This window comes from Tympanuchus pallidicinctus, unplaced genomic scaffold, assembly GCF_026119805.1.
Source record: "Tympanuchus pallidicinctus isolate F22 unplaced genomic scaffold, pur_lepc_1.0 scaffold3, whole genome shotgun sequence".
NCBI classification, from domain to species: domain Eukaryota; kingdom Metazoa; phylum Chordata; class Aves; order Galliformes; family Phasianidae; genus Tympanuchus; species Tympanuchus pallidicinctus.
Window position 1 is genome coordinate 96,381,775 of NW_026294747.1, and position 288,358 is coordinate 96,670,132.

General features: G+C 37.7%; 3 protein-coding genes and 2 long non-coding RNA genes across 13 annotated transcripts in view; 1 reads left to right on the forward strand and 4 right to left on the reverse strand.

Annotated features, from left to right (window-relative positions):
- Positions 1-30,289: 30,289 nt before the first annotated feature.
- Positions 30,290-61,148, forward strand: LOC128085199 (uncharacterized). The gene is made up of 3 exons (XR_008208838.1): positions 30,290-30,395; positions 58,024-58,353; positions 59,259-61,148. It is a non-coding gene; the product is annotated as an uncharacterized LOC128085199 (long non-coding RNA).
- On the reverse strand, positions 41,151-124,387 carry NEK10 (NIMA related kinase 10). The gene is made up of 35 exons (XM_052692286.1): positions 124,299-124,387; positions 123,923-123,983; positions 122,599-122,729; positions 121,959-122,057; positions 119,919-120,003; positions 119,086-119,127; positions 117,336-117,414; positions 116,859-116,926; positions 115,803-115,882; positions 114,496-114,582; positions 113,086-113,310; positions 112,679-112,818; positions 111,778-111,839; positions 110,532-110,609; positions 109,516-109,580; positions 108,040-108,142; positions 107,800-107,928; positions 107,086-107,223; positions 106,266-106,311; positions 105,280-105,401; positions 104,973-105,075; positions 98,904-98,979; positions 85,677-85,806; positions 85,004-85,074; positions 80,592-80,805; positions 72,638-72,821; positions 72,462-72,548; positions 65,903-65,951; positions 63,824-63,861; positions 60,687-60,787; positions 58,003-58,113; positions 56,056-56,164; positions 54,580-54,632; positions 54,441-54,496; positions 41,151-46,070 (listed from the first exon to the last, which is right to left on the reverse strand). Exons 1-35 carry the CDS (start codon positions 124,370-124,372, stop codon positions 46,019-46,021), a joined length of 3,348 nt encoding a protein of 1,115 aa, XP_052548246.1. The 5' UTR covers positions 124,373-124,387; the 3' UTR covers positions 41,151-46,018.
- Positions 124,388-130,745: 6,358 nt separating this feature from the next.
- SLC4A7 (solute carrier family 4 member 7) lies at positions 130,746-214,485 on the reverse strand. 7 transcript variants are annotated; one of them, XM_052692222.1, is made up of 26 exons: positions 214,293-214,485; positions 181,163-181,244; positions 170,030-170,173; positions 169,148-169,283; positions 168,000-168,160; positions 165,863-166,051; positions 162,988-163,329; positions 158,671-158,786; positions 157,155-157,312; positions 155,725-155,812; positions 154,098-154,244; positions 152,752-152,855; positions 151,009-151,183; positions 148,420-148,553; positions 147,637-147,882; positions 145,689-145,794; positions 143,761-143,922; positions 142,627-142,740; positions 142,039-142,200; positions 141,529-141,780; positions 139,330-139,398; positions 138,740-138,913; positions 138,279-138,410; positions 137,536-137,636; positions 137,268-137,302; positions 130,746-135,134 (listed from the first exon to the last, which is right to left on the reverse strand). In XM_052692222.1, the coding sequence occupies exons 1-26, from the start codon at positions 214,338-214,340 to the stop codon at positions 135,112-135,114; spliced, it is 3,600 nt and encodes a 1,199-aa protein (XP_052548182.1). In that variant the 5' UTR covers positions 214,341-214,485; the 3' UTR covers positions 130,746-135,111. The 7 variants fall into 7 exon arrangements, with proteins under 7 accessions (XP_052548182.1, XP_052548181.1, XP_052548180.1 ...); XM_052692221.1 differs by having other exon boundaries at positions 137,251-137,302; XM_052692220.1 differs by lacking the exon at positions 137,268-137,302 and adding an exon at positions 135,708-135,815 and having other exon boundaries at positions 165,902-166,051; positions 214,293-214,484.
- Positions 214,486-219,857: 5,372 nt separating this feature from the next.
- On the reverse strand, positions 219,858-261,140 carry LOC128085194 (uncharacterized). Its single transcript, XR_008208831.1, has 4 exons — positions 261,033-261,140; positions 226,690-226,770; positions 224,214-224,336; positions 219,858-220,234 (listed from the first exon to the last, which is right to left on the reverse strand). It is a non-coding gene; the product is annotated as an uncharacterized LOC128085194 (long non-coding RNA).
- A 24,534-nt stretch (positions 261,141-285,674) lies between these two features.
- The window catches only part of EOMES (eomesodermin), a 4,099-nt gene continuing 1,415 nt past the window's right edge, over positions 285,675-288,358 (reverse strand). Inside the window, exons 4-7 of one of the 3 annotated variants that reach the window (XM_052692228.1) lie at positions 287,809-287,967; positions 287,658-287,719; positions 286,866-287,017; positions 285,675-286,619 (exon numbers count right to left, since the gene is read on the reverse strand). In XM_052692228.1, coding sequence (XP_052548188.1) covers positions 286,282-286,619; positions 286,866-287,017; positions 287,658-287,719; positions 287,809-287,967 — 711 coding nt within the window. In that variant the 3' untranslated portion in view covers positions 285,675-286,281. Of the gene's footprint in view, positions 287,018-287,657; positions 287,720-287,808; positions 287,968-288,358 lie in introns of all 3 variants that reach the window. The other 2 variants (XM_052692227.1, XM_052692226.1) reach the window with 2 other exon arrangements.

Consider the following 288,358-nt stretch of genomic DNA (forward strand, 5'->3'; position numbering starts at 1 on the left):
CATTTAGCATGAATCCGGATGTAGTACCTGAATACTTTCATCTATTTCCTCTGCAGGACACTGACAGACAAGAACTTTCTCCATCCTTCCTCATTTTTATTAAAGAAAACACTCCTTAGCCCAAGCCTGTACTAAAAATTGGCACTTGAGATCCATCTTCATCTATTGAGTGAGATCTCTCTTCTGATCTCCTGGTCCAGTTATTACTTCTTCAAGCTTGTGATGGAAAACTGGCAAACCCAAACAGAAGCTAGGAGGCTACAATTCAGAGTTCTCTAGAAAAAGTAAAAATCTGAGTAAGCAGTCTAAGAAATTGTACACAAAATAAAAATTAAAAGAAGGATCCCACCTGGTGACATACCATGGATGCTCAGTGTCTGTCATGATCTAGTTCTGTATTTTTGCTTATGAAAGCATTTGACAGATAAGCCCAGGAATCTCTTCTCCTGAATCGGCAATAAAGTAAAAGTAATTGAACATCCTGCAAGCAGAGGTCTGGCATGTTCTTTTATTTCACTGGTTCGATAGCCTGATGTTATTAAAATTTCTTCCAGCCTCCTTGCTATAGGCAGTGCCTTGTTTGATCACTTATGAAAGATGAAGCAAGCCGTTAGCTTACAGAGTTTCCTTCTGATCAGAATTACAAAATAGTTTGATTCTACCTTTATGAGACAGAATAAGTAAGACTTTCTTTGGTATCCTTCTCATTTTTCTGTCTGATTTCCCCATATTTTTATTCAAGAATGTCATAGATTAGGAACATCCTGTGATTCCATTTCACACTTCCTTAGCAAGAGTATTTACAACTTACCTCTGGTAGGAATCTGCTTATGTGAAGGTAAGCATCTTGGGATCAGATCACATCTTGTTTTCCTCCTGTTGTAGGATAGTGTTTTGGCTAACTACATTACGTATTTTCCACTACTGCAGCTTTTTCAACCTTTGCTTTTAAAGATAGAAGGCTTAAACATCAAGAAGAATGTCTGCTTTTACAATTCATTCCTTCGGAAAAAACAAAAGCATAAGAATTTGGCTTGAGATGCAAGTGCTTCCAACTCTCTTGGATATTCTCAAGATACATCAGTGCATTTTCTTTCCTTATTTCATTTTTATTCTCCATATCATTAACCTCATATTTTTGCACATCTCTTTAAAAAGTTGGTGTTGAACGTTTTCCTAGTACTGGATGTCAAGATGTTCAGTATATATAATGCAGTTGAAACAAAATCATACCTAGACTCAGCTAACATGTAAAGACCAATACATATTTGAGGAAAAATACTTAAGTGGTGGGATCTTAATATCTATTTTTTGAGATTATTGTAAGTACCCTAACTGACGGCATGGAGTTGGGCCACTACAAGAAGTAAAATTTACCACTGTGTTAGAATCTAGACTGAACTCACATCAGACATTTTCATTACATTTTGTTATACTCCACAAACACAGAACTGTGTGATTCCTGGTATTTCCCATAAAATCCTGTGAGAACCCACCACGGAACAGAGAATGGTCTCAATAAACAAGGTTCCATGCAAAGAATAACCAACTCATTTGCAGAAAATAAGGCTTCAGTAGGCATAGCAATGTGACAGAGTTCACATACATTTTTGCTCTTAACCATATTATCCCTAACTTTCTAAAGTGGAGTCCCTTTTTTCTGTTTTTGACTCTGATGATGTATGATTTGCTTTCTATGACCAATTAATCAATTCTGGATGCAACCAGAATCAAGCAATTCAAAACCAATATAAATGGATGAGATAGCACAAATATGCATAAATGTCTATCTATAGCTGATTTTTGCCTATTCTGTAATATAAATGATAACACAGAGATAGTTCTGCATGCCTCAAAGGGACACATCCTTCATCCTTCATCTTTTCCTGCTTAGTCTGTGACTAGAAAACTGTCAAAGACTCACTGTACCAGAGAATACCCTGTAATTATGAGCCTTAGAACTGTTTTCCTCTTCTTTATATTATTTCATAAATTCATCCTTCCCCAGTTCTCCTCTACTGCATTTGTTTTCTATGTCTTTATATTCTTTCCTCTTCTCCTTATTCCTTTTTGAATTACCTGTCAATGTAAAATTGTAACAGCATGGTAAACATTTCTTATGCCTTCAATGACATCTCATAATTGCTGACAAAAAGGAGAAGCAAGCCATGTGAAATTATGTACGCATAAAATTGTCATAATGTCGTATACAATGCTGAGATCAGTAATGAGGAAACTGGATCTTAGTTAAGATATCTAGACAGCAAATATATATCAGAAAGAAGAGGCAGAATGGAAAAAAATCAAACAAAATAGAGGCTAAGGAAATCTAGATGAATTATAACCACAAAGCTATGTTAGAATCAGATGGAAAAACTCAGTCTCCTTCAGATGGTACAAATAAAACAGTAAATAACTACCAATAAGTGACATTTTTTGCATCCAGCTGATGATATTCAATCATTATTCTGCAGGAAAAGTCAAGATAAGAGAAGCCCAAAAAGATACCATCTTTCTCACTGTAATCACTGCCACCTGAAAACACTGACCTCTACAAACCACAGCATCCCTTCCAAAAACAAGGGACCATGCTTTGGATTTCATGGGTCATACAAGCTTATGAGCTTGCTGATCCATCAACAACGAACTGACTTATTTTTACGCTTATGCTTCTCAGCCCATGCTATTTAACTTAGGCAACAGACCAAACATTTCAGAGCTTTCTGCTTACCTGGCAGAGGGGAAGATGCCTGATTTTGCCAACCATTTTGAGGAATGCAGCAAAAGGAAGATTTTCTGACAGAAAGTTGGAGATGTTTCACAGTTTGTTTACTTCTGGAGCAATGCCTACATCTCCTGCCTCCATTGGTATCTTTTAGCAACATATGGTTGTTCACAGTTTAGTTAGAAACATTATGAAATCACAGGTGTAATATTGTTCATTACAGAGCTTATGGCTGAATGGGCAATACTGCAGTCCTTCTCAGCTACAAAATGTGGCTTCACAAGGCCAGATATGCAAAGGTCTTGGCAGATCAGTAAAGGTTGTTTTCCCTTTCAAGGAAGGGTCAGTGTGGCAAGATGCAAGAGGGTGAACTGTTCCAAGTGAATTTCAAAGTTCAGAAGACACAAGGAAGAGACAGATCTGAAATCCAATATGCCTTCTTCTAGTACAGGAGCTGTCATGCAAATCTACATCAGTGGTCTGTGTGCATATAAGGCATCGGTCCCAGATTTCCATAGTTCATTTCATACTACCTTTTGAAATGGCTCACAGACAGCAGAGAGTCTCATAGAATCATATCATCATAGAATGGCTTGGGTTGGAAGGGACCTCAAAGATCATCTAGTTTCAACTCCCTGCTGTAGGCTGATTGCCACCCCAGATCAGGCTGTGCAGGGCCTCATCCAATCTGGCCTTAAACACCTCCAGGTATAAGGTATCCACAGCTTATCTGGGCAGAGGCTTCATAGGCAAATTACATACTTTCACAGGCAGGTATGTGTCCTAGCTGATTTATTTTTATAGTAATTTGGTCCTGTGTGGATTTGGACTTGATGATTCTTATGGGTCCTTTCCAACTCAGGATATTTTATGATTCTATGGCTCTAAGAAAATACTGGTTTAATCCTAAACACAGCTTGCATCTCCTTTCTTTCTGCTCTGACTCTGATCTTAGTAAATTAAGGTAGTAGCTTTTTAGTCCTTCACTTACAAAACACAAACCAGTTCTTGTTGTGCAGTATTTCTTTTTTCATATTAACCTTTAAGGTACTAGGGAAGAAGAAAGCCTGGGATCTGAATGAGATGGCCACAGTCCTAAGGTTGTCTCGATATACAGATGGACTGATGGGTCAAAAACATGTTTGTCGATTAAGCTAAGGAATAAATAGAATAAATATTCCTTGTGCCTAGCTAATGCTAAGTTTTCAGGATGAGTAAATGACTGAGTCTCACAACTCTGTCTGCAATGTGCATCTCATCAGCTTTCCATGTTACAGAATGCTGCTTCTTAGGTGCCTAAGATATTTAGATGACTTTCAAACATACACTTCTTTGCTGCAGTACTTTCCATACTTAGTGCCTATTCTCAGAAACATCCCATTAACATTCTCTTTGCTGTAAGTGCCCCCAGTGACTTGACATTTGGGAATAAGCAGCTTACGTAGCCTAAGATGTCAGTTAATTTTAGCAATGGCAAGGCTACTGATGGCAGTCCTCTCCACCCAGAAATATGGGTGGCATGCACATAAATCCAAATGCTAGGGGTTTGAAAAGGCCGAAAGCTTCTCCTCCTGTTTCAGGGAAGTTAAAAAGAAGTGATTTCAATATGAAAAAGAAGGCATCTGCATATATTTGCTATGTGAGTTCACTGGCATGTATCTCTTCCAGCTTTATTAGTACATTTGTCAAATACTCTGATCTGGCATATTTTACTGCTTCATGTCCTTTGTCTTCAAATACTAAGTCCAGAGTGCACTGCCAAGGCAAAAATAACCTACTGCACATTTCATAGCAGTGCTTTCAGTGTAGCCTGGATTATGTCAAGCAGCATTTCACCTGAGGGAGACAAGAAGGAAAAAGTAACTCCTTGTGTTCCTCATCCCCCTTGAGTGTTGAGCTGATTGGTGCTATCTTGTGATGGATGCTGTGAAGAAATGCTTGTGGGCATCATTTCTACATAGCATGAGAGTTCTAGAGAAAGTGCTTTCAGTGAAGCTCTGGTCCCAGGGAGAGATATACCCCCATACATCTCTGCCCCTAAAATCTGAGCTGAGGAGGATAGATCGTAAGGTGTCATCATGAGGCCTGCAGCATGCAATACCTCACTCCCATATTCATGGAAGAACAGGTGCAATACACATTGCTGGAAGATGCCACTGCACAGAAGGGAAAAAGAAAGAGAAAGCTTTTAACTCATCCTCGTTTCGTCTGTGCTTGAAGTTCTGCAGAAAAAGATGGATGTCACTGAGTCCTGGGACTGAAGGAGCTCATTTTTATGGGTTGTCATCTTGAGGTTTCCTAACTTTGCTTTACAAAAAGATGGAAATTTTGGCTGACATTCTTCTTGGGGTTGAGACAGGTGTAAGTCCATCTCTGACATGTGGGCCTCCCACTGCAATCACCATCAGAGTCTTAGCAATGAGCTTCACAAGTTTCCTCCCTTATTGTCTTCCAGACCCCCTCCCCTCCCCTCTCAGTTCTTGGATGAGGTGGATAATTATTCCAATAGAAGGTCTTCAGATGGAGAAGTCTAACAAAATAAAACTCTTCCTGCCTAGAAGTGACATTTCTGTTATTCTGAGTCTGTCTGGAAAACCTGGCAGGAGGTCACACCTGTATCATTCCTCGGTGCATTCCTGTATTCCCTGACCCTGTCCCCAAATAAGTATTCCCAGGCTATTCAGTCCTTCTTAGCACACTCCAAAATGAGAGTAGTACCCTTCTCCATTCTTACTAGCATAAACCTTGCTTCAATGCCTGAATTAGAGGTTGGGCCTGGAAAGAAGAACCACTTAGACGCATCTTGTTGCTGTTGTTTGTGATGCTGAGTTCAGAAACCAGAAACTTGGGAAGATGATGAATACACATTGGAGTGTTTTCCTATATCCTGTACCATGGAGAAATGTGCAAAGCTAGACATGTGGGGAGAAAATAGGATAAGCTTATCTTTGCAAAGTCAGTACAGGTATTTTGCTAGTCTATGCCTGCATTTTTAGACTGGGCCACTACCAGCAGTCTTACTGGTGCATTGGCTGAAAAAGGGAAACTTCTCTCAAAGTTTCAGGATTCAGTGGAAACCAGTGACTCCCAGTGAGCCCAGGTATGCCAGCATTAGAAAAAGAAAAAGCTGACAGAACACTTTGTACTGTTGGAAGCAGAGAGGAACAAAATGCCAGTTTTGTAAAGTTCAGGACATAGTAAGCAGTTAGTATTTTTTTGTAGGTCTCCTTTAAGATCACCCATTGTAGAGCAGAACTCTCATTAAAGTAGGACACAAAAAAAGTAAGCTCTGGACAGAGTGATAACTTTAAAAGTAGATTTTGCAGCTTTTGTTAAATTTCACTGCTTTCTTAAGCTGTCTGTACTGCTGATAACAAGGAACTGCATTGCGCTGGGGGGTGAGGGTGCTAAGGTTGCACTTTTTTGTATACTTCTCTGTATTTCAAACATTGATAATTATAATGACAAAGGCTTATTTTCCTGTTAAATTTCAATCTCAAAGGAAAAATAGAAGAGTGCTCTGCCCCACCCTAATGTTCTCTTTTTGGAGGTGCCTGAAATTATTTCTGGTGATTGGAAGACCCTAGGACAATGCCAGTTCTGAGATAAATCAAGCTTTGATGGATTACAGTCAAGTTCTCAAAATATCAGGTATCTGAAAGGATCAGTCTTTGGAGGAAAAACAGTCCTATATTCAGGATATACAAAGGCAGATCTCTTGGAGCACTGAAGATCAGTGGTGCAATGAAATACTTTAATATATTTGTGTGACTGTCCCTTTATTTGCCATTGTGCCTCCCAGGACTCTGTCCTGCTGAGGTGCAGGCCTTGCCAAAAACATCTTAAAAGTAATTAAATGAAGATCAAAAAGATTGGGCATCGGCTCCATTCTCCACCAGGAGACACAGACAAAGGAAACTTCACAGAATTATGTTTTGCTCTCTCTTAGGAGGGTTTTGCTGAGTGTACCTTACACCCTGCTGCTAATTCTTTTCCTCTTCTGTCTCTTCTAGCTACATCCTTTCTTCTTTCCTATGACTTTATTACTTTTTTCCTGGGTGACAGCTCTCACTAGTGAGGACTGGTTTGTCCTTAGATCATCCTTCATTATGTTTTGCTCCAGAAAAACACAGAACTTCTTTAAAATCAACTTTCCCTGTTACTTTGACCAACTAATCATTACAGCAAGTTCTTCTGATTTTCAACTGCATCACCATCGTAGTTTAAAACATGCCAATGAAAGGAAATAAAGAAATCTTCCCAATTTACACAGTCAAACAGAACTCTGACATCAAACTCTTGGCAGACATCAAAGCCTTGCAGGATCTACTCATATATTATTATTTAAATATATATATTTTTTAAAATTTCATAATATTTCCTTATCATAAAAGATATTCTGTGTGATTTGAAATAAAATGTTTCTGTCAGAAAATCAACCCCCATTACATACTGAGCGCTCTCTTGCTTGACAACATTAGTATGTTCTGGTGGTAACAGGAATCACTTCACTGACATTACTGCTATTCCTGGGCACTGTTCCTACATTGATTCCTGTGGCTTTCTAAACCAATGTGGTACAACCAACAAATTTCATCATGCCTCCATCGAGATGAATAACTGAATATAAGCTTCTTCTCATATGGTAAATGTGAACATTCTTTCAATTCTTGCCACAGTTCGAAAATAATGAAAAAAACCCTCATTTCTTAACAGATTCTTATCCAGTTTCACTGATCTGCTTGCACGTTTAACTGTGCACATGAAAATTCACTGGCATGTTGCTTTCTCTTCTGAAGATTTGTACAGGCAAGACAATTTGTATTAGAAAGCGACATCCATCACAATGAGCTTTAGATTCTTGCTGTTCAGCGTTGGTTTTCTTTCTCATGATAAGCTATTATAAGAAATGGGGAAGCAAAAGAATAAATATCAAGAGCCATTTTTTCCAATAAATCTCCAAACATGACATCCCGCATGTGTAGTGTATATATTACCTGACACTAGGCATGTATTTACATGAACAAAATAGATTGTTAGCTACACACCCCTCTGTGAACATGGAATGTCCCCTGACCTGCACAAACACAATCACAATCAAATGCCCTGAAAATATCTTGGCAAAATGACTCAAGTTTGCCTCAAAAAGGTAGCACTACTCTGATATTCTTACTCAGTGAAACTTTTCCATAAAGGATAAGACGTTACCCTCCTTAGGTATGACTGCCAGCAAGTCTGAAATTGTAAGGGTTAGTCATTTCTTAATGATGGAAGAATCACATTTTGTAACAAATTTCTCCCTTTTTTTTTTTTTTTTTTTTTTTTTTTTTCCTCTTTAGCTGTGTTTATCTTACCAGCACTGAAGAGTATTGCACTGCTTTCAAGAAAACAAACAAAGTTACTTTTTGGAGAAGGACAAGCATAAGTAATTTGAGCACAAACAGTAATATTGCCAGATGAATGAATGGATTTATCCTGAGAGAATTTTCTCAGCCATAACTGTAATGCCATGCTATAATGAATGTTAGAAGTCAATCCTTCATATCCTAGCAAGCATCAGAAGCAACAAAGAAACATAACAGATGATTTAGATTTACAACAGTGGCGATATACTTCCATCAGTCCAATTTATCTTTCCTTTACTATCATGTCATTATCTTTCAAATGCAAATTTTGAGACTGTCTCAATAGCCACCCTTTGGGAATATTTGGAAGTGTATTAGGAGACATATAGCCATTTCCATCTGTTACAACAAGGAGCATTAATCAGTAATCATTATATGAATGTATCTGGTGATACTGTACTTCTTCCTAAGAGACAAAAGGAAAAAAATGACTGTTACATTCTTAGGAATGTGCAGGGAGCCACAAAGGTCTTTGTATAATTCATAACTGCATACTGGAAAGCAGCAAGTGAAGAAAACAAAGTATTTTATTTATCAAGTAGAAAAAGCACTACTTTCCAGAAGACCATTTTAGTTTCCTTCATTACCAAAGAGAAGCTTACACTCTGGCTATTTATTTCCTATAGGCTAGTTTGTGCTGTTCAGTCTGTTTTTGTGGATCACTTTATAGGCACTGACACAATCAATTATTTCTTGATTCAGGAAGGAAAAACACTCTCCTTTGGAAGTGATATGGGAGAAGGTATAAGGGAGCCATTACCATTAACATTACCTCGTGTGGCACATGCTGCCAGGACAGTGGCCAAGCCAGTGGGAAGACACTCACTACCATCAGTGTTACGCAGAGGTCTGGGCTCCCACTGGCCTCTTGGAAATGGAAATAGTCTGAAAACCACAGGAGATCTGTGCTGGCAGGTCTCACGACCAAATACCCGTCCTTATAAAAGACTGCCTGTATGCTTGCAAATTACTTCTCCCCTATAATCCTAACCCTGGAATAAATCACAAGTTTTTGACACCTTTTATAAGGACTTGTGTTTTGACTGGAGAATAAAAGTTTTTATAAAAATGAAAAATACTGGGGGTAAAAAAGTACATTCTTTCAAAACTGGCCAACTATTTTTCTATTATAGCCATGTGCAAACCATGGCCTGTTTAGTACACCTTCTCTTAAACACTGCTGTTCATGACAAAGACAATCAGGGTAAACATCAGGCAATTCCATAGACTACAACACTGAAAACTCAGATTTACCTTCCCATTTTTCAAGCAGAAGTGAAGGATTATTTTGCTAAAATTTATAAACAATTCTATGTTGTTATAGATTGACTTGGAAGAGATGAGTAGATATGGAACACAAATAGGAATTTCCAGACACTAATATATACAATATTAGTTACGCAATTTTAGGCTACTGCTTGCATATATCTCTAGCCTGAATAGTAACAACCATTCTCTGAACTGCTTAGTGAGCATCTTTTTCAACATTCAGTCACTTCAGAAATTTAGATTAATGCCCAGTAGTAAAGAGTTTAGAGCACTGAGTTGAAATAAGACATCTCTTAAGAATCAGAAGTGCCGTCAATGGCAATCCTAAATATGATCCAATACAAAAACTGTAGAAAAGACAGCTTTAAGTAACCAGTGTTGAAATACGACAAAGACTCTTAAGGTGAAATCAGATTTGGATGGAACATTCACAGATCATCTTCTAAATGGTATGCTATTCATCAAGTCACCTCTAATTAGTTATACGAGAAGGAGGGATGAAAAAAAATCTGAAAACCATTGAATTCTGAGCCACATTTGTATGTGAATTCAACCAGAATTCCTCTGTACTAAAATAACTGCTGGGAGATCACTATGTTAATGAAACTTTCTTGCTCCAAAATTGTTTTTGTGAAAATTAGTAGGAAATATGAGTAAATGGGGTAAAAATATGTCTGTAAACAACAAAAATAAAAATATCTCTATCTATCAACTCTCCAAAAAAAAAAAAGAGAAAGGAATTTTTAACTTGCAGTTTTCCTACACCATTCTCTTCATACACCTCTTTCTTTAGCCCCGGTCAGTTTTCTTTCTTCTGTAAAACCTTAGGAGATATTTTACCTAAGAGACTGTAGGAAGGGATCTCAGAACTTTTAGGTGCTGAAGATGGGGAAAGGATAAGAAAAGGATAGGAGACCTGTATTTCCACCCCTTTTCACAGCAGGCCCACTACAGACTCCCCAGTTAGCCCTTGAGTATCAGTGAGGCTTAGCTGTTTGAAATAATAGGGCTGAACTCAGAGCACTCAGAGTACCATATTGGGTCTTGACCATTAAGTCAGCTCCCAGCACACAGTCTCAGGAGGAAAGGATGGTTCTAAACTGTTGTTGTATTATCGTTTGGCAACAGATCAAGACAAAGAAAAGAGCAAAATAAAGACATACTTAAGAACCAAATCAAAGGAGATCTGTTAGGGGATTGCAAACTACACTACAAAATTTCTTTAATTACTTAGTTAAATTAATATGTTAATCAGAACTTTAAACATGAAAACAATATAAAAAATGTAAGAACATTTCTAAAGTATTTCTGCAAACATTTCATATAGACAGCATTTACCAAAAATATAAAAATTCATTAATCTTTACTACACAGATGCTGCTCAGATGTCATTGTGCTTTACAAAATAGTAATAAGTGAGATTTTGAAATTAAAGCAGAAGAGATCATTTATGGAGTCCCAAAAGCATCCAACTCACCAGGTAGAATTCAGGAATCTGCATGCAGTATTGTTGACTTCTGAGGAAATGTCCTGCAAATACACTAAGACATCAAAGATGGAATCAGGGAAGGATTCAAAATCAATAGCAGAGCTTTGCAAAACTCTCATGAAAGACTACTTAAGGACTTTCATTAATAGCAAGAGGAAAAATGTACTGTCAGATCAGTGACATGTCATACACATATTGACATATGGAACAGGATGGAAAGTTCTTTGTAAACTGAATCCTGAAAGCCTTGCCCAAGATTATATAGGACCTGGAATTCATCTCTGTTGACTTTAACTGCTCAAGACAGTGGCTTGATCCACTTGAAACACAAACATCTTCAAAAGAGCGCCGTTTTTTCATGGACCAGTATACCAGAGCAATTTAGACTGCTTATCTAAATCTCAGGTAGCTGAAAATAGCAAGAAGGGTCCGAACCTTAGACAGTGTAATTTCTCATCATGATACTCACAGTTCTCTAAAATATCTTCATCTATATCTCTCTGCCAAAACAAAGATCTAGTAAAAATCTTCCTGCTTTTTTTTTTGCTTTTTTTTTTTTTCTTCTATTTTTCTCTTCTCCTTTCACTATCAAATATTTATATTAGCAGTGATTTATTTTTCAGGAAATAATACTACATTATTAGATCTTTACATTATTATTAGATCTTTATTTTGAATTATATGCAGTTACCAGAGGCTGAATACACTTCAGTACATTCCAGAGCATAGCCCATATTTAGGTAACTCTTGTTAAAACATTGAACTAGCTGTGGGTTGATGGGATTCAGGGGCCAGTGATATTAGATCAATTCAATGTAATGTCTTATAAGGAAAAAAACACCTGTCCTTAGCCCTATCTTACATTTATTTTTCAGTTTAATTATGAATACTCAAGTTCTTTACCTGTAGCCACTATTATCACTAGACTAAGACAGTCTTATCTGATATAACTCCACACTTGGTCAGAGAGACAAGGTGCTCTCTCTCACAGCTCAACTTCATGAATTATAGAATTAGTTTCATGCAAAAGCCTAAGAAATATCCACATGTACATTTCAGGGATTTGTTTTGCTCCCTTTAGTGCTTTTAACTTACAGAGCTAGAAGCTGCACAGAGCTGTAAGCTGACAGGAGAAGATTTATAATCTTTTCACTGCGGAGATGCAGAAATAAAGAAGTGTTCTCACTGATTAGAAAGCAACAAGGAAGAAAATTCTTCATAAGGCCTGGAGGTCATGAAGATGGTCTTTGCTCATCCAGGAATAAATCAGCTGCCAGGTGGAATGCTTTACAGATATTGTCTTAGGCTGTGCCAACCACCAGATACATGCCAAAATTTTCAGGGGAGGAGTTTTGAAAGCCTTGCAAATGTGAGGTCTGCAGTACCATGGACTCTCCAAGGCCCTGAATGCATCAACCTTTTTCTCCTACTCTTCTGCCAGGAGTTCAAAGTTGTGAGAAAAAGCTGCAAGGAACCTCATGTTGGGCCTCAACCAATATATCCTTTGTGATCTCATTTATCCCGATAAGCATCACTAGGCATGTTTGTTCTATTGCTGAGAGGCAGAGCCATGTCGGTGAAGTCACCCCTGCCTCCAAAAATACTTGATGTTTAGGCACTTCTAATTGTAAGAAAAGCCTTAGAATTTCTTTTATGAAAAACTGCATGGAATGTCATGCAGCTCCAGGCAGCCCTATTTCTGTCTTCTCTGCTCTTAGCTTTGAGCTCCATGGAGGCTTTAGTTAGGTTGTAGCCAGCACCACACAGTATATTGTGTTTGCTTCATAATCCTGTCCCTACAACATTCTGTTCTCACTCTTTAGTTTCTAGCTTAACTCTACATTCAGAGAATTGATTTTGTGGCAAGACATCAGTTGCTGGTGGAGGTAACTGAGCTGACTATCTCAATTGTAGTACCCTGACACCACGGAAGTTTATTCCCCAAACAATACAGTCAGTGTTCCAAGCACAGCCACCACTGATGATTAATGATGACAAATCTCTGTGCTACTCTGTCACATTCCTTTCTATAGTAATTGTACTCATTCAATTACTGGTTAACTGAGGCAATATAACCAAACCATAATAATCTGGACCAAAACAAGGGCCAGCAGCAAGATCTGTGCTTTCAGAACTTCAGACACTCTGTTGATTTACTGCCTGTCCTACTCAGGAGTAAAAAGAGGCTCTTGGGTTAGTTTAGGTCATAAAAGATACTTAAGTTTGACTACAACAGGATCTAGGGAACAAATGATATAAAGAACTGTAACACATTGGCAAGACCAGATGGTAATCATTCAAGAGTTTTGAAGCAATTCAAGGATGAAATAGCTGAATTCCTGATAGACTTGCGTAACTTTTCATTTAATACAGTCTGGGCACTTAGGACTGGAGGGCAACATATGTGATATGTTACGTTACGGAAGGCCCACTGGAGACTAACAGGAAAATTAGAGTGATGTTAGTACTGGGCAAACTAATAGAAAGTATGTGAAATTATCAGGGTATTGCATAAGCTTTGAACAATCCATCCAGACAGACAGAGTGGCTGGGAGCAGATTTATACAAAAGCCCGTAATCTTGATTTTTCTGTGTGTGAAAGTGTGAACTGCCTTGTGGGGCATGGTCATCTGGCCAGTACAGCCTATTTCTTATTTCAGGCTTTGACAATGACCCTGACCAAAAGCAGCTATTAGAGGTAAGGCTGTACATGAACATGAGGCAGGAAATAGAACCATCCATTCTTTCAATGGAGTAAGGAATCAAGAGGAGTTTTTCAGGATTCTGTGCTGGGACTTTTACTGGTCAACATATTCATAAGAAAACTTGGAAAAAGGTTGAAAAATGGAATGAGAAATCTCACTGGTGGCACCACATTTATCAGCCTAGCAAAAGTGCTGGCTGACAATATGAAGTCTTGGAGCAAGACTTAGAAACAAAATAAAATGTGTAATAAAATCATAGATTGTGTTTGATGAAGTTAAATGAAAAGTGCATGGGAAAAACTAATAACTTCACACACAAAGTGATGGGCTCTAAACTGATTTCTACCACTCAGGAGGTCCTGGGGCTCTTATAGGTGGCTCCATAGAAACAACAGTTCAATATCCAGTAGTGATCAACACAGCAACTCAAACATTTGGCATTATAAGAAGAGGAATGGAGAGCAAATTGGAACATTGTTCTGTGATTACACAGATCCATGTTTGTCCACAATTTGAATGCAGCATCTATTTCTGGCCCCATTTCAGACAAAAAAACTAGAGAATTTGAGAAGGCATAGAAAAAGGCAACAAGGATGACCATGGGTAAGAAAGGCTCAACACTTTAAGGAAAAAACTAACAGCCTGAGACACTGCCACTTGGAAAATTGAGAGTGATGTGGCATATACTTAAAAAATAAGTGTGCTATAGATGGGTAGGGATTGATTATTCAGAACCAGGGAGTAGCAAATAAAGATAACATGAGCCAGGTCCAATACAAACAAAATAATTCAATTGTTGATTGAAGTATTGATTATTCACAGGAGGCTGTGCAACTTACTGTTAAATTATTTGGGACTGCTAAAATTTACATATGTTCAAAGGAAAATTACACATGTGCATGGAAGAAAAACATAATAGGAATAGCTAAATACACTAAAAACACATATCCAAGTCAGGAGGAGCCTGAGAGATTTAGGGGGAAGTGTCAAATGCCATTTCTTATTTTTCTTTAGTCATCCTTTCACAGATACTTTGGTATCAGGATAATTGGGTTAGATGGATAGTTGTTCTGATCCAGCACAGTTCACAGTATGGCCTTACATACTCCCTTTTGACCTACAGAATTAGCAGAAGATTTAAGTGAATGAAGCCCCTTTGAAATGCACGGTTCCAAACAGGCACTTGCTGTTCAGTCTAGCACTCCAGGGAATAAGCTATCCATCACACTAATAGCCTTCCTTTACTCTAAGTAAAGGTGAGAGAGATTCTAAATTTCTTTGAAGATGAGTTTTCAGTGCTGAAGAACGAGGTTTTCTTGTGAAAATCAACTATAATCCTTTGCAAGTGGTTTCAGCCTAAAGGTGTCTTATTTACTTCTGCTTCTATAAAATTTATTTCTGGTAGCCACAGTGCAGATCTGGAAACCTCAAATACAGAATTACAGTAAATGGCTCAGGGTGAGAGGAAATTTTTTGAGATATTCCAGAATGATTCAGCTGTCACTGAATATATTAAGTCTAGATAAAGAGAGTCTCAACTTCTCAGCATTGCCTTGGAGATGAAAAGGAGTAGGGGCAAGGAGACAGAATGCTAAATCTGCAGAACAGTGTGGCAGGAGAAACACAGAGAACAACAGATAAGCAGTGTGGTAGCTATCAGAAACAATCAGTGATAACACAGGAAAAGACTGTGAAAGCTTAATCCATTCTTGAGGGCTTTCAGTCAAGACTCTTACCTTGATAAAGACATAGATTCCAACACTCTTACTCACATTTAATAGCATCTGTTCTGTCAGGATGCAGTTTGGAACACATCTCCCAGAATTCACCAAGGCACCTGAGCTGAGATGCTATTAGCATGAGTAAGAGATATCTCAACAAATTAACACAGGCCAGAAATTATCCCTGTGCTGAAGCCAGATTCTAACAGAACTGAAATTCTTGTGAAATAGAATTGGCACTTCAAGCATTTTCTTTTTGTTTAAACACCAAGTTTTATTTCTTCCAGGAATTTATGGTCTACCAAATTCAGAATAAAGATCTTTATTTTCCTAAAGGGAAATTTGAGTTAAAGGTGACCAGGGATCAAAAAAAAGCTGACAAGACCTACAGAACTTCTGAGGCTTGAATGACAAGATAAATTTTGTTGAAGGAATCTTGCTATAAGTCTGCAGTCATCTCCACCCTACTTACCAGATTTTCTAGCATTATAGCAGTAGTGTCCTGGCATTCCTGAGCATAGAGCTCTAAACTCTTGAACTTTGATCCTTTTCTCCTATGTTCTGGATGGTCCAATGCATTTCTAAGGCCTCTGATAGATATGCAGCAGTGAATTAAAATTCACTAAAATAGTTCCTGTTTTCAGTTCTCTGTCCTGTCTCTCCCTAAAGGAGTCACCTGGAAAGTAGAAGCCTTGGTCATGAGACAACTCTTGAGCCACTACAGCTTTCATCCCAGCTATGATAGAATACGAAATTAGTTCAATTTTATCTTTCCTTGTTTGTCAGTCTTTCTTCTTTTCCTCAAGTATTTGTTTCTTTAGCATGGAAGAGATTTTCTGTTAATCACTTCTAGCAAGTTTACACCCATTCTGCAATGCAGGAAATCTGACCTCTGAATACAGTACTTCCAAGCTCTAATATTACACCATCTTGAATTCTGTCAGAGAAATACTTGTATGTGGAAATGCAGCCTTAAGACTAAAAGTTAGCTGTAGCTTTTGAAGGTGAGTTTAGATTTATGAGTGAGGTATGAGCGCAGAAAACGCCAAAGGAAACAAAACCTCTCACTGATTTCTGGGATTATCCTTACCTCATAGTGAGAGGCTTCGATACGGCTACTGCTGTTTGCCTTTGGCTTTAATGTTTGCTCTTCTAAGATTTCAGAAGTGGTGCTAATCCAGGATGTGACCTAAACAGAATATGAGACAAAGCACAGGTTTCTGCTGAAACAGGCTACGTCCTGAAGAACTGGCTGATACTTCAAAGAGTTGTCACTGAGAGAGGGTTCAGAGAGATCCCATTGAGAGGGATCTCAACATGCTGGAGATAATGGCTGATAGGAATCTCATAAAGATCAACACAGGGAAATGCTAAGTCCTGATCCAGGGGAGGATCACCAAGCACCAGTACAAGGTAGAAGCCACAATACGGAAAACATCCTGGCAGAAAAGTAGACATCAAGATAATCATGAGTCAGCTTGCTGATAAGAAGGCTGAGGGAAGGCTTTGTGAATATGGGACAGTTGAATATCCAGGAAAGGAAGGGCAGAGCTTAATAGCAAGTTCATAAACTATGTTGTGTCCATGAATCTCAGGTGAATTTGAAGCAGTTATTTTTATCAACCTCTAAATTTCAGTGCCTAGTGTTCATTATACAATAGTCTTCTCGGTATGTTAATCACTAGTATTTCTGTTTTACATTAGCAGGGAGTATGAAGTGCTCAGTATATCCTGTTTACAGATACCCTAATTACCCTCAACAGAAGGACTGATTCTATCACTTTTCACCCTCTCTTCAGATTGCAGGCAAGCTGGAAGGAGAGGGAAGTTTTCCTTGAGTAAAAATTCTTGATGTTCAAACAGAACTAATACTAACACTGTCTTCTTTGCAAACAGTTCTCAGAAAATGTGTGTGTTGTGGTATTTTTGAGAGAGATAGGAAGGATCTCAAGGATTTCACTTAGGAGAAAATCCTAACTTATGCATCTCTGTATGCATTATACAGCTAGTCACTAATGCTGTTCTCTTTACACCTTCCTACACATACAGTCTGTGGTTTCCCCAGTTCTTTGTAGAACTGAGCACCAAAGAGCCATGTGCCACAGGCACTCTGATCACTCTTTCAGGTGGCACTTCAGCATCTCAGAATTCCCACCAAGGAGACATACATTGATTTCTGTTTTGCAGGGGCACAAACAGAACATGAGATCGCTGAAGCTGAAATGCAGAAATTTAATCAGATTATTCCAAGTCTCAAGTCTATATTTTAATTTGGTATCACTTGTTTTGATTTCAGATGCTTTACATTGTATGTTTCCTATCTTCTCTCATACCCTGAGCCTCTGTTCCTTCAGAAGCCAAGCTACAATATCTAACATACGGAACTGTTTCTTGAAGTTGCATGTAGTCTCTGCTGTTGAGACATGACCTAAGCTGGGCTTTGGCATGGATCTGCCAGTACTTTCCCCAAAGAAAATATACATCAAGAACAAAAGTAGGTTTCATTTTCATTTCTGGTGGAACAAAGTTACTCTTCTAACAAAAAATTCAGGCAGGAATATTGGAAGAGATAGATGAAAATAAAATGAATGGAAAATGAATAACTTCCCTCCCTCCTGGCACTGACTGCATTCTTGCAAAATAGATCTTTTCTTCCACTCTTGCTCTTGGTCCAGCAACTGTCAGTGACTTCCCAGGTTGCCACAGGTTTATCAGCACTCTCTGGATTGGTGCCTGGAAATTCAGGCAAGTTTTTTCATAATATGGAGAACTATTCTTTGTTCTTTTCAACATTTCACCCTCTCCCTTACAGGATAACTCTCTTCGGCTTCTCCATTCAAGAGGTTTCCGAAGCTGAGCTCATAAGGAAACATTCAGAATCATGGTACCCTTCTGCTTTCCTCTCTCTCTTCTTTCCTCCCAGATGCAGCAGTCAGGCAAGTGATTCTACAACTGACTCTCCAGCTTTGTAGCTTTGAGTTGAATCTCTATGAAACCAAGAAAGGCACAAATGAGGCCTTGCTCTTTTATGGGAAAGAATTCAAAGTTGTTGTTTCAGCAGAATGAGGTCTGAGTGTCCTATAAAAAAGAAATAAATGCAATTTTTGTACAGCATGCCACAAAACATTACTTTGACTGCCAGCTGCACTAAGGACATACACTTGCTGTACTTCCATGTTGTCATTTAAAGAAGCATTTGGGCTTTGGAACTATGACAGATTCCATAGTTATAGTAGATTAGTTTTCATAGTTACTTTGATCACTTTGTCTCAAAGACTTCACTGTAAATGTTTGTGAGCACGGTTAAGGGGAAAAAAATCTTAGTCATAAAGAACAAGAAATTAGCCCTGTAAAATTATTTTTAAAGCAGCTGACTCAGATTTAACTACTGTACCAATATCAACAAAGCATCACACTGTCAGTTACTGAGTTCTAAATCAACAAAAGCTCAAAAACTTGTGAAGTGGAAATAAATGTTAGCATATGTAATTTTTCCTAGATTTGAGATAGAAATAATGGACACCTAGACAAGTCTGACTCAGAAGGCAATGGTTGGGTGCAACATGAACTGGCAAATCCTATTACATCTGCTGGTTTAATTACAGAGGTCTCTGTAGTGTTTCTTTGGCTATGCTGACTTTTTGCTATTTCTTTTTTCACAAGGATTTTTTGGAGCCTTCCAATTTCTACTTTCTGCATACCACTTTTTTTTTTTTTGAAAGAATTCCTGCTCTTTTTCATGTTCCATTTTAAATCAAGTCCCACCTACAGCACATTCTGATATTTCTGAGCTGTCACTTCTACCTATGATTCATTTTTGCATGTTTTGTCATTCCTAATTTTGCAGTTTCTAGAAGTGGCTGAGAAAAATGGCAGGTGATAGAAAGTTCTACAGGATAGAAGGAAGAAAACATCTTGTATTTCTCAGTGAGCTAAATTGCAGGCTGTGACATTTTCAGCAGTCCAGATGGAGGTGATCAAACCGTCTCTAAAGGACAGCGAATGCTCCCCCACAGAGATTGGAATATGCATATATAAGACACTTCAATCACTTTTCTATTGCCTATTGCCTGGCATTTCTGCTTAGATTGTGTTTTCTATGAGTTGAGGAGTTTTTAGTCCTTCAAGGCAGAGAATCACTGAGTTCACTGACGTTACATATTCCTGACACTGGAATGGCCATAGCTGCAGTGGAACTCTGCAGAATATATTTATATTGATGTTGCAAATCTTTAAAGAAATATCATTTTATAGAAACAGATTAGTCTTGTGGATTAGTGCATCTTTACCTTGAACAATTGACCAAGTGATTTTCAAAAATAATTTCTGAGTTGAAATCAAATAAGAAAACTCAAAACAGCAAAATTAAAAGAACTAGAATAAGCAAATATGATACTTCAAGTACTGAATCTTACAATACCTCTGATGTATTGAGACAACATGGAGATGTTGCATGCTTTGTATTGAGTCCATCAGATTTCCTTTTTTGTTGTTTTGTTTGTTTGCTTAAACAGAAGAGTCTCTAATCAGTGTTGTATATGTTTGCACTGTCATACTGACTTCTTTCATTTCCAGATTGATAGGACACTGTGAGGATCCATTCAAGCCAGATATTACTTCAAATTCATGAATCTAGACTCATTAGTTAGCCTCACAATAACCACATTTTACTTTATAGATGCAAGAATGACGATTGTTTCAATCTCACATTGCTTTCTTCACTGTCAGTTACTATACACCTCCTCTTTTTGACACATCTTGGAACCGTTTCAATATGAAATATAGGCAGGGGTGTCATTAGCAATTTGATATATATACACATGCTACTTTTACTGCATCCTAGTCTATCGTATTCTAGATTGTCCTACAGTTAATAAAATTCAGCTTCGGCATTAAGAAAAGTATAGGAAGGTGCTGGTCAATATCAGTTTCTTTTCAGGACTGTTCCTATTGGGGTTAATGGGAACAATTTTTTTCTTAGTATTTCTGAAAATCATTCTGCAAATCTTTCTTTTTGAGAGCAAAACCTTAGAAGCAGAATCAGCTTGGAGACATCAACAGTGCATACAGTGATATAAGGGTTTAGAGCTGCATGTATGTTCCCACTTAGACCACATCTCTAGAAGAGCAGCCTCACGTGTGACACATGGGGCAGTTCCACCTATCTGAAAAAAGTGCTGGCTGGAGGTTCTTGAGACAGATCCATGTCCAGCATTAGGAAAGGGAAAGAAGGATCAAAGTTGTGCTGTTCCTATACTGCACAGACCTGTTCAGAGCCCAAGTTCTGTGCAATACTGACATGACTATAATAAATTTCCTGGATTTTCTGCAAAGTTCTTCCCTGTGTGGATGTGGTATTTCTAGGATCTCACACGCACATATGTCAGCATGTGTTTGTTTTGTCAGACACTTCCCCTGGAAAGCAGTTCTCCAGACACATAGAGACAGGAGATAAAAGCTAAATTGGTAATGCTGGCAAGATATTGCTGAGTTAGAAACCAGCCTCCCACTCATGGTCAAACACTGGTGTGTTTTACCCAGACCAGGATGCCACTCAGAGCTCAAAGTAGAAATAAATAGCTCACATAGTCATGAAATATTATGGGCTTTTGAAAACAAATGAGAGTGCTGTTTTTGAGGCAAATTAGAGACCTAAGACCTGCTTGAAAACTGAAGCAGATGAACTATTTGCATGCCAGAACACTGTAACAGAATGAACTTTTTATTTCCTAAGTATTGCATAAAAGAATTCCAAACCCATCAAGGTAAAGGCCTACCTGCTACAGTGGCAGACAGTTGTTAAAGGCATTTGGGTTCCAACAACTGAAATGGAATGAGGTGAGCAAGCTTTTCAAATGCAAGGAATCTATCTAGGAAAAACACGCAGGAGAACTTTGGAAAAAGCTCAGCATATCATTTTTAGAGAAGTAATACAGCCATCAAACAATCACAGATTTCTCTAGAGAAATAATAACTTTGAAACTTTCACAAAGCTGGGTCAAATCTCTTTTTTGCTTATATACAAAATATATATCCATAAAGTAATCAAAGAATGCTGATTTCAGGTGTGAGGTTAAAGGCAGAAGTTTTCTGAATACTGAATGTCATAGTGTCTACAATCACATTCAAGTCTGTTTCATTTTCAGACTACCGCAAATTCATAATCAAACCTTTTAAACATAATGTTCTTTCATTTCAACATAATGTATGCTGCTCCGCTAGTAAAAGTAGATTACACAAGTTCATTTCCATCCTTGAGGTTGTTTTTCTTGGGCTCTCATTCCATGTTAATTAATGCCTTAGCCAGGAGTTATCAAACCCAACTAAACCAGCAAATTTAGCTTTTGTGTCAAAAACCTGAGTGATATAAAATATGGAGAATGAACTTGTGCTATGGGCTCAGGACTCAATATGCATTGGCTTGTTTCAGAAACTTGCCTTTTATCAGCAGGACTCTTGTGAGATTAATGAATTGTAACAAAGTCCTTGTGCAGTAGTGGGACAACGTAGAGCAGGATGTGCACACTTTTTCTTCTGCTTATATACCTCATTTAGGCTCTGTTCAGTTTGTCACAGAAAGCCCTTTACTGTAGGTTATTCTCCATTTCATTCACGCTATTTTTCAGGAGAGCCTCATTCACTTCTGTTGAGGAACCACAGAATTTTTTTCTGGGGAAAAATGTGTGGTTCATCTTGTCTTCCAGAAACAATATCATTATATGTACACATTATTCAGAAATACTGTCTGACAAGAAACAAAGCAAAATCAGAATTATTTTCCAAGATTTTCACTCGGAGGATCCTGACAACAGAACAGCAGTACCAATTAAATAGCTTTTAACCTTCTCCTTGTCAGTAAAATGCTGAGGGCATGAAGCACCTGCCAGAAGTCTCTCAAGAACTACCCATGTAAAGATGATATTTGTAACATGGCTTCTCCAGTAGTCAGTCTGTCTTTGTCAGTAACATGGCCTTTTCTCTTTATCTCCTCTTTATATTGCATCTGTCTGCCTTACAGGTTCTTTTGCATTTCCACTCCATTCTTCCCATCTGCCCTACACTGCCAGCTCTCTAAATAACCACAGCTGTTATTTGGTGACTTTTAGCAGAGAGAGCTGAGCATAATTTGCAATATATTTTCCAGTAAATTCATTAGGCAAGGGGAACACATTTTTTTCTATTACATCACCCCTTATACACACAACCATCATTTCATTTTCCATTTTAAATTTAAATCTACTTCAAAATTTTCCATATCGTATTACATTAGACCCCGCCGTTCTCCGCTGCCTATAAATGGCAGAAGGAAATTGTGAATAGCAGGCTAATGGCCTAATTTATAGATGTGACAGGGCAGCTGAAAATCAGGTTTCTTCAATGACCATTATATGGGAGCATTTTCTATTTTTAGGTCAAATCCTGAGGCAACTTTCTGGAACTTAGCTACAGAAGAATTCTTCAAGCTGCTACAGAGGCATCCAAAAGCCATAGACCAGGATAGTGTGTAGTACTTTGTGAAGTTGTCTTTGACCACTTGAAGACATCCTTGGTTACTTTTCCTGTTTTGTTATTTTATCTCAGCTTCCTCTCAGCAAGTACTCTTTCTTATTGCTTGCTTAGTAAGGATGTTACAGGTAGGTGAAGAACACATCTACTCCCACCTCCAAGACATTGGGGAGAGCAAAACTGCAAACTGCTATTACCTGCCAGCAATAATGGCTTCCTTTTAAAATGGCCCATTGCACAAGAGCAAGGAATAATCTAATTCTCTTCATACTTTATCAGCCACTGAAGACATTAAGTCAGTAAGAAAAGGCATTAGGGAATGTAGAACTAAGCACTTTTGCCTGTCCTGGGAGACTTAAATTGACATTGCTCTGATTCATCTCAGCTGACTCTGCTCAATTATACACCACTTTCACCCACATTAAGTAGAGAAAAGAGGTCTTCTGATGTTGTCCTGCACTGGCACACCACTTCTCGAGCAGCAGCAAGGGTGCCTGTTATGTAGTGATGCAGTGCAGAGCTTAACAATTCTCAGGGAAGGGATCTTGATCTGAGGGACTTGGATGTTTTCTGTTGAATGCTGAGGAGCTCTCCTGGTTACATGCCCTCCTTGGACAATGCCAGATCTGAACTTTCCATTGCCACAGGTACTGTACTGTGCCTGTCCTAGCTGCCTGTCCATGGAGTGTCATGTTTGTTTTATTCAACAGATAACAAGAGAAGAGTAAAACTAGAGAGGAAAAGGAAATGTTACTTTAAGGGTTTAGTCACCATTTACTGTACGTGACTAGCCTATTAGCAACTTCTTAACTGTCTGAGAGGTAACACTTCTCTGTTACAGTCTCCAGTAATTAGAGCATTTGTGGTATAGAATACTTCTGTCTTCAGTCTTTAGGAAAATCCTTTTTTTTTTTTTAATCATGAGAGGTAAGCTGAGGGCGAGCCTCCTCGTTGCAGGAAGGCAGAAATGGTCTTCGTGTCTATATCAGAGTTGTCTCTACTCTGTTAATGGGTGTCCCAAGTCCTGCATGAACTCAACACTGACTGGCTGACATAGAACAGCAAAGGAAGCTGTCTCTGAGATGGACAACAGGCCAATACTCTAATATCCCAGGAAGTTTTGGGAAAAATAATGTTAAAAATGTAGCTATTCTACAAACAAAAGGAGTAAAACTGCCACTTTGCTTAATTTCCAGTAAGGAAAATCCTTCAACAACTAGCTGAAGAACAGCAGAAACTAAGGAGGAATTATTTAGAGATAAACCTTAGTCTGTGTGATCATTGAAAACTCAGCTTACTCATAGAAATTCCTTTTAATCTCTGCCTGTCACAGCCTGCAGACTTTCCCAATTTCACTACAAGTCTTCTGTCCTCTCTGATAATGTGATAACCACCCTGGTCTTTGCTTATTTACAGCTGTTCAAACAACTTCTATAGTAAAACAAAGTTTGTGTGCATCTTCCCATTGAGTCTGTTTCTTTATCCTTCCTGATCTATAGCCTCTGTCTGCCTCTGGAAATGAAATCCAGCAGTTCAGATGACTTTTCTTCCTGCTTCCGTCTGCTGCTGAATGCACGTGCTGCAAGTTAAGGAGCTATGAATGATGAAGTGCATGCAATTTTAGCGTAATGACAGTTGGTTAAAGAGTGAGGAGTCAGAAAGAAAAGCACAAAAGGGGTTAATATGTTGAGGGAGTCAGTGTTTGCACCTTAAGAACTATGTATTAGGAGAGAAAGAACTTGAGGTCTAGTAGAAGATTTAAAGGTTGGGAGAGGGTTAAGAGATCTTGATTGACAGGCTGAAAGATCTAAGGCTGCTCAGTTTGGAAAAGAGAAGTCTCCAGGGAGACCTGGTAGCAACCTTTCAGTATCTAAAGAGGGACTATAGGAAAAGAGGGAACAGACTCTTTAACAGTGTTTGTTGTGGTAGGACAAGGGAAATCTCCCCTATATTTTAGTACCAGTAGACCAGTACAGATGTTGACATATATTCAAGCTGGAATAGGGGAAATTTAGATTGGAAATAAGGAAGAAGTTTTCTACAATAAAGGTGGTGAGGAAGTGGTAGCCCAGACGTGGAAGATGCCATGTCCCTACAGACATTCCAGGTCAGTGTGAAGGGGGCTCTGAGCACCCTGATATAGCTGTAGGCATCCCTGTTCATTGCAGGGGAGTTGAACTAGACAACATTTATGATCCGTTCCAATTTGAACAACTCTATGATCTAAGATTCTAGGATCTTTGGATGCCTGTAGAGAGGCAAAATCATTCCTCTGGTGAATCAAATCAGGTAGAGGTTCCTAAGTACATTGATCTGTTTAGTACTAAAGTTCAAGGGAGACACTTGATAGGTAGAGTAGCTCTGATCAGGTTCATGATTCTCTAACTTGGACACAGCATCAGAACACACTTATTTGCTTCAGTGCTTCATAAAACACTAACTGCAGGTTTTCTTATACCCCTAACTTGCATGAATTCTCTAACTTGTCCATTGAAATGGAAAAGATCACTAGAGTGCCACTACTACTCATGACCCCACAAATACATTTGTTTGCAGACTAGACAATTATCTTCAGACAAACTGGCATCCCTCCAGTCATGATCTTTCTATTTGACTGATTCATGTCTCCCAAGTTTGAAGCATTTATCAGGAACCAATTAAACAGACTCTAAAAGAGGCAGAAAAAAAACAATGAATCAAACATATTTTGAGTTTCTGGTTACTCATTATTTATAGTGAAATGGAGATTGACATTTATCTGGGAGTTTTTCCACATTATGTCCTATAATTAGTGGGTTTTGATGCTTAACCATTCAATGACATCATCACCACAAGTAAAGATGAGAGACGCTATTAAAAAAAAGATAATGATGCAAGCAATACAGAGAACATGCCGAGCAATACTGATTATATGGCAGACTCCAGACGTTACATCCACAGTTTCTTACTATAATTATAATAATAATTAATATTTGTCTTGTGATGCTAAAAAATTGAGATGCCAGTACTTAAAGACAGAAGGAATGACAGCAGGGAGAAAGGATGACATGTCACCACTATCACAACCTTTTCCTGCTGCTGACACTTTCTACAGATTCCATGTTCTGGCAACGAATTATACAACCTTAATACAATTCTAATTGCATTATGAGATTTGACAATATCCTCTCACAAACAAATGCTGTTCTGAGTTGAATTCAATAGAAAATATGCTCACTGTGCCAGAACTAATAACTAAAAATAAGATTTAACTATCTTCTGGGAAATGCTTTCCATAAGAGGACAAGTCCTGTGGTCTACCACACCATCTTGCCTAACGATACAAGGATGATCTAACTAGGGTAAGCCAAAAAATTGTCCAGCCTAGTCTCCTCCCTCAAAAAATAGACTTAACTGGGTGCCTACAGAACCTCTTCATGGAGCATGTCTTTAACATCTGTGCTAGTGTCTTTCTCTACTAAAAGCAGCATCCAGCCCATCAAGACAGAGAGCCATCTGTTAATTGTGCCCCATGCCAGCTCTCCTAGACCTTGCTTTACTTTCCATCACTGCTACATTCCTCAAGCAATAGCAGCCACAACTTCTTGAAAGCATAAATACTTCCCTCTTTCTTTCTCTCTTTCTCTCTTCCTTTCTCTATTCCAGGGGAGAAAGGGATAGGGAGGGGAATGTGGGGAGGAGGAGATTCATCACACATCCTCAGTGCTTTCCTTTATGGCCAGCCATAAAGTAATTGCAGCTAGTCCATCACCTCCACATCAGAAATTGTTTAATGAAACTTTTCATTCCCCTTCCCACCACCACTTTTTCAAGCTAGCAAGCACTAGCCCATTCAGTCCCATTTTTCAGGAAAGCGGTTCAGCAGTCATATAATAGCTTTGACTTCCTACCTTTTTTTGTCCAACAGAGGTTGGAACATGTGGGATCAGTACAGATGTTGACATGTGTCTCTCTTGGTTTCTGGACAAAAAGAAGGGGAAAGCAGTTTCTGTGTTCAGCACCACCATGCTTTCGGCTGTCTCTTTGTCAGTGCCCCACAGCTAGAAATATAGGAGCTGAAAAGAGAGAGACAGAGGGAAGAGTTAGCGTAACTCTTCTATGGGAGGTGGACAACAAGAGCAAAAAGCTGAACAATAGATTAAGCTGATAATTAATGGCTGGTGAAGTTTCTCAGCTACCTGGAAACTTGCTCTTATCATACTTATCATTATTACTTTAGGTCTCTTCCAAAATAAAACACTAATCTTGCAAACTATTGACAGAAGCATCTTCCAGCTTACCCTGAAAATGGATAAGTACAGGAAGAGAAAAATTAGTAAAATGCAAACTGAAGTGCTAAGAATATGCATTATCTAAGTGAGAAATTAAGCAACATGGAAAAACAAATTTTCTGATGAATTGATTCCCATTTTCTTTCAAAGAGCCACAAGACATGTGGGTATTTCAGACACAAAAAGTAACTTTCCCAGCCATCTTGGAAATATCATCTGCTCTGCTGCCTAGCCTGTTTCTACAAACCCAAGTTTGTTCCAAGGACTCCAGGCCAGCATCGCCCTTTTCTATATGCATGATGTATGTCTGTCACTATAGAACACATGCAGATAAAGCACAAGTTCGGCCATCACTGGACTACAGTTAATTCTTTTACAAATGTTTTTCATGTCATACATCTGAACCTATGCTCAATTTTGTATGCTTGAAGTATGTAATGCCAATGAATCAGGCCTATCAGAAATGTTGTAATTTTTTGGTTAAATCTGTTTTTAATTAAAAACAAATATTAGATTTTCTAATTTATCCTTCTATTTCCTTGTATGTTTGCTTCACATGTTCAGGCTTTTTTCCACAAGAAGTCCTAAATCAAACTCTGAAACTGGGCAGTTCTATTCATCATCTGTCAGTGACTTATTCAAGGCAAGTGACTAAGCTCCATCTTTGGTAGCTGAGCCTATCAGATTTCTGGGAATCAGAAATCCATTCTCTCATATTTTATAGAGTCCAAGAGAGATTTTAGATAAATACCTACTTCATAAAATTTAAGTTTTAGTGTAGAACAGAATGGACATTGGGAAACTACCCAACGTCTCTTGAAATGTGAAAACTCGCTCACACATCTGCACCTTCAGTACTTTTTTGCTGGCAGAAGAGAGCATTAGGAAACAGAAGAAATATTTTGTGCCTTAAATAAAATTCTGTTTTCTTTGAAGGGATATTCTAGGAAAGAAAAAATAAAAATAGAAAATAGTTTGTGTCTTTCTGATGTCTGGCAGTCTTCTAAAACTGGATTTGGTAGCAGGAGAGTTGGAGATGACTGGGTTTGAATTCCTGTTACACTCAGTAGTCCTTCAGTTTCAGTTTTGCTGTATGAAATTTGATTAAAAAAAAAAAAGCCAGGTAATTTTCTAGGGAACTGCAGGATATCAGATATTCCCACAGCAACAAAACAAGCAGCTGGCATGTTCTCCTATTCATCTTGGTCATTTTCCAACACATATAGATTCTTTTTCTCTTCCTGTTTTACCTCTGTTGTGCACAGTCACAAACATACACACACTGGAAACTCATACAACCAGTTATTCTTTGTTTTCCCATTCATATCCTAAACAGACAACCATGAAGTTTTGTATCCACATATTTAACATTTTCCATACTCTTGGGAAGTAAAAATGAGTTATCATTAAAAAGAAAATCATTTGATAAAAACATTAGCTTTAAGTGTTAGACCACTGGTACTGCCTAGTGTTCTTTTCTCTTCGAAGTTTTACTGCCATACTTAACAAACACCTCTTCTTCACTAACAGGCACAAGATTAATGCAAAGCTGTATTCATTCCATACTGTTCAAAAGTCTTAAATTGGTTTGCATTGCATAAGCAGAGCCCACTTTTTTTCTACTTTCCTTTAAAAAATATCTAGCCCATATCCTCAGTCTGGATATTGGTCATGTAGATGACTGGATATTTGCTGTCAAGCCATCTTTGTTTCATACATTAATTTTTCATTGTGCTTGATGATTTCCTTAAACAACAATTCCTTCTCAAAGCCTGAGAAATCCTCAGAAATGCAATGATGAAAATCTATACATGTGTATATACAGATACATTCTAATACATAATCTGTATTTCTATATTGATACATGATATTTTATGTATACTTTTTTTTTTTTTTTTTTACAAAAACTGCATTTCCATTTATTCTTTCTATTCTTTCTCGGGATGAAAAGAAGGAAACAATCTTTCATGCCAGATTATTCACACATGTTAACATATTGCTGGAAATTATATAGATACCATGGTGACAGCTGAAGTAACAATACTTGTAGTAAAATTAATAAATTCACTGAAAGAACCTGATTTTTCACCTTGTTATCTTGGCACATACTATTCTTAGTTACTTCTCAAACTAATGGAAAGCTTATAGAATGTGTTAAGTGGATGCCAAGGGAACCTCCTTTTACCCATAGAACAAGTGCAAAAATTACTGAGAAGTTCCCATCTCCCCAGGGTTCTAACTCTGATCTAGGCGGGCCTCCTTCAGGATTAAAGTTGACTTCATCCCAATTATTCTAGTTCTATTGAGGCCACTCTTAAGGCAGCTAATTTGGAGGCAGCATGTCTAAAAACCCAGGTCAACCTACAGATCATGCAAATGCTTCCATGCTCTGTGGTTCACTACCCCATTTGTTCCATGGCACCACCAGGTGCATCATCCCTCTTATGTCCTGATTTCCAACCAAGGTTTTCATGCCATTCTTTCAGTCTCAATAATGAAGACATACAGACTGTACTACAAGGTGTATCTACACCAAGTATTGCCAGATTCACGGAAACCACCTAACCTGCAAGCAACACTCAGATGAGGGTTCAACCCATCCTCTTGACTATTAAATCTAATTACTATAGATTATGTCAAATTCCAAATGATTAATTTTGCTAGTAGTTCTTCAGACTTCTCAAATGAAAACAATTAGTTTCTAATATAAATGCTTACTTGTGGATCTTGGCAAATTGATGCCACATGCACACATAAACTGCTAATCTTGTTACAGACATGATTTTATGTTAATTGTAATAATGAAAGTACATAGGAGGAATCAGTCTCTTGTGTACCACTGCAGCACAAAGAGTGCTTCTCACTTTCAGAGTTTTGTTTTTGCCAGAGGAAAAGGCCCTTACATGCTCCAGAGCTCCCAATCCTGCCTGCCACAGCCAGCTCTTTATGATTGTCACTGCTCATTTAAGCATTCAGATCATTCATAGCCTGCCAGGCTCTATGCTCCCCAGTGCAAACAGGTGACAGGCATCTGTCTGTGTCACCAGTTTCAAGAGCACTGATCTCTTGGCAGCAGCAAAAGTTCAATAACCAGTTCACAGCAAAACATTCAGAAATGAAGCATCAAAGGCATTGACAAATGGCAGCAATGTTCTTGACAGTTGTCGACAGGGTCACACACCCAAGCAAAGCTTTCTGGTGAGCAAGCTACAAAAGTCTGCTACAGTCAGTTGTTCTCCAAAGGAAAGCCAAGCAAAGAAACCACCAAAACTCATTTGTCCTGAAGAAATATTAATCTTTTCAGGTATTGTGACTTTTAATGCATGTAAAATAGAGACAGATTCAAGCTTCCAGATAGAAATGCAGATCTGGATTAAAATTCACAACTATAACTTTCTTCCTGCTGAAAAAAATGCCTTTTCTGATTTGTTCAGCAGCTTGGGTCTGGCCTTATCTCTATTGCAGAGGCTTTACACTGCAAGAAAACTTTTGTAGGAAGCACACTGGAAAAAAAAACAAATCCTGTGTCAGAGAGTTTCAAACAGACTAGCATTGATTGCCTCCTGGCAAACAGAACTTGCAGGTCCAGAGGTTCTGTTTTCATGGAAACAGTCCTAAACTGATGAGGAGTATTTTTACTGAACAGAGACCTTCTGAGGCAGGTGAAATTCAATATAGGCAACAAGTTACTGGTATGCTGATTTTTTTTCTGCTGAATGTGCAGAAGACTTTCCTCTTTCTCCTTGTACACACATGTCATAAGGATGAACTTCTCACTCGAGCATTGAATCAGTTGTTGCATGATGATTATTTATACTACCAGGGCTTAAATGTTATCAACACAGACTTACTTTGGACTGTAGCCAAGGTCTTAGTGGAAGTCTAACTGAAGTAGCCACCAAAAAAAGCCATCAGATTTGTAGTAGGCTGCACTCTGAACACTGAATTAAATGGACTGTGAATAATTCGCAGTGTGATAAAAAATTTGTATGTTAAAATATTTCTGAATTGCAGTAATTTTGCTGAACTCATCTCAGTAGCATGAACGTACAACTTCAAAAACATTAAACAACAATAGGAGCAAAAATTAGCACTAGTAAGAATAATGCCTGGAAGACTCAAATCTGATGCTTCTGTTTTGTTTAAAGCTCTCCAGAAAGATATTCAGTTTCTTAGCCTTTATGTTAGCATGTGATGCTATTTTATCTCCTGTGCAGTTTTTCTTCACAGCTGCTATAGACTTATGTGGTTTGAAGACTTTTAATGTCTTACTTTTCCTTTCTTTCCAATTCTCATCATTAAACTACAAAAACTTGACTCTGAAAATATCTACCCATACCATTTTTAGCATTTTCTAACCAGGAAATATTTATTTACTGTTCCAGAACACATGTACAAATTTAAAAAGTACAAAAATAGCATTTGATGGATTGTGTTCTTCTGGATGTGGCTTCTTAATTTTCTTAGGGCTTCTGCTTACACATCTTAAAAACTGCAGAATTCAAAGTAGAGAAAAATGGTTCAATCTATTACTTTATGTTATATTGTAAATCCACAGTATCAAATACGGTGATATGCTTGCTTGGTTGGGTAGTGTCTCTGCTTCAGAGTTTACTTATAATCCCTTTCCGCAGCTTGTAATTCTATGCCACAATTCATGTCGTCACTTTTTGCTACATTTCCATTTACTCTGCCTTAGCTTGTTCTTTTCCTTCTTCTGATTGATTTTTCCATTTCTCACATATCGTTTATCCCAAGATACTGTGCTGACAACCTGTTCTCTGGTCAATGTCACTCTCTTTAATATCTAACTGTTCTCCCACTCTTGCTGCCCAGCAAGTTTTCAGCATGGTTCCTCAACTGAGTACAAGCATCTTCACACACCTCTTGATATATCTTTCATCTACCATTACACAACTCATTGTGTACACAAATCATTGCTGTTTAGACCCATAAAGCACTTCCCTTAATGACAGTTCTACTTTCAACTTGCCATAGCAGGTTATTTCTCCATAACTACTCAAATGTGATTTTATCTGATGAATTCGAGCTCCAATCTTAGTATTTTATCAATAATCATTTGGCATAAGAGTTCTGAAGCATTTAATATGACATGTTGCTTTTCATCTGCCTTTAGCTTCCTGAGCTTCAGTATTCATACAAATTTCTGACTTCTTAAGAGTACCAATCATATTTTAAGCTCTTTTTCTTTGAAATGACCACGACCTAATAAATTTTTATACTCTCAACCAGTAAAATAGGCTCTGTACTTAGATGAACTGAGAACTGTGTGACAATTTCCTACAAAGAGAAAATGCATTTAAAATATTCTGACATTAACCACTCTGTTAGAGTTTATGTACAAAATTGTTAAGCAATTTTTAATTGAATGAAAGACTGTAGATCGTTTACAAGTTCCCAGAGTCACTTATGCTTTATGAGCAATCCTACTGTGCCAGAACAGGAGCAAAGATAAATATCATTGCTGTAACTAATACACAAGTTGCTCTGAAAGTAACACCTCTTTGCATTTATTTCCTTGGAAAACACAGCAGATACAAAGAGCACACTAACCACTTGATAGAGCAAATTCTCAACACCAATTTTCAACATAGTCACCACCATAATTTGTGCATTTTTTTTTGTTGATAAACAAGAGCCTGCACAGTGAAGGTGACTCATTGTTTCATAGTGTTTCACCACCCACTACTTCACTGTGCTCACATCCACTGTTTGATCTCTATAAATATTCAGAAAGAGTCGATGAAGGTCTGCAGGTGTTATTTTTTCTGTCTGGAGATATTCTTACCTTTGCTTCTTATGCGCTTTCATGTCAGACATCATTCTGCCAGACTGCCCCTCTGCTGCCATCTATCACATAGCAAAACCTGTATTTAGTTCATTATAGGTGCTCATTAAAAGCTCACCTACGAAACTGGCAGAAAAAGAATGAATTTACAAAAAGAGGTACAATCACAACACAATCCTCCATGGGAATTCAAAAAAATAACAGAATCATGGAATTACTAAGGTTGGAAAAGACCACTAAGATCATCAAGTCAACCCACCCCACCATGCCTAGTAACCATGTCCTTAGTGCCACACCTACCCGTTCATCAAACACCTCCAGGTGCAGTGACACCACCACCTCCATGAGCAGCCTATTCCTTGCACTACCACTCCTTCTGAGAAAAAGTTTATCCAATAGCCAACCAGAATCTCCCCCAGCATAACTTGAGGCCACTCCCTCTCATCCTATCACCAATTATACAGGAAAAGAGGTTGACCCCCACCTGGGCACTGTCTCCTTTCAGGCAGTTGTAGAGATCATGGAGGTTTCCCCTGAGCCTCCTCTTCTCCAGACAGAACGATCCCAGCTCTCATAGTAGCTTCTGGTAAGACTTGTGTTTCAGACCCCTCACAGCTTCATTGGCCTTCTCTGGACACAATGCATGGCCTCAATATCTTTCTTGTAGTGAGTGAGTATATTCTGTTGTATTTTTGTCTAGTATTCCTGTTGTAATTATCCTTCTGGCTACACTTTAAAATACTTAATTCAATTAAGTATTGACAGATGAAGATATCAGGGGTTGTATAAATGCATGCAGCAAAAGAAGCGTGTTGGAAGAAGACCTTTTATGTCTTTGAATATAGTTTTGGCAGATGTCCTGATTGCAATCACAATTTCTTTAATGTTCAAATGATCTCTCAGTGGTTTGCTCTCACTACACTGGCTGTAATTGATAAGATGTAAAGCTACAGATCCAGTTTTTGCTTATTAGTGGGAGTGTTGTTGCTCTATTAATACCTATTAAGTCTCTGAAATATATTAAAACTCACTTTCAACGCATTTGTCATGGAATGTTTCAGGCTGAAGAATATTAAATAAAGGAGCTAATAAGCAGGAAGCAAATTATACTGTCTGGAATCAAAAACAGGAAAAAAAAAATCTAAATGTGTTTAAAAGGCATAATTACATTTGCACCTGAGGAACATGCTAACAAGCTAGAAGATATTTGTAGAAAGTCAACACTTAAAAGGACATTGCTGTTAGTATAATCAACTAGCATAGCAAGTAAACAAAATCCAAAGCAGTTGGAAGGTTATCATTTATATCCCTGCCTTACATTTCTAGAAGGCATAAATAAAAGCTCACGCTACACCAACAGCCGATAAAGCTTAGTTACATCCCCAAATTCTGTGAGTAATGACCCTGAATTTTAATATGTATAAATGTTGGCAGGGTTTTGAGTCCACCTGATATGCCTTTCTGGCTAACAGAGAACAGAACTGTCTTTGAGTTTGTAACGTAAGTACTATACATCTAATTCAACCAAATAAGCAATATTCCAAACATTTAGAAAGAAGAATTATGCAAAGATTTTTAGCTGAGAAGTAACCAATCTGAAAGTAATGGTAGGAAGAGCTTGAGAGGGATAAGTACAGCCAGATGAGAAAGCAGAGGTGTGTGTGCAAGAAATGCAGTATAGTGCAGTAACAATGAACTGCCAAAAAGAGAGACTAAAACTGGAGATAGTTTTGCTTGCCTGTTTCACGTGTCATGCACTGAAAAATAAGGGTGAAAGAATATCTGACATGAATTTTCTAACTTCTGATTCCAAGTATGAATAACTTACAATTCATCAATAGAAAGAACAAATGAGTGCAGTGTACCAATGGTTTTCCAAGCAGCTGAGGTAGAAGACAGCAGACCTGCACCCTACGTACATTCCAGCACCACACAAAATGCTTTCCTACAGTATCACCAGAGCTGAATGCTTCCAGATGCTTCCTGTGATATCTCTAAAATTATAACAGTTACACACATGTAATTACACCAAAAAAATAGAGAGGAAAAAAAGGGACATTGACCAAAAAAAAAGCCACAGTAACAAAAAATCTTGAATGATGAAGTCAAGAAAGAAATGCAAAAGGTCTTGTTAATACACTAAATTTGTTGTCTTCAGTACAGATGTGACTACCTTGCCATTCTACTTCTGTTTAAAACACTGGTTTGTAAAAAAATAACATTCTTACTTCAGTCAGTTCTTTAGCAGATCGTGGGAAACATTTCTCTCTCTTTTACTCTGGAATGGTAACAATTCTCTTCCCCTTTGTTGATTGTTTTCAGCTTCATAAAAATAAATAGCCACCAATAAAAAAAAATCTTGATTATTAATTTTTGCACGTTTTCCTCACAATATTAATTTCTCTACCAAAGAGTTTCTTAGGATATAATAAGCTAAAAAAACTTTTCAAGCAAGTAAGTAGTTATAAGAATTTATTTATTCTTATAAGTATTTTGTGAGGAAAAAAAAATAAAAAAGATGATTCGAGGGCTAAAGTACAAATCAAAGAACTAAGAGCCAATCCAATGGCTTGGAGTAAAATAGGTTCACATCCAATTTGCAAGAATCTAAGATATGAGGTATTTCACTCTACAAAAACTGCCACCACAGTTCTGGTCTACGGGTAAAAATCTGAGTTATTTCTAGCTCCTCTACATTGTATGTTTTGTATCTATAAAACACAGATCCTAATCTTTACTTTGTTGGGTGCTGAGATTTACTTCGTTATTGCTTGTGAAGCACTTCTGAGCCTTAAAAGAAAAGTTGTACAGGAACGCAAACTACTAGTAGGTTCTCCCAAGTACTACAAAAATACAATTGCCTTGTCCCATTTGAGCAGAATTGATACTGCTAGGTTCTCAGATGCACAAAGAAATTTCAAATCATCAGTAATGATTCCTAGTCTTCCTCCCTCCTCCTCCAATTCATCTTCCAGTGAAGACATTAAAAATCTTCACCTTCTTCTAAAACAGAATGGAAAAAAATAGTAAAAAAAACTTCCTAAAATATAAAAGAATATTAAAGCACCCAACAAATCCAAAGGTTTTTTTTAAATAAACATTCAAATGAATCAAAGTTAGAGGGTGTTAGCCACTATTGGTAAGTACATTTAAACCAGATTATGGTTTAACTAATGGTGAAACATGCTTTAGGATACCCTTCAATATACATATTTTTTTACATTTATGTGAATGTAATGCATTGGGCTTTTTCTTTCAAGTAGCAAGCAGTGAGCATTTGTAGTGTGCATTCTTACTAAATAGGAATGAGAACAGACAGGGTGACCACCTTCTAAAATGATGGGTAATCCCTTTTCGTTAAAGAGAAGATTCAGCATGTTGTCAAGGATGTTTGGCTGAAGAACTAAGAATACCCACTAGATCTTTCTGTAATGTATAAAAGAACAGTGTAGCTACAGAGAAATACACAAATTCAAAGAGCAAACCTTGGAAAGTGGCCTGAGGAAATGTGTCTCTACATATAAGTATGCTGTCTGTTCTCTCCATGAGCAGACAAGAATACATGAAACACTCGAAACAAAAGTCGAATAATCACAAAAATAAAAGATTAAAAATTGATTTAAAATCAGAATTAAAGCTCAGATACCACAACAGCTGAGCAGAGTTTGGATTTATATTGACATTATCCATTTTTAATAATTCTAAGAAGAAAACAAAAATGCTTTTATAGCAGTAGTTTCAACAAAGCAAACTCTCTTGAGAACTTGCTAGGGTAGTGTCAGCATGCTGGGTGTTTGCTCGCCACTGCAGAAGTATTTCATATTTTTTTAAATTATGTTTGTAAGAAGAAACTGCTAGTATCCTTTTCCTGTAAGAATCCTTTGATACCCAGATTTCAGAGCAACGTATCCCTGTTCAGTGTGTGTGACTTCAGTGCTAAATCCAACAAGGCGAAGGCCACAGGGTCCAGAAAATCACAAAGGAGAATAATAAATTCCTATTCTTGGTAAGAATAAGGCTTCTCTCTTTGGTACTTACTGAGGATGGGAGCTCTTATGCCCTACAAAAGAAATTGTACAAAGATAGCCTGATCAGATATTCAAAATTATAAAATCATAGAATGGCTTGGGTTGAAAGGGAGCTCAAAGATCACTTAGTTTCCAACCTCCTTGTCGTGAGCAGGGTGCCATCCACTAGAACACAAGGCGATCCAATCTGGCCTTGACCACCTCCAGGGATGGGGCAGCCACAGTGTCCCTGGGCAGCCTGTGCCAACGCCTCACCACCCTTTAAGTAAATAATTTCTGCCTAATAGCTAACCTAAATCTTCTCTCTTTTAAGTTTAAAACCATTCCCCCTATCTCTATATCCCTGTCTCTCTCCTGCTTATAAGTTCCCTTCAAGTAGTGGAAGGCTGCAATGAGATGCTTTCTCTTCTCCAACTTGAACAAGCCCAGCTCCCTCAGCCTTTCTTAAGAGAGGTGCTCCAGCCTTCTGATCATCTTTATGGCCCCTCCTCTGGATGTGATCTTGCAGCTTTGCACAGTTCCTGTGCTCCCAGGCTTGGACACAGTACTCCAGCTGGGGCTTCATGAGGACAGTAATCCCCTCCCTCACACTGCTGCCCACTACTCTTCAGATGCAGCCCTCCAGTTGACCTTCAGAGGCTGCAAGATTACACTGCTGGCTCATATCCAGCCTTTCATCACCTGGATCTCCAGGTCCTTCTCCTCAGGGCTGCTCTCAATGAGTTCTTCTCCTAGTCTGTACTTCTATCTGAGACTGTCCCAACTCAAGTGCAACACCTTGCACTTGTCTTGTTTAATCTCCTTCAGTTCACATGGACCTTCTTTTCAAGCCTGTCCAGGTCCCTTTCGATGGTATCCCTTCCTTGTGTTGTGTCAACTGCACCACTTAGCTTGGTGTTGTTCACAAACTTGCTGAGAGTACACTCAATCCCATCGTCTGTATAATTGATAAAGATGTGGAGGAGTACCAGACCCATGACAGACCAATGGGGGACATCACTTGTGACTGGCCTCCATCTGCACAGAGCTGTTGACAACAACTCCCTGGCTATGACCATTCAGCCATTCAACCGATTATATTGCAATATCCACTGGATACTCCAGCCTTCAAATCTATATCTCCTCAATTTAGAAAGAAGGACGTTTCATTATGTATAGTGATTTCAGCTGATTTATTATTGCTGTACTTTGCATTTACTGGACCTTTTCAATAGTTGTCCAACAACTGTGCTCTGTCAAGTAGACTCGGTTTCACCTAGGGAATCTGATGCAATGTTAATTTCCTAACAGAAGGAAAAATTTTATACCCACTGATCTCCACCAGCAAATCTCTCATCAGTCAATTTTAACTATGAACAAGACAAGGAAAATATGTTCATTGTCGATTTTCCTGTACAGGAACACAGTACCATTGTCCGTTACTATTTCATATCATTAACATCTATTTCCATCCACTGTGTAGTTATTCAATACAAAATTACACTCCGCATATCATCAATTAACGATGAACTCTCAGGAGAAGCTCTTTCTGAAGAAAATGGGCAGGTCACTGAAGGCAAAGTTCTAACTGACTGCCAGGGTTCTTCATTCAAACTGAAAGGATATTCAAACTGTATGTAAAGGAGCATGGGGAATGTCTGTCCCAGACAAAGAAAGACGACAGAAAGGTCAACATTAATTTCAGACTGACTGAAAATATCTTTAAAAATAGCTGTCCGTAGTTACAGAGTGCTACACCTCCCTCATTTATTTTATGCCTATGTCTGCAGTACAAAAGTAATTGAAGAAATTATTCTTTCAGCACAGCATAATTTAAGACTAAAAAATTGCATTGTAGAAATTACAAAAATCTCTGTGGTTTATTGTGCTGCTGGCTCCTGGAGAACTTCACAAGAGGACCGCTCATACCACAAATGCTGCTGAGAAGTGAAAAGTTGGTCATTCCTTATTCTGCTTGGCATTCCTTCCCTCTAGTTTATTTTTACTTGCTGGATTTGAACCACAAATGAATCACAACAGATAGTAGATACATAAACCTCCAGGCAGATGCTGTGTCATCCGCTCTGGGCCAGAGCACTTAGACTCACTACGTCAGGCTGACATGGCATGCCAACATTCATCATCCTGTATAATTCCGTTGTATTGTGACCTGAGAAGAATGAATCATTATGATCAATTTAAAGAAATGTAAATCTCCAAATCCAGATACTGTTTATTAAAATATTGTTAAAAAAAATCTTTCTAAATGAGGGAAATTGAATGCATCATTTCAATGAATTTATGAAGATAGAGCTGAATTTGTAGAACAAATATGTGTTATGCTGTTGAAGAAATTCAGTTAGAAAGGTATCCTGTAGGCCATTTCCATCCCTATGTTGCCTGAGGATCAGGTAGAAAAGATAAGAAGTGTAAGTAGGCTTAAAGGGAAGATTGTCTGGCTTACAGCCCTCCGATAATATTTCTTCATAATGACCATGCACTTTTCAGCAGCTAGAAGTTGAATAGTTTATTAGGGAGCCCCACTCTGAAAGAGCCCAGATGCCCAGTGGACGGCTGCAAGACAGCAGTGGAAGGTTGTGTTCTGTCCAGTTCACAAAGACAGTGCTCTCTTCCCATCTGTTAACACTGCAGCACAGGCTGCACCAGACACACAGGCATCAAGTCCTCAGTATTCAGATCACTTATTTGGCAAAGAGGATCATTTTCTCTCCTGCACAGTAGATCTGTTTTTAGCTTTTTCTTTTTTATTCTACCATGGCAATTTGCTGCTCTGAAAGAAAACTCCCCACTTATTCAGCCACATAGTCACAGTCCGAAATAGCAATGCACATTTTGGCAAGCTCTAAAGCACTGCCTCTTTTCAAAAGAATATAGCTGATCATGCATCAGCCAGGCCATACTGACCATGCCTTCCTTTCAGATGCATAGGAATATTTCTAGCATGTAAAAAACCTTCTGAGTGCATTAAGAGCAGTATACAGGCTACATAGGCAAACATCGGTGCATTGTAAAAAGTTCTTAAAGCTGTAATCCTGTAATTCTGAAATACAGTTGTACCACTGCTAATTACAGGCCACAAGTTTCACATTGAATTTGCAAGGCTTCTCAGGCTTGCTTTGTCTGAACATGTCTTGATCTGCTTACACCTTTATTTTACTTGGTGTACCCATGACTTCTTTAACTGACCAGGTGTGTTTCTCTCTTTGATCAATAATTCACTGATAATGAAGAAATAGCAAAGATATAAAAGCTTGTTAGTGGTAAGTCCTAGAATGAGGAGGAAGGAGACATCAGTATGAATATCATGTTCCTCCTGGCATGGGGCTCAGATGTTGACAGCTCATAGTAACATCCCCAACAGGATTAAACCACTGAAACACAGAAGCAGTGAGAGGGTGGCAGAACCCCCTCAAAATGAAAAGATAAGAAACTTCTGCAAAGCAATTTTACCTGAATTCTTCTTTCATTTTTCCTTTTTCTGTACCAGCTTTAGATTAACAATAATTCTTGAGTTAGATTGCTAAGATTTCAGCTGTACAAATAAAAAAAATCATGGTGCTCTCTCTCTACGTATATATGTATCTCTACACAAACATATAAAAATTTTCTACTGCCTCTTTCCATAAACAAGATCTTGAGCGTAGCAGACTACCGATTTCATTGCTGAGACAAACTCCCAACACCATCTATATTTGTGTAACCTACCAATGGACATGGAGGCAGACAAAAGATGATACTGTAGCTAATGATACATCAAAGTTCTGAGCAAAACTGAGTAAGTCCAGTTGCAGAATAAGTCAAGGAACATGTTGTAGTTGGTGAAATTAAAAACATACTGGAGCTGTTTTGAAACTAGGAAAAGGTTAGGGCAAAACATGGCAGTTATGTTTAATCAAGGAATCAAAATTCTAATAGATGCAAGTTTTCAGTTTCATAGGGAATTTGAGGACTCAGCTGTCAAATATTTGTAAATGAGTAGTTTCTTGTTGTGGACCTCACCGTCTACTGTTGAGAACAGAAGAATAAAGAGGATTTGAATAATTAAGCTTCCTTCAAAGTTAAGAAACAAAATGACTCAGAAGACTTTTTGTTTCCAATTGCTGTTTTTGTAGTCAAATTGAACAACGTAACATTCAGATCTGAAGATTTTAAATGCAAATTCATAGCTACTTCATACAGTCAAAATGAAAATTCTCAAGTGGTTTTCTCCTTTCACCTCTCCTGAGATTCCTAATTGCCAGTTCTTCCCAAAAGCAGGCTAGAATTTCCCACAAATTACAGACATGCTAGAAATGTGTATGTTATTGAGTTTGAGAAAGTCGACACAAAGAGTTTCTTGGTTTTAACAATGAGTGTGATTGGCCTTTCTTCTTTAATTAGCATAATTCTGTAAGTCCATGAGCTAGAGCCAAATTGCTTGATATGAAATACCAATAATGAGGCAGTACTTCTGTAAGTTACAGTGTCTGTAAGAAATACAATCTTTTACATATGTTATTTTGTGACTGTTACCAGGAATTCCCATATGGAATAAAACTCATTATTTTATGTACTGTCAACATTTGATTATTCAGGAATATGACAGAGGACTGAGAAATGAGTCAGATAGTGCAAAAGATACGTAAATCAGGCTGCATGACATTCTGAGAGTGCATTCTCCTGAGAATGAATTTGCAATTAGATGACTATAAAAAGTAGGCAAAAGCATGAACAATAGAAAGCAGAACACTACATAATCACAGGTGCTTCACTGCAGCCAAGAAAATGGAAGGATATGCCTGTATAAGCTACATTTTAGATTAACTCACAAATAACCAAAAGTTAGCTGTGTACAGTTTGTACAGTGCCCTCGACACTGTTAGCAGCAAGAGTCATGGAAAAATTTTCAAGTAGTTAAATAATTACAGCTACACCTGTTTTTTCTCATTTTTGCACAGGTCACATTAAAGATTACAAGCATACAAGAAAATAAAAGATACACACTTTGAAGGACACACGTTATGCATTGGATTGGAACCTGGGAGCCGTAAGTCATGCTCTCAAATTTTTCTGCTGATACTGGGCAACTTGTATTTGTTCTCTGTTTTTCCCTAAATATGCTATATGTGTATTTTCTATGCAGAATTTAGCCATACAGAAATTATTCATGGCAAAACTGCTCGTTACTTCGCAAACAACATAAAATACAACGTGCCCTGATTATCAGCAGAAAATATCTATTTATTAAAGCCGATAAGTAATTAATAGCTAACACAAATAAATTTCTTTGGCAGTTAATTGCCCTTTTTTTGTTGTTGTTTTCAAACTAAAACAAAAGTGCCAGTATTAGAGATACATGGGTTATAATTCAGTGACACGCATCTCATGTATATTATTTTAAGGGCCTTAAAGAGAGATCAAGATGAATAAAAATTCTCTGAACTGCTTGCTGTTCTTTGCAGGTAGCATTGCATCACAAATACAATGTACTAAGAAAATCTCATTTTCAGTGTATATATGGTTTAAATCTAATGATGCACACATATTTCATTTTCACAAAATCATGCCCAAACAATATCTGTAAATTCTTATTTATAAGAAAATGTCATAAGAGAATAGGAACTCACAAACTAGCCAAAACAATATACAAAGTATTCTTTGTATTTACCACCACTAAATTACTTCTATAGTTCTTCATGAATATTTGTTTTTAAGAAATCCCCATTTCCAGTTTGGAAGCAATCAAATGATTCATTTCAGCACTATTCAGAGCAATATAATATCCATGTGTGTTCATTTAGCAACACTGACCCTTTATAGCATTGGTGGTACGCACAGTGATACACATCCAAGTGGAGTCAAATGACATGCATTACACCAACAATCTACCATTTTAATGCAGCCATTTTCCTTATCATTACACCAATTTGTCCAAACTGTTGGTTTTAAAATCAGTAACAGCACAAGATCAAAGAGTGGTTAATTGCTGTAGGTTTGTGAGAAGCTGAGAGAAAGCATTCTTGTCTCAAAGACTGTTCAGTGACCCACCTGAGACCATGATCAAGCCAGAAAGAGGAAATAGTGTGGTTGAGTGACCAGAAAGAATTGACTCTTGGCTGATGTTTGCAGGTCAGGCTGACTTCTAGAGTTGTTTTAGAGAAAGTGACTACCATGCAGTCAGTATTCATGCCAGGTGGCAGACACCTGATTGCTACATGATCACTGCAGATCACCCAGTGTGGGGATCATGAGCTGCTGTCCCAAGCAACCAGAGGCGCACAAGAGCAGAACAAAGAGGATAAAAACCTGAAGAGTTCAGAAGTAGAATGGGTACCCTCTCCAAGAAACTTGCAGACATACAGGTCAACAAAATGTTGCTGACTGACCTGCAGCCCACTACAGACCAGTACGGCACCACTGGACCCATGATGGTGACCCACTCACTAGAATTTCTCTCTTTACCATTTCTAATCTCCCCACCTTCCCATCATTCCTTAACTGCTTAGAATTTGTAATAAACCAATTGGACAACATTTGACCCTGCTTTTGTCTTAATCTTGATCTGGTATATATATATATGTATATATACATCCCGAACCATCTCCAATAACTGGAATGAGACAAAGTTAGATAATTCAAGAAGCACAGAAATGTTGAAGTAAAAAAATCAGCTCTTTTCTATGGTAGCCAGCATGTCAATTCAGTTGCAACCAGGGGAAAAAAAATATGAACTCCACTGAAGGCATAGAGAAGACCAAAGATTCTCTGCTTTCATTTGACATGGCAGGTCCAGCTGTATACACCACACATCCACATCCAGTCTTGTTATTTGGAAGAAGCTTCTGTTCTGCTGACCACTATCTAGTACTCTATCTTTAACAGTTAAAAACGAACACAAATTTGCTTCAACATTAACAGCACTCCAAATATACTAAAAGAAACAAATGGGAGTCATTCTGTTTCTAAAGAAAAATTATTTCATAAAGTATGAATGAATGCTATATTACCACACATATCCTGACAAAAATTTAACAATGCTAATTCAAAACACGCTTGGAATAAGATCCAGAGAATTTCTAGTGCATTCATTACATTCTGACAATTTAACATTTTCAGACCTTTTAATGGTAACATTGCTAGAAGGGCACCATCTACAGCAAATAAAATTATTTTGAAAACACTAACTGGTGGTATCTTGTATGTCTTGGTCAGGCAAAACATGCAAGTACTTTCTTACATCAAAATATAAAGGAGTTTGCCTTAGCTTTCTAAATATACATTAAAAAAACAGGGGAAATCATACCATGGCTATCTTCAGGTTTGCCAGGTAGAAAATGACTGTTTTTGAGGATACCCAGACTAAAAACATTCTTTTTCATTTTGGCCTAGATACTGCATATACAATGTTTAATTTTTGTCATTAAAACAGATGACATATAGAAGTTTACTGGCTAAAAGTAGACATAAAGAATATAATTTAAAGTTGAGGTCTGTATTCAGTAAGATGTGGTGATAAAGTAGTAGGCATGGCACACTGTCACCATCAATCACTGACTATATTAGGTGGCACTCTCCTTCAGACAGGCATAAGGAGATACACTCATAAAAAGAGATTAGAATAAGCTGTGCCAGTAGCTACAGGGAGAAAAGAAAGTAGGAGATAATTAAAGGATGTGCAATGGTGGTAATTACTAAAATGAGAATATTTGACTGAAGACAAAACTGTCTTTTCTCCTTTATATTAACCATTCCACAAGGACTGCATATGCTATTTTCCTTCTTCAGAACACTTTTACCTGTATCTTCACCATAGAATATGTCATGACCAACTCTGCCTTTTTAATTTGATTTCTAAAGCAGCATTTAATATACCTTTGCTATCACAACTACACTATTAGGTAAGTGGAAATACAGTACCTGATGACTTTCTACACATCATGTATATGAAAAGAGGGACATTTTTCTCAGCTTCACAATTTGGAATGTTGAAGTCATTCATTATAGGTGAAATAATACTCTTGAATTGATAGGAAATTAATGCTAGTTAGCAATTGGTAGTTACAAACAAACGCTGGAACAGGAAGGACAGGGGATGACTTTTCACCCTTTAAGAGTGCAGAACATCCCTCTGTATTTAACTACTCACTGGTTGTTATACGATGAATATTATGTTAATCATTTTCAACAGAGTTTGCAGAACTAAGTCACCAAGTGTCTTCTGGTTATTTTCAACAGTTACGATTGCCACTGCAGAGAAAAGCATTTCTACTTTATAGCATTCTTTACTTAACTGTAGACAACAACAACATTTTCTCCACTACTGCAGTGAGATATTTTTATCTCATCTAATATATAGTGAATAAATGTTGAAATTCTCAAAGTGCTTTTAAGTACTACAGTTTTGATTAGCAGCAAAGCATGTATTTAATTTAGTCTGCTAATAATTGAATGTATATATAAAATGTATCTATACAAAATATGCCTGACTGACATATAATAAACACAGTTTCAAACAGCAATAAAAACAATATTTTTAAAAATAACAGAACATTCAGGTGCTACACCAGCTGCTATTTACATGTCATACTGGCATTAGAATTTGCCTCTATCCAATTGTAAGCAGAAAAGAATTCTAAATATTAAAATCACACTGATGATGTTTAATCTGTTCTTAATTCTCATGCAGGGAGTCTACATATATTTTCTGTCTGGTGATATTAAAAAGCTTTTTTTCTTTCCATAGAAGACATAATGGACATGAATAAGGCTACAGGCTTTGAACTAGTATTCCAGAAACTATGCAAGAACTATTTTTAAAAAGTATATAAAAATAGGAGATGTGTACTTCTGGGAGTTGTGCTTTTCTCCTAATGTATAAACCTGGAAGCATTTTTCCCAGTGTTCTTTGTAAAGTGCTTATGCTGTAAACAAAGCTAAAGTTACAAGTATAATCCTGAAAAATCATGAGGTTTCTTGAAGACATTTCAACATTGAAATCCCTTCAGGTTGATGTTTGATGAGCAAAACTCTGCTCTTCGGAAATCAGAAGCATCAGCTGAAATACAGGCAGTTTGTCTTCACTGGAAACAGTTCTGAACCTTTTGATCAGAATTATGAGTTCTCTTCTTTTGCTGGATAATTCTTTATTGGATAGTAAAAATACCTGGGGGAAAAAAATATTGGTAGTTAGTATGTGTGGGAAAAATTCCTTGCTATTCAGTCACCTGGCCTGGGATCAACCTTTGCCCTGTCAGCAGAAAGCTATCATGCTGTGACTATAATGCACAAGCCAGGAAATCTCAGAAGTCTTCCAAATCAATGTTTTAATTCAGAGTTTAGAACAGAATTTGTTGCAGAAATGTGGACAAAATTTTATCACTTATACTATACACAGGGAATTGGTTTGCCTAATGATACTTCTGACTCAAAATTTATGGATTTGTCTGTACTGCACACAAATAAAATTAAAGTAGCATGCTGCAGTGGTGTCCCACAGCTAATCAATGAGGCCTGAGTACAACATACTGCACTTGTGGGCCAACTTTAACTTATGCTGCTGATGTAACGTCTCCATTTGAGCTTGCCTTCCTTCCTACATGTTTCTTTTCTAGGCCTATGATTCCAACCACCTTTCTTTGCTGCAAACCATTCTCTTCACCTGGTCAGTACCAGTCACTGATTTTTCCTTCCACATAGCAGTATCTCTTCCAGGATTCCTACATTTTGTCTCCTGCTTTTCTTGACTCTGTACTGGATTTATCTGCTTCTCATTTTCCAGTCTTTACCTCATCAGTTTCTACTTCTCATTTCTTTGCTCAGATATTACCTAATGATCAGGTTGACTCTCTGTTCTGATGTCTTGGCTCAATCTTATAGCATTTCTGTGATCAGTCAAAACTAGTGTTCAGCATGTACATACTGTGATTTTTTTCTCAAAATTACACTTGGTTACACTGGCTCAAATGTCTAAGAGAATGGTGAAATCCTGACAAAAGAGGTACATTCGTGGCCAAACTCAAAATCTTTGTTCTAATTGACAGCTTAATAAAGAAAATGACACTGGATTATTTTTATTATTTTTATCATAAGCAAGAAGTGCGGGGCAAAGCTTCATATTTTTAATGCCTTCATCCAGTGCTTTAAAGCTAAAGTCTTTCAGTTCCTTCAGTAGTACAGATATCTATAGATATAAAACTCCATGGAAACATGGAAAACTCAGGAGATCACAGTGTTTTTACAGGTAGAAAATTCCAGAAAGACAAACAGCCTTTTCCATAATTTTCAGATAATTAGTCTTAAGTAGAAGGTTTGAAATTGAATTTTAAAATGAGCTGACACTTTGCTGAGGTCTCAGAATTATCTTAAGGATTATCATGAAGATCTGACTCCGACTTATCTGTAAGTGGAAATTCTACTAGCAAAAAAGGCAGTCTTTAAGGGCAAGTGACACAACTACAGTGTTTAGTGGAACATTGTAACAGCTACTAACCCTACTGACATTCCAGAACAGCTTTGGTTGTCTACTACACTGCTATATCAAAACAACAATTTGTGTAACAGTCTTCCCCCACCAAAGATATCTTGATGCTGTTAAAAAGGTTTTATCTTTGTATGAATGTGATTTTTAAACACTGAGATCAGTCAAGCCTTCTGTCAGTCAGAAAGCTTTCAGATCATCCCACACTTAAGAATACAAGCCAGTCGCTAAAACTCCTTTCATTTGCATCTTGCTCCAACATGGAAAATTATTCCATTCTTCTCAGCTAAACTTCCCCAGCTGGACCAAATCATCAAACAAATGGACAAAAAACAAAGAGGGTATGACTTTGTACCCTGTAAGAGTGCAGAACATCCCTCTGTATTTAACTACTCATTGGTTGTTATATGATGAATATTATGTTAATCATTTTCAACAGAGTTTGCAGAACTAAGTCACCAAGTGTCTTCTGGTTATTTTCAACAGTTACGATTGCCACTGCAGAGAAAAGCATTTCTACTTTATAGCATTCTTTACTTAACTGTAGACAACAACAACATTTTCTCCACTACTGCAGTGAGATATTTTTAACAAAAAATATTCAAACAAAACAAAGGATAATTTTCACTTCTACTCAAAGCGTGTAGTTTATAAGAGTTCTAGCACAAGAATGACTCCAGATTACAATGAGTTTTCTGAGTCTCTGTGAGTAACTGCCTTTTTATTTAATGTTACTGAGCAGGATTTATCTATGCTCTATACAAGAATTCTGCCAAGCAGATATCTCACAGACAAAAATAAATAAGTCCCAAGGTAAATCTTTTTCCTTAAGCTATAGAAAGCTTCACTGCAGAAGCAAGAGCAAGCCCTTATTAAGTCTCTGATGACAGATGCTTCTAACAATAAGCTCATATATGTATGTCTGAGAGCTCAGAGCATATGATCTCTGCAAGAGATCAGAGCCATCTGCCTAGCGTTGAAAACAGTCATTCCCACAGTCCAAAGGCTGACAGATAGCTTCATAAACTTTTTCTACACAGTGTGGACTTCAGATATTTTCACTGTTTGGAGACCACTTGATTTGTGAATTCATCACTGAACTGTATCAATGAGCCAATACATAACAGCAATCCAAAATTCTATAATAGCTGAGACTCAACTCCTTTGCTTTTTCAATGAAAGGACTAAAATGCCCCTTCTTACCTGCCTTATTACTAAAGAGAATTTTCAACATATTGAGTAAAGTGAGATGTTCTATATCAATGACAGTGATACCATAGGATCTATTTTGATACCATAGGATCTACTATTTTGGTACTTACGCCAGATGGATACCTGGCTCACTTCTCTGTTCCACCCAGCACAATCTCATAAATTACAACCAGGTTCTAAATGTAAGTTATTTATACACAGAAGACCTGGTACTATCCAACTCCAGTAGTCTTGATGCTGACTAACTACTAGAACCATAAACAGTTTCTGTTACAGCTCCTATAGTGCTGGTTCACCAAAAAATGGTCTGAAATAAAGATCTCGGACTGACTTACTATCCAGTTGGGTAACTGTCTTTTATTTTGATGTTATCAGAAGAACGAAAATCTTCCCGTGTCATTAGGAATTGCCCATTCTTGAAGCAATAGAAACATTTGTGAAATTCTTCAAAGATCCAGTTAGCAGTAACTATTTCAGATTCGCCATCTGATTTTGACATGTGCAACTGCTGATATCCTAGCATTTAGGGTATATATTTTTTTCACTTTATGAGTCAATGTCTTTAAAGCTTCACTGACCATTATCATTGGCATTTCTCTTGTATCTTCTCTTTTGAGTCTAGTCAATACTGATTCAGCTGTAATTAGTCAATAAAATTTATTTCTCTAGCAATGAGAAGTTTATGTCTAGCAAATGCAGTGTGACTACTGCCATGTGCAATGATGAACTCTATCCAGTAAGTGTCTTTAATTCATCGCTTGCCCACATATTTTGTTGTCATTGGAACACTCTCTACTCACCAGTGTGACAAGAATTAATTACCGCCTTATCCTAAGAGTTGGATGGAATTATGATTCCATGTTTTCACGCTGCGTCCTTTCCTAATTTTTGTAGAATCTGTGATTTGGTAAAGGTAGGCCAATACTGCCTCTTAGTGGAAGGATAGCTCGCTTAAAAGATGTAGCCTTTGGGAACGGCTGCATACTTACAGTGCCAGGCAGACCAGGGGGTTACATCAAGGACTTGTACAGATATAGATGTTTAAAATAAAATAAAATAAAATAAAATAAAATAAAATAAAATAAAATAAAACAAAATAAAAATGACCACTGAGCTTTTGCTTTTTTACCACACTGGAGAGAAGTGCAAGCCAACAGATTGCTGGTACAACTCTAAGAAACATTACTGGTAAAACAATCTTACGTTTGGTTTATGAGAAATAGTAAGTAAGAATCAACGTGGACAATCATTCAGAAGAAGAAAACAACAGAAAATGTAAGGCAACATTAACTGAAAGCGGAATAAAATGTAGCAGAAGATGTTAAGTCTCCCAGATATCACAAAATAAAAAAAATCACTTTAGATTTCAGGTGTGCTGGAGCTATATACTTTCATCTACTGGCTAGTTTGGTCTGTTCTAGAACATTAAAAAATATTAACTATGCTAAATACTAATTTGAATTCTCTAATAATGATGAGCCACAATTAAACAGATATATTAATGTTGAAGAATAAATAGAAGACAGTGAGAATTTGTAGCTAGTAAAAGAGCCAGTAATGCATTTTTATTTTCAGCCTATGAACACCTATGAACCATAGCTGCAATACAAATGAAGATGCTTCAAACAGGCAAAATTCAGAATTCCTGAGTTACATTATCCTTCAGTGAGAAATACCTTGAGCTATTGTTTGAGTAGTTAAAAATGTATAGCAATCATTAGAAGGAGATTTGACAGCGTTCTTCTTTATGAAATAGCTCTAAGTACATGAATGGTTATTTTTCTAATTCTACAACCTCGATAACAATGCCAAAGATTGCACTGAACAAAGGCATGAAATTTTAACTGACAACATATTAATGCATGCACCTAATTATGGAAGCATTTTTCTTCTACTCTTACTTGTTTTGCAGCTGTTTTTGTCTTACAAAATTAATGCTGAAACATTTTTCTCATAAGTAGACTTCCTATATCATATGAGCTATATCACTCAGTTGAACCCAACCACTGTCTCAGACCACTGCTATTTTTATTTATTTATTTATAACAAATCTTTTTTCATATAATTGAGTTACTGCTTGGATTAAGTTATTAATTGCAATTGATTAAAAATAGATTTCCCCATCAATTTGGGTATTACATGTCTACTCTAACATGCTGAAACATGCTGAAAGTTTGAAACTAGTATTCCTTTTCATAGTCACAAAAGAACTCGCAAACAAGAAGTAGCCTACTCCAGGTGCAGTATAATATTAAATCAAGATAGAAAATAAGAAAGAATGGAACAAAGGGTGTGAATAGAATAATTTTGAAACGCAACCTTTTTTATGCATGTTTATGGAATTTCTGTACAAGAAACATCATTGGAGTGCTGAGTAATTTTAGGACATTACTGATAAATGGGCACAAGTTGATTATTCAAGATAAAGCTGATGGTCATTATCCTCAGCTGGTCATTAATTCCCATGAAATGACTGGTATTGAGATAGTAATTACTATTATAATGAAACTGGGGAGAAAAAAAAAAAAGCATGACATTTTTCTTATGAACCTGCCTCATTTTCTAAAGAATTAATGTTTTTTTCATCACTCAATCAAGTTGCCTGAATCATTTTTAACTCTTTATACAGTTTATTAATCTTACTGCAGTCTTCATGTCACTGACCCCAGGTGAAATTTCGTATTCCATCATATATTCCGTGAATTCTGGGATCAGAGCAAGGGGCAACAATGGTGGGAAAGAAATATTATACATCTCCCCCTAGACTTAATCAGAATGTCATAAAGCCATTTATTCTAAATCTTATAGTAAAATCTAAAAGCATGTTGATACACAGCAGCTGTAGAAGTTTTTGTTCCAAAGCAGAATTCTTGTAGGTTTGAAACACTAACACTGTCAAATTAAATTGCCCAGCAATCATGACAGAAATTGGTCCTAAAAAGAGGAAACAAGCCTTAAAAATTTTACAAATGAAGTCAGTGGTGTTCTGAAGTGTCTTCTGTGGAATCTTGAGCCTTATCATAGAATCACAGAATGATTTGGGTTGCAAAGGCCTTGAAGATCATCTAGTCCAATCTTCTTGCCAGCAGACCAACAAGCCAAAAGCCCCATCCAACCTGGCCTTGAACCAGGGATGGGGCACCTATGGCATCTCTGGGCAACCTGCTCCAGTGCCTTCCACTCTCAAAGTGAAAAATTTCTTCATTATTTCTAATCTATATCTACTCTCTTTCAGTTTAAAATCATTACCACCATTACCACTGGTCTTATTACTACATGCCTTTGTAAAAAGTCAGTCTCCAGCTTTCTTGTAGGTCCCCTTTAAATACTGGAAAGTCACCACATCTCCCCAGAGATGTTATAGGATAAATTTTGTCTTGCTGGATGGTTTAAATTCTTTGGAGAATTTGAGGCAAATCCTGATGACACACAACAGCTTGCCAAATAAATCTTTCAGCACTCAGTCTCAGCTATTGAGACTAGATCGCTTGGTTACTTGGACAGAGTATGAGATGAAAAAAAGTGCTGAAAGCTCTTAATGGCATGGAGTGAAGCATATTTTAGAATACATGATAAATCTTCTGGAAAAAGAGATAGATATTCTTGACAGCCAAAGCCAAAGCATGGTGTGTCAAATTTCTGAAAGAGAGGGAAAAATACTAATTTATTTGGGAGCAGGACATCAAATGAAAGAAGACTGAAATAACAGTGACAGGGGAACTAAATGTTATTATGCATCACAGCAGATAATAGAATTTGACAGTATAGTGAAAAATCTAGAGTGTATTGTTACTGGTGATAGATCAACAATTGAGTTGCAGTGTAGTTATTGTGTATCTGCCAGCCAAAGCCAGAACACACTAGAGTGACCCATGTGCAGTGGAGGAGGTCAAAGTCTATGCAACTCCATTTACACACAGATATTAACAACTGTAAGCAAAAAAAGAAAAAAAAAAAAAAAAAGAAAAAAAAAGATCAAATTAGACAATACTTCTAAATTTCTAAATAATTTTCATTTCATTGCTTTCTGTTAATCCAAAATCAGTTTGGGCTTTGCTACAGGTTTTGTGAATGAAGTACAAATCAGCACTGAGTGGATAGCATGTTATCAGTACTGCTGAAGAAGTTGCATGACTTGAGGAAAGACAATGTGAAGAAGGATGCTAAGCATACACCAGACTTTTTCCCCAGCCAGTGTGTATGTGTGGAAATATATTTCCTGCTCTTTTTCCCTTGTAGGATAAACATCACATAAGGAAAAGAACCTACACTACGCTGCTAACCTGAGTGGCAATGAAGAATGTTCTGTTTCCTCTAAAACAAAACTTCAAAAAATGCACAAATATGTCTTAAGATTCTAAAGAACAGCTACTCTGTGGGGAATTGCAACATAGCAAAAAAATAAGCAGTCCTGAATAAATTCTGTCACCAGAAAAAAAAAAACAATGTTAATTACCGCGTTGCTGTTACTCTCATGTGGCACTCCTGTATTACAGGTGGAAAGTACTAGAATGTTTTCCTGTAAACTTTAACTGTCCTTTACATTTCCATTAATAGGTATCTTATTTTTATAGAAGTTTGTGTGAATACTCTTGTCCATATTCAGTACACACCTGCTTCTGTTACAGCAAATTGCAATAATATCCTTTCTGCCAGCCTGTAACTTAAATGCCTGTTCAACACATTTCTACATTTACATTAAGTCCTGCTGGATCTCAGTGTTAAAAGTGACCTGCTTTTCCATCATTTTTTCATTGATCATATAATATTCAATATTTTTTCTAATGCCCCAAATATTGGAAGCATCTGATTGGAACAAAAATGTTCAATATCTGAGAACATCAAGAAACAAATTCATTACACATCATGGTTCCAAAAGTGATTTTGCAATGCAAGTGTACTCTGAGAGTTTAAAGACCAAATTATTATTTTATTTAGGGAGTTCTGAATCACGATTTTGCAGTTCTTACAGCTGCAGCTGCAAGACATTTGTAAGCTGGAATTCCAATATAGTGAGTAGGCTATAGAAATACTTAGAGTAACATCTGAAACTTCTTAAGCTGGAGTCTATAAATAGTTTCACATTGAAAAAAAATAGCAGAGGTAACAAAGAACTGAAAAATATCACTGAAGCATCAGGACCTACAGATTCTTGAAATACCTTTAGATCTGGGGTAATTTTTTAATTATTATTTAAAACAAACTAACAAAAAGACTAACTGCAATACTGTGGGCATGTTCATTACTGAAAACACAAGGAACAGACTTGGTGGAAGCACTGTTTTCTACTAAAGAATGCAGGCTAGCAGGTAAGAGAATAAGAAATGCTTAGCTTATGGACAGCATGGAAATTTTTCAAACACTCTCTATTCTTGTGTTCCTCAAAGGGTTCTTGCAGCAAAGACTTACTATGCCTTATTTCAAATACCTCAGTTTTTTTCCATCCTCTACACTTCTGTGCTAGCAATCACTTTTTCTGCTTTCCATGTTTAATAAGCAGGCCAACTTCATCCTTTTAACCCCGTAATGTTAGAATATACCCCTACTAAACATACATCTCCTAAAATGAAACTTTTCTTCATCTATGGCTTTAATAAGAAGAATTTGATGAGACTGCTGTCAAGCTTGTAGCACTCTATTGCCTGAGTGAAGAAAACCGATGCAGCTAAAAGAGCTTAGATTAATTACACCTATACCAATCCTTCCTGTCTGTGCATCCAAGTATTATTATGATGTATCACACTAAGCTTCAATTGAAATGACAATCATTTAAACAGGCAGATGATACATTTATGTGTAACACATCATAATTAAATATTTTTTAATTTGAATATTCAAACTCACCTGTTCGGAGAGAAATTGTAATAACCACTTTCCTCTAGAACCTCCTCAATTAAGGTCTGCAAGTTAAAAGAAATTCATTTCAATAAATTACCTTAATTATAAGCCATAAAATACATTAGTACATACATATAAAGCTTACCTGTAACTGCTCATATGTCATCCCTTCTGCTATTTCAGAAGTGCCAGCAATACCTTAAAGTAAGAGGCAAGTAATGTTATACTCCTGGGGTTTATGTTATTTTATCAGTTTCTTAGCAATTCTTCATCATTTAGAATGACACAGGATGTTTGTTAATTTTGGTTATCAGCGGTTTATTTCACTGACTGTAATGACTCCTTGCAAAAGCAGGAGGAATTCCATGGCATGATGTGGACATTTGAGTCGCAAGATATTTTCACATTATAAAAGAGTCTCAATTGATGAAAAATAGTGATTTCTTTTAACTGTTTAATACAAAAGAACACAGCAACATAACATTCTTTTCCACTTACAGTTTAAAGTGAGAAGGGCACATAGCCAGCAGTAAATTCTGATGAAAGTATTATTTACAGATTAGGAGATTAAAAAATTACCAACATTGAATGTCTCATCAATTTGTATAGTTGTCTCTGGGAAAAAAACCAAACTTTACATTTTAAGTTAATGTTAGGGGTTCATTTCTTATCCAAATGTCACCCTCGACACCTAGTATTATTCTTATTTTTTGCATTAAGCCTAGAAATTACCAGTTTCAAGACAAAGGCCAGCAAAACCAAGGTTTCTCACCATTCTTTCTGGAATTATAGTTTTTAACTTTACTGTGTCCTCTAGTGCATTCATAGCTATATGTTTTTCTGCATTTAGAAGAATGGAAATGGCACAAATGATGAAATGCAGCTGCACATTTCTCTTAGGTTCCTTCAATACATTCTTTGCACTGTTGAGGTATATGACAGAACATGTCTCTGAACTAGAGATTGTGGTTCCTCAACATAGTTGCTTCCAGTTAGTTTTGACTAAAAATGGAGTTCATAATTTGTCACTGAGTATTTCTAGTCCAAATTACATTTGATTCTATTTATTTTCTAAAATACATGTATACGCTTTACACTGTGTAGATATAGTAATATAGTAATATGGAATCATAGAATTGTTTGAGATAGAAGGGACCCTTAAATGTCATTTAATACAACTCCCCTGCAATGAACAGAGACACCTACAGCTACATCAGGTTGCTCAGGCTGCTCAGAGCCCCATCCAGCCTGACTTTGAATATCTCCAAGCAATGGGGCTTCCACCACCTCTCTGGGCAACCTGTTCCAGTGTCTTACCATCCTTACTGCAAAAAACTTCTTCCTTATGTCCAATCTAAATCTCCCGTCTTTAAGTTTGAAACCATTTCCCCTTGTTCTGTCACAACAGATCCTGCTAAAGAGTCTGTCTCCTTCTTTCTCAGAGACCCCCTTTAGATATTAAGAGGCCACTATTGGGTCCTCCCAAAGCCGTCTCTTCTCCAGACTGAACAGCCTCAGCTCTCAGCCTGTCCTCTCAGGGGAGGCATTCCATCCCTAAAATTTCTGAACCATATCTTTTATTAGAAAAATACATGCCACTATAGAGGTTGTGTTTCTTTACCTTTTCTATCTTCTGGAACTAATGTGTTGCCAGAAGATGAGAGAAGTACCATATGCCAATCTGCTGTAAAAAAGTTGGTATCAATCAATTCAGGAGAACCTTGGAGCAGCTGGGGGAAAGGAAAAAGAAATAAAAGATAAAACCAAAGGACACCTAAAATCTCCACTCTTCCTGAGACTTCTGTAAAACAGTCCAGCTTTCCCTACATAAATCTCTGATTGGCAGTCTGCCTTTTTCTGTTTCCTACACAACCAGAAGTCAAAAAAGATTTCAACACATTTTAGCTTAATGAAACAGTAGTGAACACAAGTACAAATGTTCTACCTTCTTCTCTCCAGAGTCCTGCAGTGAACACTGCAAGCTCCCAACCTGCACGTTGCATAAAGCACTGAGTCGCCTCCAAACTGTATTACAGTTATCCAACATAGCTGTAGTGGTGATTATGGTAAAATTCTCAAAATGTGCTTATATATAAATACTTATTTGCTCTTACTGACTCAAAATACGTGCCACTTCCTCACGCTTATCAATTCCCTATCATTCTCTTTTTGCTGTTTTCTATTTTCTTTGAGATAGAAATGCTCAGAATTACATCCAGTATTTCTAACACCTTCAATTTACTACCATTCACTTTATAAATACTTCATTTCTTCCATTTTCCTCAGTTATAAGTACAGTAGTTTTGAAGTTAAAATCTTTACAGCTGAGAGAATTTGTAAAATTGAAAATTAGATTAAATGTTATGATAAACATTTCCTTTACATATCATCTTTTGGGCACCCTTTCCTGGCAACACCCACTCAGTAACAAATTAACAGAAAACATTTTGTTAGACTCAGTGTTAAGGTTGAAACATAAGAATCAATTAATGTAAATGCAGGTTGATTTACAGAACAGCAAATATCCCTGAAACTGATAGCTCAAAGAAGCATCTTTAATTATCTTTCATAAGCACGATGTAAACCAGCGTAAATATTACATAGCCACTTCCCATGGAAGTTAAGCATTTCAGATTAACTATTTTAAAAGCAGTGAGCAGATTTAGTAATTGGGGTGAGTGTCAGTCCATCCATAGCAAACAGTGACTCAGAAGATTGCACAATCCATTGTGGATAGGTGACAACCAGACTGGGTTAGATGGGCTGTATGATGTCTCATATCTGAAAAGGATGTTAAGCAATTGTCCTTGTCATCAAATTCTCTATACACTAATTAACAACTGATTTGCCATCAATTCAAAAATGAAACAGCTTCCATCTCCCACAAAACACAGGAGCTGAGAATGTGGCTTTTGAAACCTCTCCTGACTGTGTCTTCTCCAGAGACTAAAAAGAACATTTAGAAATTCTGATGTTAGTCATTAGCTCTTTCCCAGCTTTTTCCAGTGCTACTGCAAAACATGAAGGCATGGTTCTTCAGTCACGCGATTCTTGCAAATCTGTAGCATTTTTAAACTGATGATACTACACTCATGCTGACATGCTATACCACAGTAGGACATTCTATATTTTGGACACAATGGATGATTTATGAGCTTTCTCAAAATTCATAGTTTGAGAGGGAAGTCATGCCAAAATATCAATAATAGTAGCAATCTAATTATAAATGAAGAAGAGCTTACAAAAACTAAAAGCTTACAAAATATGTTTCAGCTTTTGCCATTAAAAAGTTTACTTTTTCTTCCTTTTCCCTTTCTGAACTCTGATGAGATGAATTTTGTTTTGCAGGGCCTATCATTTACAATATGTGTTCTACTGATCAGAGATAAACTTGAAATCATTATGTAGCAACTGCTTACTTAAGAGAGCTCCATGTTTTCCCAATAAAGGATATGCTAAATTTCCTTTGAAAAAATGCAGTTATTACACTCATATTCTTGTGATATTAATATTGATAGCTTAATTCAAATAGAAGAAGAGACGACAAATAGTAATTAGTATACTGCACCTTTTTCATTTCTGATTTCAGATTACAAGGATTGCTCTGCTGACTGAAGAGGGACTTCTTGAATCTCTCAATGACTCTCCTTTTCAAGTTGCACTGCAAAGCTGGAGGAAGCTACACAACACAGAGAAACAGATGTTTTCACCACCCAATTACACTTCCCATAAACTGCTAATCAGCAGTACTATTACTGAGAAAGTAGCTACAGTGCAAGAAGAAACATTAATGCTTAATAGCCTGGTAATAGACAACAGTACAAAACCTGATTTAAATATATATTAAAATAATTCTCCTTAGATCGTTGATTCTGTTAGGCTTGGCAGATTATACAACTTAGTCCTTCTGGACTAAAAGGTAAGAGCCATTATATTAAGTGTAGTATAATTAATGCCAGATTTGCTTCCTTGATCTTTGAGATTTCAAAATCATTTTTATGCTCCAACAGTAATGCTGGAGCTTCAATAGCTTCAGCTGTTGGTCACTGCAGTCATATTGATAGTCACATCTGTCACCGATCCACTTGATCACCATTCCATACTATGCGCTAGTCTTTGGAGAAAATCTCCTGTTTCTCCATAGTTTATCTTCAGACAGTGTTTGTAAAACAATAATTTTCTGTCTTTTAGTATACACTTTATAATCACTATCACTGATGTAAATTCACATAGTGCCACTCCATCGAATTCAGCAAGTTATTTAATTACATAAGAAATCTTTGGCCCTTGATTCACATTCAAAGCGCTGTCACAGTGTAAATTACAAAGAAAGACTGTTTTGCTTCTGAAACAAACTATTGTTCTTAGATAGTTATAAATTTGGAATGTTACATTGGCCTCACAGGAGCCACTCCTAATTTCCTCTGGCAAACCACGGACTGAGTTTAAATTCTAAAACTTCATCAGACAGCTGGCTGCATACAGTTTTCTGTTGCAGATAAATATTACTGTCTTTTCAGGCCTATATATGAGGGGAAGAACATGATGCAAAAGAAATGGCTGCAAGATACTCTATAGACTACATACCACTGCAATAAACCATGTGCAGTTAATGTACCATGGCAATGCTGGGACATTCTGAGGCAACAGTGGTAAAGGACTAGTTCACTGCATGAAAAAATCAGCAGTGCTCTATGCAGTACTGTTCAATTTTAGCTTTTGTTTTAAGGAAATCAGATGCCAGATCAGTTTAAAAAAATTTAAAAGGCTGACAATTTACATTGTGCTTTTTTAAAAGCTTTCTCTTAAATTATTTTCCAACAGATCAGTCTGGCTCTTGTTCCCATGGAAACTGGACTGGGAAGGCTGCTTTGATTGCCAAGAACTAACAGCAAAGAACTCTGCCTTGTAAAGTTCAGTTTCAAATTGTCAGCTGAAATATGTAATTGGGAGTTGTAGAAACAACTATGTATTATAAAAAATATTTCACCTTATATCTGCAAGAATCTAAGCATTCAAAAAGCCATTGCACAAAGGAACAAGTAGAGATTTGGATCCTGGTACCCCTACCTTCTAACTCTGAGACCAACTGTCACTGAAAGGTGCTACCACTGCCTCAGTGGCCAATCTAGATAGAGAGCCTTTGAGTTACTCTTAGTTCTCAGTTACAAGAACTGGCATTGACGAGTACGACACTAGAGAAAATCTTCTTCATGATAGAGGGTAAGTTCATTATTATGCATCGGGCACAAACGAGTAATATAGTAATACAATAATATAGCACATAAAGTCTGAACTGCCTCATTTCAGTTAGCAGGAAATGGGCTTACTATTGCAATAACTTACACCAAATCCAGTTATTTTAAATCACCATTTTTTCTTTGTTATGATAATTTATTTCCTGTTATCTTTTTCAATAGATCTGACAGCTTGAAGAAAATACTCAGGACATGTCCAATGCATCTAATTCCAGTTATGCCATTATGTTTTAAACAAGTTCGGCTCAGCAATCTGAAATGCCCTGAGGTGATAAACATCACTTCCAAATACAAACCATTCATTTTACAAAGTAAGAAGATGTTTATTTATGAACAGCATATTTTGCAAGTAACTGAATGACAATCATCTTTCTGGCAAACAAAAGTCTTCTATCACATTTTTAACTGAGAGCTCAATGCAGATTTATACCAGCTCCATTTTTGTTTCGGAATCAGCATGAAATAACTTTAACATTCTTTCATTATTAAACATTCAAACAATTCTAAAATAAGTCTGAAACTTGAAAAAATACATACTGACATATTAAAATATTTAAAATTCAATATTTAGAATAGTAAATCTAGTGTAATATTTCTTAAGAAATTATTACCACATATTGATAATAGAAATTATTATTTAGAAAATACGACTATAAAGGAAAGAATTTTATGTACTCTTCATGTCAGTGTGCAGTGTTTTCACCTGAAATGTTCATATTGCTGACATGACAGAATGTTATAAAAATAAATCACCGTACAATCCATTTTTCTGAGGGGAACCAATGAATTTTTTTCATGACTCAATTATTGCCATCCTCCACACACTAATATTTGAGGTTAGTCTTCATTTAAATGATGTATTTTTAAAACATCCTGCCATCTGCAAAAATGTCAAGTTCTGTTGTTTTTAACGAACAGCAACTAAATTAGCAGCACTTTGACAACAGCAAATAACTGAAATGGATAGAATGTCAGAAGCAACAGTAATGCATACTTGAGTGATGAAGATAATTTTGTGCAGCTGAATAAGAATCTGCTGAACAGGGTCACTGATCTGACGCACTTTCCTTTGTGATACAGCAATTCCTGCCGATGCTGTAGATGACAACACTAAAATCAGGACAGCTCATTTTACTGCCTTTACATATTAATAGTGAGCACTGTTTAAAACCTGCAAATTTAAATATTGAGTTTTTATGCATGACCTGTTTTGCTAGTGGCATTAGGAACAACAAGAACAAAAAAGAGTAATCTGAAAACTTGTAAGTTTAGATAATGGAATTAATAATGGGTTTCAAAGGAAATCCCTACCTCTGATTCATTACACTAAAATTTACTTTATCTAAAAAAAAACTATATATATATTAACATACCTCTCTAATAATAAAAGTTTTTCTATATTTATTCATAAGGGAATCTAAAGATACTATAAACAGAATTTATTTTAACAAAATGATCTTTCTCTAAGGAATAAAACACTTTTTTTCAAAAAACAAAAAAAGTACTTTGATGTCATGAAATTAATTTCCCTTTTACCACTAAGAATTCAAAGATTATATCTTATATCTAACTTGGAGAATATTAAAATCTATTTTCAAATTGCCTTGTAGTGTTGTGTTTTGTTTTATCACAGCTACTTCTTGTTTCCAGTGCCTAGCAGTAGCTTGTTTTGACAGAAAGATGTAGAAAATTTGCAAGAAGCTATGAATTTTCTGTGTCTTCTCTGTATTGCATCAGAAAGTTAGCACTTTCTTTTCTTTGTCAGAAATTCCTCCTCATGAGAGATAACCCTACCAAAAGAAGAAATAAGAATATACTGACAGAGATTGCTGGCTTTTTTAAAAGGATACGGTAACAAGAATGAAAATTCCACTGAGAGGGAGAAATACTAAAATTAATTAGTCCATCACTGAACTACTACCATTTCTTCCTGTTGAATTTCTTTTTCCATTGACTCCTCTAAAAAGAGTCAGAAGGGAGACATTCACAGGTTGAAGTTTTTAGGGACTAATCAGATCTGAGTCGAAGCCTGCCACAAACTAAAGAAGTATGGACAATATAATTCTCCATGACAAAGAGGCACTTCTGGTATGATCAAGAAGACAGGGACATCATTTCTATTGTCAGATTTTTTGTTGCAATGCCTTTTGGCAGATAGGCTGAGAGAGGCATTACAGTTCTGCATTTTTTCTGGTCCCTTCGTAACCACCAAAAAGAGAAAGAGAGCATTTCCCTTGAGCTACTTAAAGAATTTAGCTTCATTTTTCAGCTAGGTAATGGTGAGAGCTATGTTGTAACAATCTAATACATGACATGCCACAAATAGAACAATTTTTTCTTTAGCTCTATTCATCTCATTTTCAGCAATCTGCCAACTGTTTTACCAATAATAGATTAAGTTCTCACAGCAATAGCATGGTCTTGTCATTACAGTCTTGGAATCTTCTGTTCTTGTTAGGACACCGATAAAAACTTATTTCCTCAACACATTACCTTTTTCACTGGCTCCTATCTTGTGGTATTTGACTTCTTTGTTGCTACTGGCTTGTGTTTAAAAAAAAAAAAAAAAAAAAAACAGAAAGCAAATAAATCAAATAAATCAGCCTCCTTTCTTTTACATCTCTAAGATGCTTTTTTTTTTTTTTTTTCCTAGGAAAATCTGCTTAATATGAGAATGGAAATGGCTGAGCAGAACAGAACAGAACATGTATTTCTCTGATCTTCAGTGGATAGAGCTTTGTTCCTTTTCTAGTATGCCAGCAACAATTGGACTTAGTGGCCTCAGTGGACCAATTTCTATACCTAAAACACATATAACGTCTTTGTGTTTCAAAGTCAGCTAGAGTCCTCAGTTTAGCTAAGAAATTCAGGAGTTTCCATAAAGTCATTTATTTTGGGCCACTCTACAGTAGTTGTTTTGTTGTTTTTAAATTAAGAACAGCATTATTTGGGCAATGAAAAAAAGTGCTTGTGAATAGGCTGATGACAACTTAATCAACACTTTTAAGAGCATGACAATAACAAAACTTAAAGTACATTGGAGAATTTCAATAAATAAGTATACTTATTTGAACTTTCATTTAACAAGAAAGTAGATTTTATTTAAAATATATCTAGATCCAGAAGCAAAGGCAACAGGTTAGACCTTATGTAAGTTGTGTTGTTTTACTCAAGAAGAAAACATTACTGACAAATGATATCAAAACTGCCTAAATTACCCACAGGACTAAAATCATTAGCAAAGGCTAATGTGTTTGTCTCTAGATCATTATAGCTCTGATGGATTATGGTGGGATAGTTGGTTTGAAGTGTGTGTTGTTATTATAACAGCACTCATCAGTAAACAGTACTGAAAAGTGCTAAAAGTGGAGGACAAATTTTGATTTGTACTCTGCAGTGAAAATTCCTAATGCAACTTCTACACCAAAAAGCTGTGAAATAGAAGTTAGCATGCACATGCAGTACTGTTTTCATAAAGATCAATATTCCAGCTACTCAAAATAATTTTATTTCAACTATAATTTAATTCAGAGAATATCGAGTACTACAAAGTCAGAGCTTACCAACTTACAGTATCTGAAGCTTCTCAGTATGAAAGAAAAGTATCATAATTGCAAAATTTGTTTCATCAGTGTTCATGGATAAATACAGGATAATTTACAAGGGTTCTAATAAATGTTCCTTTCATTAAAAAAAAAAATTCCAATTGCATTTAGAAGAAGCAGAGCTAGGTTAACAAACATTAAAATGAAGTCACACCAATGTAGTATTAAAATTTACTTTTTTAAATTCCATAACAATTTTTCAGACAACATATTTTCATCTGGAATGTCTCTGCTTTTCTATCCATTTAAAACCCACATATTAGATAATATCATATTTTTTCTTATTGCAAAGAACTACGAATGGAAGACTACAGGACAGCCACCTTGTCTCTGATCTTAGTGCACGCCTTGTGCATGAGTAGAGACAGTTTCATGAGGCTCTTTCAGAATGAGATGAAGTGGAAGTGAATTTGAAGAAATAAAAGAGTAGATATTATATAAGCAACAGAAAAACAAATTTTAAAAATTGGGAATTATTAAGTTTAATTTCAGTTACAATTTTATTTTATTGTAAGTGTAAAATTACCTGGTCGTAGTCTTGATCCCAGGCCTTCAATACAGTCTCTATTATTAAAATAGAACAAAAGAGGGACAAAAAAAAACACCAACAACACAAAACAAAGAACTCAGAGCAAAACTGTTGTAGTTATGCTGGGCATTAGAGGCAGTGGAGGAAATATTAATATTTGCTGGATCTTTCTCATGTTTCCTCTAAACAAAGTCTACCCCATTTCACTACTTTTTGACTCTTCATTCAGAACTCAAAGTTTACTCTACTTGTCCCAAGTAGCTTGACTTACAAAGTATACAAAGTATAGAAAATACACATATTATTTTCCTATTATATTAGACATATTTATTTTCCTATAGAATATATAATAATAAAATTTCCAAGTAGCTATGAAGAAAGATATGGCGTTGCTAATGTTTCAAAAGGGGCAGAGATGGAGAAAAAATAAAGGTGGTTGCTTCAGCACTCAACCACTACTGATTATAGCAGGACAAAAGCTGGAAAGCTAGTGAGTGATAAGTGACCAACTGGATGGTTATGCTCCTAGCAAGAACTTCTTTGAAAGCAAAAATAAAGCGATAGGTAAAGCACAGCTAGAAAAAGGGTGCACAGATGATGATGATAGGGTTGAAGGTAAAGGTATAGAAATGTGCCTTGTAAACGCATTCTTGAAGGGCAATTGAGTGACTAGAATGTATGCAGTGCAACAGTGATATTGATTGCATGACAGTCCTATGAACTCAAGCATCAATTTAAGCAGACTACTCAGTTGCAAAGATTATATCTTAGAGATGTAAAGGCAGAACAGCTAGATACATATATTAATATATATTCTTATATATATTATTCTTATATATTCTTATGTAAATATATTCTTGAAGGCAAGAAGTCTGAGAGACATGCAAGTTAAAGCAGAGGCTCAGATCTCAAGGTATTATTGGTCAGGATAGGTAGAACTAGAAGCACGGACTAATTTCCTTGTAGTTATACAGAACTCAACTGTAAGCTTCACGGTCAAAAAAAAGATCTTACAGAGATGAGCTTACAGAGATGAGCTATGATATAAAGCTAATTTCATTATCTGTAGCATGATTTTGCAGGTATGAATAAGAATATGCAAAGAAAAGATGCAGAATTAAGAAGACAGCAGATTAGGTGATGAAGCCATATGCAATCCTTGGAAAAGTCCTTAAAAATAGCTTAAAAAAATAGGAGAATAGAATCAGAAAAAACACTGTTTTAAGAAGATTAATTTTAGATTAAGTGCCAGTGGTAAATAGCAGATAAAGAAAACAGACACTGATTTGGAAGAGGTTATTAAGTAGCTTAGTAAGAAATGTTTAGTAATATTTTTTAAGTACAACTGGGCCTACAGAAATGGAAAAGGGATCAATGCAGTTATCATAAGGAAGTTAAAAGTTAAAAAGAAAACAATCAGGAGGTTTTTCTGCATGTGAAAGAAAAACAGTAATTAAGCTATAAGGAACAGAATCTATGGATTAGGATAAAGACACCAGAAAAAATAACGATTGGTAAAGAATGCATCTGAGGCATTTCTGAACTAATTACATCAGGAAAAGAAAGATCTTTGCAGGAAGAATGGGAGTGGCCATACAATATTTTGTTTTGTTTCATTTATGTTCTGGAAGCAATGAGCAGCACTACAGAATTCCAAAAAATTAAGTTTGTATAGAAGGTCTACATGAAATCAAAGGGATGTGATATTATTTGACAATATCAAACATGTAAACACAATTTTGCATGGAAAAAACAGCTGTGAAAAGATTCAAAACCAGAATTTTCTAATCAACTTATATCATTTTAATGATGATGTAGCAATGTCCACTTATAAAACTTCATCAGTTTAATGCCAGTCCTTAAATTATTCACATAAAGATTCTGTGCGCAAACATCTTCAGGGTCTTAAAGCACTCTAAATATCGTAGGCTGATACAAAATGAAGTTGTAACAATGAATAAGGAATTGTTTAATGGAGGTAATTGTGCAGCTTTTCTGTTGTGAATTTACTGACTGTAACTGATCGTAACAATGACAATTTATATAATCTATATTAAAATTATAAATAGTACATACCTAATCTGAGGTTGTCTTTCAGAAGTACCAAGGTTTTGTTTTATGATACCTGAAACGAATGCATAAATATTGTCTCTGCATTCAAAAATAATTATATATATCTAAGATAATTCTTTCTATTTCTCAGATATGCTTTGAAAATAGCTTTTAAAAATCAGAGGTAGACAAACTAAATTCACATTTGCTGTTTGACGTGTCAAAAATGAGCTTGTGCTTTACTTCCAACCCTGCAGAATTCACAGATTTTCATTGAAACAAAGAACACATGCAGACTGCAAGACCACAGATGTATCTGGGTTAGCATTAAGTACTTAACTCAGTTACTGCTATCACCATAGTCACAACAGCATCTCTAGTCTGTGTAAGAACATAAAATATTTGCCCATTTTCTAGGAGGACCTTGGATGGGTTGTCTAAAGCTTGTTTTACCAGAGTTTTATTGCCATCAGTCTATTAGTTAACTATTTAAACTTACTGCTTTAATAATTATACTGATTTTAAGACAAGAGTATGACGAGGTTTTGGTCAAACACCCAATCAGCAATAAAATTGAACCTGAACATATATGTCATGTATTGCATACTGCCTAAAAATGTGAAAAAGGTGAGTAATATTTGGTGAAATTGATTATTTATGCACTTGGAAAGTATTGTCTTAAAGCAAGCATTTGTCTTAAGCTACCATCTTAAGCCCGAGACTTACACATTGCTACAAAACCATTTATTTGACACTAATTTTGACATGAGGCCACTCTATCCTACACGGTATCTCACTTTGAAAGGGGAGGAATAAATACATGCTTAAATCAAAAGATATTTCATCTGGCCAAAGGTCTAACTAGAAAAAATGAGGAAATTTATTTTTCCCATACAATCAATAATTTTCAATACAAATCCCCACCTTCTTGACTACATAAGATGTTCCTCCACACTAATAATATCACAAGCATTCCTATAAAACAAGAATAGTGCCACCTAGTCATTCAAATGTAGCTTAAAAGGCAAAAGATAACAAACTTCTTACACTATTTTACTTTCTGTTGGTATTACTACTATAGTCATTAGTTCTAGAACAATAATAGCTTTCAGAGAGCAAATATTTCTGAGAATCTTAAACCTTCTTGTGTTCAATCACATTTTCAGATGTGAACTGAAGTATAGATCTTATATTTTTCCTACTTACCTGAGATGCTCTGTTTTGAATGAAAAAAAAAAAAAATCTTGCAGAAGGCTGTCTTCTGTCACACAGAATTCATTTAAACCCATCCCTAAATTATTTACCTTTTATTTAAATCAAACTTGTCTGCTTAAAACGAGACACACAGATTGAAAGAAAGAAAGGAAAGAAGAAACATTATTTTATTCCTTGCTCATGTTTGCAAAACAGCCATTGAAACTCTGTAGCAGTTAGACCAAAAGGTTTTCTGAGAGTACTCGCTATACATGATAGCAAACAATGTACTCCCTGCTAGATGTAAAGATATTTCAATTAACTTCAACACAATAGATAGGAAAACGCAGTGCCTACTCTCTAGAAAGCAAACAAGGACTTTCAAAACAAAAAGCTATGACAGTTCCTATTAATGGAATACATAATTTACCTGTGTTGGATGTAGAAGCCATAATAAAAATACAAAACTAAAATCTCCTATTGAACCTGAATAACATTGCTTGAGACTTTTTGAGATTGCTTTTGAATTACACTCAAAAGGCATTTTCCTATATCAAAAAATATAATGTATTTAGGAAATATATGTAGGAGAAAAACTGTAACGGAAGGCACGTGGCTAGAATCATAGAATCATAGAATCACCAAGGTTGGAAAATACCTAAAAGATCATCCAGTCCAACCGTTCACCTATTCCCAATAGCTCCTACTAAACCATGTCCCTCAACACAACATCCAGCCTTTCCTTGAACACTCCCAGGCTCGGTGGCTCCACCACCTCCCTGGGCATCCATTCCAGTGCCTGACCACCCTTTCTGAAAAGTAATACTTCCTCATGTCCAGCCTGAATCTCCCCTGCCGTAGCTTGAAAATAGGCTAGAATGCTAAGTTCAAACACAGCTGTTTCCTGAAATTTTTAAAAAACAACTCCCTTTTTCCAGTATTCATATACTAAATTAGATCTGAAATACTATACTCTGTTTCAAATAAATGGTCTCTACCAGTAAAAAGCTTATATCTAAATTTTCTTGATCAGTTACTTGACTCATAACATTTGACTTGCAAATCTGCCAGCTTGTATTTACAAGCACATGGTATTTCACACCAGAGACTGCCTCACCATTCACTGTACATGGCAGAGATGTAGTATTTTCTGATTCATATGCTGAAGTTAAGAAAATACATATTAAAATTTACCAAAGAAAACTAGAAATCATACTGCAGAACATCACTAAACACCAGTCAGTACCCTTCAGCTCCCTTACTATCACTCATGCTAGAACCCCACTGAGCAGCCACAACAGGGAGAGAAGTCTCTTCATATTAGACACTACAAAAACATATTAGAATAATTTCTTCATTTACTAAGGACAAGGAGATTGACACATCTAAAAGCCATTACAATACATATTCACATGTGTGTACGTGCACCCATCAAACACTATCGACTTTGGTTATAATCCTTAGTCTTTTGTGTGAGTTATACTAATCAGATTAAGCCAGACAGAAAGAAGAAACAGATGTGTAGGAAAGTTAACTAGCATAAGTAATGGAGCACATAGTAAATTCTGACGTTCAGCCCAATGTATTAACTGGATCATATTTCTTTTCATCATGGTTACTCCTTTATAATGGATAGCAAGAGTAAGGCAAATTCTGTTTTGCTCAAATGCTTAACAAGAGGGAATTTCTCAGTTGATTATTTCCTGGAAAATGAAACATAGACCTTCTGCGTCTTCCCTGTTTTGTGCCCATTGTTGCTAGGATGCAAAAGACACACAAGAACCAAAGATTTTGATTAACATAAGCCTTCCTGTTCTGAATAGCTCTATGAAGATCCCTTAAGGACAATTTAAAAAAATCAGATGAGTCACCAAGAATTTTTCTGAGTGGTACTTCAGTGTTTAATAGATTATATAATAAAAGTAACTTCACAGCATTCATTGACATCAGAGCAAATAATCAAGACATGTTCCAATATAGCTCAGTATTTTCTCTTGCAGGCATCTTATCACATAATTTCAAGAAAAGAGCTTACAATGTGATATGAGTTGAAAAAAACTTGCAAAGATAGAAACTTTTGCTTTGGCTTTCACTTTACTGTGACAAAAAAAAAAAAAAAAAAAAAAACCCTCTGAGAAAACTTTCAAGTGTAATCATTGATAGGAAAATTAAATCAAGATTTACAGACCATCTTCCTAAATGAACAGCCTTAATTAAAGAAGCAGTAACTTCTCAAATCATGAAATCCACCACAAACTATAACTGTTCTGAAAAATACAAAAAGCTCTGTGATCAGAGAACTTACAAGACACAAGGTAGCTGCTTTTTAAGTGCAGATTATAAATGCAAGTACAGCTCCAGACAGCAGTTGACATCACCGAATAGGTATTTATTTCCTAACAAGTTTGTTGTTGCTCACAAAAATAAAGTCAGAGCTAAAGGATGACTACTTCAGTGCCCCACCATTTGCTATGTACATGTAGAATTCTAATATTGACAGTATCCTACTCTTGGAAATCTCCAATCACTGAACTGTATTCTTTCAACTGGTTTGAGCATTATCTGCTCAAGACTCAAGTTCTAGTACTGTATGAATAAACAGTTTTTCAGAACATTCGAAGAAATCCAGAGGAGAGTCTTAGAAAGCTATTCTACTAGAATATTCTGGCAGATCTGTGGTCTCTTGAATAAGAATTCTAAATACTATTTGATTTCAGAAATTTTGTCCGGAAAAAGGAGTCGTGAATCTCAACTTCTTTGATTACTGGTCACAAGCCAGTTAAGAGCAAGGATTCCTCCCAGTGCTAGACGCACAAACGGTACGAGGTAACAGAAATAGTCTTGAGCAAGATATAGAATAGTGACGGGACTGTGCATTAAATCTTCTGAGCCTCACGAAAAGCTAGGAACTGAGCAATTCTGAAATTGCTGAAAAGCATTCTGAAAATGCTTAACTTTTTATTGTGAGGAAGGTCAGAGGACAGGCATATTTACAAACTTGGGAAGTAGGATTTTTTTAATAGCATATTTTGCAGACAACTAGTCTTCCTATGCCTTTCAGAAGCATTATTTACAATAGCACATTGTCCTCACTGCAGTGCAACTGAACATGATTCAAGGAAAGAAATTTTTTTTCCAAAAGGTCTTCCCAGAAATATACACTTAAATTCTCTCTTACTGTCAACTGACATTCTAGCTTTAGTGAACTACTATTCATTAAAATATATCACATATTTTCTTGCTGTTTGCTTTTACTAGTAGAAATGAAGTACAGTTACACCATAAATAAAAGCAAATAACGAGAAAGAATTATGATTAAGTCAAGATGCAGCTGGGAAACTTCTTAATTTTAAAATAAGAAAAATTTATACAAACAATAAGCTGCTACCATCACTTTTTATTGCTTTTTGACTCAATGACTTTATCCTCTGTTCCTTTATCTTTTCAAATTATAAGGATTTCAGGGAGTGGGAAGAAATACCTCTTCTACTACTGCCTCTATACATTTGAAATGTGCATAATCTGCTCCTGTAGAATTAATCATGTCAAGGAGCATGAATATGTTATTCAGATTCTATACAGACTGATTCTGACAATTTTAGGAATTGCTAAAGAAAGTTATCTTGTGGAACTGTGCTTTCTAAACTAAGAAAAAAAGTCTTTTTCTAAAAGCATAATTAAAAAGCAGAAGTATTAAGTTATTAAAAAACAGTTACAATTTTTGGACTATAAAAAAAGCAAACTATCTGCATATTGGCTTCTGTACCACTAAACAAAACAGCATAGCACATCCTTTTTAAAATAGCACCTACTTCTGAACTAGAGGGATATTTTTCAACATTTAGTGATTATGATCACAATCAATACACCTGTAATTTAAACTCATCTTTTCCCGTTAGCACTTTCTGAGTTAGTTAGATAAAGTTGGTCACATTCTCCCCCGTAACGTTGATATGACTGACAAAACAATGTCTGATAATTAATACATTGTGAGCCAACTACTAGCAATCAATAGAGCATAACCCAAGCTGTATTGGAATCTATAATAATTTTGTTAATGTTATCTTTTCCTTTTCCATGAAAAGAAGAAAAATTTGCCAGCATTTATTGCAATTGATCCATACTGCTAAATTCATTGTATTAAACAGAACTACAGGTGATCTAAGATCTAAGTGCGACCTAAGTGTCACACTATGCCTCTCTCTATCTGGTAACCTTATGCTGTTACAGTCTTAGCACAGTGGAGCAACAAAAAAATTCACCAAGAATAATTTGGTAATTAACTCTGGGCTGAGCAGCCATGCAGCCTGCAGAATGTTAGGCTTTCTTGTTCAAATTATAAAATGATGTTAATGGATTTTAAGTAGAATTCACTCATAAGCCCTGCAGTAATAGCTAGACAGTTGGATTCATAGCAGTCACATTTCTTCAGTACCTGGGTCAAAATCTGAAGGAGGTCCAGCTAGTAAATGGCACTACAGACAGATTAAGTTATTTTATGGTTTCGAAGCCTGGAACCTCGTACCAATTAAGTTTGTTAATCCCTTCACACTTAAAAGGACATTTTAAAGGATCCACAAATTTCACGTCAGAACTTTATGGTATTAATGGAATTCCTAGATTATTTTTAGTTCTAATATCACTGTTCTTCTAGTATAAAATGTTCTTTAACTTCCACTAACATAATCAGAATCCTACCTCATTTAATAATTAGCTCATGGATTTAATAATTAGGTCATATTTGAGCAAGCAGCCAACAGTGACTACTGATGTCACTTCTTTTTTTTTTCCATACTTTGAGTATAATCCAAAATCTATTACTTAACACTTGACATAGGTGACTCCTAACTTTTTACCCTAAATAAAGGCAGAATGAATGCTGTGTTTTGTCACATAACTCCTTCTTAATTCAAATCTAAACATTAAGCCTTCCTGCAATAGCATTCAATGAACTTACACAGCTAAATCTTGCCTCCATCAACTTCTTTTTTTACATCCACTAACTGGGCACTCCATTTCTTCATATGCATAGAATTATTGTTATTGAGACAAAAGTTTTCACATTATCTATCTTGTTTCTTATCCACTCCAATTATTTTATGCTTCAAATCTAAAACCAAATTCATTGTCAAGTTTCTCAATAATATTCCGGGTTTCATAGCCATTATTTGAAAATACAAGCATGAGTTACATAAAGAAAATGTGATGTAAAATGAATTATACATATATGTAGCATGATATAGAGGTACAATTGTTTTAGTTTTCTTCTACTTAGGGCCGTAACAGCTGGTGACCTTGCAATGAATCATAAAACAACCTAGCATTTTAGAATAAGTGACTATTTTGCTATTAGAAAGCATTGGACCCTCTCATTCTTAAAGTTCCTTACCAAAAGCAGACTCTTTGAAATGACTTGAACTGGAACTACTTGAGTTGTCCAATACATCGAGCTCATCATCTAATTCTGAGAACAAATCTGCAAATAAAAATTAAAGCAAATTGTTTTTAATCCACTTCTGAGCAGTATACTGATATTTCCGATGCTTATTTTTTGCTAACAACTACCTTTCTCAGAGTTCTCTAAACTGCTGTTGTCCTCTATCAGGATTTCTTCATATGTTCTCTTTTCATCTTTTCTACACGTAGAATGACAATTCTCTGCCCGGATGCCAAGGTTTTCTGAAAAATCACTTCGGCAACTCGCTGTTCCAGTGGTGCTTCCTTGAAGTCTCAACTTGTCATAATGGTTCTGACAACAAAGAGCAAAAAGGAAATGTTAGACACTGTTCTTATACAGCACCCATCAGAAAACCTGTAAATGAAAGAGTCATGACTCAAGATAAAGATAGTAGGATCTCATATACAACCTACGGGAAATTAGCTTTATCTTATCTTAAATAATAATAAGCAACTGAGTTCTGGACAACACAAAGCCTGCACAGCAGTCAAGCTGGTAATAAAATATGAAGTGAACTTGATGTGATGGGATGTGACATCAAAACAGAGAGATTCCACAAGGCTGAAAGGACCAAATGCTGGCTGGCATTACCAAAGCACAGCTAAGAAAATCAAAATATGGGATACATGTAGGTCACTCCAAAATATTATCTACTATTTATTTCCATGGAAACCACAAGAAAATGTACAACGTTATTTGACAGAGCATATTCTCAGCTACAAAACACTATTTTTAACACAGTCACCACCATTAACTTGTGCATTTTGACCAGCACTGAGCAAGAGCCTGCATGCTGTGCTCATGAAAACCTGCACCAGTGGAGATGAATGTCAATGTCACTGTTATTGTTGAAATGCATCACCCAGCACCTCACTGCTCTCACATCCACTGTTTGGTCTCCAGAAACATTCAGCAAGCATCAGTGGATGTCAGTGGGTGCAACTGTTTCTGCATGGAGAAATACAATTCTACCCTTCTGCTTCATCTGCACTTCCATGTCAGACACCGGTTTGTCAAACTGCCCCTCTGCTGCCATCTGTCACACGGCAACAAAATGTTACAGAATATTGGTGGGAAGGCTCTACCTCTACTGCTGTACACCGAGACATGCCTCTGATATCATGGGCCAACATAATAAAACAGGAGGCATTGCTTTCAGAGCTGCTCTGCCTGTCACATTTAAGAACTAAGTCTCATCTGTAGCAAAGGGTTCTTTAACGAATATAAAATTCTATTTCTGCTGCTCTCTTTGTTTATAGTTTTTCTGGAAAGAATAGGAATACTTGATCCTTGTTGTTTCTCCTATTTGAATGCAACAAATTTTGAAAGCAGACTGCTTTTATGATCTCTCTATAAATCATTTCAAGTCTTCTCATATTATTACTGTTGTGTATCAATAAATTCATGTTTCTTCTAGTATTGCCAGCATAGTGTGTGATAAAGAACAAGAGATAAATTATGCAAATCTATCAGATTACTCTGCCCATGGCAGGGGAGTTGAAACTAGATGATCTTTGAGGTTCTTTCCAACCCAGGCCATTCGGTGATTCTATTATTCTATATCCTGAAATTACCTTAATATTAAAGATAGTCATTTGTTTAACCTGATAGATTTTCATAATTTATCACTTGTTCTTTATCACACTTTGTGCTGACAATACTAAAAGAAGCATATAGTACATTTCTAAGTAAGTCTGTTCTTGCTAGGTGTGTAAATAGCAATTTGGACTGTAAGGCAATTTTCTTCCCCAGTCAGTCCAATGAAGCATTTCTACCTTACTGGAACACAGCAGAAGGCACATCCTGAAAACTACTGTTTCTTATCTGCATCCAAGCCAGAGATTGTAAACATATATGACAGAAAAGTTATACTGAACTTGTTAAGTACTTCAAGTGTTTATTAAACTGAAAATGGGTAGTCAGCAAAATTTTTCGGGATCTCTTTTGACCTAGGTCCAAAACTGTCGAGCAAGTCACTGAATTCCAATGACAGTCTAGATGGAATGTTGATTGAATGTGCACACAAGCATATCATGTCATATTACAGCACACATACCATATACAGAGTTGTATCAGGGCAAGTGAGAGATTTTGAAGCCAAATTTGGCATAAAGGAGAAATTGGGGGAAAAAAAAAAAACTAATTTTAAAGATGAAAAATGCAAAGATCTATACAGGGAGAAACAGTGTGCACAGGCTTGGAAAAGGACTGGCCAGACAGTATCTCTACATGAAAAGATATGGGGATTTTGATGGATAAGATATAAAGCATAAATCAGCAATACCATGCTGTTATGAAAAACGATCACACTGTGATATGTGAAGAGGAGAATAATTTCTAAGAACTATATAATCTTTCTACTCAGTACCAATAAGGTTCTCAGTAGGAGTAACTGAGTTCAGTTTTGACTAAACTTGAAAAAAAAAAAATAATAAAAAAAATAAAAATAGAGAGATACCAATGGAGAGATATGAGGATAATCAGAGGTCTTAGTAGACACGAATTAGAAAGTCAGACTGATGGAATTTGATTATTTAGCCCAAAGAAAATAAATGACAGAGGAGACATATTTCCACATGATTTTCACTGAGAGAAATCATGCAGCTTAAGCTGTAACAAGTGCAATTTAAGTTAGACTTTAAGACCACCCAACACAAAGGAAGGACTTAACCATCTGAAATCCTGCAAAGAGAAGTGGGCACACTGTGTAATAGGTTTGAATGTGCTCTGTAAATCTAATGTTCTGTGGACTTGCTGAACTTACTGCTCTCAGAACAACTGTATGACAGTTAAGAGTGGATCTGGAAATTTCAGGATCATACATCCCACATATTTATGTCCATCTTATGTACATGCTTATGTCCATCTAATATCTTCCAGAAACAAGACAAAGATAACAAGTGTCAAGCATACAATGTGAGACTAACATTTTCTTGAGAAAAAAAAAAATGACACAAACTGCAGATACAACATATAGCACAGTGCAGATGTGCTATGGACATGCCAAGGATTTCCAATTACTTCAGGACAGTTCATAGTTTTCCACACATTATCTTTGGATGGAATAAAAGATTGAGACGGATATACAATCACTGACAGTAAAGGCAGTTACTATTCATTCAGTTCTGGTTCCAAACTGTTCCCTAACCCACGATAGTCTCCTTGGCATGATAGAGACTTTCTATCACTAAACATTTTTATGACTGAAGGGTGAAACACCTGTCAAGAGTGATAGGTAGCTCTAAGGACTGCAGACTTGTCTCAAATTCCATGATTCTATTGAAGTACTTTGACATATACATTGAAGCTGAATTAAACATATAATATGTTCATCCTTAATGGGAGCGTCCTTAAAAGCAATAACTGTTCCTTTTTCCAATGCCTGCTACATAAATTCCAAAACAGCAAGCTGCCAGAACAAAACCAATGGAGTAAAAGGTGGATGAAGAAAAGACTTGTAGATTGCTAAGTTTCCATGACATCCCTGTGACCTCACCCATGATCGGGCCATATTGCTGCAACATCAATAACCTGTAACATTCTGGGTGATTTAAAGTCAATCCCTCTCTTCAACCAATACAAAAACACTCGCTGTGTTCACGCACAGTTGTTTTAAGAAAAATTAAAGTAAAAAGTATGCATTTTCAGAGGATCACCAAAGTTGGAAAAGACCTTCAAGATCGTCAGTCCAATCATCCACCTACCACCAAGGCTTCTCCACTAAACTACGTCCCTTAGTATAACATCTAAAAGTTTCTTGAAAACCTCCAGAGACAGTGACTCAATCACCTCCCTAGGCAGCCTGTTCCAGCACCTGATCAGTCTTCTGGAGTAGAAATTGTTCCCAAAATCCAACCTGAATCTCCCTCGGTGCATCTTGAGGCCATTCCCTCTCATTCTATCTCCAGTTTTGCAGGATAAGATGCCAATCTCTACCTCACCTCCTTTCAGGACACATTGATTGACTGAACAAATAAAATACACATCCAGAGAAAAAGGAGACTAAAATTAACATTGGTCCATTTTTTCTTTCTGTATCTACACTGACAAGAAAAATAGATGAGTCCAAACTAAACTACTTGAGTACTACTTTGTAATGCAGGTGGTGATGCTTAGAAACTACCGTTATTATTAGCAGGGTCAAACTGCCAACAGTGCAGAACTGAACTTGGGTGTGGAGGAAAACGAGTAGATGAAAACGGCTGAATCATTTTGATCTCCTTTGCCTTTCAAATAGCTGTGAGCCTGTCCTCCTTTTTTTAAAGCTGGATAAATTGACTACTGTTTTTCTTATCATAAGAGTTGCTAGTAGGCTGCAGAGTGGTTACAAAGGTATGGATTTGTAAACTATGAGTCTTAACTCTTCCCTTTTGGCCACACATCACTGTGAGTGAAGAAACAGATTGGGATAAAGAGAATTGATTCCTGTGGATATAGAAAAATGGGAGAAGTAACATGTTTTGCATTTAGAGGTATTCCTACAAAATACATCACAGTTATTTTCACTGTGGTCTTTCTGATATAAGTGAAATACAAAGAAGTCTCAACTTATTTGTAGAATTTAGATACGCTCTTTGTGTTTCTAAACCAGTCTTGAAAAGACATAATACAGTATTCTAATTATCTACATTTGGATTATGAAGGTAGATTACTCATGCCATAGATGACAGAAAACTGCCTCAGCAGTTTTCTCAGGCTCTTTAAATTTAAATGTCCTGCTATATTGCTTCTTCCATTATTTCCAGACAATAAACAGACAAACAGTTTCTGCAAGAGAATAAGTCTGGTTTCTTAGTATAGCCTGGAATCAAGCTGCTGCAAGTAGAATAATCAATGAATGTTTTTAGGCAGTGACATCTTAGTCTACCAGAAATATAAAACCGTCATAGCTGCAAATCTAGGTCTGAAAGGACTGGTGCTTACCTGAAGATAAAAATTCTATCTAGAGGTAAGACTACTCATCTTAGGTCTCTATGCCATGCTGTCTAGCACACTGGATTATGGAAGATCTATCAGTTAAAGTGTGAAACCAGGAAAATTATACAGAAACTTTTATGTTGTTAATGAGCTGTCTTGTGCATTTGAACCTCAGGACAACGCACTCAACTAATGGTAATCTGAGTGGACCAGCTTAGACTAAACACAGTTAGTGAATGATCCCCTGCGCTGGATATGGATGTACCCCAATAGATTGCACTATGTCCAAAACCCCAAAATTGTACATACTTATTCACTGTTAGTATCCCATTGGTGCACAATTCAGAACTTATCTGCGTATATGAATTTCCATCTATGGATTTTAAAATAAAAACTGTATTCAAGTGACATTACTAATACAAGTAAAAGTCAGCTTTACTTCCCAAACAAAGAAATATTACAAAATCCTGCTATAGAGAAAAAATGTGACAGACCTTGTGTGCCAGATGCACAAACCAGAACCACAGAAATGGAGAAAAGGAAGCTTCTCCCCAAAAATATGTTAAAAATGGGCAGACTTGATAGACTGGCTGCTGAGAGTAGCAGGAGGAGTAAGCGGTTTTTATTTTCTTATACATATTATAGTTGACAAATTCCTATCACAAAATTTACAGGGCTTTTTTTTTTTCTCAAAAAATGCTATCAAAATCATATTTTGTTACTCTTCTACATCTTTAAAAGAGAATATAAAAAATATACTTTTATTATTAGTTATTGGGGTTTAGATTTGGCTTGGATGTCAGGAAACTCAACTTTACCACTAGTCTATTTGATCACCTTGCACAAACTACCTTTTTCCTCTCTATCTTTTCCTACCCACAGTACAAAAATATAATACTGACTACCTTGAAATGAAAGGTACCATCCAAGAGACAATAACTACTATTACAACTACTGTATTAGGTCCTTGTACCCCATGTTATGTCAGCAAATTTTCACCTTTCAGAACAGAAAACACTTATTATATTAAACACCCTTTATCCTTACAACTGCACCTATTATTACATCAACAACAATGTCTATGGAAGACAATGAAAAATAAAATCATATAAGTGAAAGCTGATAATTATTGTTTATAATTATTTTCAAGGATGGATTTTATGCCATATTTTTCAGGCGAGGTGTCTATGCTTCTTCAGCATCATCTGCTGACCAGTCTGTCACACTGCCTATTGATCAGCTTCTATACTGGACTTAAGCTATGTATGAAAGAAATTCTATACTGGCTTTAAAAGATATATGGTGTATAGTTCCATAAGCAAGGACACAGAGCATGCTCTTTATTTTGGAAACATTCACAATATGACACAATTGGGATGAAAAAGGAGGCAAAAAGTACATTTCAGTAGAGAGAAAACAAAGTATAAGGTAGCTGGCTTCAACAAAGCATTGAACTACATGGCAGAAACACTGAATTCTCTGACACCCTGGAAAAATGACAAATTACCTAGATATGGACTTGCTGGAGCCTTGACTAAGATTAATTAGGCTGTCCATACCTCACAGTTTTAATTTAAAGATCAGCTGCTTGAAATTCTTCCTAATAAATGAAGTCAGGATATTGTCCTTTTTTGTAAGTAAAAATTCTCAGGAATAATTATTCTTTTTATTAGAAATCCTCCAACTTCATAAAGTTTCTCTTCAATGCTGAAAGCAAGGAAATAACTTGGCTCCTTCTAATTCTAAGCACTGTAACACCCCTAAGATATTTGGAAAAATCCCATCCTGATATACTGTCTTATTTAAAACAACTTACAGCCAGGTCTTCCACTTATCATTAGTGAGCCATACTCTCCCAGTTTCCATGGAGTTCTGGATCTTTCCCAGATTCTCCTGCTGTATCTGTTTCATTTGTTATACAAAATAAAATATCCACCGGAGTAGAAATAAAATTAATGCATTCCTTCCTTAAGAAGACTAGCCATTTTACCCTAGAATACAGAGGGACCTTCCTTCTCTTTTTGTATATAGGTGTATCTTTTTTTTCATTTATTTTGTAATGTATTTATACAAATCTAAGTTCAATGTAAAGTTATTAGTCATATCATATTATACAAGTATTTGGATAGATCATTCTTCCCTAAAAGCCATTGGCAACATTTTATTGAAAACAAGGTATAAAACAAACAAAAATTTTGTACTTTTAATAACAATTTCTACAGTCTCAATCAGACACATGAAGAAAACATATTCAAAAAAATCCATGAGTGCAGGACAATGTGTTCCTGAAAAACTCTTTGCTACACAGAGGTTTTTCAGTGCAAACTACTGGCCCATGATCAAAGGAGTCAGTGTTTCTAACAGTGATACAACAGTTGGACAGACAAGAGCAGTGGTGTAAATTATAATTTTACTTTATAACTGCTCTTAACAATAATTATCACAGTGAGGTTTTACCACACAAATAAATTGTGCTTGTATTTTTTAAGTAAATTCTCCAGGATCACATAGAAGTTTGGTTCATCATGTAAAACACTGATTTACTTCATGATGAGTGCTTAAAACAGCCTGTAGCAAATAAAAGAACATTAAGAGGTATATTCACAGAAGTGTATCAGACAGTAAGGAATTATTAACAAATACCAGCATCAATGCTCTTTAAATCTGTAATTTAAAATCATGCATGTATTTTCCATTTTCTAGATCCCATTCTTTGAGAATCATACCCAAAATTATCAATGTTCCACTGTAGTGAAATCTCATTCACAAGTGCAATTAAGCATTTATTAGTAATTAAATATTAGTAACTATTTATTAGTAATTAAATACTGTCAGATTCTATCAAAACAGGAAGCACCTCCATAATAATTTCTATTTTCATTTTCCAATTGAAATGAAAGCACTTTTTAAGGTATTGTTATTTTTGCTGTATGAGGATGCCCTCGAAAAAAAAACAGTGAATGAATATCTAGTTGAAAATAAATTAAAAATCCAGCATGGAAAATGTTTTAAGAGAATTGGTCTTTTCATTTTTATTTATTTTTTCTGCCTCCTTTTTTTTTTTTTCCTTTTTTTTTTTTACCTTATTTTCTTAGATATGGCAAACAGTGATAAACAAAAATAAAGCTTAATGCACGTACTTACTTGTGGTAAAATAGAAAGCTGATGTTGACAGGCTGCTGCATTTCGGTTTGCTTCCGTGAAGTACCTCTGGGTTCGTCTTCTCTCCCGATCCAGTTTCTTCTCCAACATGAGATGGGAGGTAGATAAAACATCCAAATATTTCATCATCTCATCAGACAGCAGCGAACTGACCTCCACTATGTCTGGACGTTTCTCTGCATCAGGGGTCAAGCACCTATAAAAAGAAACTTTCTCTAATGAAAGCTAATTACTTCCTTCTAAAAACTTTGCTACCACTGTATTCCTCCATTGATAATTATCAAACCATGGCAGCCAGCACTTGGGACAAAACAGAAATTTAGCAAGGGAACAAGTTTTATTTCTTACACTCTCAAAAATTAAAAATGGATGCACTTCAGAAAGGCATAAATAATTTTACACAAAAAGACTGAAGAGCGAACATCTGCTAGCTTATAAAAATGTTATTTCAGAAGTCTTCATAGTGAGAAATTTATCAAGCAGTATTTTCCCATTTGAGATTGCAACAAATACAGCAAGATAACAGAGATGTAGAAGTTGTCACAACAGATAGCACAGCAGGGACACACAGGGGCCCAGAAGCTCTGCTCAAGCCTATAGGGGACAGTCCGACACAGAAGCTTTGGTGTTGACACACCAAAGGCCATTGTGGAAAGACTACCAAGACTCATCTGACCCTTGGCTTATTACCCCCTTTCTGCTCATCCATACAGACGCCAATTTATCCCTAGGGCTAATTCTGAAAATACCAAATGTGACTTCAGAGCACTGGGATAGAAGAGAGAAGGACAGGGAGCTGAAGTGGCGATCCTCAATTCTTTCAATGAGGGGAAAAATGTCGAGCCAGGGAGGAATCAGCATGTGAGTCAACAGCTGGCTTGGTATAGTCAAGAGCTTATGGGCAGGAATTACAGGAACAGACAATCATTATTTTAAATATTTGCTGTATTTATGACACAAAAGACAAATATGAGACTGGAAACAGCTGGAATGGATTTATTGTCACACAATTATCACACATTGACTTTTTGTCACACAATATTATCACACATCTGACTAGTGTGACTGCTCTCCATGATGAGAGATAGCTGCTCTGTAGACAGCGGGAGAGCAGTATATGCAGTGGATACCTTTACTGCAGCAAAGTCTTTGATGTGATATTCCATAGTATCCACAGGATTATAGGTTAGGTAAATAACTGCCTGAAATTATTGGCTCTAAGAGGTGTTATCAGAATTGCAAAGTCCAGATGATGGCTGAAAGTAGCATTCTTCAGGGACTGGGTACTATTTAACATCTTTATTAATAGCCTAGACAACTGAATGAATTCTCAAAAAGCTTATGAAAACTAAATTGCTGGGAGCAGTTGATACAGAGAGAGATAACAAACTTTGATCAGTGGGACCTGGGCAAGATACACAGATCTGACTGCTATTTAATGGGATAGCATAGAAGCTAAATGAATAAATTCTCAAAGGGGATAGCGAAAGAGGTAATATACACAAGCAGCAAAACAGGAAAGTCCAACTAGATACGAGGATGTATTACTAGTTCTAATCTAAAAGGTGAACAAGAACTGGAAGAGGATCTAGGAAGGTTGTAGGATCTCCATCTTGAAAGATGTCTTGAATGTCTTGAAAGACATTCAAAGCATTGACTTACTTAGAGAAGGCTTGAAAGCTGATAGACACACTTCTTCTTGTACTATAAACTGACTTAAATCTAATAAAGCCGGTGATCTGATAATTTTCTATTATTTGCATGCGGAGTAACAGTTACCAGTTAGCATACATTGACCCAACACTCCTTCTTAAAGAAAGTATCACAGAATGATTGTATTATTTCTAAAATATTACTTTCTAAAAAAAAAAAAAAAGAACACTCTTGAAGTGGTTTAATCCAATAAAATTGGATCTTAATAATGACCATAATACTGAATAATGACAATACTGAATGCAATTTTTCAGTTATAAAATGAAGATTTCAATGCTTTCTAATCCTTGTAACGTTTTTTAAAAAACGTATTCCTTTTATCTTTCATAGGTATTGTGTTAAAGTTACTCAGAAATTAACTTCTTCATTTCTGATGTTTTCTCATCTGTACTATCAGTAAGAATTCCCTATTACTGAATTTCTCTCATGTTCTCTATTCTATCTAAATATCTCACAAAAATAAACTAATAGCTAAACATAATATCTCATTTAAGGATTAATCCATAGTAAGATAATAAACAAACTTTTCATGCTACCCACTGCTTTTTAGAAAAGCTGGAAAATGCTTACATTACAGGAGAAAAATAATGTTAATTTTACATGCAGATACCTATTTAATCATCTATTTAAACCAGCTAATCTTAGTAAATAATTAATATATCAGCCAATCTCATAATTATATGGGACTTAGAGTAGGCCTACTTAATACATGTCTGTATCTATATTTATAAAGAGTAAATCAATAGCTGACCTTCAAAAAAAGCTTTAAAAATTTCCACTATTGAGTTTCTTGTCATCATCAAGAATGAAAAGGAGAAGATAGAGGGAACAGATTCTCACATACATATCAATACTGATATGTATCTTGACTTGAAGGCATTTTCTGGAAACATTTGGGAATACTACTTTATTCTTAAATGGTGAGTAATTAATTAGTAAATCCAGTTATTCCAAATACACATACTTGTAAATATTCAAAACATTTAATGACCTTCTAAATTTTAGTTCTATTCTACTAGTTCCTATCCTCTTTGTTTTTCTTCATCCTCAGGGTCCTTAAATAATAGAAACCTTTTTGTGCAGAAAATATAATACAAAAACATTACATTCCTTGCACTATTAAAGTGCTTTTGAGAAGTGGAATTCAACATCTGACTGAAAAAGAAAGCTATTGAAGTTATTTTTGGAGTTTTTCTAAAATGGGCAATCAAGGGAGCTAAATCTTTTAGTTTACCAACTCACTTTCTATACTCACACAGTGTGCCTCACACATTTATTACATTAACACCAGGAACATGTAATTGTAACTAAACGAAATATGTGATGAGTGAGTGAAACAAATACAGGTTCTTCTTTTCCTCCACTGCTATGTTCTCTCTTCATTAACAGAATTAGAAGGTAGCAGGAAATGTACTACTATCAGTCACAAAACTATGAATGTCATCATATAGTGATCTACAACTGTACTTCAACATTACTTAAAATGCTGTAATTCTATGGAAGAAAAAATAATCTAATGTACAGTGGATTAACTAGAGCACTGGCATATTAAAATTCAGTACTGAGTCTAGTCTGCTGTATGTGATGTCCCCCAGAGGCCCATAATGGGACCAGTGCTCTTCAATATCTTTGTCAATGGCCTGGACAGTGGGATTGAGTGCAGTCTTAGCAAGTTTGCTGACAATGCTAAGGTGAATGGTGCACTTGATATAAAAAAAAAATGAAAGGATGCCATCCAAAGGGACCTGAATAGGTGTGAAAAGTGGGCCCTTGTGAACTGAATGAAATTAAACAAGTAGACTGGGAGAAGAATGCCTTGAGAGCAGTGCTGTGGAGATAGACTTGAAGGTCCTGATAAGCAAAGAGTTGGACCTAAGCCATCAGTGTGCACCTGCAACCAAGAAGGCCAGCAGTATCCTGAGATGCCTCAATAGAAGGTTGGCAAGCAGGACAAGGGAGCTAATTGTCCCCCTCTACTCTGTCCTTGTGAAGCCCCATCTGGAGTACTGTGTCCAGGTCTGGGGACCCAAGACAAGAAAGATGTGAAGCTGCTGGAGCTAGTCTAGAGGAAGATGATCAGAAGACTGGAGCATCTCCCTTATGAGGAAAGGTTGAAGGAGTTGAGCTTGTTCAGCCTGGAGAAGAGAAGGCTCTGGAGAAAAACTGCTTCCAGTACTTGAAGGGAGTTTATAAGCAGGAGGGAGATCTACTTTTTACACAGGCAGACCATGACAAGACAAGGGGGACTAAACTTTAAAATAAAATAGGTTAGATTTAGGTTAGATAGTAGGAAAAAAGCCTTCACTCTAGGTTGGTGAAGCCCTGGCACAGGCTGCCCAAGCGGCTGTGGATGCCCCATCCCTGGAGGTGCTCAAGGCCAGGATGGATCGGGCCCTGGGCAGACTGTTTCAGTAGATCTCAGCCCTGTCCATGGCAGGGGGGTTGGAATTGAATTATCTTAAGGTCTGTTCCAACCCAAGCCATTCTATGATTCTCTGAAATGTACTGTCTTACACTGTCATGCTGTTGTTAGATTCACCTATACTGAATATGTTACTAGCATACTACTTTAAATCAGTAGACATTTCATGTTCAGAGACAAATACTAGCAGTTGCTGAAGTCAGCCAAAAAAATAATACAAATAAAATAAATATTGCAGCAAGAACAAAACAAGATTTACCTCTTAATGGTAAATGATACTTTTTCAGAGTACAGTCCGTCCGGCACAGGTTCATACACAGCCCCTACTATCTGTAAAATAAAATACCTATAGTTAATTGAAAAAAATTTCAATGTTTTATTTAGAAATTTCATACAATACATACTTCTTGGAACAATTTGATGGGTAGGCATTACATCATCAACTTTAACTTGCAAAATAACTTAGAACACGTCTTCTAATGCAAAATATCACTTCTAATCAGGTATCCACATTAATGTACATAGCCACTGTAGATCAGGGGACTGTAATATCTGAGTAAGGGAAACAGTTAGAAAAAATAATGATTTCTTCTTTTATTTTTAATCATATCCAAACGTTTACATAACTCTACAGGGTAATACACAACCCTATAGAAAACGCAATATTATAGTGATAAGAATTTTTATATCTAAAAATCCTATCACATAATGCAGCAATAAAAATATATCAGTCTGAGAAGTACTTATATTTACAAGCAATTTTTGCAAGTAGAATGGAAAAACAGTAACTGATACTGTGAAGAATGCTCCTGCTCATTCACACATCAGAGCAGAAAGCATGTTGTGCTTCTACAGCCTTAAACACGAATTTTCATGGACCTTGTGATCACATGTAGGAATAATGGGTGAGTTGATCTGGCAAATCTGAATACCTTAGTTGCCAAGGAGAGCATATTGGTGCTGTAAAACGGTGGGTTCAGAGTTGCCATCTGATAAAGGATACATCCTGCAGCCCAGACATCAGCTTTCTCTCCATATGGCTCACTCTTTACAACTTCAGGGCTAAGTGAAAAGCAGTGCAAACCATAAGTATTTAATTAATAGTTTTCACCTAGCATTAGCCTCAATTAAAAAATAAAAATAAAAAATCACTAGTCACTGCAATATATCTCCAGAGCTTATACAGTTACTTCCAAAAGGTTACATTTCCTTTACTAGTCGAATTCTTTAAGTGAAAATACAAAATTATAGTTGGAGTTAAGAGGTACTGCACAAATTCAGTTACTGATGCAGAATGGATATGGTGCTAGAAGGTGTGCTGCCAGTTTGTTCAAAACAAATGAAAAAAAAAATTTTTAAACAAATTAGCTGACATTTCTTAGATACATTGTTATGTGGAAATGATATTAAGTGATCTTAATAGAACATAAATACAGAATGGAGGTCACTGTGGGGAAGTGATGTAGTCTGACAGGTCAGACATTTTTGATGAAATTCATCAGGCAAGATAAAGATTCCTGTGTGAAAGTCATTAGGTACTTCCCTTTAATTTTGCTACTGCTATTGTAGAACAATGGAAATGAATAAAGGGTATTGAACATAATGTTAAAACATAACACGTCCTGGAGAGTTGGACTGTCATTACTCCTCACTGTGATACCAGTTCTTCAGAGGGCCTTGAAGAACTTTCATTTTGATACATTAAATATGTCCATTTGAGTGAGGATTGATGTGGCAATTTAACATACAGATGGTGATAGTGTGGTTTTGCATAGCAGTCACTGAAATAATATGTTGAAGACAGAAGGCCATAGAGACACACAGAAGCAACCATGACCTGCTCAGCAGAATCTTGTATTAATGTATGAGGCAGAACCTAGTTTGACTGTCAGAGTAAACATCAGTCCATTGGGGTGGTGGCTAGCAAAAACACATTTATTGCTACCATGATTTGGAAGTTACAGAAAAAAATACAGCGCTGATAGGTTTATGACGGTTGTAGTTTTAACATGGTTATACAAGAACACATAATTGATTGAAATTATTGAAAATATGTGGTCTGTTTGTTCATGCTGAAAGATTTCCCATTCTAAATACCTATCTAATCCCTTTTTCTTTTCTTTTTTTTAATCAAAAGGAGGACTTCCAGAGGAATACTACTTGGTCATTTCTTCCAGAACAAAAGTCTGATATTTAGCATGTGAAGATGGCCAGCACCTTAATGTACATGCAGTCTCATAGAAATACTTAAGAAAAATGCAAATGACTGAAGTAAAAGTTACATAATGTGACCACAAAAGTGATACAGAGGTTCTAAAATCCTAAATGTATATGATACTATGCTTTCATAGCTAATGAATTCAATACTTTAGAATTTTAAATAGAAATTTCGAATATTATTTATTTACTTCTAAGAGATGAAGTGGTGAAATTCCTCACCATGTTCTAAAGGCAAACCTCACCATCTGCTAGTTAGAAACGTGGGTGAGGTACAGTACTTGTTGACTAGTAAAACAGTTTTGCAGCCAAGCTGCACCATTTGAATCTATACTATTGAAGGATGTCAAACAGAAAGATCCCAGTTTTGTTCCTGCGTTCTGCTGCCCACTAACAGGAGCATGGTGGGAGCACATACAGTTTATCTAACTCAGCTGACAACTGTGTATAAACTCTTACTGTCTGGTCAAGACCAGAAAGAACGAGTAGAACCAGACTGACATTTATACCATAAAAATCCTATAAAAGTCTGTCTTAGTAAAAAGTACAGAATAATGATTTAAGGGAGTGACATTGGTATGGTCTCTGGTTTACTTGTAAAAGCGGGTCTTTGATTCTTAGATTAAGAGATCTGGATTGGATGAAATAGAACAGTGGCACTAATTAAATTTCTAGCAAACAGATGTCCACATCATAAAATGCATTCAGTGTAAAAATAAAATACTTAAATGGAGAAACTCTGAGAGCTGATAAAAAATTACCACTGCTTCAGGGGCTGATCATACTGCTGCAAAGCAGCAGTGCAAATGCTATACTCTATGATACCCACAGTGTCCGATATTAAGAGAGGCAGCAGATACTTTAAAAATTAGTCACTTTGTGCTTGCAATTAACTTATTCATAATATTCACTGCAGTTTTCTTCTAACTTTACACATCACTGCTCATTTCCAGATTGTATATTCATGCCAGGAGCTTACTTTTGCTGCATTGTATCAAGGAGAGTCCTTCGCTGAATGAATGTCCACAGCAAAAGCAAGGCTAAATTCTTCTCAATCAGAGACACAGAAATACATCTGCAGAATAATTCTCTAAATTCTCAGTATCCTTGAATAGACTGATCTATAATTGCTTCTCAGGAGTGAGAAAGCTCACTCCTGCTCATCATATCCACATATAATGACAGTCTACACAAACAGCCTGAAAATGAGTCTTGAACTTGATTATGTCATCAATTAATCCAAAGAGTTATCTGTTTAATCTTCTGAATTATTTTTGCAAAATTAAAGACCTAATTTAGAAGCTAATTTAATATTTTTTATTAGGGTAAAAAGCAAATAAAAATTAAATCTTATCAATATTGGTTCTATTTATAAAACAGAACCATTTCAGCAAATCATCTCTATATAGCCTCAGAGATGTTTTTATAATCAAACTTGCTTTTATAACTTTAGCCACTGATGCTATTTTGTGACATTTACTGAAGAATACTTAGAACTTCACAAGCAGATGCCGGATTCTCTACACTAACACTATCACATATCTACATAAAATATGACTGTTCTCACAGGATAAGCTCATGATCACATTAGTTTTCATTGGATAGATGTTCCAGTATGAAGGAAGAAGTCCTGAATTTGGAGAGGAAGGAAGGAAGGATCTGAAAGAATTACTTTTTCAAAACAGCATTGATTTTCTAGAGCTTCTAAAGCTTCTAAGAAATGTTTTCAATACTATCAGGCTGACTTTACATGAGACACAACTGGTGAAGATTTCCCATGCTGCAGAGAACTTCAATAAGCCAATTTTGAATTGTTTTGGTACAGTGCTCACTGCTCAGTCTAACAGTGTTTCTGACAGACGTAAATACAGGTTGGTGTATTTGACTCTGTAATACGAGGCATACCTTCAAATAAGACATGATTTCTACTAGACAGTTATGGATTAATTAAAGAGTGAATCCTCAAGACTAACCTCCCAGAAAGGTGATTACGATATTAAAAAAAAAGGTCAAAGAAATAAAAGCAAATACAACTGCAGAAGATTTTAAGAATGAATGATAATTATTGCTTTTATCATAGTAATTCTTTCAATTCATTCTGTACACTCTGATAGACATTTCTGCAGCTACTGGTGGTACTACAAATACTCATAGGCACCATATGTGGTTCAGGAAGCTACCCAAGCCATATATAGTTGGAGGCAAGAAGAGTTAAAAATATGGTTATCCCATTCTTCTTTCCCTATGGAGATATACAAACTGGCACTGATGGAAATGGGACAAGAGGAGAGATGACAGACAAGATAGCTTTACTTTTTTTTTTTTTTTTTTTTTTTTTTGTCCCATATAATGAAAAAATATTTATAGCTTCTATTAGCTTCAGATATTCAGATCTCTTTATTAAGGTAAGATCTATAAAATAATACTTGCTTGTAGTGAATTGCCCTTTTAGTTGTTGTCAGTTGCTGCAGCAACTTTTTTTGCTTACAGCAAAATAGAAGAAGGAACTTAAATTTAAGTTCACATGAAAGATTCTGCTTTTCACTAAACTACTGCAGAATGCTTTGTGAGTATTTGGAGAGTAGTATGAAAAGAACATAGCTTCTCTATAATCAGTCCTCTGAATCACAGAAGAGTAGGTGGTGAGGGAGAAAAGCTACTCATCCTAGCTTCCCAAAGGTGAAAAATGAAAAAGTTGCTCGTAATAATCTTTTCTCTGGATGTTTTGCTGTAAGCTATAGGTCACACTTAGTACGTATGGTAGGTTCATAATTACTAGAAGAGCAACAAAAGAAGGAACAGGAGCCATACAACTGACAATTCAAAAAAGAGATTCTATGAAAACTATTAAAAGGTATTTGCTTTTCTCACCTACAAGAAGCAGCCTTTTGGAGGTAGTCTATTCTGTCTGTCCCTGGAGTGACAAAGCTGGAACAGCATTTTCAGTCTCTAGATTTTTTTTGCCTTCACAGCTCTCTATTTTGAAATTTATTGCCAAAGAATTCTATAGTAATTTCTTGCATTATCTACCAACTTGCATTTTTATTTTTCTCATTAGAAATTCTTAAGTAATTATATTTGCAGACTATTATACACAGCTATTACACATATGCTTTTTCCTCACAAAACACACTCCTTCAAACATCCTAAGCCTCGTTGACGATAGAAAATTAATCATTTCCACCAATATTTAAAATGTACAGGGGCAGGGATGAAATTTGCTATCTTTGGTTTGCCATTTTACAGTGTAATAAATCCTCCTGCCACCAGATGGTGAATGTAATTTCAAAATGGGTGAAGTCAGCTAGGAGAGATAACTTTCGCATGTATTATCGCTCCCCTTAGTATAATTTCAGTAGTTTCATTTTCTAGAGCAAGCATTACCTTCCTTTATTAAGAAAGTTAGTTTATTAATTATTAATTATTTCCAGTCAAGTAAGCTCTCTAATTTGGTCCGTCAATGTGTATTTACACATTTGTGTTGACCTAGGAGTGGCATAGCTGATTTTATTTTTCCAGTTATTTTTTAACTTGAATAATTTCATTGCAGCAATTTGTATCACAGTCTTAAAAACAACTGAAGCTGACAGGCCCCGTTTTTTTGTTGTTGTTTTTGTAGGGAGGGGACATAATAAACAACTGCCAAGAGGTTACAGTAATAGAAATAAAAATAGCTTCTACTGAAACAACTGCCAGGTTTAGCCTTAGTTCATAATGTTCAGTTGAAACTTTTTTTTATCCTTTTGTAAGTAAGAAAAGAATAGTTAATCAAAATATAACTAAATTAATAAAATATGTATAAACCTTCAGAATATTTCTTCTGAGCACAAAATCTATATAAAAATCTGCTGAACAGAGCAGAAGACTTTTACATTGAGGGCTTCTGTGTTCTTCTTCAAAAGTAGACTAGGGAGGTACATACTTGTGTTCTACCATCTTTGCACTTGTCCTACAAGAGCATGCATATCTGACAGTGAAAGATTCATGTATTTACCTGATGGAATATTTTATCTTTTCCTAGCAACTTTATATTTTCACTGCTTTTACACATATAAACCTTCATTGCTAGTAAAAGTGAGTTCTTTCTGAATCTCACAGAGCAGTAGCAAATAAACACTTCATTGCTTAAGCATTTATTTTTAAAGTATCTTTAAAATGGAAGGATAAATCTCACTGATGTTCACTGTTTCTGTTGCCTCATGCTGTCTAAACTGAATTAAATCTCTACATGTACAAACACTTCTTGTTTTATATATAGAGATGTGTGTGTGTATATTTGTACATATCTATACAAGAACAGCTCTGAAAGTATTGCCTCCCATTTTATTATATTGGCCCACAACATCAGAGGCAGGTAGTGATGGTAGAGCTGTAGAGGTTGAGCATTCCCACCAATATCTGTTACATATTGTTGCCAGATGGCAACAGAGGGGCAGTCTGACAGAATGGTGTCTGACATGGAAGTGCAGAGGATGCAAAGAGGTGTAATTGAATTCCTCCACATTGAAACAGTTTAACCCATTGACATTTTTCAATACTTGCTGAATATTTCTGGAAACCAAACAGAGGATGTGAGCACAATGAGGTAAAGGGTGATGCATTTCAGCAGTGGCAACAGTGATGTGAAAGATAAGACATGTTCTGGATGGCCACGCACAGCTGTCACTCCATGAAACAAAGAGCATCTCGGACTACTCATCTGTGCAAATTGGTTAATAGTGGTGACAATGTTGAAAAATAGTGTTCTGTAGCTGAGAATTTGCTCTATCAATTACTGTTATTGTTTTTGTATCCATTGTAGTTTCCATGGAAAGAAATAGGAGGCATTACTTTCCGAGCGATCTACGTATATTTTCATCTATGTACATACGAACATATATATATATATGTATATATGTATATATACTTCTACATAAAAACAAATTCTATTTAGTACTATCTATCTATTTACTACTATCTATCAAGTAATATTTACCTACCTTGGGAAAAAAAAAAAAAAAAAAGCAGTGCAAAGACCAGGTTATCAATATTTGAGAACATTTTACAAACTGACCAGAAGTATTGAAGCTATACATAAAAGCCCATGAAACTGTACCCAGCTGAGGGGTTTCTATCAGCTTTTTAAAAGTTAAAGTGTATTTGTCATCTTATTTCCTCTCATCAGGATACACAATACAATGTGTGGATATACTGGCAAAATATTTTTTAATGATCCAATTAAGTCTGAATTTGACCTTCTTGTTTATACACTATATTTGTTGATTTGGAAAAAAAGTTTGCTGCCAGTGTGCAAAACTACTACATGTTTCTAGGCTTTTTTTTTTTTTTAACTTATTTCAAGACAATTTTAAAAGCCTTAAAGGCTCTATCAGAAAAGGTGATGTTTCCATTACTAACATACGTTATAAAGAAGCAAATTTCACATTAACAGTAAAAAAATATATACCTAATTAAGCTCAAAATTGTATCATTGTTTCAACTGGTTTTATGCTTCTGAATTTTCAAGATCATCACATGCATGTCTGGTAAATACAAGGAAAAATCAAAGTACCATCTTTACATAGTTTAGTGTTCCAGTATTACATACAGAGCTTCTGGGAGACATAAAGCAGAAAAACACATTGAAGTGCTAATTTATACTGACTTTTCCTTCAGATGCATCATGGTACAAAGTCTAAAACAGCAAGAGGAGGTAAAAGTCAGATTCTGAAACCTGAAAAATAAAAATCTCTTTTCAACGTGCTTTTTTATTTGTATTACTGAAGGCAAGCACTGTTCCATGGACAGCACATCAAGTATTCTTAAGCATATAAAAATAACTAGCAGAATGTCGGGCTGCCAGTTTTAACAGAAATGCTGTAGACAAATTACATTTGTAAGTTGTGGGAAAGCGCTACCCATGTACCCAGAAACTGAAACATTCATATTCTAAAAGGTGTTGGCAATGTGCATCAGGGGTCTGCTGTAACAGGACAAGGGGAAATTGTTTCAAACTTAAAGAGAGGATATAAAGGATAAAAAGAGGATATAAGAAAAAGGTTTTTGTGGTAAGGGTAGTGAAGTAGTGGAACCGCCTGCCCAGAGATGTGGTGAATGCCCCAGCCCTGGAGACATTCAAGATCAGGCTGGACGGGCTCTGAGCACCCTGATCCAGCTATAGGTACCCCTGGAACTAGATGACATTTAAAGGTTTCTTCCAGTTCAAAGGATTATTCATCCGATGATTTTATGACAGATAGTTTTCAGAACTGATTCTTTCTAACCAGACAAATTTTCCAATGAATTACAACAGCATTTCCTACAAAATGCTTTAGGGAATGGCCTCAAATCTGTAACTTCACAAACAGATCAACAAAAGGAAAAACCTTTTGTCTTCTCTCAATTTAACAGAAATCTGAACACTTAAAAATGGTAAATGATTTTGCTTATTGAGCTATATGCCTTCTAGAATAAATTCTGTTTGGTGTACTTTGTACAAGACAGCCAAGCTTAACAAGAAATCACATGAATATTCAAAACTGAAAGGGAGATATGAAAAAATAATTATTTGCAAGAATATGACTACAAGCAGTAGCAAGTCCTATTTTATAACATCTCAAAAATAAACTTAAATATCAAATAACCAATTTCACATAAGGTGTTAATTTCACCTAAAATTAAACTCCTGAAAATTAGATTTATGATAAGTTAGTGTTCCAGCTCCCTCTGTCGCAAATGGAGAGGGAAAAGCACATCGAGAGTTTGATTCATCTCACCCTAAAATAGCTGCTCAAGAAAGATGGGATGAAATTCATTATGGAAATGACAATTTTTTTTCTGTAGTCATCTAACTGCTTGACTTGAATTAGATGTCTAGTTTTTGGATGGCTACATCGAAGCAAAATGAAATCCAGTCATATAGAGATTATTGTCTGACAACAACATATCAATTAGATAACTTTAAGTATTTGGATTTCCTGGAACCTAACATACATGAGAAAGTGTCCAGAAACAAAACAGGACAACTGATGTAAACTGAACTGTCAACTGATTCTATGATGTTGAAAATATTTAATTCCCCATTTTTCTTCTCTACATTCCCACTAAAATTCCTTCTAGGAACAAACTAAAGCCTTTAGCAACTCATTTTCAAGTTTCATCTCTCAGTTTACTAACTGAGCATCTAGACCTCTATAAAATTATACCAATTGCTTGCTTGCAAGCGAGGGCATATGGCAAACTCACTGTTATATCTCTGGATAACACTGCATTTACCTCTTTTGTTATAAAATCAATGACTTCTGCTCATATAGCTGAATAAGTAGAGAACCTAGATTTTGATCGGTAGTCCAGGAAAAAGAAACTTTCTTAAGAACAGATATATTTTTCAAACACAAACATACATCTGTCTAAAATCACGTGGTATTAATAATATTCATCCTCTTTATGATGCTTCTGTAAAGAATGGCTGTCCACAAACAAGGTGTTTGAGGACTGTAGATGTGGAAAATTTGAGCTGCCTCCATGAAAAATATAATTAAAGGCAACTTAACCTAAGATGATTAAAGCCACCAAAGTTATTCATGTCCTGCAGTTCAGATGTCAGAGTAGTATTGTTCACCTCAATGCAGCTTATTTGACATTACTTAAAAGAGAAATGAATGAGAAAAAACTCTTGCGAACAAAGACCAGTAGCATTGGACTAGAAGATGTTTAAAGCTCATATAAGAGTTTGATGAAAAGTCCAATATTATTATAATAAAGTATTAATGATAGTTATCTGTTCTAAAGTGATTATAAACCCAGAATCTTAAGTCATTTAGTCAAAAGAAGCAAATCTATACATATTAAAAGAACTGTGATACAAGTCCCATAGCAGAAATTATTTCCAAGAAAGACATTGCTTGTTTACAATATATTGTCTTGGTAGAATAGTACTTGTTCTTTCAGCAGTTTAAAATCTATCACTGAGTTTATAAGACCACTACATACTCTGCGCTTTTATATTTTTTCAAGTACTAAAGTAACTCTTTAGAAGCCATATCAGCAGCACTCACTTGTCAGAAAACAAGTATAAACTAACCTGCATGTTTTCACATGAACTTTCATCAAGAAAACCTATGCATTGACTTTATAAGATACTTCTAAGCATTTCTGAGCAAAATCCTTCCCGTCTTAGGATCCATAGACAGAAGAAAAAAAAAAATTTGTATGAACTAGTTCACATCACTTCCAAAGTGGCTTTCTTTCAGTCCAAGAATGTAGAATTCTCTCATGTATAGTATTATGTTTTAGGTAGGGACTTCTATCATTTCTATTGAAACATTTTTCCAGATGTCAGTACAGAGGTTTACAAGCTTTCTTACTACATTTTACATCATGTAAAATTTTCTCCCATGTATAAGTGTGTTTAAGACTGGATGTGGTGTTGTCTACATTTCAAATGTGAATTTTCTGTTGTTATTTAGTCAAACTTAGTTACTTTATAAAAATTGTATAAACTTCAGACATTTTAGGTTTCTTTTCATAATTCAATCACTGTCAATTACTTTTATTGTTCTTCCCTGAAGTTCATCTAGTTATCTTTTTTGGAATGGCATGTTGCACCTCAAATTGCACAGAGCTTTTTGCTGACATATCTTATTATAAACCAATGCCTAAACTAAAGCTGCTCTATCACAATTACTTTTCACTGCTATGTTTCATTATCAGAGTAAATACTTCTATTTACTGCCTTTCAGAAGATCCTCTTATAAAAATGAAGTATTCATACACTGAAAGAATTATTCAACTTCTGTCACACTTTTAATCAAACCGAATGTCCTCTCCAGGAGCCAGCTGTTCAGTGAAGTTTAGGTAATATAACACAGTATACAGACTGAATATGTACTCCACAAAAAGAAATTAAGGTCCAGGAATCGTCTTTCACAGCCACAACAATAATGGAAAATACAAAAATACAGTATTACCTCTAATTAAAGGAAATAAAATTTTCCTCAAAACACCAGGAGGAGAAAACTTTCTGTATAGTTTTGAGTACCTGCTCTCTGACATTTTAGAATAACGATGTTTCAGAAAGATCATGTTAAAACCACAACTAGTGGGAAATGTTGTTACCTGCTTCTTAATGACACCTAAGATATTTACTCTTCTTTACAGTTTTTCAACAGCTTTTCAAGATCATTCAAATTCTTAAGGAATTGCATGCCAACCAAACTTGAAATTTACGTTTCCCAGATTTTTTTCTAAAAAAATTCTGTATTCTTTTTTATAATCATAAAAGCAGTTACCATAAACATGACTCAACAAATTTTTACTTGCATCTCTTCACCTCTTCACAGAATCATAGAATGGCCCGGGTTGGAAGACGCCTCAAGGATCACGAATCTCCAACTGCCCTGCCACATGTAGGGCCACCAACCTCCCCATTTAACACCAGACCAGGCTGCCCAGGGTCCCATCCAATCTGGCCTTGAACACCTTCAGGGATGGGGCATCCACAGCCTCGCTGGGCAGCTGTTCCAGCACCTCACCACTCTCTCTGTAAAGAACTTCCCCCTGACATCCAACCTAAATCTTCCCCCCCTCAACTTAAAACCATTTCCCCTTGTCCTGCCGTGATCTACCCTTTCAGAGTTGATAAGGGTAGATAACCTCTTGCTTTTGATACACCTTCATTATAATCCACTTTGTGAAACAAATAAGTGGTGAGTGGTGGGTATACATCAAAGTAAACATTGTTCCATTGTGTTCTCTCTCTTTTTTTTTTTTTTTTTTCTTTTTACAATGCACAATTTGCCACCTCTTTTGGGTAGGTGTTCAAGACAGCTGGATAATAAAGACTCTGTCAACATCAACTTGGAACAGATTGTTTCCAATGATTTATGAGCTGGAAAATCACTTCAGAATTCATTACCAATTCCCTAAAGCAGTCATCTCCTCAATTTTTTATGTATTAAGTGTAAACAAATCCATCTGATACATTTTGTATTCTAAATGGACACATTGTTGGGTTTTTCAATTCAAGGACACAATGAATTAAAAGGAATTTAATTAGTGTGATGTTAGAATAAGAATAGTATGAAGTAGAATTTGAATATATCACTGTTGGAAAAAATAATTTGTAAGCTCCTCTTTAAATATGAAACCGGGTCTGCTGTTATTTGTGATTACTTAGTTTTTAATAAAATAGATTAACAAATGGATTCAGTACTTTCTTTTACAGGTCATGTTTGGTACACAGAGAGATATGTTTTTATCTAAGCCTGCATAATGATGTATAGCCAAGTCCAAAAAATAATTATCAGCCACTATTTATTTTGACATTTATTATTTGGTTTCTGTACTCCTCCAAGAAGGGTAAGTTGCAATTCAAACTCCCCACAACCATTTTCCTGTCAATTCAGAAGAAGCCAATTTCTGCCACTCTAAAATGACAATGTTGTCTTGTCACATAGCTCTTTCTCTCCATCCTTACCTTTTTATCTGCAAGAACTAATATTGCTGCTCTTGCAAGGTAAGCAATCCCAATATTTTGATTACTTTCAAGCCATTCACCTCAGTTTAAATCATCCAAATGAAAAGAAAAGGAAAAAAAAAAAGTTCAAGCACTGCATAACTCTATACTCTGACTTCTGTCCTTCAGCCTCATCACTTCTGTTAAAAACAGTCAGTTATTTGTGAACAGGTTATCTAAAAAAAAAAAAAAAAAAACCACCTCTGTCATGCACAGAACCAACCAAATACATCAAAAGTGGCAATCCATGCATTCAGTTCTTGGCAAAACCTTTCCCACATTTTTAAATGGCCGTGGTACTGGAAAGACTTCAGTACTTTACCCACCACTTTAAATTTCTCGCCAGTATACATTTTAAATACAAAGACATACACAGCCTCTCCTTGTTCTGTCTTCTGATGGTGTGCAGGCAGGGATCACTGCCTCCATGATATTTGTGTGTATATATATTCAAATCTGTAAGATATTTGCAGAGCTACTCTCAAAGAGTAATTTCCCACAAAACGTGAAAAGACCCAAAGACAGTTACATTTTGCACAGAAGTGAACAGGAGAAAAAAGGACAAGAAAATTACATCTTATGACCAAGAGGACCACTGGGGCAGGGTTTGTAACCTGAAACTTCTAAAGATTACTGTAGCTTGCAAACAATTTGCAAATAACTTGTCCAAAAAAGCACATTAGGTTCCCATCAACAGCTGCCCAGGGAGAAGTGAACAAAAACCAATTTTATTAAGAAGCTCCAAAAAGATGATAAGGAGATAATCACACCAAAATCTTATAACTCTTAACTACCCAAGCCATCACTCATGATTTGTGCTATACTACAAGAGAATTCAGAGGGAACAAATTAATGCATCACTGCAATTGCCTTACCCAGTTTCAGGTTATGCATTAGTCTTTAAGGTATAGACTTAAACATTTAACACATTACAAAGACTCATTTCTGGAGCCATTTAAGAGTTAGTGACTTCTAGGAAATCTCAAGTTAAAAGTCTCAAAAGTGGCAACGTTCATTATTCTCAGATGGCAAAAGTCTGAGTTCTTGACCTTTCCTCCTAATTGAGAAGAACCACTAGTAGTCCCTTTAATAGCTCAGAACTTTTAATAACTTATTACGAGGACATGAGCCAAGAATTTGGGTAGGTGTACAACCATCACATGTGGTCATCAGAAAAGAAGATTTACAATCAATGTTAGAAAAGGCTTGTTAACTTCTGTCAGTGCCACAGACACAGTGCTGGTGTCAGAAATGATTCAGAATGAAGCCATTTCCAGTTTTACTTAGGATATTATGTTGCATCAGGTTTTTCTCCTAATTGGCAGATACTTTGTGAACAGGAGACATTTCGTTTTTCTTCCAACTTAACTCATTACTGCCAATGCACAAGAAGGGGCAAGAGAAAAAATGTTGCATGTTCCACAATGTTGTATGCAGTAGTACTTACCAAGAGTACAGAATGGTTCCCACTACTGATGCAAGTTTGCTGTTTTCTTCATTTTGCTTTGCAAGACCAAAATCAGCTACAAAAAAAAAAAAAAAGAAAAAATAAAATAAAATTTAAAAAGGAAACAAAAGAAAATTTTCACACATCAAGGGGAGATTATTAGTTGATTTTTTTTTCTTCCATTCATCTTTTACATTTCACAGTATTGCACTGGACTGTTTACCTGTTTCCACACAACACCTACTTGGCTCAGGCCAAAATGCCACTATTTCTGATTTTAAGCAACACCTGAAATATCTCAGGTTCATGTGAACTACATTCATTGCAACTTATTTTGCCATCCTAATACAATATGACACTTTGTAAGCTACGGAGATTGGTAGGTACATCAATCTAGCTGCTAAGCTAGATACAAATAATTTTGTTTCAGTAATAGTTTTTAGTGCTCTGTTTAGTAGGCAATGTGAAATAATTTGATTTCTTTACCACTAATTTCTCTTATGCCTGGAAGTTTGGCATTTTTCATTGAAAATGGAGACTATTTTTAAGTATTTGCAAAGACAATAGAAAACTTACAAACTTTTACTGTTAGATAAATCTTAAATTATGATTAAACATACAATTTCACCAGAAATTAAACACATATAGAGTCATTTCTATATTATTATATTTGAGTAGGTTTTCATTCTGATTGTAAAACTTAAGTCTAGTGGTGATTTTTTTTTCCTTGTATTTGCATGTATATCAGGAATCAAGAAAACCAAGTGTGATTTTATTTCTTTTTTTTAAGTCATAGGAAATAGACAACCATGCTAGAGAGTCTTCAAGTGGGAAGAAAAATAAACACAAAATTATGCAATGACAATCTGATTCTGAAACACTCTTCTGTAGTTGTTTTCACACCTTTATGTTGTCTTTAGGGTAGCAGAATAATTGACACTGAAGTCTTCTAAATAAGATTGTTCTGGAAAATATTAACTTGCATGGGAAAAAGTCAAAGAATAAATATTTCTAGAAACTTAGAAAGACAAATGAATTTCTTTTCTATTTGTACACTGATCTATCCTTACATTACTATAAATAATAATAAGTTATCCAAGCTCCATATCCTAAAAATATAGTATTTGTTTTTCATCTTCTCTTATTTCTTTCTTCAACAGCCTGAGATGTTAGGCTGCTCATTTTAATAACACAAAATATATACTGAAGTACTTACTGAAGATCAGAAGTGATCTTCATAATTATGGATATTTGCCCTTAAAATTTTTACTTATCAAGCACTGTGTTTGCTAGCAGAAATAATGTCATTCTTTACAGCAGTACCAATCACATGGGTACATCTTGTGCTTAACAGGAATTATTGGCAAAAGTGAAACCAATAAGTAGCCAGATAAACTGGCTTTACATTTAAGTTACCATGTTACAGAGATCTGTAACATAAAGACAGAACTTTATTTTCTATTAAAGCATGTCCTACAGTCAAAGTAAATTTAATCAACAGTAGTACATACTTATTCCACTCTTCTCCATCAATAGACTGGGAAAAGAAATCATTTCTCAGCATTCCCAAAACCATCTTCCTGGCTATTCACCTTTCAGTGTGGTAATGTCAATGCTTCATAATCTCAGTGCTTCATAATTTTGTAACTTCTGCAGTAAGAACACTAGCATTGCTCCCCACATAGTAATGGGACTTGTGGAGAGCGATGTGTTTGCACTGCTAATGCAACCAATAAGTGCCATTTAGAACATTTGATTTATAGTTTGAATGTAAACAAGCTGATAATTTCACTGAAGTTATGAAGGAAGCTTTGAAAACTAAGTACTAGAAGCACTTCCTTGAATCATGGCATGAAGAGTAGTAATTCTGTTAATGAAGACAGGTTAAATGAGTCATGTAATTACAGAAATATTTAGTGTTGTTTTAAGCACTTCCACAGAGTAGTGACAAACACAAAAGACTCTAGTTGCATCACTTTACTTCTTGGATACTGCCTTTATGGCACAGAATCGGGAAGCGATAGGTCTTTTAAAAATTGCACTCAGCAACCAAGCATTCTGAAGTAGTTAACAGGAAGCTTTCTTCCCACAACTGGCATTACTGGAACTCCTGAAGTTTCAATTGTTCTGACACAACCTGGCTGCATGCTAGAACTAGTACATCAGACAGATGATTTATCTCAAACCTGGTATTCCACTGCTATATTAATATTAGTTTATATTAATATTAGTTTATATTAATATTAGTTTCAAACAGCTTCATAAAGATCCTTTCTACAAAGCAAAAAGAGCATGCTACTCCAAAGAGCATACAAAACCCTTCACAAATCTGGTAGATAACAGATCGGAAAGGAGTGAAAGTGATTCCATACAGACCCCTTGGACCACCAAGATCCAAACCTAACTGAAAGTAAATGCTACTGAAGAAAAGAGTGGTCTTTTGTTTTGTCCTACAGACACAGCTAGGGAGCTCTAAACAGAAATATGCTGTGCTAGAAACAAAATATTGCTGCAGTAATATTGCTGCAATAAAAACAGATACACATTTTCAATTCAGAAATCTCTAGCTTCTAAATTAACAGAGAAAGCACAGCAAACTGAACTGAGAGCCACAGTAAATAAGGGTTCAAAACATGTACAATACAACTTTTGTTTGGGTTGCATCTGAAATTTTTCTGGATATGTTACTGCATCTTTTTAAATGAAAAACTATAAATCACATATTCAACCTGATCAGAGGAATACAATTTCAGCATTACTTTTCTACCAATTTAGAATGAAATGTTTTATGAAATTACAAGTTAGTATGAGGGCTGTTCCAAGTAATTCCTCATATTAAATTGAGTTGGCCCACAACGTTAGAGGCAGATGTTGGTGGTATGGCAGTAGAGGTTGAACTTTCTATCAATATTTCATTACATGCTGTTGTCATGTGACAGACAGCAGTAGAGGGACAGTCTGACAGAATGTAACATGACACAGAAGTACAAATGAAGCAAAGGTGTGTCACTGAATTTCTCCATGCAGAAAAAAATTGCACTGACAGTCATTGATGATTGCTGAAGGGGAATATGACCAAACGGTGGACGTGAGCACAGCGATGTGGTGAGTGGTGCACTTCAGCAATGATGCCATCATAGCAACTGTGAAACAGCAGGTCATCTCCACTGGTGCAGATTTTCATGAGCACAGCACACAGGCTCTTGTTCATCGCTGGTAAAAATGTATGGCTAATGGTGGTGACTGTTGAAAAACAGTATTCTGTGGCTGAGAATTTTCTCTATCAAATAGTGTTATTGTGCTCTTCATATCTGTTGTAGTTTCTGTGGTAATAAATAGGAGGCACTACTTTCAGAGTGACATATCTATATGTTAACATTTATATTTTTGTGGTATTTGCAGGTCAGTTAATTATATTCAAATGCTGCACCAACATATAGAAGAAAACCTGTCTTTTCTTGGTGAGAAACCTGTTGCAGTGACACTCAAAGACTATCTCTAGAAAAGTCTCCTCAGAGCTTAATCTTACATAGTGCAACAGCAGCCATTGTGCTCTCTGTGTAAGATCTAGCATTCAGATTCCTCTCACTGTAGATCCCTGCCTACCAAGTATTTCTGGAATTTTGCACAAGAACCTCCCCTATGCAACAGTTTCTCTGTGATTTTTAAGATACACAAGCTTAAATCTTCAGCAGTTTTTTTCTTTGTATGTGCTAATAGCAAGGTAGAAACATCTCCAACACTATGCACTCCTTTTCTTTGCAACCAAAATAAACTCAGAATCCGTATAAGACACCTTCATAGAATTTGGAACATGAGTGTCTCAGATCCCACATATGTTAAAAAAAACACATATCTGTGTGTCCCACTACTTTTTTAAAACCTTTTGTGTTGGGGTTGTTGCATAGCCATGCACAGTATGGAATGAAAATCTCTGTGGATAGAAGCACTTTGCTTTAGTTTAATACTTTATTTTTTCTTATACTTTCAATGTCTTTAATCAAAGTCTAGCATGGGTATCCAAAGCTAAGGCTAAACTACCATACTGTTAAAAACAAAACAACGTATCTGAAGAATTTTAGTTAGAAAGGAATAAGGCCTTTGTCAGCCTTATGATACTCAAAGCAAAAGATTAATAAGTGATGTTACTTCCAGAAAGACTTACTGAGGAGGATGAAAAAACAGCAGCATTGTGAGATACACAAGCTTATTTTATGAAGCAAAATAATTTGGACCGCCATGAACTGTATCGTAATTACAAAGTCAGGTATTACTCTAGAAAGATCAATGCAAATTTGGGACAGATTTAGGATCTGAAATACTCCAGAAAAACAAACTCATTTTTTAGGATGACTGTGCAGCTATTACAGTTCTGAGCAGATCTGTGGAGAAAATCCTCTTATTTTATAAAAACTGATAGGTTGAATTCACTGCAGAGGCCAACTTAACATTTTGCAATATTTGAGCACATGCTTCCAGCTTTGTTTGACAATTGTATCACTTTCATCTGGAGGCACTTGAAATCATCAGTAATCACAGATAATGTACACAAACACAATACATAAATGCCCCAGTCTTTGGACTTTATGTGTTACATGTAATACAGCAACATATTGTATATATTTGCTATTAGTGGAAAGGAAATTTCTTATTTTCATTATGGCAGTAAAGCAAGAAGTACCAGTAAGTAACAGAAAGTACCAGAAGAAACAGATAAAAGGATTTCAGCTCCCACTGAAAATTCAATAAAAACTGTTACTAATTAAAGTATGAATAAAATGGTTATTTAAATATTGCATAATAGTTTTGAACCAATCACTGTAGAAAGTAAGTTTCAGTGTTTCCCCTTTTTACAATATCTGTAAATCTTTTCTAGCTGTATAGTTTTTCAAAGTTAATTTTGGGCTTAAATTTAAAAATATATTTATGCTTTTATATATTTTGTTCAGGCTAGACCATGGCAAAGGTGTTAAACTAATACAAGAGTGCCCCTCAGTGGCAGTGTCTTGGTATAAGATACAACGACATAGTATTTTACTTTAATATAATATTTTGATTATTTATATTTATCATTAGGGAGAAATGTGGCATTAAATTACCTTATTTCAAAGCTATAAGATTCAGAGCTTTGAAGCAATACAAATTAATCACGAATGAATTTAAATATGTAACTCATCAGGTATAAATACTACAAAATAACAGCTGCTAAATAGATTTGCTTATTATAGATCATTAATCATAGTTTTGTGGTTGTGCATGCATAGATCTACTGTTCTCCATTATTTTAAAGGAGATAAATTAATTTTTTCATCAAGAATTCTCATAGCAACTCTGCAAAATTCAAATTGTTTACTTGGTTCTGTGTCATAAGCATTAAAAAATCATGCAGGAATTCTTTGAGAACATTAAAATCTACAGTATCTCAATCATCTGTCATTCTGGATGTAAATTCCTAGTTGTATTAATTCATTCAAAGAGTAAAATTTTGACATACAGCAGAGCACTGCTCACACACCTACAGCTTTCAAATCCTACACATCTCTGAGTCACTTTCTGCACAGCAGAGAGATTATAGAAATACACAAGAATATTCATTACTATAGCTTCAGAAATAGAATCTCACTGCAGCTGATCACACAACAATTGATGGATACTAACAGTCGTATGGTGAGAGTGAAATAGAACAGATGGTCATTTTACTTTGCATGCTCATTAGCACTGGCTATATAATCTAGTTATCTTGACATATGTAACTATTAGGTTGGGGTTTTTTTTAGGACTAAATCATCTCCTTGGTCATATTTGATATCACAGCTGCAAAAAAACATGGCTGATAACATCTAGAGGCAATGATCACATGATCACAAAAGCTGTGTATAATAATAGAAATAATAGAAATAGAAATAATAGAAAATATTTCACAAAACAGTATTATAACACTATAATTTACTAGCTTCCAACAATGGTTGCCAGTGCCTCAGAATCTGAAACCTTCTGTGAGTTTCAGTAAAGAAATTCTACTCACTTTCATCAAGGGAAATTCTCTTAAAGTAGAGGAGTTCTACTTACTAATTTTAACTTTGTCTTTATCCCCCAGCATGATGTTGTTTGGAGTGAGATCTCGATGAACAATCCTCTTCTCTTTATGTAAATAACGAAGAGCTAGGCAAAGCTTACAAAGAAACAGAAAGAGCCTTACAAAGATTCGTAATGACAATCTAAGTGAAATCACATCAAATTGCATTAATATCAGGTATTAGAGTTTGATATAAGTGGTTTTTTTTATTATTATTATTAGCCTAACAAACATAAATGGAATTAGTAACCACAGGTAGACATGTCCTGGTGAAAAAAAAAATGTGTGCCTCTTACTTACTTGGATAAATATATTCCATATTCTTTCTTCTGTAAATTTTTGTTGCTTTTCCTTCAAAGAGTGAAAGTGCTCTCCCAATGGCACCCCATCTATGAGTTCCATGACTATGTACAGTCTGTCATCTACACAAAAGAAACTTCAATTAAAAAATACATTTATACAGAAGGCATTTGATAATGGAGTATTTGAGGCTAAAACATATTTTTAAAGCTGTCTTTTTTGATTTTTAAGTTTTTTGTACATTATAGTTCTATTCCATGTTTTTCCAATTTTTCATAAAATCACAGAATGATTAAGGTTGGAAAATGCCTCTGAAATCATAATGTGACCATCAGCCCATCCCCACCAACCATGTGCAACATCTACACATTTCTCAAAAACCTTCAGGGATGGTAGCTCTGTCACCTCCCTGGCAGCCTGTTCCAATGCCTCACCATCCCTTCAGAGAAGTCATTTTTCTAGCTCCAGCACTAGTAGAGCTCTGAGTGCAGTCCCTCTCTCCTGCACTGCACTGCAAGAACTGAAGCATTTATATCACAGTAAATATAAGGAACTTCATGCTTGTTAATCACTCAGTAATAATCACTCAGTGGGCAGGTGTAGGTAGACAACTCCTTAGAAAGAAAAAGGAGACAATATGGCTAAGCCATGCTACTATTCATTCTACTAGTCACCAAACCTTTTCACCCTACTTAATATTCCAACTGTAAATTTGGGATCTTTAGCTCTAGGATAGATGCTTTCTACATGTTCACTCTTTCGTTTGACTAATAGATAAACATAATTATTATGTCTCATTCTTTTTCAATTTTAAAGAACTATAAGCCTGTCCAAAGTGTAGAATCACAGAATCACAGAGCTGTAGGGACTGGAAGGGACCTTACTGCTCAAATTTGATACACTCCTTCCAAAAGGTAAGTACTCCTATTGTATATTTCTACTTCTTCATCATGTACAATATAGTAATTATGTACATTTATACTTACTTTCCAAGAAGGTTCTGTAATAACGTACAACATTTGGATGATAAAGCTATAATGAGGAAAGAAATTCAGTTGTTTAGAATAGTTAGACTGATGGAATGGCATTTATAATGCTTAACTACATAATGGAAGAAAGAATCCCACAAGGATTCCAAAAACTTGCTTACGAACTGCAGTGCAGTAGACATTCACAGCCATCCCCAAACATGTTTTTGTAAAAAATAATAATTATAATAATAACTTTTATTATATATGTATAATTTTATATATTATATTATACATGTACTATATTATATATATTTATATAATAAATATAATTCTCTATATAATAAAGTTTATATATATATATATATGTATGTATGTATGTATAATTACTCAAGAGTCATACCAATTCTTGAGTAATAACCAACTTGTTAGCAACTGGAACAGAGTAAAGGAAGTGTAAAGGCAATTACACCTGCACCAAAGTATTTTCTTTCATAGTTAAAAAACGTAAATGATTTGTCTATATTGTTGTGAGTTTCTTTTAATATTTATTTACAATTACAGAAAACAGCTACCTTTTAAATCCAAAAAATTGTTTACAGTATTCCTGATAAAATTTCATGCGCTTCCAACAACAGAAGAATTATTTGTATCAAACATCTTGCACTTCTGCTAATAGCGTGGAAAGAATTTTTGGAATATTGACAACATTTAGGTTAAAAGTAGCAACATTGTACTAAACAGATGAAAACAGTAACAGTAGGTGGAGGCCCTTCTGCAAGAGAAGGATAATGTTAACCGAATGCTAGTACATGAATCTAGAGTCCATGAAACCCACCTGCTCTTTGATGATGGTTAACTCAGATACAATGTTCTGTACTCTGCTATCTCTGTCTTTTTTGTCCTTTCCTAATGCTGGATTGTGTAAATTGACTTCTTTCATTGCCAGAAGATTTTGCCCATTATGTTTTCTAACCTACAAAAAAGATAACACCTTTGTAAAGTTGATACAGGATGGGAACAGACAGGATATTATTATAGCTATCATATCAGTTATCTGAGTGCAAAACCATCTCACAAATATTGCAATCATAGTCTTTTCTGTATATAATGCAATTAGTCAAAAGAACTGGAGCACTCAAAAGAGCTTTACAATGCAGGTTAGGAGTAAACTGGTGAACTTGTCATCATGCCTAAAGAAATGCTACCAGTACCAAATGTTTTTTTCTGAAATAAAACATGCTTGAACTCAGTTTCAGACACAGCAGAAGACAGACGCACTCTGTGTAGTGAGAAATCAATACAAAATAAAACTAGTGAATCTAGGAAATATACCGATCAATCCTATAAATACAAGAGGGACAAACATGATCACAGCAAACACTAAGGAAAATGGACATCTGTTAACAACAAGCTCAGAGGGATAACAGCCTTCTGGAAACTACGCTCTCCTTCTGAAATTCAAAGGAAATTTATGCTTAAAACAGGTATCAGACCCTCATCATGAAGGCTCCTCTCCAACCTCTACACTAGAACCAAAAGAGAAGCTTACCTTATATACATTTCCAAAAGCTCCACTGCCAAGGTGTTCTAAAATTGCATAATTGCCTATATGTTTTGCAGGTGCTTTATTCTGGTTGACGCTCTCAATACTTTCAGCAATTTGCTTCAATTCATCTTCCTGATTATACATTAAATGACAAACACGTAAGCATAAAATATTTCAAGTCTTTCTTGTGCTAAGAATATGCAAAGAATACAGTTTCTTAAAGCTACAAAGCTCTTTACTTACCTTTAATAAATTCAGCTTTGACACCAGCTCTTCATAAGCACTAATATCACGCACATAATGTCCAATATCAATGAAGATTTCAAACAAGTCAGGAGGAAAAAGTCTACAAAATTTAACATTTTTATGTGTCTCAGAAAATGTTCACAATAGCTATTAATCTACAGCAAGTGTTTTTTATTACTTCCTACTTCGAAATCTTCTAAATAACACACTTATTCCTGAATGATGTATTCAGATATTAACTATTTTAACACAACACACATATATACGAACTGAAGAATCTTCCAAAAGCTAGACTTCAGCCTCCATGGATTGGATATTACTATAAATGCCAGTTCTCAGAACACTATAAGCCTCAATGAACATTCCAAACTTCCATTTGCTTTTGTATTTTTTTCTTGTAGTATTTTACACTATGCTCATAGTTGACTTATCTGAGCTTCTTCTACCTTTGATAGGTTTAAAATTTTTCTGCATTTAAAGAATCACAACATGCATCTTAGAATTTTTGCCCCAGGAAATCTAGTCTAAAATATGAAAAGAAAGGTGTGTAAGCTAGAAGATACAACACAGTATTTTGGTTACTGATATGCTTAACTGGAGATCAGTTTCTTTTTAGTGTTCTGACAGAAGTGAAAATATGGAAAAGTAAGTCATTTAGGGTTGGGGAAAAAAAAAAAAAAAAAAAAGAACAACCATAAACAAGCAGACTGATTTAGCACTTAAAAAACTTGACACCAACTATCAATACTGATTGCAAACCAAGGTCCTTTTTCAGTACAAAATCATTTTTTTTTAAAGTAAAAATGAGATGTTTTATTTAGAATTCAAGGAATGTATAATATAGAATAAAATCATTCAAAAACACTGCTGCCAGGTAATTGTCATAAATAGTATAAGTACTTCCCTAATCCCCAAAGATTTTACACAGCCTTTGTAATCTACCTGGTGAAACTGTCAGCTAATTTGAAAAAATGGCTAATTGATGAAATTATTTTCCACTTATTGATCCAAGTCTTTTTTTAACACTGTTAAGTAAACTGTCTTGATGTAAAATCCTTCCCATGTGAAAGACTGGAGGGTTGAGCAGCAAAAAAATATAATTTTGCCAGTTGTTACTATCCAGGGCTGTTGATTATATCTGATAATCTTCAGATGGAAGTATGGTTTATCTGTAACAGTTTTAAATGTCCTCTTCATATTTTAAACCTTGCTTCACAGGGGAAGAAAGAGGCCCTACAGAGCTAGGTTCTCTGGCATGCATAGCAATAGAAGTCCCCACAATGAATGTGTACATCTCGTAGGCTGGCACTAATACAAAGCAGCAAAATCTATCTGTGTCTGCAGACTGGACAGAAGTTGCCTGCAACTTATTATTTTTGCTGAAAATAACTGGCATTTAAAAACGTTCTGATTGCAATGATACCTTCTGAAAGCTATTGTAAAGGAGTTTCACAAAACATTTTATTAGTTTACCTTCTGAAGATATGTCTATTTCTTTCCATACTGAAGAGAAATCTCAGGGCTCTGAAAGCATAGCACTACCGTAGAAAAAGCTAAAATTAATGACAAATCTATACATAAATAAAAAAGACAATGATAAACATCAGAGATTCCCAACAGTTCAATAACCTCTTTCCTTAAATTTCTAGGTAGATCACATTATTAGCATGATAATGAAAAGAGTAAAAACAGTTTCTTAAGTACGTTCAATTCTTTAAAAGTAGGCAAGATTATTTAGGGGGAACAAAAAAAAATGGAGAAAAGTTTCTAAATTATCTCTACTGAAGAAAGTTTGTTTGTAAAACATCCACTGACAGGTAGTTAATACATACACTTTTATATAATGCATCTTGAATTCTCTGCATCAAGAATCATTTAATTTACTTGCTATACAATATGGCTCACTAAAGAAAGATGACTGTGAAGTAAATCAAATGGAAATAAGGTATTGGCATCTGAAACAGTGGAAGTAAGGAAATGCCCTCTAACTGAGAATTAATCTCTTTCAAAAACAAGAATTATTCTACACTTAGTTGCTATTTATTTATTCTACACTTAAATTTGCTCTATTTCATGTGAAGTTTTCCTGTATTTAACAGCTGCAGTAGGGTGCTCCAGAAAGAAGCAGACATTAGTACAACATCAAGACCTCACTGAACACCAATGAAGACCAAAGCACACAAGAAAAGGATCTAATGCTGAGAAGCATGAAGAAGTAGGGGAGAGATTATCAAAGGAAAAATATTCATTTCCCTTCACACTATATAAAGTGCAAGAAACAAAGTAGATCAGAATAAAGTACCATAAACTGAATTACAATTGAGTTTTTACTTCTTGGACTACTTGTTATTACTGATTTTGCCCTATTTTCTCTACAAGCAAGATGTCTTCTGCATTCTAGAATAAACTTTTAAGCAACAACAAAATAATAAAAAAATCTCAGGGACTGTTCTGGAATTTCAACATGTAGTTATACTAAAAGAAGTTACCTGTAATAAATAAGCTTTTTCAGCATTCTTTTCTTTGTCTGGTAAAACCAGTTTTGCTATTATATATACTCCATTTGCCTGGAAACAGAGAAAGGTCAACATCAATAGCATTCCTTTGCACAGAGACCATGAATAAAAAAGCATTGTTTCTTCAGATAAATCAGAACCTAATACTGACTTGCAAAATCTCAGTCTCCTAGTCCATACTGGATTTACAACCTGAAATAACTTAAATGAAGTTTACTTCATTTCTTACTTATGTAAGAATGAAACTGCCCTAACACTTAAACAGACACTACAAAACAGCTTACAAACATACAATGAAGCAGTATCATAAGCTGGAGAGACACCAGACAAGATAGCTTGAGTGAGTCTTCAGTAGGATTCACAAGAGTCGCAATGTTTTCAAAGTGTAGCGCCTTTAAATAAGAGAGATTTTTATTTTGATGAAACCAGACTAGCCTAAAACACATGAAGCTTTAAAGTTAATGGAATTTTATGGTTTAATAACAGTTTTAATGCTTCAAATAAATAATTTTTTCTAGACTTACTTCCATTCCATTCTGCCTGAACAATATTTTTGACATATACCTAAAATATTCAAGACTCCCTGTTCTCTCATTTCCTTTAGGAATATCTCTATCTGGATTTTAAGCTAATATGTAGGTGATGGATTATAGCTGGAATTACTGTTCTAAATATTTTTGTCTTTGGCAACGCATGCAATACATACCAGAGATTTAAAGAACGATTTTCAGAAGCCTGAACTGATTAAAATGTTACATTTTAAAAGGCTGTTCAGAAACTCCCCCCTGGGAATGGAGAGCCAGGAAGTCTGATGTTTTCAGAAACACCAGACTCTGAGGAAAATGGAAATTTTTCTGTGAAAGAACATAACACTCAGCTGCACAGCTGGGAACTAAGAGTTTGTATTTCTCAGATAATTCCATGATGACACTTACTGGTCTGCAGCAAAATTGCAGCAAAATCATGTCAGGAGATGTCAACCAAAATAATCCATAACATAAGTTATCTATTGTTATTCTAAACATCTAGATACATATGTTGATATCTTTGTGTATATTTGTGTGTTAATAAATGTATGAAAAAATATACTATTATAGAAAAATGTATATGAAAGTTATATAGAGCAATATTGTCCAATTACATTAAAATATATTCTGCTTGTTAATTAAATTAAATCCTAAACTATAATGTCTTACTTAACTGAATAAAGTCTTCCTACCTGTACTACTTGGTAAGCGTTAGTATCATTGAGCACCAGTTCAGTAATTGCAGCACAACAAGCTAGAACAAAAATTCAGATGTAATATTTAGGGCCAGATTCATTAAGATACTCAGATGGCATAGCAGGTAAGGGCCAAATGCTCATCCTACCACTCATTCACTCCTCCTTCTCAACAGAAGAGAGAGAGAAAGTAAGACAGAAAAGCTCATGGGTGAAGATACTGGGAAATTGCTTACCGGTTAGTATCACATCATCACAAGCAAAATAGAATCAATTTTTTGGAGAAAATTAATTTAATGACTCACCAGTTAGATTTAGATAGGGAGAAACAGAGATTATAAAAAAAAAAAAAAAACACTTTCACTCTATTGCCTCCTTTTTTTCCCAGAATCATCTTCATGCCCAGCTCTTCTAACACTGCATCCCTCAAGAAGCAGAGGGTGGATGATACATGAGGGTTTCAGTCAGTAAACAGTTCCTCACTTCTTCAAATATCACTCTGAAATTGTTCTGCTATAATCAATTCATTAACGACATACTACAGTAATTTTCAACAGAGGGAGCAATATGATGAAATAAAATGAATCTCAGGCTTAAAACAAATAAATTAAGAAATAAGAGGTGTTTATGAACATATATATAAGAGTATATGACTTCTGTGTGCTTGATATTAAACCCTTTGTTCCTTTCTTATAGGAAAAAACAAGTGGTGTTTAAAAATATGTGCTGATATTGCACACTTAGAAAAAAACAGAGCTGATGTGGTGCTGCTGTGTCAGGTGGGAGTACAAATACTAGCAGGTATAAATGTTCATAATTTCGATTTTGAAACAGTTTGAAACCCTTTGCACAAGGTGTAAGTGAACACAGAAGAGAGAACTATGCCTTGTAAACCAACCTGCTTGAAGGGAGAAAGTATTTTCTTGTATCTCATCAAGACTCAAATCGTCTGACAAATGAAGATGTTGAATTCTCCCTGCTGCATTTGCACTAGATAAACTTCCAACTGAAGAGCGATCAGAAACGAGATTTCTATCACTGAAAAAAATAATTTAAAAAAAAAAAATAAAATTAAAAACATGAAAAACACTGTAAGAAACCAAATTATATGCATAGCTTAAAAAAAAAAAAAAAACAGATTTTTCATTATATTTAAAATTGCTTTTTTATTTCTATAGACATCAGACACAACTGAGCAAGACTATTAGATGCAATGCTATCAGATAAAATGAGAGTGGTCAAATGTATCTTAAAAGATGGCACATTCTCACGTAATTGGCAAAATGCTCAGGAAAGGAAACCTACCCCTGTAATACATGAAGTAGCTGCTTGATTCCACCCCAAATCTGGATTTCCACGCTAGTCTCAGGGTCTTCACAAACCTGCACAAGAATCCAAACTACACTCCACAAAAGCTTGATATGATCAGAATGGAGTAAACTGAGCAAAACTGGAACTCCTTCATAAATTTTAACTTGTTCTTTGACTTGTGACTCTGCACAGAGAAGACGTAACAACTCTGCTGTAAGCCTAAAAAATTCAGTAAGAGATTCATTGTTAATTTGTATAGTCAGCAAAGAGGACAAAATTCAGCAAATGTTTAAAAACCAAAATAGACCACATATTGAAAAACAGAAGAAGAAGAGTTTAAAGAAAACTTCTTGTCAATGGCATTACAAGTAAAACAAGTAGTACTGCATGTGTAAATTATGTGTACAAGTGTAAACTTTATCAGTGGAAACTGAATAACCCGAATCTGGATTCTTCACCTGTATGGTTTGAATAAAATGTTCACAAAATCCTACTGCATTTCCATTCATTTCAGTGTAATTAAGATGGATTTTCTAGAGCAACTATGGTTAGGGATTTCCATCTCCACTTGAGACCAAAAAGTTGCATTCATGTTTGATGAGACATGAAAATCCCTACCTGAACTTAAAATTATTTGTAATGAGCAATGAAATTCATCAATATCCTGCCAACATTCAAATTCCAATTTTTCTTAAAACCCTTTGGTTTAGATATGATCTATGTAATTTCAAATGCAGAAATGAAGTAAAAAGATTTTGGCATTTTCATTATTTCTAATCATAGGCATCTAATCATATGCAAAATAATTTACATAGGTGAAGTAATTAAATACAATTTTTTAAAAAAAATCTGATTTTAAATGTGGATAACATATGTGAAATGTCAGCTTTGAAAGTCGTTCTATTTCTTACTAGAGATATGTCACACTAAGCTAACAAGCTCAGATGAGCTTAAAGCGTGTTTAAGGATCATAACAATTTTTTTATTAGAGTGATGTGGGTTCTCACACAGCCTCTGACATAAACTACAGCAGCTACATGTATTAGAGTTCATGTATACGAGTTCAATACTTTCCATCTAACCATTCAGGTTTCAGCAGTTAAGGGAAGATATAATAATAAAAAAAAAAAAAAACATTTTTCTATCATCTTATAGTAACATTACAATTTATTTGCACTGTAGAACATCATCAGAAAGTGAGTCTATAACAGAATTAATAGAAAATACATCGCTTTATCAACTATTTTAACATGTACTGTAGCTGACAGAAAATACATAGGCTTCAGAACTTCACCCTGAGAATATTAAAATGGCACATTATCTAATTCCTGTAAACAAATATATTTCTAAATGAGAAAAAGTCAAAAATACTTCAACATGATTAATCCATAAGTGAACTCTCACCTTTTGGAAAGCAAATCGTATTCGCGTAATATCACCAGCAAATTCTCAACAATAGTGAGCTCACTTATCTTCTCCCTACATTCTGGACTGGAAATTGATTATTCCTGGCATTTATATCAAATTAATGTGTACCAAAAACATATTGCTCTTTATTCTCATTCCTTATACATTTTTTTGACCAGCATCTCTTCCTCCAATCTTATCTAATACTATCAAAATACTTAGAGCCACAGATATGTTACGTCAAGACTGTCACTGCAATGGTTTCCAACTTTCTTAGAAAAAAAAACCATAAAAGTGAACATCTGAATGCATAAAAGTAAAGGTGCAAATGTATTTAATTTGTTTCATGCTAGAAATCAAGCAAATGGGGTACATCAAGACTAAAACATTATTTCAACTATTAAAATGTATATATATTTTAAAAATCCATACATTGAAACAGAAATAGCATGAAATACATTGGGGTGAGGGGAGGGGGGGGGAAGGAACAGAAAAGTTTGTAATTAACTTTTTACTGATCTCAAGGAATTGTATTACTCTTTTCAGTTTCACAATTTTCCTCTTTTTTTTTTTTTTCATTTAGATCACAAAATTATTATACAAGTCCGGAATACATTAAGAATTAAGTTATTACGAATGAAAGATGCTGTATCTTCCCCTTTTCTTTTTGCTATTCCTGCTCACAACAGGAGAAAAAGAGAAAAAACACACATCTTTATTTAAAATGGTCACTAGAAAAGAGAAGATACATGTACATAGATGTATGTATTCCTTATGCATAGGTTCTGAGCACTGTGATGTAGCTGAAGATGTCCCTCTTCATTGCAGGGAGAGTGGACTACGTGAACTTTATGGGTCCCATCCAACTCAAACAATTATATGATAATTTACTACACTGAAGACTATTAGTTTTGTTTATTGTGAAGTACTGTTCTACTGAGTTTAATATACAATATTTTTATACAGGTGTAAATCAGTAAGAATTACAGAATCTTGCACAGGGACAACAGAGGGATTCCCATGACTCCAGTCTTGCAAACTTCTCTGCGCAAGTAAGAAGTATAAATTAATGCAAGGACTGAGGTTTCTACTTAGAAGCTAGTAAAGTCTTTTTAATTTCTCTTTCTTACTAATTTAACGTAATATGAAACATACTTCCTAGACTTCTACAGAACAAGATTTCTTTTTTTGTTTGTTTGTTTGTTTTTTTTAAAGAAGTCTTCCACACAAGCAGCAATTTTAATATTACATCAAGACAAAACAATAAAATGCTTATTGTGAACAGCATGTGAAGCTGAGCCTACCTTTCTGCTAAGCTAATCAGGGCAAGGAGAGCACCCAGAAGCACATTGCTGTCTCTGGCAGATAACAAATTTACTAAGGTCTAAAAAATGAAATATGGAACAAGATAAATGAATATAAATTTCACATTTTTCTTTTATGACTCAAACAAAATAATAATGATGTATTGAAAAGTCATAAATTTTGAAAATTAAGGTACAAGTGTCTTAAAGAATACAATGAAAGTTTCAGGGACTTTTAAAATATGCTCCGCGTACATATAAATACAAACAGACTTAGGCCAAACAAAGATGTTTCATATTTAAGGATGTATCTCTCATGATTGTTCAAGTGTCTGTCCAATTTAATGTAACTTTGTAATAACTGTTCCTGTGCAAAACACTTCAAAACTCTAGATTAAGACCTTCCGATGTAAAAAGCTATTTTTAAGCCTGTGTTTAATTTATGCAGTACATAATTTAAGACCTCATATACATTTTGTTAATTATGTATATCAAATAAAAAAAATCATATTTGTCTAGATCTTCTAAAAATATTACCTATTCATAATCTCCAACTGCAACATAATAGAATCACAAATCACTAGTTACACTGATTTTTATCCCTAACATTACTGAGTTTGGCTAGAAATCAGCAAAAAAATACATTAAGTGTTGACCCTTACGTTAGCTGTAATCTCTAGCAAGGTTGGCCAATACCTTGCCAACACACAGTGTTGTCTAAGTGAATAATCATAGCAGAAATTTAAAAACAAGTTATGTCATAATAGTACATATGTAGCTCAGGACAGTGTACACTCAGTTACTGGAATTGGTTTATTTGAAACATTTAGGATTCAACTACCTTGAACAACTAATAACCATGCATTAGATTAATTATGTCATATACAAGAAAAATATATATATTATGCTAACTCATACCAAGAAAACAGAATTTAGATTATCTTGCTCTACCAACTTAGCATTATTAGGAGTTCAGTGTTAACTAAGTCTGAAGTGGATAAGTCATTTAGTTAAGTAGCTAATTGGTTTTGATAAATAATTTTATAAAGCACTTACTTTATGTGCTCCACTTGCTATAACCCATTCTCTTTGATTTTTAACAGCAGCAATCTTTTGAAGAATGTCTATGGAACAAAGGGAGTCACAACTTCTGGAGTTTTACCACTTAGTATTTTTCATTTTATTAATTTCATAACAAAAGAAGAGTAAGCTATTTGAACCATGAATAGCTCATTTTACTCTGTTATTTTATTTCTTACAGCAATTAATTTCTTAAGACATACTGCACATGCATCAAAACAAAACACGCTGTTCCACAAAAATTTCAGTTCTCTTCATACATTCATGATGATGCCTACGATGAATCTAGTAACATATTACTAATATATTAATTACAGGCATTTCAAGTATTTCAAGTATTTTCAACATTTTTTCACCTCATAGAAAAATATCATTAGAGCACTTTATTATGCTTTTGTTAACTATTATCTTAATAAAGCTTTATTAACTATTTATGTTAGCAAAATCACTTACATGTCATGTTGACCAACTTGTCTACATTATGTTTCTCTTCTCCACAATCTAGATAGCCATTTGCTACTGTTTCCATATGCTACAAGAAAGGAAACAAATTAATCAACTAATTAATTCATAGATCCAGGGCGTTAGGCGTGATAACTGCCGGTAGATGGCGCATCTGTTTCATAAAAACGTACGTTCGCAAAGTGACTCACAATTAGCTGTAAAACTTGTCACAGTACAGAAGAGGTATTAGAAGTATAGAATAGCATCGAATATAGAAGTATACAAGTATAGAATATAGAAGAATTCTAAATCAAATGAAAAATTTCCACCAGTGGAAAATCCGTTAAAGAGCAACAAATACAAAAAACATTACTCCTAGGGCCAAAATTCCTTTTTTACAAGCTGTGAGCTTGAGAAGAGTTTTCTGGAGAACTGAATTATCACTTGATGTTCCCATTCTCATACTTTTCATAAGCATTTTTTTGGCTGCTGTTTGGAAAAGCTAGTCCACAGGTTCAGACTCCTCACAACATACACAATGGTGACCAGCAGGAGCTGTGGGGCTGGTTGAACAAATCCAACAGGTGGGAAACGATGGTCTGCTTTTTTATATTTCTCTAAATGCTACTGAGTGAAACAATCATCCGAGAAATGAAAGTTATCACAAGAGTGTAATTTCTGTTAGCATACAAAATCATGATGAGATTCCCAGCATCACTCACATGTTGGTCTTTACATACTGTTTTTTTTTTTAATATTTACAATCCTTCAATATTGGACAAATCCTTAATGAGGTGGCATTTTGCAGTCTCCAAAAAACTGTATAGGTAACCTAAATTGGTTTCAAGCATGCAGTACAGAGAGGCTAGAATTACAGTAGCAGTATACTATGTAAAATATCATCTGTAACAATAATTTAATCAGTGCTTTCTACCAATATACCTCACAACACTTGAAAGTGAAAACAGTTATGTGAAACCATATCACCAAAAATAATCAAACTACCTGAATGAAAACTATATTAGGAACAATCTTTGACTCCCATAACATTAAGAACATTTCAGACAGGTGACTGTCTGAACTAGGAGCTGTAGCACACCACTACTTATTTGAAATAAACACGTGGCACAGTAAGAATGAAAGATAGTTGCATTCCAGAAAGATACATTTGTTTAAACAAAATGTACAAATTCTGATTTTTCATGAATGCAAACTCTCAACAATCAGTCTCAGTTTCAAGCATATTTAAGATTTCACTGACACATGGGCAGCTCCCATTCACTGAAGAACAAGTATTAAAATTCAGAACTAAAGCAATGTTAACATAAGGCAGTAATAATGCAGCAGTTGATTAGCGATAATGTTCACAAATTTCAATCTGTTCAACCATTTTATTGCTATGCTTTTACCTTTGAGAAGTCATTTGCTCAATTTCAGGGGGCTTATAAACCTCTTCCTTCAAAAGTCTACGGTTTCTTTTGAATGAATCAATTGTGCTGACTTCTGTAATTCTTAGTTCAAGAGGCCTTTGTTAAGCCTTCTATTGAAAAGTCTTGGGTTAAATACTGCTAAGTTATAAGGACAGACCCTTTATGAACTAGTGAAAAAGCACACCAACTGGTTATATGCAGACAGAGGAATACAACTTCTTTCCAAAAAACAAGAGCATATGTACACTACTTTTTTGCAGTGTATTTCATTCCACTCATAATAAAGCAGCATACAGCTTTGTAGATAACATTTCCATGAGGAATTTTACCTGAGCTAGATTTTCAATCCCACCCAGGCTGTAGAGGATTTCCTTAAAGGAAACAAACAAAAAAAAAAAAGAACAAAAAAGGATCAAAATACAGAAAACACTGCAGTAAGAGACACTTGAACATAAGTACCCTGATTGTCATGAGTGCTGAGAAATGGTAATTCTAGCAACCAAAGACAATGGATTTTGGATATGCTTAGCAATTTCAGAGTTTAGAATTACTTACAATAAGTAAATAAATAAATTATAGAAATGAAATTTGAAAGGCTCTAACATCAGAACAGTAAGTATAATCTTTGGTACACGTTAAAAAGAAATACATGAAAACAAATATCCTAACAGATGTCAGGAGTTTAGTCATATGAATAACGGCTATAATCGTCAGAAACACATTTTAAAGCTGTCTGTAACCCAGAGAACTGGGCTGCTAGAAAAAATAGGCAGCTTTCAGTTTTCTTCACTTGCTACATTATGAAAGTTTTACATATCTATACAGAGAGGTAAAGTAAATATGTAGTCTAGGGCTCTGGGCAATGGTCTATCTGTTATGGAAATTTAAAGCTTATTTATTAGGGTTAGCAACATGAGAAGCTACAAAATATATATCAGAAATTGAGCAAGTTATCCAATAGCAGCAAGAGTTCATATGTGCAACCTGTTTGCAACACACTTGAATCTTCAGACATAGAAATACAGGTATATGCACACATATATGCAGTAAGTATGCATTCACAAGAATGTACACATTTATATGCACATTTAACAACAGAACCGTAAGTATGATGCGTAAATGAATCCTTTTATGCAAGAAAAAAATACTTTGACATACAGACCTGATAGTGTGGATCTCTTATTAATAATCTCAGGCAGATTAATACTCTAAGAAAATGGATGGATGGAGCTTGATTAACCCATTCCCTGTAAAACAAATGTCCTAAGCATAAAGCAAATACAATAAACAAGTACAAACACAAAAGTGTTATACAAAAGATTTTGATACAGGAAGCAAATGACTATAAGATTACTGACCTGTAACAACTTAAGAATATACAGCACCACAGAATTCTATCCCATTCTGAGCAATCCTCCAACATAGTAACAAAGTGATACATTTAAATATTCTCAATACAGGATTATACTTCCTAATAGAATTTCCTCTTTTTTTGTTTCGGTATACAGTTCAAGACCAAGACTTGGAAGAAAGCAGAAAGCATCTAGGGACAGCAGTCCTGTATAAATACCAGTAACAGAATAACTATTTCCATTGTCTGTCGAAGGTATATATCACCATTTTCCCATCTAAAATAAACCAAAATTCAGATATCTTCAGGGATTTTTTTGTTGTTTTTAACTGAGAGGACAGAATCTGTATCTGGGCAAGATTCCAAGGAACAGAAGTCTACGTGATATGGCAGTTCTTAATTTATCATTTGCAGTTGGGAAAGATGCCAATGCCTAAAAATATTTTGATAAAAATAAAATGTTTTGCAAACAGATACTAGCAAAATCTCACTCCTTCTATGCCAACATTCTGCCCAAAATAATAGTATGCTTCCATACTCAGCCACTTAAGAAAAGTGCATAATTTTCATGGGCAGCAACAATATACTGGTAGGCAAAAGTTAGTATGTCAGATTGGAAAACTATTTTCAGCTCACTTTAACTGGTGGTTCTTCAAAGTTATTCTTTCAAAACATTCTGATTCTTGACAGTGAATATCTTCAATGGCAAATAATTTGTCATATTTCTGTGCAGAAACAGTAATTCTCTGAGCCTGGCTGACATTTGCAGGCCTCTTCTACTATAGCTACATTTACATTCCCTGTTACTAGAGAACTCAGTGTAATACTCAGCATATGCCAGCAGGATTTTTTTCTGCCTGCTTTGTTAAACTTCATATCCAAACAACTTAAGCTAAGCTTTCACAGCTTTCTTGCCAACAGAACCATCTCTAACTTCTGCCAACACAGTGATGCTGGTAAGCAAGTGTGCTGGATTTTTTTTGGCATCACAATCAACACATAGTTACACCTGCAAAAGTGTGTAATGCAGACCACTCTACAGTTCTGACCCACTGCAGTGGCAGTAGTTCCAAACACCAGAAACCATCGCATCCACGATAAAATACTTACAAAGGGCAACTAAATCACCTTTGTAATCATACTTAAATTATCAAAGATAAGATGGTTCCTCAGTTAATTCTGCCAAGGGGTCCAAGCAAACTGTGCAAATTCTGTGGTATTTTTCAAGTATATCTGTAAAATCTATTTGTTACATATCAGCAGATTTAAATACTTTAGGATTCCTCCTTCAAATTTTTGCGCTGAGAATTCTTCATAAAAAGTATCTGATATTCAAAAAGGGAAAATACAGCATATAGCAGTGGTAAATATTAATACAAATCCTGAAATTCTGAGGTACTTTTTAGCAAACATTCTTCACCCCTCTGTTTTTGAAGATCTTGCAAAATTTTCCTGCTCATCCAAATGAGAGCAGCCTAAGAAAGAGCTTTTTCTATAAAATGCAAATGAAAAAAAATCAAAATAAGAATGAAATTATTTAGAAAAACAAACTATAGATTACAAACTATCAAGCAGTTTTTAGAACTTTGGTCGTTCACATTTCAACAAAATACTCCATCCTTCCTTCTTCACTCCCAGCCACCCAAGCATTTTGACTTCAAAGCTAATACCAAAATCATCATTTTAAAATTATAACTCAGATTATGTAAAAACATGAAGCTACAAGTTTCCACACAGACATCTGTTTATGAAACATATATACCAGGCCTTATCCATGCATGTTCATTCATTAATTAAGGCAAGAAAGAGTGATCTTTCCTCATTGGAAATGAATGTGTTTAATATACTGACCTGCAGTTAAACCTCTTCTTAACTAAAGCGGTAAAAATGTCTTGAAACAGCTTGTGTTTGGGATGTTGGCTAAAATTTCTCTCATTCTTGTAGGTCACACTAATGGCAGAAAAGAAAAAGAAAAAAAAAAAGGAAAATGCTGAGCTGGTAGTTATGTTTTAACAAGTCAAAACTTAACGCCAATAAGAAAAATGAAGAAGTGTCATACAAGCACTTGCAATGGAATAACATAATTCCAGGTTTTCAGACAGTAATAATTTTGAAGAACAGTCTGACTTGCATAATGTGAATCTATCATAACGGTATAATAAAAGCTTTCCAAACAAGTCATTACTTTATTTAAATTGAATATATTAACTTTCAACAGTTCCCTCTATTGAATAGAAGCACACGTCAAACTTACAAAGCAAAAATATTCACACAGGTTTAGAAAAAATAGAATTGCATCATTAACATCTCAGCAGGTTGACACACACACACAGAATCACACACAGAATCACACAGAATCACCCGGGTGATGACATGAAACTACAAGTAAGAGACACAAAATATATATGATTTCCACAACTCAACAAGACTAAGACACAAAAAGATGTTCAGAAATATGACACAGTGTCACCATACTGGCTCTTTCTTTTACCTAAAGTTTTCAAGCTCAACAGCTTCAGTTGACTCTTGCCATTGACGATGGAGTTTTTGTCCATCACTTCTGACATTTTGCAGAGATCTTGTTGTGCTGATTTGACCATTTTCAAAATGTGTAGCTGAAAGCTAAGGAGGAAAGAGGCACTGATGAGGCAAAACAGTTTTATTACAGAAATGATAACAAGCAAAATCACCTTTTCTCAGTTTTTCACTTGAACTATAGATGCTGTTAAATCTTTGATCTATAACTGCCATTGTAAAATACAAACACATACATCCTATGATACGGAAGTGGTAGAAAACCAATGCAAATCAAGGTTGGAAAACAAACACATGGAGATATATGAAATGCAAAGAAAGCAGCCTTTAAAATTTGTAACAAGAGAATCTCCAACACACACATTATCTATGTGTACAGCTTCCATATTTCTTTTAGGTCGTAGAAATTGAAGTTTCAGCTTTCGGCTCAGAAGCAATCCATGCCTCTACCCAGGAAAGGAAATGAATAACTCCTGTATTCCATGGACAGTTCCCTTACTTTGGGGTATTCTTGTTGCAGAATAGAAAGAAATAAATTGCTTTGATATTCCCAGGACTCACACCCATCTTCACGTGTTGGTTTTCATTGCTTCAAATGGTAAGCACAAGCTCCATCAAATGATTTGAGGTGAAGATTTTACAATATCCTAAAAGTTTCAAGCACTTATAATATTTATGCCCAGAAGAGTTTCAGCTGAATTATTATTCTCTGAAGACGAACTGCTTATGATTAAAATGCTGATTTTTAATTTTCTGTACCTTATTATCTTACTTTATTACATGTTAGTTTACTACATATTGTCACTAATAAATCTCTAATCCTACCTTCTACAGAAATGTTGGAAGGGCTTTGAAGAAAATAAATTCGCAAGGCTACTTGACTATGTCTGTTAATACCTGAATACAACCTGTTCAAGATTATAATAAATAAATTTTTTTCCTGTTTAAATAAAGATTATGGCAGAGTAGGACAGGAATTGGCTCAGCTTCATTCTTCCAACTTTTCTGAGTAGGATTTATCTCACAGAGATGTTATATTATTGCCAAGGGGGAAGGAAAAAAAAGGACACCACATACACTACACAAGATTTTATTAACACAATTAATCATAATGGAACACAACAATATCACAAGCATGTGCTACAAACCTTAGTCAACTGTATTTGTGATTATACGGTTATACAGCATGTTTAATAATAGCTATTACTATATAAATATTATTTATATAATTATATAATTATTTTATATAATTTATTATTATATAAATATATATATTATACCTGTTGTTTGCTTGATGAAGCATTTAAGAGAGACTGAAGTCTTTTAAGGTCAGAGTAGTCTCTACAATAAAACACAACAGCATAGTATATATATTAATAGTTACATAAAAGTACTTCTTAAGAGTAAAGAAAATCAATAAACAGTGCTACTGACAGAAAATAAAATTGTCTAGTGTCCTCATTTTGCATGGAAAAGAATTTAGAACCTCTCCAGAATGCCTTAAGTCAACAGAGGTGTAAATAAACTTTGTGACCAGAGTAACAGTTGTCATGTTTATACTGCATTTCAAATTAAAGCATTCTACTTTGGCAGCCAGTACAAATTCCACACGGGTTCTGCTGAAGTTCAAACAAAGTAAGACATCAGATACTATACCTCATAGAAATCCCATGAGGTTTTTCGTCTGTTGCTTTTTCTGTGCTCTTCAGCTTTTTGTCCTGATCAGGCATTGTGCATCAGTCTCATCATCACACGACTAAAGCACTCATATCCTTAAAAATAAAAAAGATAGAGCTATATCACTGGAGCGTTAAGCACCAAATGTCTACTTACACAACTAAATGAAAAGGAAAAGAAAAAAAAACAACCAGAAACAAAACAAGACCAAAAAAACAGCTCTAGCCTTCTGTAAACGTGAAACCTTAGGCATTAAATGAGGATACCTTTTAGGATTCTAGATATTAACGAGAAATTTATAAATGTAAAATACAGAAGACTTACTTTCCCAACAAGTTTTTGGTGAAGGTAAATAATACTAGCTGTCTTACTACTGTGCTTCCCTTTTATTTGTGTTTTTCCTCTTCTTGCTTATTTTTAACATTATTTCTCACAATGGCTTGTTTATATTAAAGTAGTGCTTAGAGACTGGCATTAACTTTGTGTCATACAAGGTATTGTTCAGACAATATAGGAGACAACAGCTTAACTATGTAATTACAAAAGATGGATTGAGGAAAGAAAAAGGAGGTATCTGACAATCATACGTGATGTAATACCTCGTGCTGATGTATTACATGTCTAGAAAACAGATAGATTTTCTGTAGAGGTTGGAATCTGACTCTTCTGAATTTCAGTTGAATGCTTTCAGCTTCTCTTGCAAAGTAGGACATAAAGCTTATTTCAATAAGTGAACACAGCTGTAATGGCTTGGCCTCAGGAGAATCAATACCATACATTAGATCCACTGCAGTCAAACATTCAGTCTGTTTGTCACATTAGTAGCTCTGACTTCCCACTAACACCCATGTTGTGTTGCCTTCACATATTTGTTCAGTAAGTCGTAGAAAGAGAAAATAATGAAGTGGAATCTCCTTCTGCTGTGAGGGTAATTATGTTGGTGCAGCATATTGGTTTAGTATTCATTTAGTCCAAGAGGAAAAAAAGGAGATGGTCAGAAGCAGGCTGGAGCTGAAGAATTACTCAGAGAACTATATACAGCCAAATCATATCGGTAGAGCACCCATGATTTAAAAAATAAAAATATAGCACCACTGTCAGACTCTTCCTGTCCATTCTACTACTCACTAAATATAGATAGATTGGATGTTCCTTCTGGTGTATCTTTTACCAGGGCTTTCCCTCTGAAATCTGACAATTTTTTGTTGTTGTTTTTTTCTTCTCTCTTTTTGCAGTGTAGATTTCCGCTATTGATTTTTATTCCTCCTCCTCATAAAGGCAAAGAAACAAAGACAACCAGTGTGAGTGGAAACAAAAGGAATACAAACAAACCAGAAGATGCTGCTTCCTACTGAAAAATCAGAGTTGTTTTCTCAATTATACATTCTCATGTTAGACACAAAATTAACCAAAATGCAACTGCTGACAGCATGAACCCAAGCATTGCATTAATTCACTCTGGGAAGTGTCCTGTAAGATCAGTTCATCTGTTTCTGTTCTACGAAAAAAGCCTTTATCCTACCACTGGTCATCCCATAGAGAACAATGGATCTTGATCCCCAAGAAATTCCACTGTTCTCTTCCATGCATCCCCACAAAACCAATATTAAAAACACTTCAGAACATTCCCATGGTACCAGCTATCACTAGGGAATGAAAAGAAATAGAATCAGTTCTACTAGTAAGCAGACAAAACCCTTCATCTTAGATTAAATGAAGGCAGCTCAATTAATTCATGTCATTTCCTTCAAAAGCAGCGAAAGTTACGAGATGTCAGGTACATTGTTAGGCATATATAAGAAACCTCTTGAGTACAGATTTCCACAACTTGACTTAGTAATATTTTTGTTTCTTATCCTCTCCCCAGCATCCTAATCCATTTGGCACATTGCTGAGGCATGGCATGATGCAACCATCACCTCACAGTTACACACCAGTACAGTGACTCTCCCAAATTATCAACTTGCTCAAGAATACATACATACAAAGAACAGATTTCAATCACTTACCAAATAATCAAACACAAACCAACCATGAGTAAATACAGATAAATCCTAGAAAATTCAACATGTAAAACAGTAGGATTCCAGTACAGTCAAGGTTACATTCAAAACTCTGAGGTCTTCATGATTATCTACAAAATACCTCACAATTGTGAAACCTTACATCCACAGATCACACTCAACCTTGCTTTAGAGCTGCCAGGCCACTGATCTGCACCACAAAGTGGTGCCTTAGTCAAGAAGAAACAGAATAGCACCTGAGTAATATTTTAGAGGCTCACTGCTGTTATAGGTGCAGATGTTCAACGTGAAGCCAAATTTCATTCACTGCTGTCTGAGAAAGAAGGAATGCAGCACACCCAGGGACACAGCCCTCACCCAACGCAGAGGGTTCATCCTGAAGCTGTCTCTGTTTCCTAGAGGACACTGAACGTGCACAAGTCAGTAAATACTAGAATGAAAAGTGGGCAGCCCCACAGCTGCTGAATGACCCTGCACAACCTCCATCTGCCAGCATGGCATCACAAGGCTGCACCGTCTGCTCGACTGGGAAAGCTGAATCAGGTTACAACTAATCTTCTGTGTTAACCCTGATCACCTTATAGCTTGTCCCCAAGTACCGTTGGTGTACAAGGGCAGGGATAATACGCAGAACAAAGAATTTATCATTGTGGTTTAAAGCGTTTGAGCCCTTCAATTTGCCTCCAGGGTTAAACCGATGGAACAGCCGTCTGCTGGTGAAAATGGCAGCTGCTGACCCCTCACAAAATCTGCCACTCCCTTTCACTTATTCAGTTTATCTGGTCCAAATCCAAGAGTTTAGAGAACAAAACAGGCAAAGAGCCACGTGCTTCTCTTCGTACAGGCAGTTTGCTACAGATTTAGGTCACCATTACAGCAGCCCAATGAGCTGCTTGCAAAGAAGGGGCGGGGGGGGGGGGGAAGGACAGGAGTGCACAGCTATAAGAGAAGCACAGAAAACCCTTTCATCAGGAGCCAGTCATTAAACCATGTGGGTGCACAAGCACCACACCCCGAGTGATGGGTACCACAGGAAACAACCCCTTGTTTTCCATGTACCAGCCATAACCCTGAGAGAAAACAGACGTGGAAAATGTCCTTATTGATTCACACACAGTTACCTGCCCTTCTTGAAACCATCAAGTACATTCCCACCCCTGTGTTTTGTCTTTAGTTGTGCCAGAAGAAATTTCCATGGAGCCAGACTATTAACTATCTTACTAGCTAGTAAGCTGGCTTCATGAGTAATGCACACAAAACAAAACAACACCTGCATCTCAGTCAGGTAGAGAAAGATTGAGACTGGACAACTTTAAAAAATAGAAATGTATTAAGGAAAATATCCTCACAGCACAGATAGAGCCTTATTCAACTTCACTTAAAACAATAAAATGAGAAAAATATTAACTAATTTATTATAACTAGTGATAATTACATTTAATTAGCTATCATAACGCAATCACATAGAAAGATGGATTCATTCTAACAGTGTTGGTGTGCAGGATAGGACAAGGAACGTTCCAAGAACCCTGCCAGAAAAAATCCACATGATGAGAAACAGGAGACAAAGGAATCACCACAAAGATTTGATCTGTGGCCCAGGCTGTCTCAGACAAAACAAGGTCATAAAGCTTCAGAAGGTGAAAAGAAACCCCCAAATAAACAAAACCACAAAGACATACTGGAGAATAAATTATTTCCATAAACTACAGCATAACGTTTAAAAACACTCTTGAACAAAAAGATATCTTATGTTCTTCATAATATTATTAGCAATAACTACTGGATGCAGATGACAGATACAAACAGCTTTGTAATCTAACTAGCTGCTTGATTGATCACAAACTCCTTCCTTAATCACTCTAGTGGCTGAGTTCCACTACGTAACTATATACAGAAGTTTAACTGGCTTGAGCTGGATAAAGGAGTAGAAGACTTTTCATGTCGTTGTTAGATAGGAATTTATCTAATGCCATAAGCTGGGTGTGAGGTCAGATGAAAAATCACTCCTTAAAAGAGCAACTATCAGCACACTAGAAATACATTTCAAATGTGGTCAAATGTTGGCTAAGGATGCACCAAAGAAGACTAAAAAGTTCCCAAGATGTACTTTTACTTCTCCAGCAAAGGGCTGGACTGCATCCCTATCATTCTTGGACAGTATGGCAGTCAGAAGAGACACCATGGGGCAGTGCAAGCCTAGAAATTCCCAACCCATGAAAATGTACAGACAAGATTTGAAGAGTTCTTCTCACAAGATGCATCACCTGAATCAATGTGGAAATCTGCATGTTTATATGAAAACATCCATATGCATGTATTTTCTTCTTGAATTTCATTCAGTCACTTCTTAGAAGATTCTTTGAAGATAAACTAGGATTCCAAATGAAGCTCCCATTTTCCCAACAAATGGAAACACAGTCCCCTGCTTTTCCCTCTGCACCAAACCAGTTCTAGGGAAGCCATAAAAGGCCAGGCCTGTTTCACATTCTTGGGCACACACAGTGTGAGACTCTGGGCTTTTTTCCAGATCATATCTTGTATCTGCATTTTCTGCCTAAGCCCACAATGCCAATCTGCAGCTCATAGATGAAGGAAAAGTAGATTTCTGGGGGAGGTAGATAGCAGCCTTGCACCAAGGTAAGAACCATACGTAGCTGTATGAAATCTATCCTTCTCTACAGAATGAAAGAAAGAGATCTGATAAGTAGACTGTTTGATGGACAAGGAACTGGCTGCAAGATCATACCCAATGGTCAATGGCTCAGTGTCTGGATGGAGATTAGTGACAAGTGGTGTCTCTCAGGGGTCAGTACTGGGACCACTGCCCTTTAATATCTTGATCAGTAACATCAACAGTAGGATGAAATGCATCCTCTGTAAGTTTGCAGATGACAACAAGCTGTGCGATGTGACACACCTGAGGGATGGGAAAGAGATCACCCAGAGAGACCTGGACAGGCTCGAGAAACCTAGTGCAAGATCTAGCACCTGGGTTGAGGCAACCTTTACTACAAATACAAGCTGAAAGATGAAAGGATAGAGCACAGCATCCTGTCAAGAAGCATTTGGGGGTACTGTTGGATGGAAAGCTGGACATGAGCCAGTAATGTGTCCTTACAGCCCAGAAACCCAACCGTACCCTAGCTTGCATCAAAAGAAACATGGCCAGCAAATAGGAGGTGATCCTGCCCCTCTACTCTGCACTGGTGAAGACTCACCTAAAGTACTACATCCAGATGTGGAGTACTCAGCAGAGCAGAGATGTGGACCTGTTGGATTGTGTCCAGAGCAGGGCCACAGAAATGATCCCAGGCATGGAACATCTCCTCTACAAGGACAGGCTAACAGAGCTGGGGGTGTTCAGCCTTGAGAAGAGAAGGCTCCAGGCAGACCTAAGAGCAGCCTTCAAGTATCTAAAGCTGTAAGAAAGAAGGGGACAGATTCTTTAACAGAATTTGTTGTGATAAGACAAGGAGAAATTATTTCAAACTAAAAGAGAGGAGATTTAGATTGGACATAAGTAAGGAGTTATTTACAATAGGGTGATGAGGCACTGGCACAGGTTGCCCAGAGAAGTGATGGATGTCCCATTCCTGGAGAAATTCAAGGTCAGACTGGAGGGACTCTGAGCAATCTGAACTGAACAGAGATGGACTAGATGACCTTTGAAGGTCCCTTCCAACTCCAATGATTCTATGATTCTAGGGTGGGGACAATGCAGCTCTTACCCAAGAGACATTACTTCTAGCTCGCCAAGGAGACCCAGTGCTGGATGTGACCTCAGGCTGGTGGATGGCACACGGCACAAAACCGGTTCCCCACACTTCCCATGCGTTACTTAAGACTGGGCAGGCCCACCCCAGCACTTGATACCTTTAATGCGTCTTATACCACGTAGCACATCTGCATGCATCCCCAAATGCTAACATCACGTTTCAGTTTGTTTCTTTAACACCTCTGACATCTTTACATCGTACCTCTCTGCGACTTTAATCACACAACGGCCGCACCATCTGACTCCCCGACCTCCCCCGCCCTCCCCGCGGGCCGGCTCCCTCCCAGACAGGGGCCTGCGGTCGGCCCTCATGGCGCGGCCTAACAGCCTCTCTTCACGCGGCTGCATTGGGGCACCCCTGCCCTGCCCCACTCACGCGGCAGTCCCCGCACGCAGCCTCCGCCACCGCTTCACTGCTTCGTCCGGAACGCGGCCCCAGCCGACGGCCAATCGCACGTCGTCTTCTTCGGCAACGGACGACGCTGCAGCCAATCGCGAGGCGCCGTGCTGGGAGGCGCGAGGATACCCTAGCGACCACCGACGCCGGCCGCCGTTGCCATGGAAACGAGAACGCCCGGCCGGAGCGGCAGCCCCGTTCTCCGGCACAAATGCAAGAAGGCGAGATATTGTCCAGTAGATTTTTATTGCTTTTGCCAACTTTCTGAAACGTTACAAAAGATAATTTTATTCTACCAGTAATTAAAAACAACGAAGGCTGGATCTTTCACATTGAAGACTGAGTCTGAGCTCGGTGTTCTCTGTACAAACCGGAGATCGATTCTACATTTGGGATTCCGTTACAAAGTACGAAAGCGTCGCTGCCGTTAGAAAAGCGGTCGTACAAGCCGGGACCGTACGGCGTGTGATGGCGCCTCCGACCAGCGGCACTGAGGTCAGAGCGCGGCTCAGCTGCGGGTGCTGAACCTCGGAAGACAGCGCTGCGCGGAGCAGCCGCAGCAGAGGGGCTGTATTGCAAAGGGTGTGCCTCGCCCCAGCGTTGTGGAGTAGAAAAGGACTGGCTGTCAAACTCACTATACTAAATTCAGTACGAAAATGTCTTTTAGATTAACTTCAATGTCAACTAAGAAGTTCCTGTAAGTTCTCCCTAAAAAAAAAAAAAAAGTTACAGAATAAAACGGACTTAAAATTCTAAGCAATTTGCTTTGTATTCATAGCACTAGTCTTACACTGACTCAAAGCTGTGTGCTTCTAGTCTTAAAATTTGCTGTAAAATAAATTAGTTGGTATCAACAAAGTATTTCACACGTTCGTACTGTACTTTATAATAAATTTTACCTAAATGAGTAATTAAAACATTACTAATCACAGAAAGCAAAAGGAAAACTAAAATCATCGTGATGCTCATCTAAGAGGCTACACTGTGAACTGAAAATCATGAGTCATTTATCTTAGATTTACAGAACGTATGTACAAGACAATCCTTTAAAACTGTGCAGACTCTGTGACAGGACACCACAGGTTTGTCACAGGTGTATTTTACAGAAGCTGAACCTGCCTGACACGAGGCAGGAAACTACCACATAAAGACAAAGATGCAAGTGAAGCAAATGAAAAGTTATGGGAAAGCTTTCATTACTCACAGAAGAAAAATAAAATGGCCTGTACATTTGGTTGAAAAATCCCAACAGGGCATTGAATTCTATCTTAGCGACCTTACCATGTCTAACTTGGCAATTTGGAACATTTCCCTAAACAACAACATATTCTGTCGTAGCTGCAAAATTCATCTAGGAAGGTATAATTAACTTGGGCATATGTAAACAGAATGAAAGCATGTCATTGTAATACGTGAGAAGTACTGAGAAAGAGTTTTGTAGAGTTTAATTTAAACAAAAGACTGCATTTTAAGTGAAATATTTTAGATGATAATTTAAATGGAGTGGTCAAAATTAAGACCCACACTTCATGTAAACATTCTTATTTATAAATAAATTAGAAAAAGGGAAAACAAAACAAACCAAAAAAAAAGAAGACTGGGGACTTCCTGAGGTGGCTCTGCAGCCAGATACACAGTAGCACTAAGCTCCATTCCGGGAAACCAAGGCATCTAAAAAAAAAAAGTGCAGGACTGTTCATTTACCTCTAACTGCTGGAATGGAAACATATTGGCTTAATTTTTATAGGGCTTAACCCCTATGAAAGAATCAGTGCACAGTTATTATCACTGCTCTTTGACACCCATTAAGGCAAAAGTTATCAATATACAGTCCGCGATAATCTTAGCTTTACTTCAACTACGCACAAATTTAAAGCAAAAGTGGTACACAGTGAGCAGTAAGTTATTAACCATACGTTATTCCATGGGTTTTTATGCACTCAATACCACGTTGTCTTCTATTCACATGGGGGAAAAAGTGCAAGCCAGGACACGCTACTAACAAAGAACACTGGAACTAAAGGTCACTGTAAACTGCTTTGCAAGTCAAGGGATTTCTGGCACTGATGGAAGTATCTACAGAATTAGAATAAAGAAATACTGCAGTTAGACTTGTGGGCTTTGGTGGTTCATTTGCTGTTTTTAAACTTCACAAGAAAAACACCTGCTTCCTGCAGTATTGGCCGTTCTTTAACCCTTCAAAAGCAGAAGCCAGATAAAAGTTGTATAGCACCAGGGAACCCTGATTTCTGGCACTGAAGAGTTAAAAAACCTAAGAAGCTTATAATCATCTTCTGACTTTTGGAAACAATCATGGGGCTCTGAATATGATGTATAAAATACTACTAAGAAGAGTGGTACAAAAGTAGCTTATTGTGGATAACACTATGTAAACTGCTCAGAATAGCATTTTCCTTCTTAGATTCACCAGTAGCCAGCTAAGAGCCAGTAACTGATGAGCAGATGAGTTGGTTTGTTGTGGTTTTCTGGTGGTGTGTTTTTTTTTAATAATGCAACTGCCTGCCATATTTTCATTGCATCTCAGTTTCATTAGAGGGAAAATAGCTATTTCCTGAAAGAGCAAATACTCAAGCTAAGGCACAAGCTACGCCGTTATCTAAGGATAAATGGGCATCACCCTGTAGAGGTCAGACACAGTACTAGTCAAATTAGTAATGCAGACCTCACTTGCTTTTCCACTGAGCCTTTGTCATGAGAATTTGGGTTGGATCTTTCATACTGCTGTATGCTATTATGCATTTTCAGTAAACTGCCTTATCAATTCAGTCAAATGGAGAAAACAAAAAAATAAACTATTAAATCGTGTGTAATGGGAATGGCTCACAGCCCATATAACTTAAGCATTATTTTCAAATATTTCTTCTTATTCCAACTGATGGGTTTATTTTCATAATATACAATTATCTTTCATCTCATTGTTACTTGTCTGAAGAATACCAGAATTCCAACTCGGGTGGTACTTCCAGATGAACTCTGCCTTCCTCTAAATCTGCTCCTTTGCATTCACTGAGAATTTTACCACGAAGTCCACAGTAAAACTCACAAATCTACCAAAACAGAATTAAGCTAACAGTATGCTCTAGTTTGAAATGTGCACAGATTCTAATTAAAGCCTTTATAATACATCCAGAAAGGGCTGGTAGAATCTAAAAAGACTATTTCAAAAATTTAAGCCAAAAAACAAAGGCATAAGGCAAAAAAATATTAGCAATGGAAACTGCAGCAGGTAATTGATCAAGCTTTTCAGTTACACATAAAATTCTCATCATCTCAGATTTTACACTGCTAAACACTAAACCTCAAAAACGTAAGTACAATAAATGCACTTTTTAATCAATGCATTTTTAATCAATGAACCTCCAAAATCCCATTTACTTCAATAAATGAATATTTACTTTTTCAATTCTTCTAACACGATAAAATTTTATACTAATTAAAATAAATAAAATGCTTAAAATAAGTTGGTGTGCTATCACATATGCCCTTTACAGTGAAGAGAATCAGAACTGTACACAGAAATACCACAAGCAATTTGTAATCCATAAAATAATATTGATCATAAACCTATTACAGAATTAAACTGTGGCTAGTTTAATCAAATATATAATAAACTTTAAAAATGAACTGAGCAAGAAAGATGTCCTGATGAGGACGTGAAACACTCTGAATTGTCAGTCTTAGAGATGAGTAAATCAGTTTTTCAAAGTCAATGGAAAGTGTAAATAAAAACAGCTAAAGAAATCAAGAGCACTAGTGTCGCAAGTATAACTTCCTACAGAACAACTTGCTGCCTTTAAGTTCAATTTATATTGAGTAAACACAGATTTCAGAATAGCAAATACTGACTTGGGACTGTAACTAGTTACTAAAATCATATGGCTACTGGATGAAAATGAAAAATCAGGGGTATATTTAAAAGTATCAGAACAGGATATTTACATGTATTTCAAGGGTTATTTAGCCATCTGTCTTAGGGCTCTAGGACTCCTCTGTAAAATATGAGTGACAGAATCCAAAACACATTAGCATGTAGTGGAGATACAAAACACAGTAATGCATGTTAACAGGAATTAATATCTGATCTATGAAATCACCAAAAAAGTATACCCTGCAAAAACAAACAGTAATTTCCTGCACGGAAAACAAACTTCTGTAGCGCACGTTATGAACAGAGGTAATGGCAAATTCTAAGCGATGTGGACCAGTAATCATCAGCAAAGGCTGATTGAACGTTTATGCACATATTGATTATTGAAAATAATAGGCATTCATTACAATATTCCTATTTAAAATGAAAATAAAATTCCCAATAAAATAAATAGCTGAAGTGTGATTACCACTCAACTGATCTGTAAGCAAATCTTTTCATGTCAGCGTATCTACAGTTCCCTAAACAATGGCAGAATTAAATACAAGTTACTCCTTAAATTGGAAATCACACTTCAGTGGTATAATATCCTACAATGATATATATACACACACACAAATACACACAATTCCCCCTGGTTCAGTTCTATAAAGATGTTTCAGCATCCACGTATTTCACAACAGGTGAATCTTCCACATTTATTTTCACACTTTCTGGTTTCTCAGGGCTGTTGAAAGCAAAGATAATCATTTAAGATACTGTTCTTTTTTCTCAAAGCTAGTCATCAAACATTTTATACTCAAGCGTCAAGATAGTATTTCATTCAAGTACATTTCATATCCAATAAAAATACTATCTGAGCCAATTTAATTTTTAGAAATCTAAACTAGGTTGGGCAAATATCCAAACCCACCAACCCAGTGGAAGATCCAAGCAGCAGTGAAAATGCTGTACTTACCTTTTATTCTCTCTGGCATTTGTAATATTCAGGACCAAACATGCTCATATACACTCTAATAAAGCGTTCAGATTCCCTAAACCTATCAGAGTAGCATACAAATGTATTAAGCAAATTAAAAGTAGCACTAAAATACTAATAATGTACTTAACAACATCCTTTGACATTGTTTGATTTCAGAGCAGAGAGCAAAAATTAAGCTCAAAATCAAGTTCCTCTCAAAAGTCCATGTATAAACCATGTATGCTTATAATCTTATATATACTTCAATAAATATGAGTACAGTAATTAGCTACCAAAGACATGACAAAAGTTAGAAAACATGTGAGTAATTATAGCTACCTCAGGTTAGCTCTGGTTACTTTGGCATTCTCAGTACTCATGGACAGAGCCTTCCACTGTGCAGTTTTGGCCATTTCATCTGATATGTTTACAACTGAGGGATCAATGCTAAAGAACAAACATACTTTCTGGTTAGTACTCAATGCCCTTCAAACACATTATACTTGTTGTCACTCATAAATCACATCAGTTGTGCCTTCTCTCAACGTTTACGCAGCCACAAGTTGAATTAATCACTTACCACGGTACTTCAATGAAAACTTCAAAGTGTAATAATTCACTAGTGCTACCTTAATCTCATGGTATCATCAACAGTTTGTCACAGACAGTCACAATCTGTTAGTGGTATCTCATTTCTAAATTATCTTTAACTTCAGAAAATTATTTTGTATATTTATAAATAATGAAATGAATCATACAGTTCTGTTAGGGCATTCATAGAGCAGAATTATTTTAAGCTGTTTCCAGTAAACAAACAAATGTTAATAAAATTCTGGAAGTGGTAGCTCAGTTCAGATTAAGAAGTAGCAGAAACTTGAATGTCTTGACTTTTTTTCCCCCCCCTATTAAAGTTCAGTCTCACAAGCAGTAAGCTTTCAAAATCTGTTTTTGACCTTTTCCTTTCACACACTTAAAGGTAAAGCAGACTTAAATGTCCATACAGACAATGCCTAAGCTTCAGAATCTACTCCAGATGTATAAGACTACATCAAAGCACCACAGAAACACATCAAAGCTTATTTTTCACTGGGAATCCCCACAAGTTGCAGTACAGTGAAATACATAGTAAATACACATGCAGACAATTGATGAATTCATAGTTCTATCATGAGAGCAATCAGCAGTTGCTCAATTTAAAAAAAAAAAAATTAAATGATTTTGCAGTCTTCACTTCAGTTGAAGTTGAACTGAACCTGCTCTCAGAGCAGACGATAAGACTGAGCAGGAATATGTCTAAACTGAAAACCTGCCTGTTCCCAAGCCAATTTAGATGTTATACTAAAGGATGTGGTTTAGTGGAAAGTGGATGGGTGTACTAGATGATTTTGAAGGTCTTTTCCAACCTTGGTGATTCTATGATTGAATCAGGGTAGACCCAACACCTGAATTTTAATGTAGGGATTTTTAGTATTGGACAAAAAAGTTGGCATGCTATTCATTTGTCAGAACTTCCAGGTGTTGAACAGCTGTAAAATACTTGACAACTAAGCAGAATACTGTACACGAGTACAAGAAACTCACACCTTCCAGTGCTGTGAAACTGCAGCACTTCCTTTTCTGGAAGAAAGCTGATAACCTGTTGCCCTACAGTGTACATTCAGAAATTAACCTCCTTAAGCAAAAACACTGCCTGCAAAACAATTTTTTTTTTTAGGTCACAGAAATTAGCATTCACTTAAATAAACCATTGAAGAACTGCATGTTTAGACTACCACTGAAAAATCCAAGTGGCTGGTAAACACATGGCTCAACTGATGCTATTAGTTGCTTAATACTCAATTTTTCATGCACAGTAGCACACAAATATTCCACAAAAACTGACCAAGGAAGCTTCTTCACCTTGAGAACAGCTGGTCGAAATTGAGTCATCAGATCTGTTCAAGATGGTCATGTAAATTTATAATTAAAAGTGTTTCCACAAAAAAAAAAAAAACAAAAACAAACAAAAAAAGCCCCACACTGCCATAGCACCAGGGGATATACCTTAATCAGGGCTGTTACTAGCTTGAGGAAAAAAATTAAGCTCAGATATGACCAACTGAATATGAAGTAAATTATGACATTTGACAGAATACTTCTTAGTAAGAAGACCAACATATTATTATACCTGTATTTTAGAGTTTTTACAGGAAAATTCAAAACATTTCCTTCTCCATACTGAAGGTGTACGCTCTCATTGTCCTCTGTCTGAAGCATTCTCTCTGCCTCCTGTAAATTTTAAGTAAATATTTTGTAAAATTCTTTCATACAGAAGAAACCAACAAGTTTGCACACTGACAGAGTATTTCATTAGGGTTATGGGGCAAAATGCTTCTCTGTAGGTACTGCAGCTGACATCTAGCTAAGTCATTTTTAAGCTTAAGAAATTCAGCTAGTTGGTGTATAGTCAGCTGATACTTTTACTGAGAAGTTATGTGCCTATTACTCAGTTACACATTATTACCAACTAGCAGTTGGTTTTAACCATCATTCTGCATACACGCACAAGGAGAAGGTCCCTCATATGGTAAAGTTTTTCTACTAAATTAACCAGTCAAGATTCCTACTTCAGTTTTGCTTTTCCATCCATCCATATCTACCTTCAAACCTGATGAATGACAGAGATAACAAAATGCTGCGCTAAGAAGCACTTCATTCTGCTTTGCTCTGCTTTACAAAGGAGAGTCATAATTCATAACGACATCACTAAAATAGTGACTCATCCTTAACAGCCAGTAACTGTTGCTCAGTCAGTAAGTTTCATTAGTAAAGGATTTCAAAAGGTATGTTTGGGTATAAGAATTTTAAAATGTCACGTGGTGTTTTTCTATTAATTTACAACATGTTCAGTTTGAGTATTTTTATACTTACTGCTTTCTCTTTTTTCTTTTTGTCATCTTCTTTCTTCTTTTTACTTTCTGGCATAAGATCGTCAAGCCAGCTAAGCTCTCTTTTGGTAAAACATAAATCCATGAGCTTGCGAATGAACACTAGCGCTAAAACCTTAAGAGAACCATAAAAGGAATCACTGATATTAAACCACTGAAATAAATATTATCACACACTTTCAGTACATTCAGTGCTCTTAACCATAGCTTTTTCTCCTAGTACCAGTTTTATCTTACTGCCAAGTTAGATCGTTTCCCCTTTTGTAGCTTTTCACAGCTGAATTGCTTTCTTTCAGGAGTTCTCATGTTTCAGAAATGAACAGCTACTGAAGTTTATGTCTTTTTCAGTCCCTTCCCTCATAAGGTAGCAAACACATTCTGAAGAGATGTTGGATGATGCACACACTCTTGGCAAATGATTAACTTGTAGAACAAATCACTTACCATCATAGGGAAAACAACAGCAGCTGCAGAGGCTTTAATCACCCACAAAAGAACGAGACAAGTGAGCTGAATAACTGTAAAGATATGGACCTTCCAGAGTGGTACGTAACGCAGATATATCAGGTCAGGTTGATGCTTGGCAGGCATTCCAAATAATTTTATACGGTCAAAAAACTGCAGTGAAATATAAAAACATCCTTCAGTTAATGATTTTCTTCCTCTCCAGAAAGAAATATTTAAATAAAACAACATTTTTATGAAACTCTAAAAGCAAATTAATCCTAATTAAAATACTAGCAAAGATCCACGTGAATTCAAGGAGTTGGGCTCTCTAGTGTTAGTGTTCCTTTCAAACATTACTAGTACAACTTCTTAGAATATTTCAGAAAATTTACTATTCAGCTACACTACTGAAGCAAAATAAGTAAAGACAGTGGTAAGAACAAACACTGAATGTGATACCGCAGAAATTATCCTACATCCTACTCTGACAACATTGGTTAACTTCATTGATTCTGATGTAAAATAACATTTTACGTTTCTCTTTTCATTTAAACAAATGCAAGTTGTTCAACAAAGTCAGATTTTACCTGAATGCCTTTTAATGAAGACACTCCCATGTAAAGAAAGACACCATACAAAACTGGCATTGGAATAAACTGCAGACAAAAACAATACCAACAGAGTTACTTGTAGAATCAACATGATATAACTTAGCAGTTGATAGTAGTGAAAGAAGTGAACCAAATTATCTTAATTCCTATTTTACTTATGTGAAAATCTACAAATGTTAATGCTCTATTTATAGAAGGAATAAATGCAGCATTGAAAAGCAAAAATAGCTGGGAGCTGCAGAAGGACCTGTGTCATCTCCCTAGAGCTAATATGGCTGTCATCAGGATTAAAAAAGTAGTTCAGTCTTGACTGCCCGTGGATTACATTTTCTAGATTGCAACCAGTGTTACTATTAATGCTAACAATATTGGTTTATGTTTCTATTTGACAGGAACTATACTGGGACAACCAATTTCAGGGAAGCTATCATATGAAGTTTAACTTTTTTCCTCACTAACACAGTATTTCCAGAGCACATGAAACAATATGAAACCATAACTATTAATTTTTTCAGGGCTAAGTTTGCAGTAAAATCAATTTAAAACTTATTAAGATAGTGAAGCTGTCCACCGATTCCAGTAGCACCTGCATCAAACATGTGCAGCCTACACAAAGCAAATGAAGCCTATTTTGCTACCAAATTGATTGAAATTCTGAGTAAAGACATCTTAATACAAACTGCTGCCATCAAGCCTGAACAAAAGCCTTCACTGAAACTTAAAATAGCGTGGAATAAAACTATGCCTTAGGGATTAATTACTGTCTGTACATGTATTAGATGGCTTCTTTACCATGTGCTATGACGTGCTAATACTTCATTAGCATTAACTTCTACTGAATTAAGTCAGTATACATTCACACATGAAACAAAAGCACAGAGTTTGCAGTTCAAGGTATTGTCTTCCTTTCTTCTTTTAAACAATTACAGTCACTCACAGTGAAAAAGAAAAGTATTTCACAGAATGAATTGCAGTAATCCCATTCATATTACCCTTGATCCCATAACAAATGCAGGTTTTGCTTTCCAAGAATCAGCTGCTAAAAAGAGGGATAAACACCAGGGTTCAGCAATCAGCACCTTCAGCTTTTGAGCAATAATAAATTCATTTTAGTATTCCTGATTTTGATTCTGATAGTCTGTTATACAGCTAAGCTCCTGGTGGCTTTTCTGCCAGAGATTGTTTGATCTAAATATTTGTTTATATATATCACCTTATTGTTTTCAAATTCCTAACGTCCTCAACAAACGGCCAGCTATTTTATATATATGTTATATATTTATATAATTACTATTAATAATTTGTAATTAGAATTACTGAACTATGGCTGTATGTTCACAGGTTTACTTTCTACTGCGACCTTTTCTTGCACAGCTTAGAAGCTATCTGAGAACTGAGATGTTATCTCTCTTTGAAGAGACTTTTACGAAGTTCTTTAAAGATATTAGCAATTATGCACTTCATGGCATAACTACTACTCTGTCATTTAAAAGTCAATTGTGGGTGTTTTTTTTTTTAAATTTATTTCTCTCTTCTAACTGCTGGAGTTCATGCAATGGAAGCTCACTGAACTAGCAGAAATTTAGAGAAAGTGAAATTTAGAGGCCCTAATGTGACTCGCAAAATCTCTATTTCACCTCCATTTCACAACACTCTGAAAGAGAACCTTTATATTTCAAGACCTCAAAAGCAGCTTAAAAAGGTAAAATAGAAAGAAAAGTAGGCAATGTCATTTCTGATTATCACTTTTTGAACTCGATTTCTGTCTGCTTCACTGGCCACATTATATTACTTCTGCACAAGTAACTTTAACACACTCCTTTTTTCCCTCTGTTTATATATTCACATAAGAATTATAAAACTATTCTGGGTAACAGATTTGGGAATCTAAAACAACAACAACAACAACAACAACAAAACACCTAGCAAGAAAATCATGCAACACAGACAGAGGTTGCTTTCTTCTCTACTCATTATACTTTTAGCTTGTTCAGTTTTCCCACACCTCCCTCCACTGGTTGTTTCCATTCAACCACCACCAAAAACATAGTTTGATAATGGATCTAAACATGTATTACTTCATTTCAGAAGATGCACTGACATTACAAAATATTATATCCCAATAAGAAAATAAAAAGCACAAAGAAAATCCAAGTGTTTTGGTAAAACTTCTACCTTTAACACAGAGGTCATGAACACTGACAGCCCCATCAGGACAAAAATCATCAATCCTGTCACTCGCTGCTCCCGGATTCCCAAAAACTTTGGTTGCTCTCCTGGTGCAGAGCACTCAGATTCAACTTTCAGGCTGTTAACATGACTTATAGACAGGACAGTTGCTGCGACAAACCAAGGTAAGCCCATTATGGAACATACTCCCAACATAATGCCAACCATGAACAGATCAAGATGATAACCACAGCCTTTCTGTGAAATCAAGCAAAGAAATGAATTATTCAATAAACTTGCTATTTATATGACAGGAGATTTATCACTTACTTACTTATATATAACTTATGGAAGTTACAGATTTTTAATGTGCCTGCAAAATTATAGTCACTCCACATTAGTCAATATACCCATCTATTTAGTAGCTGCTTATTTTGCAGACTCAGAATGGATCTGATTTAAAATAAACATGACTTATACAAAACTAGAGGTTTGTGAAAATGAACAGACTTTCACCTTCAGCTTATGCTCTTTTCTGTTTATAATAACAGCTGTTATTTGCTGATCCATGAAAATCAGAATGGTACAGAGTAAAGCAGGAACAGCAGCTACCAGGAGCGTCCACCAAGGATTGCCTCCAAGAGGGTCTATGAACCATCCACGGTCCTTATGTGTGGGCTAGAAAAAATAAACAAATACTCACTAAAACAAAGTAAAGATTTCATTGCTACACACATTACCTGCAGTGAACATGTAAACAGTCTCTTAAATACGAGCTTTGATTTTTTTTTTCCCCCCAGTAGCTTTGACCTAAAGACTGACTCACTGCTAAATATGAATGTGATATGGAAAAAAATTGAACATCCATTCCATTTCTTTATTTCTGCATGTTTGCAGTAAATACTACATACTTTTCCTTAATACTACTGCACAAAGCAGTGTTTTGCCAGGAGAGACACTATTCAGAACAAAAAGGTGAGATTACTTTAACTGCAATGCAAGTCAAAAAGTTAAATTCCTGTTTTTATTTAATCCTACTGTTCTACTGTCTATGAAGCTGCAAGCACTTAAAAGGCATTTTTTAAAAAAGGCTTTATTTCTTACTTCAAATTTCTCTGGAACGTGAAGCTTAGGAGATGGTACTCCTACTAGATAGTCAATCAAAACCATGATTACAATCGTCAGAAATACTGCAAAGTCACTGATAGTAGAACGCACCTATAAAGAGAAAAACCTGTGTCAACTCTTGTTGTTTCATCATCATAATTCATATCAGCAGAAAGAAAATCTACTTCCCTATAAATAGTGAAGTGTAGTGAATAGTGAAGTGAAAAGTAGTGAAGAATAGTGAATACATCACTGAACATTACATGCATTTTATTTTTATGTTTAAATTTAAGCTGCCTGCCAGCATAGCATGAAGTTGAGCATTCTGTACAATAGTTCATCTGATAATCCCATTTAAAGTTATCTAGTACAAAAAGCAGATTGCTTCACATTAACTTCTTCCTCATTTTTCTGTCCTTTTAGCCTGGCTGAGAGGAGGGGTCCACACAACTAGTCTCCTGGAGCTTAATTTAGTAAAACCACTAAATTGTGCAGAAATCAATAATAATGCAGCTGATGTTCAATTTGTAGGGGAAACATGTTTTTTAACAAATTCAGGTTATTGAAGGTGACTTTGTTAAGAATTAGGAATACTCTGTAGGTACAAGGTGAGGTCCAGAGAAGATCTACCCACTTTATTTTGCCTAGTAGAAATATATTATATAAATTGGCCCAAGGACTATCGTTATACTGTCTTCCATTAGAAACAGGAATGCCCCTCAGGAACAACTCAACACACTTCAGACATTATCACGCTGGAGAGAGCAACCAATTATTCTACACTACTAGGCAAAGGAACCAGGAAAATAATCCCTCCAGATGCCACTAGCCATTAGTACAAAACACAGACATGCTCAGATATTCTTATATCCCAAACATCTTCTTCCAATGGCAAGAAAGAATACTAAGCACTGAATTTGCAGCAGTTGATTTCTTTAATATCTTAATTTTTTTAATTTAAAGGAAGTGTTGCTTACCACCTCCTTTTCTATCTTAGAGGAAATACAGTTAAAGTTACATTCTCAAAACAAAGTTCTGAAGCAAAACAAATTCAACCTTACTAAGCCATATTAATGTATTCTATACTAATATATTTACCACAAAGTCACAGTCATCTCTAATTGAAATTACCTTAGTTGGGAAATAGCGTTTGGTCTTGAACTGCTTAAGGAAAGAGGAGAGGAAAAACGTTGTAAAGAATAATATGACAGACCAAAAGAGAACATCTGGAATATATGGTCCATGATGGCCACAAGCAGATCCTTGAAACACACCATGAAATTCTATACATTCCTGCAAAGAGAGAAAAATCCTTCAGTTTCTAAATTTTTAGTCATTTAATATACTCAAACTTGTAACCTACTAATAGCAAATACATATAAAAACCTTCTTTTGGAGATCTGGCAATTCTTTCCTCCATCAGAAACTCAGCCTGAAACGCCCAAAAAAGCTGTCTGTTCCAGAAGAGTCACGGTAGCAATTATTCATCTTTTTCAGGATCTCAAAAAGCCCCAAATAACTTTTTTTTTTAAATCACATTCACCTAATTTCTATTCTATTCTCAATGCATCAAAAGACTGAACACGTAAATTAAGGCTGAGAACTATGTTCAGGAAAAGCAGACTATTCACTTTCAACTTGCTGAACATAAAAATGAGATGTCCTCAGTTTCACCTCTATTCTCAAGTTTTATACTGATATGATTAAAGGAAAAATGGATTCTTAGAAAATAAGATTAATCCAAATGACAAAAAAAAAAATCTAATGTAGCAGAAAAATATTTTAAGTAACAGAACTGAGTAAAAAAGAAAAAGTCAAATCATCCTTATCTAAAAGGCTCACTGAAAGGCAAAGGGAAGCAGACACAGGGCACAAGGAAAGATGAACCCAACAAAGCTGGAAGTAATATTTCAACAGCCTAGTTTTCAAACAGGCTTATGAAAATAAGTAAGTTATAGCTATGTAAAAAATTATCCCAACTAAGAACTGAATTTAATTATAAGCACCACAAAATTTTGAATCAGTTCTGCCTGAGAAAAATAAAATTGCTCAAGAGAAAGTAAAGTTACATACAATAAATAACAGAATATAAAATAAGTTTTAAATACTACATTCATTGCCTTTTTGGGTAATTACAATAGATTAGGAGCAGACAGGTGACATGCGGAAAACAGAACAGGTAAAATTCTAGTACAACACTGAGGCTTTTAAAAGAATTTTTGCTGTGCAAAACACCTCCTAATTTCAGTGTAAGCCTCCAGATTCAGACACCAGCAGAGCCCATATACGGATATTTACTGCCATTTTAAATATCTGGAGAAGGGTTAAGGAGGCACACACGGGTAGCAAATTCAACACTAAATCTACAGCAAATGCAAATTATATTAAACGTAGGTGTAGAGCAGATGCTAGGATACACAAAGTGGCTGTAAACATCTACATTTAGGTGACTGATCACACGCAAAGGATTGACCAGATGTGGCTGCAAAATATCCAGCTCAGAAATTACTGCTTCCACCCTTATTCTTGCGAACATGTTTTCTTTTAACCTTTGATTTTCCAAAATATTATTTTCATCCCATCAAGTTTTAAGTAGTTTCTCACACACTTTTATACCTATGTCTAACATGATCTAAAGATGTGTACCTGCTGTACATTCTAACTTCAATTTCTAACTTTGCATTTTCTTAAAAATATTTATCCATCCTTTACAGGAAATAAAAGGAAGTTATCTCCTGTTTATGCTCATCATATTCATCTGCACTTCAGGAAGAAGACTGCTCTGCCACCAGTATTCACGCGGCTATCTCAAGCAACCATTCAGGATACTAGTATTTACTGTCACAAAATCAATTATCCAAACAGTACAATGACTGCTTAGCATTACGGGTGCAATAAAAGAATTGCAAACACAGTTTTAAATAAAACAATGCTATGAAAAAGTAATCAGATAAGAAATATTAATCAAGTATTAAGTGTTGTGAGATTTAGTTTTTTGTTTGTGTGTTATGTATAAAAACAAAGAGACAGATACAGATATCTGCCTTTTAGATACTCACAGTTACTGTAAGGTTACTCCATGCAATAGTTTCCACAGATCTATTCATCTTCCCCCAAGCCTTCAAGGTTTCATTGCTGGGGTTCTGAGGCTCAGAACATACACATCTGAGGGCAAGGAAGGAAAGAAAAAAAACAAACCAAATGATATGCTTATAAGTGCAGTCTCTTTTCAGCTGGGACAGAGTTCTTTCATTTGGAGTGTCTGGTATGACGCTATGTTTTGGTTCAAGGAGAAAAACAATGCTGATGACACACTAACGCGTATAGTTGCTGCTAAGCAGTGCTGTACAGAGCCAAGGCCATTCACAGCAGAGCTGTGAGGGAATGGCCGGAAGGATATCCCTTATCATATAGCATCATATGGAAAGTTTTCAAGGTGAGGTAGGGGAAAAAAAAAAAAAAAAGAAAATAAAAGAAAAAAATGGGCCTTGACCAGAAAGACCTCGGGCCCCTTGAGAGCAGCACTGAGGATGGAGGATTCTGTACACCACACTTCCTATGCCCCACTGCAGGGTGCAGATTCAGTGCTGAACATAAACTAGAAATACACTCATAACCAGGGTTTATCCCAATATCGTATGAAAGAAGCAAAGTACAAGGCTCCTCCTACCATAAAATGAACTATGATTGCAAGTGGGGAGGTGGTGAAGAGATGCTGAGAGTCACAAAGAAGTCCACACAAGAGATTTTACAGATGGGACAAAAAAGTTGATATATATCTTTTAAAGAATTAGAAGAAATAAGATATTGATTAAAAACTAGAAGATGAGTTGTTAAAACAGACTAACACCTGAAAACAAAGTGAGCATACTTTATTCACATACTGTGAAAGTGTTATCATTTGGATTTTTTATTTTATTTCATTCATCGCATGAATGAAATAAATGAAGCAGTGAAGCAGTATGTGAAATAAGACAAAAATTCAAATATCACCTTGTAACAACTTGGGTCCAAAATACACCATTATCTGACAGTTAACTATGCACTGACGATGAATCAAAGAACAGCTTTGACCAATTTGGTTTTAACTATGTGAACTGTGCAGATTTTTCACCATTAATAGGTAGCAGTCTCTCCTGTCAAGTGTAGTAAGCTCTCGATTCAATTTAATGCATGTCATGAAAGCATATCCTAAGCTTGAAAAATGTACACTGAATTGCAAAGGAAAGCAGCAGATCATCAAAAAATACAAAAACACTGAACATGGTATGACAGACACTTAATGCTGATTTGACGGTTTAAGTGAACTACCCTAATTCAGAAACAGAACAGCTATACATTGAAAAGTAGATAAGACGCACAACTTTCACATCAATCAAATATGAGAAAAGGTACATCTAAATAGCTTGCTTACTGCACTCCTTACATGAATTGATAGTTTTACTGCTCATTATTAAGATGAAAAGAAACAGTAACTCTACTAAGGCAGGATATTTTTTAGAAGTGGTTATATATTTTTTTTTTCTTTTATTAGAGAGTGGAGAAAAATAGAAAAAGAAATTCTAAAAAAGTCAAATATCCCTCATAATTGCAATAGAAAGCAACAGTGCTTAAATATGTTAACTCCTCATTTTAGCACAGCTCCATGCCTCTGCTGCCCGTAAATAATCCCCACCCAGGTGAGGGAAGCCACCACAATTTCCTGAAGTGCAAAGGCAAAACTCCCATCTAGCTAATGGAACGTAAGCTGACCTTTAATCAAACTGCAGATAAATCCGGCATTGTCACCACCCCTCATCCCTTTAAACCACACATAGCTAACAGAAATTTCAATTCCACAGCACCCTGAATAGAATTTTTCAGAGATTTCTCATGCTCCTGCCACCCCCAGCATTCCTCCTGCCCTACCACTAAGAGGCACACACTGCAGTTTCATAAATGATCTGCCACTACACAATACACATTTTCCTTACGTACTGCACTAACAGATATGAACTTGATACTTACGAATATAAAGTCAGTCTATCCAAATTATTGTGCATATTGAAGGCATACACTTCTCCCAAATGAAAAAGCTTTTCCAATGCCTCATAAATAAATATGATGCATATAAGTGCTGCAAAAGCTTCCTCAGTGAATCGAGTGATGTAACAGACAAGGCTGCTGGCATCTGTTGCTACAAGCACTATGCATAAAAATGCAGTCCACAGACCAATGCTAGTTCGTAGGGAGAGGTAGGAAAGCCCATAATCCCTGTATAAAAGAAATCAAAATAATTAACTGAGTCTAAAATCATTTATTATCATATTCTATTTGAAAATGGATACTGAGGACAAGCTCTGCAGGTGTTCACAACTTTACTCATCCCTGACTCTAGTTTTGAAGAAAGTGGAAACTTTTATCTTCCTCTGGTACAGAACAACACCAGAAAGCATCTCTAGGACTGAGGGTGCTACTGCCTTTCCCAGGAAGCACCATGAGGATGTTCTGCCCAGAATAATTTGGATAGTTCTTCACCAAGGGAAGATCAATCCCTGTCCACCCCTGCAGAATCAAAGCCAGCATCCCCACATAAAAGAAGAAAAGTAAGTGCTAAGTCCCACCCAGTTCACCACTGGCTTTCCCACCAGCTAAGTGCTTCAGAGCTTTGCCAAACCACATGCACAGCGCAGTTTCTTGCTGCTGCCTTGATATCTTCATGGTCATCTACTTTCAAAATATATGTTCTCAGTTACAGGTATCTTACAGTCTCTTAGGTTACACCGTTCATCTGGGTATGTCACTACTTACCTGCAAAATTTAAATAATATTTTTTCAAATACTAGAACTGGTCCGGTACTCCCCAAAATAGTAAGAGGTTGCCCAGCAAAGAGAGAATAGGCAATCCCAGTTAACGAGGCTCCAAAGAGGGATTCTATTGCACTCTGTTCAGGGGAAAAGAAACCGCTTTGACTATGCTGCCTTTCAGGTTAGCACGTAGCATCACATCTGCATAAATACATTTTTAAGATGCGTTTACATAGAAACAAGACAAGATGTAAAAATATTACAATTAATATTAATGTTTGAGACACTGTTAGCACTGTTTTGCGGTAACAATACCAAGGATAAAAGGTTTGGAAAGCTTTGCTCTTGAGAATTATGAAGCCATCCAAAACCATGAGAACAAGTTATTAGTCCTGCTAACTAAGGAAGAAAAACATACCAACAATTACTACCAATTGAAAAACAAAATTACTCAATACATAGCATACGGAAAAAGTTCTCTCTTCCTGTAAAAAAAAAATATATATATATATCTAAATATATAAACATATTACAACACACCTGTACTAAAACATGGCACAGTGTGATGCATCAAGCTTGCATCAGTCAGCCAAGCATTGCAAAACGAAACAACAAAACAAAACAAAAAGAATCGACAAGGTGGTGCAGGGGAAATTACTGAACAATACTCATTTTTGTATACATGACACCATAAATAGATGAGCTGTAAATCAATGTCCCACCTGGTAATGCATTTCTTTTAATCAAAGAAAGGTATGTATTTTAGTTCTTGATTTATGTTATTTTTAGAAGGAAATGTTATAATGTACCTCAAGAGAAAGACTGGGCTTTCTAGAACCTAAAATGATGTTGTTGTAAAATATCTAAATATACCACTTAGAACTATGAAAATTAATACATCACAAATTATGGGGTTTGCTGTGGAATTTTCATGCATTTGCTACTTTGTAACAACATGAGCTTAAGAAAATAAAAATTATGCAAACTTGAGCCCCGTTCAGAAAAACATCTAAAACAGGTCAAAGGTGTTTGCTGAACTGGGGCTATTAAAAATAAAAAAGCATGCATCCTTTTTTCATTATGTAGAAATATATATACATATATATACATATATATATATATATATAAATACAATCTCTTATTTAGCTATTGCCTTTCAACTACTGCTTTTGGCATAGTCAATGCATTAACCTGGGGGCTGTCAATCAAGGTGGCAGGGACAGGAATACTGTGGAGGTGATGACCTCTGGGAATGTGAGGAAAAGTTTCAAACACAAACTGTGTACCTTACAGTGTCAGCTACAGTGCTTGAACATGTGTGTGCAGTAACTAAGTTTTATATTCAATGATGCACACCAAGAATCTGAAGGCAGGAACAAACCCGCAAACAATTCCAGATAGCTAAAAGAAAGAAGGTATTTAAGAATCAAGCTTTAAAAGGAGAATATTTTCACAATTATATGGGGTACATTCATATATTACATCAACATATAGATAATCACAAGAAAACCCATCCCTACATTTACAGTGGCAGAAATAACAAATGCAAAAGTAAATCACATTTTTTCCGTGCACTATCAGCTTGAAGAAATACATCAATAAACAAATACTCAAGTCAGCTACATTACTTGAAATTGATTAAGGTTAACTAAATTTTAATTGAGTACATGTTTAAAATTTGGTCTAAGTATCACAAAGAATTTTATAGTATTGTAAACTTTACCAGAATTTTAAGTTTGTAAAGGGACAATTCTGAATTTACCCTTTCCTTTACCCAAAAGGACAGAGCCTTATTTCTTTGCAATAGATTTAGAAACATAAAATACACTTCAGACTAGTTTACTCACACGTCATTTAACACAAACTATAAGTTATTAACGTTGCTGATAGGAGTACTCCTTCCTCACTCCAAAACCTAAAGTGCAACTGAACATTTTGGTTAAAAAAGTGTTGGTGTTACACACTGCCAATGTAGCAGTACCAGAAGTTTATGGATAATATCCATGTTACTTTCAGAGAAGAGTATTTTCGGCTCTTAAAACTTATCTCTTTTTTTTATTTTTATTGATAACACACCACTAGTGAAAGTAAACACATATCCTGTCCATTGTTTAAATATACAGAATTGACTGCTACCCGTAACCCTGTAGGCATTATCATCCTCATAGGCCTACTACTCAAGGCCAGTACATATTCTTGACTATCCACCTTGAGCCTCCGACTTTGCCTAAAGTAGGCCTAGTGGGATGGTGCACCTTTACTGCTATTCATTCATTTTATTCAAGTAGCCAAAAAGAAGGCAATGCCCTTTCTCAATTCATGAAGATACTCTCCAATAAGGCAGGATAAACATTTTTAGATTTAATTTTATAATTTTATTTTTACCTCCACTGTGCATCTTCTCCTGTTCACATGGGTTCCCCACATTTTCCACAGCAATTACCTTTTGGGGAAGATCTGCTTTGGGGCAGGCTAATCAAGTGCTGTGGGTAAATTCTTCAAATACAAATATAAATAAACGAGACAAATGCACACAGTGACTTGCCTCTGAAGGTCTAAAAGCCTGGCCACTACCATTTTTTTTGTACTCACTATTCTGCCTTGTGTAGCTTCTCCCAGGAGCCCTCCAAAAGTGATTACAGGAGACATACAGGCACAGTATAGGAAAAGAATCGAGGCCAGGCACTGCAGGCTTAATGCATCCTTGAAGTCACTCAAGAAAAAAGGTGCTTTCCTTTGGATGTCAAGTATCAAACCACCAAAAAGCCTAAATAGGTGAGATGAAACTCGTCAAACTGTACACTAAAGGATTCTAGCTAGTTCAAAACTAAGGGCTACACAAAACTGCCAGTGCTTACTGCCAGCACAAATTAGCTATTTCATTATCCAGATTAAATCATAACACAGTTTAAATATACACGATAATCTTATCTATTCCAATTCAGTATTTTTCCAAAATATAATCAAACACATCATCCACATTTATAAAAGCTGGCTAGATATGCATATAATGGGCTAGATACTGAAAAGATACCTGTACAAATACATTTACCTAAGTAATGTTTAAAGGTAAACCTGATTTATGATACTCAGAACAAGAAACAAGAGTTATATGCTAAACCTCAACCAAGACCACCACATTGATAATTATGTTTCCATATCAATATTCCAATTGGTAGCTGTAGCTCTGTTTTTGATCCAAATTCTGTACATGGGTATGGTTAAGTCCGTAAAGATAATAAACCTGAATTTATTTAACAGCGAAAAATTTGGGTTATGGAGATATTTCTAAATGGTACAAATATATACAAATATATATAATATAATACTACTAATAATAAAAAATAATATAAAATAAAAATATATAAAAATATATAAACAAATATATATTCATCAGTTGAACTGAGAAAGTTATTACCAAGAAATCAAAATGCATTTTGCTTTTTTTTTTTTTATTTCAAGAATATAATATTAAGTAAAAATTGTATCTGCAAAAAAAAAAAAAAACTATTTATTGTTGTAGGAATTCTATTTTTTTTAAAGACTTTTGTAACACATAATAGTTTTAAATAGAGATAACAGTGGGTAGAAATCATTCAGCTCCATATACTGTGTTAAAAAGGAAAGAAATTAGTATAATGAAGCCAAAATGGTTCCTCTTGCAAAAGTATGAGAAAGGTGCAAATCACTTGGACGTTTATCATTTTGAAGATAAAAACTTGTTACATCTTTTCCAGATCTTTTCAGTTAGTATAATGACTTGTATGACATGAGGCGAAATCTTATCCAGATACATTTCCAGTGTTTTAGAGTTTTTTGGGAAGTATTGCAGAACTAATAGAGAACAATAGTACAACTCAACTCAAAAATTCCTTCCATTTTATTTCAGATTTAAAAGAAACCTAACCAAAACTGTTTTGGTTTTTTTTTCCACCACATTGTATTCTTTGTTGTTTGGCTTCATACATGTTCAATAAAACAGGTTTGCATTAATGGAAATTTTTAGTAGCTAGCCCAATATTGAAAACTGTACATTCCTACTATAATTATAATAATTGCATGCTCTTGATAATTTTAAATTAAAAATCAATACTTAAAATTCAGTTAAATTAGGCAGCATCTTATACAAAATCCTTCACAAACGTGTTGAGAAACATTGCCACAGGCTTGAAAATGCTTCAAGCAGATTTCCATTTACAGGCAAGAACCCAACACTTGAAAAGGAAAATGGATGCATACTGTATTTTTTTCTGTTCAAATCTCATCATTAAAGTCTGTGAAGATTTATCACATCTATTTTTTTGTGGTAGCTAGTATTTAGGGAAGAGAACACACCTTCCAGTTCTTTCAAGTTCAGGTCCAGCATGATGACCTTCTTCTTTGAGAGTCTCTCCTGTAGGGGTAGATCCATTTGGAAACTTAGGTATCTTCCTTTTCTCCTATAACAACAAAACCCAACACAAACACATTTTGAAAAGATTGCTTTTGAACTAAAAACAATTTGAGTGTTGAGAAACTCCACATCTTCCAAACCTTTTCCATATCCCCTGCTGATCATCACTTTTTCATTTGCCAAACCCATTATTTATTAAATACAGATGAACAGAGATGTACAAGGCTCCCAAAAAGATCTTATTAGTGGCTTGCACAATGGTGTAAAACTTCCCTTTCTACAACAATTACCTCCCCTGAGATATGATGAAACAAAGTCCGCCTTTTCAGAACACAGTAAAGGCTCAACAATGTGGCCTAGAAATCAAAGTTGCTGTTTTTCCCTCAGTCATTTCCAGAGCAGTAGCCTCCAGCTAGTATCAGAAACTGACCTCAGTTTATAACAAATACAGTATTTAGTGAAGTATAAATGAGAAGTCATTCTTCTGTTCAGCAAGCTCCTCGTATGTTTCTTAGCCAATCTTACATTCCCAAAAAACAATTAAAACAAAAACCAAAAAACAAAAAACATAACCCTTTGTATCTTTTGTTTTGGTTTTTTTTTTTTGTTTGTTTGTTTGTTTGGAAATACATGGTAGGCTTGCACTACTCATGAAATAAACTGTACTGCTGCTTCATTTCACTGACTCCTCAGATTGCAGTTGAACACCAGCATCAGCCTTCTGATTAAGAGCATCAGTCTTCTGCCCTACTTTTGATCCCTGCAGAGTTGTAGACAATAAGAAAGTTGTAGACAATAAGAAGCCAAGGCTCCCTATGGCAACACCTCTCCACTGCTCTTAATTCTAAGCCTTGTGGCTCTTGACCTACATTTATCTATACCATAAACATTCAGTAAACATTATTTGTTAGCTGATATACATTAAGATTTATTCTCAAACCAGGGTGAACACTCAAAGTTTTTATAACAATTACAATATTCTTACTGATCACTGTTAGGTTAATAATAAAATTTATAGTATGAACACAGGTACAATGTTACAACTCTTCTTTCACCTCAGAATCTCATTTCACTATTTCAAAAGGAAATAGATTAAATACAATTTTCTTAAAAACAGAGCAGGAAACTGATCCAATACTTTTTTCATAAATGAACAAATGATCTACTTTTTCTTACAAATTGCTGACAGCCTTCTTGATACTTTACTGACATTAACACTCAGTGAACAATTAACTTGCATTTTGGAAACACATGGAGGCTTCCTGCTAGATTTTTTCCATTTATTTACCTGAGAAGGAACACTTTTTGGTGGTTCAATTCGTATAGATGGATCCCATTCTCCTGGAGGTAGTACTGTCACTTGGTCTAAAAATTCATCAATTCCTGACAATAAATCATTTCTGTCTTTAGCTTTATAGGCAACATCATGGAAAACCTACAGAGAAAGCACCCAACAATCATTTTTTATTTCTTTAAATTTTTGAATGAGGAAAAGATTATAAGGAACACTTGATTATTTTTTAAAAAGCACGGGAATTTCTAAAAGGTCCTCAGCAGTAAGACTTGCGTACTTTTACATTAAAGACAATGCATATGCAAACATTTATGGATCATAAAATAAGGCTGTTTCATCTTCAAAAACAAAAACTTCTAAAATTTATTAAAATTATAATCTTCAATATCCAGTAAATCAAATTAGTGTCATATTGCCCTAAAATTTTGCCCTACTGTCACTGCAATGCTATACTGTGGTAAATGAGGACAAAACAAACAAGAAAAACTAACAATAGAAAGCTGTAAACAAGCTTAAAACAGAAACAATTTTTTTCTTGAGAAATTTTGTTTGTCCCCCCTCCTGCTCAATCCAACCTTAAAAACCTCTGAAGAGGCACAGGTAGTCAATCTTCTTACTGTTCAAAAATAAAAAAATAAATAACCCACCTAAGCTATACTGTTTCACAGGCCACTACAACACAAACTCTATGTTTTACACACAGGAAAAAAAACAAAAAACACGCTAGTTTTGCTATTAAAAACCATTTGCAGAAGATGATCCTAAATTGCATCTACACATACTGAAGCCTGAACTACTAATCTCCAAAGACCTAGCCATTAATATTTCCAACAATAAATTAGACAAATTAAAGCCTGTTTAGGTTTTATACGTCTTTTTTAGCCACTATTTTTTCAGTGATCTACAATATTCCTGAAAATCAGGCCACCTAAAAATTAGAATCTGCAATTAAAGCGTGCTGAACGAACACTGTATCACAGCTCAGTTGCCCATTGTAAAATGACCAGTCTCATTTACATTTCCAAACTTATAAGAGTGAAGAATTATTAGGATATTTAGCTTTAGTATTTCTCAATTCAGTAGATGGCGCTCAATACAAGATGAGAATTAAAACATCCCAATTTTGCTCAGTAAAATGACCATAGTTGAGTCACTGTGCACTTCAAAACTGTCCATCAGGACTCTAAGAATATTGCTACAAATTCCCATTAAAATTCCCACACTAATTATTCAATCCTACTTTGATAGAAAATACCTGTTATGACTCAAATGAATGCACTCCTAAATTTCGTCTTAAACACTCATGTAGTTTGGTGTCACTTTTGATAACAGCACTCTTATCAGATGCAGCTCTATTTAATAGCTTTATTCCCTAATATGAAAATACGTTAATGAAACCTAAGATAGCTTTTCTGAAATACATTATGCAATTCCACAAGAAAAGCAGGAAAAACATTTTACTACCATTTAATTCACTAACACAAGAAAAGTTCTTACTATTCTTCATTTAGCCAGCATGATTTCCTTTCTTTAGCATGCCACTCCCTAAAACATTTATTAACAAGTCAGTAAATGCAGCATTTGAGTCTTTAACTACAGATGTTTAAAATACATCACCCACATCATCTGTCATAAGTGTTGCTATTGATCTTCCAATTTCATGATACTGTGGAGCTTTTCCTGCTGGTCCCAGCAATAAAAACAAAAACCTGTGAAGAAGAAATCAGCCAACAAGATTTGGGATTACTCATGTGAATGTATTTAGAGGCTTCTTTAAAACTAATGTTTCAAGAAAATCTGCTGGTCTTCATTACCATTTCAGATCTTACACACCGCCACAAAACTAAGAAAAGACTTCAAAGTCAACACTGGAAAAAATTACTTCGAAATCTTAATTAGATATAATTTTTCAACTTCTTACAACAAATAAATAAATATATAATAAATAAGTATACATTTGTTGTAAGAGATTGAATATACATATTTATTGTAAGAAGCTGAATATATATATATATATATATATGAAAACATAACACTTTTTTTTTTTTTTTAATATATACACACATATATATACATATTTTATTTAATTAAAAAAAAAAAAAAAAAAAAAAAAAAAGAGTAAAAATCCACAGGCTGCAATGCAATGAGTATTTCTTCTGCCATTCTCACTGGCCAAGAGCCCACAGTCAGGGCCTCAGAGCTTTAGGACCTGCTCTCAGTTTTGCAATGACCGCCCCTAAATGGGAGTCAAACCCCTCTCAATTTCTGACAGTACACAGATGTATTTCAACAAGCAACCCATTGTATTACACATGTATTTCTAAGCAACACATCAGACATACTTATAGTCATATCCTGCGTCAGCAGAAGGGAAGGGATTCTACATTTTGGACTACTTTTACTTAAAAAGGTGAAACTGACATTTTAGGAGGGAAAACAATTTTTGCATGTCAAAGAAGTAGCACTTTCATTTCAAGGCACTAAAAGCTCAGTGTTATTTTTCTTGACTACGATAACCAAAATTGAGATTGTATCTTCAGAATAAAATATGCTATTCCATATATGCCAGTCTGTAGAATTCTGAAAAATTTAAGACAGGAAAATTTTAGCTCCATTAGTATAATTAGTTTGAGTTTCCCAAGAAACACTGTGAGCTCTTTTGGTAACTACCATCTAGAAATTCCGACATGTTGAAGAAAACACTGCCAAGATTATTTTTCCCCGCTGCTGTAGTATATATGCTGAAGACAATGAAGACAAACACACACTTTGGCAATTTTTTAAATAAGTAAATAAAATCCACATATTTACAGACTTTTGACAAACATCATAGTATGCAACAGTGCATCAATGTGTATGGAAAATGAAGTTATCTCTAGGGCTGAGCTATGATCAAACAACCTGTTACAATGTTAAACATAAGTCTAGATTTTCAAAGCTGATAATCCGTGATTTTGTATGGATTCTACTCGAGATTTGAAATATTATTAACTTATACTACAAGTTAACTTATATAAAAAGTAAAGCCAGACTTTCCAGGCATTTATTTACCGTGTAGGTACCGGAACCTCTGTGAGGCCTGAGAGAAGCACAGCAGGAGAGAGCCTCACAAAAGCAATAATTGGTCTTTCTAAAAAATCTACTTCTCCCACTAACACATTTGATGCTTCTGCTCCTGAAGGAATTTTCCTCATGAAGTTCATATCAACCTAGTCATGTGAAAATGAAACAAGTGCATTTGTTAACATAAACTCAATAACATAAAATTTTTGCTTATCAATTATTTACTAGACATAAAAGCTACAAAGAAAAATACAAAAGCAAAGTAAATACTCCAAAATACAGAAAAGACAGACATATGCATAAAATATCAGCCTGCCAATCACTAACAATAAATTATTTTGTGTAAGGTACGATTACTACTTCCTACTATATTCTAAAAGACTCCAGACTGCATAATCATCTTTCTAAGATTATCAAGACAGACATACTGTGATAGGACATACTTAATTTAAGCATAATTAGCTAAGGAGAGTTCATGTAATTACTCATGGTTTCTGGAATGCAGTTAGTTATTTCGCAGTTGTGTATTTCAAATATATTAGGAAGTTGTAATTTTGAAAAAGTATTTGTATATTTACATCTCATCCATGAAGAATGACAGTTGAGAGATCTAAGCTTTACTTCTGCACATAATTTCAGAAAAGCACATGAACTCCGTCCACACACATACATGCACAAGCACCAATTACATTGCTATCTAGAGAACTTACAGATGGCCTCTTGAGTCCCACACCAAGTGTGCCACAACTACAGTGCCAGGAGACTGACTCCTGCCCAACAGGAGACAAGGCAGGTGTACAGAAGGACAGGCCAAGCAAAAACACAAAAACTGTGACAGAGAAGCAGGAATAAATGGCACCTGCTATCATCAGATGAGAACTATGGTGCAAGTTCCTTTTGTTAAGCATAATTATTTAACGTGGAAAACCAATTTTCTTAATGTTACACAATGCAGATGACACTACAGACTAACTTTTACAGTAATGCCCATAACACAACTTACCCAGCAAATTTTAATTATCAAAGAGGCATGGAACGAATTTAAAGTAGTACAAAAGATTTGATTCAGCATGTGATATTATAAACTCCTAGTGATTAAGATGAACAGTAACTTTTGTATAGCAAACTCAAACAAAGAATGAATCCCCTCTAAAAGCAACATGCTTGCCCCCAAATAAAAGCACCTAGGAGAACGCACTTCCACATTATTTATAAAACTGTTTTTATACACCTTTATAGCAGATTTGAAAAAGTCACCTTCTACACGAGATAGTATAGGAGGCTACACTTACTAAGTTACCAAAATATCAAAAAGTTCACCAACCACCAAACTAAAAGTTCAGTCCCATTGAGTTACAGAACATTTGACATATACAACATATGCCACATTCTGATACTACACACAACTTGTATGCAACTAAGACTAAGACTAAGCAGTAAGAGCTAATGCAATTTTTGCTACATAGCTCTTATGCTAAAAACAAAGGCATTTAATATGACTTACCTTACTAAAATCAACAGTGCTGTTCTCCCTGCTTCCACCTGTCCCAGTACCTTTAACATCTCCACTCTTCCCATTGTCCAAATTTCCAGGTGCTGACTGAGGAGATGCTAACAGCCCTAAGTTCAAATAAAGGAGATAAGTTCAAAATGGCACTGAAAGCGAACCAAGGATGCAACACATTAAAACTAAATGTGGCAGCTCACTTAAAGCAAATGTGCAAGTTATTCAGAGTGCTCTACATTAGTATCATAAATGCAACATTAACAATTCACTGTGCTCTCAAAATAACAATATGATTAAAATAAACAAAAAGTAAATATTGCCTTAGGTAATATGATGGCCATTTGTAGAGCCGCCATGAGAAAGTAAGAAAGATTCTGATTGTAGAAAAATCTAACAAATGTTGACATTTTAACTGTAACCACCCCAGTAGTTGTTAGACAGCATCTTCACTCTATTTAGAAGACCTTGAATACCAAACAAACACCTGTTAACTATAACCTTGCTGTGTAGCAAGTATTTCAATTGTAAAAAGACTGGCAAGCCTCAGGCTACAAGAAGCAATACCCTGGTTGTAAAGTAAACCCGTACAAGCAAATAGCATACTACATACAAACCATGACTTTAATCAGCACAACAAAGCTCTTGGTATTAAACCAATCAGATGATTACTGTACAAATTGTCTCTTCAGCATATTAGTTGAAGAGTCATGTACAGTGAAGATACTCAAGTTAAATGTACAACATCCCTCTGATTTCTACATCAAGACACAACAATTTTGCATGGCTTGCTAACACTGAATTGCATGTTCAGTGAAAGGTGCAAAAAATAAAGTGATCCAAGTGTTCTAATATACTGACTTTCACTTTGCCCTATATAAGTAGCACTTAAACTGGTCTAAGGATGCATAACTAAACCTAAATCTTGTTTTTTTATTTTTATTAGAGAGTGTTCCTTTGTTCAGTTTAATGTGCATTTGAAGGGCATTTTGCATTAACTGTCTAAACTAGACCTTTTGGATGTGGTGTTAAGCTTGCTTTAACATGCTTCCAAAGCAACAACTAAACAAAGCCTAAAGCCTACAGCAGACAGTTTGTATTTAGATCAATCATCACTCCAGTCAAAATAAAACCAAAGTCCCCACAGGGTACCTTCTGGCTACTGTTCTACTCCAACTACTGCTGGAAATGCACAGTTGCTTCCCTCCATGCTTACTATTTAGCAACTTGTTATTATTTAGCATTTCAAATCACAACTGAATTCATTTTATTAGTTCCCCAAATTTATTTCCAAAAAACTCTTTCAAAGTGCCATCATCAATCAAAATCATGCAGGTCCAAGCCTTAAGCTTCTATAGCTTATATGAGCTTAAGTGGTGTGGCCAGTTTGTCCTGAAGCAAAAAAGCAAATGAGGTTAATAAGCTGTAATTTCCTTTGTGAAATCTAACCATGCACAAGTAATGAGTTAACATTATAAATCCTATACTTAGTTAGTTCAACCGATAACAATCACTTTCTACCCTTCCACTCTGAGCTCAACACCTAAGCATGACTATTCCAACATAATTATGTCCATACAGACAACAGTTATTAAATAGAAAAGTTTTGAAGACAAAATTACATCACATTTCTTCTTGAAGAAATATTAGGTCTTTTTCTTTTTAAATTAAAATGCAGTAGATGGGAAAAAAAAAAAAAAAAAAGACATACTCCTAGAAATCCAATATGGAAAAGCCTTCTGACATATTTTCAGTTAGTAGACTTCTACGAAAGTTGTTCAGAACATTATTTTATATAGCTTTATAACACAATTAGTAGTGAATTAAGAGATCTCATGTAACAAGCTCCTTAGCTGTTACTCATGGGGATTACAATTCACTAACATTGTTAAACTTTTAAGTGAACATCTTTAGCTCTGAGACATTTGCCCTCCTAGCTCATCCTACAAAATCCATAATGCAACCATTTCAAAGTTTGAAAAAAATAAAGCTGTTCTTGAGAGATGACAAAGGAATTTTAAAGTGTATCTTTCTCCTGCTTCATTTTATATAAACTAATGACTGCTTGATAAAAAGCAAGTGGTAGTTTGAGAGTGTGTCCACCTTCCTGCCTTTTACAATAAATCACATCAGTTTCAGAATCCTTCCAGCAATTTACAAAAGAGGAAGAGAAAACGAAAACTGAATAGCACAAGGACAGAAGAATGCTGAAAAGAATAAAGCCATCTATTAGCAAATTAAAACACTTCACTGAGAAGGCAAACTCAATCATCAAGATGTGGAAAAAGTATGCAAGCCGCAATATTCTGAATTACAGATCATGATCCCTAAATGAAATGGAACTCAGACAAGTGGGCTTTTCTGACAATAAAGATGACTTTTGCTTCAGAGTTCCCTTCTGAGTCTGTCTCACAAGACAGAGATTAGTTCAGTTACAGGCCTGCAATCACAGTCTGAGAATGTCTTCAAAAGCATCTGAAAGGAAGACGTCTTTCTGTGGTCAGACAATGTCAAATTAAAAACTGGGGGTGGGGAGAAAACCAACTGAAAACAAAATTGTATTCCATCATTATTGGTGTCCATCTTTCCCTGAAAAGACATTTACTTATGGACTAACTGGGAAAACACTCCTTTCAGATTTTTCCAATTATGAGAAACAACTCCTTGAGAGACAAAAGTAATCCGAATGTGACTTGGGAGAGTCTGGTGGAAAGCTTTACTAGAGATAGAAATAGCACCAGTATTCAATCATTTGTTTGCCTTCTGTTGGATTCTTGAGATCTTGGGTCTGGCACTCCTGTCAGACGAGCAGAAAATAAAAGAACTGAAAAGTAATTACAGCTGTTAATTATAAACCAGAAGTAAAGTATCTTAGAAAGGTCATTCATAAGAGAGGTTGGTCTTCACATGAATTCTCTTTATTTTCCTTCATGGAGGCAGAGAGGGGTTTTAGTTCACTTTTCTGAATTGTAGTAAGGTTGGAGGTCTCTAATCAACTCAAGGTCATAGTCTGTAAAATAATCTACTCTTTTCATTCAAGCAGCTTGGCTGCAAAATGTGAAAAGACAGATAACCACAGCCTTTTGTGTTAGCTTATTTTTACTGCTCTATGTAGCAGTGTGCTCTGTTTTACCTTGAAACTAATCCTAGTAAGGAGATGAACAGGTAGAGTTGGAAGGGTAAAACATAAATCAATCAATAAAGGCTACTTACACTAAATACATGCAAACGACAAAACAAATTGTATTTTTCAAATACAATCAAATACAGTGCACAGCAGCAGTTCAGGGGGAACTAAGGTCCAGTAATCTTTCAATCTAATTACTGAATAAGAAAGGAAGGAAAGCAAGAAAAACTTCTCTGATGAAAGACGTGGGTGGAATCAGCTGCTCTTGTTTTTTTTTTTGAATACACATAGATACAAAGCAGAAAAACCTAAAAGCTAGATTATGGCAGGAAAGAAGTTCTGAAAGAAAAAATAAATGCAGCAGGAGCTTGAAGGCTAAAAAGCAAGATCGTCCCTTTAAAGAACAAGATTTATCCAGTAAGCAAGCCAGCTAATAAATTACTGAAATCTGACCTATGAATGTTCTGAACTACCTTACCTTACTGTTGCATATCAAACAACAAAATAATGTCTGATGTTGAAACACTTCACTAATGGAAAGCTTCCTGGAAGCAGGTATAGATGCACTGAATCTGCTCGTTCCATCAAACTGCTTTATAATTGTCCTGTTTTTTAGAAGTGCAAAAGTAAAAATAAGTCTGTTCAACAACTTCATAATAAAACTAATCTATAGATAAGATTGACTAGATATAGATAGATATAGATAATCTATAGATAAGATTGACTACTGATTCCTTCCTAATTGTTTTTATAGTCCTAACTAACACTTCACTAAGACTTCAGCTGTAGCTAGCTCTGAATATCAATCACTTGTGTAAAACATCAATTCATCCACTGACAAAAATACAATAAAAACAAAACCTGGCATGGACTGTCAGTCCATGATAGAAAAAGTCAACATTTTTGACATTTTGCTTACATATTATGTTTTAAAATCTTATTCCTTTTCAACTATGCCAATGAAGGTTAAAGGTTAAATAAATAATTTTTTTGCCAGCTTTTATTAAAAAGCTAAGAAGTTAGAAGTGCTGAACAAGAAGGCAGTCACAAGTGAGAAGAAATAAAACATGCAGGCAGAAGTAACCATTATCACAATCCCTTGTGCCCAAGTTATGTGCCAAAAACATCACAATGCAGTGATCCTGATGCAGAAAGCATCACACGTGGATAGTTTAAATTTCGATAGTTGCCTGGTGTTTTGCCAAAATTCTCCTCTGTCTTCTCTTCCTGGCTTTCCTGCACTTCTAAGTCCTCCTCAGGTGGATGGATAATTACTGAAGGAATATCCTTGCCCTGAAGTGGACTTGGCTGAGCACTTGTGCTTGGTGGGTGGCTGCAGGTAGGACTGGAGGGTGGTGTATTTTGAGGGGTAGTTACAGGGGTTGTACACCTTGAGGTTGCCGGGGTTCCAGCTCTTGAAGAGGGAAGAAGGTAATTGAGAAGAACTGACAAACGGTTTTCTCCTCTCAGGGAAATATTTGAGGCAGAGAGACCTCTTCGCAAAGAGTGGCGGGAGGCTGAAAGGCCTTCCCCTGAGATAAAACAAATGAAACACCATGAGGTTTACATCAGGGACATACTAAATCAGGGAAACAAATATGGATTAACAATTTACATAGTAAATTGCAAGTTTTATGGGCCAAAAGTGTCATACTCATGCAAGTGAGACAAGGTAAGAGCAGATCTGATTTTAGACATTAGAGAAGTCAGAAGTTACTCGAAAGTACTAATAAGAACACCAAAGATATGTGGGAGAAGATATTGTTTTAAAATTGGCAAGAATTTTTTTTAATATAAGAACAAAACTAAAAAATGGTATCTCTTCAAACTCTCAACGTTTCCTAATCCAAATCACACAGCAGCTACCTTTAATGCCATCAAGAAAAACTACCATAAAAATCTTTAGCAGTTAATACATTACAAGAGTTCACAATTAATTCCATTCATTATATATAATTAATATTTTTAATGAAAATATTTTTAAAAACAACATGATTGAACTATCAAATCATATTACATGCTACTGTCTTCCTATAGAGTTCTTGTTTAATTGTAAGTTTTCTAGCCAGGTGTATTCTCAATACAAAGTCTTAAACAGGCCATAAAGAGGAATTTACATGATTCCATCTCCACCTTTTTTACTGCAACTTACCAAATACCCCCAATCTGCCTAAAATCAAACACATCTCTCCAAAATTCACTGTGACTTTTCTTCTCCCATCCAGTCTCCACTGGATTCATCCCCACTACTTTCATGTTAAAGAGAATATTTTTGTCATAGGTCCTTCAAGGTTTCAGTTTGTCATGGACTCTAGTTCTTTCTAAAGCAGGAACAGAGACTGTATCTTCATATTTCCATTAGAAAGCTTAGTTCTATTCACAACAACAACAAAAAAAAAGGAGAGAAAAACACCTGGGATGAAAGTCACCTTGAAAAGAGAAACAATTACTTCTCCTACAATCCATGAAATCAAAGCCATGCTACTTTCACATAATATGCCATCAAGCAAAACCAAAATACCAAACTAGACATTTAGTCTCACATTTATACTAAGCACTATTACAGAGACCAATACACTTGACAACTTCAGAACAACTTGCAAGACAGAGGCACAGAAAGTATACCTAGGTAAACATCACACACATTCCCCTGCAGTATGGAAAAGTGGGTCCTACAGATACAAATGATTTAAAATAAGAACTGATGTCTTAGAGTTGAGCAATTATAATAGCAATACAGTGAAGTCAGGAGTGCCAAAGCAAATTGTTTGATTTTATCTGCATTAATCACTACGAATAACAGCTGCACTGGACTAATAAGGATGTCTGAGTTATGAACATCAGATGTCTTAAAACTAAACACACATGTGTACAAGGTGCCTAAAAATTATTATACATGTGTGTTTGTTTTACCAGTTTAGTAAAGGGTGACTTTATGAAAATAAAGGAAAAGTTAACAAGCGTATGAAAAAAATCAACCCTGGGGATACAGCTGTTAAAGAATGGGTAAAACCAAGTTCATATTTGAAACTTGCACATTCGCTAAACAAAAAAGAACAAGTCAGAAGTTATATGGAAGAAATTGTACTTTTAATCAGTCACATTTCTTTTCTAGGAAAAACTGATTCTGAAACTATCATCAGTGAAAAGTATGCATCGTTTACTCACTAGCTAAGAACATGCATCAGTAAGTTCGGACTAGAGAACACTGCACAAACACACTGAACCTGGATTCAACCCAACAACCACTTAAACAAGCAGGGCATGAGACATTTCCAAAGATTGGAAAGGAACTTTGTTGCAAGGAGTGACTCATGAAATCAGTATTAAGCTTTCACTATACTAATAAATTTAGCTTGAAATTTCACATGGCTTAGTTAATGCAAAGCATAAGAACAAACAAAAAAAACAAACAACAAAAAAAAAAAAAAAAACAGAGGGAAACAAGCCATAAAAACAGAAGTAAACTGCTCTGCATTTAAAGTCTCTAAAAATATTGCATATATTTCTCATGCACTTTTTTTTCTCGCCCAGGCAGAATGTTCTACAGAAAACATGGCAAGAACTGTGTCCTAGATAAAAGTAATTTCTTCACCATTAGAATAGTGAGCTCTCTCACCATGTAAAAATAACACTGAATTAAAAGTCAGTAATTGGCAGCATCACTGAACTCACAACATGATCACAAAGCAAATTCTCTTGCATAAACTAAATAGGCAAGCAGTAGCTACCTGACAAGCATATGAAACTATGCCACAATGATGAAATTCCTCAAACATTACATATTTTTTCAAGCGTACCCTAAAAAGCATTAGGGCATCTACTTCTACACTTCAAAATAATAATGCATGCTACATATACAGGCAGGAATTAAGCATTTGAGTGAATTCAAAAATATACGGAAACACCATCCATAGCTATGCATGGCATACACTGTTACTATTAGCTCATTGCTTATCAAGAAGAAAACACTTATCTGCAATTATCAGCTGAATTTTCCTTCATCTCCCAGTGAAAACATTTTGTAACAGGTTAGAACAAACTGGACACTACAACTTATCTCACCATTTCGTTCAAGCAAGTGAGGGTCAGAATGTTTCTTGCCTATATCTGCGAAAGACCGAACCAAAGGAATCCGATTGCTGAATTTTTTCTCATTCTGGTGATGGTGCCTTTTTAGAAGTGCCACTCTCACATTCTCCCTTATGGATTCATCCAGTTGGCCAGAAGCAATCATGTTGTCCAAGACCATATCTACAGAAGAGCAAAAACAGAAAAATGAAATGTTTATATACGTAGCTATCCTTCCACACACCCAAACACTGTAGTTGCAACAAACCATATGAAAAAAAATGAATTATATGATAAATAGAAGTGCCTTTTCAACATCAATGCCATCTTCAAGAATCCACAGGAAATTTTCATAGATGTCATTAAACAAGTAAATAAGTAAAACAGAGAATGTAGATCATAAAATACTAGTAGTATCATTTTAAGAAATAAGTTACTTAATGTTTTATGGTTTGTTTCAATTGCAACTTCCTTTCAAAAAAGAAACACCTGTGTATTCAACTAAGAGTGAATACACAACAGATATCTTAAAGCCTTAACCTAGTGTTCCTTATTTTGAAAGTATACAACTACACTAGAAGGATAGTTGTAAGATAATGGGATGAATTCCATAACTTCTGTTACTTTCAGATGACTCGAGCTCCTAAGGCTTGTGATGCACACACTTTAAAAAAAGGAAACGTAAAATGAAAGCTAGAATCAAGTTTCAAAGGTGCATCTCATCAGTATGCTCACACAGATGAAAGTCTGCTGTGATTATGTAGTTATTTTTACTCAGAAACACACACACCTGCACAAACCAACATTACCTATGTGACACATAACTTTTCAGCGTATTTTTCTATTCTTAACTAGCACATCAATGAACTACAATGATAAGCTGTAATCGCATAGCACTTTTCACAGTGAAAAAAGTTATGGCTCAAAATGCTTTACAAGCAAAATTATATGCCATAAAGTCCTTGCCAGAACAGTACAACCTCCTTTGGGAATCACTGGTAACACACAGTCTTATGCTACGGCTTCTGAAAAGAAACTCCTGGTCTGCTTAAGGGAAAACTGAACACCTATTCAGGGAACCAAGATAATACATTTATAGCCTTGTGTAGGATAATAATTCTTGGCAGAGTATACTTTCATAATGGCACCAAAAATTAACTTCAAACAAATTTATGCAATTTCTTCATATGTTACAGACCCTAAAATATTTGCTATTAAAAATTCAAAGCACTGTTTACACAAAATTAAGCAGTAACTATGTTTCTTATAAACTTAGATTACTTCTGTAATTAATGTAATAAAACTCAATCAAATGATCGACTGCATTTACAAACCACGTACACTTTTCCTTAGCAAGTCAGGAAAATAGGAAAGGAATGCCAATTTCCTAAGAAAAATTTGAAGACTTAAAAGAAAAAAAAAATTCAAGCTATGCCAACTTTTTTATGCCAAAACACCCCATCCTTCTCAAACACATTGGGCGGCCCTAAGCCTAGCATGATTGCTGAGCAGGCATTCCACTGTGTGGCACCTGTAGCAAGAGATACCATGAAAATTAGGTGAAACTAGCTCAAAGGCATTCAGGCTAAACAAGCACAACTCTGATTTTAAAAAAAGCTTTCTGAAATGATTCTACAGTACCCAAAATGACCACGTAATTAGTGAGGCCATTCAACGTGCAGTAGGTTAAATGCATAATTTACTTCTGCTCACCTCTTACAAAGTTGAAAAAAATAATAGATGTGCAACACTCAAATGCAGTAATGGCATCAAGTTAACATCAGCCAAGTTATGATTAATAATTATAGTACTAAAGAGCACAAATAAGTCCTAAAATGCTCTGGAAGATATTTATACTTCATCTGTAGAAGTGAAGACAGAACACATTCAGGAATCAGAACAAATGTAGATTCTAGACCTCATCCTAAAAACATGCAAATAAAGGAGGTGCTACTCAACCAGCAGAGCTCCTTTTAAGTGAGCAACCAGCTCTTTATAACCAGATGAAGAAAACTGCAGACGTACATAACTATTTCTTCAATACCTTATTTTCAAGAATATTTTAAAAGCACATTTCAAGTAGTATTTAAAATTTAGAAATAAAGTATTTCAAAAAAAGTTTTGCTGCAACCTGCTATCTCATCTAGCGTGTTTGCTCTCATGTCCAACATGACTGTCCCGTTAAGAATACAGCTTCGCAGTTCAAAGAGACTGTGCAGAGACAGAGTTGCTACATAAGGCTTACTCCACCGATCACCACCATCTTCAACATCCTCTTCAAATTTTAGCCACCTGAAATGAATACATATACAAATATTTATTTTTGTCCCGGAAAACAGACAACTTGGCAAGCCCTCCTCTCTGTGGCTCTAAGCAATCCTGAAGAGGGAGATACATCAGTACATGCTGACTTTCCTTTCTCAGAAAGCTGAGCAGATTAACAGTTAGAACACTTATCTAGCTCTTTGACCAGGCTGAGCTCTTTTAGTTCTAGTCCACTTTGTTTCATCAGGTTTAAACAATACCTATCTATTCTCATTCATAAGAACAGTGTAGGACTGTGCTATGTCACTTTATTTGCATGTCTTAGTTTCATCTGTATTTTAGGATTAAAAAACTGTCTGAAATGCACTGCATATAATGTTGATTCTAGGATGCCAAATCAGACATTCAAGAGTTAAGTAACATTAGGGTTTAACTATTAATTGGCTTTTATTCTAATTCACAGGTATAGCAGAAGCTGAACTTCTGCAAAAGTCAGAATGCAATAAGGTCAATGCAATCGGAAGCACTGCATCTGGAAGAGCGCATATTACAACACATGTAGAAGGAAAAAAAATTAACTGTGGCCTCCTACAAAGAACAAACACACAATCTTTCAGAACAAACAAAAAACTGAAAGACCTTCCTAAGAACAACATATGTAAATACCCAATATTACTTAGATTTGAGTAAAAAAAGACACTATTTATTATCAATGATAATAGAGTAAATTTTTCTGAGACAGTAAATTCTGCACTACATGGTTAAGCACGTGTATTAATAAAGGAATATTGTAGCTTTCACAAAGCTACAACTTGCAGCAGTGAAATTCAGGGTCTTTTAAGAAGCCATATTAATTTCTCCAGAATTTGACAACGATAGTAGAAGTTTCAGCCTTCTGAGCCTGAACTGAAAAACTCCTACAGTTCAAGAAAATTCCAACACAGATCTAGTTTGCAGTTCTTTCAAATAAAATCACTAGAAGATACACCTTGAAACAATCTACCTTTAGCTTACCTTGCAGTTTCTTTCCACTCATACTCTTCTCCATCCCTGAAGCAAAGTTCATCCATTTCAGTGAAGAGATCATGAGGAATGTGTTCATCATCATCTTCAGTACCCAGGATAAATTGCACTCGTTGGGATGGCGTGTCTTGAAGAAAAGGAGAAACTCAACAACTGAAATAACTTATACTTCTGTTATAGAAGAAATAAAATGTAACAGTTACATTTTCCAGTCCCAGCAAGAAGCATGCAGCACAAAATTATCTTCAAGAGTATTTTTTAGATTTAGATGAAAGATCTGAATTACTAATAAACTCAGAACTAAATTCTGCTTTTGCAATGTTGTCATCATCCAATAAACCATTTCTGAAAAAAGCTCTTGAAAACAATAATTATTATCTACAAAGATCTACAGTAGATTGTTTCTGTCCCAAATCCAATATATTCAAAGAAATCCGTAAAAAGTAAATCTCAGGAGGCAGTACAATTCCTTACTATCAGACAACTGGAAAACTCAAGTAAGTATTTTAAGATCATGGATCAAGGTACCATGAAAATGCTGCTTTGTAGCTCTACCCATATTTTTTAAAGTATTGAGTGTCAGAAAATACAAGATCACAAAATGAGAAATTGAGTTTAATGCAGATAGCCAATATTTTTATGCTAAAACAGTATTATAAATTCAGTCCAATTCAATGCAGGCTGCTGAACATTCATTTACACACCTGAAGCCCAACACTTCATGACTATATAAAACAACAAAATGTTTGCCTGATTGAAGATAGAAACAAAATTACAGTAAGAATAAAAGAAACAGCATAAGCGCTTGAGCACAAAGTAACTATTATAAGCTTATTTTCAAGAGACACAAAGAACTCCAGACAAATTTCTTACCATATGATGGAGATTCTCTGCCATCTTCTCTATCAGTTTCTTTTTCTTTTTTTCTTCTGTGATGTCTATGCCCACGATGTCTATGCCGTCGACGACCTTGCTTTCCAAACGGGACATGAACGCCAATATACACAGCTCTGTGGCCTGTCAAGGAAGTTCAAAGGAAAACAATTACACACATACACACACATGCGTGCACGCAAAAAGACCCTCCTGCCCAATATTTAGCATCACTGTCAGGAAGACAGTATGGAATTTGACAAAGTCAGAAAGAAATCCAAAAGCATTTGGCAAAATGACGTTTACTGAATTACTGTTGCCTTTTGTCTTCTATCCTTACCCAGTGTCAAGGAACGAGTGTTATACTCATTTCCCAGGTAAACTGAGTAAGAATAAATTGTGGCTCAATTCAAGAATTCTGCTGTGAAACATGTCTTGCTTATCAGTTGCCTGATAAACATCAGGAAACCAGAAGCACAGTAGAAAAAATTATAAGATATACCTTTTGTTTACTGAAAATCATCATACAAGCTTCATTAAGAAATTACTCATAGCTTATAAGTCAGAAGTAGTTTTCTACAGTTGAACAAACTGTCAATATTTCTAAATAATATGTGACGCACCTATGTGAACCTGATGTTCAAATATACCATTAATTTAGTATGAGGAAGGTAATAGAAACTTACACAAGCAAATTTATGCCTAAAATATCACATAACAGACAAAAAGTTTTTTGTGGATTTTTTTCTCCTCTCTTTTTTTGATTCTAGAATCTTTTAATAAATTTCAATAGTACATCCTCAAATTAGTGCAAACAGCTCTTTACAACATTTACTTTAAACATCTTATTTCTCTTTGGCCTTCCACATTAAGGCAATACTAGCACCAACAGCCTGGCAGAAGAAATCAATTGTTTTGTACAAGCTACTGCCATGTTTACTCTAATACAGCTGGCACATATAGTAATCTTTTCAATTTCTTCTTCAACAATCTCAGGAAGAATCACATTAACAATAAGCCGGGAGGTTAACACTGAATACTTGATTTCATACTGTAGAAGAGTCATTACAGAAGGCTGACATTAGCAAAAGGAAAAGGAAGTGGTTTTCCACCTCTTAGAGAAATGTAAATTCAGCAAATTTACAGAAGTCAAAAAGTCCCCAGGAGTTGTGACTACACACACACACAAACACAGAGAGAGAGAGAGAGAGAGAGAGAGAGAGAGATTACGAGAACATTGGAAAATCTGTCCATTACAGAGATTTGAAAAATAAAAATAATTTCTAGTATGCAAGAATAGCACCTCTAAGCCCTCCTCAAAATATGAATCTTTCTTCATAATACATCTTAAAACAGTACTTTCACAGTACTGCACAAGGGAGAAGACTAACAAAAAAAAAAAAAAAAAAAAACATGTACAAACTCAATGTTTGTTTTATCTGTTGAAGACTGCTTTCTAAATTATGAGACTTGATTCTCAATGCAATTTGAACACTGAGCTTTAATTAGACCTGACTGACTGGCACTGTGACCAAATGTGAAATGAAGCATATTAAAAATAATTTGTTTCCACTAAGAGTGGAAAATTGATTAAATTGTTGACGCATTTATTACTCCTATTTATAGACAGAGAATCTTTCATGAGTTTCTTACACAAAGAAGCTGAACCTCACCCTCCATAACTACTGCGTGAGAGGTAATTCCAGAGCAATTATCACCAACACGACTCCTGAATGTTAATCAATCAACCTGGCATAGAACATGGCTAGATGGCACCATTAACTACAGTCAGGTTACTAATACCACAGCGATGCAGTAAGTAAGCATGCAGACACCCGACAAGGCTTGAGACCAACAGCATTTCACCAGGTCCCACTCAGATCTGCCCACTGCAACCACCACTAGCAGCAACTGCACCAATCATCCCCACCACCTTACACCATCAGGGCAGGTTATATTATACTGAGTCAAGAAGCATGTATTAAGCTCTAATGAAACATACTGTTAAACAGTCAACAGTTCATTGATGTTCTCTACTCTACCTCCAGGGTACCATAGTGACACTGAATGAACCTTCCCATGGTTTATACTACCCTTCAGCTCTCACTGCCTATAAGCAACTTGTGTGAATGGCTATTTGCTCATGTAGACGCTGTTTGGCAGGCAAGTGTGAAACAAGAATACTTTCTCCAATTACCTTTGTATCTGCTTTATACCTGCACAGTGATCCAATAGCTAGATCCTCACTGGATTTCAGGACTAAGAAGAAACACAGACAAGCCAGATGATTTCCAGCAATTAAGTCAAACACATCACAGTCCAATGCAATTCTATTAGAGTTACTTAAAGAAACAGTGAAAAAATCTCTCAATTTATTTATTTATAGGAGGATGAGAAGTCCAATACACTAATCAAGTTTGGCCATTGAAGCCAAATTTTTTTGTTTGTTTGTTTTTCTTTTTTGTTTGTTTGGGTTTTTTTAATCATGGACATGTATGAACAAAGAAAGCTCTGCTACTACCTAGGAAGTCAAAAACTGCTGCTACTGAATGCTGCCAAGTATATTAACACCAAAAGGCAGGGCAAAAGTGCCCACGAATCAGACAAGTTTAACCTTAATTCTAACTTCACAGAGAAAAGCACTAAAAAGTTCCTGAAAATAAAAACAGTCATATTGAGTAGGCCTATGTTCTCTTGGTTTCATTATTTAAATAGCAGTAATTAATGCTGGAAAATGAATATATATAGTTACTAGCATAATTTCCAATAATTAACAAGATTTTCTTCCTTCATTCCCAATGAATTGGGTAATGTGGCTAACAGTTCCCTTCACCCAGGCCTAAAAAAAATTAAAAATAAAAAAAAAATAATCAGATAAAGACAGGTAAGTCTAAAAGCCCAGAATCCATATTATTGGCAACCATGTTACTTCAAAAGGAACACAGCCTTTTATCTGAATATTTTTTTTCAAAGCTTAAAAAGGTACAACTGCTTGACCTTCAAAGCTTAACTCACACAAACACATCTGTACCATAGTACCACTCCCAAGCAAATCTTGTTAAAGAATTACATTAAACCTACAATCAACAGATTTATTACACTGTCTGATACTAAATTTAGCAATACAGAACTCAAGAGATAATTGTTCATTTTAATCTAACATGACTTCATCCAAGCTTAGCTGTTCAAATCCACCAAGGGTATTTACTATTAAGGCTCTTATCCCTGTGAAACAAATTTAAATATTAGGAGTTTGCTGCATATCTCAATTAGATGGTCTTACTCTGCAAGTCAGTTTATATAAAGTCCTATAAAACTAACAAAAACCACTGTGTTTAATTTCCTGATTTCTTCACAGAGCTCTATGTAAATGGTGATAGAAGACTTCTAAAGTCAAAAACATACATCCAGAATGCTTTGATGTGGCAACTGTGTCTCCGTACAGGAATTTCTTTTTTCTAACCATCAGTGATAACTAGATGCCTTTCAAGCTTCATACAAAGGAGAACATCCTTCCCTATGCTACCAAGGAAAACCAAGTTTCTGTCTATGTGAAAAGGAATGCGATACGTTCTCAAATCTTGATTCTTCGAAACCTGAACTGCAGAGATGTTAATTAATGTTGTATGGGCCATGTGATGACTTGCTAGCTGTATGGGCCATGTGATGACTTGCTAGCTGTTATCAACTCTCAAAGCAGGACCAACTTCAAAGCTGAAGCTTCTTTATGATCAAGTTGCTCAGGACGACAACCAGTCAAGTTTTGAGTATTTGAAATGATAACTCCACAGTCTCTCTGGGCCACCCATTCCAACATATAACCAAACCCCCTGTGGAAACAATTTCATGATGCACAAGCTGCACTTCCTATCCCCCATCTTTGCATCTATACCCCCTCATCCTTTCACTGTGCACCTCTGGCAAGAGACTGACTTCACATTCTCTATAAGCTCCCCATAGTCACTTGATGACAGAGACTTCATAACATAAATTGCTATTTTTCAAAATCTTCAGATAAGAAACTGGAAAGGTCATTCATTTTACACAGAAGTCTGTTTGTATGTGATCACCTCGGTTTTCCAAGCATCAATTTTCTACAAAAAGCGTCTTATTATAAGCAAAGGGTCTTTTTTTGTGTTTTGTTAAAAGAATTATTTGACAGAGATTATCACTTCCCTTGAGAATGTCTGAAATCAATTTTTTTTTAATCAACAGATTTATATAAAGGAATAAAATAAATTATTCCACAAAGGGTTATGTGCCTTAGCTAGAGGCCACAGTTCAAAATATTTTAGAATCTATTAAGCCTTCTGGGCCCTATTCTGAAATTTCCTGTTGCTCCTAGTAATTAAGCATATCTGAGAATATGGTCTTTGTACTGAAATATCTCGGCATATAAGACTGAAAAGCATAACTGAAAATTTTCATATGCACAGCGTATGGTAAAGCAGCTCAGTAAGAAAGAATGTCTTCTCACTACACAATGAAAGCCTGCATCACATTATGCTGAAGCAATAAATTCCACAACTCTCATTACGCATAGAAGTGGGTTTCTTCTGTAGATTTAAAATCAAATATGAGTTGGTGCAGCAGTCAGAAGAGAAAAATGCTCTGAATGTTTAGTTCTGGTTGATTCAATCAACAGTACTCAAGAAGGCACTGTCAGTAATTACATCAGATGTGCAGGTAGTAACAGTAATGGGGAAAGCCTAGTGCCAAATGACAGAGCTGCAAAGAGACTCTGGCACCATATGAGCGCAGGTCTGTCCCAAGGCTTTGTGGCCTGCAGCCAACACCCATCTCTGTAGCCTCGGGAAGGAGCCAGCACTGGGTATCCAAGGGAACTGCCTGCCCTCGCACTACACATCCAAACCTGGCCATAACTGAACGCGACGCTCTGAGCTCAAGGACCTCCTCCAGGCCAGCTCTGTAGTGACACTCAGAAAAAAGGATATAGGGTAGAAAACTCAGAGACTAGACAATTCAGGCAAAAGTTTAATTAAGAACAATGGCTGGAATCCCCAAGAATACTAAGCTCTATAGTGATGTTGGCTTACTCAATCATCACACTGCTCTGGTAAATGGCTTCAAAAGAAACATTTGCCAAAAAAAGGTTTTTGTATGTCATTAATGGTCACAAATACATTCTCGTTACAGATCTGAGCACACTCTTCTCTCTTGTACAAACGCTGCAGAATGTCTTTAAATGAATTAACTTGCCCCCAAGCTCATTTATTTCCTGATCTCTGTAAGGTAAGAAAAACATTAGAGGGAATCCTGTCTCATATAAGGGTTACACATTGTTAGGAAAAGCTTTCACACTTGCTTTACAAGATAGGTATTCAGAAATCAAACTTAGTAAAGCATGATGTTTTTAGTTTCAACTAGTTAGAAACATTAATTTTAAATGAATTTCAAATGGATCCATTTGGATGGATCCAAACCATTCAGCAGGAATTCTGAGATCCATCAAGCTACAAGCTCTGCCAATTTTTAGAACAACTGATTTTAATAGGACTAAAAGTAACAAACGTTATGAAAAGCCATCAAGAAACAATAGGCTGCAGAAGAGCACAGTTTCCTGCATCTTCTGCCTCATTTCAAAAATCTTTGTTTGAGCAATTTTGACTCATCAAGTCTATTTTAAAGTTTTAAGTTTCAATTGTACCATTAGATAAAACTTCCCTGTCACGGCTCTAATGCTTGAGTAGTATTTTTAAATGTTTCAGATTACGAAGCTGCCATCTTTTCACAAAATTTGTGATGCTTGTGTTCTGACTGGATGCATCAAAATGCTCCCTCAGATAAAGTAAGTCTGCAAATAAAAACATAAATATACACTTTAGGCCATAAACTTTTAAATAGCATTGCTTTCATCTTGGTGCATTTTACATTATATATGTATTTTAAAGCTTTACGCTCTGTAAAAGGCATTGGCTTGTTTTTAATGGCATTTTTCTTAAATTTGTTTCAAGAAGAAACACTAAAATCTGCATGGGAGTTTTGAGATTATGCAGCAGTTATTTAGCCAGGAATATGAATTTATATTTCTTATAGTGTTTTTTGTTGTTTTTCATAAATAAATAAAGCTTATCACCTCAGGCAACTTCAAGGGCTCCAGTAACACACAAGTAAATTTCAAAATTTTCAGTTTGGCAGAATCAAGCAGATTCCTTAAGACTGTTCTAAAATTTAGAAATAATTTTCTGACTTCAGAAACAACAACGTGAACGCTGAAAATTGTGTCTGGTCAATTTGGGCGCTCTACTGAGATTTATGTCTATACAATAAGGTTGCCACATTTCCTTCTTAGCAGCAAGTCTGAAAATAGTTTTGACGACATTTGTTAAGGACTTACCTTTGTAATTAGTACTGTAAGTAACAGTATGCTTTAAGAAAGTTGAGGAAAATTATTCTCTCTGCATAGAAGTCTGAATACTGTAGAAATGAACAGTAAAACAGTTTATGTGAAACTTGACTGTGGACTATAAAATGCAGAACTCCCCAGAAAAAAAATCTAAGTGTAAATTTCAACACACCCGTGACAAAGGTGTAGCGATGCAACCTAACTCCAATGCTTATTTAATGAAGACCACATTAGGAGTCATAATAGCAAAATATCCACGACTTTTCTGACTTACAGAGCAGAGCTAAAGGCAGGTGACATTTATCTGTTTGTTCTATGTTGCTGCATTACTGTGCAAGTCAACTGTAGGTTGATGTTGCATATGAATCAGAGCAGGGCTAACATTCCTGACTGGTACTGTACTTGAATAGATCTTTTTTTTGCTTGCTTTCAGTTAAATTTAAACATTAAAATCCAAGTATATCACAGAAGAAAACGAATGGTGGTCTGCAAGAACCATTAATGATCATCCTAAATTTTTGCTTTCAGAAGTAGTTTCACACCACTGCACTGTACTTTTGATTACATGAACAAGTACAACTTCTCAAAAAACAGCATTTCAGAACTCTTTGCCACTCTCCCCCCCATCAAATAGGGCTCTTTTCAAGATCGTTTTTAAGTCTTTTTAAAAGCTGAAACATTTACTTGGTAGTTTGAGGACCATGCAGAAATGTGTTCTGCACTGCCTGTCTAAATTAGTGCACCTTGCTATTACAGAACAGGAAAATGTTCCTATTACATCTTATATTCACCTACTTCTGTACCTGGTCTCCTGAAACATTTTACAGGAAACATTCATGGCTTTTTGAATACTTGCAATTAAGATGCATCTAAAAGTTAGAATATTAAACCTACCACCTAAACTGAAAAAAAAAAAACACATCAACATAGCAGTACATTCCACCACAAGTTACAGAATAAGTTCTCTTTTTATAGTACTGAAACAATTTCCAACTGCTCCCAACACACTAAACTGCAAAACATTTGCAGAGAAAGTTTTTCACTTAGATACACAATGTTCACTTCTAAAGGAGGAAAAACTGCAGGATTATTTATCTACTTATCAACTAAGATTAACAGAAAAGCACAGCTGTTTTCTCAAAGGAAAAATACGGCTTTAAGTCATCGAAGTATCAGAGCTAACAGGGTCATTTCAAATGCAAACACTACTTACACCTGCCACAGGATAGTGTTAGAGTAGCTAGTAAATCATCTTAACTCTTGAAAGCTGCTTCTTGGATTTATGCCACAGAATACTATTCTGCTGAAATGGACACTCGACCTCAGATTTTCTACTGGAACAAAACCTCTGTTCTGTGTAAACTCCTTATCTTTGCTATGCCTGTAACCTGTCTTCTGTTATTCTTATTCTCTTTTCCATTAAGCTAGATCTAGTCTACGTATCCCGAAATCTACTTGAAAAACCATCTACACATTTGAAAAGATGAGACCTAATAATATCAAGCCAAACATAGCAACTCAGGTTTAAGAGAGCTTTCCTTAGATACGGCTCTTAGTAGAGTAGTTTTGGTTGCGGATCATTCACGGTTGTTTTTTTTTTTTTTGTAATTTGTTTTTTTAAAGACAGGATGAAGTACCTGTGCCACTACTATTCTTGCCTTACTTCCTTCTGCTCTTACTTTGTTGTTATTCTCATTAAAGCCATTCTTTGCAGCTCAAAGAGTTTAACATCAAGCTAAGAACTTTAAGGGTCCCTAAAGATGCTGTTTTAAAATGCTATTATCCTTTCTAGTTCTTCTAAAGCAACAAATACAGCTTCAGTAGGAAGTGTTACCTTAGTTTAGTATTCATTTAATCCAGCCATAATTGCAGTTCACCATTTTGACCCATTTATCTTTTACAGGAAGAGTTATGAAACAAGTAGCCATATTTAACCTTTCTAATCTAAATACTTTCACTCTGGATATGTACCACACTTTCCCAGCAACCATAAATAGAGTACAGAACCCAGTCTCCAAGATTTATTTTTGTTTTCAGCAACTAGACTTCTTTCCATTAAAATTTCATGTCCAAATTTTCAGAAAATAATTATCCCATAATGACAGGACTAAAAAAATATAGCTTTAGTACTAAGTTATACCTTCTGTGGCATCAAACCAATCGGCATCACTTGCAGTGGCTTTAAAGCTGTTGAATATCTCCTGTCATTGCTGACTCTCAAGATTTGGTGCTTCACACCATAGCTGAATACAAATAACAGTTTGCTGTCCCTCCTTTAAAATGAATCAACGCGCATTTCTGGAAAGGTTCCAATTTCCTAGAACTCCTTTTCAAGTCAGTGGGGGAACTGGATTGAAACAGCTTGAGGTCTTGAAACACATTACTTAATGTTGCCATAGATCTTTCCAAGGCTACAAGGAAATTTTCACAAGCTTGTAATGAAAAATAATACTATCCAGAGTTTTCCACTGCTTGCAGACAATAATTCTATTTCTCTCCTTGTCAGATTTTAATTCCAGAATTAGAAACAAAGCAGCCCCAAACCTTCATGTCTAGTCTCATCATCGTAGCTTACAATTAGTGATCCCATAATAAACAGCTCTAAGTTCACGTACATTTATCATCTAAAACATCCTAAATCTAAGCAACTTCTTTTAGTAAATCTCAGAGAAGTACACTACTCAAATGACTGTATTTACATGCAAAGAAAAACTTACTGTTCTTACTTTGGAACAGTTACCATTGACAAAAGACAAAAAGTACACAGTCTCTGCCTTTCCCCATTCTACCATTAAAAAAAGGTCTGATTTTCTCACAAAACATAATGTAATCGCCAAAAGTATTTTAACACAGAAATAGGAATACTGATCTACCTGAAGCTTCAGATTTGTGATAATTCTGTCGGAACACATTTTTCTTGTCAGACACTCCTTATTAATTACTTGTTTCATCTCAGCACTGCCAGTGCAGAAAATTATACTGGGTGAGATAGCCAAAGAAAAGAGGGCAAGGCTGCACGGCTATGAGCAACTGCTCATCTCTCCTTCCAATTGCTATTGACTGAAATATTCATGAAACACACACATTGGTTTCACACCTTAATTTATTCTTTGGCCACAGGAAACAAAGGATATTGTCAGTCAGCAATGCAACTGCTGAAATTGCCTTGAGCAGCCTTAACCTATCTCCCCACCCCTGCCCTGTACCCCTTGCAGCTCTGTGCTGGCTGCAACATTCCTGTGCCTGTGCTATCAAGGAGACTGGGGAAGTGATCTGGTTGCTCGTTTGTTCCCATGCCATTTCTGTGCTGAGGCATTCCAGCTGTTGGGTGCACTGACAAATTGCTCCAGCTGAATGTCTGCCTCCTCTTAACCCCTGCCTCTCTGCAAAACACACATATATTTTTTTTGGGTCTTGTCCCAGATAAAAACAAGAGAAGGAGATGAAGGAGACAGCTGAAATCTGCACTGAAGACTTAAATACAAAAACAGACACGAGAGTGGTTTCACACTAGCTTGACTCTATGTGAAGTGCCATTGTTGCCATCTCCACCTCTGTACCTCTCAACCTTATACTCACACCACACTTCCTTCCTCCTCTCAGTATTGGCAGACTGGGCAAACTGGTTCAGGGTGCTCAGTTGATGAGATCTTTCTCATTATTTTCCTTTGTAAGGTGTGTTTCTTTTTCTGCTGGCTTAAGATATTTAACAAAGCTTACAATACGGTTAGACAGAAAGTATCAGTTCAAGATAGAAAGCAGAAAGAGGAAAGGAAACACAGTAATATGACTGTAGCAACACACAATCACTATAAACTGTGTCATTTGATCATAAAAAAAGAAAATGTGACAGCAACCTGAACTCAACTTTTATCCACTAGAAACTGCTGCTATAATGCTGCTTCAGAATACTGGACAGACAAGTCACTACTCTCACAAAATACTACTTAATGTAACTACTGATAGCATTCTGGCATTTCACAAATGTTAATTAAGCTTCAGAGCACAGGTAACTAAATAAGATTTAAAACAGTGCATGTCCTCTGGCTTTTTCTGTTTTCATCATTAACTGGCATGCATGAATTTTCATGCCAATCTACCTCCTTTCTAAGCCATCAAGAAATTAATTCTTAGAAAAAGTACTTAATTTTGCACTTTTCAGTATAAAAATGGACTTGATGTATTTTCTTCCTTTTTGCTCTAACTGCAAGATTTGGCATTAAAAAAAAAAAGCAAATTAAATAGGATTCCATAATATTTTAACTGATTGCAGACTGACAAATACACAATTCAGTATGAAACTAAAAAACTGACCACCTAAGCAGATACAGTGCTTAAAAGCATATGACCACAGTCACAAAGACAGTAAACTTCCAGATAAGAAAACAAAACATCTTCCTCAAGACTCCTCTAAGTTTTGACATCATTCATGCTGGGAAACCACCTGCCAAAAATAATCATTTATCCAAAACAACATTCTAATAGAGAGTCTCATAAGCAAACCTTTCCCTTAGAAAACTTCAAGAATGTTTTTAAAATATTTTTTTCCTGTGACAGATTCAAAGAACACTGAGGGTTTACTAGTACGCAGAGAGATCAAAAGAAACATAGGTCATCTGCAGTTTCCAGGTTTTACTCCTAGAACTGCGTGCCAGCCGTAAAATTCAGGTTCCTTTTAGCAATACTGGTTGCACTTGAAGGAAAATAGGTATTTTATCTTGAGGCAAAAAATATATATATATTAAGCAGAAAAACCCCAAACTCACTCTCTAGTTCTTCTTTCTCAAAGTTTGTATTGATAGTAGAGCTGATTTTGCCCATATCCACAACAGCTTCTTCATCATGACCCTGAAGAAGAAAAAAAAACATGAGCTTAAGTTAAGAACACAGAACTAACACTACCTTCTTTTAAATTCCTAAATATACTCTTCAATTCTGAACCTGATAGCCAAAGTGATCAAAAACAATAGAAGTTCATCCCTTAGAAACTCAGAAAGAAAACGAAATTGAAAAACTACTCATACAATTCCTCTAGAAAATATTATTCTGTATTGAAGGAAAACATTTCACTGTTGTTAGAAAATATGAAAATAACAGTATGATTAAAGCTACAAAACCATGTGTCATAAAATAACGAAGAAAAACATGCTATTTGTGTAGAGACAAAAGGGAGGACAATTCAAAGCTTCTTGACTATTATTTACTTCTACAAAAATAACTGCTACTGTACTTTAAGAGATGTTCCTTCAAGTTTAAGAAGAGACTCTTTTTGCCTTGGCAAAAGGCAAAAAGATGGGACAAAATTTATATCAAATTCCAACCAGTATCGCAATAAAGATAAAGAAGAGGTGAGGGACACAACACACAGCTGAACAGTCCCAAGAAAAAAAGCAGAAAAGAAAGGAACCCTCAGAGCAAATGCTGTCTACAGAAATGTAAAACCATTTATATCAACACCCAGAGAGCAGAATTCAAAGCTGGGAAACAGGAGAATAAATCCACAGATACACTAAACATCATGGCATTTCCTTTTAAGGCTGTTGATTTCCTCTTATCAAGGATCAGGACATGCATTCCAGGAGTGGAATATTTTTTTAGTTTTACATTCAACAGTAGCAAATCTCCTTCACCAGAACAGAAGGCAAATTTTTAAAAGTTACAGAAGTTCACATTCAGAGATCTTGAACCTGTTTGTTTAGAGAACTAATCCTATGTGAGATTTTCTGGCACAGCTTTTATGAACCACAGGTAATATGAGGGGGTAAAAAAGCTCCAGCATCTCTTCTAGATCAAGGATTCAAATAACAAATCCTTTCCCCAGCTTTCAGCAGGTTGTGCATACGCTACAATTCTACCCAATTCATGCTGTTTATGTACAAAGTTAGACAACAGCAATTGTATCTTCTGTTCAGGTTCCTTTACTAGTGAAATGTTACCACCCATAACACAAAAGTGTGATATTTAAAATACATACAGGCTCCAGAATAAGTTAAACTCTGAACGCTTCCTCTAATCCCACACAGCACTGGAGAGAACATGCCTAATGCAGCCCTTTGCACACTACTTTTGGCTCGATTTGACAAAGAAACCTTAACATAACTGTTACAGCAACAGGTGTCTCAACATCATCTCAGAACTGACATCTAAACAACTTGAAATTCACCTTTTTCCCAGCAGTTTGCATTTTGCAGAAAGCAGCTCACTCATACTAACTCACCATCCATGGCCTGCTAGCTGAACCAGCTGCCTACAGTCCTGCTGCCTGCCCTAAGGGCAGGGTTTGGCCATGCACCTCACTACCTGCAATACAAGGCTACCTAATGGAGAATGCTGTCCCTTGCTTTTACCACTCCCCTGGGCAATCACTTCTTTCCTCCACCAGAACCAGATTTATCAGTCATGAAGCTGAATATAAAGAGTTGAACCATTCACTTATTTATTTTAAATAACTGACTCTGTTTTCCAACTCACTAAACTGACTTCTGTCAGGGACATGAAACACCTTGATCCACCACAAGGCACTGGGCTGCTCCTCATCCCTGGAAGGAGCCCAGTGGCACATTTACATAGCTCAGTGCAAGATCCGCAATTCGGGTTTCGGGCTGTAACAATGCAAGCTAAATCTTACAGTCCTACAGGGACTGAGAGCCAGTTTTGATATTCACCTAAATTTTGACTTTTGAATTACTCAACAGCACAGTGCTGTAGGTGTAGAGGAATGTTTTCTCACAGGGAAGCACTGAGAATGAACATCACCACACTGTATAGCAGCTGTAAGCCAAAACAAGCTGTAACACCCCACTCACCACCCCCAGAAACAACCAAACACACAACTCCTCAGTCCCTCTAGAGCAGGTACTATCACAGCATGCCACCCACACAAAAACAAATCCAAATCATTAAGAAATAGAATGAATATAGAATATAAAGACAACTAATGACCCAGCACACAAAGGAAAAAATAATTTTCAGATGAGATTTCTAATGGACCCCATAACAAGTCTCCTTCCCTTTCTGAGAAAGCTGTAACAAAAGCAGTTTGATCACATGAAAAAGGAAAGCAGCTGGCATCATGTAAATAAGGAAGATGCAGAGTAAGGAGTAGCATAAGACAGAACAATCTCATGAAAACTAAATAAAGGAGGATTCTGTCCCTTTGAGATTGAGGATGTCAGGAAGGGTGTTAGCAATTTCTTTTTGTCACTTCAGATGTATTGAAATGGCAGATATGCAAGTATGTCAGAAAAATCAAACTTCTTCACAGCCTAGACCACTAGAGACAATAAATTTCAGGTGATTAAACCAAAGTTTTGTATGGTGCGCAAATCTGGGGAACTATTACAAAGACAGGAATAGTTCATTAATAAAAAAGAAGTGGTAGAAGTTTAGAAAGAGTCACAGTATTAAGATCACAGAGGTGAAAGGCATTCCTGCCTCCTACATATCAAAACAGGATTAAAGAGCCCTCCAGGAGATGCCTCCATAACACAATCAATCTCTGCCATCTCTGGTAACAGTTCTGGAGGTAGAAGAGAAGCAGTGCCAGTAGGAGGTCTTAGCTCTTAATTTTACTGAAGATGTGTTTTCCAGTACAAATTTTGGGGGAAAAAATTAACATACAAAAAGCCAGTAACAAAAAGAGCTGTAGAAGCAAGCAGCAACACTAAAATGTTTAAGTTTTGTTGGGGTACCAAATAAACACAGAAAAACATCTAATTGCACTGGTACGTTGTTACATTCGTAACACTACACAGGAAGCATCAAGTGTAACCACTTTCCAGTTTATCTCAGTAACACAAAATAGAAAATTTTAAGTGTGTAGTAAACATTACTTCATCGAACCTGATATACAAACAAAGCCAGCATATTACCGGAAAACTCTGAAGCTAGAGATGGAAATAAAGATAATTCAGGCAATCTGTACACTTCAGTCTGTTAAAATTCGAGATGCATGCAGCCATAGAACCCACTAAAATATCATGTATGTAACTTTTTTTTTTTCCTCCTCCATTTCTCTTTTAGGATACTCAGAAGCTTGCCAAGCAGTTTTCTAGCAACACAGGAAGACAAGACTCTTCCCAACCTCATTACACAGACCAATGCATGCTGAAAGAAAACTACACACACTGGAAAATTCACATGCAAGAAAAGACTAATCTTCTAGCAATGTTTTCAAACTGTACTTGTTGAATCTCTTATACTGTGATACTACTGTTTATCCTTTTCTTTTAATAAGATGCCAACTTTATACATACAAATACAGCCTCCAAAACCACACCATGTGAAACTTATGTCTTTTGAGATTAGATTACAGAAAGGCATGCATGCCCTTGCAAACCATTCTATCACTATCTCAAAGTACTCAACATATGCAAAGACTTTTCCAAGAATAAACCATTAGCAACCACAAATATCATACATGAAAAAGTATATTATTTATAGCCTTTTGTTTAGAAAGGCACAAAGAGTCATTTTAATTGAACCGTGTTGCCGCCAGCAAGTCCTAGGATACTTTTGCCTCAGGTCAAATAAAAAAAGAAAAATTTAAACCGATTCCAAGCTTCAGCCTTTTCCTTGCTAAAAATAAAGTCTGTAGGGCATAGGTTTCGAGTAATTATAGAAGATCCACCACGTCAGTTTAAGGCACAAGCAAGAGAAAACTTTCAGCTGGTGAATCAAAATGCATTCCTATTTCAGTTGATCTTTTACTTTATAAACTGTTCAGGATGTAAAAAAGTACAAAGAAATGTAGGACCATTTACAGTTTTGTCAGCTTCCCCTTCTAAGGCACCTAAAGAGAACAGCAGTATCTTAGTAAGCATTCTTCTGCAGTTCATCACCAATTCCACGTGAAACTTCACGCACAGTGATCCCACAGTTGCTCAGAGACAGCTGATGAAGATAAGCCAAAGCAAAACTGAAGACTCAGTTCTAAACATGCGTAACTCTTCCCACTAAAAAGACAAAACAACTGAAATGAGAAGGGGTAGCACAAGCAGATCCCAGTCAGCTTTCCAGCTTTTCCCAGCATGAATATCAGTCCCCTTTAATGCTGCAGACCAAATACAGCTTTCAAGTTCTCTTTTGTGTGAGCCATTCTAGGAGATCCCTACTAGAATTCCCCTTGCCACCTCTGGTTTTCAGGTGTCTTTGTTCAGTAAAGGAGAAGACCTTAAACTCCCTTTTATTGCAAACAACCAGGTACCCAAAAATTGCCCATGCCTTCTTCACCTGCCTTCCCAAACAAGTGTCTTCATTTTGTACAGTACACTTTCACATCTAAATATCAATATTACAATATCAAAGTTAATCCTACATTGCATAAAGCACGAAGGAAAACACTCCAGTTTGCAAGGATTAAGCTGTCAGCCTCCAGCAGCATGTGTCAGTTACTATCTAGCAAAAATATGACGTACTGGCTATGAAATGTAAAGGAAACTTTCCACTGCCATCTGCACATGCTCTTTTCACCACACAGCTCGCCTGCCCTCCTGCACTCACACAGATAGGACAGGCTTCAGAGGGCACACAGCACTAGCATCAGTTTTAAGGTACTTACAATGTAGTTCACTCATATTCTGGTGATAAACAATGATCATGCAGATGACTGATCAGTTAACTTTTGAAATGCAAGTAAATAATCTAATAATGTAATAATCCAATTGTGTTGACAATCATTAAGGTTGGAAAAGATCACTGAGATCACCCAGTCCAACCAACCCATCACCACCATACCCACTGACCACGTCTCTCAGTCTTAGCAAAGTTATGGTTGAACTCAGACAATGCTCATCTGCTCCACTTACATCCATTCAACTGAAGCTCTCCAAGACAGCGCAACTAATTAATTGCAGCACCAGAAGAGAGCACTGGTGTTCATAGGAAGAAGGGCATAGGAGGCAGCACACAAATGTGTACACACACACACACACACACACACACACACACACACAAACAAGAATTATTCCCAGCAGTTCTGGAGATTGTTTGCCTTTTTCTCAACTCAGGCATACAATACCATGCCACCAGGAACCCCTATGGCAGAATTTCAACTAGATGCATTTGCTAACGGGGGATGAGGGCATGGTTAGGTCATTTCCCTCTGTCCCTGGCCCAAAGTACAAAGCTCCTCATTTTGTTGTGTCCTACTACAGCTGTCAACATCATCACACTGAACACACATGCTGCACTGATGGCAACCCCTCTCTGAAGCCCCACAAGTACATTGTACTGTTACGTCTCCTTCTGCTGGACATGTACTCAGAAAACAGACTCTACCTATCAAGGTTCCAGCATCAGAAAAATAAAATGAAACACAGAATAATTGCCAATGGTGATCCGCTTTAAGCCAAATAAAGAAATGAAAAACTCTATTTTGAGCACACATCTCACAAAAAAATAACTAAAACGAGACTATGAAAACTGATTCTGCAGCTATTTCCCAGATGTGTGTACAAATGTGTATGCATGTAAAAATACAGAAAAAAGACTTTTACTAGATAGGCACACATGCATTGTTTTGTCACACTGCAACTGAAAACATTCAGAATAATTAAGAACTGGTAGGGTAATTCACAATGCATTTCCTAACAGCTTATTTCAGAAGCCTATGTTTCTGTTTAAGCACACATAATACCCCACAGAATCAGACATTAAAATACATCTTCAATTCAGAGAATGCATGTACAGCCTCTTAGACAATCATTCTGTTTCCCAGAACTGTAAACTAATAAGCAGTAATGCTTCAGGGGAAAAATAAAAATAAAAAAATTTAAAAAATCAGATACAACCAGTACTTCCTAACTTTATAGAACAAATCAAGTAGCAACAGCAAGTCTGGAAGTACTTAAGATTAGGAACTTAGAAATAATGCTGCCTGTTACTTCTCATAAGAGATCGACACCAATCACTGGCAGACACCAGCACCAGCTCTGTGCCCCAGCTCTCCTCTAATACTTTCGGTGCACCGACCACTCTTATGCGAAGGACTTTTGACCTGGTTCCCCTGCAGGAACCAGTAACAGCAGCACATAAGAAGTTCTACATAGATAGTTTTACTTCTGTCAGAATGATTCCCCTTTAAATCAGAGGTAAGATGAGACGACAGTGGGGAGGAGGCAGGCATCTCCAGTTGCTGACGCCTTGAAGGACATGCAGGATGTGAAAATCAAAAATTCTTTCTAAACAGTAATAAGTCAAGACGTAGGTAAGAACAAAACTAGTAGAAACAGAAAACTTGCCAGTTTTGAAACAGAAATCATACTGTACTGATGGGTTCCCTTGGTCCTATTTGTTACATTCTCATTTGCTAGAGAAACAGCTGTTTTCCTGATATTTTCTTGTCCCGTTATCACAGCAGTAGCTATTTTCCAAGCACTACAGGAAAGACACAATGCAGCTCCAGGGCTTTGGGTCCCCCCACCTCCTCCTTCCTGCGGATTTTATCTGTGGTTATCCCACTGCTGTTACACAACTACCCTCATAAGTCGATGGGAATCCTTCCCAAAGCAATATTCAGAGCTGCACAGGGAAGCTGCACAGATTTCGGTAAGACCACAGCTATAGAAAAAGAGGTTAGCAATATTTAAAGAAGTTTTTCTAGCCTACTAATCCTCTAATTAACTGCTCGGCTTATCCTACTGAATACTGAACTCTGATCAACCCGTTTTAGAATTCTCACAACAAGCACAGGAGCTACACAAGTCTTCAGTTTGGATAAATAAGACCAAAAGACATCAACAGAATCAGCTGACTCTGTGGATGCTGCATTTCACTTTTTCAAAACTGTACATGAAGTAAGGAAAGAAACGTACATATATTAATGTAAAAATAGTTACCATTTTTGGAAGAAAAATAAAAAAACAGCTCTAGAAAACAGTAATATTTTAATATCTTTTCCTTCCTGCACAGCTGAATATATAAACTAGTTATTCATAAACATTAAAAGTAGTATCATTTCAGTGGTTCTAGCAAACATTAATCAGGTCACTGTCTGGCTGAGCACCACAACCTGCAGGAGAAGTCTTGGCTCTGAGCAATCGCACAGCAGTCTTTATACCATAACCACAAGGCCTTTTACGAATCACAGTACAAAACAAAGTGAATTCAACCCGGGTGCTCTGTGAGCTCGGAAATTTACTACTGAAGTTAGCAAATAATGTCACCACTCCAACAGAAGGTGTCAAGTTGCGTGTTTAAGAGCCCAGTTGTCATTTTACAAAGTGCATTCTATCACTGCCTCACAGCAGTGGGTTTCATTCAAAAATACGTGGCTCATTTCAGTTCAATTATTTCTCAAATTACAGTTTAAAAAGCTCAACAGTCAAATAATGAAAGGATCCGTAAATACCAATAATATGCCAAAGTGCAGTCATTCTGGTGTATGCACACCCTTCAGGCTTTCCATCAGCTTTAACCAGTGCCTGCCCCTACCAATACGTGGACGCTGAGACAGCCCTGTGCCAAGTTCAAAGCAGCACCACAATCAAATCAGGAACCAAATGCTGCACGAAAGCACCACAATTAGATGTATGCCGACACGTGTAAATGAAATGCTTGTTATGTTCATAAAGGAAAACAGAAAATTTAGCAGTCTTCTCATAAAACTTGCATTAAATAATTCAAGGATTTTTAAAGGCTTACAGCTTTGGAAAATTCCACCCCATATATGTTAGTTTCCAGGGAACTATAAAGTAGCAATCCCCATTACCTGCTGCACTGCAGGTAAATATTAGCGATAAAGACTGCCTTTATGAGAACAAAGCAAAGTTCATAATGCTGGCATTGATGTCCACTGCTTCACTGCAGGAATCCCCACAAATGCATTTTTATAGCCATGCTGCTCAAGTCAGAAGAAAACACCCAGGAACATCTGACTTGTAACAGAACTCATTGCATTCGCTGCCGTGGCATTTTTGGGGAGGAGGAGGGGTGGGAGTGGTGGCATGAAGAGGAAAAATTAATTCACTATTTCAGGAATAGAAACTCCCCTGCTACCCTTGCACAGAATTACTCACAGCCACAGTTGGTAACCTTCAGATTAAGGAAAACTGACTCAAAACAACACACACAAAACAATCCACTCTCAAAATCTGGTGGTACGCACTTGTGCTTGTACAAGCAAACCTTCTTTCAGTATTAAGCCAGTTACTACACCTCAGCAACTCTACACAGAAATCTCTCCAACAGCATAGAAGCACCGCTGCTTCCAGTCTGTCTTACCCCATCAGACCTTTCCTTCACCAACAGGATAGCGCACAGCACTCAGAGAGCAAAGCCCTGCACCCAAACCGACTCGCACCCTTCGGGAGCCACGCACTGCTGTGTACATACATGTTGCACTCTCTTCCCCGGCGGAGCTCCTTCCATGCTACCCGCAGTGCCCTCGCACAGCGCTCCCGGAGCTGGGCGGCCTCACACAGGCAGCTGCACGTACAGGACTGCCGCACGTCTGCAACTCACGCCTGCAACTCACGGGAGGGCCCAGGGGAACGGCTCCCGTCTGCAGCCAATCACACCTCGCAGGCCTCCCATCTCCCAGGACGCTGAGGGTCGCAGGGCAGCAGAAGGAGCACAGCGGTGCGTCTCTGATTCCTGCTCAGAGAATACCAAAAAAGGAGCTGAAATGGAGCTTGGGACTTTGCATTTTCTGCAGCAGCCACAGCTGAGGACAGCTACAAGGTTATATTTCCATGCTGATCCAAGTCTTCCTTAGCTCTATGAAATGAAATGTACCTTGGTTCCTAGAAGTCAAAACATCAGCTAAGCGCGTTTACAGCCATGTCACCGACCCTCCACTGAGCACTCATTCCAAAGCAGTTTTTTTTTTCCTGACATAAACCTTATGTTCTCAATCTGCAGAATGAACTAGGGATAACCAAAAAATCCTCGTGCAGTTTGCTCCCATTCTAGTAAAAAGATGTTCACCAACAAGTACGTGTGTGTGTGTGTGCGCGCAAGCCTTTTCTCCTCCAAGCTGCTAAAGGCCCTCTTTGCTGCTACACAGATGACTGAACAATTTAATAGGAAGAACAAAGGTAATGAAGGGAGCAGACATTCTCACTCCTAGTTAGGTCTTCTCAGCTGAGCACCCCAACCACACCTATGCTGTCCTGGATATAGAGCGCAGATATCTACAGTCCTTCAGCTGCTCTGCTAGCAACATGGCTATGCTGAACTGTATTTCGGGGTAGCTCTCCTGTATTTTAAAGCAGCCTTCCTTAGCAAAAACCTGTAATAAAATTATTTTAATTTCCACCAAGAGTGCAAGGTAGGTTTCCTCTGGGTGATGTGAAAAGCCATCTACTCCTTTGGGGCAGAATACTTTTTTTTTTTTTTTTTTGAGGTGGGGTGGTTGGGCCAGTAGAAGGGTTGGGCCACCCCTTTATTGTTGGAATTCTGTTAAACACAAAGAATACTTATTTGGTTTGGGAATTAAAAAATAGAAAAAAAAAAAAAAAAGAAAAAAAAAAGAAAACTGTTGCAGCAGTTTACTGATTTTTTTAAAAATTATTTTTTATTTTTTGTCTGTAGTCAAATGGTTCCCAGTTAACAGTCACTCAGCCTTGGAACAAACTAAAAAAACACTCCGAATATCTCTTCCTTTAAAAAGAAATAGAAAACAACATACATGTAGAGCCATGCTCAAAACCCAACGCTGTAAAGATTAAACGGGTCTTTTTCAAACAGACTCAAGTTTTCATCTTTTAAGTCTCATAACAAAATACTTTGTGGATAAAAGTCTGCTCTCACCTAAAAGTAAATACCAAAGTTTTACTTAAGATGGGAAGTTATGCAGTAACTCATAACTGCAACTGCCTCAACATGCTTAACTACAGAAAGAACTGTTCCGAAACAAACTGAAGCCAACTATACCCAAAACTATCCTGTCCTTGAACGTGTTCAGTGACAACAGCATGAGAACTCAGAGCTAAACTATTTGTGCTACAGCAACCTTTCAACCACATATCTGATGTTCCACATGATTCTTTATTAAGTGTATGAGGGCTTGGTAGCTATCATAAACATTTTGTCCATCAGTCTTTCCTCCTAATTTTCACTTTCAGACCTGTTCAAGGTGCATTTCTTGTCACTTGTTACAATCAGCTTCTGGATCAATTATCAAAATATCCCTTATCACATATTATCATTAATACATCAACCAGCAGGCCACATCTATTACTATAGCCACAAACTCTTCTTTTCTAACCTCTAAATTTTTCTCTTGAGATGACAGAGCAGTTACCAGCCCAGTCTGTCATGCAGCGCCAGCAACCTGCTATCCAGGGCTTCTGCTTCATCTCCAGGGCTCTGCTCTCAGCACAGGCTCACACATGGCTGTCACACTTAGCAGATAGATATGGGCACAAGGAAATTGAGAGCTTGTTGGAGGCCACAGTGACATATACACTGTGGTACATCTAGGATAAGGTTTGTATCGTTACTTTAAAAATTTCTCCCTCAGAAATAGGATTTTTGAGTTGCATCCAACTCAGCCCTTCCCTGTAGAAATCATACAAGTCATACAAGGTCAACTCTATAATCTTCTTGAATGTAGCCCATACTTGAAAGAGCATCATCTCTCCCTTTTCAGTTGTACCAAGTACCACTAAAGATGGATTTGTTCAGCTTCTTTATTATACAGGAACCTACTAGCCTATACTAAGCAGAGTTCTCTATAATACCAATTAAATACATTATTCCTCTTAGTAGACATAATTCTCTTAGCAAGGAAAAACAGAACCCGTGGTAGGCAGTGGCTCATCATTTAACAAAATGAAATCACTCATAAAAATAAGGGCTTGACTGCATACAAGAATTTTTTAGAACACAACTTCCACAAAACAGCTAGATCACAAGAGGTGCATCTACACAGCGCATGTCAGCTTGCTTTACTTTGTATAGGCACGTACTCACTATCTGTGTGTTTACAAAACCACAGCAGTGTTCTGCGCTGATACTCTCTGGTGTGCTGCCCTACTGGTGAACTCTGGGATTTCTCAGGCTGCTGTAAGCCACTGGGACCCAGGGCATCACGCAGGCTGAGAGCTGAACTCTTGTAAAGTTGCACAATCACACACCATTGGGAGTGCTGCAATTCTAGTACCTAGAGGATAATACTGAAGGTTGTAGTTTGAATAAACGTCAATGGTGAGATTACTATGCATTCCATCGTATAGATTACTTTGTTACTCATCCTGAATTTCTGATTTGGATACACAACACGAAGTTGAAAAAAAAATTACGCCACATTTTAGAGTATGTACTTTCTGTACTCAGAAATATCCTCCTGTAGAGATTGATGGAAGAAATTCCTGTTCAAACATAACTCTGTCAAGAATTTTGCTTTCACATGTATGAGCAAGTGGTCACCATGCAAATAGCTTTGAGCTAGCTAGTGCTTTTTTCTTATTTCTTTTTTTTCCTGGCAGGAGGATGCTTTCCAAATTCAAAGCTACTCCCTGTATATCTACAACATGTCTCTCAACAGTCAGTTTTACATAAGTTTGTCTCTAGGCCTTTTGGCAACATTTTTGACAGATATTCTAGTTTTCCTTATCTTAAAGTAGTCTCAGATCGCCACCTAAATCTACAAGAAGTACGAACCAGAGCTGTTTCAACACCATTAAGACAATCTAACCAAGCTCATATATTTATGTTCCATAGTCACTTGTACAAACATGAAACATTCATCCCCTAGAGTAATAGATGGCACAGAATGAACACTAGATGAGTCCAGATATGAAGCAACATAATATGGGACAGATAAAATTAACTGGTTTGTACTGACGTTATTTGAAGTACACGCAAACCAAATTCTTATCCTGACTGTAAATTCTCAGGCAAGAAAAGAAAAAAACAAGGGACGGATCCATGCATTCAGTTATGACACTCTCAAATTTTATCAAATCGAAGTGCACCCACATAGAACAGCTCCCATACAAGATCAAACATCAGCAGATAACACATAAAATATTACTCTAGGAATGTTGTAAAAATTGACTAATTATTCACCTACACGTTTCCCTTGACATAGAAGTAGATCATGAGTCTCACAGCTCCCATGAATCTGAGGCCTAACTCTTCACCTTCAGCTTTCCCTGTCTTTATTCATATAATTGCATCCCAAACAAATATCTATGTGATAATTCACTGATAACACATTTACTCTTACACTGATGAACAATTTTACCTGCAAATCAATGTACAGCAAGCTGTAGCATGAAGGTAAAGCAATGATTAGAGATTCTGATAAAGAAAGAGGTGACAGTTCCAGCAATCCATGTGCATCCTAGTAGCAAAGAGGACAGTAACAGAACACTGTAATTCCCTTTCTTGTGATAGTGCTGGCAAACATGGGAGCCAACAACATACCAGGCCAGGGTATTCAGCAAAAAGCCAGCCCTAATAACATTTTGCCACTTCAGCTGTGAAGTCACTGCTGCCAAGTTGGCACCAATGGCATCAGGACGGTGTCTGGCCCAGGTGGCAAAGACAGGACCATGGGGGTATTTCCAGCTGAGATGGACATGCCCTGCAGAGGAGCCCTATCCTAAAGTTGGATAAAATCAACTCAGCTCTTGATTAGTTTGGGTAAAATCAACAGTTCAATGGACAACGTTTAAGAGAAAAAATCTGACAGATCCAGAAAATTAGTTAGGAAAGAAAACCCACACCTCTTCTGAATCCACACCACCCTTTTTCTGAAGAGCAATCATTAAAACTAGACTTCGTAATACTTAACTACAATATTATTTTTTCTTTATTCAGTAATCATGTAAACCAATCTACACAGTGTTTCCAAGACAGATGCACACATCACTCTTTTGAAGAACAAAAATTAACACTGTAGGACTATTACTGAAAACTCATGATTTGAGTGGCTACTTAATGAAAACTGTCCATGCATCCAATAGGCAAATTATTTGTTATCTGATTTAACAAACGCTTGGAATTCTCTACTTCAGACAATGTTACCATTTAAACTGAGTTTTAACCAGCCTACTACCAAAAAAAGGTGCTTTCTTAAAAATTTACCCAAACCACATAGAAATGTTTTTCATCATTTTGGATAAGCAATATAAGTTATCTGTCTTGTTAATACAGCAGTAAGATCACAGTATCATGCAGGTTAATTACTGTGCCACCACCCAGTGGCAAAAATATTGGCTTCAAAAAGACAGATTTCAAGTCAAATTCAAAAATGGAACAGAATTTACACAAGTTTTTATTCTGACTTCTGGAAGACAGGCTATTATCTAGTTTTGCATAAGGTCTACTTGTGATTTACCAACACAATTTTCTCATATGGCAAATATGAACTTTCAGAACAAGCCTGCTCCAGGCCTATGCTTTCCGAGATGCAATCATGGCAATTCTGATCCAGCCTTACGAACCTTAAAGCTTCACTATGTCAAACTACACCCTTTGGTACATACTCTCCTCCTGCGTTCTCTCTCCAAACTGGAAATGAGTTTTGAAAGCTTTAAGATGTCCTTATGAACATGAACAATCCCATTAAACGTCAGAAAAATAAAATGCTAACTTAAACACACAGTAAACCAAACATTAGAGAAATGAATCAAATCCATACTTCGCACTGGAGACCTACACAAAAGATCTTCCATCAACATGACTCAAATATGCTGTATCCAATGGCTTCAAGCACTTTGGCCCAGGCATCTGTAATTCAGTATTTTAGAGCCACTATGGAATTTTTAAATATTATCAGGAAAAATGCAAGTGTTTAACCCCACAATCGCAACTGCACTTTATAGCCAAGTCAAATTTCTACAGATATTAGACAAGGAAGAGCAGATAAAACAAAAAAACTGCATGGTATTTTCTAATGACTTAGATACCAAGTCTCCAAAACAAGAATATATTTCCGGGACTATCAAATCTGTAGAGAAATCATCTATCTGCACAGAAACAAACATCTGCTTTTACTGTGACATACAAAGAAAAAGTTAACTACAGCTTACAGCCATGGGGACGTCACTGCAACAAGCAAATTTCTGCCACCAGATAACTTAATTACACATGCACAAATAGCAATGTAAATGTTTAACCATGGTGTTAGGTTTTTGCTTTTTTTTATTGGTGGGAGCAGAAGGGGTTATTAAGGGTATTTACAGAGAAATCTTCACTTCCATTAAATGAGTTATATGAAATGAAATTTGAGATATAGGAGAAACAACAGTTAAGAGTAGAAATACTGAAACCTTCCCACCAAAAGCCAAAATCAACAATTAGAGAAATAAACAGAAAGAAAATTGAATATTCCTGCCCTCTGGGCAAATCCCCATGCCTATAATGATAATGTACTCATTTGCCTAGGTTATAACCATATTATAAGCAACTTCCTACTCTATTTTTCTTTTTATTCAATGTTATTTTGCCTAAGTTGCTGTAAGTTGGTTAAGTAGTCAAAATCAAATGAGGTTGTACCAACATGGCACTCATCTTTAGTAGAAAACAGTACCTTCTTACTGAAATTTTAATCACCCTTGAAGAAAACTAGATATTTTGGGAAAGACAACATCACAGCTTTTGGTGATCTAGGTGTTCTTTTCAGAGCTTTTGTCTGGGCTGCAATTCATTTAAATAAAAGCAGTAGATTTCATACTCTGACTTTAGGAACCATTTACATTTCCTCAAAAACAGATTTCTAAAAGATTTTAGAAATTTCATAGTTTCCTTCCTTGAGCATAAAAAAAAAAAAAAAAAAGAAAAAGAAAAAGAAAAACCAATACTAGCAGATGTATTACTAAGAAAGGAATATAAAGAATAATAATGTGTATTCGAAGTTTATTTCAATTTCTGACTGACCCCATATGATAAATGCTTTTTTTTTTTTTAAATAGCATGTAATGTTACCAGCAGCTTATACTCATTCATACACGCACACGCACTCCTAATCAGCACCATCACTAACGCAATCGACAATGGAGCTATCTGTACCGCAATGCCGGACTGAGAACCACCACGTCAGCATGCTTCATCTCTAGTCTGGATCTTAGTTTGAATTTAGAAGGCAAGCCTCTATGGCTAAAAGCTCTGAAAGAATTAAGAAGCATTAGGAGACAAAGATAGATACACAGGTTTAGAAGATGCCATTAGCAGCACTCACAGATTGTTTATAACAAAAAGGGTGGAGGAAGAGGGTGGAAGAGAGTTCAGAAGTTTCCTGGAACTCACCCCTTTCCTTTTTCTTTAAATAATCATTTGCCTACTTTTATAGTCCTACATCCTTATTGGCATTTTAAAGCAGTATTATATTCCACAGAAAAGCTTACTCAAGCAAAGAAACAAAAAAATGCAGTTAACTACTCAAATATTTTCTAGACGTTGCAAATTAACCTCACTAGACCAGAAACCTATCAAGACACTCATCAAACTATGCATTTAATGGAAAACACAAATACAGGAAACACATCTATGCTTACATTGCTAAAAAATCAAGTATTCTTAACCTTTCATATCCATTCTAAAGCACTGACTCAAATACATTTTCTCGATTCTTATCTTTGTCACCAAGATTTTATGGACCAAAGGCTACAAAGATGCAACACAAAATATCCTCCCTTCAAGCAGTTTTTACTGGAACTTTAGGAAACTACAGAAGAAAAATATCAATATTTTTCAAGAAAACAAAATCCACAGCTGATTCTCAGAATATTCTAAAAGAGATCAAATCCAGAAGCCTCCACTAACGTGTAGTTCTGTTACTCACAAATAAAATTGTGACACATAAGTATTCACATAAGAATTTCTGTATCAAGGAGCATGAAGGTGATGAAAAAGCCACTAAAGAAGGGCAGCAATCAAAGGAGTTACAATTCATATCTGCATGATACTAACAGATAATCTAAGAAGAACATAACTCTTCCATCCTATACTTGTCAATTAGAGACCACTTTACAAATGCATTGTGAGCAGGCCTTGAAGTACAGGCTCTCTCCACTATAGTAACAAACTAAAAAAAAAAAAAAAAAGTATTAATTAAGTAATTATCATTTAAAACCAACCCTCAGCTGGAAGGGAAGACAGATTGTGCTATGCTCCAGACTTCTCAGTTCTGCAGTAGCTATACGCTGGGTGGCCCTTTCTGAGTTGAAAAGAATACTTGCTCGTTGCTCTGCCCCTCTTGTAGGGTCCTGGATACAGGAACACATCCAATTATTCAGTTTAAAGCAAGTAAATCTGGCACTGCTTCATTGTATCTAGTCTATTAACAACTTTGAAGAAACATCTCCATTAATAAGATAATACTAAAGACAAAGGGAAAACAGGATTGTTTTCGTAATTTTCTGATATTTCTCCTAACAAAACTGATTTATTGGGATCTAAGGGGTTTAGAAACACTTTCTTCAGTAATACAGACGGCACCAAACAGGGAAAACCAAAACTTTGAAGAAGAAAAGTTTACATCCAGGAGATCATTTTACAGCTCAGTTTTCACTTCTATCTCTTTAACATCAGGCCACTGGAAAGCTGCTGTGGGTCTCTGTGTAGTTGCTAAAGAAATAAAGCAGGCACTTCACTAGTAGCTTAGCAACCCATGTGAGAGTGAACCAGAAGAGTAACATGTTAATTCTGTGCAGCTTGAAAGAACTCAGTGTTTAGATATATACAAAGCAGTATGCAACACCTAAGTAGAACTGCAAGCACTCTCCTTCCAACTTAAACACAGGGGCATTTGTCTGCAGCCACCAACGGAAACTCCACTGCTGCAACACAAGTCACTGCTGATCCTTGTAGGTACGTGGAGAAAACACCAACTTCTCCGGAGTCTCAAACCATTTTCTAGGGGAAACATTCCATAGGACTCTTTTCACATCGCTGCGTACAGACTCGCTCACAAAGAACAGTACACTTAGTGACAATCTAATTCCTTTGAGGCCACCCGTCAACAGATCAGGCTATGGATAAAAGCCAAAGTTTTTTCTAACAAAGAAAAGCATTAGATATTTTACGCCAAAGCTGGAAACCAAAACAAACGGGAAAGTAAGAAAATATCCCTTGCCAAGGGATATTTTCCAAAACTTACCTCCGTTTCTAGCTGTTACACCTGAATTTCCCATAGAACTCTGGAGAAGGACCATGAAGGGCCTCTCATGGAACTCTCATGAAGGGCCACAGAAGGACACACACACACACAAGCTCCCCATCACCTGATATCACTTTTCACAAGTCTCTTCCTCAATCATTATCTTATTTTAATGGTTCCTATATAAGCAACAGGAGATTGAAAACAGTTCCTCAATTTGCTCCCTCCTCTTCCCTCCTGTACTTTGCTTCAGGAATACTACCAGATTCAGAAGATGTTTATAACAGAATCAAAGAACTGTAGGAACTGGAAGGGACCTCTAGAGATCATTGAATCCAACCCCACTGCCAAAGCAGGCTCCCTAGACCAGGTTGCACAGGTAGGCATCCAGGAGAGACTTGAATATCTCCAGGGAAGGAGACTCCACAACCTCTCTGGGCAACCTGTTCTAGTACTCCATCACCCTTAGTGTGAAGAACTTCTTATGCACATCTATGAAGAACTTCCTATGCTCCAGTTTGTGGCCTTCTCCCCTTGTCCTATCACTACACACCACTGAAGAGTCTGACCTCGTCCATTTGCCTCCCGCACCTGAGATACTTATAGATATTGATCAATATCTATACTTATAGATATTGACTCAGAAGAAGACTTCTGAGTCTTCTTTTCACAAGGCTGAACACACCCAGGTTGTTCAGCCTTTCCTCATAAGGGAGGTACTCCAGGCCCTTTACCATCTTCATGGCTCTTCGCTGGACTCTTTTCCCTGTCCTTTTTACACTGGGGAGCCCACAACAATCAATCATCGGTAAACGAAACAGTAAACTTGCACAATAAAAAAAAAATGGATATTTTTGTAGTGACACTTGAGACAAGAAAGGCAGTTTATCCTGTCTTTGCCCCAAGCCCATTTCATACTGCCAAACAACTGAAGCAAGAAACAGGTTCTCCATACCATAATGTTGTCTTAATGTTCACATTCTTGTGCCATATCACCAGTTATCATCTTGATCCTCAAGGCTTCAAAACAAATAGTAGCAATGCAAAAGTCACAAGACCCAATATCTCATCTTGGAAGTATGTGTTATTTATTCTTAAGTGAAAACTCATGCATGCTGTACGCATACATCACACTTCTTGAAACAAGCACAAATACAAATACAGACATCCCTTTTGTCACTTCCTTGTGCACTCAGTTCCACTACCTTCCCAAGCCAGAACCCAGCTTGGGCTTCCAGCAGCATCCATAGCAGCTTGCTCTGACACCTGTACTGCTATTGTTTAGATCTCTTGCCACCTCTACAGCATCTAAAACAAACTTATGTCTAGAGACAGTGACATCTTTCTCTAGCAGCCATTTCTGAAAACAGGCACACCTTTGCCTGGTTCCCTGGTGCTTCTGCTGCCACCAAATTCACCCTGGTTCTGGTCTCCCAGCACCTGGAAGTAGCACTTGTGACTTTCCCCTGATTGCAGTAGCCTCTTACGGCAACAGATCAGACTGCAGCTCCAATTGCTTGACCTGAACCACCTAACCAGTGCTTATCAAGCTCTTACAGACCTTTTCCAAGGGTAACTGGCAAAATAAATAAATAAATAAATAAATAAAAATGAAAAAAAATAAAAAAAAAATTGAGCTTCTTGTCAGGAAGTTAATTACCTGTGAATGCATTAATCGTCACTATATAATTTTGAAGTCTTGACCTATTCTTCTCCCTCTCCCCCACAAGAAACTCAACCACAGAGCTGCTTGGTATGGACAAGCAGATAAATCTTCAAGCTTTGTACACACTTCAGAATAATATAATCTGGAGGAAGGCCACCCGGTTTGACAGCTACTGTTAGTGTACAAATTCTCACCTTACGTAGTCTCCAGGTCTGGCGCATCATACTCAGACACCTGGGCCACTGCTACCACAGTGCAAACAAAGTAAGCATCTTGTCATATAACAAACCAGTGACTGTAACAGAGACAAATTAGTCACCCTATTTAGCAAAACAGCACATTCTAAATTATTTGCTGTATTCAGATCAGTTAACATTCCATAATCAAATTAAATTATGAGTTGCACCAACAGCAACAAGAAAAGCACACTGAAACTTCCTGTTTTCCTTTATTTTAAGATGTACAGGCCCAGCTCAACTCAATACGTAACAAAGAGCCTGGTACATACAGACTAGCTAACACAGACAGAACAGTCCACATAGCCAAGAGACCTCAGAGCATACAGACTAGCAATTGTATCTTTCCAGCTGCCAACACTGGACTGAGGGTTCAGCAGTGAGTCGTACCTCCATGCAAAGAAAGAAGAGGCTCAACCATTTCGCTACTACTCACTAACAGAACCATAAACAACCGCATTACAGCACAGGTATCACTAACTACACATTAATACACTGAGAAATAGCACAAGCTGACTATAATTTACAGATAATATTTTTCTGTTACAGATTGAAGCTCTTCATCTTCACTATGCCTTTATAACTGGGAAACGGGATTCACTTCTTTAAGATACCCTGAAAATCGGCACATTATTCTCATTGAGTAGATGGGAAAACTGGAAAACTTTGTTTTGGTTTGCTTTAAGTCAGAGAACTACAGGGAAAAGTAGAATTAGCAGTACTCAATTTGAGACATCTAACAATTTTTTAGCCTATTGTACGCACTCAAAACTCAGCATACAAGTAGTATATATTTTCTTTGGTTTGAGGCACGTGAAGTTTCTTCAGCTCTCTATTTGTATTTTGGCTTTCACTTGTATCTCCTTCACAGCAGAAGTAACTTACTCATGCTCAAGAATTTAAAATCTCAGAGTAGCACCATTTGTTAACACCAAATAGAATACTACCATCTTATTTCTCAATTTCTGCAAACCAACTGGCTACCTACCAAGCAAGAATGCATTGTACAGAAGTTGAGTTACAAAACTGTGAAATTTAATTGCATATAAATGGATTCCTGATTTAAGTATATTTAAGCATGTCAAACAAATGACTGAGAATCATTCGGGCATGGTATTATCCCATACCAAAAAAAAAAAACAGTTTAAGCTAATACTCTCCCAATATTTAATTTGCTCTTTCTTGGAGATCAGATGTTTATCTAAATTTTTTTTGGGTCCACTGTTCTGAAGCTTGAATCTGTAATTTCACATAGTTTAAATTAATGGTCATCCTAGTAACTTTAATGAAAAGCACTCTCAATTTTTGAATAAACTGATCTTCAGCTGAAGCACTAGCTGGACATATCTGAGTATAAAGCAAGACTCAAGAGCATCTGTCCTTCCCATATGCACATACACAGTTGTATGTTACAGTAAAAGCAAAGTTAATATAGCAGAGTACATTACAAAATAAGTACATCAAATTGAAACTGGTTATATTTTTAAAGAATTTAAATTGCAATCTCTTTATATAGCATCAGCAATTAGATGGCAAGACTGATGCCAAGCAAAAAAAGATGCCTGATATTCTTCCTTTTTTTTGACATGTGTACAATGGCAGTTTTGAAAGCTCAAAGATTTGCACGCACACACACAAAAAAAAAACCATTCAGAGAAGTTTTAATAATTTTCCTTGTGCTTACAATGTAGCTTTCCAGTAACTCTTATGAACACTTAATTTAAGCTGAAAAATGTCTCTCCACCCTATACTTATGTAACTATTTGCAAATCAACCAAATATTAATGACAAAAATATATGTCTGCTTAAATTCCTTTCTGGTATCTGACAATGGCAGGCAAGCCCAGCGATGTTAATAAAATCAGGTTGAAAAAGGAAAGGACTGCTGCTGCTCTTGCGTTTTATCACTTCCTTAAGTGAGTCATAACAATCATCTGATGCTATCTGTTTGTTTTTATATAAACAGTCTTAAAATGCATGGCTGGTGGAGTGCAGTTACTTGACAAACAGAAAATGAAGAAATTTACCATCAACAGCAACACCAACTGCAGCTATTCACTACAAAGTTTCTCACTTCCTTTTTCATACACTAGGTCTGCCTCAAAATACGTTTGACGTGTGAAAGAAACGTGTGTGCTTACACTCAAAATATACACACTTACACAGTAGTATATCCTCACAATAGTGAGGTACAAGCCAAAGAGGAAAAAGCATACAAAACACACTATCCCTAAAACAGTTTAAGTATAATCTTTTAATCTTCTTTTTTTTTTTTTAAGAGAAACAAAGAAGTAATAAATCTAGCAATAGTCTAAATAATAATCCCACCTTATTGTTTAGCAATCTAATTAAAGAATGTGCAATCAGTTCTTTGACTTCACGAATTATTCAAAGAATGCACAAATGTGTAATATACTCTTGGTTTGTTCCAGAGCAGCACTCCAATGGTAATTTGTAACCCTGTGGTCCAAAACCTTTCTTCCATCAGGAACATATTCATCATCTTCATATTAACAAAATACATTCCTGCTCTTCTTAAGCTTATTTTAATAGCCTTTGGAAATTAAATAAAGACATCCCACCTGAGTCTCAAAGCAAACACATACCACCTCTCTGAAAAGAAACCTTTGAGAGAATACACCTGAAAACCAGAGCAGGACAGGTTATTAGCTGAAAGACAACATCTCTCAGAAGCTACAGTTGTGTCCAAGTGAAGCAAATACAAAGAATCATAGAGATGGTAGTTTCAATGTAGCCACACAATAAGTAGCAAATACACATCAAAATTTAAAGTAGCAGTATCTTTTCAACTGTAATGGAAGCAAGAATGACTGCTATGAAACCTATATGGAAGAGATAATCAAGACAGAAAATTAATGTTCAAAGTAGATCAGGCTACTGCATGAAACCAGGAGGTTTTTTTTTCCATTCAGGCTCACAATGAAGAAACTCAAGCTCCTGAAACGCCTCAACCTGTCAAACTGCCCTTAACTTCAAGGGCTAATATCACAGTTGCTTAATGAGTCAGGTATAAGAACAGCTTTCACTTGATTTCACAACACCCCTTTCTATTTCAGAAATTCACAGTACTTCCTACTCCATTCTTAATTATGCTTCCATTACTTTGTTTTCAAGGTTTGTAAACTCTGTAGACTTTAAGCTTCCTAGCTTTTCAACCAGGAAGGCTGTAGCATGGAAATGACATGTAACAGACATCAGCAACCACAGCAGCTCCCAGATCTTCTGGAAAACAGAACATTAACTTCATTTTACCTATAAATAAATACAAAGCTTGTTAACAGAATTAAATGAGCTCTCAGATAACCAAAGAACACCCAGTTCTCAATCCATACATGTACTCAACACATACATACAGGGCCACAAAGATGATGAGAGGCCTGAAGAAGCTCCCTTATGAGGAACCGCTGTGAGACCTGGCACTGCTCAGCCAGAAGAGGAGACAGGGAGGATCTCAGCAGTGCTTATAAATACCCAATTGGATGGGAGTCAAGCAGATGGGGCCAGGCTTTTTGCATCAGTGCCCAATGACAGAACAATGGGCACAGATTGGAACTGAGGAAGTTCTGTGAAAAGTGAGAAAAACTTCTTTAATGTGAACGTGACAAAGTGGAACAGCCTGCCCTAAAAGGCTGTGGAGTCTTCTCCTCTGGAGATGCTCAAAACCTGCTTGGGAGCTCTCCTATGCAGTACGCTATAGGGAACCAGCTTTAGCAAGGGGGTTGGGCTAGATGAACTCCAGGGGTCCCTTCCAACCCTTATGATTCTGTGATTCTACGTACAGTGGAGTCAATGCACTTATCAGAGCACTTCATGCAGTATAACTTGATAGTAATGATAAGTCAGAATACAAAAGTTTACAGGTATAGCACAGCTCTTCTGGATGAACATTTACAAGTAGGCAATTCTGAGCAAGTATTATTACACCTATAAGATGTGCAAAAATAAAACTTCCAAACGTTGTATGAGCATAAACAGATGTTTATTGCTACACTCCTATACAAACAAGTGAACAAGAATGCCCCAGGTCCGAAATTTCCTTGTCTGACACAACATAAAAACCAAAATATTTCTTATTTGAGGACTGAAATGACTGCAATCCAATTTTATTCCACTGCATCCTGTAGAATCTACAAACAGGAACAACACAGTAATCTAAGATTGTACAAACAGTTGTCCAATGAGCTCGAGTTGTTAAGTGAAACAAGTTATACTTGCAACCAACACAGCAAGAAGGTAATATATCTGAAAAAGACTTCCTTATTTTCTTCTTACTTCTTTCTAGAGAAGGAAGGAGTACCGAAGTTTCAACCTATGACAAATTAGAGCTACAGACACTACAGAGTAGAAGAAAAGAGCAAAATTCTTCTTCCCCTACATGACAGCATTTAACAAGTACCACATTAAATATTACAAGGTAAGGCAAAGAAATGTGTATCAATATAAATACGTGACCTGGAAAAAGTTTTATTGGGTTGTTCCTCAATGAGCCAATATAAATATATATATATATATATATATATATATATATTATTATAATAAATATAATATATATATATATATTCATGAACAGAAATAGATGGTGAAGTTTATTAGTTTAAAAACATTAGTACAGGCACAGATCATCTCCCGGGGTTGAGTTAACAGAGGTAGCTATCAGATGTCAAAGCAGCCCATGTGGCATAGATACCAAGTGGCCTAAAACTCGCTGCATGGCAAAATCCCTAGCATAAGCTGGCACAATCATTCCTCACAGAAAACATTTCTCTTAGAAATCCTAAGAACTCCATCAGGAGAATGTCACTGTCCAGATGCTGCACCACAAGGAACAGCAGGTGCTCCTCCCCAGGGGCTGGTATAGCAGCAGCCTCATCTGTGGGAGATGAAGTAACTGCAGGATGGGATGACACACTGCATATAGTTAAAGATCAACAGCAAGTCCTTGCAGGTCTGCTGCTTGCTGGATGTTGGGATCTAGGATGTTTTGGAAAGATTGTCAAGGCTTATCCAGCTCTCAAAATACCACCCTTTGCTACTTACCCATGTAGTCATCAGCAATACTTCCAAAAAACTAATCATTATTGTTGAGTGAATCTAGTGTAAATAGTGCACTCCACAGGCAAGGGTGAAAAGGCCCATGTGGCATTCTCAGTCCTTCCAAAGATAAGCAGAAGGCTCCGGTTGGACTGCAAGCATCCACATGGTCAACATCTGATTTCCAGCATGACTTTTATTTCTATAGCCAGCTTCATTTCAGGATCAAGGATCCACCTGCTCAAGTGGGGCAAGAGCATCTTTGCCATCAATCATGTGAATAGAGCTTGATAGAGAAAGGCTGTCAGATTTCAGTGAAGACATGGAGAATCCTTAACAGAAAAGGCACTCATTCACTTTGTGATGGATGTGGGCCCATCTCAAGTGCTTGCACACCAATGCACACAGTATGGGAAGTAATAGGCTGACTTACAAGTCAGAGCTTCATTGAAATTACAGAGTAACACTGGAACAGCTAGCATAGCTGGAGTGCAACAACAGATGGATGAAGGCTCCTGAGGAAAGCCAGACTGGGAAGGCAATGAACAGGAGAGCAGAATTCAACTTGCAAGAAGTCGTGAAGGCCTGAAAATGGGACAGCATGCAAGAAAAGGCAACTTATGACTGATTTCAAATGTGGAAACAGAGTATGAAAGGTGGAAACTGGTGGAAGGAATACACAGACATACAGCTGTGCAGGGGTAGAATTAAACAAGCCAAAGCAGAGCTGAAACTAGTAGTTGGTATCTAGAAGTTGAAACTAGTGACAGATGTGGAGGGCAGTAAGGGAGGAAACTATTTCTTTCTTTCAACTGAAGTTATAGAACAGAAGCAGAAAATAAGTTTGTACAGGAAGGTTTTATGGCCCATCAGCATCTGCAATACATTCTTTTCTTACAAATGTAAAAGAATATCTGAAGATTTGGGGCTTTCAAATGTCAACTGAGTCTGATCAGTTAGCAACAGACATGATTTATTAGCTGCACTCACTCACTCATAACCCTGTGTGGAAGAAAAAAAAAATTTCAAGAAAAAAAATCACGTGTGTTCTGGATCTCAAAAGTTATACTAAGCTGAAGCACAACAGCCTGAAGGCCTTCACAAGGCAACAGAAATTTTGGTTTGGGAAGTTGTCCCACTCCAGAAAAGGAGATCTAATGAGATCCAATTGAAATTTCTCTCAAATACAAGTTTAACTTCTTTCTGTTCTTTGGTAACAGACATATACCACAAAACAGCCTGATTACAGATTCTCACATCACATGATAACTCTACTCTGCTAATGAAACAGTTGTAGCATTGAGAAGTATTACTTTTGTTGAAACAAAATCTCAGCTTTTTGTAGAAGGGTAAAATTTATAACATTATCTTTACCATAACCCAAGTATTTACAACCACTTAATAGTTCTACTCCTTACCAAAAAACAGATCCAAATCAAGACACAGCAAGCATATGTTTAATAGACATTAGTCATGGAAAATACAAAAGAATCAGCCCAGGATGTAAATGACTAGGAAAAAAATAATCTGTACCTTTCACTTTAGGGAAGCATAGCCTTCCCAAAACACACTGCCCATACACGTGTTCATAGTGCACATATGTTCTCACACTGAAAAACGATGATGGAGAAAAACAATTAAATCATTCAGTCAGATTGTCAGGCAAGCCTCCAGTTCTTCCTGCCTTAAAGCAGATCTTTACAGACACAGATCCCCAGTATTATAGCTATACTAGAGGAAAGTAGCAACAGCAAGTAGAATACATGGTTAAGCAGTAGAATTTCAATATACATCAGATGGTGGAATCATAAAAGACACAGTTCCATAGGTAAATCCCACATCCTCTCTTTAATATCTGTCTGCATGCCTTACCCACAGTAAGCTCCAGTTCATTTGGAGGAAGTACCAGGAATTCTGTTAAAGTAGGGCAATGGCTTGATGTGTGGAAACCTCTACTTTAGACTCTCTTTCACTAATAAAAACCTTCAAGTCTATTTTGAAGTTTAGAAACATTTTAGTATTGGTCTTAGCCATACTACCAATAAGACAAGTCTAGATGCCTTTCAGCATAACTACAGCTTATGAAAAACACTAGTACTTGGTACATCATTTGCTGAAAATGCAAATTATCAATGAGATGGAACAAAAAGCAAGCATAAAATCACCAACACTGAGTTAGAAGAACTTTCAAAATCCCTCACAGTAGGAATTCTGAGAAAAAGAAGACATACCTATAGCTCGCAAAATACCAGTTAATGAGAGAATTTGAAATGAAGACGTTAATAAGACCCTAGTCTTCAAAATTGCATTCATTAAGAACAGCGTTCAGAACAGAAGAGTTGAAAGAGCTGGGGAAACTGAAGGACTAAGTATAAATGCAGGTTAGACACTGGTTACTTCACCAACAGGATCAAAGAATCAAACCGTAAGAAAACCATACGCTTCAGAAAAGTGGTTGCTGAAAGACCATAGGAGGCTTGGCACCAAATACATTTGAAATGCTCCTGCTAAAATGAGACTTGCTAGAACTAATAAGCAAAGGGTTTGTTGTTGTTGTTGTGGGTTTTTGTTTGTTGGCTTTTTTTTAAAGGTTATAGGTTATATACTCTGTCACTGCCGAAATGATTAAGACAACTTGTGCCAATACACCCAGATAGGACAACCATTCCACTGGATAGTATTGAGTCAGTTTAGTTAAAGCACTGGAGTAGGAAAAACAAAATCTCAAGTAACAAAAGCATCCAGGCTGAGAGATACAATAATATGCATCAATATTCTGAAACGTTACTTCAGGTATCACAAGGTATACAAAAGCTGTAAGAGCTCTGCTCTTGTTAAAGTGGGTAACTTACAAAGATAAATGCAATGCTCTCAGAGCACAAGCATTCACTCTCTTCTACACACCCATAAAAGAGGAATAGTCTTCTTGCTGTATAATCCTAACATTGCAACTGGAAGAACAAAATATTTGGTCTTACCTGCAATCAAATAATAAAATAACCACAGGCCATACTCCAAATGCAAAATGACTGAGGAGACTTCAAAAAAAAAAAAGAAAAAAAAAAGTTTTTTAATCCTATGTAAATAAGCATGTTGGTATGCAAATAAAATGACTCCATCTAGTGGTTAAAAATACACATTTCCTTTGCCACAGAAACTGCAGCAAATTTTAATTCCCAGTGAAACACAAACTTAGAGGGTGCCAAGCACTAACACAAACTCTTGAACAGATAATCCCTTCTAATAACCACTGAGATATGCTGACAAGGTAGATTTGGGATGCTTGCATAATTGACATTTATTGCCAGTAAAAAAAAAAAAAAAAGAGTTCTAAGACGTCAGGATTGAATTCTTTTGTTTTAAATGCAAATGCTGCGCTCTTTAAAACTAGTATTTTAATGATTTCACCTCCTGCTAACTGTGAATTGAGAAATATGTATTTCAAAACACCTGTCAAATAATCAATATTCATCTTTGCATCCAGTCATCTACTGATATAAAGGGTGGTGCACAATGTGTGGTGTATTTCTCAACCTGCTGATTTATAGAACCTTTACTTGAACCTCTTCATTCATTCATATCATTATTTCAGAATATTAACTGGTCAACCACCTTAACTTTAGTAAATAGTGTGAAATGTAAATGTTCCTAAACTTCATCATTTCAGAATATGCTATACCAAACCCAAGACAATGCCTCAATTGCATGGATTTTACACTTACTCTACTCTGCATCTCATCTTGGACAACAAATTAAATCCACAGCAATTAAGCCTAATGAAAGCTCTCAAGTCTGGGGCAGCCATAGGTAACTTTCTAAGAACTCAAAAAGGCTGACAGCACATATAGGTAATAGCAGCTTACAGCATTCCTAATCCAGAAGCAATCACAAGCATTGCCTACAGGCCCACACGGTGCAAGCTGTACACACCTTAACCAAACCTAGAATATCCAATCAGCACAATACAGAAAAGCAGTCTGTCTATCAAAGTCATAGACACAAGTCAGAAAGGTCATCATGCCAACGATACTCTTTCTGGCCAGGGTTATTTAGCAGGGACATCACCACATCAGTGTAACCGTACTGGTTTAAATTGTTGAGAGCATGTGTTCAACCAGATGCCACAGACCCATGGGGGAGGAGAGTTCCCCGCACTGTGCTCAGTTATGCAGCACAGACATGCCCTCAGTTACCCTCATCTAGCCATAAAGAGAAAGCACCATATCCAGCTGTGTTAATATGAAAAAAATATATGTAAATCTACCAGCATAATATTCTCCAGAGACCTGTCATTTGATTTACCATCACAAAAGCCACATGTCAAATGGGAAGACTAGCAATTGCACCAAGAGGAAACTTCTGCACCAGCTCATTTGTAAAACAGTCATACAAGACACGTGTAAAGATGTGAAGCAGTCAATCCCATCAAAGTTAGTTTTACTGTACTGATGGTACTCACATTATTATGCATAAGGAACCACCTAGGTAAATTAAAACTTTAAACGCTTTTTAAAAGGAACTGTTTCCATTACAACAAAGTTACTGGGCTATCTGAAATGCAGTAACTGCACCAAAGCATGGTTCCAAAGTCACATGCTCCAGTCCAGCTGCCACCAAACACCTGTTTCTCCCCAAAATACATTAATATAAATGTATCTAAAATTTTTCTTGGAAAGAAAACTCAATTTGTATCTTTATTATTAAGCTGCAGAATTGTAGTTCACAGCCGATTCTGACAGGACTAATTTCCGTCACTTTGTGTATTTTTTTTTTTATTTTAAGAGGCTCTGATTTTTGTTACCCTATATTGCTGTAAGCCTTCAAGAGCAGTGCGCTCTGGCAGCTCAAAAGGCAAATGGGATCCTGGGCTCCATCAGGAGAGGGGTGGTCAGCAGGGACAGGGAGGTGATTGTCCCTCTCTACTCGGCTCTTGTGAGGCCCCACCTGGAGTACTGTGTCCAGGTGTGGAGCCCTCAGTACAAGAAAGACATTGAGATTTTGGAAAGGGTCCAGAGGAGGGCCACTAAGATGATCAGGGGGCTGGAGCACCTCCCCTATGAGGACAGGCTGAGGGAGTTGGGCTTGTTCAGCCTGGAGAAGAGAAGGCTGCGGGGTGACCTCATGGCAGCCTATCAATACCTGAAGGGAACCTACACCCAGGAGGGGAGTAAACTCTTCAAAAGGGCTGACAACAGCAGGACTAGGGGAAATGGATCCATGTTGAAGGAGGGAAGATTTAGGTTGGATGTTAGGGGGAAGTTCTTTACAAGGAGAGTGGTTAGGCCCTGGAACGGGCTGCCCAGGGAGGTTGTGGATGCCCTGTCCTTGGACGTGTTCAAGGCCAGGTTGGACGGGGTCCTGGGCAACCTGATCTGAACGTGTACGTTTGGTGGCCCTCCTAGGCAGGTGGGTTGGAACTACGTGATCCTTGAGGTCCCTTCCAACCCGGGTGATTCTGTGATTCTGTGATCTGTGATTCTGTTTTATCACAGATGAGAAAAGTTGGAGTACCAAACACTATCTAGTTGCATTTAAAAAAAGCAGTGGGATAAAAGAATGGACAGACTCCACTGCAGTGATTATGCATGTTGGTGAAGTGAGGCTGTATCTCATAAGTGCTCAAGCAAAGCCTAAAGTAAAAGCCTGAAGCTGCCATTGCAACATGATCACTGTTGATCAGTAACGTCTAAAACCCACTTAATAATACACATATAGGGCTGTTGAGAAGTAAAGGTACAATCATGCAGTCACTTCAGGAACAGCAGAGAAACGTGAAAGCTATCTTCAGTGCTATCTGGCAGACTACATTCTGTCATGTCGCCATGTCATGGAAAGCCAGCAAGAAAAGCTTTTTCTCCAAAAGGAGCCACTTTCAGTTGTTATCATAATACAAAGCAGACTAGTGATGAAAACACATTTGCTACAGCAGGGAAGAAAAAAAAAAAAGGAAAAAGAACACAACCACAGCACCCATTACTATTACTCAGCCATAATGCACAGTCTACCACTCTTTGCACCACGTATATCATAAAGGGGTCAAAATCAAACACTTGAGCAAAAAAGTTCACTTCAAAAAAGTTCACTGTCTAACCTGCCTTTCAGTCCACAAAATCTTCTTGTATACAAATCCTATAGCAGGTTTACCTGTAAAATTCCTACAGTGAAGAACCACCTCCTTTTGTTTGCTCTGAACCTAGCTCCTGTTGGCTTCATTTAACATCACACGCCTCTCTTCCCCCTCCATCTGCTTTCTCCACAGTAACTTTATAGAGCCTTAACATACCATCATCCCGTCTCCAAGTTATCTCTACAAGGCTGACAAGCCCTAGCCTGTTCAGTCAGTTCTCATCTAAGACCTATTTCATACCTTATTGCCCTTCAGTGACTCTTTTCCAGTAACAATAAGGAGAGGGGAGCAGAGCAGCTTACAGTATGCAAGGTATGAAAGAACCATGGATTTATTAATTCGTTATCTTTTTTCTATTGTATTCCTTATTCCTATCAGATATTCTGACCAGCAGTTTCTCTCTTGTCATAGTAACTACAGCAGAAATTTGTTTTGCCTCCACCTCTTGTGTACACATTGCCACCATGCCATCTCCTCAAAATATCCTATGAATATGGTGATTCTCATCTTTAGGATTGGACCTGTAATATAAAATAAGCAAGTTAAAAGGTGTTTTACGCTGCTGATGGAAAAAGTCCCATGGGAAGGGTGGGGATTGATTGACAGAGGTGCTCCTCCACCCAAGAAACAGCAAAGTTGCTTTTTTATCTAAGAATCTGACTTATCAAAAAGTGGAAAAAGAAAGAAAGGAAAGAAGCTACTCCCTTGACTGCGTTTCTGCATTTCTAAGACCCAGCACTTGATTCACACTTCCTACAGAGTTTCTGTCACCTTTCAGAGATGTTTATTCCTTACAACCTTGCACGTGTAAGCAGCTTCAGCAAGCTCTGCTAGCAGCAGTAACAGAGGCACAGGATTAGAAAAACTAAGCTTTACTGTCAAAAGCACTCATACTTGGGATTTAGTAGTGTTGTACTAAAGCTTCCAGGTACATACTAGGGACATGGTTTAGTGTATGTGGTGATGACAGGTTGACAGCTGGACTAGATGATCTTACAGGCTTTTTCCAACTTTAGTGATTCTGTATAAACTTCTCATAACAAATCCTTTGTTGCTACACTATGTAATTGCTAAAAGATCAGTGTATGTCCTGTTCTTTTGCTTAAGCCACAAGCTTCATCAGTCCTCCCTAGAAATTCTTTTTTTTCCTACTTCTTACCAATCTTTCTGTCCTCCTCTCACCACCTTTCTGACCATTTCACTCAGTCTCAGTTGCAGTCGCCTCCCAAATACCTACCCCCCTGCACTCAGACCAGCCCCTGCCTAGCCTCTGCTGATACACAGAAACCATCCTGGACCACTCCTCTGAACACCTCAGTTCCCAACGTCTGCATGAAAAGCAACTGCAGTAGTACAGCAGCTCATGTGGCTGACCCGAAAGCCCCTCCTTAATTTCTGGTACAACGGAGTCTAAGTGACTCCTGCTGGGCCTGACAAAGATGTGCTGGGGCACATTGACTTTCATGAGGTCGGTAATCCTCTTTTCATTAGGATTCACCTGAGGGTAACTATTAGCATCTATCACAATAGTCTTACGCACTGGAAGCCCTAAGGCTTTGCAATTGGCTCCACACAGCCTCATATCTCCCTACTGGACAGGAATGAGTGTTCTACTGCCAGCTGAGAAGTACCTCCTACAGAGAGGCAAGGTAGCTTTAACTCGGTTAATGGCATCAGCTGTTTGCTCTCACTGTGGATTTACCCTAAACAACTGGCCACGAATTTGGAATATGTTATTCTGACAGCAACAACGAGATGATGGAGCAACGGTCTGGAATAGATCTACAGAAGTGTTAAGAGCTGTGCAATTACTTTGATTTCTGAAGCCATCACACAAAGCTGATAAGAACACAGATAAGATGCACACCCTGGACCTCAGCGAGATGGAGTTCTCAGAGCTCTGTTACAACAAAGGAAAGGCACTGAGCACACTGATGTCACAGGAAGGCAGCACTTCATTTGAGTGTCGGTTTTGTCAAACATGACTCAAGTCTCTCCTTGAAGAGCAGTGGGCAGATGAAAACAGGACAGTTCTGTGCACTATTTCTCTGTCCATCACTGCCTTCTTTGTGTCACCGAACACACATCTGTCCTCTTCAGGCACCAAAAAGACGCTGCTGTGCAACACCTTTTTGGAAAGGGCCTCCAAGGAGGATATCAAAGCAAGGGCATAGAGACTCATTAACAAAATCCAGACCTTGAGTCATCTGAAGGGAGGGGAAATTACAACTGGGGAACCACATGCATTTTTCAGTAGCACAGGAAGTAAGGCAACAAATGTCTGCTTCGCCTCGCCACCGGTCCTGGAAGGAAGGAGCCCAAGTCCCGGCGTTCCATCCGCCCCCGCGAGCCCCCCAGGCCCGGGCCCCGCCGGGATGGCGCCCGGCCCGGCCCCGGAGCACGCGGAGGGGCACCCCGCCGCCTGGAACACCGGCGGCAGGAGCGAGACACGAGCCCGGCGGGCGCCTCACAAAGGCCGGGGCCGGGCCGCTCGCGGCGGAACAAAGGCTCCCGCCGCCCCGGGAGGGGATGCGGTGCGGAGGGCGCCGCGCACGAGGCCAGCGGGCGGCACACCTGCGGCCCCCGCCCCGCTGCCAGGGGCGTCCCAAACGCCCGGCACCGGCGGCGCCGCTTCCGCCTTCTTCCGTCGAGGGGCGGGAGGCACACGAGGGGTCCCCGCCGCCCCCTCCCATTCCCCGCAGCCCCCGACTCCGCGCGGCCCCGCGGCGGCTCTTTGTGCGCGCCCCCGCTTCCCCCACGTTACCGTGGTGAGCAACGGTCTCATCTGCTCGCCGGCCCGCTCCTCTTCCATCGCGGCCCCGCCGAGCTGGCCGGCAGCGGGTCGAGAAGCGGAAGACAGGCGGGAGCCGGGCGCCGCTGCCTGTCGGCGGAGGTTCGTGGCGTTGCTGCCCTCGGGATGGGGCGGCCGCGACTGCTCCGCCGCGCCGGGGGCCGAGCCCAGGCCGCCTCGCCGCGCCCCCTCCCCCCGCGCGGCCGGCGGCGCCGTCAGCCAATGGCAGGGAGAGCAGCGCCTCGCGCGAAGGCGCCCCCGCCCGCCGCGGCCCCCCGGGGGCTGGCTGCGCTCTGCTGCCCGGGCGAGGCCGGGCGGAGCGGGGCGCGGCGGGGCGAGGGGGCGGCGCGGAGCGGAGCGGCGGACTGCCAGCAGCCGCGTGGCCGCAGCAGTGCCGCCTCGGGGTTGTCCGGCGCGCCTCGGGGCGTTTTGCCGGTAGAGCTGACGTTTTCCATCCCACGTGTTTGCCTCCGGCTGAATCTTTTATTTCTTCTCCTTCTTTTTTTCTTTTAAATGTAGCCAAGATCATTTAGTCATTTCCAAAAACACTACTGCTTGCCCTTGTCTAAATATTCCAGCAGTCTTTCTTTCTGAAGGCTTGATACTGGTGTTAGTGCCACCATGTGCTTGTGGCTGTCTCTGTAGAGACTGACTCTGGTGTAAGTCCATAAAGAAGGGCTGGTTACACTTGCCTCAGAGAGACAACCTCCACGTTGCTGCCAAAGTAAGATTACGCTCTCCTCGAATGCTCTCAGTTCTAAACAGCTGGTGCTGGTGGGACTGAACACACATGGGGGAAGAACCATCCTTTTGTGCTTGCTGTGTTTGTTAACATGTTCACATCATCATGGGCTTCTCCCTGTAACTACAGCTACCACAGCCTTTACAGCAGATGTAAGATAGAGCTCCCTTTCCCACCCTGAAGCCCTGCCCAGCAGGAGGCATCCTCTGTTGGTACAGGACTTTTGGAACTGAGGTGTGAATGGATCTCTACTGCCATAAACACAAGAAGCTGGCACAAGAGGGCTTGTGCACCAAGAGGGCAGAGGTGTTACATAGCCATGGAACAGCGCAGCCCATATACTGCAGCACCTGAGGGATGCTGTAGGCCTAGCACTAATTTGTTACAGCACATGAACTCTGTATGATGTGGAAATCTCAGGAACAAAACAGGGACTTTCACTGCAGGCCTGGTCCCAGCTTGTCTTCTGAAAGCACTGAAGTCTGAGTGGATTGCTGAGAGGCACGGAGATCACACTGTCATCGGGGGGATGCAGTGTGAAAGACAGCAGGCTGACACTGATGTCTTACGGTCAGGGCAGATCACAGCAAGGGGATCAGCCTGTGTCTCAGACAGTCCCTCTCAGATTGAGCTGAGAGAGCTGCTGGTCTTAGCAGGAGCTTCAGAAACAGCAAATGGACAGAATGCCCACATCAGCAAACACCATGCCAGGCTGGGAGCACTATAAAAGGAGGCCCCGCAGGGCCTGCAGATAGAAATGCACTCCTGGCTGTGGAGGCACACCAGGCCCCTGCTGGCCACTAGCACAAGGCACCGCAGAACCTCAAGGGCCGCACGCTTTGGAGGGCAGCCACAGTTGAGCACATGGCCCTGAGCATGAACACCAGCAGCACTCCTCAGAGGTTCTCAGAAAGGTGCCGGTAGAGATCAGCTTGAGCTGTAACAGCTGACGGCTCCTCTGGATGGCCTGGAAGGAGCAGCAGGCCCATGCTGCTGGATGGCACAGGGGGTCTCCTGGCATGAGGATGGAACTCCCAGCGCAGACAACTTGGAGGAAGCTTTCAGATGAATGATTTGGCATAGGTCTATACCAGGTCACCATAACCTGTAGTTTGAGAAACATATAATTACCAGCAGCTATACCTGCCCAGTTGTGCAGACAAGATAAATGAAGGCAAACTGTGTAGAGCTGATTAAACAGGCAGCAATCTTAGCACACTCTTCAGTCTTCTCAAGATTGTAGCCTGGTTCATGTCTCAGCTGAGTTTGAACTCAGAGAGTTCAGATAGCAGAAGAGAGAAAAGTAAAGCACTTTGCTCAACCACCACAAAAATACTGACCATGCTGTGAAGTGCCATGACACACCTTCAGTATGTGACCTACTCTGTGACCCACTCTGTCCTTTCCTCTTCCAGTTACAGGTGAGCTGTCAGAGTTCCAGCTCAGACTGTTGAATTGATCCTGCACTAGAAAACCTGGGTATAATGAGGATAAACTGTAACCCCATAAGTTAGCCCTCTCACCAATGTCTTGAGAGATAGATCACACGTCTTTCTTTGGTACAAGCCATCTTCACAAGCATAGAATTACTTGGCTCTTTGAGGGACGAACCCAGAAGACAGTAATAAAGTAAGGACTTCCATAGTGTGCAGCAAACTTCAGTTCTTGATGTGTCTCCTCAGGGCATAGAAAACAGATTTTCTGAAAAACTCAGCCAGAGTCAGAAGAATGTTTAGTCCATCAAAAAGGAGTCTACTAGCATGAATGTCAGTTAGGTTTAGGCATTAGAGGATGTTCCTTTTCTCTTGATCTGTTAAGAGGGTTTTTTCCTCTGGCAGAGAACAGGTGCTCTAACACTCTTCTCCATGGCATCACAGTACCCAATTAACAGATCAATTTGCAGAACAAAATAAACCCAGCGTTCATTCACCATACTTCCTTTGGCACTCAGTACTAAGAACAGCATCTCCAGGTGAACACCCTTTTCAATCATTTCCTGAGCTGAAAAACTTGTTTGCTCACTGCATTCCATCAGGTCACAGTATGTACAACTATAGCAGAAAAGGCCAACCTGTTATCCCCACACCATGCTGCCCCGAGTGAGAAGAAAGTGATGCCTCTATTCACATGAAGTTGACCAGAACTTGGTAATGCCCCAAACCTCCATTTTCCAAAAACAAACAAGCAAACAAAAAACAAAAAAAGCAAACAAACAAACAAAACAAAAACAAAAAAAAACCCACCACTATTGAAATAGAAACCAGCTTTGTGCACATAAGTGCAACTGTTACTGATACATGGATGATGTCCAAAAGGAGCTATTACGCCACTGGAAGAGAATCCTCAGTATTTTAGTATGACATACCCTGTCCATCAAAGTGTCACAGTGATGCTTTTCCTCCACTCCTCTTCCTCCTTTCCCTCCCACCACCCCCACAAACATTCTTGGACATGCATGGAAGAGGTAGAAGTTGTTGGATAAGCCGGATCTCTGATTAGGAAACCACCTGTCTCCTTAGGGCAGAGCCATCAGCATCAGCTTTACACCTTACACTCCTGATTTTGCATTTCTTGCCAGCCATCGTGCACCTGCAGGGCTCAAAGGAAGTTAGGTGCTGATATAAGCACCTTCCTCCCATTCTGACATTAGCATCCCATTCACTGCCATCACCAGCTGCTCTGGCAAGTATGACCTCTGGAATTTACCACAGACTTCATGAACCGGATGACGAGACCATGTCTGATGGGCCATTACAACAGCTGTGGCCACTGCCAACGCAGGCTCCTTCTCAGGGCTTTTGTCTGTTAGTCAGGGCTGTTTCCACAGGCTAACAAAATATCATTAATGCAACATTGACAATGGTGGGAAGTACCTGTTGCAGATAATTGCAAGACATTGTTTTGGAAGGAGTAGTGCCCCTTTCTTCTTGATGAAGAAAGAAAATGCTGTAGCAGTCACTATTCCCTAGTTCCTGCCCCCTCTTTCCATCTAGAAAGGAGAAATCGTTTGCATGGCTAGAACAATGTCTTAGACTGAGGATAATGGGAAATAAGAAGAGAGGTGCTGGAGGGAAAACAAGGGAAGACATCAGCCCTTCTTGTTAGAACATCTGATAGTGGCAGAAAAAAGTACAAATTCAAGAAATGAAACCACTGTGTGAGGAGGAAAGGGATGCAGTATGCAAGCAGCTGATTCCTATAGCTGTACTAAAACAAAAAGCATTGAAAAAGGAGTAACAGAATTCAGACAAAAGGGATAAAGGCAAAGACAGACACAAATACTAGTACAAAGAGTCACAGATGCAGGAGAAATACCTGGGCAGGATGAGAAGCCTGGCTCCAAGCAAATCACTGCTTTTAAAGATGCTGATCTCTGGGGAACTCGAAGTCTAAAAGCCAAATGTTAAGGAGGAGGCAAGAAAGACACAAAAGTAGGAAGTAACATTTTGGCCAAATGCTGTGAATGAAAAAGAAAAGGGTCTTGGGAGAGAGGAATGCAGCAGAAAAACTGAAGAGTCTCAGGACTGAAAGTTACAAGGAAGATCACTTAAACCAAGATTGACACCTGCCAACATACTTCCTACATCACAATTTCAAAAATGAAACTTTCTCTTACATAGTGAACTAAGTTGTGCATTCTTTACATTCCCGGTGCCTGTTTATCTGGTCCAAACTGTGGAAAGGCAAATAGACTTGCAAATAAAGGTAGCGGATGTTGCATTTTGAATATCTGTGTCCTAAAGAACTAAACACTCAAAAAAATTATGAGTTCAAGGTGTCTAAAACTGTATATGATATGGATAATTAATTGAAGCTGTCAGCGCTCTCATTAAAACTATCCTATGCGTGTCTTGAATGCAGTAAGAGTGGTGTTGTAACTAAACAAAACAAACAAAAACTTAGGCAACTGTGTGAATACCATACCATCTTAGAAGACATATGAACAACAGGATCAAATAAGAACCAATAGCAACCTGCAAAAATGGTGACTAAATATTAATTGTACATTAGTATGGTCAAGGAGCAGAGTTATTCTTGTATCTTTGCTGGAGATTTATTGTTCTACGTGGTTTTTAAATGCTTATGAAGAAATAATCACAGGCCTGAGGAGATTATAATCTAAAGCTCAGGAAAAAAACAGACTAGAGGACAAGTGCAGCGTGTTTGAGGTGCACCATCATAATTACCAAATTCCAAAGATGAGACATAATCAATACCTGTCCTTAAACCATCTCTGTTGCGATGCCCTCAAAAGACATTTCAGTGTAAACAAAACAGTGATGTCACCATTATTACAGTCACTAACTGCAATCAGTACAGGTTTAGATGAGTAGAGTAGATTTGAAAGGCTTACAGCAAGTCAAGACAGGTTTCTTAGGAAATAAAATCACTTCCTCTTCATTTTCTCTCCTCCTTTCTCTTTAAAAGATCAATTATCCTTATGTTTCTTTGTTCTCCCACATAACGATTTACACATTTTATAACTGTTATGTTTGAGGAGTTGTACCTTTCAATAACTACTTTAAGTGTAGGGAAATTTGTTTCAGTTTCAGTATATCTTTTTTAATAAAAAAAAAAGAACAGAAGAGAAAAGGAAAAAAAAATCTGCTGCTTAATCATTTTCAGGTATGTCACAATACTGAAATCATTACAGAGTTCTGACAATGGGAGTTTTACTTGCTTTGGTGAACAGAAACATTTTAGAATACATGGCCACATAGTATATAAAAGGTCTCCAACAAACTACCAAACATCCTCGCTGTTTGTCCATATTTTTTTTTTATTCCTCTTTAGTATTAGCTTTTCTCATAAATTATCTGTTGGTAACACAAATAAGGATTTTGTCCATCAACAATAGTACCAAAAAGCTTTACAGAAAGCTTTCAGTTATATTTCTATACATGTGGAAAAAGTATGCAACTGATTTTTAACCTAAAAATTATATTTCTTCTATTATCCTTCTTGTGTACAATATCTAAATATAAGACATTTCAACCTCTTATACAGAACAGCACTGAAATACATCGCCAGACTTAATAATATGTTTAGTTGTTCCTGGTTTTAGGTGACCAGCTCAGAATCACCATGTCCAGCTTACCGAGAAGGAAGAGGCCTTCATGACATTCCACCTTCATGTTGTTTTGCCCTGCAGCAGCCATCATCTTTGATCTGTCTGCAGGACACAGAGAAGAATGGATGTTTAACTTAAAAGATAGCATTTGCACAGCTTAGGCTAGATGAAGTTTCTAGACGCTGGTAGTATGAAAGTCTAGGGAACCCTTTTGAGACAGGTCTGGGGCAATCTTGAGAAAGAAAGAAATTACTCCTTTTAGGCCAGATCTGGAAGTAGTCCTTAACAATGTTAGCATGTAAATGCCTGCAGTAGGAGAGAACTCTTCCAAGAAGCTCTTTCAAATCCTGTGGTATAACACAATTCACATCTGCATTTTTTGTCTATATAGGTTCACTATGTAATATTTTAACCTCATGTATGCAGGCCTTCAAATCATAAAAAAAATCAGCACCCGTTATTACAGCAGTAGCTACCCTAAGGTTCCAAGTTGAACTTCTAACCTTTTTCATCAGCCCAAAGAAGAATATTAAAGGTTAGTCAGCTTTTATATATATGTATATTTGTATATCTTTTTTTTCCCACATGCACAGAAGAATGATAAAAAATAAATAAAGAAGATATTTATATATCCTAGGTTCCAGGCTGTTGAGGTAAATTGTGCAATATGGGACACTAAATCTTGTTTCCCATAAGGTTCTCTAGATGATCCTGCTCTTCCCACACAATTTCTCTTCCATCACCCCAGGGAGTTTAATCATAGCTGTTGTGATGAAAAGCCAAATTCTGAATGAGTTTGGACACCCTCTGGACTCAGTTTCAAAACGCCCAATTAACTACATGCCAATTATTTAAACACTAAATGTCTTCAGAGTTGTCACTTCTGCCTTACGACATCATATTATGAGGACTTCATCCACGATTTGGTAAATATACCTTTAAAAACCCATTAGCATCTTTTTCCTTTCTTTCAATAATCAATGTAAATATGGAAGATTTTTTTTTACATTTTATCAGTAGATCTATTCTTTACTCAGCATACTATCAATATGTTAATTTTTGTTTCCAGAATACTGTATAACTGGGCTAGAAAAAAATATTAATAGACACTATATTTCTGTAATCACAACCATCCTGAAATATCTTTGCTGTGTACAGAGTTTTCAAACCATGTTACGGTGTTTGCTTTCTGACCAGCAACTAAGCCAGAATATATCTCTAACTTCAGATATTTCTAGATTTGAGGTATTTCAGATTTTGAGAAGTTGGATACATAAGGATAAGATAATAGCTACACATTGAAGTCACAATCCTTTAATATTTAAATAAACTATCATAGTAAATCAAATTATAAAATATTATCTAATTATAGCTTGAAAATTAAGCATTATACTAAATATTACTGCATCTGTTATAGTTTGCCATTTCCAAGTCATACAGGGGTATACACAGGGATAACACTTTCTGTTTCTATTTTCTATCTAAGAGGTGGGAAACATTTATTATAGATGAGGAATTAAGCAAGAGGATCAAAGAGTTAGCAAGATTTCAGTAAGACGGGGAGGCAACTCTTTCACTTCCGTCCTCCCAAGAGAGAACAGATTTGAATGTTGTTTCTTGCAGAGCATAGGAAGGATCGTGAAAAAGGTGTTTGTTGCTGAAGGACGTGACTGATGTAAATGTGTTACATGTCCCACTAGACACAGCTCTGTGATATTTTGGAGGAGGAAGTGGGTGGCCTACTTAGCTTCCTCCTTCACTTAAAGAGATAGACTAGCTGCATTTATTATCATCCCCACTATCTCTGGTTTTCCGGCTCTGATAGAGGAGTGTGGATATAAGGGAACACTTATTTACAAGGCAAACTCACGTCTCATATTTCGTTTTGTTGTAATTAACCTTAAGATGACACTGTTGCTAATGAGCTGCATGTATTCCCTAGTGCAAATCAGATTAGGATTTACAGATGCTAAAACCTCCTCATGAGGGGATGGCTGTCGAAATTCCTCATGTAAATGCTGCTTCTATAAAGTTCAAGACTCTTATCTGAGGTTTCTAAAGAACATAGCAAATATAACAACTTCTTACAGCAAGATTTTCAAGTGAAAAGAAAAAGAATTGATGGCAAATTTGACTGTGTTATTCAGGAAATGAAGGGATTACAACACAAATCCAGAGATTACTGTCTGAGCAAAGACAACTCCTCACAGATCGCCAACAGGTAACACAAACAAATTACTACTTTCCAGATTCTTGTGATCTGTTCTTCTATCTTTTTCTTAGTGAGAAAAACATTCATCAGATTGTTCAAAAAGGTGGGATGTCTGCAAGAAAGTCTATAGATGTTAGATCACAAGTGTACAATTCCCTGAATCATCATCCAACTCACTGTTCTTCTTGTCACTAAGGCCTCTTCCACACTTCTTCTGTTTTCACTAAGAAAATCACCATGGCACAAATCCCACCATGAGACAACTTTGGACGAAGAAGTTACGCAGGCTAGAGTGAGAAGAAATGAGAGTGGATAGCTGAGGAAAGCGAGGTACAGCACGATCTGTCCAAGTCCTAAATTGCCTGTACTCTGTGCAATTAGTAAATATCTAGTAAATCTAGAAGATTTACTGAGTGAGCTGGCAGTGTGCTTAAAAGCACACTGAAAATGGAAAGTGCTACCTGCACTTTCTGTGCTATGTGACTTAAGTTCTTGTAATATTCATGAAAGTACTGAACTGTAAGTAAATGCTATCCAGGACAATTGTTCTGTCAACAAACGGAACACATGTTCCTGCAGCACTCTGGTAACTGAGCAGGAGTCAGATTACATCACATCAGTCAGCTGGGAAGCTAAGTTTTCCCTTGTGATTGTGAACCAAGTTGTTTTTGGCAAGATACAAATAGCTGTGTCCCTGACAGACATCTAGGCACTGAATTTCCAATTATGGAGAAGTTGTGTTTAAGAATTTCAAATCTGAATTATTGTCTTCACCTTAATTCAACAGCTATTGCAAAACAATTTGCCTGTCAAGTTACAGAACGGATCTGGAAAAAAATATTGCGTAGCAGTCCAGCAATAGTTTGCTATTTTCAATGCCCTCGTCTAGCAAAGAATTAAAACTGTTGAGTGTGACCACCTGGATTTTCAGCATTGGTAAAATGTGGCTATTTTATCTCAGATGTGCTTTTTTTTTTTTTTTTTTCATTGATCAATTGACATTAGTGGGGGAAGAAGTGAGAAGGCAAGTTGGAGTCTAACCATATGAAAACTCAGACAGAAAAGATAAAACATTTTTTGAATTTTCTTCCTTTGAATTGGCAAAGCTAAAATTTTATCTGGTGTCCTCTTCTTCTGGAATCAAATCTGGCTGCACTGACACAGTAGGCTTCCAGGCAGATGCTGTCAAAATTCCTTTATTTATAGTATTTGTGTTTCATTTTTTGTTTGTTTCTTATTGCAAAAAGTTGTTCTGCACAGCTCAACAAGTACATGGAAGATACCAAACTATCTTTGTGCTGTTGGAATGCTCTTTTATACTTTTCAAGATACTGCTTCTTTACTATGATCTGTTTTGAAGGTACGGTATAGCTAGACAATCTCAAATTCCTGTCTGATAGGAAAAAGACTTGTTGAAGACAAAAAATGTTTGTGATGGTGCTGTTCACTTTCCATAGCAGAGGGCTTCATAAAAAATGTTAACTCAGGAATTCATCTGATATGACTTTTTAAAATCAGATATTAGATAACTTATGAAATAAATAAGGAAAGAAATAATACTTGGAAGCAAGCAGAATAGAGAAGTGGATTATTAGGAAGAGATTTACAAGGCACCAATAATTACTTACATCTTTTAAACTGGACTACCTGTCCTGAAACACTTTATAACTCTATGTTACATTAGTGAACAGACTGACAGGTATGCCGAATAAGTTACTGCACATACTAAAAAATTTAAGAAAATCTAGGTTCTTTGCTCAGCACATATAGTCAATTCAAATAGTCAAACTTGGACAAAAATAGGCACTTCTCTTGAAACTAACTCAAGACCTCATTTCAAGACAGCTTTCTTACCAAACTCAAGCTTACTTTGTTGACAGCTGTGTTCCCTAAAGTATTCCCAACATGAAGTACTAAACCTGTGCTCCTCCATCAGGTACCCATGACATCATGTACAACACATGCCTGGTTTGGGCTCATTGTTGAGGATACCTGCAAGAAGAAAAGTACCATGGTAACAACTGTTGGATCAAATCATGGTTCTTTATGTTCCATATTTCGCTTCAGACACCAGCCCAAAGGCAGAGGCTTAGCAAAAGAAGATACATGTACATAGGAAATAAAACAGTTCTGGTAAAATCCTTCTCCACCACATCCTTCCACTTCTCAGTAGCCAGTGCAGGGATCTCTTACTCTGAAGGCTGTCTCCAGACCAACCTGCTCAAGAGCTACAATTCGACCACAACTTGTATTTGAATTGATTGATATTTTTGCTGAGCCATCTGCCTTTTGTTTTTAAATTCACTGCCTTGTAGCTGAAGAAGTATGAGCTCCCAGTTAAGAAACAGCCAGTATCCATTTCTTGTTAGCTTTCCACATATCACACCTCACCTTGTAAACCTCTGTCCTTTCATTCCTCCAATGAAGTGACTAGCTTTTCCTGAGGACAGGGGTGACTGATGGAACTTGGCCACTACAAACCCTCCTCTGCACAGAATTCATTTTGTAGCACTGAACCAATAACTACACCTCCAACTGTGCTGTACTCTGAGGCACAGCTGTGCACAGTGTTGAAACTGTGGGTTTCTAATACACAGCCATATCTTCTTTTTGCTTGATATTCTTTTCCCAGTAATATCTAATGTTCCAGCAGTCATTCTGCCCACCACTAAACACTGAGTCATTTTTTTCATAGGATTACCCAAAGTGACATAGTCACTATTTCCCTATCAGTGATACTAACTGCAACCAGTGTCTAGAGTTACATCAGCAGACTCACTGGTAGAGGTGAATTTCCAGTCCCTCTGATTTTGACCCAAATTTTCAGATTCTGTCTTCTCTAACAGAATGTAATATTGTTCGCTACTATCCTTGTTTAAGCATTTCGTGAATGGATGTAAGAGAGTTTTTGAAACAAGTGGTATTGTCATCTTTAGGACAATGGAAGTTTCTATGGTACTTAAAGATGTTGCCACAAATATAAAATGTCAGCAGTGTTACCTGAAACATCCTAAGCTAAGGTGACTTTTACAGTGTTGATTTTGATGATTTCTACCCATTATACAAATGCATATTTACACTTGTATTTAATGTACATCCATTTTCAAGATCCTATTTACAGCACTTAACTATCATACAGCCTGTTCATCTGTTTTATTTGAACTTGGAAAGTATTTCTTTTTAATTTTCATATTCATAATTCTAATACTCAAAGATACTTGAAAATAAAGACATACTTAATATGTCTAATGGAAGAACACCTTGGTCTGGAAGTAGAAGGCATAGAAAAAGGCAAATACTGTATCTTCCATTCTCTTATTCTTCCCCGGACAAGAAATACTCTGAGCAAAATTCTTCTTTACTAAAGATTTGCAGCTTTACAAGTCATTTTGGCTACCCTGGCTTCACCACACCTGTATCAATGTGTCTGTTATACTCTAAGCAATAGTAGTATATCCTCTCAAAGGCATACACAAACAGAGTAGGAAAAACAACCAACCAAACAAAAAAATAGATATCTTCACATAGACAAATTCACGCAGATTAGAGTGTATTCTGCCTGCACTCTGAGCTGATCTGTGAGGCCTTTCTGAACTGAGAACCACGTTGGTGTGCCAGCATGGTACTCTGATAGCTCTGATCGCTTCTCAGAGAAACAGTCCATATAGACATACCCTAAGACAGTTATCAGTGTTTTTTCTCTCTTCTTTGTATTTTAAGGAAATGGCCATTTACAACAAACAGTTCTGACTTCATTCCTTCCCAATTTCTGGATTTAAAATAAAATTATTTAGCAAACTTTAGGAGACTCTTTCCAGTTTAGTACTGCCACTACTTTGTCGAACATAGAAGGCAGCAGGCACTATCACTGGTTTGGCATTCCACTTTACCCCCCACTAGCTCTTGTCTTAACCTTTCATTTATATTATTCTGGCAAAGCAAAAGCACACAGAGACAACTGTTTTTATCTTCAGCTCTGTGATGTGAATTTGAGTGCTTTTCACTAATTTCACTCATAATCAGTGCTGCTTAAGTTGTGAGTAAAATATCCATTTACATCAGCAGATGCAGAAATCAGGTTTGCACATTTAGTTTTGACTTAGTACAACTAGTAGTTGTAACATACTTTATGTTCCCTCATTGCAGAGCACAATCAGAATATTAAATCTTGCTATCATTATGCAAGCTTACTGTTTTTTGTAATATAAAATTATTATGATAGCTACAGAGAAACACATCCCAGAATTCTAACATACTAAAACTCTGTACAAACAAAGTTTCTAGGATTTAATTTCTCAGAGTAAATATAAACAATAATGACAATGTTAGGGCCCCTGGTACTTACACTCTCCAAGATATATCAGTGTTACTGGTGTGTTGCATTTCAATAATAAATTTGCTCTCCACCTTCTTCTCTATTACAGTTCTATTTGAAAGAAAACCAAAACAATATTAAAAATCATTATTTATTCAATACTAACATTAGTTCAGCAGAGCTCTGCTCAAATCTTCCAGCTTTCTTTGTTTAAGCTTTGAAGTAGGTCACATAGAAACTTATTAGAATCTATATCACACACCCAAAACCCTGTATAAACTTTAAGCTCTGCAAAGTGTAACACAAACCAAAGATAGAAGGTTGTAGCTAGAAATAAAATGCCAAACATAATCTTCATGATTTGCCAAGAAAACTGTAGATAAAAATAAAGCCTGGAGGCTAACTCTAATACTTGGCTGTAGGAAAGCTTACTTTGCTGACGACTAGAGTTTAGAATAACTCCCCGAAGAACTCTGGCACTGCTCAGAGCTGACTGCAAGGACTTATGTTATTTAGAAAACAATTCCTTCCAGAGCCAGAATGATTAGCTTTGGAGAACATATCTGGCTTTCTTCTCTTTTCAGTTTTTAGCTGAAATAAAATTATTTTGCCAATAGCATTTCTGGAGAGGTCCCATAGTGTGAATGAAGAGTACTCTGTGAAAAGACAGCTTTGTGACAGTGATGATTAATTCCATCAGAGCAGGAACAACAGTGATCAAACACTTCTGGCTGCTACATAACCAGAGGGAAAAGATTTTTCCTTCTAAAAAGCTACGTCCGAGATATCTCAAGTAGCTTATTATATCACTGCCCTCTCCAAATGTTGAGGCCAGGGACAAGTTGCTATCCTGCTGCTTATTTCTACAACCAGGTTTTGAGTTCTGCTGTATATGGAAGTATGCACAACAATTTATTTCCACCACTGAAGTACTCTGTCCAAAACTAGTCTCAGAAAACAAGATCATATCAACTGTTTGCAGCACTCATAGCAGTATGCTCATAATTGCACATATTACTTCTCACCTAGCCTCTGAAGGCTGTTGTGTGGTCCCCTGGTTGGGTAGTTTTCTCTCAATCTGGGCTGCTGCGATCCTGCTCTCCTCTGCATGCTATCATTTTCCTCTCTTGTGCTAGCACTGCTGCTTCTGTGGTTGGACAGTGAGCTAGCTCAGGGAGTTAAGGCAGCTGAAAATCAGTCCAAGTCAAGTTTTCACAGGCTTGGTCCCTCATAGAGAGGACCTCACACCCCCAGTATATCAGCTGTTGCAGAAATAAACCTTTAGTTTCATCTCCAGTTCAACCATCACATCAGACTCTTCTGTCCCATTATTAAATCTTCAAACAAAAATCTTGTGCTCTCCCCTTGCAACTTCTCACATTTAACAGAAGCGTTCCATCAGCATTCCCTTAGCTATCTTATTCTTCTTCCAGTCTCCCTGCAATTAACATGGGTGAAACTGTTGACCTGCCATGACGATTTTCTATAAACATGGATCAAAAGCATCCCTTGGGTTTACTTATCCTGCCCATTTGCAAGACTTGTTTATGTGACTGTTCTCTCTGAAGCACAGGCTGTGTCTGTGCTAGATATTGTACAAGTACAGAACAAAGCTGGAGACGTGATGTAATAAAAATGACATATCCTAGATCAAGTAAAGGGCAAAAGCAGTCATTCTCAGACAGTGAGCTGTGCATATCAATAACAATACCCTCAGTGACCATACCTGTTGCTATTGCCAATACTTGTAGTGATTCATAGCGGAGGAAAAAAAAAGGAAAAAAAAAATTGTGAAGTACAGAATAGTTGTGCTACTGCTGGCTGGACACTGCTACATAAACTAGGCATTATATATGCTCACTGTGTTTGGATTTTCATTGTCTAGCCTGAAGGAGGGAAACATATGGATTGTTGTGATGCTCAGCAAAGAGAAAAAGGGCTGCATGATGAAAAGGCACTCTAGCCACTGCAGCTGCCAGTGCTTTCAGTAGCAGCATCGTGCTCCAAGCCAGGAGGCCTTGCTATACAAGAGATGTGTTGTGCTTTGCCTGTCATGCTGCCTGAGCACCACAGAAAGCCTCTCTTCCACTCTTCCTCTCTTTCCTTAACCCAGACACAGCTTCTGAACTCACTTTAACCCTGGTCCTAACAAAATCAGTCCGTGCTTTCCATCCTTGATGGCAGCACTGCATATGCTGCTGACATGAGCCCTGGTGCCTTCCATGACATTTCTGCTCCTACATGAATTTAGAACTAACCCAAGAGATTCCTCACAGACTCCAAGCTCTCAGAATGAAAAGGAGGTGACTCAGCACTAGCAGCATGGTTTTTTCAAGGAGTGAGGCTGGGGCAAGTCAAAGGCCGTTCCTTCTATCCTTGCTCCAGTCCTCAAGCAAAGATGCATACTATAAATCTTTGCCAACCCAAATTACCTTTGTTAACAGGCCCCAGCATGATCCCTGGTAACAAAGTCTAGACTGTGCTACTAAAATAAGACAGTAAAATAAGACAGCAGAAATCAAGTACTCTCTGGAGATATTCTGATATACTAGAGGACCCAATCTGGTAAAAGCAAATCCCAGCCACCAGAGCCTTGACTCCGTCCTACAGCACCCATTTCCTGCCTGCCTTGCCATGCAAAAGCTCCAATTCAACATTATACTACTGCCTGGGAAAGGACTCTTGGATTTCTTAGGCCTGTTGGCCAGTTCTGCTTCTTACAGCCCACCACAGGAAACATCTTATGTAGTCTCTGCAGCATGGGGAGCAAAGCCGGGCTTTGCTGGGAAACATGCTAAGCAAGAACATAGCAAGTTCCTGACTAACATGCTGTCTATGCTGTCACCTGGAGCAGAGAGGGGCTCAACAAGGTGATGATGCTCCTCCAGTGTTGACACTCATGCTTTGTAGGGCCAAGGAGGAGGTATGTCAGCAGTGCCACTGAGGTGGATTAAGGGGTTGCAAACACACACTACAGAGGGGATATAGACTTCATGTACAGCAGAAGAAACAGTGTTCTTACCTTAAACCCAGACTTTGAAAGGGATGCAGGAAAAGCTTTCAAGTGACTATATGGCACATGCATTTCTCACTAAGTCTGAAATCTACGTTTCCGTTCTTTTAAAGGCATCTGGTATATACAGGTGGATAGGGAATAAATGGTGGTGAGGCCTCGGCATAGGTTGTCCAGAGAAGCTGTGGATACCCCGTTCCTGGAAGAGTTCAAGGACAGGTTGGATGGAGCCCTGGGTAGCACGTGCTGGTGGGGGGCAACCTTGCCCATCGCAGGGGATTGGAGTCCGATGATCGTCAAGATCTTTTCTACTCTAAGCCATGCTATGATTCTATGAAATAATACGAAGTTTAAAGACCAATCTCATCCAAAGGTAGTTCCAACAGAGCAGACTGTAGCAATGGGCCAAGTAGTTGCAATGAGAAGCACATCAGGAGGCTAGACGATCACTGAAAGTGACCTGACACTGTGCCATAGCACCTGACAGCCTGTCAGCCCATCTGCAGGGTGCACCGCAGCAAGCAGCTTTAGCTAACACCTTCCATTCCCAGCTGGGGTAAGCAGAGACCACACACACACCACCAGTTGCCAATCCAGCCAACAGGCTCTGGTAACACAGCTTGGCATGTGCTCACACCCAAGCACATTTCTCAATCAATGAGTTTTGACAAGGCACTCACTAGACAGCATTCAGACATCTTGCAAAAACAGTGGCTGCTTAGCCCATGGATAACTCAGCACTCATGGAACCATGTAACTGCCCTCCTTATCTGTCTGTACTGTGCATAAACCAAACTTACTAATACAGATGTAATCAATATCTGAAAATATTCTTTAATTTTTATGCATATATTTTTAAGATAAATTAATATGTAAGGATTTATAGCTTTTGAAATTTATTATTATTAACGTAGTCTCTTTTTTATTTGTTACTATCAAACTTTTTTGTTATTAAATCAATACATGTTCAAGTAAATCAAAATGTCACAGGCCAAATTAGCATCTTTTCACCATATCTACATGGACTTCGACAAATATTTGAGCTGGTTCACAGACATCATCATATTATAATACCATTCCACATAGTTTAAATTATCTTTCCCAGCCTCACCCAGTTTTACAGTGCTGAATGCATTCTTGCAACTACAAAGGCTGTTTAAGCATTACCAATTAATATCCTGACCTTCTGTCCCTTCCACCCATTGCTACATTTCCCTGTATATGTGCAAAGTATAGTAAGATCACGTACAATAGGAATAAAAAATCCCGTTCTATCGGAGGCTTGTCAAGCTGCCAAATTAACATCCTGTGCCTGTTCAGATAGCAGTTAAATCTGTCCTTGCTCCTATTCAACGCATGCCTCTAGGAGCCAAGGAAGGCTGAAAGGACAAAGCTCTTGCAGTTATTACTGACACTGTAATGGTAGCAGTACAAGCACATCAGTTCTTAGTACATGTTGTTTTTTTAAATGTGAATTCTAAAAATGTGAATATACTTTGCTTTCTCCTTCAGTGCTCAGAAAAAAAGCTCCAGAAAGCCATCCAACACCAGTGAAGTTCTCTCTCTCTTTGTGCTCTGGGGCAAAGTTACATGCCTCACAGAGGAAGGCATAATTGAGTTCTGCCAGCCCCCTAGAAAAAGTATTTGTTCTGAAAACCCTAAAATCCTTCTTATTTCTGGAACAAAATCTAGAATCATCTCTTTCAATGGACGGGCATGCCTTCCACCTGGGTGAAGCCCCTTCTTCCTCAGATATTCACAGAATGTCAGTGACTAACCAAGAGCTTTCCAAAATTTCAGGCTTCCAGGGCTTGATTGCAATGTAGTTTTTATTGTATCAGAGAACTCTCTCTTCCAAGTCTTGTGTTCTGATGCTACTCTAGATGGGACCTGGTCTTCTTCCCAGCAGTATGTTGCTCTCACACAGATCCAAAAGCATCTGTCCTTAACTGTTCCTCCAATAAAACAAAAATGCAACAGCACCTAAAATGGAAAGGCAACAAGGTGACAAAATCAAGAAGCAATGATGGGTTATTTTTATATACTAATCACAGAATCACAGAATTGTAGGGGTTAGAAGGGACCTCCAGAGATCATCGAGTCCAACCTCCCTGCCAAAGCAGGTTCCCTACACCAGGTCACACAAGTAGGTGTCCAGGTGGGTCTTGAAATCTCCAGAGAAGGAGACTCCACAACCTCCCTGGGCAGCCTGTTCCAGTGCTCCATCACCCTCACCATAAAGAAGCTCTTGCACACATTTGTGCGAAACTCCCTCTGCTCCAGTTTCTGGCTGTTTCCCCTTGTCCTGACTCCACACCTTGCTGAAAACAGTCTGGCCTCGCCATTCTGCCCCCCACACCTTAGATATTTATAGACCTGGATCAGGTCCCCTCTCAGTCTTCTTTTCTCAAGGCTAAACAGATCCAGTTCAATTAGCTGATACATTTCTGGAATATAAAAATATTCTTGCAATGAAAAAAAAACCAGAAACTTGACTTTGAGGATTAGTGTCTGTTGGACAAGGAGCACAGTAAAAGGGTCCTACAAGCCAATAAAAGATGCTGCTAGGATTCTCTTTACAGTGCCTTGTGTATGTATGTAGTTTCTCATATCTATGACATGTCATTAAAATTCCAAGCACAAACAGAATAGTCAAGCAGCCAAATGTCATTAGTGTTTCTAGCTTTTATGTCAGACCTGGCTTCAGCCTAGCTTTGGCCAAGACTAGTGACAAGCATAAAGAAATTGAACAGTTGGCCTGAGTTTCTCTATTCAGGATTATTCTAAGTGCTATAGCATCTCTCTGTAGTTATATTAGCTGAGGTCGACTTGCGTTCACTGTTCTGTGTTACACCAAAGTTCTTGGCTTGGAGTTGCCAGCGTGAGCCTGTGTCATAAAAACTCCTTGTGCCACGCTGAAGCCAACTTGCTGTTTATTGACTACTGTGCATATGTTTACTTCTTACGTTATCTTATTGGAACAGCTTTGTAGAAATAGAAGTCATTTAACCACCCCTTGTCAAAGCTTCAGGTCAGGTTTTATCTTTCTGCTGTTCTTGCAAAGGATATTATTTTCGAAATGTGAATCTGACTAACCACAGATTTCTTTCTGTTTATTTCTACACCCATGAAAGCATTTACAGAGAATTTCTTTTCCTGCAAGTAGTCAATCAAGTTTAACTATTTGCCAACTTAATCAGTAAATATGTTTGTAACTGGGAAAATATACCTCCTCCTACCTCATGATTAAATGTAATCATAATTAAGTGTCAATTTTAAAAAGTATAATTGTTTTTATACAATAGATTATTCATCTGGCATCTGCACAGGCCTGTTGGGTATGCTAAGCATTACACATTTTGAATCTCGTAAGTGCAAGGAACTACCACACATGAACTTAGCACTCTTGAAGAATCAGTACTGGATACAAATTATGTATTTTAATGAAGGAGAAAGATTAATAAATAGAAGGCTTGGACTTCAGCTTTTTTTTCTAGGAAGTGTACATTTGGTGATGTGGTAATGCTATTTTCAGCAAGTGAAGACTCACTAGAACAATAATAAAATCTATTAATTACAGAAAGAGAGGGGGAAAAGAGGCTGAGGGCTTTCCATAAAATACTTCGATTCCTGCTTTGATTTGATTTAGCTTTGTGTCTAGCTGTTGCCTAAGGAAAGCTCTCTGATCGAACACATCACATTACTGTTAGATGCAGTAAACACATCTAATGTTAGACATAGTAAATCCAATGCTTTGTGTCGAACACTGTTAGTTTAACAGAAAGTTACATCAAATCCCTAGCTGGTTCAAAGGGTGGAAGCACAAGTTATTATTTCCCTAGAGAAGGAACAATCCAAATAAAATATTGTTTCAGTTCCTCGGACCAGAAAGAGAAAGGCTAATTTTATAGTAGCAGCATTTAGCATTTGGCCTTTTTGAGCAGATAGAAATGGCTTAAAGAATTGTCAGCTTTATGCCTTAACTGAGAACTGTAAAAAGGTCACAGGAATATCACCTAAATACATAAGAACAAAAAGGTTTGTTTTTTACATTGTAAGTAAATTTCTGACATCTCTAAGTTTCTTCAGTACCAGTAAAGGGAAATTAGCAAACTCCAATGTTGCTGTAGAAAATTCCATTCATGAGAATTAGATTGACAGTCTCTGTATCTCACACTATCCACAAAAGAATGCTCCATGCACATATTAGCTCATGTACCATTATGAATTGTATTTGCTTGCAGCAGCACAAAGAGTTAGGGAGGCCATTTGATGTAAATGCTGCAGTTGTTAAAATCAGTGAAGCTTCAATGACTTCAGTGCACATATTTCAGATTTACATAAGACAAATAAATGAAATCAAAACTGGAAAATGCATTCAGCAAAGTTTCCTCACAGTTAGTCCTATTTGCAGAAAAGAATGGTTTGGTCCTTCCCTTTACACACGTTTGATTAAAAAACTCTTCCTCCCTCCATCATGCACACACAGGTACTGCCAGAATACTTTTCTGCCCCACTTCTCCTCTTTAGGAAAGAAAAAAGATGCAATTCTTTGTCAAAAACCTGGTACAGGGTATGACTGTTGGCATAAACAGAGCTATCTTGTGTTGGCGTAACTTCAGCAGAATCCCTCTGTGGCCAGCTGCACTCGGAGTGGATGCTTTCACCATGTCACGTACTTATGATCCCACAGAAAAACAAAGCCAAATAATAATAAAGAAGTAGTCTAGTCCAGCAATGCTTTTAAAATAAGTGAGAGCAGGTGAAAACATGATTCACTTACAGCAGTGTCAGAAATATCTCACACAAGTATATGTGGTATCCTCTCCTATTCCAGTCTCCTGGTGAGCTTCCACCTGCGTGCCTGCCAGCCAGGCAGAACTGCTCAGAAATGTATTGCTATCTTTACGTGCGTAATTCCTAAACTGAGGATTTGAGCCTAAGCTTCACTGAATGTGAAATATGATTCAGCCTGATTCATTAAACGTATATACATAAAGGATGTGAAGAAATGTACCCAGAAATACATCTTTACCAAGTCACAATACCTGACCTGTTACCCACATCCCAAAATTTCTCGTAGCCAAAAACTTCATTAGTTAGCCTTCCAAACAATGGGCATTTCCAAACAGCTTGCAGGTGGCAATTTATAATCAAGTTGCTCCTCTCTGGGAGCTGGTAAACTAATGGAAGATGTCTGGGGCTTCTCTAATTGGATACAATTTGCTGCATTCAAGTTGTGAGCCCAGACCTCAGGACACAAGTTCAGACAGCAAGCAGTTCAGCTGGCAATCATCCCTGCCTGGAAGAGACTCAGTAGTGGAGAACAAAGTAGAAACCAGGTACCAAAATGATGAGTATTGAAAACTACAGGCATCTCCTGTCACACCACCCATGTGTATCCCATGTGATAACCATGTGTATAGGTTAGCTGATTGCGGCTTCAAAATGCATTGAGGTTTCAGTAGGAATTCTAAATATACATTGATCTGAGAAATGGCAATCAGGAATTTTAATTTGTTTTTCCTTTCCTAGGATCACAAAGATCGTCATAGGACATATGTTTCTTCATTCACTGAGACAAGATCCTGGCTTGTAATCTGTGTTTCTGAGACTCAAGACAAGCAGACTGCTGGCTTAACTACCTAATTGGAGCTCCCTGGACATGATGAGACCTCGCTCAGAGACATGGTGTCTAGCTGCATTTCAGCAAGCCCTTGCTGTTTTAATTGGCAGAAGGGGCTCTGGTTTGTTGGGCACAGTCATAGAACACAACTCCAGAAGGAGCCTCATCTTGAATCACAGAATACGCTGAGTTGAAAGAGACAGAGATCATGGAATCCAACTACAGGCTCTACACAGGACCATCCAAAATTCAAACCTATGTCTGAGAGCCTCTGAGCCTTGAGTCAAGACCATTTCTACCCAACGGATGACTGACACAATGATTGAGCATTTTTTTCTTTGTTTTGTCTGTCTGAAGAACTGTACCAATCTTTTGAAAAATGTATTCAATTATCAGCATGTGGATGGCAAGCTGAACATGAGCCAGCAGTGTGCCCTCACAACCCAGAAAGCCAGCTGCTTCTGGGTTGCAGGGCAAGGAAAGTGATCCTACCACTCCACCAGAGTGAGGCCTAACCTGGAGTACCGCATCCACATGTGAAGTCCTCAGTACAGGAGAGACACAGACCTGTTGGAGTGCATCCAGAGGAGGGCCACAAAAATGATCCACAAGGCTTCAGAGAGACCTGAGAGCAGCCTTTCAGTACCTGAAGGGGGCTGTGAGGAAGAAGGGACAGACTCTTCAGCAGAGTTTGATGTGATAGGACAAGGAGAAATGGTTTCAAATTCAAAGAAGAGAGATTTAGGCTGGATATAAGGAAAAAGTATTTTACAGTGAGAGTGGTGAGGCAAAGGAATGGATTGTCCAAAGAGGTGGATGCTCCATCCCTGGAGATATTCAAGATCATGCTGGACAGGGCTCTGAATGACCTGCTCTAGCTGTGGCTGTCCCTGTTCATTGCAGGGGAGCTGGACTAGATGACCTGTAAGGGTCCCTTCCAACTCTACAGATTCTATGATTCTGTGATTTCAGAAGCAATCATGTTTACACCATTTACAAACAGACATTTTCTCAGCGGCAAATGTATTCAGGAGCAGCGTGCTATGAAAACAAATCATTTATAAATGCACAGAATTTTTATTAAACCCAAATTCTGCAGCTCAGCTGACTACAGAAACCACATAGCACTGAGTGGTGCTTGGGTTTGTTGTTTTTTTTTTTTTTAACGTATGAGAAGAATATGCCATTCCTCTAATCGAGTACCCTTTCACCCACTGACAGCAGCTATAGTCAAGATAGCTGTTCTAGTAGCAAAGTGAAGAAAAAAGAAATGATTGCCCCTCCCTTTTCACAAATACATTTTTCATTTTTTCCATTATCTGGCATTTAACAATGTTTTGATTAAACAGCTCTCCATACCAACAACTGATAAAGCACCACAGTTAGAATGGAAAACTGCAACAGTGCAGGAAGTGACCACAGACAAGAAAATTACTGCAGTCATTACTTCTTCACGTTAGTGATTTCTGATTTTTCAAGAATAAAAATAACAGCGTATCTGCTTTGCAAATTACTTAGAATCTGTGATGGTTAGGGTTACTCAGAGGTGCAGTGGAGAATCTTTCAGATGCCACTGGTTAGAAATAACCACTGCAGCGCAGCCTGCACAGCAAGCGATAATGGAATAAATCAAAACAAGCCACACACTAACCATGAAAAGCAATGCTGCAAAAGTAGCAAGAAGAAACCACAAAACTCTTCGTTTAGCAGATAGACAAATCAGTTTAATTGTCCTCAGTAACAAGATCATGCACTGTAATTAACTCTTAGAAAGCTGATGACATAAATAATCCAGTACAACTGAAACCAGTGTGTTGTATCTGACAATTTTTGTTGAAGGGTGTTGGCTTTCTGAGCCATCTTCACAAGAACTGACTACAGAACACAGACCAACTATTCTTTTTAATTGGTCAGATACAGATATTTTAATCAAGGTGTAGCTAGATCTCTTTAGAAAGACAAAGAATGAGAGGAAGATAAAGATGTTACTTTTTACAGTTCATCTTGACAAGGAGAAAAACAGAATAAATGAAGCTTCACATAGCTAAGCAGATTCTGTAACTAAGCAAAAATGTTCAAAAATAAGCGTCTTTGAATCAGAGATCTGATCCATCCATGTCTTGTCTCTCAGTAGTTCCCATATAGGTGTGAATATTCACAAAAAAAAGTTATAGGACTGAACTTCACACCTCCCCCAAGGAAAGTAGCAGATAGAAGATGGAAGCAGAATAATCCTGTATACAAAGATAGTTGTACACATAGTCATTCTCACTCAGGCTGGGACAGACAGTACAATTATTTTCACAAAAAATAAACTGAAATATCAGCTCTCTTAACAGCTCTCAAAACATGTGAGCTGGTCAGAACTATCTTACACCATACAGAACACAGGTAGGAGCCAGTCCGTTTCTTGTGAACTGGCCCTAGAACTCAGGTCCACAACAGGCATTAGTAGCACTGCCTTTTCATAGGTCCTTACAATCAGGCTACACTGAAGACATTACCTCTGTTAACTTTGTAAGACACCACTGTGTTCAGAGACATCAACATTTTAATAAGCACAGATACAGACACTGTCATCTTCCATTCTGTGGTCTTTGCTCTACTATCAGAATAACTTCCTCAACAAAATGCTTCCTCTGTGACACCCCCCACTTTTTAACTCTTCCACTGTCTCTTCTTTCTTACTCGTGACACTGTTTCTTCTTGTTCTGGGCTCAGGGCTCTCCCACAGTTCCTCAGCCTTACTAGCAATGCAGCAGATAGCTGTTTTTCTACCTGTACTCAGCAACAAGATAAGCCCTTGGCAGTGACATAGTACGCCACTAACCTGTTTAGCAGACACTCTTAAATCACCCCTGCTCAGAAGGAATATAACCTGCAGAGCAGATGGACAGGAGGCAAGGAAAGAACGTGAAGAGCCTGGTGAAGTTTGCCCTTGAACATTCTAGGACCGTGCTGAAGCTATTTCAGAGTCATTAGTAATTATCTGTGAGAACTTGTGAAGGAAAGATGAGGCTTTTCATAAACAGCGAAGGGTAAATGCAGCTATCTGTAAAACTAGAGGGAAAGGAGGATCCTAGAAATGACACAGCACTGAACCTAACACTTCAGTTCTTGGAAAGACACCAGAACAATCAGTCAGCTCTTATGTAAGCACCTTGAAGATAAGGACACGTCAGTGGGGATTTGCCATTAACAAGTCCCTTCAGACTGAGATTGTTTCCTTTAAGGCAAGAAACAAGCCTAAAGCCCAGCGGAGGTGTTCTCCACTGCTGCTTCGCTAAGGCTTTCACGCGGCAACATGGAACATTTCCACAGGCAAGCTGGGGCAGCATCAGGAAGCAGATGCAAAGCAACATGCAAAAATCAAACCCAGAATGACGAGTTATCAATGAGAAATTGTCAAATTGGAAAGTACATCAACCTGTGAGACATAGGGCTTTAGGGGCCCAACTATTCAATACATGTATTTGTGAGTGGGATACAGGAAGAGACTACAGCTGCAAGCATGGACAAACTCAAGGGAGCTCTGAGCGCTCTGGAAAATTACAGTTGAAAGCAATTGGGGCAGCAGTGAGTAACTGCTCTGGGTTCCTTCCAGCTATATTCCTTATGACTGTATTTTTCTTCATATTTAACCCTTATGCAAACTGTAAGCTGTAATCCCTTAATGTGACATTTTTTAGAGCCTTTCCTTATCTGTATTGTGCTTTTATTCAATTCATTTCACCCAATTCCAGATAACTACGTGCCTCCTCTCAGGCTCTCACAACTTGTTGCTTGATTGCGAGCTCTTTGGTAGCAGAGGGCTGCCTTTTACTCTACTGGCATGTTATCCTGTACAGTAATTCCCAACCTTTTGCTGTGGATTCTAGAAGTTTACACATTACAAGTGGATTAAAAGAAAGGAAAAAAATCAGCATAAAACAGCAGATTGCTCTTGCCAATTTTAAAGCATTCTGAATATTTTAAAACAGGGCAGAATACTGCACAGGAATCTAGTTCAAATTTGCATTCGCTTTTAAGTTGCTCCCTTTTCATGAGATACCTAAGGCAAGAGTATTCAGCACTGGTATGCAGTAATAGCACACGTACTGAAGGCTGACACGTGGAAAATGAAGCAAAGTCTGTGTAAAATGAAATCATTCCATACAAGGAGAGCAGGGCCTACAGGATGGAATTACCAGCCCTAAATGGCACAGCAGCCAGCTTCTGCTGTGTCTGATCCTGCAAACACTGAACACACATGCTCAGCTTGACTATGAATAGCCCTTTTGAGTTGAACAGAATTATTTACAGTAGTAAAGTTAAGTACGTGCATAAGCACTCACAGATTTGGGGGCTTAGCACTGAGTGAAAGCAAAAAGAGGAAGACAGCCATTTCCTGTGCTGCGGAGCAGTTTCAGTCCAGCAGATCTGCTCAGACCTGTTGCCCAAGCCTGCAGCTCCCCTCTCTACAGACATAGCTCGCAGGTCTTCCTGGCAAGCAGATGAGGGGAGCTCCCCCAAGTCATAGGCACTGTTGCTTCTACCCCACCACCTACACAGTCTCTCTGTAGTGCTTCTGTGTCTAAGATGGCCATTGAGCGCAATCAGATTTGGCACCTGTGGCCTTTTCCCTTAGTTCAGAGGAACTGAATCCCACACAGCATTTTCATTGACAGTGAAAGCATGCAAGCCAAGAATAAAATCACACAGCTTTTACAGACTGTCCTCACCCTCACCACACTGGTATTTTCCAAGCTGCCAGCCAAGTGAATACATACGTCTACAGCCCTGAAAGGACCAGCCCCTGTACTGCAAAGCCTCTCCTCTTTGCTGTCTCTACTAAAAGTCATTCAGATCCTCTTTTGGTTTGCTTAATGGTTTTTAATGATTTTTTAGGAATAATGCCATTCACTGGATCCTATAAGGTAACTAAAGCCAGCAATGACAACAACAGAAGAATTATCAACAGTGGATTTAAAGTAGGCCTTAATTCTGTGTGTTGCAACATTTTATTACTTAGCCAATGAGACAGAGAAGGGATGACCCTATGGTCAAAATGCAGGATTGACACTTAGGAGATGTGGCCTTTTTCAGGCTGCTATGAATCTGTTCCACAATTCTCAGCACATTATTCAAATTCATTGGCTGAATTTTCATCAGTGATTCACGATACCAATATCCAACCAAAAAAAGACTTCACTTCCAGATGCTCGCTATGCATTCTGGAAATCTAGGAAATTTCCTTTTGAATACATCATGAGCTGCCTACTCAGTAACCAACATTTTCAAAAGGAAGAAAATAAACCCTTAGAAATCGTAGCCTTCAAGTTGAAAACCGGGCCTGAAATTCAAGTCCTAAGGCTGACTTCTTTAATGAAAATTGAGGAAGGTGTTCTGGAGATGGTGCATAATTCCTTAAACCTTTCTCTCTAGAGCTTCCTTGCTCCAAAAGCCAAGTCTCCATACCACCCCCTTCAGTATTAACCTAAAGGCTTTGTACTATGTAACTACTGCAACTGAAATAGCCCCACCAGCAAACTGCTTCATAGCAGAACACCACTAACTTTGTCATGGGAAAATAATATCAACCACAACTTTCAGATTGATACTTCTGCACTGCATAGAAGGAAGTGGTACACACTGTTCTCATTATGCTGTCTACCACATCGGTTCCTCCAAATAAGAGGCACAGCAGAGCAGGAGGCAGGGGCCAAGAGGCTGTTACCCAGGTTTGCCCTCCACTCTGCACAGCAAGGCGGCAGGTGAGGCTGCGATGACGGCAGCAGCACTTTCTGCCACTGCCATTCCCTTCTCTGAGAGCAGCAGCACACCAGTGTAGAGCTGACGGCAAAGGCAGTGGCACAACAAAGGGGAACAACCTGAAATGATGTATGATGTATTTACATTAATCCCTCCTGGCATAGCTGTACACTGTTCACACGTCACTGGCAGAAGTTCAGGTTTGCATCTAGTGCTCACAGTGCTGACAAGGGCTGGAGTAAGCTGCATGAGCTACAGCACAGCTTTGCTGCCATGAACAGTGGCCATAGTGGGCACTGTGCTGAAGAAACCCAATGACACAGTGACATAGGTACCACCTCCAGAGACAGAGCCTGACAAAGAGACGAGCTATTATTGTGCTACCTGGTCCTTCCTGCTGCTCTTTTCACCTAAGGAAATTCAGAGCTGTTAGTCATTATAGAACCAGTGAATTGTTTTTTTCACCGCTGGTTTTGCCTGTAGTAAAAGCCTTCAAAATGTTCCATGATTTTTACTTTGATGAAAAAAATGCTGGGAAATATTCACAGTTTGTATTTTACCTCAAACTTGTCTGATTACTTATTATTTTTTATTTTTGCAGAGGGATGACAAGGTCTGGTCACAGGACCAATGGTAAATAATCTTTCATCAGAATTATTCTGAACAAAAACAGGATTAATTTTACCTCCTTCTTCCTTAGTAAACAAATAGTAAGAAATCTTACATGAACAGGCACGTATATATCCCTGTTACATCCTGTCAGTTTAAGTTTAGATTGTCATGTGACAATAGACCCACTGGCATCACAAGTCTCATTTGAACAGAATGCATTTCAGTGATTTGAATTTCTAAATATTTGATGGGTGGGAGCATTTCAGAGAGACTATACCGGTGGGGCTATTTAAACAGGTGGATGGATAGAAGCTGTGGAATAGTACTGAGGTAAGAACAGATATAAGGATATGTAAACAGATTCTTTGTTTTCATTCCACAGATCATTTCCAGTTGGTTTAAGGCAAATGGAAGTCACTACATCCTCGTGCTATTGAAAAAGAAAGTTGGTTCTATCTTCTGATTCTTAGTACTGCTACACCGAGCTAAATCAATCTGAAAAATGTAATCGGAGAGCTTGCCTGAACTTTCTGGCCGCAAGTAGCAGTGTTCTTAGACCACAAGCTCACCAAAATGAACTGTGTCTGGCATGGCACGTATTTCTGGCTGTGGATTTTCTTCCAGTCAGTGCCAAGACACTTGCACTACTCGGAAAGCAGCCTTGTTTCAGCTGCTGAGATCAACAGATCCCAGTACAGGAAGCAGTAGAAAGCAGAGGCTGCCCAAAGGAACAGAGTTTATAATGGCAGTGGCTTGTTACCCTCAGAAAGGGACTGGCTGCTTCACTGGGCAGAGGCATCTCCAGGGATTGGTTGGTGAAACAACCTCTGAACTGGACTCCCAGTTCAAAATGACAGGGACTGCATTACCAAGAAAGCTGAGGATAAGAAACTGAAACTCCAAAATGACCACGCACAGCAGTCTGGAGCTGTAGAGAAAGTCTGTAGTCCACCAGTGCAGAACAGAGGTGCCACATAAGCAGGAACACAAGCTAATCTTGCAGTAAAGATAACTCACATGTACTTCCTAGTGCCTAGTATTTGTGCAGAATATTCATCTGGTTTCTTCACTGCCATGTCACCTGTTAGTTCTAAGGTTTCAGCTACAACAGTTTCATACAGCAGAAATGTTTTTCCTGGCCTCAAAAGTTTTGTCTTGCCCAAGTAGCAATCCCCTCACATGTTTATCTGGTGGTCCTGGAGAGTCAGGCACAGGGAAACAAATAAAAACTGAAATGGGAAAGAAAGAAAAAGAAAGAAAGGGAAAGAAAGGAAAAACTGAAGAAAAAAATAAATACAGAATATAGAAAAGGAAACTGGAAAACAAAGATATCTAAGGAATGGAAAAGTGCATTAGCATTAAAGATAGCCAAAGAACAGCTCTAGCTTGCAACAATAGGAAGGAGTGGCATATGATTCTTGCTTACTTTGTGTACAACAGAGGGGTAGCAGCACAATTCAGTGGAAGGCATTATTATCACCTGTGTGCAACAGCACCCCTAAAACTACCAATAGAGAGCTTTAACCACCAGTCCCAGCTCTTCCCTGAGGCATCATCTTCATCCATAATGTTCAGCTCCTTTTGTTAGTAGCCAGTAGTGTAGTTATCTGGCAGTTCCCACATCCTTTACCAGTCCACGTCCTTTTCCAGTGCGGTCACAACTCTACAAGGTGTGTGAAGGGTCAGATTCATTGTTTTTAAATGAACTAAATCAAATACCAAGAAATGTTAACCCTAGAGAATTACATACTTATTTAAGAAAGCCAGGACTAGACATTATGCTGCTAAAATCTGTTTTCATGGATTTAATCCAACAGGTTTTCTTTGAAATTTGGACAAGCACGTGGCATGATCAGTTGCTGCAGCTCAGCAGACAGCTGGCAACAGCTTACACTGCAGGAGAGCAATGAGGATCTGCATCAAGAAGGCCCAGGTGACAACGTAGGCCAGGCTGAAGGAGGTGAATTACAATAGCTGCATTTTTTCAGATGGTAAGGATAGCTAACTACATATTCCAGGACACAGTATGTAGACAGACAAGAAGGAGACTTCATTGAGGAGGACATTACCTCACATACACTAAGTGTGCCTCCCCCTGAAGCATCCTGTACTCACCGCTGCTGTGGAAGAAGAAACTGCCTTGCTGAAACAAACCTAAAAACATATCAAATCCTGTGACTTGTGTCAAGGTGACACAAGACAGACTCTACTCCTGCTTCTGGTCCTGCTAATAACATTCATGGAGTAGGTCACTTACCCCAGTTTTATCAACTTTCAGTGGGGGACAACGAAAGGGACCGTGGCTATAAGCAAGAGGTATCACACATGGCCAGAAGAAGTTATTATGAGCCAGGCAGTTTGAGATCTAAAGAATTGGGGTTCTGAGGGCTGTTTTGTTTGGTTTTAATATATACTATGTTTTGCAACTAAATCATAACCAGACTCAATTAGTTACCAAATGTCCAAACTACTATTCCCCCAATGCATTCCTACTCCTTTCAGATTATATACAATAGCTTATCTAGATACTATTGTTAAAGCCAATGTCAAGTGTATCTAAAACTGAATCTGTGCAAGCAGTACACTGAACCAGAGCAAGATTAAAAGGAAAAATGCAGGCGAGGTGGTCAAAGTACACAATAGATTGTTTTGCTGGTTTTTTTTAAATCAGGCAACTCAGCAATTTAGCACAGCGATATCCTCCCACATTCTGAGTGCTGTTATCTTCGGACTTAAGAGGTAAACAAAGAAAATATCAGCTCTGCTGATTTTTGATGCATTAATTATAGATTATCATAACTTCTACACGGGTCATAAGAACAAACTGGTCACTGCTTCAATAATGTAGTAATCAAATACGCTTAAACATTAAGCACAATGAAAAGGGGAAAAAAAGTTGAAGCATTGCTGGCATCAGTGGCTGATGAGATACTTACAGACAGTTTTTCTGAATAAATCCTTAATTTTATTCACTGGAGATTCAAAAAAAAAAAAAAAAAAAGAGAAAGAGGAAGTGAAATCTGAAGAAACACAAAAGTGCCTCACTTCAGCATAAGAATTATCAGAGTGTTGCTCACAGACATATAGTGTGAAAGGGAAAAAAATAAAAGGAAAAGAAATGAGTAGGAAAATAGAAAGGGTCTAATCTGGTTTCTGGTTTCACTGATGTTAGAAAGAGACTTTCCATTGAATCCCCAGGGCAAATAGGAACAAACACAACCGTTAACAAAAAGGCCCTGAAAGAGTAAGCGGTGGATGAAGCATATGAAGAGTGAGAAGATGTTAGCCTGGAAATATGATATCAGGATAAATTTGAACTTCACTAGTACAGTAGTGAATGGATGGCAGGAGGGTCGAATATGTCACAGTCAAAAAGGTGATAATACTCTTTCCAGAATCATCAAATTGTTGGAGTTGGAAGAGAGCTTTATAATCTAATCCAACTCCCATACAATTAATAGGAACATGTACAGCTAGTTGCTCAGAGCCCAGACTCCTTGAACGTCTCCAGGGACGGGGCATCCACCACCTCTCTAAGCAACTTGTTCCAGGGCTTCTCTACCCTTATCATTAAAAACTTTCCTTATATTCAGATCCTCTCTTTCAGTTTGAAATGATTTCCCCTTGTCCTATCACATCAGACTCTGTTAAAGAGTCTGTCCCCTTCTTCCTTACAGCTCCCCTTTAAATACTGAAAGGTCACTCTCAGGTCTTCCTAGAGCTTTCTTTTCTCCAGACTGAACATCCCCAGCTCTCTCAGCCTGACCTCATAGGGCAGGTGTCCAATCCCTTGGATCACATCTGTGGACCTCCTCTGGATGCACTCCAACAGATCTGTGTCTCTCCTGTACTGAGGATTCCACATCTGGACGCAGTACTCCAGGTGAGGTCTTAACAGCGCAGGGTGGAGGGGCAGGATCACCTCCCTTGACCTACTGACCACACTTCTTTTGATGGATATGGCTGGCTTTCTGGGCTGTGAGAGCACATTGCTGGCTCATGTTCAACTTGCCATCCACCAGTACCCCCAGGTCCTTTCCAGCAGAGCTTGTATTGATAGCAGGGGTTGCCATGATCCAGGTGCAAGACCTTGCACTAGGCTTTGTTGAAACTCATAAGGTTCTCCTAGACCAACTGCCTGAGCCTGTCTAGGTCTCTCTGGATGGCATCCTGCCCCTTGGGCATGTTGACCACACTGCATATCTTGGTATCATCCACAAACTTACTGAGGGCACACTCAATTCCACTGTTGATGTCATTGAAGAAGATATTAAAGGGCACCAGTCCCCAGTACTGAACCCTTGGGGACACCACTTGTCACTGACCTCCATGAGGATGTTGAGTCAAGAACCACCATTCTTTAGGTACGATCTTACAACCAGTTCCCCATCTATTAGACAATCCACTGATCAAATCCATATCTTTCCAGTTTGCAGAGAAGGATGTGAGGAACCATGTTAAAGGTCTTACTGTTGTCCAGATATATGATATCAGTGGCTCTTCCCTTGTGCACTGCAGTTATACCACCACAGAAGGCCACTAGATTGGTCAAACAGGACCTGCTCTTGGTGAAGCCTTGCTGCTTATCCCAGATAATCTCCTTCTCTTCCCTGTGGCTTAGCATAGCTTCCAGGACAATCTGCTCAATTACCTTCCTTGGCACAAAGGTGAGGCTGACAGATTAGTAGTTCCCCAGGTCATCCTTTCTACTCTTCTTAAAAATGGGTGCAACATTGCCTTTTTTCCAGTCATCAGGGATTTCACTTGGCTGCCATGACTTTTTAAATATCATTAAGAGTGTCTTGGCAACTACGTCAGCTAGTACCCTCAGAACTCTTGGATGCATCTCATCAGGACCCATAGTCTTACTGACATTCAGGTTCCTCAGCTGTGAAACTGATCTTCACTTACAGCAGAAGCCACAATGCTGCTCCAGTTCTCACCTTCCAGCCCATCCACTCAAGGAGTGTCTGAAGAGTAATTACTAGTTAAGACTGAGGCAAAATGTTGCTAGGTACCTAAGGCGAGTATGCCTTCTTGGACTTCCATTTTCTGGTTGAAGTACCTGTAGAAGCTTTTCTTGTTCTTCTTTATGCCCCTGGCCAAGTTCAGGTCCAGTAGGCCCCTGGGCTTCCTGATCCCAACATTACACAGTCTAGCAGCATCTCCACACTCATTCCAGCTTTCACTGCTTGTGCATTTTCTTTTTACTCTCCATTTTGACCAGTAGGTTCCAGTTCAGCCATAGCTTCCTTTCCTGACTTCCTACAGTTGGGAATGAAAATGTCTTATGCACTAAGGAAAGTTTTCCTAAAGATCTGACAGCTCTGCTCCACTCCTTTGTCCTTGAGGCCAGTTTCTCAGCAGGTTTGTATGGCTAACTCTCCAAAGAGCTTGAAGTCGGCTTTTCTAAAATTCAGCTTCCTGATCTCAATCTTTGTCTGTCCCATGTCCCCCAGGAGTGTGAATTCTGCCACTGCATTATTACTACAGCCCAGGCAGCCTCCAATCCAGATGTCAGCAATCAGTCTACTTGCATTACTGAACAACAAGGCCAGTATTTCATCCCCCTAGTGGGGCTGTCTATCATTTGGCTCAAGATGTTATCCTTGATGAATTCCAGGAGTTTACAGCTCACCATACTACTTTTCCAGCAAATGTCACAGTGGTTGGATTCCCCCAGCAGCACATGAACCCATGACTGTCACACCTCCTGTAGCTGTAGAAAAAATGCTTCATCAAAAGGCTCTGCTTCATCAGGTGGTCTGTAGCAGACACCAACCACAAGGATCCTTTTTTTTGTCTCATTCTCTAACTCTCACTCAAAAACTTTCAATTGGCTCCTGGCCATTTTTCAAGGACAGCCCTCCATACTTTATTCTTTTCTTAATGTAAAGAGCAGCGCTTCCCCACCTCCTTCCTTGCCTGTCTCTCTGAACAGCTTGTAGCCATCAACAGCCAAATTCTAGTCCTGGAATCATCAGACAAGGTTTCAGTGATGGCAACTATGCAATGTTTTTTTTAGCAGCACAGCAGCTTCCAACTCCTCCTGTTTGTTTTCCATGCTGCCTGTGTAGGTCTACAGGCACTTCAGTTGGGTAGCTGGATTTGTTGCCTTTTTGATGGATAACTCCCTAATTCCTCTGAAGCACATCCCTAAAACTGTTGCCTTCTCCTATTGCCTGAGTGGTCCCTAGCTCATTGTCATAAGATTTCAAGTGTGCTGCAGTGCTGGGCAGCAGGTTCAGGCCCCTCACTAGCACCTTCTCCCTCTAATATAGCTATACCACCCCATACCTTATCATGGGTAAGCTTGTTATTGCCCTCTCCCCCGTACCTTCAAACCTCATTTAAAGCCTGGCCAATGAGCTCTGCTAAATTTTTCCCCAAGGACCCTCTTCACCCTCTGAGAGAGTCAAAACCCATCTGGATTGCAGGCCTGCTGCCATATAGGCCACCGAAAGTTTTGGCAGTGGCACCAACCGTGAAGCCAAGTATTAATAGATAAGCGTCCATTTCTTAAGTGCCTTTAACCAGTACAGGAAGCAGAGAAGAAAAAGATGACATGTGCTTTCAATTCCTTCAGCAGATGTCCTAAGGCTCTGAAGTTCCTTTTGATGGCCCTTGAACTACGTGCAGCTGCTTCGTCACCCCTCATGTGGAAAATCGGTAGTGGGTAATGACGTGTCGGCTGTATCAGGCTATGCAGTTTTCTGGTTATCTTTATAACTTTCCTTTAAATCAAATCATGAGTAATGTGAAACAGCAATGACTGTTCCACTCCTGGAAGTCTAAACTTCATTTGGCTCCAGTACTGACTTGAAACTTCATAAATTGCTAGAAGTAACACTTCTTATTGGAAGTGTGCTAACAGGATATTAAGGGATTGGCTTGCATGGATATTTGGTCATTGTCTGCCAGGGAGGGGCAGGGAGACTGTCAGAGAGCGATTTAATCAGTCTGGCTGTACTGGCATTGTATGCGGTATCCACCAATGCCCTTAATTTCTGTAAGCGTACATTAGAGTTGGAGCTGATAAAAGGAAAAGGAGGGGAAGAGATCATGCCCTAGAGCCTTTCATATCAAGTTGGAATTTTTGTTTAGAATCAAGTTTGGTCGTTCCAAGTCCTGTGTAGAAAGCCATGCCACTCTCTGCTCGAATGGCCAGAAGCCATTTTTTCCACAAGAAACAAAAGCAGCTAAAAGCTTTAAATCCTATCCCATTGTAGGAACACAATTGAATTCTCTTGCCAACATGAGGCCAGAATATACATAGCCACTGCATAGAACTGACAGTCTGTGGGAATTACCAAAGTCGGGCTGCAAATTTTCCATATACAGACATTTCCTGCCACGAGAACGTTACAGTACTAAGTTAGCAACCAATGTAATCTAAAGAACAAAAAGAAAGCCTTTAAAATAGCAAGGAAAAAAAAATTATACACAAAGAACACTTCATACTTTCAATACAGGCATTTAAAGTAGAAGATATCAAGGTCATATCCTGCGGTTTTTTTTCAGGCACATCAATAGGAGGGGGTTGTGAAAGTGAAGCCTGAGGCAGTATCTGACCTTTTTTTCCTTTTTTTAATTTTTCTTCCTCCTTTAGATAAGATGCTGCCCAAGAACAGGGCTGTAGCACATGCCAAACTCAAACACATCTGCAACTGAATAGTATCTATGTTTCAAAATACAGCCCCAAAGAAGCTCTATGAATTTCACTAACAGAGACAAAAGATCCTTGGATCTATAGTATATAATCTAATCTTGCTCTAAATGGGCAAAGGAAGTTTAATCAATCAGACATTACGTCAGCCATATTTAAAATGAGCACAGCCATTCCCATTCAGATCTGATGGCTTCCCAACCTGTCAAATTCATTTCATGGCTAAAAGTGGACTAACACATAATACACATTGAATCAATCCCTGCCCACCCACTTCTCAAGAAATCTTATTCAGCATAAAGGAAGAAGAAGGGTGTATTCTTTGTATCAGATGAAATACCCAACTCATCCCTCTGAGCTGCAATCCTGCTGCCCAACACAAGGTCAGATAGAAGAAAATTCCCCAAAGGCATGATGGAGAGCAGCTCCTTCTTCCACAAATTGTGTATGTTCAGGATCACCCTGTCCCTACGTACAGATGTCTGAGAAAAGCAGCTGTCATCCTTGCCATCTCTCTTTCCACACTGTCTCAGCTTGATAAAGATAAGAACTATTATGCCTGCAGTATTCTTCCACTGTCCTCTCACTAGCCTTTTTCTCTTCTACAATGGCTAACCATCACATAATAAACCCTTTGATTTTCTATTTGCCCAGCTGGTACACCTGTGCAGGGAACCAGACTGCTGGAGTGCTACAGACCCAAATCTGACATCATCCTAAGGCACTGATACTATAACACTCAGGAGCTGTACTGTACACTCCCTGCTGTTCACTGCTACCGCTATTGATCATTAGCTCATAAAACTAATTCCAGTGCTATCAGAACAGTTCTTAATAGTCGTACAACATGTGCCTGAACACATTCAAATGCCTATTTTGCCTGACCGTTTATTCGGTTGAATAAATGAATTACTGCTTTTTCTTTCAGCATATGTTTAGAATGCAGTAATTTTTACAGAATTTTCCTCATTGAATTTTCAGCTTCTAGAAGAAAGCAGTTTCGGAAGGCATTCTGAAACAACTGGGGGACATGGCATGTAGGAGAGAAGGGAAAACCCTCCGTTTATGCGCACTGGACAGGGCTTAGCATCCCCTTTCAGAGAGGCACTGCTCCCTCATGCCGAGGGCTTACACATGTGTAACATCTCCCTCTACTGGCCAAAAACCGTTGGAATACTGCAATTCCCGTGCATAAAAGCTTCCTATGAAGTAAGAATCCAGAGTTTAGGTCCATCCTCTTGTTCTTCCACACATTTGTAAATCTCTCTCCATGATCTTAAAGCAGAGATTTGTTTGATGGAGCAGCTAGAAGAGCTGGGCATTAATTCACCTGGAACTGTTCTTTGGAACTCCTACATTCCCAAGAGGGAATTAGCTGAAACTACCTCTCTGTGAAATTGGCATAGAAAAATGCAGGAGTTAATGATATAGTCAAGTTGTCAAAGAAGCCATTAGCACTCTGGTAGATCAAGAGCTATTTCAAACATTTTCTTCTAAATACCCCAGCAAATTATAGGGTATTTGAAGGAGATGGGAGGTGCACAAAGCCTGAAACCATTATTGCTTTTCAAAGGCTTAGTAACTGCTGGATGCTGAGGGAGATCTCACTGCATAATAGATGCTTGCTACATTTTTAGAACAGACATATGGTCCTCTGAGCAGTACAGCAGTACTTGGCTAATTCCCCCTTTGCAGAAGTCCTTAGCGAGATTTCCACTGTGTAGTCCATTTTATGGAACTCCTAAAGACAAAAGATAAGTGTCATTTTCAAAGGAAATTATTCATTTTTTATAGAGCACCTTTTAAAATTATTTGTGCCCAGCCCTGCTAAATTTCTATTGCCACTCAAGGGACAGCAATTATCACAGCCTGCACTAGACTGACTTCTACAACCAAAATTCACTGCTTTGAGTTCTGCACGAGTACATGAAAGAACAGCACCTTGTCAATTCCAAACATGCAAGCAACCTCTAAGCTGCTATAATTATTAAATAAGCCACCCACCTAACATGCAGTACGAGGCGATGACTACCAGTGCAATACCCCTCTCCTATACTCTGTGCTAGGATCTCTTCTGATGTACCTGGCAACCAAGAAAGATGTCAGATTGTAAAATGAGCTGAACCTAGGACAAGTATACAAACTGTGACCCAGAAAGTGAGAGAAAACAACCTAGGGTCTAACACTGAATCAGGTCTGCAGTGGGTATGCACGAAGTAAATCCTTCAATCTGCTTTTATGTATTATGTAAGGAGATGCCTCAGTTATCTAGTGGCCAAAGGGATCTCTGCATTGCTCTCACAAAATATGCCCAGCCTCACACTCCACTAGCATAAGCTGCCAGTAGCAGAGTTCACATTATTGCTGCATCCAAGTGGATGAGATTCCCAACAGGCGATCCCTGGTAACAATACACAAGTCAGTGCAGGTTAGTCTAACCTAAATCCTTCCAGGAGACCCAGAGAAGGTTTGAGTTTTCAATGGAAAAAAACAGCAGGGTAAAGAGAAAGAAAAGGAGAGAAAAGAAGGAAAAAAAAAAACCCCAAACTTGCTGATAATTATAGCAGGTTAACATCGGAGTCAAAATTAAGAGTTTCTTGATGAGTTTTTTCTTCCCATTTCCCCCAGAAATAAGGCCAAAGCTTATGTAAATACTGTTATTTTGTTACAGATTTAGAAATCTGACAAAGACAAAGTTTAGTGTGCTGATTTTAACTTCTGCAGGTTACAGGAAGATTCCTCATACTTCTATAGCTCACTCATTGAGTATTAAAGTATTGCTCCTCCTAAATTTTCTCTATTTGCCTGCTTAAGAACTAGAGACCTACCAGTCCTGGAGATCCACTTGACTTGTATCTACTCATCCTCTCCAAAAGTGCTTGCCATCTTTGGCTCCCTTCACCCCAGAGCGTGAGGATATGCACGCACATATACAAGGTGTGTTAAGAGGTTAAAAGGGTGAATTTGTGCTGGAAGCATCATGCAGATGATTGGAGTCTCAGTTTGGCACAAGAAGAAAGGCCTAGACATGCCAGAATTTGCAGAGACACATTCTTCATGTTGCTTAAACTGTACTTGGCTCTCAGATTCCTAGCAAAGACCACAGGACTCAAGGTCACCACATTCATACAGATAGCTGTCAAGCATATAAGCACATATACAGGTAATTCAGGCCACATCTTAGGGCTTGATATCAAGAGCATTTTGCCACATACATCCCACATTTCATTGGCTATGAATCTCTGGAGCAGCACAGCCTCACTGCAGGCTTGCCTTCCTCTGATGTGAAGGGGAAAAAAAGCACATGCTAGTTCTCCATATTATCAAAGCACACATTAGAAATCTATTGGATTTCTAAAAGGAATTCTTTTTTCACAGGAAAAAAAGGCTAAAACCCAATCCTGTAGCCTCAAGGGCATGAAAAGATTGCACAGTACTGTCTGGACAGGCTGCCCACAAAGTTTGACTTTTCCCAATGCTTACAGTCACTTTTCTTCTAAATGAAGCTGGCTAAGCCATCCATACCAACTGCTGAGGCTTGAAGAATGAGCATGATGAACACCTGCAGCAAAATCCCTATTGCTTCTATGAAAACCACCCTGTTGAAAACAACAGCCTGCAAGGATACTTTGGCAGATGCTGGGACTCAGATTCAGTCAAATTCATAGCTCACCAACAGATTTTCCTCGGTGATCTGAAGAAGGTGCATTCTGTGCCTCAACTACCAATGTAAGACACAGAAATAGTACTACCTTTCTACCAAAAGCATCCCTTCTGCTATGCAGAGCTAGGCGCACACACAACAGAATTTAGAAGAGCTTCCAAATAACTGTACCAGCTTTGAGATAAACTACTTTAGAGGGTGGAAGATAGCCACATTAACTGTTGTCTTGTGCCAGTGAGGGCTGATGAGAAACAGGATCTAACACACAGGATCCCAGGTGGAGATCATAGAATGGCTTGGGTTGAAAGGAACCTTAAAGACTGTATAGTTTCTGCTTCCCTCCCATAAGGCAGGGTTACCATTAGATCAGGCTGACCAGGGCCCCACACAACCTGTTTCAGTGCCTCATCACCCTCTGAATAAAGAATTTCTTCCTAACATGTAGACTAAATTTCCCCTCTTTCAGTTCAAAGCTATTTGCCTTGTCCCATAACTACCTGTCTCTGTAAAAGGCCAAGTACAGGGTGCTATGCTTGGGTTGGAGCAATCCCAGGTATTTAAATAAACTGAAGAAAGATCACCTTGAGAGCAGCCCTATGGAAAAGGACTTGGGGTGCCTGGTGGATGAGAAGCTGGACATGAGCCAGCTATGTGTGCCTGCAGCCCAGGAAGCCAACTGTGTTCTGGGCTGCATTAAAAAAGGGGTGGCCAGCAGGAAGAGGGAGGTGATTGTCCCCCTCTACTCAGCTCTTGTAAGGCCCCATCTGCAGTACTGCATCCAGGTCTGGGGCCCCCAGCACAAGAAGGACATGGAGCTCTTGGAGTGGGAGAGGTTGTGCAAGTAGCTCAAACTGAAGAAAGAAACATGTCAGATGGGATAAAGAAACAAGGAGAATAGTAATGCAGGAGGAGTACAACATCAAAGGCAAACATATTATCTGTAATAACCTTTAACATAGCACACTTTTAGAACTGAAAAAACACAGCAGCACAGATCTTGAAGCAGGTAGAACCGGGCCATGCAGACCTTCTGAACATCCAGTACATTCAGGCACCCCATTCCCATCAGCTTTAATAGCATTTACACATCTAAGATTTGGTAACTTTCTACCTCTTTGCACAAGCCTCTACTGAGGATCAGACGAGACCATTGGTTGCATAGTTTTTCTGTCCAGAAGAGCATGTGAAGTACTGGGGAAAAAAAAAGACAGCGTCGCTCTATATGTATGAGATGCTAGCTCCAAAATTATGCTGTCTTAAACATACACTAGCTTCCAAAGATGTTATTTTTCAATCTGCAGGCCCACTCCCTATTGCAAACTATCACCTATTGCATGCTCCAGCCTGCATTCATCACCACCCTGCTTACAATATGTAATTTTACAAGAAATTGAGGAGGTTTCAGCATATTTCAAGGTATTAAAATCAGTTTAGTAAATATCAAACTCTGAAGTAAAGTAGATAATGGGCATTAATCACTCCAGTGAAGCCATTAGTCAGTTGCACAGTGTTCATAGTTGTTCCTGTACTTACAGCATCAGCAAACCCAGAATGAAGTAAGCATTATCTGACTTGCTACAGCAAATCCAGCTGTTGCTTTGATGGAAACAAAAATTTCACCTTCTGTGATTATCCACTTCACTTTCACTAATCGCATTGGTACAGAGATTTTAAAAACATTTTTATGGAATACTAAAACGGTAATGGTTCATCTGACCTACAGAGGCATAATTACTGCAAGTGTACTTGTAATGCAGATGATTCTGAACAGCAAGTTTCCACAAGCAAAAGGCAAAATGAGCAAATAGGCAGATGACTGTCACTGAATGCCTATCTCCTAAAATAGTGATCCTTCTAGAAAGATCAACACTGTTGCCTAAAAGCCAAAAAACTCGGGCATAGCCTGCTATTTTGTCTTTCCTCACATTATCAGTTGAGATTGTGTACTGTTTCAGAGGCTTTTTCTTTCTTCATTTTTTGTCCTTTATATCAGTTTTACAGTAAGCAAAAATGAATTGTATAGACAATCATTAAATACACATTGCCTTCCCCTTCAGAAAGTCAGATTCCAGTTTGTTGTTCATCACTATGGAAACAGTTTGCTATTTATTCATACTCAGTGCATAGGTTATCTAATTTGGTAGGAACAAAAAAAAGCTAAACAAATTCAGATGTAATATATATGTACTATATTATTATTGTATGTAACTATGCATCTATAAATGGGATTCCGTAACTATATATAGTTAAGTAATCCCATATATATCTAATGGTACTCATCACTCCAGTCCCATGCCATTACAGACAATTTCCTTAGATATTTTTTCTGACATCTCAGAGAAAATTTCCATGCCTGGAAAAAAAAATAAAAAATTCAGGTTCTTAAAACTCCCCTTTCAAACCATCCTCGTTCTTGAAAGAACAGAAATGAATAAAAAGTTGGGGAAGCAGGGAAGGAGAAAAATACGTTTGTTGTTTTTCCTTTTTAGAGTTCTGAAAATTAAAGAACAGTGAAAGGTGGAAAACATTCTACTTTTAGCAAAGGAAATGTTTTGCAAGTTTCAAGTTCTACTGAAAACTGGATTGAGGGATTGTGAGGAACCCAGAAAAGTATTTCTCTCAAGCCACAGGTAATGATTGTTTTCACTTCTCTTAGTCACAATGTCCAGAAAAATTTTACCTTAAAAAGACTACAGCAACTATCTTAAGAATGAACTGCCTCTGCTACGGAGAGCTGCTGCTCCATTAATGCCCTTGTATCTAGACCAGCACATCCCAGTTTGGGAGTGAAATGGAATCAAAGATAAAAACAGGACAACAGCAACATTTTTTGTCCCTGCCAAGTGGCTACAAGTTGGAGGTGCTTCCCTCTTCCTGTCAGGTGAATTCAGAACTGATGAGACAGAGACTGCCATTGTGCAGGTAGGTGCTGAAAAGACACATGCAATCTCTGCATCTTTACAAGGCTGCTGTACTTCACATGGGCTGACTGCTGCAAAGCCCTAAGCAATACACTTCTGCCAGCCACCTACCTTGGGGTCATGGCTTTCTGTAGCACAGAAGTTTGGTGCCAGCTGCACAGCAAACCACGCTGGGCCACACTACACAGCTATTTTCAGTCTCATCGTTTTTCGGACAGACTCATGAGGAGAGACTGGAAACAGGAGCTACTTCAGTTGATCCCACTGACAAAAAAAAAAAAAGTCATTAAAAACAAAATTCTCAAAAACAAGATCTAACATATCTGACTGCCACAGTTCACTCTGTGTTTCACACCCTCTCCTCCAACCACCACTGCTTCCAGAGAACCCATAGTCCTGAGCTTTTCCTTAAGCCATATTTTGAAAACTTTAGTCTCACGCACAGCAATGGTTAAGAAGATCCCACCCTCTTATTGTCTTTCTCAGGCACAAACAGCTGTCCTAGTATAACCACACCAGGCAGACTAGAATTCTCCTCACTGGATGGGGTGACTGATTCACATCTGAAGTACTGTATCTTGCCAGATTATTTTGGTACTTCTACTCCTGTGTCGAACAAGACTCAAAAACTGACAACAGGAATAGACAAGTGGACAAAAATGAAAATGGACAAATAATAAACATGTTTGAAGCCTAAATTGAAAAAAGCTTTATTTCCAGTTCCTAGCCACAGTCCTAGAAGATGTACTTGCCTGAACCAATCTGTCCATTGTCAATGAACGACTGGAGTCAGCAAACACATTAATAGTCTTCTTTTGAGTCATGCTGTACATTCCAGATTTTTTGCAGCCAGCAGTTCAAGTTATTTAGAATGATTTGTTTTTCTCTGTTGTATGAAGAGCACGATGACAAGCAGAGCAAGAAAGCTGTACGATAGTTAATGTTGTGCAAGCACTGGAATGATTAGAAAACTGTTCTGAGTAAACACATCAATTTCTCCAAAATGTATTTATTCAGTTGGTAGACGCTAAACAGCTGTCCAGAATACCAGAACTACAGAACATTAGATCTGCAAAATGTTCATTTAACTCCATTAGAAAGTCAAAAATTAAGCTGAATACCACAGGATCAGATGGGAAGCCTTGTATGAAGAGCAAAATTCCATGGAGATAAACTAGAAGATCTTTGTTATCGCACAAAGAATTATGGAGACAGAACACTGCCTGTTCACAATTAACTCAACAGCAAAACTTAATTGGCATAGGAATCAACACCAAATGAGAGCAGATCTGAAACACATGTCCAGGCCCTAACAAGATACCTTGGTGGAATGACTCATTCATAACCACTTCACTAGCTGCATTTTCCTCATAAAAAATAAAGCCTTTTTTTTTTTCTTTATAATGTACTTGCAAAGAGAAAAGAAATTAATTTATCTCCTAAGATGTCTCTTTTCTTCTCACCCACACTGAGGAGATATTTTCCTCTTCCTGTCTCTTTCTCAATTCTAAATCAAATTCCTAGCAGCTTCTTATTCAAGACTTCAATGGTGACTCAAGCAGGCTGAAAGCAGCTTGTTCCTTCCAAAAGATGAAGAAGGATACACTGTGAGAAAGATTTCTTCACTGTTCCCAGTGCAGCGGATGTATAATTCCAAAGGTATCAGTAGTCTTTCTTACTTGCAGTATTGCTCTCTTCTGCTTCATTTAGAGGCTAGCAAGTATCAACAAATCTGTATCACACAGAGGGATCCCCATCACAAGGGGGAAGGATGCAGTTAACAGTTAACATATATGAAAGTTAATTGCACATTTTTCTTTTGCAATAGAGATTACTGATTCCATTTCAATTGTTTAGCAAGATAAAAGAAGGTAAACAATGTAAGATTAAAAAATGAACATCTTCCCTCCCTTCAACATATTGATGTTCCAAATTTGTTTAAAGATAATTCAGTTTGCCACTGACTGACAAGTAGATGGTATAGAAATAAACACACACACAGGCTTTGCTCTAAAGCTCAGAGAAGATTCCAGAAGAAACACCCAACTGTAACCTGCCGTAAGTAAACAATACTGTTCTTGAACATCACAGCATATTTAGTATTCATTCACTGTACCAATGGTAATATCAGTGAGTGTTCATAGTGAATCTCTGCCATACAAGACACTGCCTATAAAGAGTTTGGATTCCAGAGATCTGGATGCAGTTTTGATGCACTACTGAGCTTGCTCACACATGCAAACACCCAATAGAACTGCTGACTTTTTGAGATGTTACATATTTATATCATGCATTATTAATACCAGAGACACAATGCAATTTTCAGTTAAGTCAACAAGAACATTCTTGTTGTCCTAGCAAGCTTGTTGTTAGCTAGCTCTTAGAAAAAAAGAAGAGAAAAAAAAAAAGGTTTCCATTCATGCATGCCTAGGAATAAATGTTCCATCAATCCAGATTATTCATCAGTTTTGCAACATCTCTCTGCCTGACATTGGCTGCCATAACAGGCAACTTGCTCCATTTTCTTCTGAGAAGAATGTATCTTGCTTGGTAGCCTATTCATCTACTCTGTCAAACAGAAAAGGAGTAGCCACACTTGTTAAATTCATGCAAGAAGCATGTTGAGGTAACTAACTCAATACTGCAATCCACACCACCTTAACAGTTACTCTTTAGCTACCCTCCAGACAACAGACAATATTGTGGTCACCAGACAGACAGGTCTCTGACAACCGAATTTAACCTGATCCACTTTAGGCCAATGCCACAATAAGAAGAGCACAAGCAAGAATTCTTTTAAAATTACATCCCTGAGAAGCTACTTATGATCCAGTTTCTAGCTTCCATCTCCTTTTGGATGAACAGCACAAGTATTATTTTATATTAGCCTACATCATCTGAAAACTTGAATTCACATAAAATATAAAAGCAGAATAAGAATGGATTGAGTGACTGCAAGAAAGACTCTGGTAAGTGTTTATTCACATTGCAAAACTGCTGATAAAATTTTGACCTTAGCTTTTGATGTGGCCGTAACAGAGAATCTACTCTGATGTGAGCTTTAATTACACAGTAATAGAATCCAACAGAGATTCTCTGATGGAGTTAGTCCTTTTCATACCTTGACCCATGTATTTTTTCTTACCCAGTAGGGACATTTAATACATTAGACTATTAAACATTGCTCTGTCTCATCATAAATCATTGAGACAACACTTGCAATTTAGACAGCCTGAAATGACCTGTTTTTCCATATCCACAATCTGTTTGGTTTGACTTGTTACTGCTGTCAATATTAGGTGGCGTATTAGAATCCAAATGGCATGTCAGGACAAATCCTTGAAATATACAGCCTTGCCTCTTTCCCAGACCTCCTGACCTCATTTTCCTAAGGTCCATCCACCAAAGGACCTCTACAGAGTATTAAATTCTTAGTGTTTCCCACATTCCTGTATTAGCAGCATAATACTCTACTGAAAAACCCATCAGGAGAAAACTAAAGGCTGCCATAGATGGAGAGGTAGTGACAAGAACTAGAAATAAGGTCTAGAAGGGAACTGAATTGAATTTGGGGACACATCTCTTTACAAGGACACATTTCTTTACAAGGAGAGTGGTTAGGCCCTGGAATGGGCTGCCCAGGGAGGTTGTGGATGCCCCGTCCTTGGACGTGTTCAAGGCCAGGTTGGACGGGGTCCTGGGCAACCTGATCTGAATGTGTATGTTTGGTGGCCCTGCTAGGCAGGGGGGTTGGAACTACATGATCCTTGAGGTCCCTTCCAACCCAGGTGATTCTGTGATCTCTTTAGAATTCATTTTAAAAGAGTTAAGGTTTCTTTGTACTGTAAAAGGAATATTGATTCCCTCATTCCTCATCCCAACAGAATTTACACTTCAGGTCTCTCCAAAACAAAACAAAACAAACAAACAAAAAAACTGCACTTACAGAAACACAGAAGGTCAGCAGATTTCATTTTACTGTCAATCACTCAATAGTAGCACTCCCTACTCCATTACCAGTTTGTTTCAGTGACTTAAACTTAGTAATATCCATGGAGAGCTGGCTGTCCAACAGCTCATATCAGGGCGAATAAATCCATGTCTTATTCTTCTTCTAAAATTTCTGTTCTTCTTGGATGTTACTAATTGTACATCAGTTTTTTAAGTCCTCCACGCACACCAATATGTTACAATATGGCTTAGACTCAGATTAACTGTACAGCACTGTACAAGGAACCGTTAGCAGTTTTGAAACATGATCTCATTCAGCTTTCTTCTTATTGCTTAATCAGTTCCTCATCTCATGCTTTCTTCTACACTGAATGAAAAAAGCCTCTTGTGAGGGGCTTTGCCACAGGCTTTTTGAAAGATTATGACTAAATAAAACGTTGCGGTAAAGATGCAGACCACGCTAAACTAAACAGAAAAGGGATCAGGAGACCAACTGCCTGTACATGACTCATTTTCTGCCACGCATGTAAATGACGCCTTGTGAAAGGCACAAAGGCAGAGATCAAGAAGTCTTTGATAAGATGGGTGCTGCTACTTAATGATTAATAACAAGTGAACACCACCACTCTGAAAAGTCATCGTTCATGCAAATCAGATGCTGGCTCCCAGCAGACCCTCCTGTCTAAGCCATTAAGACTCTCCCTCCTACCACCATTAGTCATGCTGAGTATTAACATTATTCATTATTACTCATAGTTTACTCTCTGAATAACCCATTAATTTCAGTGAGACTTCTGCAGTAGGAGGTAGCAGATAATCTACGTGTTTGTATATGTATACGTATATAATTAAAGGCTATCAAATTAGAAGACTGACTTTCCCTTGCTGACTAAGCTGATCCTTAAAACTCTGGCCCCAGAGCTGAAGGTATTCATGGCTGTAACTGAAGACATGCTAAGTCAAGCTTTCAAAAGTACCCATGGCAGAATCAGTTTTAACAACATTTTTCACGAGGGTGCTACGAAGTTACACAGCCTTTCACCTCCAGGCTCTACTGTCTGGAATAAATTTTGAAGCCAGTATACTCAGAACTCCCTAACAGCATGCTACTAACAAAGTTAGTTAGGAGGTTCTGAAGAAAACACACCAAAACGAAGGCAGCATAGTACCTCAGGGGCCATTTGTCCAGATGTACTTGCTCTTCTAAGGATCCCACTGTCATTCAGAACATTTCTCCTCTGCAGGTCTTCCTTCTTTAGAAGCTGGGAAGAGAAGCAAGCCAGCTAGCCATGCGCTGTGGGATCAGACTGTACTTTACCCCCCTCTATAGGCATCCTGTGATTAGAACCATTCGAGGAAAGGGGGCAAAATCTTAAAGAACAAAAGCACTCATGAAAGCATCTCAATCATCCAGGTCCCAACTAACTTCACTGATGTTTTTATTTTTCAAAAAATAAAGATAATTCTCTGCGCGATTTTAGTATATTTTCAAACTTCACGTGTTGCAATGCTAATTCCTTAATGACACTTTTAAAGAGGTCAATTCTTATGATAGTTTTCTGCAGAAAGAGATAGGGACAGCAGGCAGTGAGGAAACTGAAAGGGTACTGGCTGTAAACAAGACAATGAGTCACAAAAGCATGACTTGTCTGCTCCCTGGTCATTTCCTTCACTTATTTAAAGGAATTTCACTGGGGGTGAGAATTACGACTTTTTTTATGCTGTCTTCATACCTTACCCTCACTCCCCTCCCCCAGATGAAGACTGTGAGCATAGCTATAGTCACCCCCCATCCTGTTTTCTCACCACTGCTCCCTGTTTGAGCCAGCTGGAGCAGGCAGTGCCTCTGAAAAGCCAAGCTCATAATCCCATCACGGGAGGGTGATAGCAATCTGAAAAAAGCAGGCAAGGCGGGACACTTTCTAAATACTACCACCCACAGGAAAAATTGTACTCAGCTGCTTACAGACTGTGCAAGCCTGTCTGTGCTCCTGGCTGGGACAAGGAGAAGAAAAACAAATACAGGGTCAGGCTGTGCTGTTTAGCTCTAGCCCTTTTGAGAACTAGAGCATGTCTTTCCTTGAGCTACTGAACTTGCTCAGTCTCATGCACTGGATGCATTGATTCGTAGGAGTGGTTCCCAGCTTTTGTTTATTCACAGATGGGGCTGAACTTCACTTTCAAACAGAGAGCACCAGGCTGACATGACAGCTGAGGATGGCTCACTGGGTCTCAAAGAGACTGCAGCAATTTTGACATCAGATCCCACCTGCTGAGTTCACTGAAGCTCGACTCCTAGGTGTAGCTGATCTCCATGGGACACTCTCCTACCGACATGCCACTGCACCAGAAGACTTCTCACACCACAAACCCAGCTGTAGCAGGGGAGTGATTAGGAGGAGGCATGCAGAACGATCCAATTGCTGCCTTCTTCCTCAAATTGTAAACATGAAGCATCCCCTGCAGCTGAAGATAATTTTAGCCACCAGAATCTGTTAAGAAATAACAGCCATGTACTTCCCTGAGAACTGGCATTGCATTTTGTTCTGCTGCAGACAAATACTGAGGCCATGGAAGGAAAAAAAAAAACATTTATCTCCCACACAGTGACGCCAGAACAGAGGCAAGCACTGTGTAATCCAAAACAATTAATAAAATGATCCTACTATTAACTGAACTTGGAAATACTTCCTTTACTTCAGATAGGCTTCTCTTTAACATAGTAGGAGGGGTGGGGTTCTTCTCAGATTGGTAAATATTGTCAGAGTTACATTACACCTAAGGTGTGTTTCTAGATGGGGGCCAATACCAACATGGATTTCAATTGCATACAAGCCCTCCACCTACCTTTCCAAGAACTCAGTGATAATCTCATGGAGATTGACCAAGGCTGACATAATTTATCTTAAAAAATATCTGCTCGAGGACATTTGCAAATAACTAGCATAAGAGCAGAGTCTGTCAGACAAAGCCAAGAACTGCCACACTTCTGAAGCTCAAATCTTTATTGTTACTACTATCATTAAAAATTCTATAGATTCTGCTGTATCACCCCATCTCAACCAGAAATTTCTGAACTAGTCTATGTCGCTGTTTGAGAAATAGAGGGAACAGTTATTCACCCATCACATAAGAACACAGTGAAGAAATATTAGGTAACATCTGTCTTCCTTTTTTTTTTTTTTCAGAAAGTCTCATCATATAATCTGTCCTTAGCAAATATAACCACAGCAGCTCTCATGGGCATAATGAGTTGTGTTCTTTTAAAATATGTGTGTCATAGAGGGTCTAATAAACAGGTGCTTTTTCATAGAGTCAGTCACAGAGCCATAGGATGGCATGGGTTGGAAGGGATCTTGAAGATTGAGTTCCAACCCCACTGCCATGGGCAGGGCTGCCACTCACTAGATCAGACTCCCAGGATCCCAGCCAGGGGACACTTCCAGGGATGGGGCACCCACTGTTTCTCTAGGCAACATGTTCCAACACCTCATCACCCTCTGATTAAATAATTTCTTTCTGCTTATATGCTCCCTTCAAGTATTGGAAGGCTGAAATGAGGTCTTCCCTGAGATTTCTCTTCTTTAAGCTAAACAAACCCCACTTTCTCACTTGTGATCAATCTTTCTCCATAGCAGAGGATCTCCAGCCCTCTAATCATCTTCTGGTCCCACACCAACAGCTCCACATCTTTCCTGTACTGGAGGTCCCAGGCCTGGAGGCCATACTTCAGATGGGGCCTCATGAGGGCAGAGTAGAAGGAGGCAATCACCTCCCACTCCCAAGATACAGTTGGCCTTTTGGGCTGCAAAGCGCATGCTGCTGGCTCATGCTCAGCCTTTCAGCTATCAGAACTCCAAATCCATCTCCACAAGACTGCTCTCAGGGGTTCTTCTCCCAGTTTATACTCATATTTGGGATTGTCCCAACCCAAGTGCAACACTATGCACTTGACCATGTTATGCCTCATTAGTTTCTAGTGCACCCACTTTTCAAGCCTGTCCAGACCCCTTTGCACTGCATCCCTTCCTTCTATTTTGTCAACTGCACCACTCAGTTTGGTGTCATCAGCAAACTTGCTAAGGGTACTTTCAGTGCCACTGTCTGTGGTGTTCATAAAGTTGAAGGGTACTGGTCCCAAGACAGACTACTGAGAGACACCACTCATGACTGGCTTCCATATGGATGTAAAACCATTGAAAACTACCCTCTTTTTAGTGAAGTAAAAGAAAAAGAATTGTTTAAAATTATATCAATTTTGATTGTGAGATATGCAGGTCAATCCTTTTCCCGCTTACTGTTAAACAAATGGCAAAGCTTCTATCGACTTCAATGGCAGATCAACGGGCCCCTGAGGCAATATATTTTAAGTTACTGATATTCACAGGAGTTTCCCTGTGAGCACAAATGTCATACAGCAACCACTGGGCAAGAATAAAATTGTGACATTATTACTAGTGCAGAATAATGGTTCATGATCTTTGCACTGTGCCCTATAGTGCAAATGTCACTACATTTATTAAGATATTTCCTTTTCTTTGAGTTTGAGGGTATGGATCACAGCAGGAAATATTTTTATTTTTACAGTGACCTTTGCAAAGCTTGCAAAGCTAGATTATGTTGTGGTAATGGGACAACCCAAAGGTCATGAAACATTATTCTGCCCTAGTAACTATTAGAAATGTGATGGGAGTTAGAAAAGGTATTTGTCCCCGGGGCTGGTTTTTCTAGTCTTCCACCTCTGGAGACCTGGGTTCAATATTGGCCACGCCAGTTATATGCTGGAGGCTATTTATAGTCTTTGTTAACATTTCATCAGCTAACTGGGGGCTATGCTTCCTGACTTGATGAAGTTCGCTCTCTCCTTAGATACTACTGAATCATCCAGACAGTAAACTTCATAATAAGACTGACTTGGAGGGAGTGAGAGCTAATGTCCAAATGCAAAGCCAAGTTCTGTCATTCCCTTAGGAAGAGATGATGTGAAACTACAGAGCCAGTTTGATAACTATCCTATCCGGGATAACGCTGCTAGGTAAAAGCTCCTTACAGAGTGCTGCACGGCTTGTTGGCAGTGGTCTATACTTGTCACATTCCATGTTGCCTGTTCAAATGTCAGATTACACTGATTTAAGCACAGTACTACTGTGTTAGTCCTTCCTTGTCAAAAATTATGGAAAACTAAAACATATTGCATAGAAAGCAATGCAAATCTAAACCAGCAAGAGCGCTAGTGTGTGAAGTGTAAAGAACAGTAACGGCAGCCAAGAGGTATAAATGCCTGCAAAAATCTGTATTTTCAGCACTATGTCATTTGAGGGCACCAGATGCAAAATCACAAGTGAAACAAACATAAAATCCAAGACTGAAAACCACATGTTTGACAAATGCAGAAGAGATGTGATGCAAAAACCAGGCACATAAACTACTGCATCCTTTGAGTTTGAAGTGTCCTGTTGATGCATGCATAAGCAACACAACGTGAAATAGTTGCAGCAGAAAGATCATGACTCCTGGGGATGACACATGAGTTAGAAAAGCAATTGCCTTGCTTTGCTTCAGAACGTCCCGTTCTGGTAATGCCACAACATGTCACTTTGAAACCAAAATGGCATTGAGAAGAATTATACAAACATTGGCATGCAGTTAACCCTGCTGGGACTTGTTACCATGATGTAACAACTTGTTTTTTCCCTTAGTGTTTTGCATGCCAGGATTATATGTATATGATTTTTAAAACATCTTTAGCCTAAGGGTCTTTATTATATTTGCTTTTTACTGGTGAAACTTAATTTAACAGAATATGTAGAATATTAATAGATATATAACAACATTAATAGAACACCACCTTTCAGGTCACAGAAACAGTGAGTGCATTGCTTGGTTGTCTTCACAAGGATCTGATGCTGAAAACATCTTAGATATTTTAATATGACAGAAGCAGGGAAGAGATGCATTAGGATAAACGAATCCGTGATGATTTCACAATTTTAGAAAACAAGAACATATTTTAGAGCTAGATTTTTAGTAAGCTTCGAGGATTACTGCAAGGATTCAAGGATACCTGCAGGATTACATCTGGTTTTTATTATTCTGTACTAATAAGTATATATATGATAAAATTTTCAAGGGGATCAACCACCAGAAGAGACTTTTTTACTATGTTCGTACGTGACAAAATGAGTGAAGAGATTTCATAACACAAACCTGCCCTCTGCTGGCAAAACGAGAAAATAGTAAATACAATCAAGAATCCCGTTTTGAAGAAGTTGTCTTTGATATTTTTGCGGCTTTGCTATACACAAGCACTGCTTCTTGACTTCATATGTTCTCTTTCTTTTAATATCAGTGAACCTCTTTTTCATATTCTGAATAACTCAATGAATGATGCCCAAATATTTACCAAAGGAACATGATTGATCCTGCATAGACCCAAGCCTGAAATGTAAAAATGCAAATGCTGGTACAGTCGAGAATCTGCAGGAAACACTGGCCTGATAAAACTATCTGTGACTTCCTTTCTCCATGTATGTCACCACTAGCTGTATGCATGTGTCCTGTATCCACATAAACAGACATCAACGTGTATTAACTAAACTCCCTTAAGCCTACCACAAAACTCTCACTTGTCATGTGAATAGAATAACCTTGCTAAAACACGATCTTCTTCAAATGAAAGTCCAAACAAAAGAGAGTGACCAGTCTTTGCCCTGTGACATTTTGAAGTTAAGCAATGTTGCAAATGGTGACCATTCTGTATATACACAATTTGCAGATACTGCTTGCTTACTACGAAAAAAAAAAAAAACAAAAACAAAACCCTTCTTCCAGAAGCCATCTGCCCTCACCTTAGAGCTAACATATAGTACCTACTTAAAATTATTAATGATAGAATAATAATAAAAATTTATAACTATAGGTAGTGCAACTTGCCCCGTAAAAGATTTCAATTTGGGCATGTTGCTAGCAGAAGTTATTAATGGCATGAGCTCAAAAAGACATTTGTGCCAAGAGATGAACTCTAGGCTAACTTCCATTGTGGCTCCTGATCCTTCCGGGACTTTTTGCCAGTAAATAATTGTTTCCAGGTGTTCCTTCAAAGGGTAGAGTTGAAAGAACCTAGCAGCAAAATGTAAGGTTATCACTATGCATTTCTCAAAATCTGCAAACATGTCTTCAACAACGTATAGAGATATTTTCTTGTAGATTTGTTCCCCCCAGCATGGTACTCCTATAGGGTAGGTGGGACTAACGAGATCAAGCAAGCCTCCGAATTTCACAGAATATTTAGCCTCTGCAAACTCTCTCAGTACAGCTAGCTCTCTTCTCCGGGAAGCACTTGCAGCTGTGCCACTATTTAGCCATGCTTTTACACATTCTGGCACTAGCCTTCCTCACAGACAGAGGCTGGCCTCCTCTGGAGATCTACAGGCTGCACAGAGCTGCAAGACAGTTCAGTCCACAGCACCCCTGGCAGCTCAGTAAAGTATAGAGCCATCACCTTTCTGGGAGCAACAGATCTGTAGATCTGTATTTTACTCCTTTGTGAGCCAGGGGGCCTTGGATGCTGCTGATGTCCGTCCTGTGCCAACTGAAGCTGATGTCTATCACAAAGAACAAAATGAACAACCTAGCTGATCATTTCGCCTTTGTGAAAATCAAAGCCTTCCAGCTGCTGTGCTCAGCTGTGCTCTGATTTCAATAGCAGCTGAGAATCAATGTTCATGTAAGCACTGATGACCCCGGGATATTGTTAGCCTTCTTTCTTGAAAGGTGTTGCAGTTTGACTCTCGTAACCAGCTGAGCACAATACAGATGCTTGCTAACTCTCCACCAGCAGGGTTAGTGAGAGGACCGGAAGGGCAAAAGTGAGAAAAATGTTGAGATTAAGACAATTTAATACATAAAAGAGGTGGGGAAAGTTAAAACAAAACAAAGAAAAACTAGTGATAAAACAAGCACTTGCTTACCACAAGCAGGCCATGGTCCAGCTAGTCATAAAACAGCAGCAGCCTTGGCAAAATTTTACACCTACACTTCCCTTGCTTTTTATATTGTTTATATTGTGAAGCAGGATGTTACTTGGTATGGAATATGCATCTGGTCAGTTTGGGTCAGCTGCTCCTCCAGACCCTCATTCACCTTCAGCAAGCCCATCAGCGCTGCAGGTGCCATACTTCTCCTGCTCTTCTGTTTGTTGGCAGGCAGACAGCTCCAACCCATGCTCCTGGCTGTGGGGAGATGCTCTGGGGGGTCCAGGCAGCCACCCCATCCTCTCCACCACAAGAGAGAATGTGGCAGGGCCAGGGCACCCCCACATGGAAACAGAGGACAGAAAGGCCTGAATCGTAGAATCACAGAATGTCCTGAGTTAGAAGGGATCTATAAGGATCACTGAGTCCAACCCCTGGCTCTAAACAGGACCACCCAAAAACCAGACCATACATCTGAGAGCGGTGTCCAAATGCTTCTTGAATTCTGCCAATTTGGGGCCATGGCCACTGCCGTGGGGAGCCTGTTCCATGCCCATCACCTTCTGGTGAAGAACCTTTCCCTAACACCCAGCCTGACTCTCCCCTGTCACAGCTCCCTGCCATTCCCTAGGGCCCTGTTGCTGTCACAGAGAGTAGAGCTCCGTGCTGCCCCTCCGCTCCCCTCCTGAAGAGCTGCAGCAGCCATGAGACCTCTCCTCAGCTCCTCTGCTCTGAGCTGAACAAACCAAGGGACCTCAGCTGTTTTTCATGTGTCTTTCTCTCTAGAACCTTCTCCATCTTAGTAGCCTTCTTGAAGCTAAGAGGAAAGCAGCTGCGGTGTGTTACAGCTTGGCCATTTGCAACTCATGTCCCTAATTTTATATCCTGCTCCACTTCTGACATCTGGCTGAGCAAGGTGGGGGAAGTCAGTGTGTGTTGGCTTCTGCCTCCCACTAGGCTGCCTTTGCTGGCAGAACGCTAGCACTAGGAGGGAACCAAAGGGGAGGACCACTTCTGCTGGACAGCCTCCATCTCCATCCCAGCAGGCAGAGGCTTTGCCAATATCCTGTGTATATATAATCAGTGTACTTAGGGTGGAAGAAATAGAATCCAGTAAGTGTAACAAATGCATTTTTACATTCTTGTATTCTTCAACAATGAAACTGACATTTAGTTAATAGGATCCTCAGATAAAAAAAGTCTAATTTAATAATCTTAAATAACACAAATTTGCCTTGACTAGGTTAATGCCATGAATTTGAGTCATAAACAAAGCCAAATTGTGTTAAGCCCAAATAAAGCAGGAAATAAATGAGTTTTATGGTACACACAGTTCCTTTCAGTTATGGGGCCCTAGCTTATGAACACAATTTGCTTCAGAAAGTTGAGAAGATACCAATCCAGCTGGATCTCAAAATGCCCTCACTTATGGGCTGGTGACGGCTCTTGCAGTTGGAAGCCTTAGGCCATGTAAGGACCAACAAGAAGCAGGAAGAACAGACTGGAGAATGCGCTAGGGCAAGCCAACAGATGTGAAGAATGGGAGCAGGATGACAGCATAGTGATGATCAAGCTCTACTCCCAGGTACCTTCATGCACATCTTCTGGCATACCGCATCTATTTGCTAATCAGGATACCATCCCCTTCCTCCTTTGCCCTGTTCAGCTCTTCCTTTCTGCACAGCTCAGCCTACTTTGCATTTCAACTTAGCAACTCTTACCTCATCTTTGCATCTCTCTCTCTCCAACCTCCCCTCTGCAGACTGACAGGCAAGCAGAGTCAGGGAAGCGCAGCACAGTTTATAACATCTGAAGAAAATATTTAGAATATAATGTTTAAAATGAGGCAAAGTAAGCTTCTAAACCTTCATGCTGATTACAGAAAAGCATGGTAGAAAAAAAACTAAAACAGTTTGCCTTTTCATTGTCTGCAGAGATGCTGCAATTTTTATCTGGATTTCAATGGAAATTGAAGTACTTAAGGCTAAAAAACCCATGCCAAGTCCTTTGAGTGCCACCCTTTTCTTCTCCTAGTCTATTTTGATTTTCTCTTTAGGTTTATACAGTTAAATGGTGTGTATCAAGGAAGAACTAAGTTTGGATTTTTCTTTTTGTTAATGTTATGACATTCTCGCTTTCATACTTGCTTTGGTCATAAAGTAACAGTTTGCTCCCCTGCCACTAATGCTCCCAACAGTTTTGTCATGAATTATATCCACAAAAGGATGGCTATAATTTTAGATAATCAACATTCATTTGATCAAAGGATCAAAGGATCTGGCACAGATCCCCCCTGAATTTTCTATGTCACGGTTGAACTTATTTGCACAAGCAGGTATTTTTCAGGGCTTATAGCAGTCTGGAAACACTGCAGTCACAGCAGATTTTCGCTTTGCCATTTTCAAATGATAATGTGTCAAAACCCTCCTGGGTCTGTCCTGCTCACTTAGTTCTGATCACTGTGCCCTTTTTTTTTTCCCCTGGAAGTTTTCTTCTTTTTGACTGATCAAGACATATTAATTTAACTAATTTAATTTCAGAAACAGATGAAGTGCAGCTGACAAATTGGGGTAGAGGGAGGAGGAAATCTGCCTTCTCATTCATGCAAAATATCAACCTGATTTGGCTATTTATTTTTTGCTGCACGATTAAAGCTTCACAGCACAGCAAGGGCCATACCTCAGAGACAGCACTGACCACAGCCGGGAGCACCTGTCCATAGCAGTTCTCATGGTCACCACCACAACAGAAATAGTAAGTGTTCATTTCCCAGCTGATGCCAAAATACTTGCAGAATGCAAAGCACATCTTAAGCTGTAAAAGCCCGAGGGTTGTCTTTATATCATATCATATCACATCACAGAAACCGAACAAAACAACTCCACATCCCAACATATCGGTGACTAAAACACAGCCTCAAACAGCCACTGCAGGAAGGGGATTTTGACTGCGGTTTCCCTCCTTCGTTGGCAGCCAGGTGCGGAGCTTTAGAAGCCTTTCCAATCAGCCTCTGCTCATCAGCGCTCACTCGCACAAGAGGGCACTGCAGCCACACGCATCAGGGAAGCGCTTCCGCGCTGTTCTCCTGCAGAGCCGGGCTTTGGGAGTCTTCATCTTCTCATCCAGCGAGCGCAGCAGTCTGTGCTGACGCGTTGTGCTGGTACACCTTGCACAGCTGAATTGCTCCGAGGTAAAATATGCATTGCAGAGTTCGTTCCTGTTAGAAACTTGGATAACATTTGACAGTTGTGGTTTACCTGCGTGCATGCCCAGGGAGCTGAAATCAGGGAGGCTATCGCAACTTTTTTAATAAATAAACAAACAGATACATCCTCTGGAGTTCATGCTGATTAAAGGAAAAAACAAACAAACAAACAAAAAGACAGTCAGTGCTTGTAGGAATATGAATATTTTGGTTATAGTGGCAAACAAAAACCTCCTGACTATTCATAAGACTACTGATTTTAATCTGAAGGGCATTAAAACCTTATCTATGTGTCTGTCCACCTGTCAGCCTTCAGGTGCATTTCTGCTTTCCCCATGAATGCCTTGTCTTCAGAATCACAGCATTTGCAATTCCCATTAATTTAGACAGAAGTAGAAATCGTGGACTGTATCCGTAGTATAGCCGTATACCACAGGCCATCACTAACACCAGATACCTGCCTGATTTACCTGACTTTAGGCTCCCCACTTAAAATTTTGAATTGTGTTAACAATAATGGATGTAAAATATAAAAATGTGAGTTGCTATGTCCTGTCCCAGTGCACCAAAGTACCTGAGGTATGCAGCTCAAGGAACAAAGAGAAGCCTGTTACCTGCAAATACACTCTGAGATGACTCAAGTACATGGTGCACAGGAAGGCTATTTAGCAAAGAGTATGGAATGTGGAAAAAAAAATCTGTGTATCAAAATCATATTTATCAGTTACGTATGAGGCCACTCCTGGTATAAACAAGTGATAAGACAATAAGCAAAACTCTTCTTGCACTTCTCATTTGTCACCGATGGTTAATAAAAATGGCTTGAAAACAATAAATCTCAAGAGCACAGTTCCAGCCATCCCTCGTGGGGCATCTGCAACCAAACTAGTGCAACAATGTGCTGCAGAACTTAAAGGGGCTCCTATGGGAAATGAGTTTCACTTATGGGATTAAACCACATCAAGGAAGCGTTAAGCACAACAGTTCAGTAACAGCTGGAGAAATCCTAAAGCTGATTGCTGGAAACTCTCAGGAGAAATATCAATCTATAAACTAGCCTATACTCTGCCATTAGCTGCTTGAGAGATAACGTGCTGGACAAGATGGATTCTTGGCCTAATGCCACATTCCTGTGATCTACCTTGACACAACAGAATCCATAACATTACTTATCCTGAGAGATGATGAGACAAACCAAAGCAGCTCTTCAGGCTGCTTCCCTACCAACTCTACCCAAATACTAGCACCAGTATAGTACAAAACTTCCTAGTATTTTCCTGCTCTGAATACCTTTCTTTTATTTCCACTTTTTGTTTTTCTACCTACTCTTTCCACTAACTACACCATTAAAAAAATCTGGCTTAAATAATGCTGTTCTATTTAATGCTCCAAGAAGACTCAGATTAAAAAAAAAAAAAAAAGCCAAAAACCTACAACCTAAGCAGCTGACATTGATTGAAGTTTGCCAGATCACAGAACATCTAATAAATTCATGATTGACTTGCTTTTCTGTAATGGTGAGATTATTAGAAGGCCAACTACTGTAATCATAGGTCTCAGCCTTTCTATTTTCTATTCTTTCTTAATTTGCAGTTATGTTATCCTTCCTGTTGTTCCTGTGAAGCAGAATTGGACTGCAACAGCCACAGGGTGTGTTACAGCATACTGCAGCTAAAATCAGGATGCATGATACCATCATTAATGCCGTATAAAAAATAATAATTAAAAACTGTCAAAACTAAGGAAAAAATGTTTAGAAATCCATTCTGTAGATAATAAAAAGGAGATATGAGTTATTCCTAAAATTGGAAGTTTTTTTGGAGTTCAAATATATGTATCTCCCTCTTCCAAGTGACAATTGGAAGAGTGACAATTATTTGCCATAGTACTTGATTGACCAATGTTTCCGTTCCTGAAACACCAGATAATGGTTAATAGCTCGTCACAGTGAGATAGCAATGCCATGGAAGCACCATGAGCTTTCTGAGATGTTTATTCTAACAGAAATAATACATCAGAGACATGAAATCAGATCAGCTGTTTGGTGTTTGTTTTGTTTGTTTTTCAGATTCACGTAGCTGAAATTTGATCGATCTTCAGACTTCCTACAATTCATCTTCCATATGACCAGATATAGACATCAGTTCCTCTTTCCATAAATTGTCTGTTATGAATGAAAAAGCACATTGGTGAATTCAGTGCTGGCATTAAAGAACAGAAGCCTCTCCTATCCATGAACTGCTGCTGCAACAGTACATGTAAGCTATGAAGAGCTGTTTGAGTCTGGTCTAATATTTGCTATTCATAGACAAAACAACTACAGTAAATTAATTCTACCAAGATTCTTTGCAATAACAGCAAGAGCACTACAGGTGCATTTGTAAAGCCAAAGGGCATAACACTAAAATAGAATAATCTCCTGTGACATACAAAAGCAGTGTCTGATTTGCTTCTATCATCCAAAGACATTTGCTTGTAGCCGTGTGCTACCTAAATCTAAGGTGTTAATGTACTAACCTGACTTCAGAAATCTCAAGAGTTGCTCACCCCAGGCAAAAGATATGCATCTTTTTGGGGGGCACTAAGTAACATAACACATGAAATCTCTGTCTCTTAAAGGAATAAGGCAGCATCTTAGATAACATCTAAGAGAGGAAAACCTTCTCCTTTTCTAAGCCAATTCTTTTCTCATTAGAACTGGAAGAAAAATAAGTCTTGTTCTTCCCCTGACAATTCTTTCTCATGCACCCACACCTCCTGAAACAAAAAGCAAAAAACCAAACAAACAAACAAAAAAAACACCCAACACAAAAATCCCAAGTCCCCTCAAAATAATGAGCTCTCAGGACCAGCACTGCACTGGTCTATATGTCTGTGTTTAAATTCATTTTAAAGAGCAACAATTTTATGTGACTAATCCTATGGCCTTATTCAACATATTCTACTATTCTGATTCTATATATTCTGATTAATTTCAATGACTAATTTCAATAGGGATACATGAGTAAATGGCTTTCAGTGAGACTCCTTATAATAGCAAATGCTATTCAGTGTGCAGATGGCAACACCTGGCCCTTTGTGACAGTGTCTATTTTGCCTAGCCAGAAGGCACCCTGGCCTTGGAAAATCTCCAGTTCTAACCAGTATCCTACTTCTACAGGGAAAGTTCCCAACCTGTGTCAGAGGATAGTATTTATATCCTTCTTCTACCTTTGGTACCCCCTATTTTTGCCTTTTCCAGATTAGATAGAAAAGACTGTGGGCTGTGTGTTCTTGCTTGCTTAGGAAAGTGCTAGGTGGTCCCTTACCATTACTACACTGATTGAGGTACACCTCAAGCATTACATTTGCAATCAGAAGTGCTGAAATTGCAATATCCCAGGTATTTGTACAAACTGGGAGAAGAATTCCTTGAGAGCAGCCCTGCAGAGAAAGACTTGGGGGTCCTGGTGGACGAGAAGCTGGATATGAGCCAGCAGTGTGCGTTTGCAGCCCGGAAGGCCAACTGTGTTCTGGGCTGCATTAAAAAAGGGATGGCCAGCAGGGAGAGGGAGGTGATTTTCCCCCTCTACTCAGCTCTTGAGACCCCATCTGCAGCACTGCATCCAGGTCTGGGGCCCCCAGCACAGGAAGGACATGGAGCTCTTGGAGCGGGTACAGAGGGGAGCCACTAAGATGATCAGAGAGCTGGAACACCTCTCCTGTGAGGAAAGGCTGAGGGCTTGTGTAGCTTGGAGAAGAGAAGGTTCCAGGGAGACTTCATTGTGGCCTTCTGGTATTTGGCGGGAGCATATAAACAGGAGAGGATGCAACTGTTCACAAGGGTGGATGGTGATAGGAGAGGCGGGAATGGTTTTAAACTGAGCTAGGGGAGGTTTAGGTTAGATATTAGGAGTAAGTTATTCACACAGAGGGTGGTGAGGCACTGGAACAGGTTGCCCAAGGAGGTTGTGGACACCTCATCCTTGGAACCATTCAAGGCCAGGCTGGATGTGGCTCTGGGCAGCCTGATCTGGTGGTTGGCAACTCTGAACATAGCAGGGGGGTTGAAATTAAATGATTGTTGTGGTCCTTTTCAGCCCAGGCCACTCTATGATTCTATGATATGATTCTATAGAGAAGCTGGAAACTGAGGCTACCTGCTTATAAAAGACCTGAAACCTTCTACATCAACTAGAATTCTTCATAGGGATGTCCCATGTTGTGACACTGTAGATCTTACCACAAGTTAAAACAAGCGACATGATTTAGAAATCGGTATCAACAGGTTACAGAGCACAATTTTTGATGCAAGCAAGATAATCCTCAGCAGTAAGAAATTCTGTATACAGCAGTAGTGGCTCCTGATGGATCTGGAAGCTCAAGCATTGAAAGAAATGTGTTCAGGACATAGACAAATAGTACTTAACTGGAACCAAGACCCTGCTCTAGCAAAGAGGATCCATATGCAAAGCCTCCATGCTTCCTCCTGATGTAGCTCTATGTTGTACTTCTTCAGAATTGGACCCCTTTTTGTGGAAACAACAAGAGAAAAGCTCTAATTTGGTATTTAAACGCTAGAGCTCAGGGGCCTGTCCTCAGGAAGTGCTGACCACTTGATTTTTGCTGCAGTCAGTTCTTTTTTTCAACACCCTGTACCAAGCACCCTCTGCAGATCAGGCTCTGCCTTAGGGACTGATGTCAAATATTTTTATCAGAAACACAGGCAGAGAAGATACCTGACCTACTCAGAACCACCTCTGAGAAAGTCATGAACAGCTTTCAGAATAGAGCTGTTCAATGAAAAGGCAGGAAAAGGCAGCAGACCTCCAGGACTGTACTAGAAATGAAGATGACATTTCTCATTTGGAATAAAAATGTACAGAAGTGTCTTAATATTACACAGAAAGCATGGTGGAAAGCTGACACAGGAACCAGAGAGTCTGCACCTATTGACCTATTTCAGTGGAACTTTTGACTTAAAGACCCTTCCAATCGCTAGCAAAGAACCCTGGATACTATTTGTCCATGAGCACAACCATACAGCAGGAAGTTAAATATGCTTTTAACATTATAGGCTGAGGTGATAAAATCCAAATCTTAGCCATAAAAAAAAATAAAATAAAGTTGTACAAAACATTTATTTGGTCTCATACATTCTTGGTACTTTTGGAAAAAGCACAGGGTGAAGACCTATTGTTTGGGACACAGCCCATTTATACCCAACAGCACAGTCACTCTGCTCAGATATGATATCAGGATGTTTCAGTTCTACAACTCATAATTTTGTAGCAAATCCTACAGGTGGCTACTACATTTCTGTAGGAACTTCAGTGGCCTTTTCATTAAAGATAATATGATAGAGTAAATAAATAAATAAATAAAACCCAATGCTCATTTACCTGACTAGCATCTTTTATTCCAGCTTTAACTTTTTTCCCCACAGAAATGTAAAGTAGTGGTTTGAATAGAGTTTTCTTCGTATTAGCTTCCTACATAATATAGACTAATACATGGACTGTGTGAGTACAATGATTTATAAACTTTACAGCATTCCACAAGCTATCTGTGCAGTGGAGAAATATAAAATTCAAGGAGTATTTGCATATTCAAAATAATAATAGCACTCAAAATTCATCGTATATCAAACACATATCATGACACTGATAATTCTGAGAATAAGGATTTAGCATGACTTCCTGGCAATTACCAACACCTCTCCTCTAAAATGGAAAGATGGTGCTCATAGCCATAGTTTCATAAAGTGAAAAGCCTGGTTTTATAGAACTGGACATTGGATTAAAAAAAGATGCTGGAAGCACCTGGCATTAAACATCAAGTTTCCATTAAGTTATTTTGCTTGACCAAATCTCTTCAGTACATGTCATGAAAATTAACATTCCTTCAGCAGGTTTTGTTTGATGGGTGTCATCTTCAAACTGCTCTGTAGCTGACCTTCCTCAATTGGATTGGTCTACACTCAGAGGGTGGTGACACACTGGAACAGGTTGCCCAATAAGCTTGTGGATGCCCCATCCCTGGAAGCATTCAAGGCCAGGCTGGATTTGGCTCTGGGCAGCCTGGTCTAGTGACTGGCAATCCTGCACATAGCACAGTGTTGAAACTAGATGATCTTTGCCGTCCTTTTCAACTCAGGGCATTCTATTATTCTACAATGATTCTTTACTCAGTACCTTTCTGGTGCCCTTTCTCTTGCCACTGCTCAATAATCACAATGGCTGATGTCCCAAGAGAATGTGTCAATGCTGTTACAGGCATCTAAGTTTTCTCTTTCCCATGCACAACAGCAGTCAGGAATTTAGTTTTCTGCTCCTGAAGCATTCCACTGATATAAAACCTTTCAATTCAGTCCATGTCCTTGTGCAATCTTGTGCTCAGAGAAGCTGCACTATACTTGCTTATCAGACTCAGTCATGATTGCAGAAATATCCTTGAGACTATTAACCCTAAGATTAGTGAGCATTCATGCAAGACCCTACTGCCAAGCAATGCAAGGGCAGCAACATCTACCACTGAATTCCCACTCCTATGTCACAACATAACTAGTGTAATGAGAAACTGAAGTGCATTTAGTGCTACCTTTTACATGATGAAGGACACAAGAAAAAGGAACAGACCTCTGAAAAAAAAAACAGTGAGCATTCAGAGAGGTAAAGAAATAATGAGAAGGCACAGCTCCAACAAGCATCACTCACTCTGCACTCTTTGGAACCTAAAGCAAGTATCTGGGGTCTGAAACCAACCATAGAACAGAGAATACTTGATGATCCCTCAAAGGGATTTACAACTTCACAGTGGGGCAGGTCATGTGGCTGGAGTGCTGCAATGGATGGATGCAGGCTCTTGAGGAAAGCCAGGCTGGGAAGCAGGAGAACATGGGCTTCAATCTATCTGAAGAGCTGTCTGCAGCACACAGCTTTGCTTGGGAAAAGTGACAAAGCAGTCAAGATCTTATGGGTAAGAATCAGAGAAGTCTGAAATGTGTTGTGTCATGGTAGGTGCCTGCTGCAGGCTTCCGGATCAAAAGTGGGAAGTAGAAGAAGACTTCACTCAAAAGCTGAAACAAGCTTCATAATCTTTGCCCCTGGTACCCAATGGGAACTAGAACCACTCTGACATCTGCAGATGAAATAGCATTGCTGAGCACAAGAAACCCAAATTTCTGGCCTCTGTTGATTTCTTGATACAAGTGACTGACAAGACTTCCACACTTTGGTACAACATAAGGAGTGAACTCACAAACCAAGCCTAAAAACGAAAGACTGAGGACCAGTAAAAATCTCTCTTTTCTTGGTAGCTGGTGGAACTTTAAAATCAGCTCAAACGCCTTCCAAATGCTTCACTCTTCCCCTTCAGAAAAGAGGCACTATAAGACTCGAGATGCGTTGGCCTAGCTATTAACTTCTGTAGCTGTTATCATAGACGAGATTGAAAGCTTTAGCTGTTAGACAAAAGAGAGTTAATCCACTCAGTCTCCATCAGGATTATTTTTAGGTGTGGTTATGGCCAGTCTTCAAGTCTTTCTATAGTGTGTTTTCATTATATATTTCAATGACCTTTAAGTATTATGGGTGACCATTAGCACTTCTCAGCATAACAATATTAATAGCAGGTTGGAGAATTAAGCAGATCAAATCTAATGAAAGTGAATAGAGTGGAGGAATGTAAGATGCCATGTTTGCTGCTGCTTTGGCTCTCCCTGAGCTACATGGTTTGGCGAATCCCCCACTGAGATAAGAGATCCAAGTTGTTTTTGTATATTTTTAGTCTCCATTCCCTGGGAATATTGATAAATTCCAGAAAGGCTTTGCCTCTCACGTTGAATCCCCCATGCATCCCTAAAGGGACTGAGTGCAACTCAATGCAGGAGGACACAAGGCCCATTACCTCAGCTACCTACCACGAAAAACAAAACAAAACAAACAACCAAGCAAACAAAAGCCCCACAGTCTGGTCTAGCAGAAATCAGTCATCATGCTAATCAGAGCAATCTCATCAATGATTGTGGGGGTTTGTTTAAACTTTCTGGTGAAACACCCCAGTGGTTTTGTTTTTTCATTTATTGTGTATTATAACGTATTAGAGTCAAACAAAGTCTTCATTCTAAATGTGAAAGAGTATTTTTTTAACAGAGCATCCCTCCTGCAGCTGCAGGAGGACATTGCCCTGAAACCCCCAAAATTTCAGATCATTTCCAGGGAGGGACATAATTCCCTAATGACTCTCACTGAACAGAAAGAGAATGCAACGAATTGAAGGAGAAGCACGAATTGAACCCACACCATCATCATATTTCTTATGAACTAAAACCACAGTCGGATTATTACGCACAGTTACTCTAGATGTTGATTAATGCATTTTGTAGCACAGACAAAACAAAACACAAAAATAGCAACTGAACAGTAAAAACAACCACAAGATCTACCTGCCCCTTGGTAGAGGTAGAAAACTGTTTCTATATCCACCTGAAGTACTTGCACAGTTGTCCCTCACACAGCATTTGAAGATGTAAATACATAAGAAAAGCAACAGAAAAGAGTGGACTCACAGCACATCCTCTGAGGGGCCAGCTGTCCCCCTGATGAAAGGGGACTAAGTGCACTGTGGAGATGCTGTAAATCTGTGCTTCACTGCACTCTGGGCAGCCTGGTCTAATGGTTGGCAACCCTGCCCACAGCAGGGGGGTTGAAACTAGATGATCTTAAAGTCCTTTTCCACCCAGGCCAGTCTATGATTCTGATACTCTCACAGCTACAGAATTACTCTGACTGTACCACTGTGGATTCTCTATTGGACCAGAAAGTCCTCTCACACTGCCTTCCAGACAGGGAACTTACACAGAGCTCCTCAAAAACTTTCAAGGACTGACAGCTAAACTGATCACTACTTTGGGTACCGACTCTGCCATTCAAGCGTTACCTGTCATGCACTGTTATTGTGAGGGGAAAGCAATAAAAAATAATTGTCGTGAGCATTGCTGTTTAAACAGATGAAAGATGTCACCAGCATCCCTTTGCAAGAATAAGGATATTTGGTTTTCATTCTAACTTTCTGCTGTTTCTTCTCTCTGCTCAGTGCCAACACAAACACTGCTGCTGTTGCACAGTGAACTGTATTTGAGAATTGGTTTGTCTGAAAAATAACCACATTCTTAGTTTTCAAGCCATCACCCTTACATATTGACCCATTCAGGCCAATACATAAGGGTGGCCAGTGCCAGCAGGCATTCCAATAAATGTGTTAGGGACATATAATTTAAGCAGATTGGATAAAGAAATGAATTGCAGATTTCATACTGACCTTTACAGGGTGGATTTATCTGCTATTCAGATTGCCGCTGGCACAAAATTTAGGAACATTGCAAGTAAAACAAGAACCATAGACTCAGCCATAATTCTTCTTCTGGATCAAAGATATTTCCCCCCCAAAGAAACAGAAAATAACAAAAACTGACAAAAATAATAATCATCCTATTGTTACCCTCAAATGATCCTAAGAAGGAATCGCAATATAAAAGCAGCAAGGCAAAATCCTTCCTTCATAGAAAGAAGTAACAAGAGATGGGATAATAGTAAAAAATATTTTGCTGAACAATAATCTTGAGACCTAAATAAACAAAGCTACTGAAAAATAAGATACTTTTTGTGTATCAGTGGAAATGAGACTACACAAGTGGGGCTTTGTCTTATTTGGAGTATGAGACAGGATAAAGTTTCCCTGCTACTGTGAAGAGTTGCTGAAAATTCATTTGTGTGTTGACACATCCTCTGAAGAAACAGTTTAAGAGCTCTGCTTGCCTAAATTTTGACTTGAGTCATAATAAGAATATCATTGTCACGTATTCTTACTCATTATAGGAAGCAAAGAGAAGATTTAATAGGGGAAAGAGAGTATTTAAAGTAATAATATTTCTGCCATTGGGAATTTATCAAGAAGAAGGAAGTGCTAGCACATCACAAGTAGGTCAGTTTCTGAAGAGTTCTTCTCACCAGAAAAATAGGAGACTACGACAAACAATTTTGTGAACACAAAGGTAAGTCCCTAAAATCAGTCTGCTTGCTATTCTTGAGCATACAAACAAAAAGTCCAGGTTAAAAATAAAAGTGGATTGTTTTCATCCCCAAAGGAAATTTGCAGTTATATCAAGGAATTTTCACATACTTTATTGCTCTATAAATAAAAGTGATCTTAACAGTTCCATGAAGTTTAACAATTAATGCCCAATGTAGACTATAATATCCTTACCTCACTGTAAGAAAACAAGAACAAATCATAGCAGAACTGGATCCCTTGTGCTCAGCATATATAGACAAAGTATAAATGAGTTCTAACAAGAACTCCATTCACAAACCTGCTAAAATGATACTTCTTTACAATAACTGTAGTAAACCTACTTCAACAGTAAACATCTTTCCAAAAACCATAAGTCTGCAGAGCTCGTACCTCTATGGAAGAGAATGTGCACTGACATGGCAAGTTCAGAGCTCCTGCTGCAGATTTGTTAGCTGTCTTCCTACTCCACATATGCATCCTTTCCTCATTTGCAGATATCACACCCCATTAAAAGAGAGCTGAATGTTGTCCTTGCATGGAGAACACTCCACGTTGAAAGAACTCCCCTTGGTCTTGCTGATAAAAGAGCATCTGGTTTTGAAAAAGCTCTGAAAACATCAGAACAGATTCGGATTTTAAAAACTCAAAGGAAGCCTGACTTCATAAAGTAGCAGGAGGAAGAACAAGGACTGCTTTTCCAGTTTAAAATATCACTGTGTGAATTCAGGCATTCATAGTTTTAATGGTCTAAGCCAAAAGGTGGTATGCATTAGAAAAGTACACCTGTTCAGCACCTTCCCCAAGAGCAATAGGTGATAAAAAGCAGTCAGCCTGACTTTTGGACTGTTGCAGATACCATCCACTTTCTCAGAGTAAGATCTGAGAAAGTAATTATCAAAATAGGTCGCTGCTCTTATAGCATTAACTTCAACTGTCTCTATCATGATCCAACGGGATACCACCAAGTATGAGGAGGACTGGGAGACTACTGTCATTTCACCCTATGTGCTGTACAACCCTGGATGGCAGTCTGAGACCGTGACAAGAAGGGCCCAGCAGAAACAAAATGCTTGAGACAGGAAAACTACCCCTTTGCCACTAAATACTGTCAATCAGCAACAAATCATCTATTTGCTGTGGATGAAAACTAAACAGCATACAACAACTTTACTTACAAGCCCATGACTGAACTGGTGGTCAGACAGGGACTTCTCCTAACACGCATGCCTTCTGCAGCCAAATAACACCACTCACATGTGGAAACCTTCAGTAGGTACGTAGCTACTCACATGAGCAAAATCAGGCCTTTATTTACTGTTCCCCACAGGGTCAGGTCTGCACACCGACCTCCTTCCCATCCAGCATCAGTTCAGTCATTGAAGCAGGCAAATGGCCCAGCACTCCGTGTCTTTATTTCCTCCCTCTCTGTCTCTTATTTGACTCCAAAATGAAAAGGAGGGAGAAGGCGGCAGGTTAGAGGGAAGCCTGCAGAGGATTCCTCCTCCCCAGATTAGGATTTAATTGTATTCCGAGTGAGTCCCTTCTGGTTGCACTCAGTCTTTCAGATGAATGTTTCATCAATATGATTAGGATCACATCCCTCAGTCTCGTCTATTCACACAATTGGTTGTGACAGCTCGGAGTATAGTACTCCCTAAAGGAAATATTAGATACCACCCTATCACTTTATTCAAATCATATTTTGCACTCCATGCTTTCAGCCTAATGGCATTCACCCCCGGATTATTTATTTGCAATACTCAGCAAGCACTAAAGTCCTTCCAATGAGGATTAGATCAACATTTATATTAGAGATATTATTATTATGAAGAGGGCTGCGGCTGCTTTGGAAAGTGGGGAATGACCTTTGGATACTTCAGCAGAGGGGAAAAGGTACAAAAAGAAAAAAAACATAAAGAAAAAAGAGGGGGGGGGATGAAGAGGAAACAAACAAATGAGCGAAAAAAAAGAGAAAAGAAAGAAAGAACAACAGCATCGACGGTAGCAAACCCCAGCTCCGTGGGATGGATGGCACACGGGAGGTGCTGCCAGGCCCCGCTCCATCACCTCAGCACCATTTTCTCCACAGAGTTGGGCTGCCCCAACCGCTCACCACCGGCTTTTCCTGCACCCCGGGCCGGGATGGGGCATTTCCGAGGAATACCACACAGGGTGAATCCCCTCCTCGGCCTCCAACGCCGCTCTTTTCTCTGAGGAGAGGGAGGCAGCGGCTGATGGAGCTTCGTAAAGCAGCAAAGGGGAGGCGAAAAGCAGCGAGCGGGCTGTGAAAACCCGGCGTTGGGGATGGGGCAGGGTGGAAGAAATTCAGACTGAAAGTAAAACCTTTGTCACGTACTCGAAAAGAAAACAACAACAACAAAAATCTTGCTCCTTCCTCCCGGAGAGAGCGGCCCTTCTCACGACGAGGGGAAGAGCCGTCGGAAGGGATGGGACTCGGGATCGTTTTGTTTTCCCCGATGGGTGCGAAATACCGGCGGTGAAACGTGGGGTGAGCCGAGAGAAGCAAAGTTTCGTTGGGAAAGCGAGCCAAGTGCAGGAGCGGGGCTGTTTTAACGAAAAATCCCCAAATTCTTCACCGACGAGAGGTCTCCATCCTGCTCAGCCCTGGGAAGAACCCCTCAGATCTACCGCTGCTCGCCCACGCTGTTAAAAAAAAATATGTATAAACACCGAGCTGAAGCATCTCCCCTCGAATGACAGACAAATACTTGAGATAGTCGTTAAATCGCAACAAACGGCCTCAAATCGTTCGCAGCGTGTTTCAGGAGTCGGGAAAACGGAGGAGGGGAGCCCCGGCGCCGCGCTCATCCCCCCCAGCCCCGCTCCCGGTGGCCGGCCGTCCCCGCAGCGCTGCTCGCCCGTAGTAGGGGACCTTTCTGGCCTCCCCCCTGCTCTCCCCCCCGCGATAAGGAGCCCACAGCCCGGGGTCGAGGCTCTCTGCTGTTTGCCGCAGTAAATGGCGTTACGAAGCGAAGCGCAAAGGTAGTTAACTTTATCTTCCGCTAATATAAACAAATAGGCGTCCGGCTCCTTGATCTTTATTTAAATATTGAGTTGTTTATCGGTGTCATCCTATGAAGATTAATTAGCTGCCTTTATTCACAATTTGGCGTCTGACACCCCGTTTTAGGAATGCATTATAATCACAAGGTGTTAATTGGGGCCAGCCAGGCACTTATGTTTCTATTAAATAGTGTGAGGACTTTTCACAAGTTTTTTTTCCTTTTTTTCCCTTTTCTTGCTTTTTTTTTTTTTAATCGCGAATTGCAAACTTACACGTACAGCCCTCAGCCAACGCCACACAGAGAAGGAACCGCTCTCCCCGACTGCGGTGCGCTGTGCACGAGAATGAAAGCGAGGGGTGAGGAACGGGTTTATCCCCACTGAACGGAGAGGCGAAAAAAAGAAAAAAGAATTTAAAAAGAATTTCCACCGTTTAAGAAATTCGGCAAGAATCTTCCCGTCTCGAATCGACAATACGCCTCTCTGGAAGTGCACCAAACTCGGCGCTAGAAATCTCTTCGGGAAGACGTCCCTCTCTCCCTCCAGCCCGTTGCAAAAGCCCACCTCGATTGCGCTAAGTCCTCCAGTCCGAGTCTTTGCACTGTTTTGTTTGCGGCGGGCATCGCTAACAGCTTAATCCCATTACCGCCTGCATTTCCTCGGGAAAGGTGATGTGCTGCCGCGGGAGCCGACATTCAATCACCTCGCCAGGAGAGGCTTTCTCCCCAGATAAGGGCGCGGGGGAGGTTTTAACGCGTTCCGGGAAGAGGCGGGGGCAGAGCCAGGGCCGTACCCGGCTCCTCGGGACGGGCTGGGCTCGCACTTCACCCCCGTATGGGAAAAGAGGCGCCTCAGGGCTGGCAGCAAGCAAAGAGGGGGTCGGAATCTTGCTGGATAAAGAGAAGGACAAGTGAAACGAGAAAAATCCCCAAATGAAAGTAGTAATATTAATACCACTAGCATCGTCCTTATCTGCACTCTGCAAGACAAAACAGCAACTTTACACAAAGTGGTTGGAGTTAAGAGCCATCACAACCCACCAGTCTTTAACCATGCAGCACACACAGGTTTGTGCTCCCTCCTCCCCCCCAACCTGGTAGAAGCAAAGAAGCAGATGCCACCCACACTCTCATCCCTGGCAGCACCACGTTTATTAAAAATTACTACTATGTACATATAAAAGCAGAACCAAGTTTCACCAGGAGAATTTTTTTGTGCCAGTGCTCTGGGGTTGATCCGTTTAAAATGGCTGAAACTATAGGCAAGAAGAGTGGGCAGGTTACATCACTTCCAGTTTGATACAGGGCAGCTGAAAGTCACTTTACATACACGCAAATAGAAATCTGCTAATGCTCTTTGCAATGCTCCATATGCAAAGTTTGATTAATCAAAAAAAAAAAAAAGCATTTTGAACTTCAAAGCACCACTGGAGGTCCTTCTGACTGAACAGCTATAGGTCAACTATATATTATTCCACAATATTCTACAGTGTACCTAGACAAAACACAACTGTACACTTGGATTTTTTTTTTTTGCCACCTCAGTAAAGGTTAGGCTTTTGGGATGGAGGCATGCTTTCCTTAAAAGTCAAATTTGGCCATTATAAAAGCATCGCTAGCAGCAAGACCTTCAAGTTCAGCTGCCTGGAGCAGGCCTTATTTTAACCATCTTCTGCTAAAGAAAGCCTTAGCTGAGCAATGCCCAACTCAGTCAACTAATCTGCAAACAAGAGTTGAAGAAAACAGTTCTGTTTAAAACAGCATGCGCAGCCCCCACCCCAGTGCCCTTTAGCAGAGGGGCAAGGCAGGGAAGAAAGTGAAATTTGGAATCCAACTGCTATTTCCTCAGTCAGTGTACGGATTTGATCAGGCCTCTGAGCCAAGCCAAACTGTACACTTCAGTGTCTCCAATAAATAAACCACCTTGTAGAAAATCTAGGCTCCTGCTTACAGCTTTTCCACATGCTGTTTCTTCTAAGAGAAAAATCATATTGTGATTTGCTTTTCCTACTTAATAACCTGCAACAGTCAAAAAGCTTTGGCACCTTCTTTAGAATTGCACATGACAATTTAAGGTGGAAGGCAAGAGTCTTTTTGGCAATTGTAATGCAAAAGAAAACAAAGGCCACCCTGAAAAAATAGCCAATTGGAACAAAAGGATGCTTTAGGAACTGGTATAGAACGCATAGTAGCCCATGCCTTTTGAAGTGTCTTTGCTATAGTCCTCAGCATTAATGTCCTCACATTTCATGGATGGGGAATTTTCGTTGCTTGAAGTGCTGGGGGAGAGCCGCCTTCTCTTACAAGCACCTGTGTAGACCCCAGAATCGTTGGAATCTAGAGACTTGATGGAGGGTGGAGTCTCTATCCAGGATGAGCCAATTTCTTCTTTCACCTTCTCTTTCGAAAGCTGGTCTTCAGAGAAGCCGGGAGGACTCGTCCTGGAGCTCCAAGGTAATCCCGTGGCCATTTTTCTCTGGTAGGAGCCCCTACTCCCCCAGCCTGCCATGGACGGAAACGTTGGGTCAGGGTAGTACCCCAAGGCATGGGATGTCTGAAGAGGGAGCGATTTAATGCCATAGGGCAGCAAGGTGCTAGGAGAATACTCCGTCTCATAGGAGTTCATGTCCAGTTTGTTGGCACTGGGCTGCTGCATGGGAGTAACAAACCACCGCTGGGGAGGGCTGGCCACCTCTTCGTTCTGCTGCGGGGACAGCAAGCCATTGGTCTGTGGGACGGTTCTCTCACCGTTGTAAAATCTGGTGGGGGGCAGGTTGTTGACAAACTGTTCTTGGAAGAATGGCTGCACGCTGTATCGGGCACCAGGGACAATCTGGTGGGATCTAGGAGAATCCGTGGGAGATGGAGTTAATCTGTCATTTTCTGAAGCTGTGTACATGCTACAACATAAAAGAGAAACACTGAGAGTTCTTTACAATTCCAAATATGGTATTAGAAAACAAACAGGAAGAAAGCAGCTGTTCTTAACAGGAGTCACAACCGTGTTTATCTGGACCTTCTATCAGCCTTCAGAGTTAATGCTGCTTTTCCTAGAGCAGTAGAAAATGCTAAACAGCAGTAGAATACTGCTGTTACACATACCCGCTCTCCACGGCCAAAGCCATCTTAAATGAAAGGCAGAACTTTTAGAAGCCAGATTTGAGTATATGCACCTATGGTCTTTCAAAGGCCTTTTGATGACAGAAATTGCTCACGAGGCGAAAGTCTTCCTTACAATTGGAAGATGGCTATTTTGCCACTCCAACAGCAGATGCTTTGCTGCCAGCCTGCAGGCCAGCAAGGTTCTGGTGGGATATTAAACAGGATCGAGACAGCATATTAAGTAATTAAATGGCCATTTATCTCTCTAGACATATGTAACTTCTAAATGGGTGCATGAACTAGCAAAATGACACTATTTCTACTTCTAAATAACTTAAGTAGCGCCTCCAAGTTTCTCCTTTTTATATATAAAAGCATTTGAGGGCAGAACTGTGCCTCCCCAAACAGCTGCAAGATAAGAGGTACAGGCATACTTACGAGTCATAGTTGTCTCTGAAGCCCTTTGCAAAAGGATTATGATCAATTTTGAGCTGAGTAATCTAAAAATGAAAGCAGAGCACAGTGAGTTGACATGCTGAACCTTCAACACTTCATTATATTCTTGTCATTTTGCACAACCCATTCTTACATCGGTGTTTTGATAGGCTGTAACTGCTATGAACTGCGTTTCAGGGAAAATAAACGTTTGAGTCTTTGAAGAATCATTCAGATCCTCAACGCCATCTTCAGTCACTTCCACTATGTGAAGCCGAGGCTGGTATTTGTGTAGAGACTGCAGGACTATCATCTGAAAGAGTAACAGAGAACGTTAACAAACTGCACCCCGCATCAACATTCACAGGCTGCAAGGTTGACCTCATCTTGGGAATGGTGTTTTTTTTTTTTTTTTTTTACTGCTAGCAAATGAAACAAAGGGCTACAGCCTGTGTAGGTTGCTAATATGCCAGGTCCTGCAAATGCAGGAAATTGAGAGCCTGCTACATTTTGAGCAACGTGAAGTTGAAAAAAATAGTGGCCGAAGATAGAAATTTACACATCTACTTCTGACATTGCTTCTCCTTTTAAAGACATCTACAGGACTAAAGGACTAACAACCCACTAAGAAAAGAACAAGTCATAGCAGCGATGCAGCAGCTCTGTTTGCTGCATGCCACTACCGACACGGCTCCCAGGAGCGC

Bases quoted from the DNA above. Each gene is read 5' to 3' on its own strand.
- NEK10 (XM_052692286.1), bottom strand. From the start codon at position 124,372: ATGCCTGATCAGGACAAAAAGCTGAAGAGCACAGAAAAAGCAACAGAC. The intron at 119,128-119,918 runs GTCTGTATGTCA...GTTTCCTTTAAG, and splicing joins TAAGAGATCCACACTATCAG to GAAATCCTCTACAGCCTGGG. The intron at 60,788-63,823 runs GTAATTTTACAC...TGTCATCTACAG, and splicing joins GGGATCAAGACTACGACCAG to CATCGGCAGGAATTGCTGTA.
- SLC4A7 (XM_052692218.1), bottom strand. From the start codon at position 214,340: ATGGAAGAGGAGCGGGCCGGCGAGCAGATGAGACCGTTGCTCACCACG. The intron at 143,923-145,688 runs GTGAGTATCTAA...CTCTCTTTGCAG, and splicing joins GGAGTAACCTTACAGTAACT to GAATGTATAGAATTTCATGG. The intron at 135,816-137,535 runs GTATAATAATAT...TTTGTTCTTTAG, and splicing joins GTAAAAACTCTAAAATACAG to CATTGATCCCTCAGTTGTAA.